This window comes from Ovis canadensis, chromosome 12 (assembly GCF_042477335.2).
Source record: "Ovis canadensis isolate MfBH-ARS-UI-01 breed Bighorn chromosome 12, ARS-UI_OviCan_v2, whole genome shotgun sequence".
Classification (NCBI taxonomy): Eukaryota; Metazoa; Chordata; class Mammalia; order Artiodactyla; family Bovidae; genus Ovis; species Ovis canadensis.
In genome coordinates this window covers 52,347,688-52,627,672 of record NC_091256.1, presented here as the reverse complement: position 1 = coordinate 52,627,672, position 279,985 = coordinate 52,347,688, and the positions used below count along the sequence as shown (strand labels likewise).

Genomic DNA, 279,985 nt, shown 5'->3' with positions numbered 1-279,985 from the left:
CAGTTCACACACAGTTCACACTTTGTGTTCTTGAATTTGTTTGTGAATTAGGATGACTGTCTTCTCCTTTGGCAGCAGAATATCTTGAAGAAGGGGCTCCCTTTTTAAATTTGCTTAAAGGGTCCTGACCTAGGAATCCGCTAGGTGACAGTGGGGGTGGAGAGGAAGGGAGAATATTCTGGACAGAAAACATCATGTGAAAAGGCCTGGAGGTGGTAGAGAGCAGGACCTCCCTCTAAGGCAGTGTCCTAGCTGACTCCCTTCCTCAGCACAGCTAGGTTTCTACCTCCTTGAAGGAGTGTTCTGTACACTCTCCTGAATAGCCATCCCGGAGGGAAGGAGCTGAGTGTCCTGCCTTAGCGAGAGGATGAGGGAGAACATTTCAGCTTATTCTTTGGTAATGATATGCATGGTAGAACAGGGCCAGTTGGTAAGTATGCTCGATGCTTCAGGCTCAATCACAGGCTCCCATGACCCAGAACTCACTGTGTCTGGAAGAATGGCTGTGGCAAGCAGCTCCGCAGGCAGCTCAGCCATACAGCCAGACATGGACTGAACCAAACCCAGCCTCAGATCCTGGTCTCAGCAGGCTGCACCCACCCCTCTCTCCCTCCTCCTGTAGGCCCTGGGCCAGGGGCTCCGGGGTTCAGCCCCACCTTGTCCCAGGCCTCTGCCCAGCTAAGCAGCAGACCAGTCCAGTTCTTAAGAGCAGTGGCTGCCTGTGTTTGCTTCATCTCTGCCATCTCTGAGCTGTGTGACACTGGGCAAGTTAATAAGCCTCTCTGAGCCTCTGTTTTCTATCAAATGGCATAATAAGAGTATCTACCTCACAGGGCTGTTCATTCATGTAGCAATTATTAATAGAGTTCAAGGGAACAGGAACCTGCCTTCACTGAACTCAGATGTCTTGTGAAAAATCCAGTAAGAAAACCTATATTCCGAGTGCAACCCACAGCCTGGTTCACAGGAGGCCTTGTGATCTGCTTGGCTATGTTCCTCTTTTATTACGTTACTGCCCTCAAGACAAGGAGGGCAGCAAATCTGGGTTCAGTAAATGTGAACAGAAAGAAAGTTCCAGCAAATCATGGCTGCGAAACACAGGGCTCAGCTGTCCTGTTCTGGGATTCTGAGGGTCTATAGGGAGAGCCGAGCCACGTGAGGGCCTCAGTTCCTGTGGCTTCAGCATCAGGGTGGCAGGATAATGTATTGGGATGGATGCTGAGCTGTGTGTGTGCCCCTCCGCCACACACACACGGCTTGATTTTTCCTTGCCTGGGGTAGGCAGTGGGTGCACAGAGGAGAATGCAGAAGCCCTCACATTTTGGGGGAAAGTCTCAGCCTGTTGAAGAGATAATGCCCCTGAGGAAATGGGAACTGGGGCCTTTGAGGCCAAAAAGAGAGAGGCCAGAGGCCCGGAGGGGAAACGTGTGGAGGTCCTATGGAACCACTGTCTCCTGCACGTTGAGCCCACGGATCCCATAAAGGCCCCACCCTGGAGCCAGAGATGCAGCACGGGACCCAAGTAAACACATGACCCAGGCTGGCCAATGGGTTCATTCCATCCCCTTGGCTGCTATGGTCCATGGATTTAAGTAGCAGCTACAAGACCTAGGCCCTGGAGGATGTGAGGCTAAGGCTGCCTTGCCACCGTGAGGGGAAGCCCGTCTGAAGCTAACGCAGTGGAAGTTGCCAGAGAATGACAGAGAACTGGGAGTCTAGGCACCGGAAGCCAGATGAAGGCTTAGACTTCACTGCTAAGGGAGCCAATCCATTTTCTTTGGTTAGATCAGATTGGGCTGGACTTTCCCTGACTGGCAACAGCCTCCCAGAGCCTGGTGTTGGTAAGGATGCTGTGGTGTGTTTGGGGCCAGTGGAGGGACTGACAAGAGCAGTTTTCTGGGTCTATCGTACATGTCTAAAGGAAGAGATGGGAGCACAAATGTCACACATGGGCCACCCCTGGCCTAGAGGCACCAGCAGAAGCAATCAGCCTGTGGGTAAGGACACTGATGAAACTTGAGGTTGAGAGATAGCCAGTGATGAGGCTCAAGGCAGTAGTGGGTGTCAGGATCTAAACTGCAAGCTCCAGAACCAGACTCTGTAGCTTCAGACCCCAGTTCTGCCTTTAATCAGCTGTGGAACCCTGGGCAATTCACTGCATCACCCTGTGCCTTGGTTTACCTATCTGTAGAATGGTGATAAAGAAAAACATCTACCTTATTAGAGTTTTGGAGAGGAACTCATAGTGCATTCTCATTCTTGTTTTTCAGTTGCTATGTCATATCTGACTCTTTTCCATCCCATGAACTGAAGCACACCAGGCTCATCTGTCTTCCACTGTCTCCCAGAGTTTGCTCAGATTTGTGTCCATTGAGTCAGTGATGCTATCTAACCATCTCATCCTCTACCATCCCCTTCCCTTTTGCCTTCAATCTTTCCCAGCATCAGGTCTTTTCCAATGAATTGGCTCTTCCCATCAGGTGGCCAAAGTATTGAAGCTTTAGCATCAGTCCTTCCAATGAATATTCAGAGTTGATTTCCTTTAGAATCAACTGGTTTGATTTTCTTGCAGTCCAAGGGACTCTCAAGAGTCTTCTCCAACACCACAGTTCAAAACCATCAATTCTCTGGTGCTCAGCCTTCTTTTTGGTCCAACTCTCACATTTGTACATGACTACTGGAAAACCATAGCTTTGATTATATGGACCTTTGTTGGCAAAGTGTGTTCTTAGTAAGCACTGAATTCATTAAGCATTAGATTCATATAGTTAGTGTTAGTTGAATTTATTAGGACAGAAACTCTTGCTTTCTCTCCCATACAAATGTAGACACACACACACACACACACACACACCTTTCCCTGGCCTCCTCTTTAGACACAGAGAAGAATTGCTGGAGTGGGGGTAGTGGACATGTTTTGGGAAGATGTGGCCTCGCCACCAAGCTTCTCAGAACCACCAACCGTGATTGTAGGTCTCGCCATGAGCTCCTGAGAGTGCAGGCGGCCTTAGCAGAAGTTACATTTGCTCCAGAGCTGAAGCCAGGGCCACACAGAACCAAAAAGATTCTTTAAAAAGAGCCCTCCTGCAATGCTGGTGAACGGAGTAGCTTTGGTTCCCGTGGAGACAAAGGGAAATTACAAGCTCTAAGAGATTAGGCGGCTGTAGGTTGGAGGGAGCCGTGACAAAAGAGCTTTGTTCTGGAAGACCTGGAGCTAAGCATCCACCCCCTGCACACTCAGCGGCTCTGGCCGAGGCAGGGAGCACCAGCCTTGCCCTCCCACCCTTGTCACCTCCAATTTAGGGTTTTTCAAGTCAAGGGACCAGGGGTCTCTGAACCCATCACCTGAGATGCTCTGGAAATTCTTTGCGGCACGTCTCACGATTAAAAAACAAATCAATTGTTCTACTAGTGTAGGGCAATGCAGTTTAAATTTTTCTCTATTTCCAACATTTTGTTTAGTTCTTTTGTGTAACCTTGAAAATAATCATGGCTAATCCTTATGTAGTTCTTACCATGGGCCAGACACTTTACAAATATTAATCCTTGAAATGCTCCTGACAGATCTCCGAGGGACCAGAACAGGTAAGGGATCTGAGGCTCAGAGAGGTTGAATCGCTCGCCCATGGTCACACAGCTAGGAAGTGACAGAGATTGCTTATAGGGTCCGTGCCCCTGACCTCTCCTCCATATTGCCTTGCATAAATGTGACCTCCTGTCTTTGGGCTTTATAGATGATTGATTGGTGATGAAGTGGGTGATGGAGAGGGAAGCCTGGCTTGCTACAGTCCATGGGGTAGAAAGAGTCAGACATGACTGAGCGACTAAACTGAACTGAACTGAACTGAAGTGATTGATCACTGCTTTCAGCCACATTCCCACTCACCCCCATCTGAAGACACAGGGAGAACATGGCCATCTCAAGCCAAAGGGAGAGACTTCAGAAGGAACCCACCCTGCTGCCACCTTGACCTTGGACTTCCAGACTCCAAACTGTGAGAGAATAAATAGCTGTTGTTTAAGCTACCCAGCCCATGGTCCTTTTTTATGGCAGCCCCAGGACACAAATGCAATGCTCACACCACAGCCCCAAAGGGCAACCTTCCTCACTTACACCCTCACCCATGGGGTCAAGGTCAAAAATAGCAGGGGCACAAATCCCCTTATTTGTCCTGCTTCATCCTCTCTACAACCCTCCCCTTAGAAAGGAAGTCCCCTTCTTCCACCCCCCAAAGTATGCTGTTTTTACAAAAAGTCTTCCCCAAACAAGGCATGTAATAGGTCAACAGACTGTATCTAAACACTTTTTTTGTAGAAGAAAGTCAACTTTGCAGGCCCAGTCCTGTCTGGACCTTTCTCTCCTTGGTTCTTCTGGAACCAAGTTCACCCTGGACCCCAAATTTCCCTGACCCCAGAGTGAGTCCAGCACCCCTAGTCCTGGAGTCTCTGCTGGAATCTGGGGGCTCTGAGATGGGGGGGAGTCTCAGGAATCAGAGCCTATCCAGGGTGAGCTCAGTATGAAATGGTGGCTGGCTGAGATTCTTTTATTTTTTTTCCTTTGATAAATCTGTTCTTGAAGTTTACAATACATATTGTCAGTAAAATACATACACTGGCCATCTGGTGGTGAAGACTTCGCCTTCCAGTGTAGGGAATGGAGGATAGACCCCTGATCAGGGAGCTAAGATTTCACAGGCCACCCCAGCCAGAAACCATAACATAAAACAGAAGCAGTATTGTAACAAATTCAATAAAGAATTTTAAAACGGTCCACAAAAAAACCTTTAAAAAAATAAAATAAAATATATACGGAAAGGTGTTCAGTTCAGTTCAGTCGCTCAGTCGTGTCTGATTCTTTGCGACCCCATGGACTGCAGCACGCCAGGCTTCCCTATCCATCACCAACTCCCAGAGCTTCCTCAAATTCATGTCCATCAAGTCAGTGATGCCATCCAAGTATCTCATCCTCTGTCCTAAGTGTTCAGCTCAACAAATTTCCTTAGTAACAGACCCAGAGAGATAGTACCCCAGTCTAGCTACAGAAGACAAGCAGCACCCCAGGCAGAGGTCCTCTTCCTGCCCCTTTCTTATCACAGCCCCCAAAGGGAAACCTGGCAGCACCACCCTTAGACCCAGAAAGTGTCCTGCGGAAGACCCCACCCTTTGGAGAACTTTCCTTGAAATTCCTTAGTCCCCCCCATGGTGGCTGGGATGGCCAGGGCAGGCAGTGCTTCCTGACCAAGATCCATACACACCTGGGTCTCTGTTTCTCCTTGGACGTTCTCTCTGGCCTCCTGTGGGCTTCCCAGGTGGTGCAGTGGTAATGCAGGGAACGCTGGAGACATAGGTTTGATCCCTGGGTAGGGAAGATCCCCTGGAGGAGGGAAACAGCAACCCACTCCAGTATTCTTGCCTAAAAAATCTCATGGACAGAGGAGCCTCGTGGGCTTCAGTACCTGAGATTGCAAAGAATCAGACGCGACTGAAGCTACTTAGCGTGTACACATGGGGCCCCCTCCCCTGCACATGGGATCAAGTGGATAGCCAAGCAGCCCTGGAACTCACACCTATGGGTTTCCCTGGGGCTCCATGGTGAGGCCCTGGTTCTAGGAAGGTGGCCTGGCATGCAGTCCACTCCTGCTGGTCAGAGGATATTTCTTTGTGAGACCGTACAAGGCTGGGCCACTGGAATGATGGTGATATGCTGATTTAGAGTGATTCTTCACCCTGACGCAGATCTAGCTCAAGGCTCTGGGCTACCGTTGGCCCACTGCCCACCTTTGGGTTTGAGCTGTGTGTTAGCTTTTGCCCATCTGTCCCCTGGCTGCAGTGTTTCCTCCTGTTAGCAGCACCAAGCGTGGCAGGGCTGGTGGCAGGCATCCTTGACCATATGTTCCCCCAGCCCCTGGCACCCAGGTTGGTCACTCTCCTCCTCCATAGGATTCCACGTGTCAGGCAGTCCTCTGGGCATTGCTGTGCCCATCTCCTCCAAGAGCTTCTGAGAGTACTGCTCCACAAGGCCAATGGGCCCTTCTTGCTGGTGTCCTCTCCTTGTCTATCAACATGGTGACATTATGCTCTACTGGTCTGTGGCCATGCTGGACAAAGGATGAACACTCCTTGCATGAAGGGGACCTCCTTTCTTCCTTGGTCCCTGTCTCCCTATTTGGTTGTGATGTAGATGGCAGGGGTACCATCAACAATGAAAGAGACTGCATTCCGGGAATGCAATGATTATGACCCTGAAATTCAAGAGAAGACATGTTTGAAAGATGTGCTGTACATTTGCTATCAAAGTCCAAACAGTAGACCTGGCGTTGCCCCTCAAGGCCTTCTCGCTGAGTGAGACTTGCATTTGTGGTCATCATCACCAAAGTTCAGGAATGTCGTCTGAGAGAGTCATCAGAAGTCGGGATTCACAGGCAGCACGACAGACGACACAGCATCACGAGCGATGCTATAAGCAGAGCCGTGTAAATGGCATGAGGGTACTGCGGGGATGGGAAGATCTATACTGTTCCAATAATAACGGCTTCCAGAGAGCCATAGCGCTGTGAATCACAACAGCACTGTTACATTTTCCTCCTGGTGGAGAAATAAAATTAGCCAGCAATGGCACATTGGGTGGTAAAGAATGCGAAGAGAGGGTTTCTGGATCTAAACTGAAGAGATGGTACCTGGGCACTATGAAAAAACTTTACCAGAAAGTAAAGAAACTGGGGGCTTCCCTGGTGGGCCAGTGGCTAAGATTCCACACTATCAATGCAGGGAGTCCAGGTTCAGTCCCTAGTCAGAGAACTAGATCCCTCATACTGCAACTAAAGATCCTGAATGCTGCAAGGAAGATCAAAGATTCTGCATGCCAAAACTAAGGCCTAGTGCAACCAAATAAATAAGCAAATAAAATAAACCTGTGGTGGATTCATGTTAATGTATGGCAAAACCAATACAGTATTGTAAAGTAAAATAAAGTAAAAATAAAAAATTTTTTAAAAATGAAAAAAATAGAGAAACTGACCATATAATAAATAAGTATATAAGTAATTCTTTTCTCTCTGTCATTCTACATCTTCATCAATAAATCACCATGCCTTGTGGGAGAACATGGGTTTTGTAATATATTTTCATTAAATTGTTTATATAAACAATAGTCCTGCAAGAATTATTTCCCCAGTATCTTGCACACCATAGTGGTAGCCTGACACCTCAAAGTAGAATTGCTGAGTCACACAGGTTCAGTTTCAGGAGATTTTGCCAATTTTCCTAAGTAGTTCTACCAATCTACACCCATATCAGCAATGTAATAGAGTTCCTATTGCTCTATATCCTGGTCAACACTTGGCATTGTTTTTTTGTTTTTCTTGTTAGTCATTGTGGTTGAGGTATAGTAGGATCTTATTATGGTTTTAACTGCATTTCCTTGATAATTCATGAAGTGGAGCACCTTGTCGTATTTTCAGTAGCCATTTGTGACAGCCTCTTTCTTCATAATGATTTGTAGGTGTTCTTCATATATCCCTGGTGGCTCCGACGGTAAAGATTTGCCTACAATGCAGGAGACTCAGGTTCAATCCCTGGGTCAGGAAGATCCCCTGGAGAAAGGAATGGCTACCCACTCCAATATTATTGCCTAAAAAACATCCCATGGACAGAGGAACCTGGTGGGCTACAGTCCATGGGGCTGCAAAGAATCAGACACAACTGAGCGACTAACACTTTTCAAAAGTTTTTCCTGTAGTCTGGCTGTGAGTTCTTGATCAGATAATGTATTACAGCTATCTTCTCCCATCCTGTGGTTTTCAGCCAGAACTCTTGACCTGTCAAGGGTCCTGAGGCTCACATTCACTTGTGCTGTTTGGACAGTCTTAGGAATGGGAGATCTCGCTCCTTCCCAGGGATTCCTGGGACTGAAGGTGGAGGAGAGAGTGCTGTCAGCGGGAGGAGTGCTTGGGAGACATTGACTGCTAACGATGTTGGAGGCCGCCCATATGAGGTTCGGCTCACAGCCCCAGCAGCCCTGGGTGGAGTCAAGGCTCCTCCAGCTGTCAACCAGGTGACCCTGGGTAGATAGCTCCATCTCAGCTACTGGTCCTTTCAGCATCAGAGTCACATATTGGGCTCATTAGAATGCGGTGGGCTGGGCCCCACCCCAGACAAGAATCTGCATTTCTAACAGGTGATGTTGGTCAGGAGACCCCCCCTTCATTGCTTTGTTCTCAGCCTGGTGGCCTCAGATTCAGGAGGGAAATAGAAGCCGAGGCACTGACATATCTGCTTGCCTCCCGATCTGACCCTCTGAGAGGTGCAGGGCCCAGCTCGAGGATGCTAGATGTACACGTAAGGGCTGCTTCCACAGACCCCACTGAGGCCCCACAGTAAGCCAGTGGGTCCTGCAGTCAGCCAGATTGCAGCATCTCACTCTCTCTTGGGTGACCTGGGGAAAGTAGCTTCATTTTTATAACCTCCTATCTGTAAACATAGCCATAGTGTCAGGACCTGTTGGGAGGCATGAGTGAGGTGATATAGACACTGCTCAACACAATATTTGCCGCTGAGGAAGCCCTCCATACATGGCGGCCACCATCACCACCACCACTACCGTGCATTCATATTCAGCCACTTCAGTCATATCCAACGCTTTGCAACCTATGGACTCTAGCTTGCCAGCCTCCTCTGTCCATGGGATTTTCCAGGCAAGAATACTGGAGTGGGTTGCCTTCCTCCAGGGGATCTTCCTGACCCATGGATTGAACCCATGTCTCTTATGTATCCTGCATTGGCAGGCGGGTTCTTTACCACTAGCGCCACCTGGGACCCATCATTGTAATCATTCCTGTGTTCTGGCTCTAAAGAACAGTAAAGCTGAAAGTCACTCAGTTGTGTCCGATTCTTTGCTACCCCATGGACTATACAGTCCATATAATTCTCCAGGCCAGAATACTGGAGTCGGTAGCCTTTCCCTTCTCCAGGGGATCTTCCCAACCCAGGGATCAAATCTAGATCTCCCTCATTGCAAGTGGATTCTTTACCAGCTGAGCCACCAGGGAAGCCCAAGAATACTGGAGTGGGTAGTTTATCCCTTCTCCAGCAGATCTTCCCAACCCAGGAATCCAACTGGGGTGTCCTGCATTACAGGCAGATTCTTTACTAACTGAGCAAAAGCGAAATAATGGAATGATCAGGTGGTGCTTTTTCTCAAGACAATAGTAACCTCTGGTAGAATAGAGGAGAATCCAGTATTCAAACTGCTCCAGCGCCCCCTCTGCCCCCTCCAGTATGTGTGCACACACAGAAAGACACGGACACACAAATATACACTCCCACATACACACAGATCCAGGCGCACGCACCAACACACTTGGTGCCTCACAGTAAATCTGAGACCTTTTGTGGTTGAGACAATAACAGTCTGACTACCTTCTCAGTTCAATTCAGTCGCTCAGTCGTGTCCGACTCTTTGCGACCCCATGAATCGCAGCATGCCAGGCCTCCCTGTCCATCACCAACTCCAGAGTTCACTCAGACTCATGTCCATCGAGTCAGTGATGCCATCCAGCCATCTCATCCTCTGTCATCCCCTTCTCCTCCTGCCCCCAATCCCTCCCAGCATCAGAGTCTTTTCCAATGAGTCAACTCTTCACATCAGGTGGCCAAAGTACTGGAGTTTCAGCTTTAGCATCATTCCTTCCAAAGAAATCCCAAGGCTGATCTCCTTCAGAATGGACTGGTTGGATCTCCTCGCAGTCCAAGGGACTCTCAAGAGTCTTCTCCAACACCACAGTTCAAAAGCATCAATTCTTTGGTGCTCAGCTTTTTTCACAGTCCAACTCTCACATCCATACATGACCACTGGAAAAACCATAGCCTTGACTAGACGGACCTTTGTTGGCAAAGTAATGTCTCTGCTTTTGAATATGCTACCTAGGTTGGTCATAACTTTTCTTCCAAGAAGTAAGCGTCTTTTAATTTCATGGCTGCAGTCACCATCTGCAGTCAGCACGGGACAAATGCAGCATGCTATTGCATCAATATGCCTGCAGGGGGAGCCCTGCATGACACAACCAGACGACGGCAGTGATGGTAACCACACATGCTCGCGCGCGCGCGCGCGCGCGCGCGCGCGCACACACACACACTCCTACAGACTCCAGCCTCCCTCTTCTGCTCCTCTTCGTCCTGCCCCCACACTCCCCATCCACCCTCATTCCATCTGAGATGTGGGGACGTGTAGAAAGAGGGCTGAGGACAGCAGAAAGGACAGGAACTGAGAGAAAAGGCTTCTGCTGGGTGCTGGGTGTTCTTCATCCTTGTCTTAGGTGATGCTCGAGGCAGGGAGAGAAAGCAGGAAAGAGGGCAATTTCTGGAACCAGACTGCCTGCGTTTGTGCAGAGCCTCTAACACACACTTGCTGTGTGACCTTGGGCAAGCTCCTTAACCTCTCTGGGCCTCCCTTTCCTCATCTGTACAGTAAGGATGGTAATTATACTTCCTACAAGGTTGTTGTGAAGAGTAATCAAGTTTCAGTACCCAAAGCCAGTCTGGCACACAGTAGGCCCATGACAAAATGTTAGTTTCATGGTATTCCCATGAAAACCCAGGTGGAAGAGACTGGTGTCCTTTGTATCTGGTGAGGAGCTATGCTCAGAGAGTTAAACACACAGGAAAGTAACAGGATGGGGGTTCAGAGCCAGGCTGTCTCATCACCCACCAAAAGCTTTTCCTTCCTCACCTGAGCGGCCTCCTCTCCTTCCCAAATCTGCGACTCCCGACACAGCCCGTCTCCATCCACACCAACTGCATCCTTCCAGACTTGTTGTTGTCATTCAGTCTCTAAGTCGAGTCCGACTCTTTGCGACCCTGTGGACTGCAGCGTGCCAGGCTTCCCAGTCCTCCACTGTCTCCTGGAGTTTGCGCAAGTCAATGTCAGTTGAATCAGTGATGCTATCTAACCGTTTCATCCTTCCAGATGCTCAGGCTAAAAACCTTAGTGTCATCCCTGATCTTTCTCTCTCAGCTCTCACCTCAGCCAACCCACCAGGAAGTCCCATCAGCACCACCCTCAAAATGTATCCAGAATCCGATGCTCCCTTCCCACCTCCTACACTGGCCCAAGCCTGGAGTGTGGCCGGTTTCCCCACTGCTCTCCAGCCTCCATCCTTCCAGCCCTAGCAGACTCCTCTACAGAAGCAACAGGCTGTTTAACAAGGATTCTGTTAAATCTAAGTCAGATCACGCTCCTGCTCTGTTTAAAACCTCCGAGTGGCTCCCATCTCACTCAGGGTGGCCCTAAATTCTTGCATGCTCTGACACCCAGCCACTCTCACCTGACCTCCTTCCCACCCTCCCAACTCCTGCTCCAGCCATGTTGGATTCCTGCTGCTGCTGCTACTGCTGCTAAGTCACTTCAGTCATGTCCGACTCTGTGTGACCCCGTGGACGGCAGCCCACCAGCCTCTGCCATCCCTGGGATTCTCCTGGCAAGAACACTGGAGTGGGTTGCCATTTCCTTCTCTAGTGCATGAAAGTGAAAAGTGAAAGTGAAGTCTCTCAGTCATGTCTGACTCTTAGCGACCCCATGGGCTGCAGCCTACCAGGCTCCTCCGTCCATGGGATTTTCCAGGCAAGAGTACTGGAGTGGGGTGTCATTGCCTTCTCCGGTTGGATTCTTGATGTTCCTCAAACACACTGCCTGATCCATCTCTTCTACCTGGAATGCTCTCACCCTACAGATCCACATGGCTCACACCTACCCCTGCTTCAAGTTCTTGCCCCACAGGCTACCTCCTCAGTGGGCCTTCATTTACCACTCTATTTAAAATTGCAACACTCCCAAACAAGCCCCATCTCTTGCTTCACTTTGTCACCACTTCATAAAGCACTGTTATTCCCCATTTATTTATCTTGTTCTATTTTCTTTTTCTGCCCTGGAATCTAAGCTCCACGAAGGCGGGAATACTTCCTTGCTCTATTGCCAGTGCCTTAAACTGGGCCTGCAACATAGCAGGTGCTCAGTGGATGTTTGTTGAATGAGTGAATGACCGAGCAGAGCTTGGAGGGAGAAGCCATGCTCAGCTTGGTCCCTGGAGGTTGTCATGGATGTGCCCACACTAGTCTGCCCACGGCAGGAGTTCAGTGAGCAGGCATGGGATCTGGGTCCCCCTGCCTTTCATTGTGTAGCTGGTGGTAGTGGTTTAGTTGCTAAGTCGTGTCTGACACTTTGACTCCATGGACTGTAGACAGCCAGGCTCCTCTGTCTTTGGGGTTTCTCTGGCAAGAATACTGGAGAGAGCTGCCATTTCCTTCCTCAGGGGATCTCCCTGGCCCAAGGATCGAACTCAGGTCTCTGTCATTGCAGGTGGCTGGTTAGCAGTTTAGAACATCTCTTCTGAACCATTTTCATTTAGATTTTCTTGAAGCACCTGTCAGCTAAGGGAGACGTCAGTCCCCAAACGCAGCCATGTTCAGGGGGTGAGGAGTCATTCCGTACCACTGCTGGAGCCAGCAAAAGGTCATTCATGTCCAGGACAAGCCACTGGAGGAGAAAGGATGGCAGAGATACAACCTGGAGAGAGAACAAAGAAGAGAAGATAAATGCCTTTGTTACTTACTTTTCCTTGCACCTACACAATAGCAAGAATAATGGAAATCGAAATAGAAGGTGAAAAAAAATCACCCAGAGTCTTGACACCCTGCACAAATCATGCTGTGATTTATTTGTGATATATTCATTTGCGATGAGAGGCCCTGGGCAAAGGCTGCAGGCAGTGGTTCCAGGGACACAGAGCAGGGGACTGGGTTCCAGGGCTGTCCGCCGAGTTCCCAGCCTCACGGTCGAGGTGCCAGACGAATCAGAGCAGAAGCAGGGAGGGCTTCCACTTCCCCTCTAGATAATGTGACAGAATGACTGGCATCTGAAAAACACAGGCAGTGCACTCAGGAAGAGGCAGATGCTGGAGTCGGGGAAGAAGGAGGCAGGCTCTGGCACCAGACGGAGTCAATTTCAGTTCTACCTCTTCCTGGCTGGGTGAACTAGGGCAAGCTACTTAACCTCTCTGAGTCTCAGCTTCAACTTTTGCAAGATGGATCTACTCTTACCCTACAAGGTTATTATGGAGATTATCTAATAGAATTTCTACATATTTATATTTAGATATTTATATATAATGGGCTTCCCAGGTGGCTCAGTGGTAAAAAACCCGCCTGAAATGCAGGAGTTGATGGGGATGCATGTTTGATTCTTGAGTCAGGAAGATCCCCTGGAGGAGGAAATGGCAGCCCACTCCAGTATTCTTGCTTGGGAAATCCTATGGACAGAGGAGCCTGGTTGGCTTCAGTCCTTGAGGTCACAAAGAGTCAGACATGACTGAACCTGCATGCTATGCTATTTAGATATAGTAATATATCTAAATATATATTTATGTTATATACATATAGTTTAGCACACATGTATATATCATTTTACATATGCAGTAAACCCTCTGTCAATGATAGCTGCTATTACTATTACTACTACTACCGTTCATATTCAGTTGTGTCTGACTCTGCGACCCCACGGATTGTAGCCCACTAGGCTCCTCTGTTCATGGGATTCTCCAGGCAAGGATACTCGAGTGGGTTGCCATTTCCTCCTCCAGGGGATCTTCCTGACCCAGGGATCGAACCCTCTTCTCTTAGCTCTCCTGCATTAGAAGATTGGTTCTTTACAACTAGCACCACCTGGGAAGCCTAGTTCTATCATTATTCTATTAAAGGGATTCCCTGCTGGCTCAGAAGGTAAAGAATTTGCTGCAGTGCAGGAGACCCAAGTTCAATCCCTGGGATGGGAAGATCCCCTAGAGAAAGGAATGGCAACCCACTCCAGTATTCTTACCTAAAAAAAACTCCGATAGACAGAGGAGACTAGTGGGCTACAGTCCATAGAGTTGCAAAGAGTCTGACATGACTGAGTGACTAACACTTTTCAAAGAGAATAACAGAGTAAAGAGAAAGAAACCAGAATGAAAATGCTTTTCTTCCCATGTGCTTAACCGAGGTTTTGAACCCTGTAGACAGAGGGGGGAACTTCTTTAGAACAGATTATTCAAAGCACAAGAAAATGGTTGTTTTCCAGAGGGGAAAAGAAGGCATTTAGCATATCACACAGACACACATATTTCCTTTAATCAAAATCAGGCTAATGTGATCACCGAACCTCCGAGCAGGGCTCCTGTTCATTTTCCCTCTGCAGGGCTTCGTAGGCAGAACTCCCTCCTCAGACTCTAAAATCCCACCAAGTGGGGAACCGACAGCTCAGAAAATTGCAAGAGCCCGGTGACTGAAGGAAACACGCAGCTTGGGAGGTAAATGAGCTGCTGAATTCTATCTGCCCCCCATTTCCTCACCAGGTGCCACCCTGGGAGGAGTAGCTGGCTTGAGGGGGCATGGTCATGTGATAGCAGACAAGAGGTGCCACCTGGACCACACAGGCTCTGTGGTCCAGAGCCCAGCCTCCTCGCCTCCTGGGCATGGGTGGCCTGAGCCCATCCTTTGATATCTGCAAGGCACAGCTTCCCCATCTCTAAATGGGGCTTATTAGAGTCTCTATTACCTGGGCCGGTGGCAGGCACTAAATGAGACGGTATGTGCAAATCAAATAGCATGATGCCCGGCATGTAAGATGCTCTCAGAGTGGATGCTGTGGGGCCGTTTGGCACTCACCCCTCCTACAAAAGCCGATGGTCCCTACAGATCTTTTCCCTAAGTCTTCACTCACTGCAGCATCTCTCACAGCTCTCTCACAGGGATGATGGGCAGGAGTTAGTAGATAAATATCCATTTTCTTTGCCCCTCACCTAAGGCAGCTTTGAGGTCTGCTCTTCAAGACTTCCAGAGACCCTCCAGGGAATGAGCCCCATTGCCCACTGCAGTCACCTGCTCGTTAACACACTTGGTATTGCCTTCCTTCCCTTACTCCTTCACCCTCACTTCTCCCAGCCAGTGTTTCCTAGGATCACCTCCCAAATAAACTACTGCACTCATGTCTCTGTCCCTGGACTTGCCTCTAGGATAACTCAACTTAAGGTGGTGCTCAATAGATGCCAGTGATTCAAGCAGTGAGAAGCAGCAGTATCTGGAGTCTGAGACCCCAGCAGAACATCTAGTTAACATCCAGCCTCACAACGCTCAAGAGGGAGGCTAGAGAAGACTGTTGGGCATCACCCACAGAGACAAGAGAAGGCTTTTTGGTTGTTGTTTGGCTTTTATTTTTTGAAGATTTATAGAAAGATATAAGTTGGCCAGACCCTGGTCATCAAGTGTGGAAACAGAACCGATATTAGAGACAACCAAAACCCATCCCAGAAAGTACTGTATCTCAGGAGACCTTTATAATGAGATCTGTAGTCAACCTTCGCTCCTTCTCTCGGGGTATGTAGTTACTGAGAATTACCACTGAGCTTTGTTTCCAGTCTGTCTTGTGCTCCTGGGAAGCTGCAGAAAGGCACTTTAAAGCTGATTCTTTAAGATGTGACTCTCTGTGTTTGTCCTCGCTGGTGAACTCTTGACTGTACTGAGTGTGACAGTCTCCCTTTAAGGTCATGAAGATTTCAACACATTCTGAGGATGGCACCTGCATTTCCGGTTTCAAGTCTTAACTAGGAGTATTGTTTCTCTTTTGTTTATCTATCGCATATTTATTTGGGGCCAAGGAGGGGAGAGACACATCCTAGGGGCTTTTGGTGTGGGTGTCAGCCAAAAGGAAATTGTAGAGACAGCTTTCAATCAAATTTACAAGGGAATGTTGGGGAAGAAAAGAAAGTGGTTGGACAGACAGCTGGAAGCACAGACATTTGCAGGGCAAGTGGGGAAGAAGGAATCTGTGCCAAGATTAAGAAGGGGCCAACTGAGAAATGGAAGGGATACAGACAGGATCACCTGTAAAGTCAGGAAGAAGGACATCAAAAAGTTGGGGGTAGGGCGGGAAGATTTTTCACTATTAAATTAAAAGAGTTTAATGATAATTCACAGTATGGCCGAAGATTAGGGGAAACAAGTGCTGTCTATCCCAACTCATGGGTGTCATTTGATAAAATTTTTCAGGAGGGCAATTTAGTAATGCTCACCCAGTCTTTAAAATACATACACCCTTTTGGAGCAATTTTGCTTCCAGTCATTTATTGTTAGATTTCGCTTCTGAAATGCTCTTTGTAATTCTGTTCCTAACAGGGGAAAACTAGGCTGAACCTATATGTGACTTAAAACATTCCAACAATAGGCATTTAGTTCCATAAATTATGGTTTTATCCAGACTGCAGAATGTCAAGGAACTATTCACACTGACAGTGTGAATGTTTATTGACATGAGAATGGACTCGACCACACAGCCAATGAGAAAATGAATCACAGAGCCGTGTGTTAAGTGTGATCTCCATTCTTTATTCCGGTTGTTAATAGATATTGATTAAAAGTCTATAAGAACAGCACCACAGTATCAATAGAGGTTCCTCTTGGTGATGAGTACTGAGGGGGTCCGTGGTGGGGGATCAGCTTCCACCTGGCCCTAAATGCCACCTGCGACTGATGCCCACCCAGCTGGTGCCAGCATCCTGTAACCCCTTCTTTTTATTTATTTATTTATTTATGGCTGTGCTGGGTCTTTGCTGCTCGGGCTTTTCTCTGCAGCAAGTGGGGACTACTTTCTAATTGTGGTGCGGGGGCTTCTCTTTGCGGGGGCTTCTCTTGTTGCAGAGCAGTACACGGGCTCCAGAAGTTGCATGGACTCAGTAGCTGCGGTTCCTGGACTCTAGAGCACAGGCTCAGTAGTGGTGGTGCATGAACTTAGTTACTCCACAGCATATAGGATCTTCCCAGACCAAGGATCGAACCTGTGTCTCCTCACTGGCAGGCAGATTCTTCACCACTGAGCCACCAGGGAAGCCCCTGTAAGCCCTCCTAATGTACCTTTCCTATTGCAGAAGTTGGGGTGTCTCCCCCCAAATCTCACTATACTTCCCAGACTCCCTCAAAACTTAGAAACTTCAGTGATCTTGCCAGTTTAAAAATACTCCTGTGGACTGAATTGTGTCTCCCAAAATTGATATGTTGAAGCTTAACCACCCCCTCAACCAAAAGTGATGGCATTTGGAGATATGGCCTTTGGAAGGTGATTAGGCTTAGATGAAGTCATGAGAGTGGGACCCATATGATGGGATCAGTGCTCTTATTAGAAGAGATACCAAATAATTCTCTGCCCTGTGAGAATACAACGAGTGAGAAGGCAGCCGTCTGCAAGCCAGGAGGAGAACCACATCAGCCAGCATGTTGATCTTAGACTTCTCAGCCTCCATAACTGAGATAAGTGAGAGCTAAATGCCTGTTATTCAAGCTACCCAGTCTATGGTATTTTTCTATAGCAGCCAGAACACATACCACATCTGTGTTTTATGCAGCAAGCCAGATTTCTGAAATTGGATTCTTTTTCACTTCTTAAAGGTTAACTTCTAAACACTGACCTTCATGGGGCTTGACTGCTTTGGCTGTTTCTGTCTGGTGGCTATGGCCTCATTCCTGGGCAGTTCCAGTGGCCTGGACTCCAGTGACCTGGCAGGGCTCATGAACCTAGTATTGTTGGTGTGGATGGTAGCAAGTGCATCCTGCTTCAGCAGCTGGGTTGGGGCAGTGGCGATGCTGGTCTTGGTGGCAGAGGTTTAAATCTGGAACAGCAGCCCCTCAATTCTACAAGAGGCTTCCTGACCATAGAAGTGACAACCCCTGGGGCTTCCCAGGGGGCACAGTGATAAAGAATCCGCCTGCCAGTGCAGAAGTGACAGCCTCCTTTTTGGTGGCCCAGTTCTGCTGCCTGACTGCAGGAATCAATCCTGAAAGGTCAAACTGGAGTCTGGGCCTCCAACCCCTAATGATTCTATAGACCATTAAAGATCCGGTGAAATATCCCTTCTCTCCTCTGAAACTAGCCTGAGTGTCCTCATCTCATTACTCCTAACAAAGGGGAGTTGGGGCTGGGTTCTTTCTTCCCCTCTGCCCTATTTTAAGGCCTGAGCTCAAAACCCAACTTCCCTTGGAAACCTCCCTTTGATTCTCAAAAACTCTCAACAGCGACTACTCCATCCTTTGTGCTCCTGCCATAATCTATCCTAATGTAAGGTGCTCTTTCTGCCTGACCAGGATGGGACGTCTACCAAGGCCTCAGGGAACAGAAAGTCACAAAGATCTTATTTCAAAGATCTAGGTCACCATATCTGAATTTTTCTGATATGCAGATGGTATCATGTACTATTAATATTGTAAAAGAAGCTTCAGAAATAAGGCTATAACATGGTGAAGGTGAAACCAGAGGCAGTACGGAAAGCTATGCTGAAACCAAGAACAAACTAGAGAAACTGACTCCCCAAAAAGAAGTGTTTGGATTTTACCACTGGGTCCTTGATGAGTCTCCTGGATAAGAATCATCCGATATCATAATCCCTCACCACACAAGGCTACCGAGTACTTGAAACAATTATTCCAAACTGAGATGTGCTCTAAGTATAACGCAAAGCATAAGTGAAGAACCGACTCATTGGAAAAGACCCTGATGCTGGGAAAGATTGAAGGCAGAAGGAGAAGGGGACGGCAGAGGATGAGATGGTTGGATGGCATCACTGACTCGATGGACATGAGTCTGAGCAAGCTCCAGGAGTTGGTGATGGACAGGGAAGCCTGATGTGCTGTGGTCCATGGGGTCGCAAAGAGTCAGACACGACTGAGAGACTAAACTAACTGAACTGAGAATAAAATACACACCGGACTCCTAAGAGTCTGCCAAAAAAAATAAAATAAAATAAAGAAGAATGTGAAATATTGCATTAGTGGCCTTTCTATTGATTACAGGCCAAAATGATAGCAGCTTGGATTTTTTGTTGTTGCTGTTGTTCAGTCACTAATTTGTGTCCGATTCTTTGCAACCCTACGGACTGCAACACGTCAGGCTCCTCTGTTCTCCACTATCTCTCGGAGTTTGCTGAAATTCATGTCTGTTGGGTCAGTGATGCTATCTAACCATCTCATCGTCTGCCACCCCCTTCTCCTTTTGCCTTCAATCTTTCTTAGCATCAGCCATCTTGGATATAGTGTGTTAAACTAAATATGTTATTAAAGCTCATATTACCTGTCCTTTTTACTTTTTGAACGTGGCTGATAGAAAAATTTTAAATTCTGCATGTGCTTGGCATTCTATTTCTAATAGACGATGGTGCTGCCCTAGAGCACCTCAGGGAACAGGGATGGATGGGAGCCTGAGCTTGAGGGTCAGGAAGTGAGCACACTAAAGGGAGATGAAGAGAGGTGGGAGAGAAGGTAGATTTTTCAGAAAATTCACAGTAAATTAAAAAGGAACCACGGAAAATGGCTTCAGGGGAAGAGAGAGTCCAGGGAATGTATTTTAGGATGAGGAATCTGCGGATGCTGGCTGAAAATTAGGGTCCAAGAGTGGGAAAGAAAATCTGCCAGAGAGAGGAAAATTTATTGAGCAGTCCCAGAGTGGGAATGGAGGATGGGGACAGACACTGAACTCCTAGGGAGGAGGAGTATTTGTGGGCATTAATCCCTTAACTGAAAAGGCAGGCTGAAACAGTACAGTGTGAAACAATACGTGTGTGTAATATACACACACACCAAAGACAGAATAATCACCAAAGACGTGCGTGCTTTCTAGGGAGTCGGACTGCCGTTTCCTCTCAAGTGGATTTTCCTGTGTCTTCCAGTCTCTTTCATTCTCCAGGTATTGATTATGTAATTACAGAATCCAAGAGGCTTAGGAAGCTTCTGCGTTGCGGAAGGACACACAGAAAGCAGTTCTTTTGAGTCCCCTGAGACTCACCCCAGGCTTAGCAATCAGAATCTTGGGGTGGGGGCTCCCCAGTGATTTTGAAGGCAGCCCTGCTCAGAACCTCTCTGGCTCTGCTGCACAACCCATAAAGCTGCCTGGAGGCACAATGAAGCTTTGTAATACAGATGTGGGCTTTGGTTCCTGCCCTGGGTGCCATCCATCTCTCAGATCGATGGCCCCTCCAGGGTTGCTGGCTCAGCAACCTGTTCTCAGGCAGCAGCAAAGAAGCCTGGGAAGGCTTCTGGTTCGAAGCTGAGTCCGGGGAGCTTCCCAGGCAGGCCTGAAACTGATGACAGTTTCAGGTGACAGTGTCAGTCACCAGTCTGGCAGACGCCCCAGAAAGACAGTTGCATTAAATTCCTTCAGCCCTCTCACCTTTAATCCCCTGGCTGGCCAGGGCTGGTTGGGGTCATCCCATTCCACGTTGAGTTCAGGATAAAATGAGCTTAGGGAGCACTAACTATGGGCCTGGAGGTGGGGCGGCATTGGACATACCCCATCCCACTGACTGTTTTTTAAATAATTTTATTTATGTATTTATTTTTGGCTGTGCTGGGTCTTCACTGCTGTGTGAGCTTTTCTCTAGTTGTGGAGAGAGAGGGGCTGCACTTTGTCGCAGTGCTCCGGCTTCTCTTGTTGCAGAGCACAGGCTCTAGAGTACTCAGGCATCAGTAGCTGCAGCTCCCAGACTTTAGAGCACAGGCTCAATAGTTGCAACTCTGCGGCAGGTGGGATCTTCCTGGGCCAGGAATTGAACCTGTGTCTCCTGCATTGGCAGGTGGATTCTTTACCACTGAGTTACCAGGGAAGCCCCCCACTGACTCTTCGTAACAACCCCACTGATGCTGATACCTTTTACTTCCCATTTTACAGATGAGGAAACCGAGACTCAGAGAAGTTAAGCCACTTGCCCAAGGGCACAAAAACCCAAGGCTGATCACTTAGTGGTCATACAGAACTCAAGCCAGTCTCAGGATGGGCTCTGTGTTCACCTCAGAGCCCATCCTGAGATTTCTCATTTACCTGCTTTTGTCCTTGACCTGCATATTTGAGTCTTAGAGAAGAAGGGTTTGGACTCTAGGAGTGAGCAGAATTTTGCATCTCTCTCTCCATTACCTGGCAGAAAGATGGAGAGTGCCTGGGGCTGGCCTCCTGCAGAGAGAAGTTCAGGGGGGCGCCCTTTTAGGGAAAGGGTCCCTGTGAGGGGGCCAGAAGTAACTATATTCAATATGGTGTCACTTTTGACTTGTGGAAACTTGCCAAATGATTACAAACTAAATCTCCCGATGACAAAATAATGAGCAACTCATTTGAAATGCAAAATATTGGTAAATAGGTAAATCTCTGGTGAGAAGATAGAATAAATGGCACTTGGATGACATTTTGTGATTAAATTAAATGGCAACGGACTCGTGAATAATGTACCTAGAGATGTCTGGGGAGGGCAGTTTTTTCCCCTGAAGCTCAGGATGTCGAGCCCCAGCTGTTTCCAGTTCCAGTCTAGGAGCTCAGCTGTCAGTCATGGGCTCTGGAATTTGAGGTGGGCAACTGGCCGGTCTACTCCACCACAGACCTTCAGAGAAAGCAGGGCCTGCCTTGTCCTTCCAGGAACCAACCCCATGTCTGACGGTGCCAGAGGAACCTTCACAATGTCTAGTCCACTTCTACACCTAGGGAAGCTGAGAGCCAGAAAAGGCAAGACACTCATCCAAGGGTGACTGGCAGAGCCAGGACTAGGACCCAGGTCTTCTGACCTGAAGCCCAGAAACCTGCCTTCTGCTCCACATCTCTCTTTAGCCCAGTAGTGACTAGTCTCCAGAGACGACCCCTCAAATAAACTGTACCTCCCAATGAGTGGTCCCCGCCCCTTGAATGTGGGCTGGTCTGTGACTTGTTGTTGACCAACAGAACATGATGGAAGTAACGCTGTATGACCTCCAAGGCTAGGTAACAAGAAACCTTGTAACCTCTACCCAGGCTTATTGGATGCTTGCTCTGGGGAAAGCCAGACACCCTGTAAGAAGTCCAACTATGCTCCAGGCTGTGAGGATACCCCAGCTAGCCACGTGAAGAGTGTGCACAAAGAGAGGGACATGGCCGGGTAGCCCCCAGCTCTTCCAGCATCTCAACTGAAACACAAGAGATGCACATGAAGAAGTCATCTTAGACAACCAGCCCTGTCGGGCTTTCGGATGACTCCACCCAATCCGCCATCTGGGCTGTGACCCCTCGAGAGATCCCAGTGGAAATTTACCCAGCTCAGATATGCAGATGACACCACCCGTAAGACAGAAAGTGAAGAGGAACTAAAAAGCCTCCTGATGAAAGTGAAAGAGGAGAGTGAAAAAGTTGGCTTAAAGCTCAACATTCAGAAAACAAAGATCATGGCATCTGGTCCCATCACTTCATAGGAAATAGATGCGGAAACAGTGGAAACAGTGTCAGACTTTATTATTTTGGGGCTCCAAAATCACTGCAGATGGTGATTGCAGCCATGAAATTAAAAGACGCTTGCTCCTTGGAAGGAAAGTTATGACCAACCTAGATAGCATATTAAAAAGCAGAGACATTACTTTGCCAATAAAGGTCCATCTAGTCAAGGCTATGATTTTTCCAGTGGTGATGTATGGATGTGAGAGTTGGACTGTGAAGAAAGCTGAGTGCCGAAGAATTGATGCTTTTGAACTGTGGTGTTGGAGAAGACTCTTGAGAGTCCCTTGGACTGCAAGGAGATCCAACTAGTCCATTCTAAAGGAAATCAGTCCTGGGTGTTCATTGGAAGGACTGATGTTGAAGCTGAAACTCCAATACTTTGGCCACCTCATGCGAAGAGTTGACTCATTGGAAAAGACTCTGATGCTGGGAGGGATTGGGGGCAGGAGGAGAAGGGGATGACAGAGGATGAGATGGCTGGATGGCATCACTGACTCGATGGACGCAAGTCTGAGTGAACTCCGGGAGTTGGTGATGGACAGGGAGGCCTGGCGTGCTGCGATTCATGGGGTCGCAAAGAGTTGGACACAACTGAGCGACTGAACTGAACTGAACTGAGTCTCATCAACCCACAGAAATGTGAACATCAGTTCAGTTCAGTTCAGTTCAGTTCAGTCACTCAGTCATGTCCAGCTCTTTGAGACCCCATGAATCGCAGCACGCCAGGCCTCCCTGTCCATCACCAACTCCGGGAGTTCACTCAGACTCGCGTCCATCAAGTCAGTGATGCCATCCAGCCATCTCATCCTCTGTCATCCCCTTCTTCTCCTGCCCCCAATCCCTCCCAGCATCAAAGTCTTTTACGATGTGAACATAAGTAATAAATTACTGGGGGACTTCCCTGGTGGTCCAGTGGTTGAGAATCCATCTGCTAATGCAGGGGATGTGAGTTCAATCTCTGGTCCAGGAACTAAGATTCCACATGCAGAGAGGCAACTAAGCTCATGTTTCATAATTACTGAGCCTGCTCACGGCAGCTACTGAAGTCCAGGCACCCTACAGCCTGTGCAGACAAGATAAGCCACCACAGTGAGAAACCTGTGCCCTGCAACTAGATAAAGTAGAACACAGCAATGAAGACCCAGTGCAGCCAAAAGTTTAAAAATAAATTAAAAATAAAGTGATAAATTACTGGGACTTCTGTGAGGTGCAGTGGTTAAAATTCCATGCTCCCAATCCAAGGATACAGAGGGTTCGGGTTCAATCCCTGCTTAGGGAACTGGGGCCTCAACTGAGAGTTCACACGCCACAACTAAAGATTGTGTATGCCACTATGAAGATGGAAGATCCCACACACTGCAACTAAGACCTGGCATAGCCAAATAAATAAATAAATGAAAATAACTTTTTTTTAAAAAAAGCATCTCTTCAAAAAAAAAAAAAAAAGACTGAGTCATAGCACTGGCTAGGTGGCAGTAGTTTGCAGGGCTGAGACCAGGTTCTCCAGAAAGCTGCAATGCTCTGAGTCAGCGTCCAACTCATGGTGCCGTTTCTCCAATAGCCAAGATTCATGATCCAGGAATCAAGGGCCAGAAACGAGAGTGGTACCACCCACTAGGACCCCTTAGTGACCTGATAGCAAAATGCTTGCTTCCTCTCCCTGTGACTTTATGCTCCGCTGGCCCAGAGGTCTTACTTACGAATGGACAGATGGTTCCACTTGGAGACACATGATTGTTCTACTGAACAAGAAGTTGACTGCCACCTGGTCACTTCGGACTCCTCGTGCCTCTCAATCAACAGGCAAGTAAGAGAGTTACAGTGCTAGCTAAGGTAATTGATCTTGATTACCAAGAGGAAATTGGACTGCTGCACCACAGTGGAAGTAAGGAAGAGTATTGTTGTTCAGTTGCTAAGTCATGCCCAACTCCTTCCAACCTCATGGACTGTAGCCTGCCAGGCTCATCTGTCCATGGGATTTCCCAGGCAAGAATACTGAAGTGGGTTGCTATTTCCTTCTTCAAGGGATCTTCTTGGCCCAGGGATGGAACCTGCATCTCCTGCATTAGCAGGTGGATTCTTTACCACTGAACCACCAGGGAAGCCCAAGGAAGAGCATGCCAACTGAAAATTGTCACTTGCCATCTGCCACTACAAGGATTAGGTCACTAGCCACTGCAGCCTCTGACCTTCAACACACCCTAAACTCTTTTTAGGAATGAGCACTCTGTGCTCTGGGGAAAATTGGCAGAATAGGCCTTTGGATAGTCAGATATTTTCAGGAGAAGATTTTATGTGCCCAATTCTTACATCCCCTCATACCTAGAAAAGCACTATAAATCATTAATGGTTACATCTGCTCCTCGTGACTAGCAACAAGCCTCTGCCAAAAGGTGAGCTCGACTGCACCTACCTCCCTTCACTAAAATCACACATAACACTGAACATCCCCCCCACCACCACCACCTCTTTGGAGCAGTTTCTCAAAGCTATCTGAAATTCTCTCTCCTGGGCAATAGTCCTGATTTTGCCCCCAAAAAACCTTAGCACACAACTCATAACGTACATTTTTATTTTCAGTTGACAAGTATTCTGGAATACAAAAGATCCCTCAGGATGTCTTTTAGGATTACCGTGCCCTTTGATTAAAGTCACTGAAAAACTACCACAACTCAATCCAGGAAGGACTACCTACATTGAGGTGCTTCCTGAAGGCAAATGGAATACAAATATAGTGTCAAGAAAGGTAGTTTTAAATACCAACTATGACCATGTGACCAGTGTAAAAAAATCAAGGACTTTAAGTGTCATGAGTATTTCCACCTTATTTGTTATGTTTGTGTGTATATATACATGTATTAAGTAAATATCTTTGTTTCCTTTCTTTATCATGTAACATAAGATGTACTGACTTTATGTCAGTACTTAGATATTGTTAATTTTACATCATAGTATCTAAGTTATAGGATATCAGAAAAAAGAGTAAATATCCCTCAAGTAAACATCACTTACCTCTTCTTCTGGGAAAGAGATCAGTGCATTTTCAGTTGTATGAAGCATAGTTCAATCAAGTTAGGTGGACTTATGACCTTGCTATTGTATTTGTTCAGAGATTAGGTACAGTATAAGGGGATGTGTATGGAGGCCAAGTTGATAAGAGTTGAACGTATGACAGTTAATTTTACCTATCAACTTGGTTGGACAAAGGGTTGACCAGATAGTCAGTAAAACATCATTGCTATCTCACATGTCTGTGAGGACATCCCCAGAAGAGACAAGCATTTGAATTGGAAGACTAAGTAAAGAAAGATCACCCTTTACCAACATAGGTGGGCATCATTCAATCCATCTAGGGCCTGGATAGAATGAAGAGGCAGAGGAAGTGCAAACTTCCTCTCTTTGCTTGAGCTGGGACACCCATCTTCTTCTGCCCTGGACATCAGTGCTCCTGGCTGTGGGGCCTTCAGACACAGACCAAGACTCACACCATGGGTCCCCTAATTCTCAGGTTTGGGGACTCAGACTTACACCATCAACATCCCTGATTCTCAGGCTTTCAGTCCCCAGTGAATTATACCACCAGCTTTCCTGGTTCTCCAGCTTTCAGATGGCAGATGGCGGAACTTCTCAGCCTCTATTATTGTGTGAGCCAATTCCTAGTTTAAAAATCTCTATATCTCTTTTATGCATATATATATATATATATACATATCCCATTGATTCTGTTTCCCTGGAGAATGCTGACTAATCCAGCTACTAAGTTTGGGGCCAGTTTTTTATATAGCAATTTATAATCAGCATATAACTGACCTTCACAAAGAGAAAGAGTTTTCAGACAGCTCTAGCAATGGGAGATCAGGGTGTCCAGCCCCTCCTTCTGAGTTTAACGTGGGTTAAATCTGAACCCTAGATCTCCCATGAGGCCCACTGTTTCCCAGGTCCAAGGAAACCTGTCAGAGGTCATAGAGACACGGACCCTTTGGTTTATTTATTCAGCAATTATGGATGAAGTTCCACCGTGTGAGCAGTAAGGGTACAGTTGGGAGAAAAACAAACAGGGATCTCACTCTCCTGGGACTTACATTTCAGCAGGAAAACAGACACCAGTCAGGTAGCCCTAGGCGTCCAGTTAGAGATAGAAGTGTTCGGATTCCATGAGAGGCAGCCCTGCCCACCCTCCTGAATCCCCATCCAGTACCCATTGCCTCAAAGGAGGGGACACATGACAAGCCATCTGGGGAGGCTCCCAGTGTGCCTTACCTATGGGCTCACTGGTGTGAGAAGATTAAATATGAAAAATGTTCATAAATTACTCCTTGCAAGTGGGTGGTGCATAATGCTCAGTAAATGGCAGCTGTTGCTTTTATTTTCATTACTACCATGGTCATTAATGAAAGTCATACAGAGTGAAATAAGTCAGAAAGAGAAAAATAAATATCTTTAATGCATATGTGTGGAGTACATGAATTCAGATGTGTGGAATCTAGAAAAATGGTACAGATGAACCTATTTGCAGGGCAGGAATAGAGACGCAGATGTAGTGAACAGACTTAGGAACAGAGTAGGGGAAGGGGAGGGTGGGACAGACTGAGAGATTAGGATTGACACATCCATACTATCATGTGTAAATAGCTAGTGGGAAGCTGCTGTTTAGCACAGGGAACTCAGTTCCATGCTCTGTGGTGACCTAGACAGGTGGGATGGGGGTGGCAGGTGGGATGGGGGTGGGGGTGGGAGGGAGGTCCACGAGGGAGGGGATATATGTATACATATAGCTCATTCACTTTCTTGTACACCAGAAACTAACACAACATTGTAAAGCAATTATACTCTCATAAATGTTTAAAAAGTGAGTGTGCTTTACAAGAATCTTCTATTTTTCCCAAAGTAATGGAGCACCTGTGGAGTATCTTTCCGCTGCCTGCTTTGTAACCTGTTTGCAGTGGGATCCTCCCCAAGCCCCTGAAGCTTAACATCCCCAGATCTTCCTCCTCTCAGTCTTTTTCCCAACACTGCTCATCCTGACTTCTCAGCTCTGCCAGTGGCTCCAGTATCCATGACTTGGGGACACTTGAGCCAGTTCTCTTGTAAATGGGGTGGGAGGGAGCTCAGGGGGGAGTAAAGAGAGTAGGCTTCTCCAAGCCCAGGAGGATAGTGCTCCAAGATAGTTTTGATTTCCTATTACGGGATTCTTTTCAATAAAGGCAACTGTGTAAATGCACACAGAAATTGCCCTGGAGAAGGAAATGGCAACCCATGCCAGTATAGTTGCCTGGAAAATCCCACGGACAGAGAACCCTGGTGGGCTACAGCCCATGGGTCACCAAAGAGTCAAACATAACTTAGCAACTAAACTCCAACATATACATTGATGTAATTTTTAGACTTAAAATTTTTCCCCATAAATCACTATCAAATATCATTGCCGTTCTCTGGAGACAGTTGGTGTTTGAATCCTGGTTCTGCCAGGATTCACTAGCTTTGTGCCATTCAATCTCTCTGTGCCTCAGTTTCCCCGTCTGTAAAATGGGAATTATGGCAGTGCCAAACACACAGGATTGAAGCAAATTAAATGAATCAGCAGTACAGACAAAGCCCTTAGAACAACCAGGTTAGCAACTATTTGATGAATGTTAGCTACTGTTTCCATTTCCTCTCCAGGAAATGGCTTTGATGCAGGTATTACCAGGACAGGCTGGTTGAGGCTGAGGCCGGTGGTGGTGGAATCTGTTTCTCCCTTTCTACCACTGGAAAACCAGGTCCTGGTTCTTCTCTGACATACTCCAGGGTCTTGGGCACCTCTGACCCCTTCCAGCTGGGCTGCGGATGTCCCCACCCACATCCCAGGGGTTTGGGCAAGATGGGTATGAGAAAGTTCTGAGAATGCAAATCACAGAATGCGCACAGCAGTGGAGTAAGCTCCCTGGCCTCCTGAATTGAGGCTGAGCAACTGAAGCCTCTAAAGAGATGAGAGGGAGGGACAGGTGGCAACAGACACAGGGAAGGTGCAAACAAAGGGCCCCCAGAACATCTGAAGTCCTTACCACCTGCTCCCGCCCCGCATTCCCTGCATGCAAGTTCGCCTTGCTAGGTCTGGGCCTCCAGGGCCGAGTTGTGCAGGACAGGGAGGCCTGTCCTACTGAGGAACCACCACCTCCCTGCAGTTCCAGGGATTTCCAGAAAACCACTGGGAGGGTTAGAGGGGCCAGCAGGAGGAGTGCCAAGTTCACAGTCCTACCCCAGAGCCCAGGCTTCCTCCCTGTCAACAGCCTGCCCAGTTCAAGGGAAAACTAGAGTCACAAGCCCCAGTCAGGTGCAGCCACATCCAGAGATAGGCAAGAAGAGAGGGCAGGCAAGGGCCCCTGCTGAGTGACAGAGCTGGGAGCTTGGGCACGGGACAGTGAGCCATGCAGTCATCCAGACCAGGGTTCGAGTCCCTCCTCTGCCTCTCACTCAGTGTGTGACCTTGGGCAAATCACTCAGTCTCTCCAAGCCTCAGTTTCCATTTCTGTAAAATGGGTATAAATAACCACCGATCATGAGACTGTGTATGAAGGGTGTTCACAAGTGACGAGCGCTTTATAATTATTACTGCTGCTGTTGTTGTTGTTGGCCTAGTGAGTCTGAAAGGGAGGTGGGCTTGTCCCTCATTGTGAATTTCTCTCTCCTGACCCAGGAACACCAGTGACTTGTGTGAAGCTTCCCCCAGGATGTCTGCCTCAGAGATGGAAAGGGCAGGGTGGAGAGGAGGTTGGCTATAGACCCACAGCCAAGGGCCAGAGGCTCCCGGAGATGTGTGGCCAGTGGGAAACAAGGACATAGATTGAATAGCATCTCCAAGAGTCTGTTACTCAGGCACAAAAGGATGTTTTCTTCTGGGAAGCTGAAATGCCCTTGTCTCCCATCCCATTCCCTCAGATGCTACACACATTCACTCCTACCATGGTCCCTTCTGTCCAGAGGTCTGAGCAGAGTCCTCCAACCAAACCCAGCTGTGGGAAAAGGCTGGAGGCACGGGGCTGAGAGGAGAGAGCCAAACCTGGCCTTCACTGCTGAGATGGCAAACTGACCCCAATTTCCATTTTCCCAGGACACCTGGAGGTGTCTGGTGAAGGAGGAGAGCCTGAGTGGAGAGTTTGGAGCCTCTGACTGTAGGTTCATCTCCACCCCATGAAGATGACATTGTTAGAACGGGGGTGCTGCTCTTTGAGGCCCCGCGCCTCTAAGTGGGACTGCTATGAGGCTAAAATAACATAAAAGCTTTCCAGCACAGAGGCTGTGTTCCAGCACCCTTAGGCAGTGGCACTGAGGTGCCTTCTGTGATTATAGGTAATAGCTCTATGAAGGCATTAAGTTATTACACAGCGTTGTCATTAAGCTACTTTGTGTCACTGAATTTAACTCCCATCCCCTCCCCCAGTGACAGGAAGAGATTCCAGCGCCAACACTTGGGGGCTGAGAGTCCTGCCCAGGTGATTCTGGGAACTTGGGGGCTGAGAGTCCCACTCAGGGAATGCTGGGAACTTCCTTTTCTTTTTTGCTAAAAGAGGCTCCTGATCTTTGTACTCACTGGCTCCTTCTTGAGCCTAGAATTTATGGGAAAGGAAAGAAATATTTCACCTAACAAATTGTCGAGCCTCTGTCTCTAGTCACTAGTCGAGGGAATTTATCTCACATAAATATGAGAGAGAAGAAGGCTCTGACTGAAACGCAAATCCGAACTACAATGAGGTATCACCTCACACCAGTCAGAATGGCCATCATTAAAAGGTCTACAAATAATAACTGCTAGAGAGGGTGTGGAGAAAAGGGAACCCTCCAACTCTACTAGTGGGAATGTAAATTAGTGCAGCCACTACGGAGAACAGTTTGGAAGTTCCTAAAAGCTAAAAACAGAGCTACTGTATGACCCAGCAATCCCACTACTGGACATGTAGCCTGAGAAAACCGTAATTCAAAAGGACACGTGTACCCCAGTGCTCATTGCAGCACTCTTTACAACAGTCAGGACATGGAAACAACCTAAATGTCCAACAGATGAAGGGTTTAGACAATCTTATTTGCAAAGCAGAAATAGAAACACAGACGAAGAGAACAAATGTATGGATACCAAGGGGGAAGGGGAGGAGGGATGAACTGGGAGATCAGGACTGACATATATACTACCAATACTATGTTTAAATAGATAACCAATGAGAACCCACTGTATAGGTGGCCTAAATGGGAAGGAAACCCCAAAAAAGAGGGATATATGTAAACATATAGCTGATTCACTTTCCTATATAGCAGAAACTAGCCTAGGCTTCCCTGATGGCTCAGTGGTAAGGAATCCACCTGGAAAGCAGGAGAATGCCTGCAATGCAGGAGATGCAAGTTCAATCCCTGGTTTGGGAAGATCCCTTGGAGAAGGAAATGGCAAGCCATTCCAGTATTCTTGCCTGGGAAATCCCATAGACAGAGGAGCCTGGGTGGGCTACAGTCCAAGGGATTGCCAAGAGTCAGACATAACTGAGCGACTACCACCAGAAACTAACACAGCTTTGCAAAACAACTATACTCCAATAAACAAATGATAAAAATAATTTTAAAACATTTAAAAAGAAAACTCTGACCTACTCTCGTTAGCCCTCAAGTGTGTCTGCCCTGAGATGCCATTAGCCTCTAGCACAGGGACACTGTGTTTCAACCTCAGGGCCTTTGCATATGCTCTTCCTTCTTCCTGCAAGTTCTTCCTCCAAGATATTCACACAGCTTACCCCTGTTCATTCAGGTTTCTATTCACAGGTCCTCTCCTTGATGTTCTCATAAAGAACATTTCCCAGTGCCTTTTATCTCATCTTGCTTAGTATTTCTTTCTGGCTCTTCTCACTGTTTCTTATTATACCACTGGTGAGCAGTATACCATGATACCATATATATTCATTGGTCTGCTTTTGGCCCATCTCATCCACTGTAGTCAAAGTTCCCAGACGGCAGGAATAGCATCTCACACACAACTCTGTTTCCAGCACCGAGAACAGAGCCAAGCTCAGATTAAGTCCTAAGCAAATATTTTATAATGAATATCTGAAATAGGTATTTATGCTTTTGTTCTCTCCTCAGCAACATACTGAGTGACATCTGCCCCAAAGTTCTGGAACTTTAACAATAATGAGACCCAGGTCTGCCCCCAGGGAGTTCACATTCCAATAGGAAGCAGAGACATTGGTGGCAAAGGGTAAGCACAAAGCTAGGAGGCTGGACTCACATTTATCAACTAGCATTCATCTCTCCAGCCCTGACACCTCTCTTGAGCTCTAGACTCAGACATCAGCTGCCTTCTTGAAACTGCCACGAGGATGGGAATTCAAAGCAGAAATTTCAATTTCCCTCCCCACCTGCTCCTCCCTGTTTGTTCCCCATCTCAGCTGCTCAGAACAAAAATCCAGGCATCACCTTGCCTTCTTCCCTCTATCCTCACCCTGCATCCAATTGGAAGTCCAGTCTGCTTATTCTCCCGGTCACATTCCAATTCTAACCGCTTCCTCATACATCCCGTCCTTACTTTCCTTTTCCAAGTCTACTCCATAACTGATTCCAGCTCCCCCCACCCACTCAACAGCCAGAGGGATCCTTTTAAAACATGAATCAGGAACTTCCCCAGTGGTCCAGTAGCTGGGACTCTGCACTCCCAATACAGGGGGCCTGGGTTCTATTCCTGGTTGGGGAATTGGACTCTACATGCTCCAACTAAGACTTGCCACAGCCAAATAAAAAAAATTTTTTTAAATCATGAATCAGATAATGTGGCCCCTTCCCTTACCCAAAAGCCTCCAATGTCTCCCATTGCAGCTCCCAACAGCCTGTTGGTTTCTCTGACTTCATCCCACACAACATCCCATGTGAGCCACCACCCTCACCCTGCCCTGGCTCTCCTGTTGCTTTGCAGACACTCCAGCCTCAATGCTTCTGCCTCAGGGCCTTTGCACTTGCTATTTCCCTTCCCAAAACACTTTTCCCTCCAGATCCTTGTGAAGTCAGCTCTGTCTCATCGTTCAGCTCTCAGGTCATTCATTTCCTCAAAGAGACTGCCCCTGGCTACCAGATATAGCCCACCCACTTCCAGTCACTTTTACCTCATCACCCAACTGGGTTTGGAACATCATCTGACACTCCTGTTCACCTGTGTGTTCATAAAGTGTGCATCTCTGCCATTCACTGGGGAGGGGGAATTCAGGGCAGGGAAACCAGGCTGTGGAGAGGCTGTAGAAGGAAGATGGCAAGTCCTGTTTAATTTTGTTGAGTCCAAGGGGCCTGGGGTTGTCTAGACAAGGATGCCCAATGGGCAGAGGACTTAAGGGTTTGGAACTCAGGAAAGTGCTCAGAGTTAGAGATGGGAATCTGGACAAGCTCCCTGAGAAGGGAGTGAGGAGTGTGGTGGAGTAACACAAGAGGGAGTTGGGAGCTACAGCAGGTTCCAAGTACTTGCTAGGAAGACCTAGAAAGAAAGGGCTGGTCAGATAAGCCTATTGGGCCAGTAGAGCATCTGCCCTGGGAAACCTGCCCTGGTGGTCCTCACAGAGAAGGACTGAGAGGAAGCCACAAAACAGGCCCCACCTCACCTCACATGATCTCCCAGAAAAGCAGTCCCTTCTCTTCTGCAGACAAAGATCTGAAATGTCAACAGAACCACAGTTGGGGCCCAACTCAAGCCACTCTCTTCACCCCGCTCCACAGGGACAGCTCTATTGGCCCTGGGACATTGATTCTCCTGCCCCTTGGCTCTTACAGAGGCCCTGCCAATTGATGACACTGAATGGAATCAATAGGGCAGGGCAGGGGGCCCCAGGCAGAGACCGCATCACGGTGGTGTCACTGCCCAAGTCAGCAGAGACTGATTCTCATTAACCCGATGGGTTCTCCTGGAGCCTGCCGACTTGGACTCAACCCACAGGTTTCTGGCTCTGATCTCCCCTTGCCCTTGACTCCTTGCTAGCAAGAGCTGAATGGGGAGCACACAGGGAGTGGGGGTCCTGGGCCAAGCATGTGGGCCTTGGGAGCCAAGAGGGAGGGCATTGGAGTGGCCCCTGCCGATCAGGCCCAGTTCCTGGAGGGGGAGGGTGGCTGTCCCAAGGGCCCAATAGCTGATTCATTGGAAAAGACTCTGATGCTGGGAAAGACTCAGGGCAGGAGAAGAAGGGGGCAACAGAGGATGAGATGGTTGGATGGCATCACTGACTCAGTGGACATGAGTTCGAGCAAACTTCAGGAGATGGTACAGGACAGGGAAGCCTGGCATGCTGCAGTTCATGGGGTCACAAAGAGTTGGACAAGACTGAGCAGCTGAACAACAGGTAGCCTCAGCTCCCAGAATACTGTAGGTCAAAGGGTCAGCAAGAGCAGCGTCACCTAGTGGTTAGGGGCTCCGGCTGACTGTAGGCCAGGTACCTGAGCCTTAGCCTCTCCATCTATAAAGTGAAAAGTGAAAGTGTTAGTTGCTCTGTGTGTCCGACTCTTTGCGACTCCATGGACTGTAATCCCCCAGGCTCCTCTGTTAATGGACTTTCTCCAGGCAAGAATACTGGAGTGGATAGCCATTCCCTTCTCCAGGGGAATCTTCCTGACCCTGAGATTGAACCTGGGTCTCTTGCATTACAGGCGGATTCTTCATCATCTGAGCCACCAGGGAAGCCTTCCATCTATAAAGTGGGGATAATAAATAGTACCTACTCCCAAAGGGCTCTGGTGAGGACTAAAAAGATGATACATGTAAAATGCTCGGCACAGTGCCTGGTTCATAATAAGTGCTCGAGAAGGGAAGGGGCTCATCTTCCCTACTGCAATCCGTCATCTTTGTTTGATGAGGTAGAGATGTAGAAAAGAGGGCCAAAGGGTTCCCCAGTGGATAAACCCCAATTTCATTTCCTCCCAGAATCCTTGGCTCAGGGGAGCCTGTGTTCCATGTTATTCAGAACATTCTCCAGAGTCAGCTGTCAAAGGCTAGAGACATATTGCTGCTTACTGTACCCACCTCCCACTTGGAAGGTTATGTCCAGATGCCCTGCCTTTAGCCCCAGAAGCCCCTCCCCATGGCAACCCCTCTGCCGGTGATTCAGAACCGCTTCCTCCTCAAAGATCCCAATCAGGAGGCTCCCTGACAACTTTCAGGGACTCTGGAACTTTCAGGGTCTCTGATCAGAGGAGGAGGGGATGGAGAGTGGGAGGGGAACAGGAGGGAGCCAGCAGCAGCACATGCCGACAGGAGGCTGGGTCCCCCTGGGTCTCCCTGGGAAAGGGAGGGGACCTGGGGGACTGGGCGAACCCCTCCACCCCCACCACCCAGCCTCTGAAAGAAACAGATTCTTGCTCCCTCCTCTCTCCAGATGCAGTGGGTTTTATGTGACAACTTGTAAATTTAATGACATCTTTCCCAGGTGGGCCTGGGGAGGCGTGGCACCCCTCCAGAGCAGAGTGCTGTCAGTAGCTGTTTCCAACCCACCAGGTGGGCAGAGCCCATCTCTGCTCCACTTTGTAGATTCCAAAACTGAGAATCAGAGAGGTTGAGTGCCTGGCTCAAGGCACTGTGGGGAGGAAGGGAAGCCCAGGTTTCTGACTCCAGGTCCAGTGTGCTCTCACAGGTTGGGGGAGGGATGGAGAAAGAGTCTCTTGGGGGAATGATATGAGGTCACCTGCTCCTGGCCACCTAGGACACTGAGTACTTTGGCCCCCTGCAGCACCCCTGCAGGCTGGGTCCCTGCAGGATGGCCCTGCATTCCAGGGAGTACAGACACAAGTGGAACAGCATGGTGGGAATCAGAAGGGGGCACTGGTCTCGATTCCAGCCTATCGCCCCATGTGACCTTGGATGGACCTCTTCTTTGCTCTGAGCCTCATTCTCTCCAGCTACAAAATGAAGATATTTCATTAACAGATATTTTTTTTGTTCTCAATTTCAAAGGGATGGTCCGATACCCTTAGTTTATGGAAAATGTCTCACTCAAGGTCACACAGCTTCTTTGTGTCAGAGCCAGGCTAAGATCTGGTACTGGATCAAAGTTGGCCCACCAGTCCAGTCATAGGCTTCCTTCCGTCGGCCAGTTCTGACACCTCTGCCCAGCCAGAGCCAGGCCACACCCAACCCTCCAGTTTCTCCCAGGAACCATTTCTCCCACTGAGCCTGCAGCTTGAATCCAACATTGCCCAGCTTTGGGCTTGCAGCTGTGTTCGCAGGCTCCAAGGCACTTTTCTTAACAGGGAAGTGGCAGCTGGCCCTGCAGAGGGACAGGAGGGCTTCTGCTCACTCCTTCCCATCTCCTCTGGACGCCTTCCCTCCTCGTAGTGAGGGGGTTGCTGGTGGCCAAGATGCCAGAAAGGCTCAGGCTGAGATTTCACAAACACCAACAATAGCCCCAGACCTGGGACAAGCCCAAGAGAAGACGCCCTCCCTTCCATCAGAGCAAAGGGGGCCCACAGCTCTGATTAAGTATAATTGTTTTGCCATGATTTTTTTTGTAAGTATTTTTATAATTTTGCTCTTGGAACTGTTCGGTTACCCGGCACTGATGTAATTGGCAGTTGGCTGTGCCTTCCCATCCATGCCCTTGTCTTACCCGGGATCTCTCACCAAGTGAGAAAAATGTGGCTGACAAATTGCTTTCTCATGTAATGACACTTTTATGAATACCAAATGCGGTAATTAATGCCATTGACCTAACGTTACATTTTGTAGACATTTAACGTTTATTAATTTTGATTTTGCAGTTTTCTTTTCCCATTTCATAGCCAATAAATATTTTAAGGTCTCAGATATTTTTTTGCAGGATCCTTAAAAGCTCGTAGGTCCAGAGAACTAGTGTGACCTTGAGAAAGGGGCTGAACCTCTCTGGGCCTCAGTTTCCCCAACCTGCTGTCCGGGAGCCCTGCCAACTTACAGTGACCCCTGCAGCACTGACCCACACCCAGGATCGACAGTTTAGAAACTTGGTAAGGCCAAGCCCCACAGGGCTGCCAGCCCCATGGTGCAGAGATGCTCAGAGCCACCCGAAGACGGAAACAAAGACCTCCCTCTCACCCATGAAGAGCAAAGCAATAAAACATGTTGTTTTGCCAGTCAGTGGAATTTCATTTGTGTGGTTTGGAGTGTATTTTCTAGTTAATGAACCTGCCACATTTATGACCTCTCTTTTTCAATTGAATGGAAAGAAAGGGGGGAAAAAAGGGGAAAGGTTGCAATATTTTCCCTATACTGCCAGTCAGCTGACAGCTGCAGGTCTGGGCAGGGCAGGGCTGCACCAGGGCAAGGCCCCCCTGCAAGCGCTGGTACCTGCAGTATAAGTGATCTGGGTTAGACCTCAGGGAAAGGGTCCCAACATAGGGAAGCCCCCTCCCACTGCCCAACCCCCACCTGCAAGGAGTTTTCCTTGGTGGAGGTGCCTGGGTCCACTTCCTCCTCTGCCAGGCAGGCTGGGTAATGCCAGTTGATCTGTGTCCTCTATCAGAGTTAACTAGGTTTGGATAAAAAAGGCTGAAGAAACTGGGACATGCCTGCGGGAAGAGGAGAGGAAAGGGGCCCAGGCAGATTCATCCACTCTTGGGGGTCACCATGATTGGGTCCTGAATGACCCATGACAGGTGGAACCATGGCCTCAGCTACACACAAACACACACACACACACACACACACATACACGACCACCGAGGGGATGGGCTTCTGCAAGCAAGCCCCTATCCAAGTTGGAAAGATCCCTCTTCTTCTCTAAGACCTCCCTCCATCATCCCCACGCCCTTCTCACTGTCCCCTCAGCCCTGTCTAAACTCTGCAGTAGTGAACCGTGTTTCCCTCCATCCACTCATGCACATTCATTCACATTTACCAAGTCAAGTGGAAGGGACACTGCAGTGCACCAGCAAATCACAACCCTTGTGCCCTTGGAATTTACAACATACTAGAGAAATAGACAGGCAAGGTGGTTACAGAGGGTGACCCAAAGCTCTGATGGAGGAAATACAATCCATCAGGTTGCACAGTAAGTCTCCTCAGGAGGATTGGGGAGGGAGTGTTCAGGAAGACTTCCTGGAAGAGGAGACAGTTCAGCTGGGCAGGGAGGAAAAGATTCTGAGAGGAGGCTAGAGTGGGGAATGAGATACATCAGTCAGCAACCTCAGAGCCCAGGGCGGGCAGAGCCTGCGCCTGATGGACAACAGAGCAGAAGCCAGACCCCTGATGCGTGCCTCTGGCTGAAGCACCCACGTGGTCTCCCGGATGAGGAGGGAGCCGCCGGAGCGAGTCTAAGCCACTGATTTCAGGCTGCCAGGGTCTCAAATCCTCCACTTTCCATGAGAGCAGAAGAAATGAGAAGCAGGCCCTCCCAGGGGATTTGCATTTTAAGAGGGATCAGAGCTCTTGGAACAGAAAGACCTACCACTGCATCATCCTGCTCTCCACCCTCTGTACCCAGTGAGCCTTTGCCTCAAGCCTTTCCTTCTCCTTTACCCTGTCTGGTCTCCAGACTCAGGCCCTTGATACTCATCTTGTGGGATGATCACCATGGTAACCCCCATCCTGGCTCCTGTCCCCTCAATATTAGCCAGGAGCACACTGGGTCTTACACAGCACCCCCAGCCTTGACTGAGCCAGCACTGAGCTTGGTGACCCCACAAGACTATGGGGGAACCAGGGACACTAGGCCTTCCAGGGCTCAGCTCTCCAATTTGGCGGGGGGTAGGGAGGCAGGGCAGGAGAGGAGGAATGATGGTTTAATACATCCTCCTACCTGGTAACGCCTTCACCTTGTAATGAAACTATCAATGCCTTAACCTCAAGGACAGGAGAAAGAGGTGAAGTGAAGGAAACTGAGGCCCGGAAAGCTAGAGGCGCCTCCCAAAGTCATAGATATAGTAGGTGTCCTGGTTCCCATCTGAATCGAACTCTATCTGGTTCAAGAGTTTGTGTGGCCAATCACAAGTCCATCCAGGCCACCAAAACCACAGAGGCCTGCTGAGGCTGAGCAGGTCAGGTGAGCAAATGCAAGCAGTGAGTGCTATGGGGTGCTGGCAGGCAGCGCTCTATGCACACAATTGGCCCCAATTCAGGTCCAGTTGACAGCTGACACCTGGGAATATGGGCCCCGTGCTGTGAGGTCATCTGATTTTTTCCAGAAAGCCAGAATCCAGATTTTTATATGAAATACTCTGGTTTGTGAACATTATCTAATTAAAATATACTTAATTGGATGTAGTGTAGATCAAACAAGACATACCTACCTCCAGTTTGCATGAATACATTCAATAAATACTTAACAAGCACATATTATATATGACAGGTAGGGGAACCATACTGTCCCAGTGTGCCCAAGACAGTCCTCGTTTTAAGACTGAAAGTCCTGCACACTGGGAACCTTCTCAGTCAGGCACTGAGCTGCGCGTCTACAGGGGGAGTAAAACAAAGCCCCTGCCATAAGGAACCGTGGTGAGGAGAGAAAATTCACACACACACACACACACACACACACACACACACATCACCAGCACTGTGCGGAAGGAAAAATTGGGAGTAATGGATAGACTTAAGAGTGACTTGGGCTGAATAAAGTAAGTCAGAGAGTACGACAAATATTGTATGGCATCCCTTATATGTGGAATCTAAAAAGAAAAGATACATATGAACTTCCTTACAGAGCAGAAAGAGACACAAAGACTTAGAAAAATGTACCTATGATTGCCAAGGTGGAAGGGATAGTTAGAGACTTTGGGAAGGTCGTGTATACATTGCTATATTCAAAATGGGTAACCAACAAGAAGCTACTGTACAGCACATGGAACTCTACTCAGTGTTATGTGCCAACCTGGATGGGAGGGGAGTTTGGAGGAGAAAGGACACACGTATATGTATGGCTGAGTCCCTCCCCTGTTCACCTGAAACTACCACAACTTTGTTAATTGGCTATACCCCAATACAAAACAAAGTTTAAAGTCTTGGGGGGGAAAAGAATGACTTGGGGATAGGAGTGGCCCCTTTGGCAAGTGTGATCAAGGAAGACCACTCTGAGGAGGTGACATTTATGTAAACTGAATCCTGGATGGTAAGAAGAAGGTCAAGGAAAAAAATCTATAGTAACAAAGATACACTGGCAAAAATATGAAAAGGTGTTTTCCAAGTTATTCACTGAATCTCTGTTTGTAACAGCAAGACTGGAAAAGACCCAGTAACATCGGGGATCAGGGAAGGGGTGCATGGGATGGGGGGATGCAGCTGTAAGAAGGAAGGAGAAGAACCACTATACACCACTACTCAGTGACTTATTGAGGACGTATTGTTGAGCGGGAAGTCAGAGTGGAAGAAGATGTGTATAACACGCTGCTATTATCTAAGACATTGTGTGCTTACATTTTGAAAAATACATAAGCACAGAAAGGGGACAGTTCAATCTTTGTTCACATCTGGTCTGCGGGTATCCCATTGTCCTCAGCAAGACCAAAGTCGACAGGCAAGAAAGCCCCTCCCCTCACCAGGAGACCACAGTCTGATGGACACAAACTTTTACTGAAGAAAAATGAAGAGTTTGGAGCAACAATTCTATCACCAAAGAAAGATGCTAGCTAGATCAGGATAGGGCTTCTCAACCTTGGGAGTACTGACACTTGGGCTGGATAACTGCTGAGATGTCTTCCTGGGCACCACAGGGTGTTGAGCAGCATACCTGGCCTCCCCCCACCAAGTGCCAGCATCATCTCTCCAGCCGCGAGGACCAAAAACGTTTCTGGTCATGGATAAACATCCCTTGGGGAGAAAACCACCTCCAGAAGAGAACCTCTGGACTCGAATACCGCCATAACACAGCCTCGTAAGTGAATGCCTCTGTGTCATGATCATTAGCGGCAGAGAAACTCACAAGAGAGAAATTGTGCAGTCCTGGGCCTCCTGGTGAGAGTACACAGCTTTACCTTTGATGTATTCTTGCCGAATTATCTTACCTGAGGCTGATCCAGCCTCTAGATCTAGATCCTGCAGAGACAAGAGACAGGGGCTCATGTGCGATGACACCATGAAAGTTAAAATCCACCAACTCCAGACAGAAGGAAATTCTAAAATAGACACAGCTCAGTTTCTTCACCACATTAATTGCAAAGACAGAGAGAGACGATGATGATGACTTAACCTACAGATTAAATAAGACTTAAGAAGGACTTCTCTGGTGGCCAGTGGTTAAGAAAATCTGCCTTCCAGTGCAGGGGACCAGATTTGATCCGGTCAGGGAACTAAGGTTCCACATGCCATGGGGCAATTAAGCCTGTGCCACAACTGGAGAGGAGCCTACGCACTGCAATGAAAGACCCCAAATGCCCCAGCAAGGAGAAAGATCTCACGTGTTGCAACTAAGACCCAACACAGCCATAAATAAATAAATGCTTTTTTAAAAACCCTTTAAAAAAGAACTTATGAGACATATCAACAAACTGTGATATCCAGATTATCCTATTTAAATTATTTCACGAACTATTTAAAAACTTATAAAAGACATATGACAGCAGGCTGGTCACAATGGGAAATTGAATTGGGGATTCAGAATCAAGCTGTGGTGAAGACCCTCCCAGTGCACAGAAGAAAACAGTCAGGAAGAGAATAATGAGACAAGGGAGCAACTACATAAATCAGTAAGATTTCATCCTTAATATAGTGTGTGTTCTCAAAGGAAACAGCAAATGGGGCAGAAGCCATAATCAAGAGTAAAATACAAGAATGCTCAGTTGAATTAAGAAGCCACCTGAATCTGAAATAGGCAGGAACCCACAGGATTCCAAGCAAAAACTCAATACAAATAACTTGAAATCTTGCTATTAAAAAAAAAAAAAAGAAGAAGAAGTATGGCCCGGACTGCCCTGGTGGTCCAGTGGTTAATAATCCACCTGCCAATGCAGAGGACGGGGGTTCAATCTCTGGTCTGGGAAGATTCCACATGTTATCGGGCAGCTGAGCCAGTGCGCCACAACGACTGAGACCATGGGCAGCAACTACAGAAGCCCAAGTGCTCTGCCCCTCGCTCTGCAACGAGAGAAGCCTCTGCAATGAGAAGCCCACACCCCACAACCGGGGAGGAGCCTCTGCTTGTTGCGACAAAAGAAAGCAACAATGAAGATCCAGCACAGATAAAAATAAATACATAAATAAATTAAAAAAAAATAACATGGCCAGTGGGGAGGTTTGAACACTGCCTAGATGTTGAATGATATTGCGGGAATACAGTTTAATTATTAAATGTGATAATAGTGTTGTGGTTATGCTTTGGGAAAGAGTTTCTATCTTTTAGAGATAATGCTAAAATATCTGCAGATGAAATGACATGTCTGGGTTTTGCTTCTCAATAATATTGTGGGGGAAGTGAGTAGAGTTATAAATAAACCAAGAGTGATTGGTCATAAATGAATAATTGTTGGATCTGGATGATGGATTGAGGGGAGGTTCATTATTATATTGTCTTTCCTATTGCGTCTGTTTGAAAGCTTTCCATAATAAAAAGTAAAAACAAACAAGACAGGATTTGCGGTGAGAACTTTCTAGGCAGAGGTCATCAGTCATTATGAAGGTTCTGAGGCTGGTTGACCTTGGCCAGTTCAAGGAGGCCAGTATGACTGGGACATGGCGGCTGGTGGGTAAGAAAGTCAGATGAGGTCAGAGACACAGGAGGGGCCTGACCATGCAGAGCCTTAGTGCCGCTGAAGAAATGTGGGGTTTACTCTAATTGCCAAAGGACAGCTTAGAGAGCTGTGGGCAGGAATGTGGTGGGATCCTATCCATGCCTCTAAGAGGTCCTTTGATAAACACCATGTGGTCTTCCACATGATGGAATATTAGCCATAAACAAGAATGAATTACTGATGCACACTACAAATTGGGTCAAGCTTGAAAATACAGCAAGTGAAAGAAATCAGCCACAAAGGGCCATATGTATACTGTATGATCCCATTTACATGAGACGTCCAGAATAGGCAATCCACAGAGACAGAAAGCAGATTCGTGGTGATCAGGGGTTAGGAGGAAGGGAGAAGCAGGACTAATTGCTGATGGGTTACAGTGTGACTTCCTGGGGGCTGGAAAGTTCTGGAATTAGATAGTGGTGATGGTTGCATCACATAGAGACGATACTAAAACCTAGAACCCACCGAATCATACATCTGAAAATGGTGATTTTTATGTCACATGAATTATATTTAAAGAAAAAAAAGGGACGAGATCTTTCGGCCACTCTGGAGAACAAGCAAATGGCGGGACTGTGTTGCAGGAAGAGCAGCAGGGGGCGTGGCAGTCACTGCAGGCCAGCAGCCTCGTGGCAGCTGGAAGGTCTCACTGCTCGAACCCCAGTGGGCTGGTTGGGATGGAGGCAACGAGGGATCAGGGTGACTCCTGATGTGAGTGTGAGCATGTGATGGCTTGGACAGTAAAGCATCTGCCTGCCAATGCAGGTGGTTCAATCCCTGGGTCGGGAAGATACCCTGGAGGAAGAAATGGCAACCCATTCTAGTATTCTTGCCTGGAGAATTCCAAGGACAAAGGAGCCTGGTGAGCTACGGTCCATGGGGTTGCAAAGAGTTGGACACGACTGAGTGACTAACATTTTCACTTTCACACGTGGGTGGGAGGTGGGTCAGGGGAGGAGCAGACTTTGGTTATACAGTCTTTAGGTTCTGGATTCTCAGGTGTCATCACTGCTGCTCTCCTCCCATAGTCTCAGACCTTCTCTTCTGACCCCCGTGGGGTGGGGTGGGCCATGCGGTCAGTTCTGGCCAATGAGTTCAGGTTGAAGTGAAGTGCATCCCAGACTCTCCAGGGCTCTATCTGGGCCAAGGAGGCCAACAACACTTAAGATGGTGGTGTTCCACCAACTAGGTCCTGGGGCGAGAAGAGAGAAGCACAGCCCCTTGGATCAGGAAGATCCCCTGGAGAAGGAAATGGCAACCCACTCCAGTATTCTTGCCTAGAGAATTCCATTGACATAAGAGCCTGGTGGGCTGCAGTTCATAGGGTCACAAAGAGTCAGACACAACTGAAGCGACTTAGTGCACACAGCCCCACAGCCCCCTGCAGACCCACGATGGATGATTAGTGAGTGGCAAACACACCCTGTGTTGGTAATGCACTGAGATGCTGAGGCTGCACAGCTCGACCCATCCCAAACTGTGTGACGCTTCTGAGATGGTCAGCCAGCTTTCTCCCAGCCTGCCTCCCACCCTGAGGGCAGGGCACCATTGAGCTGACAACAGAGGACATTTCCTTCAAGCCAGTGCTTTGAGGGTTCATCCTTCCATGCCCAAGGAACTTGAGGCCAGGTACATAGGAGGGACCCAAAAGTGGAATGCAACCAAGTGGGTGGTCCCAGAGCAGAACAGGAGGTAGGGGTTGAAATCAGGTGGAAAAGATAAATTGACTTAAGGAAAAGTAAATAATGAACGTCCCTGGTGGAACAATGGATAAGAATCCACCTGCCGATTCAGGGGACACAGGTTCTGGTCCAATCCCTGGTCCAGGAAGATCCCACATGCCATGGAGCAAGACAAGAGAAGTCCGTGTACTGCATGCAACAAAGATCCAGCACAACCAAAAATACATAAATTTTTTAAAAAGAAAAAGTAAATAACAGTGCTTAACCAAGCACTGAACTGAACATAGCCAGCTTTTACTGAATGTAGACAACGTTGACAGGAGTGGTTGCAGCCAGTCTGGGTGGGTGAACCTCAGAGGGAGTGGACCCACCAGGAAGGCATCCTAGGGGAGGCGGCAGGTTTCATCCTGAATGCTTCACCCTGACCAAGTGAGGGCAGGAAGGAAGCAGCATGTGGAAGAGTTGAGAGGGAAGAACTCTCCTGCAATTCAACAAGAACTGCCCAGTTTCTCTGTGGTGGTCCATGGACCTGGCCCCTGTAGGGACTCCCAGGAAAATGAATCAGTTATCCTAGTGACTTCAGCTCTGTCCCTCCTTGGGAGTAAGACCCTGGCTCTAGAAGCCACTGTTATAATGCCCAGTTCTTACCGAGAGGGAGAGTGTTAACACTAAGATTAGCCTCCCACCCCTCCCTCAACACAGCAGAGACACCAGGACCCTGGAGAGTTGGGGGTGATGGGACCTCACCAAGAGGGTCTGCCACCAGAGACCAAATTTGCATATTGGTTCCCAGCCTGGAGTACAGCTGAGTTCCTGAACACCAGGCCTTCTGCATTCTTTCCCCATCCCCCACTCCCACCTTCACTCCCGCCAGCAATATCTGAGGTCACGGACACATAGGTCATAGTCTCTTTTCCTCTGCATGACCCATTCTGCTCCTGAGAAATAGGTCAGGCCCCTAATCCAGGGGACTGAATGCCATCCAACCATCTTATCCTCTGTCATCCCCTTCTCCTTCTGCCTTCAATCTTCCCCATCATTAGGGTCTTTTCCAGTGAGTCAGCTCTTTGCATCAGGTGGCCAAAGCATTGGAGCTTCAACTTCAGCATTAGTTCTCCCAATGAATAATCAGTGTTGATTTCCTTTGCATGCTAAGTTGCTTTACTCGTGTCTGACTCTTTGCGAACCTATGGACCGTAGCCCACCAGGCTCCTCTCTCTATGGGATTCTCCAGCAAGAATACTGGAGTGGGTTGCCATAAATTTCTCCAGGGGATCCTCCCAACCCAGGGATAAAACCTGAGTATCTTATGTCTCCTGCATTGGCAGTGGGGTTTTTTTACCACTAGTGCCATCTGAAAAGCCTTGTATTATTATTATTTGTATCTAATTGAAGCTAGCCTCTCATCTCTGGCAGACCTCATATGGATGGCTTCATAGCAGCTCCTGACTAGAGCTAACTGAATGTTTGGAAACAGTTGAAGTCAAGTTGACATCCCAGGTCCACCACTACCTTGAAGACATTGCTTAAATTCTCCATACCTCTGTTCCCCACCCATGAAATAATAGTACCTATCTACCAGAGTTACCTGGCCCAGAGGAAATACTGAATACATTCTGATTAAGTTAATAAAGAAATGAAAGTTGGTATGCCGTCAGGTGTTTTCAGTCACAAGCAACAAAATCTCAACCAAGCTACTTCATAAGGAAAGGGTATTTAGCAGCTCCAGTAACTGAAAACTCCAGACATAATAGATAGCTTCAGGTACAACTGGACCCAGGCACTAAAAAATGTCCTTTGACCTCTTAGCTCTCTCTTTCTCTCTGTGTCTCTTCTATCTATTGCTCCATCTCTATCTCATCTCATTCTCATCTTTTGCACACAGCCTCCTTCACTTGGTAGGGATAGAGTGAGGCTACAGACAGCTGCAGCTTACATCATCCCCACTAGTGATTTCAGAGGAAAAAGAAGATGCAAAAATCCCAGAGAAGATCTCTGATTGGCCCAGCCTGGCCACTTGTGTAACCTGGAAGGAGTCCACTAATGAAAAGCTCCCCACAACCAAAAAAGGTATACAGAGAGGGTGTTCCCCCAAAGGAGGAGGCTTCTGTCACCAGAAAAGGAGAAAATGATGCTGGGCAGATAAAAACAAAATGGAGAGTTTGGATAGTCAGGGATTCCCTACAGGGGAACTAGGTAGTTTCCATGTGAGATTGTAGAGGAGGAAAGGATAGAGGAGAGGGAGGAGAAAGATGTAAGAGGGGTGAGGGATAGGAGATGAGGGGAGAGAGGAAAAGTAAGTGGAAGCAGAAAAGGGAAAGGGTACACCTGGACCACACAGTGCTGAAACTCTGGGCTCAGCATCCCCACATGCCCTTCAAAAGCACTATTTTCATGGGAGTAGCCCCACGCTAGCCCCAATCCCCCTTTCCACAAGGTAATCCCATGCCTCTTACCACAGTGGTTGGTTTATTAATAGATAAACCAGGTCTGAGCCAAGCCATTCCTGTCATTCCTCTGGCCATAGGTATTGGCTCTGAAGTTGAGTCACCCAGCCCACTTGGCTGACGACTTTGGCTGGATTTCTGGATAGAAGTCTCTCTCCTTCTGTACTAGGAGATGTGGCTAGAACTGTGCAGCCCTTCAGCCCCCACAAAGGAAGCCATCCTCCAGTCAAAACTAATACCAAGAATGGAAAAAAGTGGAGAGTTGGGAGAATAATTGGGCATCTGGTGAGACTTTTGAGCTTCTTAGTCAAACAACCCTGGAGGATGACTTGCCAGTGGAGACCCAGAGAAGAGATGACACTGCAGCTCAAATCTGGAGGACTCCACTGTAGGACTCCCCCTTGTTTGAGGGAAGTCATTCTTTTGTTCTGTGCAGGCCTTCAACTGATTAGATGAGGCCCACCCCCATTATGAAGGGCAATCTGCTTTATTTAAGTTTACTGATTTAGATATTAATCTCATCCAAACACACCCTCCCAGAAACATCCAGAATAATGTTTCACCACATATCTGGACATCATGGCCCAGCCAAACTGACACATAAAACAAACCATCAGAGCATTACTTCCAGATGTCTCTTTCTCAGGTACAGACAAGAAACAAGCCCTCCAGATACAGACAAGAAATAGAGGTCCAGAGAGGCCCAGAGGTCTGTCCAAAGTCACAGAGCAAGGCAGCACGGGGCCTGGCTGCCTCCATCCTGACTCCCAGGCCACTGCACTCCAGACAATCCCCTCACCCTGCCAATCCCCTCACTCCTGCCATGGCTCCTGGGAACCCAGGGATAAGATGAGAGCAGGAACCACAAGCAGGTCAACCACACTGCCATCCTGACACACCTGAGTAATAGGCCCCAAGAAGAAATGCTAACTGGCATGGAATTTGCTTATCATTTGCATGCTATTCCCTGAAGTTCAAAACACACAGATATTCATCAGATCTGACTTGTTCCCTACAGCCTCTTATCTTCAACCACATCCTCACAGAAGGACCTCAGAGAGCAATGCTTCTGCTGGTTGGTCAACTTTTATTCCTTGTATGTCTACTGACCCCCATCCTAGGGCCACATGGGCCATGGGTCTAGAAGCCCAGGTCTCCTGTCAGGTGGGTTTATTATTATTATTTATTTATTTTTGGTTGCTCTGGGTCTTCATTGGTACATGCAGGCTTTCTCTAGTTGGGGCAAGTGGGATGTACACTTTGTTGCAGTACACGGGCTTCTCATTGTAGTGACTTCTCTTGTTGTGGCTCACAGACTCTAGTGAAAGAGGCCTTCAGTGGTTGCCACATGTGGGCTCAGTAATTGTGGCACACAGGCTTAGTTGCTCCGAGGCATGTGAAATCTTCCCCGACCAGGGATTGAACCCGTGTCCCTGGAATTGGCAGGTGGATTCCTATCCACTCTACCACCAGGAAAGTCCCTGCCAAGTAGCTAATACAGCCCTCCCCATGTGAAATTCACTTTAGGTGGTACCAAATGGACATTTAAAATTTTTAATACTCATGCATTCATTTTTGTGTTGCTTTGAATTTATGACTGGGGGATGCTGGTTTCCCATTTATGGTGATGATAGAAAGTTTCCCTTTAAACTAAATTTAAGTGTTGTGTTTTTTTTTTTAAGTGAGTCAGTGGAAATAGAGTGAGTAAATAATATAACAGGCAGTATGTCGATATGACCCAAACAGAGATGAAATGACTGAGATTTTAGAAACACTGGGCTGATCGAAATGTCTCCTGCCACCCGGCTGATCCACCCCTACTTGGCTTGTTCTCAGCAGAGATGAAGACCCAGGGGACACAGTTCTGTGTGTTGGGAAAACATTTTCATTCCCCCGCCTGAGTCTGCCTTGGAGACATCTGGCCTTGGAACCATGGCATGTCCAGACATCTTGCCCCAGAACCCAGGGAAAAGGTCCCAGAACAATTCTTGGGACCCAATATCTACCCAGGACTCACTTCCTCTCATGCCTCTTAGAAGGGGAAACATTTTTTCCCATCTAGACTACTCACCATCATGAAAATAAGTCATTTCTCCACAGAAAAATGCCTGCAAGGTAATTAATATCGCAGCCATTTAACTCAGCAGTAATACCCTCACCGTTAATAAGCTAGCTAAGAGTTCTGCTTGAAATTAATAACTTGCAAATGACCCAAGAGCCCTGGTTCCCTACCTTCCTTTTTTAAACAAAAAAAAACACACAGAGAATTTCAATAGAAAAGCAATTTTCATTTATGAGCCAGTATCATTATTCATAACTGGAGAATTTGGAGAATTGTACGGAGTAAAAGCCTTTTCCACTTAATTAGAATCTTGAACATCACAGGAAAAGGGGAGAGACCGCATCTAGTACAGGAGACAAGGAGGCAGGAAATACGAATCAAAAGGAAGAAAATCTCTCCCGTGTAATTGCAGGTTTGCACAGCCGGGTGAGGAACAGGACTCAGTATCTGCATCTATTGCAGCAAGAAAATCCAGGGCTTGCTGTCACATCCAGGGCAGAGGCTGGCTTGTCACAGACATGTCCTCAAGACCCAAGCACTGAAGTCTAATCTTAAAAGCTACAAGGGAGGAACTTACTTGGTGGTCCAGTGCTGCCAATGCAGGGGGTGTGGGTTTCATCTCTGGTCAGGGAAGTAAGATTCCACATGCTATGTGGCCAAAAAGATTAAAAATATATATATATATACAAGTGAAGCCAGAAGGGAGTGCACAGAGGCAGTGAATGGAAAAGAGGTGAGAGTAGAGGTTTGGGGAGAGAGGCTTGGAGACAGGAGGGGTGGAAGAGGAGAAAACTGTCCTGTCCTTCCCCCAAGACTGAGGTCCAGCCTGTGGCCCATCCCTCATGGCCACCTCATCTATGTTGCTGTGCACAGGCTTCCTCTAATTGCAGCGAGCAGGGGCTACTGTTGATTGCGGTGTGTGCAGGTTTCTTGCTGCGGTGGTTTCTCTTGTTGCACAACACAGGCTCTAGGGACCGCAGGCTTCAGTAGCTGTGGCACACAAGCTTTAGTTGCTCTGTGAATACTGCATATTTTTGTACAGGTGAGGAGGTGAGGCTCAGTGAGGTGAAGGGACCTGCTGCTGGGTCACCAAGCCAGTGAGTGGCTGGGCTGCAAAGCAAGTCAAGCCCCTTTGATTGCATGCAAGGCTGAGTCACCACGGTCAACGGCCCCTTCATTTGCACAGCAGTCCTGCTGGGTTCATCCTCCCCTCCACTCTCTCTAAAACCTCCCAGCCTCCTGATAAAGCAGGCATCATCATCACACTTCACAAATTTGGAAACGGAGTCTCAGACAAGCTGAGGGCAAGCCTGGCTGAGGCTAGGATTTCAATCCAGATCTTGGACTCAAACATCAGGAACGATGCTCATTGAATCCAAACACATCAACTTCAACTGAACCCCCGGGAGCAGCATCTGGGCCTTCGGCTGCCTGGAAAACAAGTCAGAAATATCATTGACATAATCAACTCAGTCCAACTGGATTCATGGTGCCAGCAATGAGTTGCTCTTTTTAGAGTGTTTCCATGAACTGTACTCTGCTCTAAAGCCTTCACCTCAGTTAACCCACTCTAGTGAGTAGACACCATTCTCCTCCCTTTAGAAGGAGGGAGATTGAGGCATGGAGAGGTCAGGCAACAAAGTCACACTGCCAGTCAGTGGCTCAACCTCCAGAGGCCTGGTCATAACCACTAGGGGACACTACCCTTGCACTGATATTAACACCAGCGAGACCAACAATAGCTAAATGCTCATTTGCTGTTGTTTAGTCACTAAGTTGTGTCCAGCTCTTCTGTGACTCCATGGACTGTAGTCCTCCATGGTCCTCTGCCCATGGGATTTCCCAGGCAAAAATACCGGAGTGGGTTGCCATTTCCTTCTCCAGAGGATCTTCCTGACCCAGGGATCAAACCCCTGACTCCTGCACTGGCAGGCACATTCTTTGCCACTGAGACACCAGGGAAGCCCAAATGCTCATTTAGCACTGTTCTAAGTGACCAGTCCACATGAAGATCTCTAAGGGAGGTGCTATGCCCATCTCTCATTGTATCAGTAAGAAAATGAGGGCACAGAGAGGTAGAATGGCTTCCCCAAGGCCACAGAGCTGGGAGGAGGCTGAGTTGGGATTTGAACCCAGAAAGTAAGGTTCTGAGATCTGTGTTTTTAGCTCCCTCCCTCCTGTGACAGTTACAAGGGAACCCTGGAGTCATCCTGTAGCTTCACCCAGGCTGCCCATCATTTCTGGCTTCATCACCCCCTCCCTTCCCTCTGAGCTCTAGCTCCCCTGCCCCCACCCTGCCCAATGGGTTGGGGGACACAGCACCCACAGGATCCCACAGATGAGCCCTCCTCCTGCTCCCACAGGAGCCCCCTTGGCCACCACCTCCCACTAACTGCCCTTGGTGTCTCATCTCCCAACTTGAGCTCTAAGGGCTAGATTAGACTTGGAATGCACCTCTAAAGATCTTATATTCAAGGTCACAGGCACCTCACTCCCTGCTGGACTCAAGCAGCCTGATTCATGGGCCTCTAGTGCCCACCCCAAGAGCCAGCACCCTCCTTTCTTCTCCAGGCGCTGGCTTAGAGTGACATGTCCTGATGAAGCTCTAGGAACAGCTCTCAGCTCCAAGATGCTCCATCAGTTGGTAGGCCCGGGTCCCTGTAAGGGTCACATACCACCTGTGGACACAGGACAATCACCATAGCAGGCTGAGATGTGGCCTGGGCTCAGAAGCTGCTGTCACTTCTGACTGCATTTGAGACATGTCCCTCTGTCCCTCCGGTTATCAGGGGGGCAAACGTGGGTGCCTCAAACAGGAATCAGCTCTCTGTCCCTTTTTAAAAAAAACTTTTTTATTGGAGTATAATTGCTTTACAATGGTGTGTTATTTTCTGCTGTATAGCAAAGTGAATCAGCCATGTTTATATATATCCCTTATTTTTTAGATTTCCCTGTCCCTTCTGAGGAACCAGATTTCTTAGGCAGTGGTTCCCAAATGTCAGCTTATGAATCAGCTACATCAGAATCACATCTCAAAAATAGAGCTTCTCAGACCCTACTCACAGATCAAGGAGAAGGCCCAGGAGTTGGGATCTGAAAAACCTCTTGTTCCCACTTGGCCTACTCTGGGCAGTGAGCTTAGGAATCACTGCTCAGGACACTTCATTCACAAAGGGTCAAACATGAGGGTATCTTAAGGACCCTCTAGTCCAGCCCACCCATTGTACAGATGGGGAAACTGAGGCTCATGGAGCTTGTCCTGGGTCACAGAGTGACTCAGTGATGGTGCTCTGACTCAGACCCAGGTGTCCTGCCTTCCAGACTGGGATGCTTGCCCTTCTAGGCCATCTGCAGAAATAGCAGAAAAGTCCTTCTAGCTCAGGGCTGGAGGCCATGCTTGGCACGGAGCAAAACCGTCATAGAGAATTGTTGGATGGAAATTGAAGAGCACTGAATTGGAGACAGACAGTGCCTGTTTTTGCTCATCTGTCCCCCTTCTATGTGGTCCTAATGAAGCTTATTCACAACGCTCTGTGAAGCACAAACACACATCACATCACACACGCACACACATCACACCACACATACACATCACACCACACACACACACTGGAGAGTGTGTGACTGGACCAGGCTGCCCAGAGTTCTTATCCCCCTACTCACTGTGCCCCCTTCTCTTGTATCTGTGAGTAACAAACTGTTTTCAATGGCAAATGCCTCATGATCTCTTGGTCTCAACACACCTAAATAATGATACAACTATACTTTTAAAGGAAATCAACCTTGAATATTCATTGGAAGGACTGATGCTGAAGCTGAAGCTCCAATACTCTGGCCACCTGATTTGAAGAGCTGGTTCACTGAAAAAGACCCTGATGCTGGGAAAGCTTGAGGGCAGGAGAAGGGGGTGACGGAGGATGAGATGGTTGGATGGCATCACTGACTCAATGGACATGGGTTTGAGCAAATTCTGAGAGATGATGATGGACTGGGAAGCCTGGCATGCTGTAGTCTAACTTCCACCCAACAATTCTCCATGGGGTCATAAAGAGACAGACACAACTTAGCGACTGAACAACAAAATACGTTCAAACACTCTCTGAGCCTCAGCTTCCCTGTTTATAAGCTGGGAATGCATCCATCCACCCTGCCTCACAGGATCTCAGCAGGAACCAGATGTGATAATGCTGTCAAGAGCCTGGAAAGTATAGAGGGCTCAGCAAACAAGAGGAGGCAGGTCCAAACCCAAAGGCAGCCCTTTGAGGAGGCACCATCAGCTTGCCTCTGCATGAGACCGCTTTGGAATAGGTTGGGCCAGAATGAGCAGCCAGATAGGTACACTGAGGCGCAGTGAGGTCAAGGACTCACCCAAGGACAGGCTGCTGGTTCTTCAAAGATTCAAACTTGAAACTGAGAAAGGGGAGGAAGAGTAATCCAGGCCAGCTGGAGCTAACCAAGGAGAGGGTCTTGAAGGAGGTGGAGCATCATGTAGAGAGACACACGGTGCCCATGTGCACAAGCATACACACGCACAGGTATGCACACACACAGGTATGCACACACACAGGTATGCACACACACAGGTATACACACACACGTTCATACCTGCTCTTGCTGCCAGCCCAGGCAGAATTAAGAATGTAAGCAGTCTCTATATGTGGACTTTAGAAAAATGGTACAGATGAGCCTATTTGCAGAGCAGGAATAGAGACACAGATGTAGAGAATGAATGTGAAGACACAGTGGGGGAAGGGGAGGGTGGAACGAACTGGAAGATTAGGATTGACATGTGTAAAAGAGACAGCTAGTGGGAGCTTCTATAGAGCATAGGGAGCTCAGCTCAGTGCTCTCTGATGACCTAGATGGGTAGGATTTGGAGGCTGGAGGGGGATCCAAGAGGGAGGGGATATATGCACACATAACTCTGGGCTTCCCAGGTAACGCTAGTGGTAAAAAACCCACCTACCAATGCAGGAGACGTAAGAGATACGTAAGTTCAATCCCTGGGTTGGAAAGATCCCCTGGAGGAGGAAATGGCACTCCAATATTCTTGCCTGGATAATCCCATGGACAGAGAAGCCTGGTGGGCTTCAGTCCATAGGGTTGAAAGGAGTTGGACATGAGTGAAGCGACTTAACACACATAGCTGATCCACTTCACTATACAACAAAAACTAACACAGCATTGTAAAGCAATTATACTAAAAAAAAAAAAAAAAGAGTGTATACTTGAGGACTAGCTAGACAATTATCCTGTCAATCCCACTTCTAATGTCTTCCTCCTTGTCCTTGGACAAAACTAGGAATCTCTTTTATTTTTTATTTTTTGGGGAAACTCTTTTAGGTTCACAATTCAGTCCCTTCTCCAGCTGGCACTGTTTCCATGCCTTCCACATGGCCCCTCCTCACCCCATGAGTTTCTGTCACAGCCCTCTCAGCCCAGTGAAGCCTGACAAATCCTTCTTGCAAACATGTATGTCTCAGGCTCAGCATAACCTCCCAAAATAAAACAAAAACAAGTTTGAAGTGCCTCGAGATAACTCAAAGTGTAACAGCATCTCATAGCAGCGTAACAGCATCTGCTTTCTCCCCAACAGCACAAACATTTCTTGTCTGCAGTAACCATTCAGGCCCAGTCCAAGGACAGCCAGAGAAGTCTGTTGCCCCAAAGACCCCAGATAACTGGACCACAATGAATAGATTCCCCCTACCTTCCCACCCAGAGGGTGTTGGGAGTCAGAAGAAGGAAGGCAGCTGTTCTCTTGTGCAGACAGAGCATGACAAGAACAATCATAGGAACTGTCAGTGTCACTTACTATGGGCCAGGCACTGTTCTAAGCACTTTGCCTACATTAGTTCATTTAGTCCTCATTCCAACTCTGTGACACAGATATTACTGTGCCATTTTACAGATGGGGACACTTGCAGAAACTGAGACCATCTAACAACCCAGGATCAGCCTCATGGCAATCATCGCTGGAGCATAAAAATGGTGCCCCTCGAGGTGGGCGTGCACACTCCACTTTGCCACAGTCCTCACCACCCCTTGTTGTATCACACTTTGTCTGCTTGGCTCATTTAAGTCACTTTCTCCACCCCTGCATGTGTCTGGGTTTCAACTCCGACACTGTACTCTCTCCTCTCCTGTGCTTCCTCCACCCTCATCCAAAGAGTCAGGATCCGAGACCTGAAGATCTGAAAAAAGTTCCACCCTTTCCCTTCCTTTAGACTGACTCCTCCAGGAAGCCTTCTTTGTTTCATCAATTCTGCAGGTACCTGAGGTGAAAGGATTCCTGCAGGTCGTCTTTTTGCTTCCCTGGTGGCTCTGTGGTAAACTATCCATCTGCCAATGCAGGAGACATGGATTCAATCCCTGGGTCAGGAAGATCCCCTGGAGGAGGGCATGTCAACCCACTCTGGTATTCTTGCCTGGGAAATCCCCTGGACAGAGGAGTCTGGTGGCCACAGTCCATGGGGTTAGCAACTAAACAATGGCAACCCATCAGTTATATATGAGAGACTGGGTAGAAAAGAGCCATGAAATGCTGCTCCCTGCCTGCCCTGTCACCCAGCCCCGTCCCACCAACATGGTCTCAACTCCCATTCCTCCCCTTGGCAGGGGGAAAGGGCTGGTGCTGCTCGCAGGCTTATTTTACAAATGAAGGAACTGAGGCAAGACTCTGGGTCCCTCTTCGTAACATACGAGGCAGCTCTCAGGTCCCAGGTCTCCCTTGCCACCCAGCAAAGGCTGTTTTGTCCCTCATCACTCTTCCCCTTCTGACTCTTTTGATAGTTCCTCAGCTCTAGGATCAGGTCTGGGTCCCCCTGGCATTCTCCTGGGCACAGGCCTCCAGGGGCCCAAGCCTGGAGCTCCCACTGAGCCTCTCCCCTGATACTCAGGCCCTCTATTCTGCCTCCTCCATTTACAGTCATCCCAGCCCCTCTTTTCCCATGTTCCCCTCTCCCTTGTGCACGGCCCTCCGCAGGAGCCGAGGAGGGACTCTAGGACATCGCGCAATCATTCCCCTGGCTGGGCCTCCTTCCCAGGGCCCCAACCACTTGAGAGACACCCCCTTTTCTGGGGTTGGCAGTGGAGTCTCTGGCCCACCCAGGATCATCATTTCTTCAGAGCCTTTGAAGCACAAGCCCTGGCAGATCACTGAGCTCCTGCTCTCTCTTCCTCCCCTGGATACTGCCTGTCTCTGGAGCCCCCCAGCATCTCCCAGACAGCTGTGCAGGTTGCGCACAGCAACCCCTGCCCCGAGCAGCCACATGCTGCAGTCCTAATTGTCACTCACTAGGCATCACGGCACGTCCCTCACGTCCTGCCCTGTGCAGCTGCCAACCGGAGAGAGTGCTGCTGCGGTCTGTCACTCCTGCAGACGGGGTGGGGGGGGGGGGGTGGGGGGGGCCTCTCCCCACCCTCACTGAGCACCCCCACTGCCACCACCAGGCCTCTAAATGCCCTCAAGCAACTGGGGGTGGACCTCAGGGACTGGGAGAAAAGGTCCCCCCAACGGGGGAAATCTCACTTGGCTGTAATTAAACTCCGCCACCATGCTGGCAGCAGACAAAAAGGAACACATAATGGGATTAGAATTGTCATAAATTAAAATCATAAATTCAATAAATGCCTTATCGGCCTCCCTCTGGAAATGGCTGGCCTACAGCGGCCGGCTCTGATAGGCATAATGGAGACGCTGCGGGAAGACGGGTCAGGGCAGCCAGGCGTGCAGCAGGCGGGGAAGACTCTGGCCCAGCTGCCAGCCCAAGCTGATGGGGCCTGGCCAGGGGGCCCTTCTCCAGAGAACCTCCCATGAGGGCAGACCGCAGCACCTGGTAGTGCTTCAGAACCAGCCGTGGCTCCCTTTTACCCCCACAACATAAAGCAGCCTGACACTTCACCAACTTTCTGCTTTAAAATCTGCTGACACATGCCTCTGCCACCCACCACGTGGGCATCCATAAAATGACCTCTGGCCTCAAATGTGTGGTGTGCTAGGAGGACATGTTTTTATGCTTTTTTACTGTGGTAAAAAGTCACCTAACACAAAACATAGTATTTAGCCACATTTCACTGTGTAGTTCAGCGGCACTAAGGACACTCACATTGTGCAACTCTCACCATCATCAACTCCTGAATTTTTCACCTTCCTTAACTGAAACTGTCCCCATTAAACACTAACCCCCATCCCCCCAACCCCAGTCCCTTGAATCTGCCAGTTCTCTTTCTGATTCTATGAATCTGACTCTTAGAAGGGCATGCTTTGACACAGTCAAGTTCTGGGTTCTGAATCCCAGCTGCAGCACAGGCCAGTGGCATGCTCTCTGAAAGATATCTGCATTCAGGATCACCTAGCTGCACGTAGTTACAGAGTTCTGAATGAGCGCCAGCTTCTGTGCTCAATGTTGGGGGAAACAGCAGTAAGCAAGACACACAGGTCACGGATCTGGCATCTAGTGGGAAAGACAGACACATGCAGGTTTCCCGTGTGTCAATCATCAATCCTGCAGGTGCCTGAGGTGAAAGGGTTCTGACATTGCTGTGATTGTCCTTGTCAACAATTTCAGAGTTGTTGTTTTGTCACTAAGTCGTGTCTGATTCTTTGTGATCCCATGGACCTTAGCCCACTAGGCTCCTCTGCTAGGCAGTTTTTTTTTGTTGTTAACTGCCTAGCACCTCTATAACAGTTTCTTACATTTTTGGCTACATACTGTTGGATTCCCCCTTCACATGTCAAGACTTTGGAATCTCATTTTCAAGGGAGAAGACAGAAAGATAATTCTTTCAGCATGGTTGAATAAAATGCACACACGCATATATATTAATCTATACACTTAATAGAGTTTGTTATATGGAATGCATAAAACACAAGCTTCACATACAGACACATTCTTTGTCTGTAGAGCTGATACAGGTTTATGTCCTACTGTTATCTACAGAAAACGCCCCTCCAAAGATGTCTATGCCCTAATCCCCACAACCAGTGAACGTTTGGTTACATGGCAAATGGGAACTAAGGTTGCAGATGGAATTAAGGTTGCTGATCAGCTGACCTAAAATAGGGAGACTGTCCTGGATTATCCAGATGGGCCCAATGTAATCCCAAGGGTCTTAGAGGTAGAAGAGGGAGACAGAAGAGAGAACCAGAGAGATAGCAGCGTGAGAAGAACTCGGCCCAGCGTAGCTAGAGGAAGGGGTCACAAGTCAAGGGATGCAGGCATCCCCTAGGAGCTGGAAAAGCAAGGAGACAGATGTTTCTCTGAAGCCATAAAGGAATGCAGCCCTGCCCATACCTGGATTTTAGCCCTTGATTCAATCTCTGGTCTGGCAACTAAAATCCCATATGCTGTGTGGTGTAGCCAAAAAAAACAAAGAATCCCAGGAAGAGGACATGGAGGCTTGGGAGTTGGGGAGGATGGGGAGGATGCTATATAAGTAGGACAGATTGAAGGTGGGGCTTGAGGAAGGGGCAATGTTAGGAAGACGCCAAGCTTCTGGCTCAAAGACGGGAGGATTCAAAGAGGCAGCGGCGGGTGTGGGGGCTCCAGGAGAGGGACCCTGTGTGCCCACCTCCCCATCCCATCCCCCTGCCCATAGGAGAGAGAAGGGAAATCACTCCTGACTTCCCCTGCAGCCTCCCAAACCCCACATTCAAAAGAGACTGAGAACTTCCCTCTGCACTAACGCTGCCAAGCGACCCAGTGCCTCAGCCCAGGAGGCAGAGCAAAAATCTTGCAGAAACAGAAACGGGGCTCTCTCTTCGTGAACCACGCAGCTTCTCAGGCTCGCTCAGGAGCCCACCCATTCCTGAGCCCAGTGCTCACCCCCCTCCTCTCAAGCCCCCACCCTCTAACCCTCTTGGGGTCTCCATTCCCCAACCTCAACTCTCAAACCAAGCCCAGAGTCATTGCTAGTGCTTATTAAGCCACTAATTAATTGAATTTTTCCCCCTCATTGCATGCTGTTAATTAGTTTCTTGTAGTAACAGAGACTATTATTCTTGGAAGTAATAACTTGGTTCAGGAGGCAGTTTTAATGTTACTTATAATTGCTTGAGGGGGTGGGGTCTTGGGCTCAGGTGGGCGGGACTAATTCAGGAAAGGAAGGGAGTAAAACAGACACACTTCTCTTGCCTAAAAGATGACTTTTTCGTTTGTCTGAATAGTGTCCTGCCTTTTCCAGTTTTCTCCAAAGAAACACATTATTTTTATAATATCAAAAGAAAAAAACTTAAGGCAGGGAAGGCCTTAGAGTGTCTAGAAAAATTGGGCCTGGGAGAGCAAAGCCACAGAGTGCTGGACTGCGGGGCCAGAGGGCAGTGGGCTCCCTTCGCTCCCACAACTTCTGTTCTAGGCTGTCCTTTCTATTCCCTCCCCATGAGCCCGCAGGGAGGCAGCCCCAAAACCAGGGTGCAAACTCAGGGCTCTGCCTTGGAGCCCAAGGACCTAACACTGATTCAAGCTGAGCTACAAAGAGAAAATAGCTGGGAGCCATGTGTGCCCCAGATCAGGAATCATGAGGCCACAGTGAGGAGATGACAAATAAAACCAACCAAGGGGACTTCTCTGGTGGTACAGGCTTAAGTCTCTGCCTTCTAATATGGGGGACATGGGTTCAATCCCTGGTTGGGAACTAAGATCCCACATGCCACAGGGCAACTAAGCCCGTGCACCACAACAAGAGAAGTCTGAGCTTCTAGATAAAGAAGCCCACACGTCACAGTGAAGAGCCTGTATGTGCCGCAATGAAGACCCAGCGCAGCCAATTTTTTTAATATAAAAAATTAAATAAATAAAAGCATCCAAAATCGCAAAGTCCCTCCATCTTCGTGGAGCTTTCATTTTAGCAAAAGAAACAAAGAAAGAAGAAAAACAGAAAATAAAAGAGAAGATCATGGGTGCAGAGAAACATACTGGAGATAGGATGGCCGGGGGTCTCCTAGAGGAGATGCCATTTAAGCTGCAAACAGAAGGATGAGGTGGGGGGAAACCCAAACATTAAAAAAGGGTCTTCTAGAGGACGTGTCTATGTTTATCCCTGAGGAGGGGCCTCAGTGCACTCCCCCCACCACCAGATTCCTGCTTGTCCGCAGAGCCCTGCAAAAAGCTATCACTCACACCAATAAAAGCACCCGTTAACCTTGAGTCAGCCCTCAATTAGCCACAAGGTCTTAACTCCATCATAGCCTGGGGGTTAGAACAGAGGGCAGTGGGAACCACATCTGATTCCCGAAATGACCTGTGATGTTGCGAAGCGGCCAAACAGAGTCTGACAGCTCGTCACTTCTCAACAGGAATTCATTTTGCTCTTCCTCAGTTCTCCCAGGATGAAGAGGCCACTTACCAGCAGGAGGAACATCCTTGGCAGCTCCGATATGATGCCCATCCTTTGCTACTGTGGCAGGGGACAGTACTGGGCAAGGCGCCTAGGGGCACTGGTGTGCAGATAAATGCTTAACAACCAGCTCTCCAAAGGGGAAAAGCCCTGATTTGTAGCATTTGTCAATTTCCATGTTGTCAATACCCTAGCCAATTTCAAACTACCAAGCTGAGCGTCTCTGAACCGAGATGCAGACTGGGGTGAGTATGCCTGGCACACCACTGCTTTAGGCATGACCCCTCTGCAAGTCTCCCCATCCGCAAAATGAAGATTAAATGAGATCATGGTAAATAACCATCACCCTCGAGAAGCGTCAGCAGAGGTTGGTGCTGATAAAGCAGGGGTTCCCTTCTTCCACCTAAGGAAAGCAGAGGAGTCCTGGCACAAAGTTGAGAAATATCACCTGAGCATTTAGGGATTGAATAGCTTGTTGAACCATCTGGGTAGAGATGAGGTGGGGTGGGTTTGCAGGGGAGGGGGCAGGAAAGAGAACATAGAATCAATTCCCACCCCCTGCCAAGCTCAGTGCAGAGTTTCACCAGCTGGGTGGTAGCAGAGGGAAGGAAAATGTAGTGCAACTTCGTCCTGGTGCCCAGGACGGGGACCAGGCTTGGCTGGTTTATGCTCTATGCCCAGTCCCCAGCCTAGGGCATCACGGGAAACACGGCTGTTCAATAAATGTTTGCCAGATGAGCTAATGAATGAATCCCAGCGTTCTCTCCAAGTGGGGGATGGAAGCCTTTCCCCCTTCTCTCTCAGTCCAAGCACATGCACAGCAGGCAGCCTGGACTGTGGCTGGGGCCCTGGAACGGATCACCAGGCAAGCCCCCCACCCAGACCCAGGACCCTGGGGTCTGTGGATGGGCCTGTGGTGCTGCATGAGAGCAGGTTAGAGACAGCCTGTGATTCATTGCAGCAAATGCCCAGAAAATAAATATCACACTGCCCTAGCCCTTCCCATTGCAGCCTCTAATATTGTTTCCGCGGGAAGAGGCCTTATTATTCAGTGCCTGTGGTGACAGCCAACTAGTAAATCAGTGACCTGGAGATTGCTTCCTGGGGAAATTGGATGTGGCTTCTGGTGATGGCCGCTCTGCAGGTGCTGCGTGGGAGGAGGAGGGGTCATTTGGGGGCAGGAGTCAGGGCTGGGTTTTCACATGGAGAGAAACTCCCTGACCATCTTCCTGCTTCCCACGAAGCTCACCTGATTGGGAACTCCACCCCACCCTGTGCGGTCACTTCCCAAGTTCTCACTGGATCGGGAGTACCCCCATCACACCCCCATGCTATCACTTGCCTTCCTGGGACAGAACCAGCTCACAGACAGAGGCACAACTCAAAGGCAACATCCTGTGGTCTTCTGGGCACTAGTCCTTCCCAGAGCCTGTCCCCCAAGCCCTAAACCCTGTACCAGTATCCACTCTTCCACACTGGAGTGGGTGGGAACCCAATCCACCAGTTACAATGATGAGAGATCATATCTGTTTCCTCAGTGTTGACACCTAATTCTTTACTGTTTGCCTGGCACATAATAGCCCCTCAGTAAATATTTGTTGAATGAATAGATGAATAAATGAAGGCCCAAAGAAATGGTTGCAGAACAGAACAGGCATGTGTGTGCATTTTTCATCTATTTCTCTGCCTTGCTATGTTCCTAATCTTTTCAAGGATGCACACCACTTTTCATCACAGCAGCTGTATAATGTACCAGGTCACACTCATCTCTAGTCTCTGGCTTTCTTAGTTTTCCTTCCTTTCCTCCAACTATCATAATGACACTACTCTGGAGGCCTCTTCCTGCATCCAGATGGTGGGCACCATGAGCATGGGCCCTGTGTCCACTGACCTCCTCCAGCATCATGTCTTCCTGCATCCCAGCAGGCTCCCACGGGACAGACTTCATGGGCAGTCAGATGCTAAGCTAGTCAAGGAACTACTTTGAGGGCAGAGGGCTTTCCTGTTGCTTTGACATTTCAGTGGAGAATTAAAAGTTCTGGGCACAGTACCCACAGAGCCACGAACGTGGTGAAGATTAAAGGCCCAGTTCCAAGCTCTCACCAAGGTCAGCAGGATGCAACAGAGCCAGCTCCACTACCTGCCACTCTGGCAAATCTTTCTCCTAATTATACCTGAATTATGCAAATCAATACCAATGTCGATATAGGATTTCCTTTAACAAGTCAAGAACATGCAAGAAGTAAAGACCTGGGAAGACAGAAATCCATCTAATTAGGAGTGAGTTTCTCTCTTTTTCTCTTGGCTGTGCTAATAAATGGTTGCACGACAACCCCAGAGAAGAGGTCAGCGGGTAGAGCAAAGCAGGGCAGAGGGCAGACAGAACGTGAAGATGGCGTGTGAGCCAGAGGGGAGAGGACTGGGAGACTGGGGTCACACTGAGAGCATGTTGGATGTAGCATCAGTCACAAACAAAAATGGGATTTTGCAGTCTCTCTTTCCATCAAGCAGTTTAAAATCCGCCAAAGCTGGAAGTTGGGGGCCCAAGGACACAGAGAAGGCAGTCTCTTACCTCTGGAGACATGGACTAAGAAAGAAAGAGAGAGAGAGAGAGACAGAGGAGGAAAGGAGGCGAGGGGGAAAGAAAGAAAGAGGGAGGGAGGCAGGGCTTTCATACCGTGAACTTTTGCTGTGTGCCTCTGAGAAGCATTGTATCTCCAGGCTTTCATTTAACCCTCAGCACTTTGAGTTAGGTACTGTTATGACCCATTTCAAAGATGCAGACTGTGAGCTCAGAGAGGTGAAATGTCCTGCTAAGTTTCCACGGCTGTAAGCAGAATAATGAGTTTAAATGCTCAGTCGTGTCTGACTCTGTGCAGTCCCATGGACTGTAGCCCATCAGGCTCCTCTGTCTATGGGATTTTCCAGGCAAGAATACTAGTTCAGTTCAGCTCAGTTCAGTTCAGTTCAGTAGCTAAGTCGTGTCCAACTCTTTGCGACCCCATGAATCACAGCATGCCAGGCCTCCCTGTCCATCACCAACTCCCAGAGTTCACTCAGACTCATGTTCATCGAGTCAGTGATGCCATCCAGCCATCTCATCCTCTGTCGTCCCCTTCTCCTCCTGCCCCAGTCCCTCCCAGCATCAGAGTCTTTTCCAATGAGTTGCTATTTCCTCCTCCAGGGGGTCTTCCTGACCCAGAGATCGAACCCATGTCTCCTGCATTGCAGGTAGATTCTTTACCCACTGAGACATTGGGGAAGCCTCTAAGCAAAAGGCCAAAGCATCAATTCTTCTTGTCCCATCGCACTTATTGCTTCATTATATGCAACTGGGGCTCAAAGGCAGAATGTGGGCAGGCGGAGAGCTGCCTTTGGAGGGGTGGAAGATAGGACAAGCACACCTATCTTGAAGCCGTAGCAGCCTTAGGCCTAGGCACCCCCTCCAGCAGACCCCTCCAGCAAGGAAGACGCAACAAGGCCTGAGTTTATCATGAGGGCTGGCTTAACTCCCTTTGCACTTTATGCTCAATCATTTTATTATAGCTTGTCTTCCCCAGGTAGACTGGGACACACCTGACAAGTAATTTATGTACTCGATGATCAAACATCCTCCAAGCTGATGGCCCAGCATGAGGCATTATAGTATAGTGGCTAAGATCTTGGCCTCTGGAAGCAGACTGTGTCTGTCCACTGGCTTATAATCAGTTACTCTCCAAATCTCAGTTTTTCCATCTCTAAAATGAGGCTGATGACAGTGCTTGATACATACTAGAAACTATGTTAGCTGTCGTTGTTGCTCAAGGCAGGGCACCAGGCCTCAAGACGACTGAGGCACCATCTCTGTCCTTGAGGAGCTCCTAATATAAGAAGAACAGGAAAAAGATAGTGCTGTGGTAAGTCAATTACAGCAGTAAGCAAAGGGGCCATGGGAGACCAGGAAGGAAGCCCTTCACTCTGCCTGGCTTTGTCCTTTAGGGAGGCATGTTATAGTCAGGGAAGGCTTCCTGGGAGTGGTGACACTAGGTGATGGTGGTTTAGTCACTACTTGCAACCAATTTAGTCCAATTCTTGCAACCCCATGGACTATAGCCTGCCAGTCCCCTCTGTCCATAGAATTTTCTAGGCAAGAATACTGGAGTGGGTTGCCATTTCCTTCTCCAGGGGATCTTCCCGACCCAGGAATCGAACATGGGTCTCTTGCATTGCAGGCAGATTCTTTACCGACTGAGCCATGGTGTTTGCAAGCAGAGGGCTCAGCCTGTCCAAAGGCCTGGAGGCATTCAGAAAGTCTGCAGCAGGCAGCAGCAGCAGCTGAAGCTGGAGAAGTGGGCGGGGCCTTGCCTCCCAGAGATCATGACCACCCATCTAAGAGGTTGAGATTTCATCCCAAAGTGCCAGGGAGACCCTGAAGAGAGGCAGGATGAGCCTTGAACTTTGGAAGGGTTGTCATGCATTTGAGTGAAGGCTGGAGAAGAGGTGTAGAGGAGGTGAGGCAGGAAGCTGAATCCTAGCGCCCAAGCCCCCAGCTCCTAGCTCTCAGCCAGACTTCCCTCTGAGGGGGGCCCCTGCGGGAGCCTGAGCTCAGCGGGACTGGGGAAGTTATTAATCGCTCCACGATGCCGCAGGCCATGGTCCATTTGCTGCTTTTCTCGGTCTGTTTTGAAACTGTGAAATGAGCCCCAGTCTTCAAGGCGGCCGTAATAACCATCCCGATTCTGACATTTAAATTACAGATGGCATTTTCAATTAAACAGGCACTCTCAGCAGGTTTAATTTAGCTATCAGTTCTGGTCTGTTCTTTAAGTGCTAAAAAAAAAAAAAAAAAAGCCAGCAGTGAATTCTAGGTCTCTTTCCAGGAGGAGGGAGGGTCTCTGAAATGTGACATAACTCTCATCTTCTGGCTCTCACGGGGACTTGTGAAGCCTCCTGTAGACAGTCACACTCCACTGAATTCACCCTTGTGCACTCCCAAAGGCACTCACAAAACTACACACACACACACAGACTCCCAGCTACAAATCCAGTGGCTTTGAGGGCATCATTGAAATAAGTGTGGAGGGGCTTGTGGCCTGTCTTATCCAATTCAAAAAGAAAAAAACAGCAAAAGATTCAGGAACCAGACAAACTTGGACTGAGATCTTTGCTCCACCACTAACCTGCTCTGAGACCTGGAGCAACTTACTTAACTTTGCTGAGTCTCTATTTTCTTAGTTGTAAAATGAGGAGGAAGAGGAGAAGGGGACGACCGAGGATGAGATGGCTGGATGGCATCACGGACTCGATGGACGTGAGTCTGAGTGAACTCCGGGAGATGGTGATGGACAGGGAGGCCTGGTGTGGTGCAATTCATGGGGTCGCAGAGTTGGACACGACTGAGCGACTGAACTGAACTGAAAATGAGAATAAAGATGAGACCAAGTTGGAATAAGTATTAAAGTGTCCAACACTGGTGCTGGTTGATATAAGTGCCAATAATCCTTGTGTCTCTCCTTTCTTCTTCCCTTGCTTGCACTGTCACCCATAACTTGGAGCTCTCCCAGTTAAGATTTCCATCCCTTGGGTCGTGGGTCCTAGATGGTGGCAGGTCGCTGTCTGCGGTGCTGAACCACACTTATTACTTACTTTCAGTTCCTCATGAGTTATCTCCTCCCTCCTGCCTGGTTGGTCTGCTCTGAGAACCTCCCTCAACCCAGGTTGCTACTGCAGGTGAGTTGGGTGGCAAAGGTCCAAATTTTCTCCTAAGGTTCTGCCTCCCCATATTCCAAAGTCACTAAAATCCAGGCTGAGGAGCGGTGGAACTCAAAGAAACAACATGCCTGGACCCTGTCCTCCAACCGTATTGACACAGAAAATCCTCGGTTTCAGTCAAGAAAAGTCCAGCTGCTGGGCTCCATCAGGTCGTATCTGAGGTTTTTATTGTCCCAAGTTGATCCCTGCTCTATTTTGGGGTTCTGAACAGGATGTAGACAGGCTGCCTTCTCTGGCCACAGCATGTGCTGGTTCAAGTACCAGGGAGAAGCTGGTTCTGGAGAAGCTGCAAGTGGCCAATTATAGCATATTTGCATGCACTGCCCGCCCCCTCACCCTAGAACACTTGTAATCAGGTGGAATTAGGGCCGAGGGAAGGACCAGACAGAGATGATCACCCCTGCTTTACAGACCAGCTACCAAAGACCCAGAGAAAACCAGAAATCTACCCAGCGTGAGAGAAGGCAATGGTACCCAACTCCAGTACTCTTGCTTGGAAAATCCCGTGGATGGAGGAGCCTGGTAGGCTGCAGTACATGGGGTCGCTAGGAGTCGGACATGACTGAAGCGACTTAGCAGCAGCAGCAGCAGCTACCCAGTGTATCAGGTCAGATCTAATTTCCCAGTCAAGCCCAGTCAGCAGACCAGGTGAATGTTCACCCAAAGAATTAGAAATTGGGGGGGGGGGGGCGGTCAGGAGGCTGCAGCCCAGAATCTGGCTAAAACAGTGTTTCCATGGCTGTGTGTTTGGGGCATGGCTGGCTCTCCAAGGGAGAGTTTTATATGAGAGAAAGCTCTTTGGCTCTGGTAGAAACTTATTTGCAGTTCACAAAGCACTTTCTCAACCACTCACCTCCTTGGCTCTGGCAGCAGGCCTGTGCCCTAAGTACTATTATCCCATTTCAAAGGGAAGGAAGCTGAGGTTCACAGAAGTGAAGCAACTTGTCCAAGGCCATCCTGAGAGAAAGCAACAGCATATGGACTTGAGCTCTGGACATGAGAAGCTCCATTCTCCTTGTACTAATGCCCCAGGCCACTCTACTCAGAAGGGAAGGGGATCTGGCAGGAGCCAGGGGGGCCAGATGCCCTCTTAGGAAAAAAATATGGGGACCTGAGATTGAAACTACGGTATTCAAACCAGACTCAAGAGGGTACATGGGTGCATATGCACCCATATACTGCTCTCTTCCAGAGGCCTGGAGTGACCTATATGTCTTAGGGGAAAAAAATAATAAACCCTGATATTTGTTTTGAATGCCAACTGTGCCCAGAGTTGCACTGAATGCTTTATGTACAGCATCCAATTTCATTCTTACGACTGCCCAACAAGCTGACCCAACATTTCTTCCTATCTGACAGATAAGTTCAGAGAAGGCCCAGCATCACACTGCCAAGAAGAGATGAGCTGGTCACTCTGCAGCAGGACCTGAGCTGGGAATCTTGTGCTCTGCCACTTCTCAGAACCTGACATGAAGTCCATTGCTGTGCTTCTCACCACCTACCTTCTGGCTCCTGAGATCCCTTGTCCCTGGTGGACAGGGGCCAGGAAGTCCAATCAGGCACTTGAGGACCTCTAAAAACCAGGCCTCTGCCAGCTCTGCCCACTGTCCTCCTCATTTCCTTCCTAACTCCAGAACCTTCCCAATGTTTCCACACTCCCTCCCCAGCCTAGGTTCTCCTCCTCCAAGCCCTTCCTCTCCCCCCAAAGGAAACCAGGGCAGGGATGCTGACCTCCCTCCCCACACCTATGCATACAGCTGATCCCAGAACCAAGATCCGGAGTTGGCAGAATCAAACTGACCCTCAAGAGATGCACATCTGTCCCCTCCCCCAACATGGCCTCAGTTTCCTCACCTGTAACTGGAAAGGTGTGGGGTCAGGGCCAGGGAGTGACTCGAGTGCATACCCCTTAGACAGAAAGAGCCAGCACTCAGGGGTGTAAAACAGGACTCTCCTCTCCATCCTCTTCCTCCTCCTTCTTCCTTGATCCCTGGGGGCAGTTGTTTGATTGACAGGGTAGATCTTTCTGGTGTGGTTGGGGGTGGGAGTATAATATAGAAAGGCAGCTGCAATATTAAAACACGACTTTACATTGGGGGGAAATAAAACAGATGCTCAGTGTTCTCACAGTGCAGGATAGAGATAATCCAACTTGGCAAAATTATCTTGGTCACAGGTGGATCAGACTGTGGTGGGGCAGGAGGTGGGCAGGATTAACTGAGGAGTCGGCAGAACTACTGTGGGGTGAGAGCCCCCATCGTCCCCCTCCCCAGGTTCCTGCTCCTCTCTCCTTAGTCAGGCCTCCAACCCCTCGGGAACCCCAGCCTGGATCGGACATGCCCCTTCCGCCTCCGCTCCCTTGGCCCCAGCTCATTAGCCCTGATAAACCTGCTCAAATCCAGGGGGAGGGTTTTTCAGCTAAAATATCTCCATCTCAGGCTAGGTTTTTTCTCTCTTCCCCGCATCATTAGTGAAAGTGCAGTCTCTGCAGCTCCCAGGCTGTGTGGTGAAGAATGCCCCCCTCCACTGCTCCCTGGCGACCCCTGGCCAGACAGAGGGCTACATGCTGGGATCTGGCCTAGGGCTGGGCTAGGGGAGCAGATGGCTCTGGAGACCAAAAGGGAGGCAGAGGGAGTCCAGGCAGAGCCCCTTGTATCCTGCCCAAGAGAATGCCGAGTCCCCAGAAAACTGGAAGCAACTGCTGTCAGCAAGGTGGTGGCCAACTGAATGCTTGTCCTGCACCAAACACTGAGCCAAACACCCACTCGTCCCTGCCCGAGGCTATGTGGGGTGGGACTCTATGTTAAACTTTCGTTGCACTGCCCAGCCTCCTCCTCTCAGCCCTGTGGTTCTCAGTGACTCCATTCCAAACCTTTCCCATTAGAATGCCACTCCTCTCACCACAATAATTAGCTCAGAAGTGGGCCTATGAATCCCCTGGACTTGACGCCAGAAAGACACGGGTCTAGGGGTGCTCAAGTCCCTTCTGGGATGAAGTCACACAGAACTGAGAGACAAAGCGAAAAACCCAAGCTCTGAATATACTGTTGGAGTTCCTGGATCCAGCTTTACCTGAAGGAACGCTATACTGGACTTCTCTGTTATGTGAGCCCCCAAAACTACTTTTTACTTAAACCACTTTGAATTGCATTTCTGTCATTCATAGCTGACAGACTCGCAACCAACACAAGCATTTTAGCACACCTCATTTTTTCCATCAGGAAACTGAGGCCCAGAGAGGTTACACTACTTGCCCCAGGTCACACAGCTATCAATCTGTGTGTATCAAACCAGTGATCCAGAGCTGGGGCGGAGGAGGGGGGTATCTCGCAACTGGAACTTGTTACCCCTGAGGTTCTGAGAGGAAGGGGGCTGGGGGAAGCTCTGAAGCCATTTTCAGCAGGACAAGGGACAAAAAGGTAACAGGTTGCCATGGTTACTGGCTCACTGTGTGGTCCCAGACAAGCAACCTCACCTCTCTGAGCCTCAAGCTGGCAACAAAATGTCTCACCCTGCAGAGTGCAGGTGTCCTTCAGGCAGGCGGGATGACTGCTCTTGTCCCCCACCCCAGAGGTCTGTGAGCAGGTGGCTTCCCCAGCCAGGCAACGGAGGTTCCCCGCACCCTGAGGTCAGGCACTCCCAGCCATACACACACTCCACCTGGTTTTAAATGTCTCTCAAATACCAAATTCAATTTTGTATAACTCCACCAGCTCTGCAGTGCAGAATTCATCGGATGAGGAGCCTGCTTTTCGGGGAATAATTCATTTTTCCGGTGTTGGAGAGGAGAGTAATTGATCCAGGGGGCTGACGCCTCCCTCCCTTTCTCCCTCCTCGGGACCATCTGATTCCAAATGCAGCTCTGAGACTGCTAGGTCAGAGTCAGGGGGCTTCTGCTTTAATATATTGGATTATTCCACTCGGCAGTGACGAAAAACAAGATTTAATTCCCCGAGAAACGCCAGCAGAGAAAATCATTTCCCTGCCTGCTTCTCCCCTCCTTTTTTTTTTTTTCCCAGAGACATCTTTGTCTTTGTGTAGGCTTTACAGCCTTGCTACAACCCTATACCAGAGACTTCCTGAACCTGCCTACCCCATCTAGAGTCCTCTTTTCCTGTCTTGAAAAAGATTCAAAACCCTTTCTGCCCACCCCTCCTCAATCAAGGGTCCCTGAGGACAGATGTTTCTGTTCAAATTTGGGCGACATTATGGTGCTTGTTCAGCCTAAGCCATGTCCGAGTCTTCGCAACTCCATGGACTGCAGCACGCCAGGCTCCCCTGTCCTTCACTATGTCCCAGAGTTTGCTCAGATTTCTGTCTGTTGACATGATGCTTAGCATGTTGATAAATTACAACAAGCCCGGGGGAAAGACCACTTAGTACCACAGCTCTGACTGATGGGACAGGAAGCTAAGAGCTGGCCAAGGAAGTAATTTACTTTCCTACCACCTCTCAGATCAAGAGTCCACTCATTGCCTCCTCCAGGAAGCCTCCTCTGATTAAGGTCCAAGTTAGCTATCCACCTTGGGGCTCCCAAAATGCAATGGGCTCCCCTCTCACAGCCCTTTTACTATCTGATGGTAGTTGCCAGACTTTTATGTATGTAACAAACTAGTCATGGCACTTGCTATGTGCAGGCCCTGATCCACGTGCTTTCCAAATATTAATTCATTTGAGTCCTCCTAACAACCAGGAACTATGATCAGCCCCATTTTACACACAAGGAAACTAAAGCACCAACTAGTTATGTGACTTGGCCAAGGTCACATAGGTAGGGATGGCGAGAACTGGGAATCCAGGTGTCTCCTCCTTTAGTCTGTGAGCTCCCAAGGGACAGGGACCCTGTCAGTTTGCGAAACACAGAGGCTGCCATCCTCCAGCAATCCCACCACTTCCAGGACAGAAAACCCCGTAAAAGTCACATGGGAAAGCCGCTTGATTTTGAGCAAATTCCAGCTCTGGAGTGGGACAGTCATCAGCTAGATTCCAACTGTGCATCCTTGGGTGGGACTGCGCTGCTCTGAGCCTTAATTCTGCCACAGTTTCTCAAACAGGAATGAAAACAGTACCCAGCGCACTAGGAGGATGAGACAAAGCCATGCACCGATGGGGCTTCGAGCACACCTAGCATTTAGTGAGCACTCAGTAGGTGTGAAAGATCCTGGACTCGAAAATGGAGGCTTTGGGGATACACTTGCCACAGTCAGAAAAATAACGAAACCTTATCAATCCAAGTCAATGAAGCAAGCTCTGAAATCTCAGTGGAAGGGTGGGTTTTTCTTAATAGTGGCAGTAAGATGGGTGAGTTGCCAAGAACTACCAAGAAGAATTTTGCAAAGCACACACAATCCATTTACTTCTGGGAGTTACTGAGATGTGGGAGAGTCTGAAACAGGGGCTCACTGGACCAGAAGCAGCACTTGATGGGTGTTTCAGGCATTCAGCAAGTGTGTATCCAGTGCCTTGGAGTCATGTGGAGGTGAGAGGGGCACGAGCGTTGGGGGCCCTTTGGACCCAGCTAGCTCAGCTGCTGATTGCTTTGTGACCTTGACAGTGAGACCCACCCTCAGAACCGCAGCTTCCTTGTCCATAAATTGGGATGACAAAATGAAGCTTCCCCAGGGACTGCTGTGGGGAGCCAATCACGTAACCAGAGTAGCAGATAGAGAGGGAGTCATTCCTTCCCATTTCTCAATAACAGCAGCAGCAGTCAGCCCAATCCCATCAACCGCCCATCTTGTACAGAAAACCTCAGAGGCACAGGGAGCTGGACCTGGAACCTGACTCCTTGGAGCAGCAAAGCAGGTGGGCAGGTGGGGTGGCAGGTCCCATTTTATAGATAAGGGGCAAAGGGCTTCCCACGTGGCACTAGTGGTAAAGAACCCGCCTACCATTGCAGGAGGCATAAGAGATGCGGGCTTGATTCCTGGGTCAGGAAGATACCTTGGAGGAGGGCATGGCAACCCACTCCAGTATTCTTGCCTGGAGAATCCCCATGGACATAGGAGCTTGGCGGGTTACAGTCCTTGGGGTTGCAAAAAGTCGGACATGACTGAAGTTGAGCATGCAAGCATGTATAAGGGGCAAAGCCAAGTGTTTCTGTTCCATGCACTTGACCCTGGGTGAGCAGCATCCCTGATTCCTCGGAGAAAAAGGGAAGAGGGAGATCAGGGCTGGGAGGAGGCTGGGGACCCCTGTGTGCAGGTTCATTTATCAAAGGTGACCCCAGAATGGAGTCCATGAGGCTGAGACAGGTCACAGAGAGATCCCCTATGGGAGGAAAAGTAGGGGAGGGTGCCAGGCAGCCTGGGATGGAGACGGGTGAGTGATCGGAGAGCACTGGAGCCTCACAGAGCAAATGCCTGGTATGTGCAGGGGTCCCTGGATTCCCATGGAGCCTCCCTCTGTGTCTTACAAACATCACCTGGGTGGCTGAGTCCATGCTCTTCATCTCCTTTCTTTGGCTCCAGCCCCTCCCCTAATCCAGGCAGTTCTTCCTTACAGCTAACTGAAACCTTTCATGCTACATCACCAACAAACCCTAGCTGAAGCACCAGAAGATGTCCCCAGCCCTGCCTATGCCATCTGCGAGCTGGTGGCGCTCCTGGCTCAGGGCGGTTATCTTGCTGACAATTAATAGGCTTTTGTTAGAGGAGAATGAATACCATCTCATCTTAATCTTCCTCATTATTCTCCTTGTTCAGCAGAGTCAACACAAGATTAGGTTTAATTTATGGGGGAAAAAATAGCAAAGTCATTACTCACCAGGAGATCAGGATTGGATCTGCCTGGGTGTTCTGTGTTCACTGTAAGTGAGGGGCCACGAGGAAGGCCTGGAGTTCTGCTGAGGTAGGGACAGGCTAGGGAGACCTTGGCCCCCAGATCCATTTGGGGCTGGAACCCTGGAGACCACCAGCCCTTTCCAGTCTTACAGGACTCAGGCCTCAGAGGACCCAGTCTCCTACATATTTCTCAGGAGCCTTTGCCATAAGACCAGTCCCAACGGAGGGCAGGGAGCTCAGCCTCTGAGGACACAGACTCAACCCAAGTCCACGGAAAGAAATCAGGATTTGGATTCAGATTCTGACTTCTGAGACCACTTCCTCTGCAGAGAACTGGCCAGAACCCACCCGGCCTGGCCAGAACCTTCCCGTCAAGGGAGCCTGGGGACTCCCTTGACAATGCTGACACCTAGCGGCTCTTAGAGGAACTGGTCCTTCCTTCCATCCTCCCTCTACATCCCCAAACAAACCATCAGTTCAGTTCAGTTCAGTTCAGTCGCTCAGTCGTGTGCGACTCTTTGCGACCCCATGAATCGCAGCATGCCAGGCCTCCCTGTCCATCACCAACTCCTGGAGTTCACCCAGACTCACTTCCATTGAGTCCGTGATGCCATCCAGCCATCTCATCCTCTGTCATCCCCTTCTCCTCCTGCCCCCAATCCCTCCCAGCATCAGAGTCTTTTCCAATGAGTCAACTATTCGCATGGGGTGGCCAAAGTATTGGAGTTTCAGCTTTAGCATCATTCCTTCCAAAGAAATCCCAAGGCTGATCTCCTTCAGAATGGACTGGTTGGATCTCCTTGCAGTCCAAGGGACTCTCAAGAGTCTTCTCCAACACCACAGTTCAAAAGCATCAATTCTTCAGCGCTCAGCCTTCTTCACAGTCCAACTCTCACATCCATACATGACCACAGGAAACACCATAGCCTTGACTAGACGGACCTTAGATGGCAAAGTAATGTCTCTGCTTTTGAATATGCTATCTAGGTTGGTCATAACTTTTCTTTCAAGGAGTGTCTTTTAATTTCATGGCAGCAGTCACCATCTGCAGTGATTTTGGAGCCCGAAAAAATAAAGTCTGACACTGTTTCCACTGTTTCCCCATCTATTTCCCATGAAGTGATGGGACCAGGTGCCATGATCTTCGTTTTCTGAATGTTGAGCTTTAGGCCAACTTTTTCACTCTCCACTTTCACTTTCATCAAGAGGCTTTTTAGTTCCTCTTCACTTTCTGCCATAAGGGTGGTGTCATCTGCATATCTGAGGTTATTGATATTTCTCCCGGCATACCATGTACAAGAAAAAAAAAAAACACCCAGATTTACAAAGTAAATCAGAAAGAGGAAGAGGGACTTTTAGCCATTTCAAAATGATTAAATAAATTTCCACCAAGAAGTCTAAAAGAAAATTCATCTTACCTTCCCTGACCCCTTCACCAAAATGGCCCAGGCCCCTTAGAACTCCCTCTTTCTGCCTGGGGCGATAATAAGCAGAGAAGCCCAGAAGCCTCACAGTCCTTGTCATTTCCAACTCTTTCCACTTCTCTTGCCCCAACTCTGTCCTCTGGCACATACTCATCTTGGACCCTGTACCACAGTGGAGTAGCTAGGACCAGGTCAACTACCTACTTGTCATATGACCCTAGGCTAGTTACCCAACATCTGAGTCTTATCTCTTTCATTCATAAAATGGGAGTGCCTATATCTACCAGAGAGGGCCACTGAGCAGATTAAACAAGCCTGTGTGCTTAGCACAGGAACTGGCAGCAGAAAGTCCTTAGCAAATGCCTATCACCCTCACCACCATCATCACTATCATCCTCTTCATCCTGCTTCTCTGAAAATTCGGTTTCATCCACTAAACTGTAAGCGTCTAAAGGTGGCTCAGTGGTAAAGAATTCCCCTGCCAGTGCAGGAGACACAGGTTCAATCCCTAGGTTGGGAAGATCCCCTGGAGGAGGACATGACAACCCACTCCAGTATTCTTGCCTGGGAAATCCCATGGACAGAGGAGCCTGGCAGGCTACAGTCCATGAGGTCACCAAAGAGTCAGACACAACTGGGCACACATGCTCACACCTCTAGCTCCTCATTCCCAATTCCTGCTAGACAGAAGAGATTTTTTTCCTTAAGGGACACTGATATTACCTCTGCTTCTTGCAGCATTTATAGCCTATTAGACAGAGCACATGGTAGATGCTCAGGAAACTCTCAGGATCACCTGCCAACATCTCCAACTTCATGTCAAACCACTTTCCCACTTGTTCAGTGAGCTCCAGTCATGCTGGTTGCCTTTTAATCTGTGAGTAAGTTCATTCCCAACCCTGGGGCTTTGCATGTACAACTCCTGCAATGGTCTTCCCCCAGATATCTGGTTTCTCATCACCATTCGAATGTCACTTTCTCAGAGAGATCCTCCCTGATCACCTTGACTGTGCACAGCAGCACTGCCATGCTCACTCTCGACTTTGTTTACTATGCTATAGAGGTCAAGTGCCTAAGTGGCTGGGTAGAACTCCAGTTCTACCACTTACTAGCTGTGTGGCTTCAGACAACTTGCTTTGCCTCTCTTCAGTTCTCATATGTAAAAATGGAAATATTAATAATAATGGTTCCTACTTCATAAAGGTATTATGATGAATCAATATATGTAAATCTCTTGGAGTAGTGCCTGTTGTCTCTAAGTGTTATATCATGTTGGTAATTATCCTATTTATTTAACTGCATGTGTTTATGTTTCTCCATCTAGACTGGCAAAGAGCAAGTGCTTAAAATTACCGGTTGATTAGAAAGAAATCTTAGGGCCAGGCAGGCCTCTCCTTAATCACGTTCAGGTTGAGCTAAGTGGCCAACCAGCCCGCTGTCTCTGGCCTTCACACTCTCAGGGCCCTCGGGCTCCCCCTGCTGGACAGCGAATAGGTTTTGTTTTTGTGATCGCAACCTGTGGTAGCCGTCAAATTTCCACGCCCGCGTAGGGGACGGTAAACCTGGCTCTTTGGAGTCAGAACCACCTGGATCAGAACTTGTGCTTCTCCAGTTACTCTGCACGTCATACGGCAGGAAAGTCTCTCATTCAAGCCTCCTTATGGGCAGAAGGCGGGTAACGATGCCCTTGGCCCCTCCCCCGCATCTAGCTGGGTTATAGGCAGCGTGGTGTGAGGGTACCCTGCACACAGGGAGACCTGCAGGCCCCCATACCCCCAGCGTCAGCCCTTGGATGATGCACGAGAAGCCGTCTTGTCTTCCAAAGTGAAACACCACCAGGTATCTGCTGTTCCTCCAGGGACAGACATGCAGGGACAGTCTGGAGCACCCCATTATCTGAGCCCCTTGGGTCTCCTCTGTGGGCCCTGTGCCCTGGGAAAGAATCTGGCCTCTGTCCCTCTGGCTGCTTTCTCTGAGAGCTGGCAGTTGGCTGGAGAGTGCCTTCCTGGGCTTGCATCCTCCTCCTTGCATAGTCACTTGACCCCCACCTCCCTGGCTGCTGTCTCCCCCATCGTGGCCTCAGAGGCCAAGGGTTCCCTGCCTCATTCCACACTTGTTTCCAGATCTCACAGTGCCCTTGGCTTTGGCTGAAGACCACAGACACTGCAACTCCTATATCTCCAGCCCAGACTCCTTATGACCCTCTTTCCCAAACACCCCCTGGGGGAGTTCTCCCAACCTACAGCATCTTTCATGCCCCCATACCCCTGCCCTGATACCTAGTCCTTTTGGACCCCTGGACTCAGATTCCTGGCCTCTCATACCCACTGCAACTCTCTGTCCAATCTCTTCCCAAACCCCCAGGGTGGTCTCTGGTCCCGACTCATCCTCATCTCGTTCCCCATGTGCCCATCCTATTCCCTCACCCCCAAAGTATCACCTTGCCCTTTACTCCTTTACTTAAAGCTGGGAGCTCAAGGGGTTACCCTCTTCCTTCATGGCTCCTCAGCAAACTGGGTCGCCAAGGTAAGGTATTGCTTACCCTGTCTGATTGACAACTCAGGTATGTGTGAACAACACCTTTCCCATTGGACTGTGAAATCCTCTAGAAAGGGCCAAGGGTGCTCATGGGACAGAGGGCTGTGGCTGCACCTTCAGACTAGGAGTTTTAAGGGATGTGTCTTCCCTATCTGACTGAGGATGCTCCCAGAGCAGGGAGCATATCTCCACCATTAGATTGGATATAGCCCTTCCCCAGATGCTCCATCCTCGATGTGGCCAGGCAGTTGACTTTTCCAGGGACAAAGAGTGTCTTTCTCAACCTTGTAACCTTAGGACCCTGCACTAGGCTTGGCCCCAGGTTGAGATTTCAGGAGTCATGGGTGAATAAATGAACCAAAGAGCAAAGGCAGGCAGGCTGCTGCTTAAACTCTGCAAGCCCACTGACCAGCAGGTGGCATCAAGGAAAGCTGGAGGGGCAGGGAGATTTTACTGGTCATCTTTTTGGAGAGAACAGATTTCTCAAGACCCTCAACCACCATCAAGACCAGCAGCTGAGAGTCCTGGGGAGAAGCGTGGGTTTGAGAGCTGTTGGGGAGGCCAGAAAAGGAGTTCCTGGCCCAGAGCCTGGTACACATCCTTCCCTCCACCTCTCCCTTTGAATCAGTGCCAGGGGCTAGCCTCTGGGCAGGGCTTGGAAAATGGCCCATGAGACCAGATGCTAATGACTCCTGTCCAGTCCAATACTAGGCCAAGGAAGACAGCATGAAGTGGGTATGAACTGAAGAGGGACACCAAGCCTCCCACCTGGTCACCACCCCACCTGAATCTCCCACCTTGAGCCACTAGCACTAATCATGGGTCCAAGAGAACTGGTACCGTAGACTAGGTGCTGCCTCACTCACCATCCTGCCTTCAGAAAGGAACAGGGCAGGGGATCAAGAGAGGCCAGGAAGGGAGCCCCCACACACGCCCTGTTCTGGCTTCTGGGCAGTTTGGGTGTCAGTCAGGCGCCAGGCTCAGCTCCCCATCCTCGGCCTCACAATCCCAGCTTTGTCCCGTGGGTCCAGGCCCGGCTGGCTCTGCACCCGCCCAAGGGCCCCTGGAAACCAGAGCAGCTGGAACCCCACCAAGTGTTTTTCCAGACTGGGACAGAGGCCCTCAAGAGATAGAGACTGAGTGAAGGGAGGGCGGTTCATTCATCCGTTTGTTCATTCATTCCTTCATCTGACAAATAATATTTATTGAACGCCCACAGTGGCAGGCACTGTGCTAGAGGACAAGTGCTAAGGGATTTAGTGGTCAGCCCAATGCAGACCCACACTCTCACCCATCTTATTTTCTGGATGCAAATATATACCAACAAAACCTCTCTCTTCTTGTGTGGAGGCTGGGCTTAGAGTATGGGACCGAGAGGAGTGCGTGGGGGTGGGGAGGGTGAGGATGCTACTAAGGCCTATCTAATCCCGGGCCTCTGCCCCTCCAAGGCAGCTAGGAGAGGCTGGAAGACAGGTCACTCAGGGCTCCACCCACACGCTGCTGTTGGTCACCCGGGCCCCGAACCAGCCCTTCCAGTAGACGCAGTCCTGTCCCCCGTGCTCGAAGCGGACGAAGCGGACGCCGGGGCCATAGTCGGTGAAGGTGTGGGAGATCTAGAGGTGGGGAGTTAGGGGAGGGTCAGACTCAGAGCCCTGGGGCCTCCCCCAGCCACCCCTACCCCGGCGCCCTGACTCTCCTCTAGTCCCCTGGACTTTTCAGCGCAGCATCCCTCCTTCGGATCTCTCCTACAGCCCAGGCTAGCCCCGCCCACAAGCCCCGTGGGCGGGGTTTCTACAAGCCCCGCCCCTCGCGTCCAGGCCCCGCCGGCCGCCCTCCGGCCTCCGAGCTCACCTCAATCCAGCCACCGTCGTCGCTGTCCGCCGGCACTGCCACCTGCCCGCTGTTGAACTCGGCCAGCACGTCCTCGTGCTCCGACAGCAGCTTCACCGTGAGCTCGTACAGGCAGCCGGCGTCTCTGCGGCCCGAGTACCTACCCAGAGGGAGAGAGCGAGCGCCCCGGGCAGGCTTCAGCCCTGCTGAGCCGATACTCTGGGCCCAGCTCTTAACGGAAATTAACCCTGTCGGCCGGTACTACCAATGACCCCATTTTACAGATAAGGAAACCGAGGCCAGAGAGAGAAAATGACTCGCTCAAGGTCCGAACCCAAGAACTAAATCCCAGATGGGCCAGACCGAACCTTGGGACCAAAACCAAACCTGCCGAGAAACTTCTTGTTTGGATCGCAGATGGATGTTGAAAAACAAAACCAAAAAAGCTTGTCAACATTTAAAACTCAAGAGGGGAGGCAGATTTCCACCTTCTCCTGAAAACCTGTGGCCCATGTTGTCGCAGCCTCTAGAGTTGGGAGGCAGGGGTCCCTGAAGCGGGGTAGCCGGTTCCAGTTGGCCCTCGCCCCCACTCCCCTAGCCCGCCGGCCGCTCACCAGTCCTTCACCACGATGGCCGGCTGAGTGGTGTCCAGTAGCTCCTCCCAGTAGCCCTCAGCCTGCAGATCAATGATCTGCGCTTTGCGACACCACCTGGGAGACTGGGGGTTAGGATGGAGTGGAGGCTCCTCCCCTCCCCTTCCCATCCGCCCCCCTTCTCCTTACTCGAAGGAGGAGGCAAAGTACTTCTTGACGCTCTCATCATGGGTGAATTCCACCCCACAGTCTCCGGGCAGCTCCTCCACCCTCCAGCCGTCCCCACCGTGCTCCACGTCGCACCAGCCCTCCAGGTCCTCTGTAGGAACACAACAGCCCCACGCTGGCCACCCCGTCCCTGCGAGGGTGTGGGGGGACTGGCTCTTGCCCCCATCGTAGAGGGAGGGCGAACGTGGTCCTTGAACGTTGGGCAGAGGGTGGTGGAGGTAAACGGTGAACACTTCCTGGTTTTCTCCCGGATTTCCTCACGCTCTCCGGAGGGTCTTCCGCGGGATCTGTCTTGCCCCAGATTCCCGGGGATGAAAGGACCCCCAGGGAGAGCGGACCCCCCCCCCCCACAAACCTAACCCAGGGAGCAAGACAGAAAGATAATACTACAGTCTGTGTTGGGGATACTCTTCGCTGGGCACAGCGCCAAGCACTTTATCTCATCTACCGCTCAAAGCAGGCTGGCCTTGTTACGGCCCATTGTATAGAAGGGGAAGCTGAGCTCCCAAGGCCAGGGTGACAGGGCGCGACCCCTCACCTTCCCCACACGGGTTGCGCAGCAGGTTGCGCCGCCTCTTGCTCAGGAAGTAGAACTGTTGCCAGTGGTCGCGCTCGTCCTCGGGGCCCTCCTGGGGCACCAGCCCCTCCTGCTGGCACTTGAGCAGCCACAGGGGGGCGCCGTCCACCAGCTCCTTCCAGCGCAGGCACACCAGGCGGCAGGCCTGCACCAGCTGGGCGGCCGGCAGCTCGGCCAGCACACGCAGCAGCAGCGGCTCGGGCAGCTCGTCCAGGTATGCCGCCTCCTCCTCCCCCTCGTCCTCGGGCCGCTCCTCCCCGCCGCTCGTCTCCTCCGCGCACGCCTCCTCCTGCTGCTCCTCCGGGCTGGCCTCCTCCGGCTGGCCCACGCTCTCTGAGGGTGGGCGGGGCGGGGGTGCGGCTGAGATTCCCCACGACTGTCCCCCGCCGCGCCCCACAACCTCTATGTGAAGGTCATCGCCTCCACCCACGCTCCGACAGTCCGCAACTGGGGCCGGATTCCGTGACCCGGGTGTAGGGCCTTGTGGAGGAAGCCCAGGGGACCGGGGCCACCGACCAGGCCCAGGTCTGAAGAGTGGCCTCAGAGGACTGTTTCCCTTGCACAGCCAGTACACCACATACATACCTGAGCCGAGAGCAATAACTGATGATATTTCTGACACATGGAAGTCCCTTATCCCTCTGAACAGCCAGCCCTCTGAGATCTCTGCTCCAGTCACCTCCTCAAAGGAGCCCTTCTGGACCTCCCCTATTACAGTCTTCTCACCTCACCACTGGGAGTTCCGTCCTTTCTAGCTTTTATCCAAGAATGTGATGGTTTATAAACACCTTTCTTTGGACTAGACTGAGGGAATGAGGGGAAGAACAGGATCTGGGCAACTCACTGCTTCACCCCCAGTGCCTGGCATCTGACACACTCCCCTGCCCACTGTCAGCAGCTATTGTCAATTGCGCTGGGTGTTCCTGATCGTTTAGACCGTAAAGAATCTGCCTGCAATGCAGGAGACCTGGATTCGACTCCTGGGTTGGGAAGATCCCCTGGAGAAAGGAATGGCTACCTATTCCAGTATTCTTGCTTGGAGAATCCCATGGACTGAGAAGCCTTGAGGGCTACAGTCCATGGGGTTGCAGAGTTGGACGTGACTGAGCGACTAACACTACCAAGAGTTGGGCCCTATTTCATCCTAAACATTTTAATTGTATTTACTCTTTAAATCATCACAGCATCTCTTCAAGGTTGTCAGTATTACCATCCCATTCCGTTGATAAGGAAACTGAGGCACTGAAAGGTGAAACCACCCAGAATCACACAGCAAATGAGTGACTGGAACCTGGATTTGAACTCGGGCAATGGAGCTTCCGAGATGATTCTCGGAAAAGAACCCACCTGCCAATGCAGGAGATACAAGAGATGTGAGTTCGATCTGTGGGTCAGGCATGACAACCATGGCATGGCATGGCAACCCACTCCAGTGTTCTTGCCTGAAGAATCCCATGGATGGAGGAGCCTGGTCACATGGGGTCAAAAAGAATCAGACATGACTGAGGCAACTGAGCACACCATCAAGCTCCAGAGCTGCCTTTAACCACCACAGCCTTGAGAAAATAATTCGTGGAGTTGGGAGTTATAATTTTTATTTCACAGGTGAAAATGCTCAGGCTCAGAGGTGTGGAATGACTTGCCAAAGATCACAATGCTGGTATTCAGGCAGGGGACACAGGGACCTGAGGCCTGAAGGGAAGAAGAAACAGGGGCTTGCAGATGGGGGAGGGAGGCTCCTTAAAAGACAATGTGTGTGTCAAACAGGAAGGTGTAATACGTACTTGGGAAGGAGGGTTTCTTCACTCCTTTTCCTATCCCTGGCCCTCAGCTTCCCTGTCTATAAAATAGGAATAATCCCTGCACCAAGGCATTCCAATGGTACTGATGATCACCTCCGCTGAGGAGTGGGCAAGGGCATTCTAAATTATGAGAGGGACCCATGTCAGGAGCTGTGGGCTGAACTGTCTTTTGGATCCTGGCTGGCCTCAGCTGGGCCATCCGAGCCTTGAATAAGCAGATACTGTGTGCCCAGTTTCCCTGGAGACAGTGAGGAGGAGATGGAGCCACTCTGAGTGATGGGGGAGGCCATTGCTCTCAGACCTAAGAAGGGGTGGGGAGGGTTCCCTAAGGGCTGGGCCCTAGAAAGCCAAGGCAGTGGCGGAAACAGGCCAGACACCAGGGGAGGAACAGGTAGGGCCCAGACCCAAGGCTGGGGGTTGCCAGGACCTGGCCAGCCAGTCCTTCACCTCCTCACATGCAGCATTCCCCACCCCTAAACCCCAGTCAGACCCCTGAGAGCCAAATCAGGGTTTACCTCTTCAGACCCCGGAGCACACAGGGAGTCCTCAGGATATCTTATTCAGTGGATCTTATTAGCACAGTTCCCTTCATTATTAGCTTTTATTATTATTATTTTTTGCCACATCTTTATGATATGGTGCTTTACCCACCCCTCTGGCCAGGAGGCAACTGAGGCCCAGAGAGGCTTACTGGCCTCTCCCAAGTCACACCGTAGAATGGTGGAGATGGCGTAGAGGAAAATGCCTGCCCTGAAGCCATGTCACCTGCCTGCCCTGCTGCCCACAGCTCTCCAGGGAGCTGGGCCCAGTGTCCTCACCTCTCTACCCCTCCCCCTGCCCTGCCCTGCCCTGGCCCTGGTGGACACCTGATGCTCCCCAGAAAGGTGCACCTCGCCCAGTCCCCTCTCCTGGCCCCAGGCCTGGCACTCAAGGCCCCAGATCTGATTACAGGCCCCCCACCCTCTCTGGAGCAAATACAACTCCCCACATTGTTGCCTTCGGAAAGTTATCTGGGTCCTGGAAACTGCCTCCGAGGCTTATTCACTCACTTGGATTGGGCCCTTGAGTCCGGGGAATAGCTGGGCCCTGGGAAAAAGCAGGAACCCATTCTGGGTCCTATGAAAGGTGTGGCAAGGGGGCCATGGATTGGGAGTAAGAGCTGAAGGAGGTAGGATTTTCAGGGCTAGAGGGTGGGGCAGGGCATCTCGGCCACCCTAGTGAGCATCACTGTTACCCATTGTCTCCCCCAAGCAATGGCCTCTCAGATGGGCCTGATGACAAAGGGGTGAGGGAATCTGGGAGTGGGCAGGTCTTGTTCCCACCCTGACTCAGCAAGCAACCCCTCCAGGCCCAGCAGGAATTCCTAGAGATGAGGAGGGGGTCTTTGGTGCCAGACAAGATGACTGGGCAGTCTCAAAGGGCTCTAAGCATCAGCTAGAGCTGACGCCTGAACTCTCTCACCACTGGCCTGGTGCCCACTGGGCATCCAGCCAACCAAATGAGGATAGCCCCTCCAGACAAGGGATCCCAGGAGGAAGGCTTGGATAAGGTGGGGAGAGGGCAGTAACCCCAAGAAATTCGTGGGGATTCAGACAACTCACGGCCCAGAGTTGGCAAATGCAAGAAGCTGATGGAATAAAAAGGCTTGCGGCCTCTTCCATCGCAGATGGGTCCCAGATCCCGGTCATCAGACCCTCAGGAAGCCAAGAGGAGGAAGGAACGTGCTCCTATGCTATCTGCGGATTAAATGGGACCCAGGAGTCCTCCCTTTGCCTGTCATCTCTCAAGGCCTCCCGCACATCAAGATACCAGACAGAAGGCTGTGCTCCTTAGAGACTGTCTCAAGGGCTCTGCTTGGGTGAAAGTTTGCCGCTCTGGGTCTGGGGGGCCCCCTCGCTCTCTGATGCGCCCTCTCCATAGCATTCGCCCGCCTGCCCCGGTCACCCCTCCTAGACTGAGCGAGTGGATCCGGTGGCGGAGGCTACCTGGGTCACCGTCTCCGTCCATCGTTGCGGAGGGCGTTCGCGAGAGGAGGAGGACCCGGAGCGCTGCGGGGCTGTCCGAGTCCCGAGGCGGCGGCGGCGAGTCCAGGCGCTGCCCGCGTCTGGGTCGGGTCCCGGCCGACTGAGCCTTTTAAAGGCCCCCGCCTCCGCCCCCGCCCAGCGTTTGGCCCCGCGCCGGGACGCCCTGCAGTCCGGAGCGATCGACCAGAGGCCGGAGGCTCCCGGTTCCTTGGCAGACCCAGGAGGCCCGGAAAGGTCGGGTTTTGTTTTTGTTTTTTAATGTAGGAGGAGGGGGAGCCCAATTCCGGGCGTCTCCCTGCGCCCTCCTGGGGTGACTGCTTGGAGGAGGCGGTGAGGGGCGGAGGGTGCGGGGTGCGCGGGCCAGTTGGAGGAAGAGGGCAGAAGCTCCTCCCGGCACCGCCCGCCCCACCCCCGCCACCCCAGGTAATTTTCCTACATCAGTGAGGGGGGCGTCCCAAGCCTAGTGCTCCCCAAGAGGCGGGGACCGGAGCGGGCCGCGGGGGCGGGGCCGGGGCGGGGCTTGGTCGGCGGCGTAGGCGAGGCCCCACCCACCGCGACTGCAGGTCCAGGCAGGCTCAGCCCTGGCTGCCAAACGGGATCGCATAGCGGCGGCCGAGCGCAGGTAACCGGTGGGAGTTGGCGTGGGGAGCGCCGGGGCGAGGATGAGGGTTGCGGGGGTCGGGGGCCTCGGTGCTTCCGGGCCCCGCCGCAGTGTGCCGAGAGAGGCCCAGCGCGAACAAGGCCCAGGCGGCTGGGTTGCGCGGAGCGGCCTCGGGCGGCGGCGCGGGCAAGAGACCCAACTGGGGTCGCCATCGATGGGCAGGGGTCCAAGCCTAGACTTTGAAAGCCACAAGGAGGGATGGGAAGTCGAAGACGCGCGAGGGCACCTGGGCCTGGAGCCCAGCCACGGGGATGGGGATGGGGGTATAGGAAAGGCGGCTCAGCCTCGCCTACCGCTTCTCCGGTCTCACCCAGGCAGGTCATTTCCTCCGTGGTCTCGGAAACGTGGCTTGAGCCCTTTGGACGTCGGTCGAAGACAATGACAATTATGCTTTCCCCTCCTCTGTTTTGAGGATGGGAGAGAGAATGAGAAGAAGGTGCCAGACAGGCTGCGGGGCTTTGCGTTTGTATATCCAGGCGAAAGACTGGCCTATTGAAAAAGGCTGGCTCTAGACTCAGAAAGGGCTCAGGCTCCTTTCCGCTGCTTCTGTCCGTGTGGCCTCGGGCAGATCCCACCTCTTCTGCCTCCTTCGCCTCCCTTAGGGGCTATTGTGAGGTGCCAGTAAAAAAAAACCAGAGCTCACCTTTTACTGAGCTTCTCCTGAGAGAGGTCCTTGAACCCTTTCCAGGAGGTAAGTACTGTTCCTAGCCCCACTTTACAGAGCAGGAAACTGAGGCTCAGAGAAGCCCGGTGACTTTCCTGAGACAATCAGTGGCAGAGCTGGGAGGAGAACCTCCACCACAGGGTGCTGTGAGTACCTGGCCCTCGGGAGGGGGCCAGGTCTGCAGTGTAGCTTGCCAATGCCCACAGGAGAGCTATGGCGGTGGGGAACATCAACGAGCTGCCTGAGAACATCCTGCTCGAGTTGTTTACACACGTGCCTGCCCGCCAGCTGCTGCTGCGCTGCCGCCTGGTCTGCAGCCTCTGGCGTGACCTCATCGATCTCGTGACCCTCTGGAAGCGCAAGTGCCTGCGCGAGGGCTTCATCACCGAGGACTGGGACCAGCCTGTGGCCGACTGGAAGGTCTTCTACTTCCTCCGCAGCCTCCACAGGAACCTCCTGCATAACCCATGTGCCGAAGGTGGGATGCTGACTGGATCTGACATACCCCCAAACACACATACTGTTGTGATGTCAGCTAACATTCATTAAGCTCTAACAATGAGCCAGCCAGGCATTTTAGGGGGCTTAATGCCTTTCATCCTCTTGCAGTAATCCTAAGAGGTAAGTGCTGTTAGGCACCCATCTTTCAGATGGGAAAACTGAGGCCAACAGTGGCATTTCCTATTCCACTCTTAAGGTTATTTCCCCAGTGACCTTTCTGAGAAGGAATGTTGGCCAGTTGGGACTAATTGTGCCCAGGACACGAGACCCAGAAGTCAGAACCATATTTTCTTGGCCTGGTTCCCAGACTCCAGGATAAGCCTATTAGGAGTGTCCCAGAGGACAAAGGTGACTTTGCTCATGAAAGAGGGAGAGATCTAATCTTTCCAACACATTCCAGCAGCAGGTGAAACATGACTTCTGTGGTTATCCAGAGGCCCCCCTTTCTGTTGCTGTGTTGTAACTGATTAATTAGACACTGGGATGGGATAGGAACCTCATTCTCCATTATGTGGTCAAATTCTGGAGTGAAATAATAAAACCACCCAAAGCTGTCCAGAGCTTTCAGATGCCTCCTCACCTGACTCCCCAACAGCTATGTTCTGGACCAGCAGTTGACATACCATAGTCCATAGGCCAAATCTGGCCCAGGAGCTAAGAAGAATTTCTAAGGTTTTATGTGATAGTCAATATGTAGCCCACAAAACTTGACACTTTGTGGAAAAAGTTTTCCAGTCTCTGTTCCTGACCCGTTTACAGAGGATGAAACCAAGGCTCAGAGAGAGAAAGCAGCTTGCATAAGGTCACAGAGTCCAGTATTGGTAGAGCTGGGACTAGATCCAGATCTGCCTGGCATCAGAGCATTCCCTAACAGAAGTCATCTGGTCATTCCCACCATCGGGATTCTCAGCAGAAGTCAGTCATGGTGGTGCCTGGCACACCGGATGTGCAGGGTTCCCCAGCTGGGGGCTTGAGGGAAGCTGCTGAAATCCAGGGAGAGATGCTGGGAGCAAGGGGTGCTTAGGCGCTGACCACTAGGGGGGCCTCCCTTTGATGTGAACTCTGCTTTCCCACCAGAGGGATTTGAATTCTGGAGCCTGGACGTGAATGGAGGTGATGAGTGGAAGGTGGAAGATCTCTCCAAAGACCAGAGGAAGGAATTCCCCAATGACCAGGTCAAGAAATACTTCGTGACTTCTTATTAGTAAGATCCATGGGGTCTCCGGGAGGGGGGGAAGCCCAAGTCACTGCACCTTGAGGCCTCTCCTGCTCTGGGAAGGGCAGGCCTAGCCCTAGAGGGCCCTGGTGGCGAGCCCCAGCCCCTCCCACCCCTCCACCTACCCCCAGCACCTGCCTCAAGTCCCAGGTGGTGGATCTCAAGGCCGAAGGGTACTGGGAGGAGCTGATGGACACCACAAGGCCAGATATCGAGGTCAAAGACTGGTAAGTGCCTGGGGCAAGGGCATGGGGGGGCCTGCCACTCAGGTGCCCCACCCCTACCCTGCCCCTCATCTCCAAGGCCCTAATGGGCCCTCCCACTGCCTGCAGGTTCGCAGCCAGGCCAGACTGCGGGTCCAAGTACCAGCTGTGTGTTCAGCTCCTATCGTCAGCACACGCACCTCTGGGGACCTTCCAGCCAGACCCAGCAATGATCCAGCAGAAGAGCGATGCCAAGTGGAGGGAGGTGTGTGAGTCATGAAGGGAGGTGTGTGAGTTGTGAAGGGGATGGGGGCATACTGTCCAAGGCTGAGACCGCAGTCACACAGACCTGGGTTCAGATTCCAGTTCCACTGCTTCTGACCTAGGCTTTGGCTGCTCTGACCTCTAAAAGACTTCAATGAAATGATGCTTGGAAAGATATGTTCAAAAAGGTTGACTACTACTAATTACTACCAGTTATAACTATTGTCTAGGTCAGGGTTCAGTGATCTTTTTCTTAAAAGGCCAGATACAAATAGTTTAAGCTTTGCAGGCTGTACTGTCTCTGTCTCAACTACTCAGCTCATCAGCTCTGCCATTGTCATGAAAGCAGCTTTAGCAAAAGGGCATGGCTGTGTTCCAATAAAACTTTATTTATAAAACCAGGTAGTGGGCCCCTAGACCAGTTTCCTAACTCCTGATCTAGACCAGTGATCTCCAGAAGAACTTTCTGCAGTGACAGAAACGGTCTGTCTGCCCTGTCCAGTTTGATAGCCCAGAGCCACACGCAACAACTGAAAACTTAGTAAGAGCCAGTTTGTAGTGTAGCTGAGGAACTGAATTTTTAATTTTATCTAATGTTAATTAATTTTAACTTAAATAGCCACGTGTGCTCAGTGATGACTGGACATCTTTTGGCAGCTTGTAAAGTTTCCTTCAGTTCCTTTGAGCTGCACTTAGATAATCCCATGGAGTGGATCCGGCAAGATTTTGCTCCATTTTACAGATGAGGAAATTGAGGCATAGACAAGGGAGGTAGTCTGCCCAAAATCAGAGTAAGGACTCAAATTCTATTCTCCTGACTCCGGGTCAAGCACTAAGGCCTCAGCCCATCCTGGCCCCATCACCCCCTCAGGCAGTGCCACCCTCGGGGTCAACTCCCCTGACCACTCTCCTTTCCTCCTTTGCCCCACCCCACCAGGTCTCCCACACTTTCTCCAACTATCCGCCCGGCGTCCGCTATATCTGGTTTCAGCATGGCGGTGTGGACACTCACTACTGGGCTGGCTGGTATGGCCCGAGGGTCACCAACAGTAGCATCACCATTGGGCCCCCACTGCCATGACACCCCTGAGCCCCCAGCCACCTAATCCCAACTGGAAAACTGCTGTCAGAGAAGGGCTGGGCTTGGGAAAGGGAGGTAGAGGCCAGGCTCCCTCAGACCTCCTAGTTAATCTTTGCCCCCAGCTCCCCAATTGCCACTTTGTGGAGCCTCTTTGTTTGTGCAGCCTTCATATGTTATGGGTAGCTAGTTCTCTGCCAGGGATCTCAGTCTGAATGATGGGGCCCCTGAGGTTAGGGAGGCACAGGTCATTCCCCCAGGCTCCTCCCCCTATCACCTCTGAGGGAGGGTCTCCAAGCTCTGCTGATAACCCAGATCTGTGTGTCTACCTTCTCTCCCTGGGCCACTTTCTCACTGTCTTCTTTCAGGGCCCTCAGAGCAGGGACAGTCAGGACTTCCGGCAAGCCAGTGACTGCCCTATGTAGTACAGATGCTGGGAGGTAACCGTGTAGCTCAGACAGGTCTAGGAGTGGAAAGAGGGTTCTGCTGGCCCATCCTCTGACCCCTTCTCTACCACCTTCAAACTCTCTGACTCTGTGCCCCTACTCAGGGAGGTGGCTTTGGCCCAGAGGCTCAGGCCTGGTCTGAGATAGGCCCAGTGGGTGGGGTCCTGGCCAGGTCTAGACGGTCTTCACTGTCAGGGAAGCCCCAGAAGCCACATAGGTATTAAGTGGGGGCAGGGCTCTCCAAAAGACCCCCCTGGAACTCTGTGCAGGGTAAGCCAGGGCAGGTGGGAGTGGGGGTAGTGCCAGGACTGGTCCCTGAGAACTGGGATATGTGAACCCTGAATGAATAGGATAGGGGTTTTCAAGAACCACCTGTCTATCTCCATGCCTAGACCACACTCTCTGGAGCTTGGAGAGCATTCCAGGCCCCCACCCTACCCTCAGAACTACCATTCCCAGGACCTTCCCACCCTGTCTGCCCACGTTCCCACCTCTCCCTCCTGCTGGAAAGAGAGCTGTGCTCTGGTCCTACCCCTGCTGCATGTGGCCAAATAAAAGGTATTCCCAGCCCAACATGTGCCCTGTGTTTTCTGGGGGAAAATGGCAAACTTCATGGGAGGTCCTGCCTCTGGCCTGCAGAAGGTACAACTTGTATGGCTCTGTCCAAGGTACATAGAGGGGATGACATTTCAGGAGCCAGACTTCGAAGAATGAGGGTCCTGGGACAGACCACTGGAAGAGCTGCTGACCCCCACAGCCCAGCAGCTTCCTCTGGAGGCCTGGCCACCAGCTGGGGAGTGAGGCATGCAGGTTTCTTGGGCAGCTCTTGCCTAATAGGGACAGACCACTGGAAGAGCTGCTGACCCCCACAGCCCAGCAGCTTCCTCTGGAGGCCTGGCCACCAGCTGGGGAGTGAGGCATGCAGGTTTCTTGGGCAGCTCTTGCCTACACCTCTTGCTGGGTCAGCAGTGCCACCACAGGCACTACTTACTGTTTTTTTCACTGTCCAGAGCTTTACTGACACTGGATGAAGCCTAAGAATTTATAGTGGCTCAGCTGGTCAAGAATCCACCTACAATGCAAAAGACCTAGGTTCAAACCCTGGGTTGGGAAGATTCCCTTGGAGATGCAAAAGGCTACCCACTCCAGTATTCTGGCCTGGAGAATTCCATGGACTGTATAGTCCATGGGGTCGCAAAGAGTCAGACACGACTGAGTGACTTTCACTTTCAAGAATTTATGAAGGTGCCCGGCACACAGCAGGTGTTCAATAAGTACTGTTAAGTTGCATTATCTTCACTCAACAGTTAGCTAAATTAGGGCCTCAACCAGGGCAGGGACTGTTACTGACCAGGGTTTTTGCCCTCCTTAGCAACAGAAATTGATAAGATGCCAGATAGGAAGTTCAAGTAAGCCTTTATTGGGACCTCCACTAGAGTAGGAAGGAAAGAAATCCAAATAACAGGTTTCCTTGCTCCCTGGCTAGCTCCAGGAGTGCAGGGGTGGGAGCAGAGGTCGGGGTGGGGGGTCTCAGCTTGGTGAGCTGGTTCCTTACATAGGGTGACGGTAGGGTTGTTAGGGGTGTGTTCCAGGGCTTGCGCTGGAGGGGTGGCCTAGGTAGTTTGCCCACCCCTTTGGTGATGTGTGCAAGGGGGCATCTGCAGTATTTGCTTTGGCTCCCAGCTCTTCAGAAGTGACAACTGGGTTTTTGGTCTTTTGTATCTAGTCCATAATTTTCCCCAACTTAGCATGCAGGCACTTATTTTCAGTCTCTTATAGTTTCTTTGTATTTTGTTGCTCAAGGGGACTTCTGAGCAGGTGCAAGCCCTGCAGCAAAGAGTCCCTGGTCCCACCCAGCCTGTCTCAGAACCACCACCCAGTTAACTGTATGGCAAGTTAGCAAAGGACACTCTGTCTTGGAGGAGACACAGCCCTGAGTTAACAGCCTAGCCTGGGTCAGGCACCCCTGGACAGTGCGCGCCCTTTATGACCCTTTGTGATTATCTGAAGCGTTGTTCTTCACTTGCTCAGTCATGTCCGACTCTTGAGACCCTATGGACTGCAGCCCCTGGGCTCCTCTGTCCATGGGATTTCCCAGGCAAGAATACTGGAGTGGGTTGTCATGCCCTCCTTCAGGGGATCTTCCCAACCCAGGGATCTAACCCGGGTCTCCTGCTTGGCAGGGGGATTCTTCCCACCTGGGAAGCCGAAGCAACAATTAGAACTGGACATGGAACAACAGACTGGTTCCAAATAGGGAAAGGAGTACGTCAAGGCTGTATATTGTCACCCTGCTTATTTAACTTATATGCAGAGTACATCGTGAGAAATGCTGGACTGGAAGAAACACAAGCTGGAATCAAGATTGCCGGGAGAAATATCAATAACCTCAAATATGCAGATGATACCACCCTTATGGCAGAAAGTGAAGAGGAACTAAAAAGCCTCTTGATGAAAGTAAAAGAGGAGAGTGAAAAAGTTGGCCTAAATCTCAACATTCAGAAAATGAAGATCATGGCATCCGGTCCCATCACTCCATGGGAAATAGATGGAGAAACAGTGGAAACAGTGTCAGACTTTATTTTTTCGGGCTCCAAAATCACTGCAGATGGTGACTGCAGCCATGAAATTAAAAAACGCTTACTCCTTGGAAGAAAAGTTATGAGCAACCTAGATAGCATATTCAAAACAGACATTTCTTTGCCGACTAAGATCCGTCTAGTCAAGGCTATGGTTTTTCCAGTGGTCATGTATGGATGTGAGAGTTGGACTGTGAAGAAGGCTGAGTGCCTAAGAATTGATGCTTTTGAACTGTGGTGTTGGAGAAGACTCTTGAGAGTCCCTTGGACTGCAAGGAGATCCAACCAGTCCATTCTGAAGGAGATCAACCCTGGGATTTCTTTGGAAGGGATAATGCTAAAGCTGAAACTCCAGTACTTTGGCCACCTCATGCAAAGAGTTGACTCATTGGAAAGGACTTTGATGCTGGGAGGGATTGGGGGCAGGAGAGGAAGGAGACGACCGAGAATGAGATGGCTGGATGGCATCACTGACTCGATGGACGCGAGTCTGGGTGAACTCCAGGAGTTGGTGATGGACAGGTAGGCCTGGCATGCTGCAATTCATGGGGTCGCAAAGAGTCGCACAGGACTGAGCGACTGAACTGAACTGAACTACCTGGGAAGCCCCTTTAGTAGGTGCTTGCTAATTATTTATTGAATAGAGAAAGTGAAAGTCTCTAGACCAGAATTCTGGAGTGCCTAGCCTTTCCCTTCTCCAGGGTATCTTCCCAACCCAGGGATCAAACCCAGGTCTCCCACATTGCAGGCGGGTTCTTTACCAGCTGAGCCATAAGGGAAGCCCTGAATAGAGAAAGGAATTAACTTAATCCCAACAAAAAAACACAGAGCGGATTACCTTTGAGTTAATTCAGGGCTACCCGAGAGATGGTAGGAGCCAAGCTCAAGGCCAGAGTTTCAGCAGTTTCCCTCTAGAGCAACTTCGCTCCCAGGGTCCCGGGATCCCGGGTAGATAAGAGTGGCCCCAGAGGGGTGGAGCTGAGTCAGGAGGCGGCTCCGGCTTCCCCGGAAAGAGGAGAGAAGGTCGGTCCCCGCCGCTAAGCCGCCCGCCGCCTAGAAGGGAAAGCTTGAGGTCTGGAGCTCCCCTGACGCGGCCCCAGCCCTGAGAACCCCAGACTCCCTGGCACACCGTGGGTGAAGGGGTTCCGGCGCTGCGTTGGCGAGGTCTAGGAGCGGCCCAGAGGGAGGCGGCCGGAGCGCGGCGCGGTGACGCAGGCGCGGGGCGGGGCGAGAGCGCTCGGCAGCTAGGAGGCCGCAGGCTCCATGCCGATCCCGAGCTCCGGTCCCGCGGGGAGCGCCGCCCCGTGCCCAGGTCTCAGCCCAGCTGGGGGACCGGTAGGGGGGCGACAGGCGCGGGAGGGGGCTTGGGTCAGGCGCTGCGGGTCTCTGGGTCTCTCAACGTTGACCGAACCCGAGGACGCCGTCACTGGCGGGCCGACACCCTAGGCAGGCGGAAAGGGACTGACGGAGCCGCTTGGGGGCGTGGCGAGGGCGGAGCCAATCGCCGGGGTCTGGTCGCCGCGACGCTTAATCTTTCGCCTCCCGGCCTGGCTGTCCCGAAGCATCCTCGGCTTCCGGGGCCATTGCCGCCTCACCTCCAGAGCAGCGCCCTGGTCAGGAGACAGTCTAGGGACTCTGGGCACCGTCACGCCCGCGGGGCCTGGGACGAGGCCAAACTTACCCAAGCCTCAGCTTCCGCTTTCGGAAATGGACTTAGTAACAGGGTCTCAAGGGGTTCTGGGGAGAGTCTATGGCGTAAAGGCTAGTGCGTGGCTTCTGGACTGGTACGCAGGAAGCCCAGTAGGTGCGAGAGGCTGCTTCGTAGCGCTGATGTAGTCGTTTCCGCTTAAGAGTGCCCCAGGATGACCTTCACCCACCCAACATCCCCAGCTACCCCCTCTGCAGTCAGGCTTTGGGGATGGGGTCCAGTAATAACGTGGGTTGCCATGCCCTCCCTCAGGGGATCTTCTCAACCCAGGGATCGAACCCGCGTCTTTTATGTCTCCTGCTTAGCCAGGCAGGTTCTTTACTGCTAGTGCCACCTGATGTTGTTAGTCACTCAGTCATGTCCAGCTCTTTGCAACCCCACGGACTGTAGCCCACCAGTCTCCTCTGTCCATGGGATTCTCCAGGCAAGAATACCGGAGTGGGTTGCCATTTCCTTCTTCAGGGATCTTCCCGACCCAGGAATGGAACCTGGTTCTCCTGCATTGCAGGCAGATTCTTTACTGTCTGAGCCACCTGGGAAGCCCAATATGGGACCAGACTTTGGACCACAGGTTAAGACACCTCTAACTTGGAGATCCAACTAGTCCATCCTAAAGGAGATCAGTCCTGGGTGTTCATTGGAAGGACTGATGTTGAAGCTGAAACTCCAATACTTTGGCCACCTGATGTGAAAAGCTGACTCATTTGAAAAGGCCCTGATGCTGGGAAAGATTGAGGGCAGGAGGAGAAGGGGACGACAGAGGATGAGATGGTTGGATGACATCACCGACTCAATGGACATGAGTTTGGGTAAACTCCCGGAGTTGGTGATGGACTGGGAGGCCTGGCGTGCTGCAGTTCATGGGGTGGCAAAGAATTGGACACAACTGAGCGACTGAACTGAACTTTGAGCCCAGGGACTTTTACTTCGTCTAGACAATGCTTTTAGAAGTTACCAACTTTTAAAAATCAACAGATTTCATGTTTTTAAAAAAAAAATGTTTAAAATTTCTCGTGAAAAATGGGAAGACCTGGCCACAAGGAGTCTTTTTCCATCACTGCCCCAGGGACCAGGGGACCGTAGGAACCAGGCTCAAGGTCAGAGTTTCAACAGTCTCTGTTCAGGCTGTCCAGGTGGGGGCCCACCTCCCTCCCTGCATCCAGGAAACCAGGGTAGAGGTCTAGGGCGTGGCCCCGAAGGGCAGGGGCTAGGTCAGGAGGACTCTGGCTTCCCAGAGGGAGGAGGAAGCAGAGAGAAGGTGAGTCCTTGCAGGAGCTACGTGTACCTTGTGGTGGTGATGGTGGTTGTGGTTTAGTCACTAAGTTATGTCCACTTCTTTGCAACCCCATGGACTGTAGCCCACCAGGCTCCTGTCCATGGGATTTACCAAGCAAGAATACTGGAGTGGGTTGCCATTTCCTACTCCGGGGGATCTTCTCAACCCAGGGACAGATACCTTATTTATCTGTTTATTTTTTTCTCTGCTGCTGCTGCTGCTAAGTTGCTTCAGTCGTGTCCAACTCTGTGTGACCCCATAGACTGCAGCCCACAGACTCCCCTGTCCCTGGGATTCTCCAGGCAAGAACACTGGAGTGGGTTGCCATTTCCTTCTCCAATGCATGAAAGTGAAAAGTGAAAGTGAAGTCGCTCCGTCGTGTCCGACTCTTAGCGACCCTGTGGACTGCAGCCCGTCAGGCTCCTCCATCCATGGGATTTTCCAGGCAAGGTACTGGAGTGGGGTGCCATCGCCTTCTCCGATTTTTTTTGTCTCTAGTAATGGTAAAATCCTTCTCCCTGGACAGGTGCCAGTGTGCCCACTCTCTTTTTTTTATGGGATGAATGTGTTTAAAAGACTGTGAACTGTGTGAAAATTAATAAAGGGAAACTGATAGTACAATCCCAGCATTAAGAGGCATACTGGGCTTTTCTGGCAGAAAGTGACAATACTGCTGCAAACAGAAAACAAAAATGATCTTCTCCTCGCTTGGCAACAGCTCAGCCAATGAGAGAATAACAACTCAACCAATGAAAAGCCATTATGCTTCCAACTCCTAGTATCTTCCAGTGAATTTTTTTTTTTATAACAGCCCCACCCAACTTTCCCTTCTCCTCTATAAAAAGAGTCCCTTCTCCTTTACTGAGTAGGACTTATAAGTGTTTTGCTGAAGTTGCACAGCCTGAATTGCAGTTCTTTGCTGCTCCAAAATAAACCGGTTTTGCTAGTAAAAAAGTGACCATTTTACTGTTTTAGGTTAACTTTACACAGAGGTTTCCACGGAGGTTTCGCAGAGATCCAGAGAAGACCTTCCAACAACTCCAAGGCTGGTGAGCAAACAAGTGCCGCAATTCAAGGAACACACTGGGCTCACTACTTTCTTCCCAACCTGGCAGTTTGAGGGTAAGTTTTTCTCCTGGATCTGAGCTCCGCTCTTTCTGTGTCTTGAAGCTCTCCAGGCTTTATTTGGGGGCTTCCCTAGTAGTTTCAGATGGTAAAGCATCTGCCTGTAATGCAGGAGCCTCGGGTTCGATCCCTGGGTCAGGAAGACCCCCTGGAGAAGAAAATGGCAACCCACTCCAGTATTCTTGCCTGGAAAATCCAATGGACAGAGAAGTGTGGCGGGCTACAGTCCGTGGGGTAGCAGAGTTGGACACGACTGAGTGACTAACACACAGGCTTTATTTGGAATCAGTTTGAAGGCGCCATCCTTTTTTATTAAGGTGTTGTTTGTCTGTGAGTACTTGGTTAGCTCTTAGGCCTCACTCCATGTTGAAATCAGACTGTTCCTAGTGTAACTGTGCTAGCTTCCGGTCCAGCTACTTTTGGAACCAGGCTTTTCCTATTGAAACTGTGCTGATATTTGGCCTGGGGGCTGTTTAAGAATGATTCTTTTGCTCCAGAGAAAAAGCCCTGAAAAATGGGATCCTAGTTATATAAAAATGTTTTGAGGGTGCTCCCCTTTTCAGGGACCCGAGGCAATTTTATGTTAAAAGAAAAAAAAAACCCTGCTGTCTCTCCTTATAAGCATTTTTAACTAAATGGACCAACTGAAAGATATGTAATTTAGAACATCAGTGACCAATGTAGGAAACTTTTGAACTCCCCAAATTGCCTCTCTTAAAATTGTTCAAAGTAACTGAAGCAAACCTTAAAGACAAAACAGTTTCTGAGGTCTTTTTTTCCCTACCCCCTCTTCTTCGTCTGTGGATGCTGGCTCCCCGATGCTCCCTTGCTCAGAGCCTATTGGAACATGCTCCTTAAAGTTAATCTTCTGAGGATTGAAATAAATCGCAGATTACCTATGTTCCCTGGACCAATTGTGAGCCATAGTTAAAGTGTTTCCTAAAGTAACTGAGGATCCCCCATAGGTTTGCTGGAGATTTTAATAGTTTTTCAAACCTGCCAGTCTGCTTTCTCAGATTTATATCAGTCCACGTGCTTGTTGGTGAGTGTCAAGTAAACATTGGATGAAAGTAGCCCCATGGAAATATTCTGGAAGGGTTTTAGTAGAGCAAACCCCTACCTTTTGGCAAGAGGCTAGAACACTCATTGAAAACCTCCATTGAGCAATGACAGTAGCTTTTCCTAAGCCTGTTGATTAGAACAAAATGCAGCCTTACACACAAAAATCTGATGATTATTCTGTTCATGATTAGTCTAATCGACTTAAGGTTAATTTTTAAAAATATATGTATTTTATTGACATATAGTTGACTTACAATGTTTCAGGTGCACAACAAGGTTGTTCAGTTATACAAATACACATATTATTTTTGAAATTATTTTCCATCGTGTGTTATTACAAAATATTGACTATAGTTTACTATGCTATACATAAACCTTTGTTGCTTGTTGCATATCTATTTTTTAATTAAAAATCTAGCATTCTATTCATACTTAGTCAAACAAGTGGAATCAAAATGTCATAAATTTTTTAGTTAGGCAAAAATTCATAAGTTTTCTAAAATATATATAATACATATTTGTATATGTATACAAAAGCTTTTCTACTACACTTGATAAAGGCTTGAGAAAGAACATCAAAAAAAAGAGATGGAGATATTGGAGAACATAAACTAGATGAAATGGGAACACTGAATATGAAATAGAAAAAGTGAAACAAAGTAAAAGATCATCATATAGCCCAGTTGTTTTTAAACAATGACTGCTCATTAGAAGCATTTCTGGCGCTCTGGAGGAAAAAACCAATCCCTGAGCATTTGTATGATTTCAGGTTATTTTTAAAGAAATATTCAGCTTCCTTCAGATGTTGAGTCCCCTTGGGTAACTGTTACTTCCATGTTTATTAGTGGACTGAACTGGGGTCTTTTTCTTTTAGTTAAAAGCATGAGAATGGAATGGGAAACTGTGTCCACTCTTAGATTCATTTGGTAAATCAGATTACTTGCTCCCTAAATGAGCCACCAGAAAGAAAGACTTCTAAAATTCTTAATCTTCAGCTCCAGCAAGTGAAGGTCCCTAAACAGATCCAAAACCTTCTAGTTTCTGGTATTACAGAGAATCAGGGTATCAGAAAAAAGATTTTTACTAATTTAAGCATTTCAGGAGCTTCCAGTCTTCTCATCAAGTCTCTTATCAGCCTTTCCAGTGTCCTAATGCCCAGTGAGAGGGCTCCGAGAACTACAGGGGCTCTTCCCAATCTTCCCTGTTGATCAGCTCAAAGAAACATCTCTCCAGATTAAGAAGGAATTTCTGTCCTTACTGAGAGCAGAGCCACACTCTTGGTGCTCAACCCCACTGCAGAGAACTAATACAGTTCAGATAGGGGAATCTCTAATAACCCTCAATAGGCTCCTCTCTCCAAGCCTTCTCCCTTTTGTTTGGGCCTTTTAAGAGATACACACCCGTTCTCTTAGCTCCTCCAACTCCATTCATTATTAGGTTAAGGCTTCTTGAAAGAATATTATACCAGAATTTCTTCCTCCCAAAAGGAGGAAATAATTCTAGAATTTGACAGTAGCCATCAAAATAGCCAGCCAGGTAAATGAAAAGACCTTTTGACATCTTTTATTTGTTCTGTGTCTAACACTACAGGGGCTGATTCTAGAAATACCCATTGTTTGTCCCTGATGAATCAACTACCACCCTCCTTAAGGGCCAAATCTCAAACTGATACTGGAAAAATTCATGGTGTACCTCCCATTAAGATTCAAATAGATCCCTCTAAACTCTCCAGAATTAATCAATAGTCTATAAGTAAAAAAGCCCTTCAAGGTGTAAAGCCCGTAATAGAAGATTTCAAGGCTCATGGTCTCATTATCCATTGCAATAGTCCCTGTAACACCCCTATTTTACCCGAGGGGTAAAACCCAGGTGCTGAAGATGGTTTGTCCAGGACCTCCAAGCATCAAACACTATCTCTCAACACCCAGTTTTTCCTAACCCCTACATGCTACTGACATCTGTTCCCTGTGGAAGCAAATTTTTCACTGCAACTGATCTATGCAGTGTATTTTTCAGTACTCCAGTTGATAAAACTAACCAGTAATCTTTTTGCCTTCACCTGGAATGGACAGCAAAACACCTGTACAGTGATGCCCCAGGGTTTCACAGAAAGTCCTTACTTTTCATATATCTTGAAAGCGGATTTAGATGATATAAAGTTTTCTACAGATTCTGCTTTGTTAAAATACACAGATGACTTGCTCTTGTGCTCTCCTTCTCAAACCGCCTCACAGGAAGACAGCATCCACTTGCTAAAACTTTGAAACATAAAGTCTCCAAAGAAAAACTGCACTTTGTTCAAATTCAGCTTTGATATGTAGATCACGTGATCTCAGAACAGGGACTATGTTTGGATCCAGTTAGGCTCCATAATGGGCTTCCCAGGTGGCACTGGTGATAAAGATCCCACCTGCAAATGCAGGAGATGGAAGAGATGTGAAGTTCGATCCCTGGGTTGGGAAGGTCCCCTGGAAGAGGGCATGGCCACCCACTCCAGTATTCTTCCCGTAGACAGAGGAGCTTGGTAGGCTACAGCCCATAGGGTTGCAAAGAGTCGGACAAGACTGAAGTGACTTAACACACTTGCACAACAGGCTCGATGACATCCTAAACTTCCCCAGATCAAAAACTAAGCACTAGTTATGAGGCTTTCTCAGCTCTCTAGTTACTGTTGAAATCAGATCCCAAATTTCTCTCTATGGCTCAGCCCTTATGTGATTTATGAAAAACTGGTAAAGCTGACTCCGTTAATTGGAGAGGTCAAGATGATACAGCTTTTGAAGACTTAAAGAAAATCTTAATGAGACCACCTGCCCTTGAACATCCTAATCACCAGCTTCCCATTTTCCTCTTTGTGTATGAGAAGGCAGGGACTGTCCTCAGAGCACTCACCCCAAAACATGGGGACCATCATCGACCTGCAGGGTTTTGTAGCCAACAGCTGGACCCTGCGTTGCAGGAATACCTCCCCCCGACCTCCACCCATGCCTCAGCCATTCCTGCCGTTGCCCTCTGCTTAAGGCCACTGAAGAGATAACCATGGGATCCCATTCAACCACGGTTGTACCCCAGGTAGTGGAAGCCCTCCTGAATTCTTATCTACTCAACACTTTTCAGTCAGTTGCCTCACCTCGTATGAAATCCTTTTGCTGACTGCTCCCCACATAACCCTTTCACATTTACTAACTTCAGCCCAGCTGCTCTTCTCCCCTCCTTCACCACGAAACCCCTGCACTGCCTGACCCTCCCAGGTCACTCTTAGACTCCACATAAACATTTAGAGGAGATGTGTCTAATCACTGCAGATTTTTCATGGTTTACTGATGGTCCTTATTTAAAGGGAGAAAGTGGTAAATACTGTGCTGTGTATGCTATTACAACTCCTTTTGATATTGTTGAAGCAACACCTTTGTTCATTGTTCAGTGGCTAAGTCCTGTCCAACTCTTTGTCACCCCATGGACTACAGTATGCGAGGCTTCCCTGTCTTTCACTGTCTCCTGGAGTTTGCTCAAAAACATGTCCATTGAGTCAATGATGTGATCCAACCATCTCATCCTCTCTTGCCCTCTTCTCCTCTTGCCCCCAATCTTTCCCAGCAACAGGGTCTTTGCATTAGGTGGCTAAAGTATTGGAGCTTCAGCATCAGTCCTTCCAGGGAATATTCAGGGTTGATTTCCTTTAGGATTGACTGGTTTGATCCCCTTGCAACATCTTTACCTGTGGCTTAATTACCCTATAGGCTGAACTATATATTCTCACGGAGGCTTCAAAGTTTAGCCAAGGCAAAACTGCTTATATTTATACTGACAGTCACTATGCCTTTGGGGCAGCCTATGAATTTGGGATAACATGTGATCCCCTGGGCTGTAGCCTGCCAGGTTTCTCCTTTCCTTAGGATTTTCCAGGCAAGAATCTTGGAGTGGGTTGTCATTCCTTCCCCCAGGGGATCTTCCCAATCCAGGGATCAGTCCTCCGTCTCCCATATCTCCTGCATTGCAGGTGAATTCTTTACCACTGAGTCACTGCGCAAGTCCCCACAGCTGATAAAAGGAGATCTATTTTAATATTGTGTGTGTTAGTCACTCAGTTGTGTCCAACTCTTTGCGACCCCATGAACTATAGCTCGCTAGGCTCCTCTGTCCATGGGATTCTCCAGGCAAGAATACTGGAGTGGGTTGCCATTTCCTTCTCCAGGGGATCTTCCCAACCCAAGGATCGAATGCAGGTCTCCTGCATTGCAGGCAGATTCTTTACCATTTGAGCTACCCGAGGAGCTCAGAAAAACAAAAATCTAAGTACATCAGCTACTGGAATACTGGAGTGGGTTGCCATGCCCTCCTTGAGGGGATCTTCCCAACTCAGGGATCAAACCCAGGTCACCCACACTGCAAGCAGATTCTTTACCATCTGAGCCACCAGGGAAGCCCAAGAATACTGGAGTGGGTAGCCTATCCCTTCTTCAGGGGATCTTCTCAACCCAGGAATCAAACCAGGGTCTCCTGCATTGCCTGCAGATTCTTTACCAGCTGAGCTACTATGAAGAACATTGCTCTACCACAGCATTGTTATTTTTAATGGAAGCAATTAAGCCTTTATTATAAAATCTTCTTCATAGTGTGCTCTTGGGAGATGAAGACTTTAAGTATCACACCTTTCAACCTAGAGATTTCATCTGTTGGAAAAGACACCTCAAGAAGGACTCTCTTCAGCCTCCCCGGAAAGGCCCCAGCAGCTGCTAACCTCCTGTTGTGCTGCCAGACCCCAGAGAATAGACTCTTGGATTCATGTGACGCATCTAAAGAAAGCGCCAGAACCTGACTGGACCTGCACACCATCTGGTGACCTGAAAGTAAAGATTTCCTGGAATTGAAGCAGATGACATCCAATGAGGCAGCTTGACCCAGATGTCTAGACAACCTGTTAGAAGGTTCAGTATTCACAGATGTGGGTGTCTTTCATCTAGACTATAAAACTGACCCTGGATTCTTAGCCAAATTGAGTCTCTGCATTTGCAACCTACAATCTGTATCGCTGATGAAACATCTGATTCTGAAGAGTTTCTTTGGAGATAACAATACTGTCTAATTACTCCATGTTTATTCCTACACTGTGTCATTCCAAAGTTCTTGTTAATTCCTTCAGTTTTGAGCATAACTTTGCTTCCCAGTTGGCACTAGTGGTAAAGAACCCGCCTGCCAATGCAGGAGACAAAAGAGATTTGGGTTCAATCCCTGGGTGGGGAGGATCCCCTGGAGGAGGGCAGGGCAACCCACTTTAGTATTCTTGCCAGGAGAATCCCATGGACAGAGGAGCCTTGTGGACTACAGTCCATAGGGTCACAAGAGTTGGACACAACTGAAGCGACTTAGCAACAAATTGCTGTATTCACTCTTAGAAGATACAGATTCTTAGATGGGAAATTCCTGAGAGATCTCCTCCTGCCCACCCCCCCTTCATACTTAAATGTGACCACAGTGGGTGTCCAATATGTGCACTTTCCCTCTGACATAGGACAAGACATTCAGGAAAGGTCCTTCCTGGCATCCAGAGACAAAAAGTGATTGAATGCTAGTTAAAAAAACAAAAAACCCTGAGTCTTGATCAGGGATGCTCTTGGAGAAAGATCTTGATCAAAAGGGAGAAATGTGAAAATTAATCAAGGGAAACCTTACTAAAATGGACTGCGGAGGACAGAAAGGGGAGAACTTGACAGTCAATACACATCCCAACAGGAAGAATCAATACGGATCTCCAGCAGGAAGTAACACTACTAGTGCCAGCAGAAGGAAGAAAAATTTTCTCCTTTCCTGGCAACAGTTTAGCCAATGGGAGACTGTCACAACTCAGCCATTGAAAAGTCAACCATATTTGGAACTCCCAGTTTCCTCCAGCTTTATAACTGTCCCTCCTGACTTCCATGTCTCTTCTATAAAAGAATTCCCTCTCCTTTGCTTGGGCTTCCCTTGTGGCTCAGCTGGTAAAGAATCCGCCTGCAGTGCAGGAGATCTGGGTTCTGGGTTGGAACGATGCCCTGGAGAAGGGAACGGCTATCCACTCCAGTATTCTGGCCTGGAGAATTCCATGGACTATAGTCCATGAGGTCACAGTCCGACTCGACTGAGGGACTTTCATTTCCACTTTCTCCTTTGCTTAAGAAAATTTACAGGCGTTTCACCCGTTGTAGGTCCCAAACTGCAATTCTTTGCCAGTGTTAGTGTCAGTCTCTCGTCGTGTCTGACTCTTTGTGACCCCATGGACTGTAGCCCGCCAGGCTCCTCTGTCCATGGACTGTTCCAGGCAAGAATACTGGAGTGGGTTGCCATGCCCTCCTCCAGAGGATCTTCCCGACCAAGGGATCGAACTTGGGTCTCCACATTGCAGGCAAATTGTTTACCGTCCAAGCCACCAGGGAAGCAGTTCCTTGCCACTCCCAAATAAATCTCTTTTGCTGGTAAAATATCTGGCTGTTTTATTGTTTTAGGTTAACGACTGCTTTTTTGGCCAAAGTCACAATGGAAAATGAGAAGTCTCCCAGTGTCCCTACAGGTGGGAGGAGACTATTCCCTCCCACATGTAAGCAGATAAGGCCCTGAGTGATAGTGGCTACAGGCCCACCCCACCTCCACCCCGAGGGAATCCCCTTAGACAGCTGGATAACCACGATCCCTCCAGGCAAGATTCAGGCCAAGGTGGTTCAGTTCAGTCCCTCAGTCATGTCCAACTCTGCGACCCCATGAATCGCAGCAAGCCAGGCCTCCCTGTCCATCACCAACTCCCGGAGACTCACTAACTCAGACTAACGTCCATCGAGTCAGTGATGCCATCCAGCCATCTCATCCTCTGTTGCCCCCAATCCCTCCCAGCATCAGAGTCTTTTCCAATGAGTCAACTATTCACATGAGGTGGCCAAAGTATTGGAGTTTCAGCTTTAGCATCATTCCTTCCAAAGAAATCCCAGGGCTGATCTCCTTCAGAATGGACTGGTTGGATCCCCTTGCAGTCCAAGGGACTCTCAAGAGTCTTCTCCAACACCACAGTTCAAAAGCATCAATTCTTCAGCACTCAGCCTTCTTCACAGTCCCAACTCTCACATCCATACATGACCACAGGAAAAACCATAGCCTTGACTAGATGGACCTTAGTTGGCAAAGTAATGTCTCTGCTTTTGAATATACTATCTAGGTTGGTCATAACTTTTCTTCCAAGGAGTAAGTGTCTTTTAATTTCATGGCTGCAGTCACCATCTGCAGTGATCTTGGAGCCTCCAAAAAATAAAGTCTGACACTGTTTCCACTGTTTCCCCATCTATTTGCCATGAAGTGATGGGACCAGATGCCATGATCTTCGTTTTCTGAATGTTGAGCTTTAAGCCAACTTTTTCACTCTCCACTTTCACTTTCATCAAGAGGCTTTTTAGTTCCTCTTCACTTTCTGCCATAAAGGTGGTGTCATCTGCATATCTGAGGTTATTGATATTTCTCCCGACAATCCTGATTCCAGCTTGTGTTTCTTCCAGTCCAGCGTTTCTCACGATGCATAGAAGTTAAATAAGCAGGGTGACAATATACAGCCTTGACGTACTCCTTTTCCTGTTTGGAACCAGTCTGTTGTTCCATGTCCAGTTCTAACTGTTGCTTCCTGACCTGCATACAGATTTCTCAAGAGGCAGGTCAGGTGGTCTGGGATTCCCATCTCTTTCAGAGTTTTCCACAGTTTATTGTGATCCACACAGTCAAAGGCTTTAGCATAGTCAATAAAGCAGAAATAGATGTTTTTCTGGAACTCTTTTGCTTTTTCCATGATCCAGCGGATGTTGGCAATTTGATCTCTGGTTCCTCTGCCTTTTCTAAAACCAGCTTGAACATCTGGAAGCTCACGGTTCATGTACTGCTGAAGCCTGGCTTGGAGAATTTTGAGCATTACTTTACTAGCATGTGAGATGAGTGCAATTGTGCGGTAGTTTGAGCATTCTTTGGCATTGCCTTTCTTTGGGATTGGAATGAAAACTGACCTTTTCCAGTCCTGTGGCCACTCTGAGTTTTCCAAATTTGCTGGCATATTGAGTGCAGCACTTTCACAGCATCATGTTTCAGGATTTGAAATAGCTCCACTGGAATTCCATCACCTCCACTAGCTTTGTTCATAGTGATGCTTTCTAAGGCCCACTTGACTTCACATTCCAGGATGTCTGGCTCTAGATGAGTGATCACACCATCGTGATTATCTGGGTCGTGAAGATCTTTTTTGTACAGTTCTTCTGTGTATTCTTGCCACCTCTTCTTAATATCTTCTGCTTCTGTTAGGTCCATACCATTTCTGTCCTTTATCGAGCCCATCTTTGCATGAAATGTTCCCTTGGTATCTCTGATTTTCTTGAAGAGGTCTCTAGTCTTTCCTATTCTGTTCTTTTCCTCTATTTCTTTGCATTGATCGCTGAAGAAGGCTTTCTTATCTCTTCTTGCTATTCTCTGGAACTCTGCATTCAGATGCTTATATCTTTCCTTTTCTCCTTTGCTTTTCACCTCTCTTCCTTTCACAGCTATTTGCAAGGCCTCCCCAGACAGCCATTTTGCTTTTTTGCATTTCTTTTCCATGGGGATGGTCTTGATCCCTGTCTCCTGTACAATATCACAAACCTCATTCCATAGTTCATCAGGCACTGTATCTAGCAGATCTAGGCCCTTAAATCTATTTCTCACTTCCACTGTATAATTATAAAAGATTTGATTTAGGTCATACCTGAATGGTCTAGCGGTTTTCTGTACTTTCTTCAATTTAAGTCTGAATTTGGTAATAAGGAGTTCATGATCTGAGCCACAGTCAGCTCCCAGTCTTGTTTTTGTTGACTGTATAGAGCTTCTCCATTTTTGGCTGCACAGAATATAATCAATCTGATTTCGGTGTTGACCATCTGGTGATGTCCATGTGTAGAGTCTTCTCTTGTGTTGTTGGAAGAGGGTGTTTGCTATGACCAGTGCATTTTCTTGGCAAAACTCTATTAGCCTTTGCCCTGCTTCATTCCACATTCCAAGGCCAACTTTGCCTGTTACTCCAGGTGTTTCTTGACTTCCTACTTTTGCATTCCAGTCCCCTATAATGAAAAGGACATCTTTTTTGGGTGTTAGTTCTAAAAGGTCTTGTAGGTCTTCATAGAACCGTTCAACGTCAGCTTCTTCAGCGTTACTGGTTGGGGCGTAGACTTGGATTACTGTGATATTGAATGGTTTGCCTTGGAAACAAACAGAGATCATTCTGTTGTTTTTGAGATTGCATCCAAGTACTGCATTTTGGACTCTTGTTGACCATGATGGCTACTCCATTTCCTCTGAGGGATTCCTGCCCACAGTAGTAGATATAATGGTCATCTGAGTTAAATTCACCCGTTCCAGTCCATTTTAGTTCGCTGATTCCTAGAATGTCGATGTTCACTCTTGCCATCTCTTGTTTTACCACTTCCAATTTGCCTTGATTCCTGGACCTGACATTCCAGGTTCCTATGCAATATTGCTCTTTACAGCATCGGACCTTGCTTCTATCACCAGTCACATCCACAGCTGGGTATTGTTTCTGCTTTGGCTCCATCCCTTCATTCTTTCTGGAGTTATTTCTCCACTGATCTCCAGTAACGTGTTGGGCACCTACTGACCTGGGGAGTTCCTCTTTCAGTATCCTATCATTTTGCCTTTTCATACTGTTCATGGGGTTTTCAAGGCAAGAATACTGAAGTGGTTTGCCATTCCCTTCTCCAGTGGACTGCATTGTGTCAGACCTCTCCACCATGACCCTCCCGTCTTGGGTTTCCCCGCAGGCATGGCTTAGTTTCATTGAGTTAGACAAGGCTGTGGTCCTAGTGTGATCAGATTGACCAGTTTTCTGTGAGTATGGTTTCAGTGTGTCTGCCCCCTGATACCCTCTTGCAACACCTACTGTCTCACTTGGGTTTCTCTGACCTTCGGAGTGGGGTATCTCTTCATAGCTGCTCCAGCAAAGCGCAGCTGCTGCTCCTTACCTTGGAGGAGAGGTATCTCCTCACTGCTGCCCTTCCTAACCTTCAATGTGGGATAGCTCCTCTAGGCCCTCCAGCGCCCTTACAACCACCGCTCCTTGGATGTTGGGTTGCTCCTCCCGGCCGCCGCCCCTGGCCTCTGGTGCTGGGTGGCTCCTCCTGGCCACCGCCCCTGGCCTTGGGTGCAGGGTGGCTCCTCCCAGCCGCACCTGACCTCAGACACAGGGTAACTCCTTTTGGCCGCCGCCCCTGACCTCGGACATGGGGTAACTCCTCTTGGCCGCTGCCCTTCGGGCATGGGGTCTTCCCGGCTTCTGCCCCTGACCTCGGACGTGGGGTAGCTCCTCACGGCCACGCTTAGTGCACCGGTCGCCGCCGCCCGCACTTAGTGACACCACTCTAATTTTCCCAAAACCCTGTGCAATTCAGGGCTTCCCTGGTGACTCATTGGTAAAGAATCTGCAATGCAGGAGATCGGGGTTCAATTCTTGGGTCGGAAAGATCCTCTGGAGAAGGAAATGGCTCCCCACTCCAATATTCTTGCGTGGAGAATCCCATGGACAGAAGAACCTGGTGGGCTACAGTCCACAGGGTCACAAAAGAGAGGTGGACATGACTAAGCAACTAAACAAGAACAAAAGTTAATGATGCTTTGGAGCGCTTCTTGACCAGTTGTGCTCAATGCTTTACTTGTACCTATTCAGTCCTCCCAGGCCTTTTGAGGTCAGGACACCTACTATCTCCACCTGGGGCAGTGTGGGGGGATTACCTTCCCGGGACAGGGAAGCCTGGTATGCTGCAATCCATGGGGTCACAAAGAGCTGGGCATGACTTAGCAACTAGACAACAGTCTTCCCAGATAGTCACTGAAGGCCACAACTAAAACACAAGCGATGTTGCATCTTCACCCTCAATCTGCTTTTCAGTTTCTGGGCATTTTGGAGTGATCTGAAGCCCAAGCCAGAACTTTCCGGGGGCGGGGGTGGGGGAGGGGGGGACCTCCTCAAGGGGACATTTTATCACATTCGTTTTCCAGGCTAAAGTGAACAATTTGGGGAGAGAAGTTTGTTTTCTCGGGACTAGCCCATTACTTAAGTTGTGAGCTAGTCTGTGGATGCGATAAAGATTTTATATTCTAACGGTGAATTCACATCATTAAAATATCACTGAAAGCTTTTGCAGAGCTTACAGACAACAGCATGGTCTTGGCAAAATCTTACAGTTCATCAGGCCCACCAACTAAAAATTAAGCCATTAATTTTTAATGGGGGGATGGAGCCTCTTAAAAAATTAATCCCTGAAGACTTTATCAATATTATTGTGCTCTTTCAAATGTGCATAACATGTGACCACTTTATTGTGAGGGGCTGCTGCTACGTCGCTTCAGTCTACCGTATACTAATGTGTATACTCAGTTGCTCAGTTGTGTCCGACTGTTTGCAACCCCATTGACTGTAGCCCATCAGACTCCTCCGTCCCTGGGATTTCCCAGGCAAGAATATTGGAGTGGGTCGCCATTTCCTTCTCTGGGCGATCTTCCTGACCCAAGCCCATATCGCCTGCATTTCCTGCATTGACAGGTGGATTCTTTACCACTGAGCCACCTGGGAAGCCCACCGTATACTAGAAGGGGGCTCAGATGTTTCCTGGCCTGGGTCCCTGGGGATCTGTGGCGTCCACCTTCCTGGTCCAAGCTCATGACGACTGTTGCTCCCCACAGGCCTGTGTGTGCACCTCACCCCCCGCAGCCATGGCCCTGGTCAGCATCAACCAGCTGCCCGAGAACATCCTGCTGGAGGTGTTCACACACGTGCCCGCCCGCCAGCTGCTGCGGAACTGCCGCCCCGTGTGCTGCCTCTGGCGCGACCTCATTGACCTCGTGTCCCTCTGGAAGCGCAAGTGCCTGCGGGAGGGCTACGTCACCGAGGACCAGGACCAGCCTGTGTCCGACTGGAAGGTCTTCTACTTTCTGTGCAGTCTCCGCAGGAACCTGCTGCGCAACCCGTGTGCCGAAGGTGAGCAGGGGCTGCTTCCCTCCCTTTCCTGAACCTCAGGACCTTTGCACTTGCTGTTCTCACACTACCTGGACTGTTCCCTCACCCCCCGCCCCAACACCTGTCACATTCCCTTGGTCCTTCTCATCCATCAGATCTCAGTTCAGAGATGTGCCCTGATCCTGCATCTGAAAACAGTGCCCCCACCTCTGTCACGTCGCCCCATTTCCTTCCTTCATTGCACTGGTCATAACCTAGAATGACTCAATCTCTTGGGTTTTTGTTTTTTTTTTTCCCTCTGCTACAAATTTCAAATTCCTGGGGCCTGACAGGTCTTGCCACTTGGCACCCCATGCCCACATAGCAAGTGCTCAGGACACACTGGTTGAATGAATGAGCATATACCCAGCACCCTTTCCCATCTAGTTCAGTCTTTGCTGCCTAAGGGCTATGTGCAAGCGGGCTATGTGCCTGGTCTGAGTCATTATCCTCCTGTCACCTCATGATACAGAGGAGGAAAATGAGGAATTTTGAGAGGTGACTACAATCACGTGGTTTGAGGCTCCAGTTTTGCTTACGTTCTCTTATATTTGCCAGGGTTTGCTTATTTTTTCCCCTTTGTTAGCACCTTCATTTCATATCAGGCATCATGCTTCCTGCTGGGATATAGCAGCAACTGATCAAGAGGCCTAGTCTGCACGCTTAGAACCCTTTTCATGCTTGCTTTCTCTCTCTGTTCTCACGAGCATCACACAGGTTAGCCAAAGAAAGGTAGGGTCCATTTTATAGGTGGGGAGTATGAGGCCCCCCAAGATGAGTGTCTTGCCCAAAGATCTAGAACTGCCCAGCTTCTGGAGTCTGGTCCTGACTACTAAAGGTCCTCAGGCCCCATAGACAGAGCCCCACTCAGTCTCCTGGCCTGCCCCAAATTCTGCTCAGAAGCTGCCCAGCAGGTCCAGGCCACCAACTTGGCTCATCCAGCCCTGCAGAGCCGGCCACCCAGCCTTGCTCAGCTCTCCCTGTGGGCCTGCCCTGGGCAGTGGCCCAGCTCCTGGATTTCTGAGTTCTTCTGGTTCTCTGCTGAGGGAGCCCCCAGGGAACCTGGGGAATAGACGTAGGCTCCTAGTAGAGGGAGTAGTGTATGTAATAGTGTTGGTTGCTCAGTCGTGTCCGACTCTTTGCAACCCCATGAACTACAGCTCGCTAGGCTCCTCTGTCCATGGGATTCTCCAGGCAAGAATACTGGAGCAGGTTGCCATTCCCTTCTCCAGAGGATCTTCCTGACCCAGGGATTGAACCCAGGTCTCCTGCACTGTAGGCAGATTCTTTACAATATGAGCTACAGGGAAGTCCTAGTAGAGGAAACAAAGGAGTAATTTGGAAAAGCTCCCCTGGTGATTGTTCTGGAAAGCCTGGAGAGGAATCACTGTTTTGGGGGAGACAGAAAGGACAGCCTTATGCCTCCAAACCTACTCTGCCAACCTGGTGGGGAACCTGTCCACAAATAGAGGGTTACTACACGGCACCAACCCAGAGGATGCCCGGCCCCCGAGTCCTCCGTCCTGCCCAGGGCAGCAGGTTCCCACCACCCACCAGCAAACCCCCTTGGATCTCAGTTCCGTAGTTGACCTCCCATACGTCAACATCAGGGGGACTGCCAGAAAGTGGTCACACTAACCGTTCAGAACAGAATTACCCTCACGGGACGGGCCCTGCGTCATTCAGTGGTTTGAGAACTGAAATTTGGGTATTTCCCAGCGCCCCCCCCCCCCCACCAATACGGAAGTGAGGAAAGTGTGGTTTAGAATTTCTGCTTATACTTTTTGTTTTTTGCCCCTAGCTTCACGTCAGGAATTTAGCCAGTCAGAAACAAAGTGGGAAAGTGGGAGGGGAGGGTCTCGGATCAGAGCTGATGCGATGGGCACAGGTTGGAATGTGGAGCAGTGGGGGGTGGGTCTTTGCATGGTGGCTTCAAAGTGGTGTGGGGGGCATGCCTTGAGATCTGAGCCTCCCCAACCCCTGCCCCGCCTCCTAAGACCAAGTGGAGAGGGCCAGGCTGAGCATTCACACAAGGGATCTCACTGGGGCTTCTGTTCTTCCTAGAGGATATGAGATTCTGGAAAATCGACTCCAACGGAGGGGACCAGTGGAAGGTGGAGAGCCTCCCCGGAGCACATGGCACAGGCTTTCCTGACGCTGAAGTCAAGAAGTACTTTGTCACGTCCTATGAGTAAGACACAATGAGCCAAGAAGCTGTGTGGAGGGAGGAGGTCCAGACACCTTCTGCCAAATCCCAAGGCCTAAGTGAAGGCCTGCCTGTGAAGCTCCAGGGAAGGAGTTCCCAAAACCAGCTCAAGGTCTACTGCTGCCTAGAGTAGGAGTCAACTCAGCAGCCACGTTAAGAGACAGCAGGGGTGGAAAGCAGTTTGAGGAGGCAGGGAGCCCGTTTGAGTGGTGAGGCTAAGTCAGGGCCGATACAGGCTATCCCCAGTCTAGGGACCTGAGTTTACAGGCGCCCTCCTTAGGGTGCTGGGAGACTGGGCCTAAGGACTGGGATGGATGCAGCCCAACACAAGTGGGTCAGGCTCCCCACATGTTCCCCACGGGGCTGCCAGGAAGCAGGAGCCAGAGTCCACAGCAGCAGTGACTGGCCCACAGTGATCGAGTGGGGACTGCTGGGTCCCTTGAACTACGCCCCTGGGTCCAGGCCATTCCTGCAAACACATGCCTTTCCCTCTGCTCCCCAGCATGTGTCTCAAGTCCCAGATAATAGACCTCAGAGCCGAGGGCTACTGGGAGGAGCTACTAGACAAGTTCCGGCCAGACATCGTGGTTAAGGACTGGTGAGTGGGGGCCCCCACCTGAGTCTCACACTCTGCAGCCCTCCCTCTTCTCTTCCTGAGATCCCCTGTAGGGAGTGCCTGCTGAACCCGGCAGTGTCCTGGGGCACGGGCTGCCCTCCTTCCTGCTGACAGAGCCAGCACTTACTCATTCAACACCTGCCTCCCACCACCACCACTGCCTTGCACCAGCAGATGTTAACCCCAGTTTACAGATGGGGAGACTGAGGCCTACAGATGTCACAAACAGGCACGGGAGCAAAAGACACCAGAACCCAGCCTCCTTGGACCTCACAGATACTCACATGCCTCCTTGCCTGTCTGTCGCCCCTGCCCCTCTAAACTTTCATCCCATAACTCTTTCCCAAGCTCCTATTCTGTGCCCAGTGCTTTGCAACACTCTGGCCTGGCTCAGGGCAGAAGCTGAACCCTGGTGCTAGCCAGGCCCACCACTCTGAGGGGGGAGGGTGGGGTTTGAGGTCTGCAGAGCTACAGAGGTTTCGGAGTGCAGTGGGGCTGACCAGAGGCTGAGCTCTGTGCCAGCCCCATCACACAGGCCCTCCATCCCAAACCTCCATTAAAATGTACAGGTGACACATATCTGACAGCCCAGGCTTTATCTCTGTAGAGAGCCTGTCGCTTTTTAGGTTGAAAAAAAAGATTACGTTGAAATCTCCACTGGAACACCCAAGAAGGTTGTTGCCCCTTTTCTCAGATGGGCTCATTGAGGCCCAGAGCAGACTGTACTCCCACGGGCACAGTGGGGCACAGGGAGCACTACAGCCACCTGGGCCTCATGGGCAGAGCAAGGCAATGAAACTCGGGCTCCCAGTTAATGGGCCTGCTGGCTGCCTGCTTCTAGGGCCGCCTCTGTCTTGGGTTCCCAGTCCTGAGCCCCGCCCTCCCACAGGTTCGCCCCTAGAGCAGACTGTGGCTGCACCTACCACATCCGAGTACAACTGGCCTCGGCCGACTACCTCGTCCTGGCCTCCTTCGAGCCCCCGCCCGTGACCATCCACCAGTGGAACGATGCCAAGTGGACAGAGGTGAGGCCTCATCTGCTTGCCCCTCGCCACCTGCTTCTCCCAAGGCCAGGATGGCAGGAAATCAGGGGCAGCCCCAAGGCCCAGAATGCCCCAGTCCACTGCCTGGAGCTTCTGCCTTCTGGCCTGGAGGCTCAGCCTTGCAGGACTTGGCTCCACCCTTCCCTTCTCCAGTTCAGCCATCATCACCTCTCCAGTCCTAGTGATTGCTCTCTCTCCCCTCCCCCCAGGTTTCCCACACCTTCTCTGATTACCCTCCAGGCGTCCGCCACATCTTCTTCCAGCACGGAGGCAAAGACACCCAGTTCTGGGCAGGCTGGTATGGGCCCCGCGTCACCAACAGCAGCGTTGTCATCAGCCACAGGGTGACCAGGAACCCGCCCCACACCGTGGCGCAGCCCTAGACCTTGCAGGGGCCAGAGGAGGCACCCCACCTGCCCTCCACACTCCATCCCCACAAGCCATCTCTGACTGTCCTCTGACAGCCATCCATCCGTCCTCTGCCTGGGCCAGCCGAGTGCCAAAGGTCCCTTGCAGGCAAGAGCTGAGCCTGTAGGGGGCAGCCCCAGCTCTGACCTGGGGCTTACTGTCACATAGCTCTGACTTTTTGTTGTAATAAATGTTTTCAGCAAAACTCACCTGGGGCTGGGGCTAAGGGTGGGGCTACAAGGTCCTTGGTGCTTGGGCAGAGAAGCAGCCCCTTCCCTCCAGGTAGTGACAGCACAGCTCAGCCCTGGGAGCTCTTTATTGAAACAACTCACAGCACAGCATTTGAGACAGACAGCGTTGGCCGGCTGAATCCCAGAAGGCTGAGAAACTGAGGTCCCAGCATTCTTCCCTGCCCTCCTGGCGGAGAAGGGAGCGATGCCTCCACGAAGGCAACCAGGCCTGAGCAGCCCGGGGCTGGAGGCAGGGGTGGTCCATACACAGAGACAATAAGAGCACTTGGAATCAGGGTGGCCCTGCAGCATGGCCCCCAAAGTCCGACAGTTGTGGCTTTCCTGGGGGGTACTGGGGAGGGCAGGTGCACCCTCAGCTGCTTTTATGTGCCCGCTCTTCTACGTAGAGCTGCATCTGATAGACAGGAACAGACACCATAGTCAGACAGACAACCATGGCACCTCCTTTGGGGAACCCATGGGGTCTGCACCCAGGGTGGGGCTGTGTGGCCACCACCAGGGGTCAAGAGAAGAGGGGACTGGGAGCCTTATGCCAGGCATGCCCTGTCATTTCCCCTGAGCCTTTGTCCACAAGCCATCTGGCGAGGCCTCAGCACAGGGGCCCCAAGCAGCTCACCTTTAAGATGTCTGATGTCATGGTCTTTAGAGGTATCAGTCGGGGGTCGTGCATGTGAACATCCTGCTCGTCTGCCAGGATCCAGGGGAAGTCCTGGGGAGGGGACCAAGGGAAGGGTGGCAGGGGGCCGGCCCGTTGCCCATCTTCACTTTGCTCCCTGCTCCCCTTCCAGAATTGGCATCCTCGGACCTCAGGAAGCATCAGAGCCACCAGGGAATTGCTGTTGTGCAGATTCCCAGGTTCCCCCACCAGAAAGGCTTAGTCTGTAGATCTGAGCTGGCCTGGGGGCCCCAGTGACTCAACATGCCCCAAACACCAGTTCGGAAACTGGATCAAGGCTCCTCTCCTCTCAGCGCTGAGTGCCCAGGTGGGGCATTGACAAGGTGGTGACCACAGAGCTGATGCAGGAGAGCTACTCATGCCAGGCACTGCCATAAGCAGTGTGATGAGTACCCTGCTAAGGCAACACCCCTGCTCACACAGAACTCTGATTCTCAGCACCTCCCAACTGTCTCCTGCCTACCCTCCTAGACTAGTCCCATCTCTCACCTTGATGACCTGGATCTTCTCCATGTTGCGAGTGGCAGCTTCTCTCGTGTGCACCAGAACGGTGAAGGTACAGCCTAAAGAGGCCAGAGTTCGGTCAAGCCTGGGCCACCCCATGCCTGCCACTGGACACAGCCTTTTCCCACAGAGCCTAACTGGCACAGCAGCCCCGCAGAGCAGAGCGTGAACCCAGTGCTCAGACAAGACACTCAACAGGGAGACTTAACCCCAGATGGAGTCAATCAAGGAGGCCTCCTCAAGTAGGAGGGTTCTTAAGAGGGGTTCTAAGGCAGGAAGGAAGAGAGGAGGCTTGGTGCAGCCAAGTAGGGACCCAAGGACACAGGCCAACACGGAGCCATGGAAATGCCCGGGGAGGAAGGGGTGGGGACGAGCACACCTGGGGGGTTGTGGTCCAGAACAGCATCACACACACTGATCTTCAGGATGAAGGCTCGGAGCAGCTGCTCCACGTGAGACAGCAGAGAGTCGGAGCTGGGAAGGAGAGAGGAGGAGAGTCTCCCAGCACATGCACGGCCCCCTCCCCCTGGCAGGCAATCAACCCTGGAAGCAGCCCTGGGGGTACAGAGGGCCTGGTGCTTCTGAGGGCCTGCCTACTTGATTCCACATGGTTAAAATCCTCTGGGGAGTTTAAAACCAAGGCCTTGTCCCATCCCAGGCTAATTAAGTCAGAATTGGGGATGGGGGGAGGGGGGTAGGCGGCGAGCATAAAGAACTCTAGTAGGTGGTTCTAATGTGCAGCCCAGTCTGAGAACCAGGACACCAGGCCAGGAAGGGACAGGGCTTGCTTGAGGCCACACAGCAAGTAGGGACAGATTCTAGTGCCCTGACCTTACCATAGGAAGCCAGCAGCTGACCAGCCCAACACAGCCACCCAAGGTCAACTTCTAGTTGACTATGGACTGGATGCTTGACTGGGAAGTCAGGAAACTGGGTCTGTGTCCTGGCTCTGGGTGACCAGGTCAAGATCATCTGACAACCAGGACACAGTTGATTGATTTCTGCATCTATAAAATGAGGATGGGACCAGGCATTTGCCAATGCCGTGATTTTCCAGGTGTCATACAGGAGGGTGTTCTGTGTAACCTGTGTGATGTCCACAGAGACTGCTGGGTGGCCAGCTGTGCCTCGGCCACTAACAGGCCTCGTTAAGGTGGCACACCTCACCACGTGTCCTCCCAGGCCTTTAGCAAGGCATTCAGGGGTTGCCTTGAAGGGGTTAGAGTAGGGGTATTGCTAGGCAGCCTGTGGATGGGGAACAAGGCAGCGCACCTGATGGACAGCAGCGGGGGCTGGGTGATTTCAAAGACGAATTTCTCCACTGGGCGGTGCTCCTTGTCCAAAATTACCACCACCACTTTCTCCACATCATTCTGCAAGGACAAGAACCCCCTCCTCCAGAGCTGGGTCCCCGCCTCCCCCTCCCCCGCCCACTCCCCTCCCTGCCACCTGCTCCCTGCCCAGGGAAGGTTGGGAAAGACACTCGCACTCCTGCTCAGCTTCCAGGCCCAGAATCCCTGGGATCCCAGAAAGAAGTTGAGCAGGCACCCCAGTGGTACCCACGGAGAGGAAAGGATGCTGGGTCCCACTGTGATGCTAGGATGTCTCAGGGAGCAGAACAGATGGGGGAATCCCTGAAGGGCCAAGCCCAGACAGAACTTGGGGCAGAAGAAGAGAAAGGAACTTGGGAGAACGACCCCAAACCCTCAAGGCAGGCCCCACTCAGCAAATTTCAGGAACCAAGGCTCCAGGCCCAGCATGCCTTGAACATACCCCCATGCCCTGGGGCCTGTCCCTGGGCAAGGGTGGTTTCCAGAGAGCAGGGAATAGGCTTCTGGGTGTTATTAGTCATATGGACCTGAAAGGGTCCCAGCATTGCCCCATCCTGGACCATGGAGGGGCACTGGAGGCAGGGTAGGCTGGCAGCCTGGTGTTCTCACCTTCTCCAGGAGCGGCTTGACACAGTGCAGTGTGTCCTGGATATACTGGTTCAGCTCCGGGTGACAGGACATCTACACACAACCCCCACGATGGCTGGTGAGGTTGCAGCACTGCTGGGGGGAACCCTGACACCCTCTCCAGCTGCCCAAGGCCCTGCCTGCCTTTGGAGAAAGGCCCAGCTGTTCCCTAGGGCTCCCCACCAGGAGACAGACTACCCATCATGAGGCTAAGAACTGAACTATCCACAGAGGGGAAGAAGTTAGAAGATCCTAAGAATTCAGTTCCAACATTAGCATTTAATACAGCATTAGGAGTTCCTAATGCAGGGCCACTGAGCTCCTCCAGAGTCTAAGATGTCTCTAAATTGTGGAGGTTTGAGTATACAGGTGTTTTTCCAGAGAAGGGATTCAAGAATTTAATCCATTTTCAAACATTAAGAATCTGGAACTAAGGACATGAGTGGCCTCAGGCTTAACTCCTCTTTCCTTACTTCATCTGTGGAAGATCTCATTTAAAAAGAAAAAGGGAGGAGTAAGTGAGACAAGTACCTAGTATACAGTGTTGTTTAGTTGTTAAGTTGGGTCTGACTCTTGTGACCCCATGGGCTGGAGCCCACCAGGCTCCTCTATCCATGGACTTCTCCAAGCAACAATATTGGAGTGGGTTCCCATTTCCTTCCCCAGGGATCTTCCGGCCCCAGGGATTGAACCCGGATCTCCTGCATTGGCAGGTGGATTCTTTAACACTGAGCCACCAGGGAAGCATGCTACACAGTGGGTCCTCAGTAAGTGCTGATTCTTTTTTTTCATTTTCCCTATATATCCTTTTGCTTTTTTTTTTTCCCACCCCCCACGTATATCTTTTAAGCTTCCGCCACCTTCCAGTGTTCAGTCATTTGTTCTAATATTTACTGCGTGCTTTCTAAGGGGCAAGAACTTCTAGAGGCTGGTGATATAGTCACATGTATTTACTGCTTCCTCTGCCTTTTAACCTAAAACAAACTGTTACAATTAGGGTAAATGAGAGGAGAGAGAAGGTGCCTGAGCTTATAGGAATCCCCTCCAAACTAACCATTCATCAGCTTCAGGAGACCTTTAAAAAGATGGCGGGGCGGGGGGACTCTAATCAGAGGACCTGGTCCCTAACTTCTGGCAAGGGGAATTCCCAGTTCAGAGAGGAGGGAAGGAGATGCCATGGCAGTGAGGGATGGGAGGTTGTGGAGCTATCAGCTGCTTCTGTGAACTAGAAGGCAAGGTCAGGCCGCTGAGGAATGAGGGCGCTGAGCCTGAAGGTGGAAGAGTGAAAAATCCCCTCTCCATCCGCTCTGTGATTCGGGGGTGACCCAGTGCACCCAACCTGGCTGTGGGGGCTCACCTGGACAGGCACGTTGTACTTCTTACGCTTCTGGAAGATGCCCACCGGGTAGACCTCACGCACGTAGAGGATCAGGTGCACCGCCACCTCCAGGAACTCGCAGAGCACATCGGCCACCACTGAGAGGGGAACAGAACCCGGTGCGCTCGTGGAGGGGGGAGCCCGCTAGCCCTGGCCCTCCCTCGCCCCCTGCCCCAGGTCCGCAGGTCCAGCCTCCCTACCTTGACCAAAGTTGAGGTCCTGTCGCGTGAGCGTGGTCATCCTTCCCGACACCTGGGGGGTGAGGCAGGAGCTCGTTCCAGAGGCCCAGGCAGCCGCAAGGCCCGCCCACTCCCGCTGCCCCTCCCCTCGACCTGGGAGGGAACCCGGGTAGGGCTGCCCGTCCGTTCTCATAGAACCAGAGCAGCTGGGAAAGCCCACCCCCCCGCCCCCCACGCTTCCCCGCCCCACGCAGGTGTTAGAGCTGGGAGGCAGCCTAACGCCTGCGATCAGTCTCCGTGCACTGGCCGCTTCGGCCTGCAGTCTCGTGGCTCTAGAAAAGGCCAGAGTTGTGCCCGCATAAAAGGGCAGGGCAGCGGCCGCAGAGGGAACAACTGGATGCGCAGGGCCGGGAACGTAAAACTGGACACGCGGAAAGCGAAACTAGGCTGGAATTAGGACTTCACCCCCTGCGAGGCTGGATTCCTCCCCTGCTAGAATCCCGCCCCTCCCCTCCCTCCCCGTACCGGCTCCTGCCTCGATTCCCGGCTAGGGGCCCGGCCCCCAGCGAGGGAGACCACCGACCGGGTTACTCCCGCGCGCCTCCCGCTCAACCCGCGGCAGGGGCGCCGCTCCGTGACGTCCGCGGCGCTCCGCCGGGTCCTAACGCCGGCTTCAGCCACGCCCACTCCCCGCTCAGCCAACCACGGGTGCGGGAGGGAGGGGCTGTCAGAGGGGTGGGCCCTGTCCGGGCGCCAAAGTGATCCCAAGTCCGCTGATGCTGCGCCACGCCGCTTCCTTCCAATTAAAGGTGGGCACAAAAAAAACCACACACACAACTTTGGTCTCCACATTGGATCGCAACATATTTTCCTCCTCAGGGGATTTCTCCCGCTTTAGGATATAAGGGACGAGGGCAGGTAGGTGTTGCTGGTTAGAGCCACTGGAGGTCACAGACGGGCACTCTGGACAGCGACATCTACCGCTAGCTCCAAAGTCACCATCCCCGGAATCTCAGCTGCCCAACCGAAAGCGAATCCGCCGGCTCCGGGGCGGGGATAGGGGAGGGCCGGCGAACACCTGGGACGTCCCCGTTCCCACCCTCATCTGGAGCCTAAATGCAGCCAGTCTTTACCTCCCAAGAAGAAAAAACCTCCCGGGATATGCATCGTAACAATAGCTGACATTTATAGAGCCTTTTCCCAGGTGGCTCAGCGGTAAAGAATCCGCCTGCCCATGCGAGAGACGCAGGAGACAGGGGTTCGATCCCTGGGTGAGGAAGATCCACTGCAGGAGGAAATGGCAACTCACTCCAACGTTCTTGCCTGGATAAGCCCATGGACAGAGGAGCCTGGCAGGCTGCAATCCATGGGATGGGGTCTCAAAGAGTCGAACACGACTGAGCATGTACACAAAGCACAAGAACAAGCCAAGTGCCAGAGGCTGAGCTAAGTGTGTCCGTGAACCAGCTCACTAAATTCTCAAAACAATTCCACTGCAACAGTTGCTATTATTGTCCCCGTTTTACAGATAAGCCAAACAAGGGTCAGAGGGGTGAAGTAACCTGCCCCAGTTACCTAGCTACTGGGGGAGGGTGTGGACACAGATGTCTTCTGCCACTTCACTTTATAGCCCAAATGTTCCCCAGAGGCATGGACTCTGGAAGGGCTGAGAGGATCCTGGGAAATAATATTAATATTAAAATAATTACTGACATGAACACCCACTATGTTTCAAGTACTGATTTCTTTAATTTTGTCATTAACAATAACAGCCAAGCCTCCATTTTACAGTCCTACCTCATAGATGGTAAAACTGCCTCAGAGATGTTTCCTAATTTGCCCAAATCACACAGCTGGAATACAAACCCAGTTCTGACTTCTACTCTAACTCCAGGGCTTCACCTTATTTGCAACTCCTTTATTTTACAGGTGGAAAAACCAAGGTCAGGGAAGTGGCTGTGGAGTTATGGACAACAGACCAGGGACAGAAATCTGGGGATCTTGTCTTTGACCTCCAGGGACACAAAAGCTTGTTAGAAATCCTGCCCATCTGTTGGTACACAGATCTAGCCAGGAAAGTTTACTGTTTACTGCTTAGTATCAGAAACCTGCACCCCTTTCACCCCAGATGCTTTCAAACCTGCCTTCACACATTTCATATGGCAGCGGTGATGGGGGAGAGAATAAGTAACCTGGCCCATTAAGCCAAAAATGCTAGCAAAGCATTTCTCAGAAGCAGTCCCAGGAAATCTGCATCAAAATCCCCGGGGAGCCTGTTAAACACTTGGAACCTGGGCTTCCCAGACCTATGAGATCAGTCGGGGTGCACAATAGGGCACTGGCCCTTTAACAAGCTCCCAGGGGCCTGATGCTGAAGAAGGTATGGGAATTGCAACCAACCTAATTGCTTAGGGAAAGTCTGCATTTCATAAAATTGCAATGTTTAACCCAATAGAATGAAGGATTTAATTTAGAAATGGTTGTGCCTGGCAGCATATTCTGGGCACAGCAATCCTTCCCAAGATCTGGAGACCCCGCCCACATCACATAGGAGAAGACCATTTCCATATGGAGCCAGCTGAGCAGCTCACTTGTTTGTAGGCAGGTGTCCCTTGGCTCCTTGAGACTTAATCACTGTGGATACTTGGGAAACTGGGGAAAATGAGTGTCCCTCTTTGCCCCTCCCAGAAGGCTGCTCAAGCATAATTTTCATTGGTAACAGAAAGTGGCAGTCTTAAGGGGGCAGTTCCTTGTGAAAAGTCCCTTAGGATGGAGCTCTAGGTAGCAGAAGCTCAGAGCCCAGTTACTCCTTCGGGGTGGCCTCCAAGGCACAGTGTAAGTGACCTGGGGACTCATGCCAGTGTTCCTTCCATTGACCCTAAGCTCCAGCCCCCTGCCCCAAGAAGACATAGTGCAAGCCACTCAGAGGTCTCCTGCCACACACAGCTAAAGAACTTCAGAGAAACCTTGGTAGACAAACACCCCAAAACTCACATTTTTCCAATGAGGATACTGAGGTCCAAACAGCTTTGTCTGACCCTGGGGTACCTACCTTGTCAACTAGAAACTGCATAAAAATACTTGTTTGGGGCTTTGGATTCAGAGCTAGCCATAAACAGAGGAAGGGGGGCTAGGAGACAGATGAGGAGGGATCAAACTAATCTGACTCCATCTCCCAAAAGGCCTCCATCTCATTTGTGAAATGAACGGGCTGGACAGATGTTCCCTAAACCTCTGATGACCTCGGGGTTCCAAAGGGGCCAAGACTGGGGATAGGCAGGGGCAGGGGGCCAAATCAGCATGGGACCATGAGAGAGTTCTATGAGAAGTCATCTGTCACTTCTGTCCACGTGGCATCTGATTTTTCGTATCTTAATCACATCAGCATGATGGATGGTCATGGGACCTAGATTACATTATGGAGTTAATGTATTACATTTTTGAATACCCATTTGCCGGGAGTCTGTTTTTCAAAGTTATTTCCATATTCTTCACCATAACGACAAGATGTAGGAGGGCACCTGGGAGGGAAGGGTAGATATTTAGGAGGAGAAAGAGCTTATTTGCCAACTGCAGCAGGTTCCTGAGGGTCTTCAATGGGAACAGAAAGAAACTCACTCCCTAGAGACATTTAAATTGAAACTGAGAGAAGATGGGATGTAAGAATTTTGCCAAGACTGCACAGACAAAGGAAGATTCCTGGGGTTCACTGAACAACACACAATGAACGAACAGGGTATAACAACAAGCAATGAAGTGTCCAGACCCCTAAGATGTTTCCTCTCATTCCCACCAGGATGATCACAGGACATATCATCCATCCCATCCCTGCCTAAGGTTCCCAGGACACCAGACACAGGAAGGCGGGAGGGGCCACAAGAGAGTCAGCCAAGTTTAGCCTGGTGACAATCCCACTGTCACCAGTGGACAGTGCTGACAGTGGGATTCACCACAATGTTCAGGAACCCAGCCAGCTGGGACGCCCCCTGAGCAGAGGCCCAGCCTCATTCATTCTCTGGGTTCAGCACCTCCCCAGTGCCTGGCCAGATCCAGGTTCTAAATGAACGTGTGTCCAGTGAGCAAATGGAAGAATCTGAAGGAATGAAATGATGGTGGATAGTGACTTACTGGCACTTGCCTGACATGAGTCCTTATTGAGTCCAGATGAAGAGCAAAGGCCTCTGATTTCAGTGGATGGGCTCTAGGTGGTGGTATGCAGAGAAGAGCTGCTTTCACAAACAAGCAAGAGCTGCAGAATGCACTCCCTACAGCGCCCCTCAAACCCTGCTGCAAGAGGCTGCTGCTTCTGTCCCTACCACTGCCCCTGAACCAGATGAATCTCGATGTCTTCATCTGTAAAACGGGATCGTGGTAGCACCAATTCCATAGAGTTGAGCAAGGAATATGTGTGATAATGTTTGTAAAAACACAAAGTGTAGAACGTCTGGCACATAAATACCCAATTAATGGCTGTCATGACAATGATATTAAGGTTGACACACACACACCACCTAAGCCCCTAGAGCAAACACTCTGGACCGGCCATCACGCCTTTCAAAACCCCATCCAAAGCATCCATAGCTGTGACCCTCTTGCTATTTTCATTTCCCCAGGCAGCAGGCAACCCCCCAAATGCCCTGAAGGGGGACACGCATCCTCATGGCCCAAGATGCCTAAAGATAAGGAGCTACAGCTGAAATCAGCGCCTCTCCCTACTCATCCGGCCTTCTGGTGTGAGGCCGGACTATGCAGCTGCCCCAGATCCTGGGGTCCACTGCTGACCTCAGACTCAGGTCAAAGCCCTGGCCTTAGCCCAGTAGCACTGGATGGTTTCCAATACATCACCAACCAGGGCAGAGCCCCCATGCCATTTCCTCCCCAAGGTTCTGCTGACTTTCTAGTGTCATTGATCCCCTTGTTGGTCAGGGGGACCTTACAGATAATTTCTTCTTGAACTTTGAAACTTTATTCACAGAAGTGCACAGAGACACTAACTGTTATTCACATTTTAGGGGTTGCTGGGCCCTCTGAAGTCATCCTGGACCACAGGGTAAGAGATCTTGATCCAGCTCAACTGTAACTTTTTAAAAATAACTGCTTTACTGAGATATAATTAAATAAATAATAAATATAATTCAATAAAGAATCCTTTTTAAAGCATGCAATTTGGTGGGTTTTAATATAGTCACAAAATTGTGCATCCATTGCCAATATCTAATTCTAGAACATTTTCTTTGCTCCAAATAGAAAAACCCACACACATATTGGCAGCCACTTTCCTACTCCCGCCTTCTCCCAACTCCTGGCAACCAACCCCTAGTCTACTTTCTGTCTCTATGGATTTGCCTATTCTGAACATTTCATGTAAATCACACAATACACAGCCTTTTATGTCTGGTCTGTTTCACATAGCATACTGTATTCAAGGTTCATCCAGATATTGGTACTTCATTCCTTTCTGTGGTCAAATAATATTCTACCACATGAATATACCACATTTTGTTTATTCACTCATCAGGCTATGGATATTTGAGTTGTTTCCACTTGTTTGAATGTTGGCCATTCAAACATGGAGAAACTGAGGCCCAGAGTCACAAAACCTGGATAGGACAGGATTCCAGACTTCTCCTAACACCTACCTTTCCCCACAGCATCACTCTGGGAGGGCCCAGAAAACAGAATCCAAAAGACCACCCTACCAATGAATATCCATCACAACAGCATTGGAACCAGAGGAGCCAATAATTCACTTCTGGTTCAGTTAATGCTGGGCCACAGCTTCATCCTGGACAGGGGGAATCATGCCCACTGTCCTCCTCCCAGGCCCAAGCTACCACTGCCTCTTTTCTGCCGCAGTTTCCAGCTGGTCTCCCTGCTTTTGTCCTTGCCAAATGCAGTCTATTCTTAACTTTGGGAATCAGAGCCAATTAGTTAAAACCTAAATAAAATTATGCAGGGTTTCCTTGGTGGCTCAGCGGTAAAGAGTCCGCCTACCAATGCAGATTGAATTCGGGTTCAATCCCAGGGTCAGGAAGATTCCTCTGGAGAAGGAAATGGCAACCCGCTCCAGTATTCTTGCCTGGGAAATCCCATGGACAGAGGAGTCTGGCAGGCTATACAGTCCATGGGGTCACAAAAGAGTAGAATATGACTTACCAACTAAACAACAAGTCAGATCATGTCTCTGCTCAGTTCATAACCCAGTCCATACTGGAGCCCAACAGGCTGACAATATTCCTATTAAAATAACAACAGTCGATAATTTTTCTAGATCATATCCTGTGGGGCCAGGACCTTAGGAACATTATCTCCTTACACAGCCACTGCACTTAATCCTTGATTCTTGAGAGTTAGGGCTAAGGGTGAGCTCAGAGAGGTTAGGCCACTTGAAGGAGAGGGGGAATGGCATCAGAAAAGGAGCCCAGGCATCTACCTGACTGTAGAGTGGAGCTCTTAAACCTCTGAGCCATAATTTGCCACCCTCCGGAGAAAGAAGACAGTCGAAATAGAGGCCACAGGGACAGCTCTGGGGGCCAGGCAAGACTGATGCTTCGCGCAAACCCGGCCCGCCCCACCGCTCTTTGATCTTTGCGATGCTGGTGGCGCCACTGACCCCGCCGTGAGTTATGGGGGCCGCGGGACCCATACATAGCATTCCTGGACTCCCAGGGTCGGCACTCTGTGAGTGATGAATGAGCCGGCCCCGAGCGCTGGCTTTGTCCTGCCTGGACCGGGTTTTGGAGCGTCAGACCTATTTTGGACCAGGCGTGGCAAGAGGCGCACTGTGTGTGTGTGTGTGTGTGTGTGTGTGTGTGGTAGGGGGACTGTCTTTTTCCCCTTTCCTCGCACTGTGTGTGTGTGTGTGTGTGTGTGTGAGGTAGGGGGACTGTCTTTTTCCCCTTCCCTCCCAGGGTGTGAGAGTGGGAAGGGGGCTCTAGTCCAGCCGTCAGTGCGCCCGAGTCTCATCTGATAACGCTTTTAAGACCCCCTAGAATCCCACATGGAAGAGCGACCCCTCCCAGAACCTCGCCCCCAACTCCGTTCACTTTCCGAGGCTGCAAAGGCCCCGCGGTGCCTGGTTCCGCCTTCCTCGTACCGGGCGTTTCTTCCTTCCCATTTGACAGCCTAGGCGGAATAATCCTTTTGGAGAACCGTCGGCCTTTGCTCGGCCAGACTCGCCGCAACTAAGCGCTCAGCCCCAATTCATTGTTGGGGTCCGCCAGGGACCCCCTGCCGCGGCCCTTTGTCGCCCGCTCCCGGACGGGCCGCTCCAGAGGCGCCACCGCTGCCCGCGCCCCGCCCGTCCCACGCGCCCCGGGCCGCGCTGAGGCGGCTCTTACGCACCGGGAGGAGTGGGCCCGCCTCTCCCGGTGCCCGCAAGGCCGCCCGGCTGCGCCCGCCTTTGTCTACCTTCTTTGTCTGCCCCGCGCCCTCGCGGCGGCGGCGGCGGCTAGGCCTCTGGGGAGCCGGACCGGAACGCCGAGCGCAGCTGGCAAGGGCGCGCTGGCCGGGAGCGTGCTGGGCCCGGCTCGGCCCAGGGCTGCCCCTCGGCTGGGGGCAGCGGAGCGCTCTCCCCGCCACCCCTCCCTCTCCCCTCCCCGTGTTCCCGCCCCCTTCCCTCCCGCCCGCCCCCCTCCCCCTTCCCTCCAGCCCGGCTCAGCCTCGGCACATCCTCCTGCCGCCCGCGCACCTCTCCTCGAGGTCCTGGCTTCGCGGCTCTGCCCTCTGCTGCGCTCGGCTTCCGCGGGCGCTCGGCCGCGAGCCCCTCGGCCCCCGCCCCGCGGGTCAGACAGGTAAGGCATGGCCTTGGCCCGCCCCCGGCCCCGCCCTCCCGCCTCACCTAGTTGCGCGCCCGGACAAAGGTGGGCTACCTGGAGCGCTCAGGAGCCAGGCGCGCTGGGGACTGAGGCTGGAAGTGAGGATGCTGCTTTCTTCCCTGTCCTCCCGGCCCTCGGACACGTCGGTCGGTGGGTCCGCCGCCTCCTCTCCTCGAGGCGTCTCCCCTCAGCTCCTGGCTCTGCTCCGGAGCTCCTCGTCTGCCCACCTTCCTCCGGTCACCGACTTTTCCACGTTCTGACACTGCCTCGCGTGAGCCCTCGCCTCGCTCTCCCGGACTCATTTTTCGCCCACTCTCCTCCTCCGCACTAGCCTTCTCGCTGTGGGATCCGGTCTCTCTTTGTCTCTCTGTCTCTGAGTCTCCGGGTGGTCTCTCGGGCTGAGGATCCCAGTCTGACGTTGTTTGAAGAAGCTCGAAAGACTCCCCGAGCCCCGGGCAGAGCTGGCAGGAGTGTCCTCGGCTTTTAGCAAGGCTACCTACGGGGCTGGAGTGTGCGCAGGGAGAGGGAGGCTCTAGGTGCGCCCCGGCCCGGGCCCTCCCATCCCGACCCGGGTCAATTCCACGCCCTAGTGATCCCGACGGCGCTGGGCTAGGTCTTCTGGCCCCGGTTCAGGCCCTCTCCCTGCCCACTGCCTGCTTTTCTCCAGCCGCGCACCGGGGGCTCAGGCGCTGTGAGGGAACCAGGTTTGAGACGTGAGGCCTCTTGGGTTCCCGCCAAGTCCTCCCTTGCTCCACCGGGTGCTCCCTCGGCCCTCGCCTCGGTCTGCTCTCTCTTGCTCAGAGCACTCTTCCATGCTGCCCACCTCCCAGCCTGGTGGCATGGAAGAAGTGCCGTAGTGTTGGTTCAGTACCGCTCCGGAGTCAGGCAGACGGAGCCCGAGGGACAGATCCTGGACAAAGGAACGTACTTCTCTGAGCCTCAGTGTCCCCTTGATAACTCGGGGATAATAGCACCGACCTACAGGGATGTGTGTGGAAACGGTGAAAAACCGTATGGAATGTCAGCGCAGCACGCACTGGGTGGCCATGGGTGATTCTACAGTCTCTGGGTGGGTGGGGACGAGGCTCCACAGAAAGGGGGAAACGGATCCAAAATTCAAGGCTTAGAGACCCTGAAAAGAAACCTGACTATGGCCCCTCCCCTATCACAATCACCTCCCCCTACACACTCTTCCAGGCACTCTTCTCTCTTTCTCTCCCTCCTCTTCTCTCCTTGTCCTAAAATCAGAGCTTAAAAATCAGAATAAAAAGGGCCTCTGCTTTCAAAGTGAGATCAGTGTGGCTGTTGATGTTGCCAACAGCTGGTCATTGATTGAGAGACATCCGTGTGCCTCATTGCCAATTCCGAATCTCCATCTTGCACCCATTTCTTTTTTATTGTTTTTTAAAAATACGTATTTATTTGGCTGCACCGGGTTGTAGTTGCCGCATGTGGGATTGAGTTCCCTGACGAGGGATGGAACCTGAACCCCCTGCATTGGGAGTGCAGAGTCTTAGCTACTGGACCACCAGGGAAGTCCCTCTATTTCTTTTTCAGTGTCTCTCACTTACAAGCCACTTCCTTTCCGCGGGGGGGGGGGGGGGGGGGGGGGGGGGATTGTCTTTTGGATCCTGAACCTGCTGGGGAATCACTCAAACCCTCTGACCATCTGTGTCATCATGACAGGTGGCACACGACTCCAGGAGTCAGGCAGCGATGTGGACTTAGTGGCATAATGCGGGCAACTTTATAACATCTCCTGACTGGCAGGTTCTAGATTCTCCTAGCTGAGTTTTTCAGCCCCAGCCAGGACTGGCAACCAGAGCCTTTCTCTTTAGAGAGGGAAGAATGGGACTGAGAACACACACACCCACACATATACCGTCCAGACTCCTGTTCACCATCCTTCCTGCCACTTTCACTGCCTTCCTCTATCCCTAACCCCCTCAATGGCTCCTTGTTTCCACTGAAGTAACAACCTTGCCTGCCTCCCACCACGCCCCCATCAGCATCAGAGTTTTCGGCCATGATAGAAGGCTGACCGTCTCCATGCCCTGATGGACTCTGAACTCTTCCCTCTATCTGAAATGTCTCCCCTTGCAGGCCAAGGTCAGATGGCCCGTCCTGTGGGAAGCCCTCCTGCTCCCCCTTTGCCTCCCTGTCTCTCCTGGGCTGCACTTCCCTGGGCAGCGTGGGTCTTGTTCCACTTATGGTCCCAGTGCCTGAGACACAGCAGGTGCTCTGTCCATATTTGTTCTGATGAATGGAATCCTTGGCTAAGGGGACAGGGATGAAAATTGCAAACCACAGGTTATCCCTGGGTTCCACTGGGTCCTGCTGGCCAGGCCAGGGGCAGAGTGGGCTCTAGAGCAAAGGACCAGAGCTGGGGCAGTTGGAGAGGGAGCAATTCTCCTGGAAAGTCCCTGTGGCACCAGGGCCTCTGCATGCCTCCAGAAGTTGAGGATGACTTTTGTGCCTGATTGTAGCAGAGGTAATAGACCAGACAGGGAAGCAGCTGCCTGAATTCAGCAGACTAGCTTAGCAGCTCTGTGGCCTGCACCTTCACTTGTTTCAGCCAGAAACGTGACAGAGCAGAGATTTTGCATCCTGGCCTCCCTGATTCCGCATTCTGAGGTGAGCAAGAGCTGGGCATGTTCCTGGAGTGGAGAGGAGTCATCGGGCATCACTCCACTCGCTCCTTCAGGTGAGATTCCCTTCTCTTGCTGCTCCATGCCCTCTGCTTGTCCAACCCAGCTCTTCCTCTCAAGGGGGCCAGTGGAGCACACGTCTTCCCAGGAAAGACCCTGCCCCCACGCCAGGTCCCAGCTTTGGCAGCCACCCACCCCCCAACTACAATACCATGGCCTGACATTGACTGTCTGAGACACTTCCCTGAGTGGGTATGGGGGCACAAGTACTAGAATCCAGAGCAGCTGCGATGATATAATTGCAGAACCTCAAGTTTTTAGGAGCCCCCTCTGTGCCAGCCTCTGGGGTAAGGCCCCATTTTGTCATATCTAAAAGTCAGAGCTTCAGCACTGGTATTAGTTACTGAGTAAGCAGGAGACATCAAGGTCAAAATGTGGCCTTTGAAGTCAGGTGGCCACAAGTTCAAATCCCCACTCTCCCATTCACTCTACTGTGTAAGCTTGAGCAAATCCTTCAAATCTTTGTCCTGATGTTGATCCACTGTTACTGTCATTATTACCTGAAAAATATTGTCCACTTCAAGGGGCTAAATTAGATAATACACATAAAGCCCTAGGTCTTAAGAATAGTCGATGCCCTATAAATAATACCCAAACAAACACTGACTTTTCAGATGTGGGACTGAAGCCCAGAAAGGTTAGTTGGCTTGCCCAGGGTCACACAGCTATTAAATGCTGGAGCCAGGATGCACAGCCAGGCTTGCTTGACTCCAGGTGTCTTCCTACCCGACACTGGCCTCTTCCAGAACTGACAGCAGGCATTCTATCACTTGATGATTAAGTGATGGGTCCAACAAAATTGTCTGGGAACCAAGATAATGACATTTGGGGGATGAGGGCACCAAGGGGATGGCTTAGGAGAGGAGGAAGAGGGCTGGCCAGTACCTGTAATGTACCAGGAGATGATAGGACTCCACCCACCTTCCCCCCTCCAAATAATACCCTTACATAGAATTTTTTGAGGTGTGAGGCCTTGGGAGGGTGGGAATTCCCAAGGCTGCTGATGGAAAAAATAAAAGCAGATGGAGCTGCCCCTGTGGAGAAGCCAAACCTCATTTGCCAAGACAATGGTCCCCTCCAGGCAGGCCTGGGCCTGTGCTGACCTGCCCCACCGAAGCCATCAATCACCCCACTGAGGACTGAGGACGGGGCTACCTGTGTCCACCCCCCACACATGCAGGCACAGATGCACGAACACTTCAGGAACCCACCCCCACGCCCCACGCCCGCTCTTCCCCCTCCTCATAATTACAGCAGCTACTGCTTATTGCACCCTTACTGGGTACCACTCACTGTATACCTTTACCTCCCTTCATTCTCAAAACCTCCAGCATTTTACAGGAGAGGAAACTGAGGCTCAGAGGGGTTAAATGATTTGACCGGGGTCACACATTTTCGCTCTGTTCAGGGGGCTCTCCCATGGCTCGGATAATGGGTTTGGATTGACATGTGTGTGTTTGAATCAGTAATAATTATGTCTGTGCCTCCCTCTGTCACTGGGCCTGTGGCCTCCCTGCTGGGTCACAGTGGGGACCTCTAGATGGCAAAGAATGTGTTTTTACCCACAGATTAGAAGCTCCGTCCAGCAGAGTTTTCCCCATGTCCTGGGAATATCCGAGGCCAGAGTTGTGGGTCCCCTTGCAGCCTGGGAAATCCCTAAGGGAAGCAGTCAGGTCTCCCCCATTAGACTGGAGGCTTCCTGGGGCAGAGGCTGCCTTTGTTACTCAAACCAGAGCTCCCTGAGGACAGCAGCTGTGTCTCATCAGTCTTAGAGTCCTCCAAGGTGAGACCTAGATCTTCCTTGTTAACCGTCAGAGCTCCCCAGGGCAGGGCTTCTGTCCCAGTCAGAGTTTACTGGCAGTTTCCAGAAGCAGGGACCAGGTGCTCAGACTGGAGCATCTTCTCTTGCATGGCACTCAGGCCCTGCACCCAGAGGGGATCGGCAGGTGTTGACTACCTGATGTTACTCTCCATCCTGGTGCTGCATGGTCAAGAAGCAGAATTCCCTGTGTGAGACCAGGTTGGCAGATCTGTGAGGGATGGGTGGGACTCTGGCTGTTCTGAGGCCTGGGGAGGGGCTGACAGGCTCCTTCCTGTTGAACAGGTGTCACTTTAAGGGTGCAGAGCCTCTGAGAGGCAGGGTAGATGGGTAGGGACTAGCTCAGGACTGTCAGGCTCAACCAGCCAACAAGCACCCTCCACCTAGGGCAGCTGTTTCAAGTCTCACCCCCAACACCCCCCAGTAAGCTCATCTTTGCTACCTTCCCACCCACCTATACTGCCTGAGTTCCTTCCATACCTAGAAATGTCCCCTCCCCCAAACACACAGAAGTTCGAATTTCCTAAATAGTCAAATCTCATGCCAGGTTAATAATCCCATTTCACAGACAGAGAAATTATGACTCATGATGAGGTGTGATGGTGGGAGGAATTGTGGGAGGCACTAGAGAGGCAAACTCTGGTCCCAAATTGCCTTAGGAGGAGCCCAGCTGGTGAAATTAAGATCCAGCTCCCCCTCCTCCACCCTCACTGAGGACAGAACTATTTTGTGACTATTTATTTATTTGTTTATTTTTGGCTGTGCTGGTTCTTTGTTGCTGCACGAGCTTTTCTCTAGTTGCAGCGAGCAGGGGCTACTCTCCAGCTGAGTTGTGTGGGCTTTTCATTGCTGTGACTTCTCTTCCTACAGAGCATGAACTCTAGGGCAAGCGGGCTTCAGTAGTTGTGGCTCTGGGCATTAGAGCACAGGCTCAATAGCTGTGACACACAGGCTTAGTTGCCCCAAGGCATGTGGGTTCTTCCTGGACCAGGGATCGAACCCATGTCTCCTGCACTGGCAGGCAGATTCTTTACCACTGAGCTACCAAGGAAGCCTAACACAACTATTTTGATTGAACAATTACAACTTCTCATTTTCCAGCCCTGGGGGAATCAGCTCCCCTTAAAGAAGATAGGAATCTGCTCCTAGGGAACCAGGACCTCTAAGACCCCCACCCCCAACTGGAATTCCAGATTTGTGGAGCTGACTGCCCAGTGGCCCCACTGTTCTAAGAGCAGAAGGGGGGACTTGAGGATGGCCATCTCCACTGTTCAATTCCAACCATTTCAGGAAGTGTATGACGGAATCATGAGGAGGCGTCAGAGGGAAGAGTCTGGCCGATTAGTCCCAAGTTAGAGCATTCCTTCTAACAAAGTCTGTCCTGAGCACTACTGAGTTGGGGTTCTGGGCTTACAAACACTGCCCCTGGGGCTCCCAGGTGTGAGAGTGAGGCAAAAGTTCTTCGTGTGTAAAGGAGCTGATCTCTGTCTGTTCTATGTGTTGTGGAAATGTCCCCTGAAGAGTTTTAAGCTGGAAAGCTAGTGATTGGATTTGTCCTTCTGATCACAAAGCTGAAAATGTTCTGGTAATAAGCCAGGGCCCAGGGCAGACAGCAGCACCGGAAGTTGTCTGGGTTATTGGAAACATGGCAGGGAACGTGGCATGGCAGGGAATGCGGCACCCACTTGGAGCCCAGTGTGACCTGAGACTGCTGCTCTGAAGGACAGAATTCAGCCCCTTAGGGTCAGGATCCCCAGAGGGGAATGGTGAGATGCCCAGAAGGCCACAAAACCCCAGACCCACTTCTCCCATGAGCTGGGAGGACTCAACACCTGAGCCCAAGAATACTGACTCCCAGACTACCCCAGAGTAAGGCTGGGTTCTCTCAAGGGAACAAGATCCCCATGGAGATGTTTCTTGACTTCTCAAGGGTAGAGGTCTCTTCTAGTCCAGGTTTAGCAGAAGGCAGCTACCTTCCAGTTTCTTTCTTTCTTCTGTTTATTTTATTTAATATTGGCTGCACTGGGTCTTTGTTGCTGCGTGCAAGCTTTTTCTAGTTGCAGTGAGCTGGGGCTTCTCCCTAGTAGCAATGCTCGGGCTTCTCATTGCAAGGGCTTCTCTTGTTGCAGAGCTTGGGCTCTAGGGTAGGCGGGCTTCAATAGTTGCACCTCGTGGGCTCTGTAGTTGTGGCACACAGGCTTAGTTGCCCTGCGGTGTGTTGGAACTTTGTTCCCCGACCAGGGATCAAACCTGTGTCCCCTGCCTTGGCAGGTGGATTCCTAACTTGACCACCAGGGAAGCCCCGACCTTCCAATCTCTTATGAGTTAAAGAGGGTTAGACTGTTTCTGTGTGGAGCATCATTTTAAGACCTGAGCTGTGGCCAGGGATGTGGCAGGAATTAGAACCCTTCTCTCTCCATTTCCCTGACCCCCCAGCACTGTGCACCCCTTTCTGAGGAGCCCTTGAAAGATAGGTGCCCCAGTCATCCCAGAGACCCCAGTGCTGGTCTCAGGATGTCCATCCCAGCAGCTCGGTGGATTAGGATCTCACCTGTGCTGGAGGTTAGGCATGATTCAAGAGGTGGCCAGAGCAAGGCAGAGCTCCTCCAAAATCAAGTGAGAGGGAGGGCTGGCCCAGGAGTGAACTTCTTATCATCACACATAATTGTGTTTTATTTTGTCTCTCTCTCTCTCTCTCTCTTTTTTTTTTTTTTGGCAAGGAGCTTGTGGGAGCTTAGTCCCAGCCAAATATTGGACCCATGCTCTCCGAAATGAAAGTGCAGAGTCCTAACCACTGGACCATCAGGGAAGTCCCACATATTGTCTTTGAACATTCACAGATATGTCCTGTGAATTCATGCTGCTTTGACACTTGTCCCTGGCCCCTGGGGGCTCACTGCAGAACCAGGAGAATATGAGGTGTCATCCCTCCCCACAGGGGGCTGTCAGGTGGATGGGAAAACAGATGGAGGATCTTGTCACCATGGATCATAAGTTCCCAGGCTCCCTTGGCAGAGGGCCCTAGAGACCACTTAATCTAACTAATCTACTAATCCAGTAGTCTGCTTCCACTATGCTTCCCATCTGTCTTATTTATTTATTTATTGAGCAGTGCCGATCATTTCCCATGAAATCTTATCCATAATCCCAGGTGTTCAGTTGCTGAGTTGTGCCCAACTCTTTGTGACCCCATGGACTGCAGCATGCAAGACTTCCTTGTCCTTCACGATCTCCCAGAGTTTGCTCAAACTCATGTTCACTGAGTCGGTGGTGCCATTCAAGCATCTCTTCCCCTGTTGCCCCCTTCTCCTGCTGCTCTCAATCTTTCCCAGCATCAGAGTCTTTTCTCGTGGGTCGGCTCTTCACATCAGGTATCCAAAGTATTGGAGCTTCAGCATCAGTCCTTCCAATGAATATTCAGGGTTGATTACCTTTAGGATTGACTGGTTTGATCTCTTTGCAGTCCAAAGGACTCTCAAGAGTCTTTTCTAGCACCAAAGTTCATAAACATCAATTCTTCTGTGCTCAGCCTTCTTTATGGTCCAGCTCTCACATCCATACACGACTTTTAGAAAACCATAGCTTTGACTATATGGACTTTTGTCAGCAAAGTGATGTCCCTGCTTTTTAACATGCTGTCTAGTTTTGTCATAGCTTTTCTTTGTCTTTTAATTTCATGGCTACAGTCACCATCCAAAGTGATTTTGGAGCACAAGAAAATAAAGTCTGTCACTGTTTCCATTTTTTCCCCATATTTGCCATGAAGTGATGGGACCAGATGCCATGATCTTAGTTTTTTGAATGTTGAGTTTTAAGTCAGACTTTTCCCTCTCCTCTTTTACCTTCAACAAGAGGCTCTTTAATCTCAGTACTAAGACCAAAAAAGGCATGATTTTAAGAGCAGTGTGGCACCCCACCACCACCACTAATTTCTTCCCCAAATCAAAATTTTTTTCTATCTCATGAAGATACAACTTCAAGCCCTACTTTCACGACTGTCTTCAGCTTCTCCTCCTTGGAGGTGCTGTGCAACCTCTGTTACGCCCAATGTTCCATACTGCCTACTTCAAAGTAAATCAGTGACAAAAAGAGAAGCTATCCTCAATGGCATAAAAGAAGACAGTGGATGTCAGTTGCGTTTGTCAGTATGAAGTGGAGCCTCTAACTGGCTTTGGTTGTTGGTGCCCAGAAAATCCTGGAGAGTGTAAATAAGTCATAGCAAATGTCAACAGTTCTTTTATTTTTTTTTTTCCCCAGCTGATTTATTTATTTATTTATTTATTTATTTTTATTTTTAGTTTTTTATTTTTTACATTTTAAAATCTTTAATTCTTACATGCATTCCCAAACATGAACCCCCCTCCCACCTCCCTCCCCATAACATCTTTCTCAACAGTTCTTTTAAACTGCTCACATTTCATCCCTGGAACACTCTTCACTGACCCAGGAGAAGCCCAAGTTATGGTGGGGCTGTGCCCGAGTTAAAATTGGGTAGAGAACGCATTTGAGAGTGGCTGTTGCTTCCCAGGTGATGCTAGTGGTAAAGAACCTGCCTGCCAATGCAGGAGACATAAGAGACGTGGGTTGGATCCCTGGGTTGGGATGATCCCCTAGAAGAGGCATGGCAACCCACTCCAGTATTCTTCCCTGGAGAATCCCATGGTCAGAGAAACCTGGCAGGCTACAGACCACAGGGTCACAAAGAGATGGACACGATTGAAGTTTACCTACAGTATGGGCTTCCCTAATAGTTCAGTTGGTAAAGAATCTGCCTACAATGCAGGAGATCCTGGTTTGATTCCTGGGTTGGGAAGATGCCCTGGAGAAGGAGTAGGCTACCCACTCCAATATTCTTGAGCTTCCCTTGTGGCTCAGCTGGTAAAGAATCCTGCAATGTGGGAGACCTGGCTTGGGAAGATCCTCTACAGAAGGTAAAGGGTACCCACTCCAGTATTCTGACCTAGAAAATTCCATGGACTGTATAGTCCATGGGGTCACAAAGAGTCAGACACGACTGAGCGACTTGCAGCTTGCAAAATAGTTTTAAAACATTTAAAAATTAAGGCTAGAATCAAATGCTTAGAGAATCCCTGAAACATGTCTATGAAATATGGTGGCTCAAATGTATCACTTTCGCACTCAAGATGGAGATCCAGGGTGAAAGGGTGGGGGTTGATAGCTAAGATTTCTCAATGGGTGGTTGTCTGGCTCACAGCCTGGACGGAGTGTCATAACCCCTCAGCTCCATCAGAGCCTCACTGATATCCCTGGCTTGGGATTCCCATCTAACCCTCTTCAGCCAGCCCTGCTCCCACCTCCCACCCCCATCCTGCCGCCCTCTCCCCTCCAACCCATCAAACATTGGGTGAGCTAATCAGTAAAGGAGGAATTCAGGCCCCACAGTTGTCTGCCAGGCGGGTAGGCAGGAGGCTCCGCCTAGTCTCCTGGCCCCTAAATGCAAGGCTGTTGTGGGGAGAGGGGGTGGGGGCTCAGGAGTCAAAGCAGGCTCCAGACTCCATTAACTGCCTTCATTTGCATGTGACACTGCATCCCTGCGGGCTTCTGGATGGAGACCTCGCTGGCAGTTTAACTCCACACAGTATGGGAACAGGATGAGGGCTTGAAACAAACCCCTTCCTCCTCCTTTGTCAGTTTCCTCTTCTCAGCTGCCAGAGCCTGGCCTGGCTCCTGGGCCCTGACTGCACTCACAGCAATGGCAGGAGATTACATGGGAGAGGCAAGCAACCCCCCACTGAAGCTCAGAGGAGGGGTGAGGGGGTGCGAGGACTGACTGTCCGTGTGTGCTGGGTGCAGACCCTGAGGTGGAGCTTTATCACTCACTAGCGGTGTCACCTTGTGCTTGTGGCTCACTCTCCCAGAGCCCCTGTTTTCTCATTTTAAAAATACGGAGAACGACCTGCCATATGCAGGGCAGTTGAGAGGATGCAATAAAAAATGGATGAAATAAGCTTGTAAGAGCCTGGCTTCCCAGCCGCTCAGGGAATGGCAGCTCCTATGGTGACAATTGCTCTAGCTTCGTTTCGTTTTTAAGGAGCCACTATTAGATCTCTGTTGTGAGAGAGCTATCTCTGGGTGTGGATGGTCCTTCTGTCCCTCAAGTGCTGCCGAGTGTCCCTAGTCCTAAGTAAACCAGACCCAGGCCAAGAAGAGTAGGTTTTGTGTGCAAACCATAGGCAGAACCATCCAGGGCTGATGGGGACCCCGGGGAGACGGGACACCTGCTGCCGCTTCTCTCCTGGCTGCTTGGTGCCTTGGGAGGCAGCCTCCAACTGGCCTCCCGAGCGGCAGAAATGGATCAGAGCCCTCATCACTGTGGATCCTTGGCACGACTTCTGTAGCAGCCCGCGTTTCCTAAGCGGCTCTTTGCCAGATTGGCATCTTGGCTGCTGCACTGTGCCAAGATTCAAGTACAAATCCTGCGGGCTTGGAAAGAGGACTCCATGCTGTCTTCAGGGCAAAGAGGCTCTGGGATCCCCAGCTCTCAGTCCAGCATGCTCTCTCTCTCTCATTCTCTGAGATCATTTCCTGCTGGACCAATCCTGCTGTCACACACACACATTCAGACACAAACACTCAGACACACACAGACACAGACACACATACTCAGACTCACACACACACTCAGACACACACATTCACACACACACTCAGACACACACACAGACACACACTCAGACACATACACACTCAGACATACACACTCAGACACACACACACTCAGACACACACACTCAGACACATACACACACTCAGACACACACATTCACACACCCTCCCTGGGAATTTATGTATGATCTTGGGCTCAGGTATCAGTTTGATTCCATTCTGATCCTTAGCTGTTGTTTAGTCTCTTACGGTGTCCAACTCTTTGAGTCTCCATAGCTCGCCAGGCTCCTCTGTCCATGGGATTTCCCAGGCAGGAATATTGGAGTGGGTTGCCATTTCCTACTCCAGGGGATCTTCCTGACCTGATGATCAAACCCTCATCTCCTGCATTGGCAGGTGGGTTCTTTACCACTGAGCCACCAGGGAAGCCCAAAGTTATAAGTGCCTATTATTTGCAGAGCCTTGTAAATGTGACAGAAACAGAGGGAAAAGGGGGACAGAACTTCCTGTCTAGTTGGGGGTCTGATTGGTCCAGCCGGAAATGATCTGGGCAGAGCTGTGTGGCATCCCTGAGGAGGGAACTGTATCTCAGTTCCCACTAGAGAAGGCTTTCTGTCAGAGGGGACATTTGGGACAAGTCCCAGAGGACAGGAAGGATTTCCATAGAGTAGCATGAACGAGAGTAGAGAGACAAGAAAGATTCGGGGTGGCGGTGTTCGAGGCCCAGGAAATAATCTCTATTGGCTGTGATGGGAAGGAAATAGAAGGCAGGGCTGCACAATTAGGCTGGGGTCATGTTACACAAGATCTTGAGTGCCAAGGTGGGGAGTCTGTGGTTAAATGGGAAGGGAACTAGGAGCCAGGGGAACTGGGAGCCAGGGGACAGTTGTAAGCAAGATCAGAGTAGCTTGGCAGCAGTATGGGCTGGGGCCAGGGGCAGGATGGTACTGATAAAAGTCTGAGGAAGGGGATGGCCCGCATGCTGAAATCCTCCCTTTCCTGCTTCAGGTTGGCCCCATACATGATTTGTGGGGTGCAAAGCGGCAGGGAACAAAGATGGCACTGAAGTTGGGGTTCCTGGGTACAGTGAACAGACCCATGGTCACCAGCAAGGGCTTGGTATCAGGACTTCATTGGGAGAGATGGCAAGTGCGGATAGGGTCATGATGCAGGGGGTTGTCTAAGGTTGGGGTAGGGCTGGGCTTCAGCTCCTGGCTCTGCGGGGGAGATGCTGTCCTCTGGAACTAGTGCCAGGGCTGGTCATTGAGCTCAGAGGCCAGTTCTGAGTCATTGATTGGCCTCATGTGTGTCCACAAGGACAGCAAGCTGCCCCTACATGACATGGGGCTGCTCACTCCTCACCCCTCTGCCAAGACTCATCTGGTCTCTTGCCTGCACTGTTTGGGTAACTCACCTTGCTCCTCTCTACCCTCAAGATGGAGGGATTCTACTCCCTCCCCAATGTCCCAAAGGTTCCCTGTCGATGGAGGCGCTCTGTGGGTTTCTCCCAGGCTGTCCATGTGATGTCCTCGCAGGACAGAAGTGGGGGCTGGGTGGTGGACAGCATCCAACACAGACTCCACCTCCTTCAGTCACAGCGAGAGGAAGGTGGAGTCTGGTAAATGCAACCTGGCATCTGCCTGAGGCTTGGAAATAGGGTTTGAAGGGTCCCCCAGAGCAGAACAATGCTTGACTGACAAGCTCCTCAAAGGGCCCCTCCTCCTCCCACCTGGCTGCCTCTGGAGTGCAGGCCCGCCTGAGCACCGGCCTCCAGGGCTCTCATTATGGAAAGGCTAGGGGTGAGGCTGGCGGGGCAGAGCCTAGGGCAGTGGAGGCCAGGGCCCGAGCCTCCCCGGGGACTAGGACATGCCAGGCGGGAACGAAGGGAAGGAAGGGAGGCCAGTGACCAGGCAAGGTTGGGGAGGAGCTGTTTCTCTCCCTCTGCTTCCCCCCCCCCGACTCCTCCCCAAGCAGGTCAGCCTGCCCTCCCCGCCCGCTTCAAGGGCCCCTCACTTGGGGTTAGCTAACAGTGAACCTGGGACGGGATGGCCATGGCAGAGCCTGCAGGAACTGAGGGGGCTGGAGGGAGAGCTGCTGGCCGAGGTTCCCAGGCCACCAACCTTTCCTCAGCCCTGGGCAATTACAAGGCCACAAATCACAAGGAAACGGTTGTGTAAGCACCTTTGCGAGCTTAATGGAATATGCAGGCAACCCGAGGAGGCCATAAAAATTCAATCAGCCCAGCTAACCTGGTGCCCAACTCGCCTGGGATGTGGTGAGGCTGGTGGGGTCGAGGGGAGAAGGGAAGACTGTTGGGGAGGGGAAGGGACATCCCCACTGTCCCCCAGCCACACTTCTCCTGAGCCTTAGCTCCAAGTTCTTCTGGAACATTCGGGAATTTTGACCCTTCCCCCAGTGCAAAAAGGGGAGCAGTGAGGTCCCATGAGATGCCCCCACTTCCAGTGCAGAAGAACAGGCTGTCCCCAGGGGAGGTCAGAGGTAGTTCACCCCACCCTGCAGGGTCAGAGTCCAGCCTCCAAAGCGCCTCCTGGCCCCCGGCTCTGGGAGGGACAGTTCCGGCCCTGTCAGAACCTGCCTGGAACTTGGAGGAAGAGAGAAGGCAAGGCTGGGCTGTCTGGGAACAGTACGTGGGGGCTCAGGGCACAGGCTTAGCAATGACTAAATGTCACTTACTCCATGTGACTCACCCTCTCTGAGCCTTAATTTCCACTTCAGAAAATAATAGGCGCCACTTCAGAGAGTCGACAAAAGGACCAAGTGATAGAAACGCACACCAAGCGCAGAACACGATTCTCTCTTACAGCATGTGCTCAAATGCTTTTATTCATTTGTTTGATTTTAGGCTTTGAGTCAAGTCTCTGGGACTATAAGCCTATTTCTGAGCTTGGAGGGACTCAGCTCATTCCTGGAATCTTAGCCCAAGGCAGAGGTTTGCGCAGAAGAAAGGAATCTAGACTGGAACCTGGGTGTTTCTTAAAACTACTGAAACTCAGGGATTCTCAGCTTCAGCACTGTGGTCTTTCTGGGCCAGGACAGTCCTGTGCATTGCAGGGTGTTTAGCAGCATCCCTGGCCTCCACCCAGTAAAGTCGGTAGTGCTGCCTAGTTTGGGCTACCTAAAATGCTTCCAGATGTTGCCAAATGTACCCTGGGTGGGGGGAAGGTCAAAGTCCCCCTCCACCCCTGTTGAAACAGACTGCACTATAGCAGTGTGAGTTAGGGGGGGACAGCCCTGGTGGTCCAGAGGTTAAGACTGCGTGCTTCCATTGCAGGGGGCATGGGTTCGATCCCTGGTTGGGAAACTAAGATCCCGTATGCCTTGCGGCATGGCTAACAGGTAAATAAATAAAAATAAATGTAAGTAAGCAACTTATAAAAGAAGAGTGTGAATGAGAGGACTGTGGATGTGGAGGAGGAGGGCTGCAGAGCTGCCCCCTCATGGTCCTACTTTTCTTGCAGGAAGAAGCCCTCAGCTGGGCCCACCACCCACGCTGCCCCCATGCTGCTCCTCACCCTCCTCCTGCTCTTGGAGCTGAGCCTGGCAGGTTCCCTGGGTCCCGGAAGCTCTGCTCAGATCCTGCCGGAGAATCACATCGACCTCTCGGGACCAGCACTGTGGATGCCTCAGGCCAGCCACCACCGTCGGCGGGGACTCGGCAAGAAAGAGCAGGGCCCAGGCACACCTGGCTGGACCCAGGATGGGGCTGTGGTCACTGCCACCAGGCAGGCCTCCAGGCTCCCAAGGGCAGAGGGGCTGCTGCATGGGCCAAGTCCTGCAGGCCTGCTGCAGGACAAAGGTCTGCTCCGGGGGCTGACTCGGCCCTACCCCGAGAAGGAGAGCCGGGCTCCAGGGTCAGAGAGGGTGAAGAAACGAGGCAGGGAGCACAAGAGACGGAAGGAGAGGTTGAGGCTGCACAGAGGTAGCTGGAGGTCTGCGAGGGGGTGGGGCCCTACAATGGGGGGAGGAGGACAGTCGGGGAAGGGGATCAGACCCAAATGACCAAGGGGATGGACTTCAGGTGACAGACGTGGAGGCTGGAGGTGGGGTCAATGGCAGGAGCTTCCTGGGAGGACAACTGGATGCCCCAAAGAGGGCAGGTAGTGGACCCTCAGAGGAAGAGAGGGGTCTCACTAGATTCAGAGGGATCTGGTGAGAAGAGGTGCTGGGAAAGGCTGGGGTCAGGGTGGAGCAGGGGAGGAAGAGAAGAATATGTGGCCATAGAAGCTCAGTCTTATCTATAGATCATCCTCCTGATTCAGGAAGTTCTACCTTGTGTCTGACCTAAATCCATCCTATTGTAAGTCCTAAGCAGAGATGGGACAATTTGGTGCCTCCCAAGCACATCACTTAATCAGCGCTGAAACACAGAGCAGAGCCTAAGAGCTTAGACTCTGAAGAGCTTAGACTCTGAATTGCCCCAATTCATATTCTGGCTCCACGACCTCCTGGCACGTCACCTTCCTGTGCCTTGGTTTCTGCAAAGTGAAGGCAAGGCCCCCTCTATCCTCATGGTAGACTCAGAGAAATTTTGCTATCTGGAGTACCTAGAACAGTGTCTGCCATTTGGCAGGGGCCACAGCAGTCGTTGTTTCTATTCAATAGTTAATTCTCAACTTTCTCTCGATGCTGAATCCATCCATGTCCTCTGACCTGGACATGGCTTACCCAAGGAGAGCGGTCACGTCCTTATTTCTCCTGCCTCTGCCCTGTTTGTTGATGGAGTTTCCTCCCCATCCTTCTTTGTTGTTGTTGCTCAGTCACTCAGTCATGTCTGACTCTTTGTGACCCCATGGACTGCAGCATGCCAGGCTTCCTGTCCTTCACTATCTCCCAGAGCCTGCTCAAACTCATGTCCATTGAGCTAGTGATGCCATCCAACCATCTCATCCTCTATCATCCCCTTCTCCTCTTGCCCTCAATTTTTCCCAGGGTCTTTTCCACTGTGTTGGCTCTTTGCATCAGGTGGCCAAAGAATCGGAGCTTCAGCTTCAGCATCAGTCCTTCCAATGAAATATTCAGGGTTGATTTCCTTTAGGATTGACTGGGTTTGATCTCCTTGCTGTCCAAGAGACTCTCAATAGTCCAACCTCCCTACCTTCCTTCATGTTCCTTTCATGTTCCCAAATCCCCTGTGAGCTCCAGACTCCCCGAAACATGTTTCAGCATCTCCACCCAGCTGACCCCTCCCCAGTCTCCCCTGGCGAGAGCCCAGGCAGGCAGCCTCAGCTTCAAGTCTCTTTGTGTGACAAGACTGCCTCTAGGGGCGGGCCAAGAGCTGCAGGCATAGATGGGGGCGGGCTTCTGCAGGAAGTGGGTGATGGAGCCTCCAGCCCCCTTTTCTCCTGCAAACAACTGAGGCTTGTTTCCCTGCCAGGCCCACTGAAACCCCTCAGGTGGACAGAACACAGTCAGAAGAGGGGGGCCCAGCTTAGATTCTCAGCCTCCCACCCCTGGGGATCATGTGTCAGGTTGGTGTGAGGGTGGTAACATCCTTGATGCCAAACTGGAAGGCATACACCCTGCATGGACTCAACCCAGCCCAGCTCCAGTCCTGGCTCCAGTGGACCAACGGGGCCCTCCCACAAGAGTGAGTGAGTGGAGGAGGGGACAGTGGCCATCTAGAGCTCAGGCTGGATTCATCTCAGGAGGGTAGGGTGGCCCCAATGGACCCAACCAACCTTAAAGTCAGCTCTTGTCAGAAAAAGAGGCAAGCATAAGCGTGGGCCCTCTAGCTTTTCTTGATGCCTCCTGGCTCCTGTGTGCGTGTATGTGTTAGTCACTCAGTCGTGTCCTAGTCTTTGTGACCCTATGGACTGTAGCCCAACAGGCTTCTCTGTCCATGGAATTTTCCAGGCAAGAATCCTGGAATGGATTGCCTTTTTATTCTCCAGGGAAACCTCCTGACCCAGGGGTTGAACCCAGGTCTCCCGCATTGCAGGCAGACTCTACCGACTGAATCACCAGGGAAGCTGGTTCCTGACCACCCCTCAACCCTGCACACTTTCCCCCTCACACTCATCCTACCCCATGCCCGTGTAACTTGGAAGGCGGCATCAGTGGTTAAAAGTATTGATTCTGCATTAGATGGACCTGGATTTAAATTCAGATTTCAATACTTACTGGCTGTGCACCCTCAGACAAGTCACCTAACCTCCTTGTGCTTTAGTTTCCTTCCCTGTAGATGAGACTGAAAGAGTACCTACCTTCCAGAGCTCCTGCAAAGGTTAGGTGAAATAACGCTTATAAATCAGGACCCAGCATGCAACATGGTCCCAGCTGCAGCATGTGCTCAGCAAGCAGGGTCATCATCACCATGTAGGGAGCTCTCACTTCCGAGCCTTCTCAAAGGCCTCTCCCCTCTGCAATGCCTCTCAGCCTCATCACCTTATTCCCCTACTCAAACTTCACCTCCTCCAGGAAGCCTTCCATGGTTAATCCTACAAACTTCACCTCCTCCAGGAAACCTTCCATGGTTCATCTTACTGGTTTCCATTCGTTGCACTTACATCCCTGGCTGCACTCCATCAAGCTGAACTTGGAGTTGCTGGAATGTTGTTTTAGAGGGAGAATCCCCAACAACACTGCAAGTTCATCCTAGACATTCCCCCTTATCATGCCCCCAGCCTCCTGTTTCCAGCCACCTCCCCAGGAGGGTGGGCAGCAGGGATGCTGGTTGAGCCAATAACTTGTTCTATGATTCCTGCTGCCCCCTAGCTTGCAGCAAAAACTGCGGGTCCTGCTGTGGCTGATAGGGGGTGATGAGCAGATAAAGTCGCTGTGTTCCCTGCTCCTTGTCTCAGGCCGAGCTTTGGTCAGAGGCCCCAGCTCCCTGATGAAGAAGGCAGAGCTCTCAGAAGACCAGTCCCCGGAGGCTTCGATGGAGGAATCCTCCACCAGCCTGGCCCCCACCATACTTTACCTCACCACCTTTGAGGCACCTGCCACCGAAGAGTCCCTGATCCTTCCCGTCACATCCCTGTGGCCCCAGGTAAGGGGCTGGAAGGGTCCTTGGGGTGACCTCATGCAAACCCCTCCTAGTACCTTTAGGGAGACTGAGGCACAGGGGCGGGAGGGAGTTGGTCCAGGCCCATGAGGCTGGATGGAAGCTAGTTCTCCTGATGCCCATCCAGCCCAGCTGTGGCCAGCCAGCCCACTGTCCAGGGAGTGCTGCCACTGTCCAGGCAGTGGTCCAGGGGCTCATTCTATGGAATTGCCAAGGAATCAAGTGCCAGCTCAGCACACTGGTCTCTGAACCTAGAAAAGTCAGGCTTTGGGGGGAGAATTTTGTACACCCCACAAAGGACAGAGAATAACAATGTCTAAAACCATGTCCCCAAAATCCAGAATTAACAAGCTTTAGTTAACACTTCGATGCATCTGCTTCAGACCTTTAAAAAGAGAGGAAGCAAGCAAGCAAGCAAATGTGGCAAAAACACCAACCATTGGTGAGTCTGTGGTAGTTTAGTCGCTAAGTCGTATCTGACTCTTTGCCACCTCACAGACTGTAGCCCACCAGACTCCTATGTCCATGGGATTTTCCAGGCAAGACTACTGGAGTGGGTTGCCATTTCTTTCTCCAAGGGATCATCTTAACCCAGGGATCGAACCTAGGTCTCCTGCATTGCAGGTGAATTCTTTACCAACTCAGCCACCAGGGAGAACCCCTTGGTGAGTCTAGACAAAGGGTATTTATTCTTGCAATTAACACGAAGTGCGTCGTTGCACCTCTTCAGTGGCTTTGAACATTTTTTCAAAATAAAATCATTAAACATGACCAATAAAATAATTCATGTAGAAGAAGTAAAACTTTTTAAGGAGGAGATCTTCCTTATTCTCTTTTTGGGCCTTGCACTCCCTTGAGATCCTGATAAGCCATCTCCAACAAATCCCACGGTTATCCATGCCATCGAAGGGCTCCCCGAAGCCCATCTGTTGAGAATCCAGCCCTATGGCATGCTTGCATGCTCAATCACTTCAATCATGTCCCAATTTTTGTGACCCTATGGGCTGTAGCCTGCCAGGCTCCTCTGTCCATGGCATTCTCCAGGCAAGAATACTGGAGTGGGTTGCCATGCCCTCCTCCAGGGGATCTTCCAGACCCAGGGATCGAACCCAGGTCTCCTGTGGCTCTTGCACGGCAGGCAGATTCTTTACCGCTGAGCCATTAATGCCCATGTTCACAGATCCAGCCCGGAAACCACAAAGGGTGCGGCCGGGGGGTCTAGAGTAGAACTGAGCTATGGACGTGGCCTCAACAGTGCCATGCCATGGAGGGTGCCATGCTGTGCCATGCCATGACATCTGTAGGGGAGAGAAGGGACAGGGGAGTGAGCAGCTGGGTTTCCTCCTGAGCGGACACGCTGCCTCCCCAGCCCCCTCCGCACAGAGCCTGGGGACTGCAGCCGCTGCCTGTAGGTGCTGTCCTGCCTGGGGGCGGCTGCTCTGGGAAGACACTGCTCAGGTAGCTGCTGGAGCCCGAGGCCTGGTGGCCATCTTGAATTCCCCAGGCTGAGATTGCTGGCTGTTCAACACGCCATGAGCTGGCCCAGGAGCCCCTCCTTTGCCCTCTGATCCTGGGGCCCCACATTTCTTCTTCCACCTTTTGGGATCTTCAGGCTCCCTCTTCTCCACCCTCCTCTGCAGGCTCACCCCAGGCCTGATGGGGAGGTGATGCCCACACTGGACATGGCCTTGTTCGACTGGACTGACTATGAAGACTTAAAGCCCGAGGTCTGGCCATCCACAAAGAAGAAAGGTACATCTGCCCACCCCTCCATGCCCCTGCTGGGCTCCTCCCCTCCCCAACCATGCCCTGGGATAGGAGCCTGGTGACCCCAGCCTGACTTACAGATGTCCAAGTTGGGGAGAGGGGTATGGAGTCTATAAGGGAACAGATACCTGAAATAGACATGTTGCTCTTAAGTGCTCATCACACACTGGACGGATTCCAACTAGCTACTCCTTTAACCTGAAGAAAATAAAAACAGGTCTGTTCTGCTGTTGACCCCCTCTGCCTTTTTAAAAAGTATTTTAAAATTTTGTTTGTATTTATTTATTTTGGCTGAGTCCTTGTTGCTGCCTGGGTTTTTCTCTAGTTGCAGGGAGCGGGGGCTACTCTCTAGTTGAGAGGCGGGGACTGCTCACTGCGGTGGCTTCCCTTGTTGGGGAGCACCGGCCCTAGGGCAGGCGGGCTCCAGTAGATGTGGCTCCCCAGGCTCTAGAGCACAGGCTTAGGAGTTGTAGCACACCCGTTTAGTTGCTCCGAGGCGTGTGGGGTCTTTCTTACCCAGGGATTGAATCCGTGTCTCCTACTTTGGCAGGTGCATTCTTTACCCCTGAACCACTAGGGAGTGTGTGTTAGTAGCTTAGCCATGTCTGACTCTTTGGGACCCCATGACCCTCCAGACTCCTCTGTCCAAGGAATTCTCTAGGCAAGAGTACTGGAGTTTATTGCCGTTCTCTTCTCCAGGGTATCGAACTTCCCGATCTAGGTATCGAACCCAGGCCTCCTTCATTGTAGGCAGAATCTTTACCATCTGAGCTACCGGAGAAGCACTAGGGAAGCCCCTCCACACACAGTCTTTTTGTCCACTCCTTGTGGCATATGGGACCCTAGTTCCTCAACCAGGGATAGAACCCGTGCCCCTTGCATCAGGAGCACAGAGTCTTAACCACTGGACTGCCAGGGAAGTCCCCTGATCCCATTTTAGAGAAGAGAAAACTAAGGCAGAGAGGCTTCATGTCTTACCCAAGCCACACTGTGGAAGTGGTGGTGTGAGCACTCTGACCCTGGCATCCAGTGCTTCATCACTGCTCTGATGAGCCTCAGCCTCTGACCACACATCCTGTTTTCCCCAGAGAAACACCACGGCAAACTCTCCAGTGATGGGAATGAAACATCACCGGCTAAAGGGGAGCCCTGTGACCATCACCAGGACTGTCTGCCAGGTACCAAACCAGCATCATGTTCCAGGCAGTAGACAGGGCACTGGGGGAACCGTTTAGGGGTAGTAAATAATAACAACCACTTTGATGAGAGTTGCTGCCATACTTTATTCTATTTCATTCTCACAGCAACCCAGACAGAGAGGGACCCTGTCATTCCCAATTTTCAGGCAAGGAAATTGAGGCTCAGAGAGGCCAAGTGTTTCAGCTGTGATCACAGAGCTCGGAAGTGGCTCAAACTTGGGTCTGCTGGTTCTGAACCACTGCCCCACACTGCCTTAAGTCAGGATGACCCTTCTCCCGACTTCTCCCAAACGTCTTGTCGGGCTTCATTCTGTCTTCATCCTGTCGTGACACTGCTGGGCTCCTGTGGGTGCTTTGATAACATCCTGACCTGTTCAGCAGCTGAGCCCATCAATACAGTCTGAGAACAGGGGCCTGGGGTTTGGATGGATGGTCTAAACCACTGGCCCTCGGCTGGATCACTCGGGACTTCTGGGAAGCCGAAACCGAGATAGAGTTAAAAGGGCAGGAGGTTTCTGGGGATGGTGGGGGATAAGGTCTGTGAACAATGAAAGCAGGAGGAGGGAGGAATGGACAGGAGTCTGATACAATCTCAGCCAGCCCAATGGGCAGCTCCAGAACAAAGACTCCCTGTTAGAAGAGGCCCCCACTGGGCAGAAATAGCCAGGCCCTGGCAGCTAGTCACTGCCTGGGCTGTTCTGCTCAGGCCCAGTGTGACATCATCAGCCCAGGAGGCTCCTGCAGGTGTTAACAGTGGGGGCTGGCGGCTAAGTGCTCTCCTGCCCAGTGGACTGCAAGGGCAGAGACTTGAGTGGCACACCTCGGCTCTTGTTAATTCAGTAACCAGAATATTCTACAAAACAGCAACCAAACCATTTGGCATTGTGTAAGCCAGACCACCAGCTCCCTGACAAGCTGTTTCCCTTCCAAATGGTTTTTCCACCCAGAGCAGGAAGAAAAGGCTCAAGTTTGGGCCAACTGAGTGGCTCTGAGAGTTGGCTCTGTGGTGGGCGAGGTCGTGCCTGGGGCTGTGTCTCAGGGGCTTCTGTTTCCCCATCTGTCAAAAGAGGACGTTGGCGTCCATGATCCCTGCAGCCCCTCCCAGCCTCACACTGACTCCACACCTGGCGGCCCTCTAGCCTTTCCACCCAGTGGGGAATCAACAGCGCCTTTCCTCCTCCCATGATCAATCAATTGCCCATCTGGGGTGTCTAGGGTCTCAGCCGCCCGCCCTCTGGGGACCTCGGCCAGGACATCCGTTGGTGGTTCCGGCTGGGAGGCTTGTGCACCAGATGGTCCACCCGGCCAGGGGCAGCCCCGCCACGGAGATGATGGATCTCCTGTCCAGCGGGAGCATGTATGGGGTGGCAGGGGGGTCTGCTCGGCACGGCTGACCGCGTGTGCTTGCCATGTGGGCAGGGACCTGCTGCGACCTCCGGGAGCATCTCTGCACACCCCACAACCGAGGCCTGAACAACAAATGCTTTGATGACTGCATGTGCGTGGAAGGTGAGGCCAGATGCCGGGGGCTCCCTCGGCACCGAGAACCTTGCCACCTCCCATTCTCCTCGAGGCAGGGGTGGGCAGAGAAGGGGGTGAGAGAATCCCTGGGGGGCTGAAGACACTAGCAGGAACAGCTTTGCTCAGGGCTTTCCCAGTCTGTGAATTCATTTAGTCTCTATTCCTGGCATCGTTGCTCAGAGTTGCTTTTCTCACCTCTTGAAATACAAGCTGGTATGATCTCCCATGATCTGGAGACGGGAGAAGGGAGAACAGAGAAGCGTATCTTTTAAAAGAAGATCAAACTTGAGAAGGCTGGTGCTTTCACACCAGAATTCTATTCCAGGGGAGACATTCCAAGTGTGATAACAAGGGGTGGGGAGTGAATTTCCCAGCGCTTTCCCAAGGAAGGAGGCTCTTACCCAGCTGGCCCCCTCTTTACCTCCTCTGAGCTCCCACCTGGAGCAGTGTGTGCCCTTCTGCCCAGGTGTGCCTCGATGTACCCAGCTCTGTGCTAAGCACTCTACCTGTTAGCTCCTTAGTCTTCACAACCATCTCAGAAAGGAGCTATCATTCTCCCCATTTCACACAAAAGTAAACTGAGGCACAGAAAGGTTAAATCACTTGCACAAACCTCTGTAGCTAGAAAAGTGGGGGAAATATTTTAAATTGTGTATTCTGAAAATTTTCAAATACATATTAAAGTCTTCGGAATAGTATAAAGAACCCCCATTTCCTATCATCCAGTTTCAGTAATTCTCACTCATGGCCAATCTGTGCTGTCCCCACCCCATCCAGTTCCCCCACTGCAATAGGATTTTTTTTGGCAATAGAATTTTGAAGCAAATCCTAAGAATTTAGATATTTTACCTGTGAATATTTCCATATATACATCTAAGAGACAAGTACTCTTTTAAAAACAAAATACCGAAAATGCACAATAATTATTGGATGTCATCCCACCTCCAAGGTTCACTTCTCTAGGGTGAGGGGTTTGACCTTTGTCCCTTTGTGAACTGTCCTGAGGTACACGCCCTATTTTTGCTCACATTAGCCTCAAAAGTTATCTGCTGTGAAAGCAGTAAAGCTGCTTCAGTCCAATTATTCATTTGTCCAGTTGGTCAAGACATATTTCCTGAGTGCCTACTATGCACCAAGTTCTGATTAAGACATTGGGGGTTCAGGGGTGAAGAGAACCAACAAGTTCTCCACCCATGGATTCCATTCTAATGAGATGAGCGACAGCAAATAAATGGGCTTCCCTAGTAGCTCAGATGGTAAAGCATACGCCTGCAATGCAGGAGACCCAGGTTCAATGCCTGGCTTGGGAAGATCCCCTGGAGAAGGAAATGGGAACCCCCTCCAGTATCCTTGCCTAGAAAATTCTCTGGACAGAGGAGCCTGGCAGTCTACAGTCCATGGGGTCACAAAGAGTCGGACACGACTGAGCAACTCACACACACACACACACACACACACACACACACACACACACACAAGCAAATAATTAGATGTCTGTAAAAAGGAGTAGAACTGCAAAGACAGTAATTCAGGCTGGCCTGGGAGTTATTTTAGAAAGGATGGACAGGAGTGGACAGCAGAACTAGCCACCTGAAGATGAGAAGTTGGGCAGGAAGGGAGAGTCCCAGACAAGCAGCAGAGCAAAGGCAAGGACCTCAGACAGGAGCAAGGCTGGCATGTCCAAGTGCGCCTGGCACGCAGCAGACACGCGGTGGCACAAGAGGAGGTGGGAGAAGCTGGGGGGTAGGATCAGGACTTCATTATCATGTCGGCAGGTGTTTTTTTTCTTTCTTTCTTTTTTTTAGTATTTATTATTTGGCTGCATCAGGTCTTAGGTGCTCCGCCACGTGTGGGATCCTTGTTTGCCCACCAGGGATCAAACCCACGTCTCCTGTTTTGCAAGGTGGATTCTTAACCCCTGGACCATCAGGGAAGTCTCTCAGCAGGTTTTAAGAAAGTGAAAGACCTGGTCTGACTTTTGAGTATACCATCTCACTCTGGCTGCAGGACTGTGCAGGGCAGGACTGGAGATGCAGGGACGAGCTAGGAGGTGAGGGGATGGAAGCAGGCAGGAGTGGAGATGCTGAGAAGCCACCTTCTGTTGCCTGTGTGCAAGGTGGGGGCCCATTTGGTGGAGGAGGATACTGAGGTGCATAGCAGGCTGGAGGGCACTCCAGTCCAGGGAGCCTGGAATTAGCACCAGGGCCTCCAGGTCCAGCCTGCCCAGGTGAGGGGGATGTGGCCTTCTGCTGCACATGCCCAGGTGGTGCCCTGCTGGATGCTCAGTGGGCAGCCCTCTGCCAGGGAAGCCATGCTTCCTTCTTCCCCTGGGCCTCAGTTAGGAGGGGGAAGCCTTCCAGGCCTTCAAAAGATAACCGTTCAGCCAAAGCCCCATCTGCTCATTTCCCTGGTCCCTCCCATCCTGGCCAGTCCCGCCAAAACTCTCATTTCCTCCCTGCAGACTCAGACTCTGGGGAAAAAAAGAAATTGAGTGGAAATGACAGCTCCTTAAAGATGGTCCAGGAAGAGATTGTCGCCCAGATGCTACAGCAGAGGGATCCAAGTGATGCCAGGAACCCTCACGAGGACCAAGAGTCCTGAGGACTTCTGAGGAATTCTGAAATGTCGGATGCAGGTCCCAGAGCTGAAGTCCAGCAGTCTGGGCCAGCCTGGAGGGTTCCAGAAGGGCTTCTATGGCTACCATCCACTCCTATTCATGGTCCCCTGCCCCTCCCAAGTCTCACTCGTCTGGCCACACATCTGAAGGCTCAGTGATCCACGTGTTGGTTCTAGACCCCTAAGCACAAACTTCACAGCAATTTCTGTATTCTCTTGACAGTGGCATAAGCAGATCTTAAACTGGTGATGGCCCCTCTCCCTGTGGCCACTCCTAACCAGAAATGAAGAGATTGCTCTGACCACAATGACATCCCCTTCCCTAACCCCCGACCCTGAATCAGGAGGATATGGCCTTTTTTTTTTTTTTTTTGGCTGCATTGCTGTCTTAGCTGCAGCACACATGATCTTCATTGTGGCGTATGGACTCTAATTGTGGCTCTTAGACTCAGCTGCGGCAAGAGCTTAGTTGCTCCATGGGATGTGGAATCTTAGTTCCCCAATCAGGGATCAAACCCACATCCCTTGAACTGCAAGGTGAATTCTTAACCACTGGACCACCAGGGAAGTCCCGGGAGGATGTGGCCTGAAATGAAAACCATGCCTACCCATGTATGCCAGGGGATGTCTATCATGGGCCATAATTTAGCCCAAGCAGGAACTCCTCCCACTGGTGGGACAAGAGGGCCACGCCTGCTCTGATTAAGGTGGTCAGGGAGGGTTCCTCTGAGAAGGGACTGTGAAGGAGCAGCTATGCCAAGAGCTTCAGGAAGGGATTTCTGGCTGTGAGAACAGCAAAGGCGCTGAGGCTGGAAATGGTGGGGTGTATGAGGAAAAGTGCGAAGACTAGGCGTGGCTGGAGTTAAAGTGAGGAGGAGTGGGAGGTAAAAAGAGCAGACAGGGGGTTAGGGCAGGCCCCAGAGAGTCTTGCAAGCCAGGGGAAGCAGTTTAGATCTCTTTTGGAGTGCAGTGAAGAGCCACGGGAGGTTTTATAGGGAAGGACAGAATCTAAATCTCTTTTATTTATTAGTATTATTTGCTGTGCTGCATGGCATGTGGGGTCTTAGTTCCCTGACCAGGGATCAAACTCAAGCTCCCTGCATTGGAAACATAGAATCTTTACCATTGCACGGTAGGGAAGTCCTGCATCCCTTTTAAAAATAATTTTAATAGACTATTTTTAGAGTCGTTTTAGGTTTACAGGAAGATTAGACAGAAAATACAGCAGTCTCAGACGCCTCCCCCCAATTTTCCCTTGTTATCTTACATTAGTGTGGTACACGTTCTAAGACTGGTGAACCAATAGTGGTACATTCTTAAGTCCATAATTTACATTAGTGTACACTCTTTGTGTTGCACATTCCTTGGGTTTTGACAAAGACTAGACATGTACCCACCATTATAGATAGTATCGTACAAAATAGTTTCATGGGCCTAAATATCTCCTGTGCTCCATCTGTTCACTCTTCTCCGTCTGTGATTCTCTTTTTTAAACCCATTCAGGCTGCTGTGCGGGGGATGGATTGGTTGTAGGGCAGAAAAAAAGAAGGCAGTGTTGGTGAAACGGTGCGAGGCCGGGCGGGGGTGGGGGAAAGAGGGAGGGGGGACTGGCTGGTCTCACTTCTGACCCACCTTGCCTCTCTTCGCTCAGGGCTGCGCTGCTACGCCAAATTCCACCGGAACCGCAGGGTCACCCGGAGAAAGGGGCGCTGCGTGGAGCCCGAAACGGCCAACGGCGACCAGGGGTCTTTCATCAACGTCTAGCGGCCCGCGCGAGGCGCCTCTGCACCGGCCTGGGGACTGGGCTCCGGAGATTTGGAGAAGCCGGGCAGTTTTTTTTATAACTAGCGGTGGCAGATCAAATGCGGGACCAGCTGACTGAGGCTGCAGGCTCAGATCCAGGACGCTCCGTCCCGAGCCCTGGACAAACTGCCCCTGCCCAGGAGCCGAGCAGCAGCACACCTGCACCCACCCCTGGGCGGACGGGACACCGACACCGCCTGCGCATCCCGGTGTCCGTGTTCTCCGCGATGGCAATGTCGAGAGTGCCCTCTATCGTCCACCAGCAGCACTGCAACGGTTTCAAGTTTCAAAACGAAGAGGTTTTTGAGCTGGAAAAGAATGGAAACTTCTGAAGAGATGGTGGTGAAGTCGCTCAGTCGTGTCCGACTCTTTGCGTGGACTGTGGAACCAAAAGGCGGGAGATGAATACTGAAGCACCTTCTATGTACCAGGCACTGTGCTAAACGCGGGCCATACGTTATCTCGTTTATCATATGACCTTTTAAAGTAGGCATAATCACCATTTTACAAGTGAGGAAACTGAGGCAGGCTTAAATGATCTTGTCCAGGGTCCCAGGTCAATGCTCCTCAAACCTTCACCTTGTGTAAGAATCCCCAGGGATCTGGTTTAAAATGCAGATTCCAATTCAGTCGATTCTGCATTTCTAACAAGGTTCGGGGCTTGCTGATGCTCCTGGCGACCGGGGACCCCACTGAAAGCACCAGGTCCCAGGGAGTCAGGAGTGGAGCCGGCGTCTGAACCTGGGTCTGCCCTGCTCCAAGGCTCACATCCTTGCTCTTCCACAACCAAGCACTCATTCCAAGTTCTCCACGGCTTTCGGTGAGAGATGTGTGTTCCCTGGTGGTTCCTTTTGCTGTGGTGAAGGTCAGAATAACAGACAATTCTCTTCCTTCCCTGGACAAAGGTGTATCGTTTAAAAGAAAAAAGAAAACGTGCATTAAGCACCTGCTTTCTTACAAGGCAGGATTTGGGCAGATTGGAGAACTGGTGTTCTGAGACAGGAAGTGTTTAAAGGAAACAGTAAAGCTGTTCCTTATGTCTCTGGCCCTGCTCACCCCGTCCTGGGATGTGCACTTTGGAGGGGCCTGAAAGCTGCCACCCCAGGGGTTCTTTAGCTTTTGGAGTTCATGACCTTTGAGAATCTAATGTAAGCAGGGGCTCAAAACCACACATTGCCAGTTGGCACCCACTTTGTATACGTCTTTAGTGGTTCTAGGTCCCCCAGAGACCCTCCCAGGTCTACACTTCTTCAACAGAGTGTACTGAGGAGTTTGGGGGTATCTCTTCTAACTGCATCCACCACAGGCCAGACCCATGAGTCCATCCGAACACCTTCCTGAGCTGATGTGACTCTAGCGGCCAACTCAGGAGAGTCATTTAAATCCTTCCACCTGGCATCTCACTCCTGACCAACCCTCAGGTTCAAGGCAAACAAGGTTGCAAACCTTCCCTCTCCAGATGCCTTGCTGGCCTGGACCCCAGCCAGAGGGACCACGCCCATAGGATGCCGGGGCTGTTTACTCCATTGGGAAAATCAGCTGGAGTCAAGGGTATGGCACCGAGGAAGACAAACAGATCTAGAAGAAACCAAATACACCGGCTCTTTTCTCCTTATTCAAGTTCAAAAGGCATGGGAATCTTAGGGAGGGGAGGACCACAAGAGATCAAAGCCGGCTATTTGAACATTGAATCTGCCTGCAGTTTTGTCTGTTTGAGACTAGACAAGGCCTGTGCTGTGTGCCTCATATGGGGTGGCCGATTTGAGGTCATGATAGAACCCTAGCGGGGGTGGCTGCAGACATAGAACCCAGAATTGCTTTTGTCTGGCGGGGTGGGGGGGGGGTGCGGTGGGCAGTGGTAAGGGTGTCCCTGGCCATCAGTGATGGAAACAGAAAAAATTAGGACAAAGCTGGAAGGCTTAATGGAGCTATCAGTGCCTACCAAGGGAGCTCCACGGCTAGAAATTCAGGGCCTATCTCTTTGCCCTAGCTACTTCCATTTTGCATTTGCAAAGGCAAAGTGGGTAGAATTCTCTTAACTCCAGAGTTAGGGGTCTCAAAGCCCCCTCTGTGTTTAACAAACCTCTCTGCCAGAAGTTCTTCCTTAGGTCTGCCTTAAATTTCTTTTGCTGGTGCATAAGCCAATATTCTCGAATCCAGGGTTCAACAAACATCATAAAGGGCCAGATAAATATTAATATTATAGGCTGTGTTCCAATGAAGCTATTTATGAACACAGAATTTCAGATAATATCACTTGTCACAGATGATCATTCTTTTGATTTTCTAAAACACATTTTAAAATGTGAAAACCTCTTAACTTGCAGACTACACAGAAACAGGCAGTGGGCTGGACTTGGACCCCTGGCCATGGTTTACCAATCTCTGCTTTAATCTGCTGGTCTCAGCCTTGGCTACACATTAGGACAGTCTGGGAAACTTTCAAAGTTTCCTGAGCCCACCTGCAAAGATTCTGGTTTAATTGCTCTGGGTTGTGTCTGGGCATTGTACTTTTGCAAGGCATCCGGGTGGCTCTAACATGTCACCTGGGCCTGGGCCTGGGCCTCCTGCCTTCATCCTCATGCTGGAGTGCAGCTGCTGACAAACGGCCTGCTCCACCACTCACTACCTTGGTGACCCTCGGAGCCTTCATTAAGGTCTCTGTGCCTGGATTTCTTTATCTGTAAAACGGGGCTAATCACTCTTCCTTCATAGGGGTGTAGTGAGATGTAAATACAAAATCCTAGCAACATGCTTGCTACAGTGCCTGGCACATAATAAGCCCTTAGTGTTAGCTAATTTATTTTCTAGGATGGTTTTAGCAGGTGTTCTGTTTTTTGACAGTGATCCATCACATACTCAGAAATCAGTTCAAAGTCACCATTCAGGATCCTTCCTCAAAGCATGTTCCCTGGAACATGGGGCTGTGAGATGCTCCCTTAGGAAAGAGGGGATGTGGTTCTGTGGTCAAAGAGGTTTGGAAAACTGTTCTGGACTCAGCCCGAAGCAGCATGTACAGATTCTGTCCACTAAGGCAGAGCTGTGGATGTCAGTGGCTATGCAACAACAGGATCAGGAGTTTCTAAGTATATCCCCCCTCCTCACCCTGAGGCTGGGAAGAGCTGAGCAGGAGGCCAAGTGGAAACCAATAGCTACTGGGACGATCACCTGTGCCCCCTACGTTCCTCCTGAGGGAGCTTTCCAGCCATTCCCCAGAGATACTCACTGTTCCCACAGGGCTGCCTTTCCGTGACTTGTCTGGTGATGCCAAGAGTGGCTCCTGAGCCTGCCAGAGATGGGCGAAGGGTCAGAGGACACGAGAACCATGCCACATGGGAATGTGACAGCTTCACCTGCTTCTTGAGGAGTCACCGAGCCATATGTCGTGTCCCGAAGCCAAGACCCCTTCCACCACCTAGAAGCTACAGGTGGAGCCTTTGTTGTTAAGTCACTCAATTGTGTCTGACTCTTTGGCACCCTATGGACTGAAGCACGCCAGGCTTCCCTGTCTTTCACCATCTCCTGGAGTTTGCTCAGATTCATGTCCATTGAGTTGGTGATGCCATCCAACCATCTCGTCCCCTTCTCCTCCTGCCTTCAATCTTTCCCAGCATCAGGGTCTGCCTTACTTCAAGCCATATTCAACACATCCAATATGATCTAATGTCGAGATGACAGGCATCAGCTTCCTGGAAGGGATCCGCTTTGCAGCTGGAGAGACATCTATGCAACCTGCAAGGAACATGTTTATAAAACAACAGAACAGCAGCAAGGAAAAATGGGTGCTGGGAGAGACAGCAGGAGAGGCCAACTATTTGGGCCCCTCATTGGGGGTTGCATGCGGTTGACAGGGACACCATGACCTTCATGATGATCATCACTCCTGTGGGAGATGGGAGGGCATGTGCTGGGGAGGGCATGGTAGGACTTGCCAATCTGAAGAACCAGGGGCTTCCATCACAGGGAGTATATTTACTGAATCCTAAATCAGGATGGTGGTCTGGTGGAGGATAAGCAGCCTCTTCTGGATGCAAAAGACTTTCTGGTCCCTCCGTCCTTTTTTTGTTATTGTTGGTACAAGGAATAGCGACTTTATTCGGAAACCCAGCCAACCCCATCTTGCCTGAGTTAGAATTCAGGCTCCTTTTATATTTAAAGGGGAAACTCAAACACTTTTTGGTTTCCATCAGCCTTCGTCTCTTCGTCCCTGCAGTCAGTCATTCACAGGTGGACCTGATCAGGATGTTCCTTTTGTGCTAAACAAAGATATTTTAGCTTAATGCTCATTATCTGGGAAGCAGGGTTCCCAGTAATGGGCCATTATGTGTAATTTAAGTTTATAGGCAATGTCTCTGTAGTGATTAATTTGTAATAGGATACAAAAGGTCTTCCCTATCACAATTCCCATTGTCAATGTCCGTTCCACAGTCTTGTGGGGGAAAGACCTGGGAACTCGGCAGAAATGTGGGATCCCCACTGGGACCTACTGAATCAGTATGTCTAGGGGTGGGTTTTCACAAGTTCTCCAGGCTGTCCTAGTGCACAGTAGAAGTTCAGAGACACAGTAGATGCAGAGAGGGAGACAGAATGGTCAGACGGCCAGGGACATTTGGATGATTCAGGGGCGTTTGCATATGAGTGTGAGGTTGACCAATCTGAGATCCACTTTGCCTGGTTAACAACCAGCAGTGACCAACTTGCAGGCTCCAAGGCCCTGCCTGCTGGGCTGGAACTGGCCTTTATTTTTAGAGGAAATGAAGTGGAGCATCTGGGCCTGGGGCCTCAGTCTTTGGGTTTTCTGGCTCTTGGGCACTTCCCTGGGGGACTGTGGTTCCTATTTATAAAGTATGGGGGCAACAGGGAAGTGGGGAGGTGCTACGTCCTTGAGTCCCATGATGGCGTGTTGCATGTGCTCTCTTGAGCTGTAAATAAAGAGATGGTGGTTAATAAGCTTTCCTGTTGTCTCTCTCTGCCCCTTCAGATGGTCTGTCTTGCAGACAGGGAGCACTGTCAGGGTGTTTCGGGGGAACTCAGCCTGGTATTTCTCCAGCTACTTATTCATTCACTCTGCACCTTGGATTAAGCATTTGCTCTGAGCTAAGCAGAAGAGAGTGGCAGAGGATGAGATGGTTGGATAGCAGCACCTATTCAATGGACATGAACTTGGGAGAACTCCGGGAGATAGTGAGGGACAGGGAGGCCTGGAGTGCTGCAGTCCATGGGGTCACAAAGAGTCTGACATGACTTAGCAATTGGACAACAAAGCAGTACACAGGCAGGTAGGGTCTCCACCCTCACCTGGCCTGCATCCTGGTCCTTTAACCAGACCATTGTGGGGGAATTTCATATTTTTATCTTCTCTCACTTTAGGGTGGGGGCAGCTAAGCTCCCAAAGAGATTACAAGGCTGGCCATATACAAGGCTGGCAAGCACATTGCAGGCAGAGAGTGCTGAGAAAAGCAGGTGCCCGCTTGGGCAGAATGAGGAAAACAAAGCAACGCCACCTAAGGCCAGGCCTGGGCAGGCTCAGATGCCGTCTTGGGAAAGGGCGTGAACTGGCTGGCGGTGGACTGTCTTAGCACCAGGAAGGACATCTGTTATCTCAGTGGCAGCTCCAGCCAGCACCACCCAGCTGTGCAGACCAGACCACCTCTAAGCCTAGTTGATCAGAGCAAGGCTATGTTATGGCTCTCAGTGGCTCTGTGTCCTAATGCCGAGGGAGGGTCCAGACCCTCCTGGGAGCCAGAGTAACCACAGATGTGGGAAGCCCCTAAAGGCCAAGGGTCCTTGTGGAGATTTCCCTGCCCAGGCACCACTGAGGGACTGGCTCCAGCAGCCTGGACAGGGAAACCCCCCTAATCCAGGGTTTCTGTAACACAGGCCTGGGGTGCCAGTGTCAGGATCCTCTGAGGGGCAGACCCACGGTTCTGAGGCTACCCAGGCCCCTGACTCAATCTCTAGGGGTGGGCTTGGGAATTTGCATGTTGATAAGTACCCCTTCACCCCACCCCCAGTCCTGAGAACTACTGCACCAAACCTTCCTGATAACGCACATTCTTCCCTGCTAAGGTCCCAGGTAGCTGGCAAACCGCCCACTGAGGGTGGATCCCAGGAATCAAGCCCAGGAGGTCCCCTTTCATATAAACAACTGCTCAACTCAGCCATTGTAGTGCAAAAGGCTCCAGAGACAACACAGAAATAGATGAGCACAAATGCATGAACATGGTTGTGTTCCAATAAAACTTTATTGACACCAAAGGGCAGCAAGCTGGATCTGCCCTTGGTCTGTAGTTTGCCAGGCTCTAGTTGTTACTGCTGACCCCGGGATCAATGGTTATAGAAAGGCATGCTGGGCTTCTAAAATCTCCCTTTGTTGTGGAATGTCAACTCAAACCCATTTCTGCTAAGGAGGGTCTGAGCAGTCTGAAGTGAAGGGTCAAGACCAGTTGAACCTGAGGCCATGGGGACTTCGATGGTCTGTGCTAGCAATGTGCATGAGGCCCTCAGGGGATCAGGTGGCTGGATTGGCAGTGTCTCGGGGTTCTCCAGAGAAACAGAACCAACTGAGCATTTGTATTTATGTATCTTTAAGTGTCTATGTGTTTACTTTTTCTTTATATATGTATTTATATAAAGAGATTTATTTTAAGGAATTGGCCTACGCTACTGTCGGAGCCATCAAGTCTGAAATTTGGAGGGCCAGCCAGCAGGTGGGAAACTCAGGCAGGGCTCAATGTTGCAGGCTTGAGGCCATGTTTCTTATTCACCAAGACCTCAGTTTTTGCTCTCAAGGCCTTCACCTGATCGGGTGAGGCCCACCCACATTCCTGCAGGTCATCTCCTTTACATGAAGTCAGCTGCTTGTTGATGTTGACCACATCTGCAAAATGCCTTCACAGCAGCACCTGGAGCAGTGTGTAATTAAATCTTTGGGTACAACAGCCTGGCCAAGTTGACACAAAAATATAATCACGGGGGCGGGGGCAGGGGGAGCTCCTGGAGTTGGGCTTCCGAACTCCAGATCCAGATCACAACACTTGGGTGTGTGATAGCATTGTCTGTGATGTATCATGAAGCTCTAGGCCTCCTTGCTCCGTTTGCCAGCTTTAGCATCAGGTGGCAGCAGCTGCGGTTACCATCTGTTATGTATGTGGGCATGGGTGCTTTGGTGTGCCCAGAGGAGTGTCTGGACCTGAAATTCCACTTGGGGTGGATAGGATGCAAGGGTGCTGTGAGTGGACCCGTGTAGGCAAGTGGCTAACAGGGGCGCCCCTTCCTTTCATTGCACCCCCACCCCCAATGCTTTATCCTGAAACCCACCTGTTTGTGCTGGGAGGCCAGCCTCAGGACAACTGGGCTCCTTCCACAATGGTGATTGGTCAGTGCAGTAGGGCTGGGTAGTCAACTGTGCACATTGTGGTCCCAAAATGTCCCACTGTGTTCCCACCCTTGACCTTGAGTCAGCTCCTTGCACATAGTGAAATCCAGGGTTAGTGGAGAAACGCATTCATCTGAACACTACCCTGACCTCTGTTTACTGAGCTGACTCCAGTGCACGAGGCACACACCCTCTGGTGTAGCTGGAAGTTGTTAGAGCCCATTTTGCAGACCAGGAGAACTAAGGCACTAAGAAACAAAGGCCACTTGTCCAAAGTAATGTAGTTACTTAGTGGCAGAGCTAGGGACAACTACCCAAGTGTCTCTGAGTCTAAAACCTAACTGCGGGTAATAATTCCCTGGCATTCTAGTCATTAAGACTCCACACTCCCCTGCTATATGGCACAGGGAGCCCAACCTGGTGCTACGTGACCACCAAGAAGGGTGGGATGGGGTGGGTGGGAGGCAGGCTCAGGAGGGAGGAGATAGATATGCTGCTGCTGCTAAGTCGCTTCAGTCATGTCCAACTCTGTGTGACCCCATAGACGGCAGCCCACTAGGCTCCCCTGTCCCTGGGATTCTCCAGGCAAGAATACTGGAGTGGGTTACCATTTCCTTCTCCAATGCATGAAAGTGAAAAGTGAAAGTGAAATTGCTCAGTAGTGCCGAACTCTTAGTGACCCCATGGACTGCAGCCCACCAGACTCTTCCGTCCATGGGATTCTCCAGGCAAGAGTACTGGAGTGGAGGAGATATATATATATATATATATATATATATATATATCTGATTCGAATTGTACAGCAGAAACCAACACAACATTGTAAAGCAGTTATCCTCCAATCAAAGGAAAAAAAGAAAGAAAGATTCTATGCTTCCAATGCAGAGGGTGTGAGTTTGGTCCCTGGTCAGGGAACTAAGATCCCACATGCTGTGCAGTGCGACCAAAAATTAAAATAAAACCTGATTATGTCCACCAGCCTCATGTTCCTCTCAAAGGCCACAAGTTCACTGAGCACCTACTAGGAGTTAGTCACCGATCCTCACCCTTGGGCCTATCCACTTGGCAGATCACAGGACTGTGAGCTCACCCGGGGCTATCAAGGCTGCTGTCCAGGCCAGCAGGGGTGGGAGGTGGGACAAGAGCTCTGGCCGCAGGTCCCAGCCCTGGGCTGCCTGAGCCAAAGGTCACCCACTCACCTTCAGGCAGCCTCCTGGAGGGCTCCTCAGAGAGAAAAGGGGTTGAGATTCCTCCCAGGGGCTTTCCAACTGGTGAAGTCCGAGGAGGCACCCTGCCCTGTCCCACCACTGCTTCCTCATTCTTCTCTTATCTCTCCGCCAACTCCTTAGTGACCCCCAGCATGTGAGCTGAGACCTCGTGGAGCCTGCAGCAGAGACTGAGAGCCGGTGAGCAGGCAGCAATGGGTGAAAGCAAATACCAAGATAAACCCCGCCTCAGATAGGCATCCAGGGAGCCACAGGGCTCAGCAGCATAACCGACCTTGTTTGTGTTTCTGAGCGATCACTGAGGAGCAGCCAGAGCTCTCACGTGCCTCCTTGGACTCCAACCCCATCCACGTGGAGAGATGGGAGGCCACACAGAGAAAAGGAGGCAGCAGCCTGAACTCAGGACAGAACTGGGACAGGCAGTGGAGGCGAGAGGCAGTCAGCATGTTTAGTGAGGGGCCTGTGAGATCAATCTGCCTGCCAGTGCAGGAGACATAGGTTCGATCCCTGGGTCAGAAAGATCCCTTGGAGAAGGAAATGGCAACCCACTCCAGTATTCTTACCTGGAGAATTCCATGGACAGAAGAGCCTGGTGGGCTACAGTCCATGAGGTCACAAAAGAGATGGACAACAACAATAATAATCTCAAACTCCCAATCCAGCAATCCTCTTTATGTCACCAGGTGTATGCATGCATGTGTGTGTGTGTGAGCACATGTGACCTCACAGTTGTTGTTCAGTTGCTAAGTTGTGTCCAACTCTTTGCAACCCCATGGACTGTAGCATGCCCAGCTTCCCTGTCCTTCACCGTCTCCCGGAGTTTGCTCAGATTCATGTCCATTGAGTCAGTGATGCTATCTAACCATCTCATCCTCTGCTGCCTCTTTCTCCTTTTGCCTTCAGTCTCTGGGATTAGCAGATACAAATCACTACACACACACACACACACACACACACACACACACACATACAATGGATAAACATCAAGGTCCTACTGTATAGCACAGGGAACTTTTTTCAATATCTGGTAATAAACCATAATGGAAAAGAGTATGATAAAGAATGTATAGTACATATTGTTGGTGTTTAGTTGCTAAATCATGTCTATCTCTTTTGCAACCACATGGCCCATGTAGGCAACCATGCTCTTCTGTCCATGGGATTCTCTAGGCAAGAATATTGGAGTGGGTTGCCATTTCCTTCTCCAAGGGATCTTCCTGACTCAGGGATCAAACCCATGTCTCCTGCATTGGTGGGCGGATTCTTTACAACTGAGCCAATGGGGAAGTCCACATATATTATATACATACAATTGAATCACTTTGCTGTTCAGCAGAAACTAATACAATGTTGTAAATCAACTATATATCAATAAAAATAAAGAGGATTGCTGGAGAATAGATGAGGGGAATGAAGAAAATGCCATAAGACTGAGAGTCAGAGTGCAGCTGAGGGGCTGGACTTGTCTTGGGCAACGGCCGGTTACATTGCTTTCTTTCTGGCTGGCATCTCACACGACCACCGGGACACAGCAGAGCACAGGCAGTTTCCTTTCTGCCATCTCCACCCTCACCATGGGGTCCATAGTGCGTTGTGATGAGTTCTCTGATAGCTGACTTGAGCACGCGGGTGTCTGGAGGCATGGGGAAATATTGCAGAGTTCAGTGAGGCTGTCCCAGGATGGGGCCCACCCAGCAGTGATTTTCACAGGGCCCCGAGGAGCTGGCGAAGCAACTGGAACATTAGAAATTATTGGCTGCATTTTAGGGCTCAAGAAGGAGTATTTAAGGAGACTGACTGGGGCCTATAAAAGTTAGTGATGGATGCTGCTGTAAGTCTCAATTCTGTGCCATTGGGATAATTGTTTCAGAATCAGTCTCCCAAAATGAAGGGCATTATTATAATAAAACTCCTCGCATTTGCACCTACCTTTATATATATATAGGAATAAAATTGATAAATTGTCTCTATTAATGATAAATGTTCATCTATGTATATACGAACTAATTTAATAATTAAAGAAAAAAAAGAATCAGTCTCCCTTTCTTATGACTAGTGATACAAACAGATGTCTCCCTGGAGAGGAGGCTCTCACACCTCCTGGCAATGTCCAGGCTCCTTCAGAAAACCCAGGAAGAGAAGAGCAGAGTTACCCACCCTATCATGCCCCCCCAACCCTGGGGCACGTGCTTCCCCAGGAACCATCCCTTGCCTGGCTCTGAGTGAGTGATGCCAGGAACACAGATGATCTTATTGACAAGTCACAACGACCTTTGATACTTTCAGAAACTTAGTATCAACCAGAAACCAGGCCAAAGGATCTAGGAGCTCAAGAAAGCCATACTGACTCCAACCCTACAGGATTCTACTCAAGTTTCATCACTTCTCCTGCCCGTCTCCCACTGTCTTTGCTCAGAAAGAAAGAGGTCATGTCCTCATATACAAAGAACCACCCTGACTGATCCTGAGTGGCCCCAGCCTGCAGCAGCTTGAAGCAGGACTTTGGTTCCTGGCCAGAGATTGAGGTAAGGTCTCAGCAGTGAGAGCACCAAATCCTAACCACTAAAAAAGAACCTTGATGCTGGGAAAGATTGAGGGCAGGAGGAGAAGGGGCAAACAGAGGATAAGATGGTTGGATGGCATCATCAACTCAATGGACATAATCTGAGCAAACTCTAGGAGATGGTGAAGGATAAGCATGCTGCAGTACAGGGGTGGCAAAGAGTGGGACTGAACAACAACAAGACCAGTGGTCAATGACAAGGCCCTGGCCCCTCAGCTTTGCAGAAAAGAATTCCCACAAAGACAGAAAATATTGAAACAAAGTATTTATTGGGAGGAAAAACGGAGTACAGTAAGTGTGGATGTACACAAGGGCGGGCTCAGAGGGAGAGTGTCCCTGTGGTAGTTTGACTCACTTTTATGGGGCATTTCTTCCAGGCTTCCTTTGCCTGGTTCTGAGGCTGCACTGGTTTAGTTCAGGGTCCTCCCACATGTGCATGCCCATCTCTTAGCCAAGATGGGTTTTAGTGCAGATGACAGTAGGTAGGTAGACATCACTTACTATGAGGGGATGCCCTCTCCTTTTTTGACCTCCAAGGAGCCTTTCTGCGCATGTGTAGTTGGGGAGGTCTCCTTAACTTCGAGCATGAGGACAATGTGGTCTTTTATCTCTTATCTGGCAGGGCCCAGCTTCTTCCATTATCTTCCTTGTAGGGAGTTTCTGCTATTATAACTGCGTCCCCTGTGGCTCAGAAGTAAAGAATCCATCTGAAAGTCAGGAGCCACAGGAGACGTGGGTTTGATCCCTGGATCAGGAAGATCTCCTGGGGAAGGGCATGGCAACCCACTCCAGTATTCTTGCCTGGAGAGTCCTATGAACAGAGGAGCCTGGTGGGCTACAGTTCATAGGGTTGCAGAAAGTCGGACACAACTGAAGCAACTTAGCACACATGCACCAACTGTTATGAAGTTTCCGTCCACAGGGGAGAAACTGTTCCTAACCCTAACCCTACCCTACCCCCTCAACAGGGGGCCCATCTATCTCCTGCCTCATGACCAACGAAACACCTCGGCCTTCCCCTACCCTTAGGCCAAGAAACACAGAGCTGGTGTGTTTCTCAGCTTCTCACAAGCTGAGAAGAAGCACTGGGGCAGAGGTCTCCAGATCGAATCCGGATCCAGCATGAATCCTGGTAGTACCCAGGGGCCACAGCTCTGCCTTTCAGGCCCTTCCCTGATGAGCTTCCTGGGTAGGGCCTGCTCTCTCACAGGTGCCTGTGACTTTCGGACAATATTTTGGTTACTTTCTCTGTTTTGTTTCTTTCTGTTGATGTCACCCACTTGCAGAAGGAAGTGGCCAGATCACAGCAGAACTGTTGAGTGTCCGGTACACTGTGGCCCAGAGGACAGTTAAAAATAATTTCAAAGCCTTATTCAGTGCCTCCCACAGCCTGGGGCCTGTTTATCGCTCTCTCCATTTTTGAGATTCAGAAAGAAATTCAGAGATTAAGCAACAAACCCAAGGTCACACAGATATAGACTGGCAGCACTGGGTGGGGATGGGCGAAGCAGGGGTACAGTAAATGCTGGGGAGGCAACAGCATGCTGAAACACTGAGGTCCATCTCCAAGGCTTTGCTAGTGGGAAAGAGGTATAAGCATCTCCCAGTCCAAGGGGCCTTTCCCTGCTGCTTTAATTCCACAGACATGTATCAGGGGCCAGGAGCTGCTGAGAGATGCCAGAATATGCTATGGTTTTTTCATAGCAGTACAGCAGTGATTTGCTTATTGAGCACCTACAAAATGCCAGAAGTTATGTCAAGCATGCATCACCCTGAGGTTTAAGATCACTGCTAGGAGGCAGGGCAGGGATCCAAATAATATCAGTAAAGAACACAAGTGAGCATGGGGAAGAAATGGCTGTGACTGCTTCATTGGGCATCTGTATAACCAGCAGCACTGAGTGGCCTCCTGACAGAATCTGGATTATTCCGAGGACAAGCGGGTGGCAGGTTTTCCCCCGTGCCCATGATGGAAGTCGTGCCAACACACTGGTTTAGCTGGTGTATTCCCTGAACACTATGTGCCAGGCAAGTGTGGAGATGGCAAGACCCTCCCAGGGCTTGCAGTCTAGATTGGGGAGGGTGAAGGGGGACAGACAATAACATGTCAACAAGTAAATGGAGAGGTCAATACCTTCAAGAACTGATAAGTGCTACGAAGGAAAAAAAACTGGATGGTTACTACCATCTTTGACAACAGTTTGACAATTTCTTAACAGCTTAAGTATACACACGTCATGTGGTCAGCCATTCCATTCTAAGATAGTCACCCAAGTAGGCCTTCAATAACTATTCCCTTAATGAATAAATTAATGCATCTATTCTGCATGACAGTTTTTCGGGTTTTGTTTTGTTTTCAATTGTGGTAAAAAGAAATAAAGTTTACCATCCTAACCATTTTTAAGTGTACAGTTCCAGTAATGTTAAGCACAGGCTCCCCTGATGACTCACACAGTAAAGAATGCCAGCAATGCAGGAGACCCAAGTTTGATCCCTGAGTCAGGAAGATCCTCTGGAGAAGGGAATGGCAACCCACTCCAGTATTCCTGCCTAGAGAATCCCATAGAGGCTAAAATCAGAGGTCGCAATGAGTCAGACATGACTGAGCAACCAACACACACACACAATGTCAAGTACATTCGCCTTGTTGCGCCATGTCATTTACTTTTCATCCTGAAGGTACTGAGGATAAAACTCAGCTGAGACAGAATTGGTGAGGGACATGAAAAATTTAAACTTGACTTCCAGAAGTGTACTCCCTAAAAAATATGGCCCCAAAGCCTGTACTTTGTGAAGGTCCACTTGTCCTTCCATAGTCAGAGTGGGTCCTGGCAGGAACTCTAGCTCCTTTGAGGACAGTTTCACTTTCTTTTGTCCCTTTGGGCTCCCTCCCCACCCCTGTTGGGTCTGCCCCACCTCCACCTTGCCCCAGAGTGCCTCTGGCCCCTGCTGGTCAGATGAAGGCAATGTCACTGCAGGGACATTCCACAGATATAGTCTTGTATTTCATCTGGCTCCAATCTGTCTTCCCCTCCTTGCCTCACTCCATCTTTGCATCTCAGCCCAGGCTGTATTTTCCTGTGAAAATACAGTGGAGCTGAGTGGCTACATGTCACAGTCCTGAAACCAGACCTCTTTGGTCTCCAGCCCAGTTTCATACCAACTAAGGATATGCCTTTGGGCAAGCCCCTTAACTCCTCTTAACCTCAGTGATCTTATGGTAAATCAGGATAAGAATGGCACCCACACCACAGTGGTTGTTATGAATATTTATTATGAGCACTTTTCACATTGTCTGCCACAAAATTGTACTTAATAAACGTCAGCTCTAATTCCAGGTATTGTTTGTTTTGTATTTTCTCCTTACAAGGTGATCAGTTTTATTACATACCTACATCCTTGGATTAAACACCTCTACAACTGAGTGACTTCACTTTCACTTTTCACTTTCTTGCATTGGAGAAGGAAATGGCAACCCACTCCAGTGTTCTTACCTGGAGAATCCCAGTGACGAGGGAGCCTAGTGGGCTGCCATCTACGGGGTTGCACAGAGTCGGACACGACTGAAGTGACTTAGCAGCAGCAGCAGGATCCAGGGTTTATAGGAGACATCTCTTAGAAGGAAACAATAATGTTATAATATCCACTAGTTACTGAGGAATTCCTCTTTTCTAGGTACTATGCCAGTAACAATAATTTATGATAATTAACTAATAATGAATATCAAAACAGTAGCAAGTCCTGATCAAGGGCTGTCTGCCAGGCAATGTTCTAAACATTTTTACATATTAACAAATCCTTATTAACAAATTCAAAATAACCATCCTTCAAGGAAGACACTATTATTTCTCTCATTTTACAGATCAGAAAACTGAAGCACAGAGAGGCAAAGTGACTTGCTCAAGTAGAACCAGTAAGTGGACAAAGTTAGGACTCAAACTCTTTTCTCTGGTCCAGCTAGTCCTCTGGGCTCTGAATCCCAACAATCATGCCCAGTGTAGCTATCTGTCCGGTCTCTGAAGCTTACCAGTTCTCTGTTACTCTGGCAGATGTGCTATTCTGCTCAGGGGGCTGGACAGCTGTATCTCCAAAAGGGACATTCAAATAGGCCAGCGGACTCCGCGACCTTGCAGAAGACCCCACTGCTGCTGCTGCTAAGGCGCCTCAGTCGTGTCCGACTCTCTGCAACCCCATAGACGGCAGCCCGCCAGGCTCCCCCGTCCCTGCGATTCTCCAGGCAAGAACACTGCAGTGGGTTGCCATTTCCTTCTCCAATGCATAAAAGTGAAAAGTGAAAGTGAAGTCTCTCAGTCGTGTCAGACTCCACACCCACCTGGAAAACTCCGCTCTTTGTATCTAGAGAGAGTCTGTATCTTGATAGGATCTTAGGACCCACCCAGCCAGTCTTTCAGGTTTCCACGTGGTCTCTCCCCTCCTGGAAATAAGAATAAGCACTCAGAGGGACAGACCCAAGGGGATCCCAACAGTCTTGAATAAGTCTTCCTTACCTTTAAAGTAAGTGTCAGTATTTTTTCTTCAAACATGAATTAGTTCATTCATCCTCAGAAGGATTCTATGAGGTAGGTAACCGTCTTCACTTTCACTGGGGAAGGAGGGAGGAGAGACTGTGCCCTCAGGGATGAGACACCAGCTGTTACCACATCTGCAGATTGTACTTGGAGGTTCCCCCAAGTTCTCCTGGCTGCAGGTGGTCCCGTCAGCCCACCTGCTGGGATTTTAACTCGGCGAGATATTGCGCCCTTTGCGACACAAATCTGGATATTCTCCAGCCGCCCGCCACCCCGCCCCCGCCCCCGGCCCCGGCCCCGCCCCCGCCCCCGGCCCCGGCCCCGCCCCGTAACTACCTGGGCAGTGGCGCGGTGAAGGCTCAAGCAGCACGACGCCGTCTCCTAGATACCGGGCCGTCGTCACATGACCTACTCACGTGACCCCACCCCCACCCTCCAGCCCAGCTGGGGTTGGAGCTCTGGCAAAGGGCAGCCGGCGGGGCGGGGCTGGGCAAGTTTGTTTCCCGAGTTCGGAGACCAGGAGCCCCCGCGGTTGTGGCGCAGGTGCTGTCCGGTTGGGTCGCGATGGAGCTGCCAGCCGTGAACCTGAAGGTGGCGATGGGCGGGGCGGGTCTCCCGGAGCGTGTTGGGTATTTGCGCTTTTAGTAGGTGATTTTAGAGGTGAGGATTTTAGAGGTAGAGGACCGAGAATCTGGGGAAAGTGGAGTGGTGGGGAGAAAGAGAACGAACAGAGCCCAGGTGTAAGGAGGTGGGCGGACAGACCATACCAGGAAGACAGATCCAGAAGGCCAGCAGGAAAGACCGAGAGGGAGCTGGAGGAGGGAAGCAGCCGTCTCTTCCCTAAGTCAGACCGGTTCAGCTGGGAGCGCTGAGCCCCTGAGGCTCGCTTTGGCCTGCGCGCCCAGAATTTCTCTGGAGAAAGAGGAGAGCGTGGTGGGGAGGGACCCAAGGAGAGCCCGAGGCTGGACTTGGAGGCAGGACACCTGCCTTCCACCGAGAGAGGGGTAAAGCTTTCACCTGGACCCCCAACACTGCCCTTACCGCCTCTCTTGTTGGGAAGATCAAGTTAAGGAAATCAAATGATCCCAGGCAGATGGTTTTTCAGAGTTGATAGATTCAACGTCTTTATTTCTTAAGCAACACAGACACCAATAGAATTTACTCAAAAGCAGAACCCCCCAACTTTGCACATTTAGGAAAACACTGTAGGTCGCTGGGGTGTCTTCATTTCCTGAGCTGTAAGAATGCCAAAGGCTGTTCTTCTTTTTCTCCCCGCCCTCCTCCAGCCCAGTGTTTCTTGGCTGGGTTTGCCACTGAGAGGCTGAAGCCTTTAGCTTTGGTCAGAAAGGTTTTAACCTTGGACCAGACCTGCCATCTGCGGCCTAGGTACAGTTTCCTTTGAGATTGTATGCAGGAGTACCCTCTTATTCACCCTTGACAAAGCATTATGCACCCATGGTGTCTGGTCCTAAAGTAAGAGATAGATGACTACAGAACAATACATCATCCATATTTGGATTATTAGACATGGTCTGTGTTGTGACTTCACGTGGGCACATTTCCTTAATATTGAACACTTGCTTCAGCAGACCTCTCCGAGGCTTCCAGTCAACTGCTGCAGGGGGAGAGATGGCTGTGACAAGGGAATGGGCTTGGATTGAAGGTTTAGCAGGGAAGAAATTTACACGAGGGCAACTGAGGTTCGTTGGTATCAACATTCACTCTGTTCCAGGCTGTGTGCAGTTAATGCCGACTACCTTTTCTCTGATTAGAGACTTGCCTAAAATAATTATTAAGGGCGAAGGAGGAAAGGGACAGAGGAGCAGGAACTGACGAGGGAGTGAGCCCTAATTCTTAGGGCGTCTGTGGTGTGCCGGGTTATTTATTTAGTCGTATCAACCTTCTGAGATTTTTGTAGCTGAGCCAACTTCAGCTCAGACCAGATAGGTAACTTGTCAAGGCCCCACAGAGATTAAGTGGCAGAGTCAGAATTTGAACCCATCACGGTCAGACTTCAAAGCTGTGTCTTTTCCTGGCCACCATTAGTTAGGGCCAACTTCTGCTTTGACAGTTAGTGCCCAGTGGGAGGGCTTAGTCTGTTTGTGGCCTTTTTTTTTTTTTTTTTGAGAAACTTTGTGGGCCTCACAGGCCACACGTGACCACAGATGTGAGCTTTGCCGGCTTTCACTGCCCACAGTGAAATAGCTGGTCCTTTCTTTGACTTGGGAAATAAAACACCATATCTCTAAGGGTCTTAGCTGCTACCAATCAGAGACAAGTAAGTGCTGAGAGGTCGTGAACAGCTAGGGTTGCCAGGTGACATTGAGGACATCCAGTTGAGTTTGAATTTCATATCAACAATGAATAACTTTTTAATCTAAGTATGAAAAGTGAAAGTCATTCAGTCGTGTCCAACTCTTTGTGACCGCAGGGACTGTACAGTCCATGGAATTCTCCAGGCCAGAATACTGGAGTGGGTAGCCTTTCCCTTCTGCAGGGGATCTTCCCAACCTAGGGATCGAACCCAGATCTCCCACATTGCAGGAGGATTCTTTACAGCTGAGCCACCAGGGAAGCCCCAGGATACTGGAGTGGGTTATCCTATCCCTTCTCCAGTGGACCTTATATCCCAGGCAATATTTGGAACAGTCTAGAAAATTATTCATTATCTGAAATTAAAGGTTAACTAGGGGTTCTGTTTTTGTTGTTGTTTTTTCTGGCCTCCCACAGGAGTCTAAGTGGGCTATTCTGAGATCAGAACCCCTTGGGAGCTCAGAAAATGCCCAACCCCCCAACCCTGCACTACCCTTGCCCTCCTTTCACACATTCCTGGGGTATTGGCTCAGTGCCTGCTTGTGCCCAGCCCACCCACAGTAGGCAGTGGTGCCAGGTGAACAGAAGCAGCTGCCCCGGGCCCTCCAGGTAGTTCCTAACCCAATGCCACACATGAGGCAAGTCCTGAGCTGAAGGAACGTCATTGTGAGAGTTTAGAAAGTTCTAGACTTGGGTTCATGAGGGCTTGTGAGAAAAGGCCCTTGGGAGGAGGGTGCAGGGGGTTAGTATAGCATGAGGGTTAAGAATTCCGGAACCTGACTGCGCAATAGTCAGGGACTGCCTTGTCTCGGGGCTTCCCAGGTGGCTGAGTGGTAAAGAACGTACCTGCAATGCAGGAGACATGGGTTTAGTCCCTGGGTGGGAAGATCCCCTGGAGTGGGAAACAGCAACCCAACCTGGCAGATTACAGTCCATGGGGTCACAAAGAGTTGGACACGACTGAAGCAACTGAGCACGTGCACAGCCATGTCCCAGAGGCTGACTGCCTAGTAGGCAGGGTGTTGAATGTTTCGCACACCGCTCCACCTCTCCATAGCCACACAACACCCCCATAGAGCATTATTATCCCCACTTTAGAAGAGCAAGCGGCAGTTGGAGAGCTCAGGTGATGGCGCGGAGTCACACAGCTCTAAGTCATGGAGCTGGGGTCTGACCCACAGACTTGGGTCCAGCAGCCACACGGCCAACTACTGCCTGCCTCTGCCTCCCCTGTCTGGCAGCCCTGACTGCTGCCCCCTTGGTTCAGCCCTTGGGGATCCTTGGGGATCTTGCTGCCTCATTCAATAGGCCACTGAGTGTTTGCACAGGACTAAGAAATATATTCTGGGTTTTTTGTTTGTTTATTTTTTGTTTTGGCCCCACCACACTGCCAGTGGGATCTTAGTTCCTTGACCACAGATTGAACCTGCACCCTTGGCAGTCCTTACCACTGCCCTGCCAGAAAATTCCCAGGAAAAAATATATTCTGTATATTAATCTGTATGGAGGGGGATTCCCTGGTGGTCCAGGGGTTTGAACTCCATGGTTTCACAGCTTGGGGCCCAGGTACAATCCCTGGTCAGGGAACTAAGATCCTGCAAGCCATATGGTGTGGCCAAAGAAAAAAACCAAATTCTTTATGGTAACCTCAAGTCTGTCGACCACCTGGCTAGGCAGTCCCAGCCCCACTGCCATGGGCCCTCCAGTGATAAATGAAGGGTCTGAATCCTGGTCCGAGGACCCCCTCGGTTTCCCCTTAGCCTTCCTTCCTCCTGGTCAAACATACTCATTTCCATCCACCCTTCCCTTGCACTTTCAGATCCTAGCACTGTAGTACAGTGGGTAGAGCACAGGCTTTGGGGCCATCAGATCTCCCTCTAAGGCCAGGCTTTGCTGCTTACCAGCTGTGTGACCTGAAGCAGGTTTCTTAACCTCTCTGAATATCAGTTTCTTCACAATAAAAAGAGAATAAAAATAGACCCTACCTTCTAGGATGATAAGAGGAGGATCCAGTGGTCCAGGAGGTGATGTAGCTTCACAGTTTTGTTGTTTTTTTATTTTAATCTTTATTTTATGTGTTTATTTATTTTTGGCTGCACTGTGTCTTTGTTGCTGTGCAGGTTTTCTCTAGTTGCAATGAACGGGGCCCAGTCAGTCTCTAGTTGCAGAGCATGGGCTTCTCACGGCAGTGGCTTCTGTTGTTGCAGAGCATGGGCTCTAGGGTACACGGGCTTCAGTAGTTGTAGCACATGGGCTCAGTAGTTGTGGCCCATGAGTTCGGTTGCCCTGCAGCATGTGGGATCTTCCTGGATCAAGGATCGAACCAGTGTCTCCTACATGGGCACATGGATTCTTTACCACTGAGCCATCAGGGAAGCCCACATCACGTTTTTAGTAGCAGAAAAACTCAGACCCAAGCGACTGATTCTGCGATTTGCATCTAGGCTCTCTTCTCATATATAACTGTTTGGGCCAATGAATCTCTCACAGCCTCAGTGTCTTCATAAGTGAAACATAAGGGTTAAAACTCTGCCCCAGACAGTCACAAGGATGACATGGGCCAGGTGTTCAGGGCAGTGTAGATATGTGGCAGGCACATCTGCATCAGTAGCAGGGGTTGCTGTAGGTGACATGATTTCAGGATGACTGTCTGCAGAGGTTGTGGTTGTTGTTGTTCAGTCGCTCAGTCATGTCCAACTCTTTGTGACCCCATGGACTGTAGCCCACCAGGCTCCTCTCTCCATGAGATTCTCCAGGCAAGAATACTGGAGCAGGTTGCCACTTCCTTCTCCAGGGGATCTTCCTGACCAAGGGATCAAACTCACATCTCCTGCATTGGCAGGTGGATTCTTTACCACTGAGCCCCCAGGGAGGTGCTTACAGCTATTTCGTGGAAACATCCAGTGACTATCAGATGCCTGTCTCTTTCTGGTTGAGGTGCCCCTGTGGGACACGAGGGTGATAGATGCTGCCTCCGCGTTACCAGGGAGGAACCCAGGGCTCCAACACAAAAGGAGGTGGCCCCTGGGCCAGAACTCAGGTCTCCTACCCCCAGTCCAGCATCTTACAAGCCCCTGCTGCCATGGCTGGTCTCTCTCCCCTGCTCTTCTGACACGTCGAACACTGGCTGGGAAAGGGCCAGGCAGCCCTGTGGGCCAGGTGCTATACGAAGAGTCCAGGAGCTCAAGCCTCTCTCCTCTTGCCCAGCCGGGAGCAGTCAGGCCGCCGGGGCACAAGCTGGACACACGTGCCCCTCTCTCCCCCATCTCTGTGGCTGTACCTGAGACTCCCCAGCATTCTCTTGGTGACCAGACACCTCCCCCAGAGCCAGCATACAGTTCTTTTGTGCTGAGATAAGGGCTGTGGGAGAGGGCAGGGCTGGTTTGGCTGGGTTTCTTTTTCTTTTTTAATTTCTACTGAAATGTGTTGTTGTTTAATCGCTAAGTCATGTCTCTTTGTGACCCCATAGACTGCAGCACACCAGGCTCCCCTGTCCTTCGCTGTCTCCTGGAATTTGCTAAGATTCATGCCCATTGAGTCGGTGATGCTATTTAGCCATCTCATCCTCTGCCACCCTCTTCTCCTTTTGCCTTCAATCTTTCCCAGCATCAGGGCCTTTTCCAATGAGTCAGCTCTTCGCCTGGCCAAAGTATTATAACTTCAGCTTCAGCATCAGTCCTCCCAATGAATATTCAGGATTGATTTCCTTTAGGATTGACTGATATGATCTCCTTGCAGTCCAAGGGACTCTCAAGAGTCTTCTCTAACACCACAATTCAAAAGCCTCATCTCTTCAGCACTCAGCCTTTTTTATGGTCCAACTCTCACATCTGTACCTGACTATTAGAAAAACCATAGCTTTGACTATATGGACCTTTGGTGGCAAAATGATGTCTCTGCTTTTTAATACACTGTCTAGGTTGGTCATAGCTTTCCTTCCAAGGAACAAGCGTCTTTTAGTTTCATGGCTGCAGTTATTGAGTATAGTTGATTTCCAATGTTGTGTTAGGTGTGCAGCAGAGTGAGTCAGTTAAACATATACTTATATTCACTCTTTTTTAGATTCTTGGCTGGGTTTTTTGTTGGAGCTTTCCTGCACATTTGACCCCTCTGGGCCCGAGTGGGTGTGCCCTCCCATTACAAAGATGGGGAAAGTAGCCGATGAGGCTTCATGGGTTTCTTTTCCCACAGCTGAAGAGACATGCTCCTCTGGTGCTAAGTTTCCTAAATATTGAGCAAACAAAAGTGATGTCGCACCAAGGGGAGGTGTGTCTGCTAAAGGCCCGCAGGATTTCCAGGTCATACTGTTTTCTTCCCCAAAGAGAGGGCCTAGTTTGGGGGCTTAGCCAGGTGCTCACTCCATATTACAGGCTTTTCTGGCTCCAGGAAGTACTTTATCCCACAGATTACAGAGTGGTTTCCTCACAGGCTTTCCTGCATGTCACTGCCTTTCCTTTTCTGAGCTCTGCAGGCCAGGCCTGGAAAATCCCATGGATGGAGGAGCCTGGTAGGCTGCAGTCCACGGGGTCACTAAGAGTCTGAGCGACTTCACTTTCACGTCTTAGAGAAGGAAATGGCAACCCGCTCCAGTGTTCTTGCCTGGAGAATCCCAGGGACGGGGGAGCCTGGTGGGCTGCCGTCTATGGGGTCGCACAGAGTCAGACACAACTGAAGCGACCTAGCAGCAGCAGGCCAGGAGCATCCCTTTATTAAAGACCTGCTGTGTGCACAGTCTAGAGGTGGGAACCAGAGCATTTGGGAATGAAGACTGTTTCTGAAATAGAAGTTGAGGGAGGGAAGGACTCAGTGTTAATGTTGGGGAGTGGAGAAGTGATGTGACTGTGACTCCTTCCTTGGTTTCTTGTCTTAGTTAAAAACCCAACACCAGGACCACCTGGCTGGCCGAGTGTGGCAGGTCCCTTCCCCTCTCTGGGCAGGACTTCCTGTCAGAGGGGACTGAGTTTTGCTCTCAAAATAAAGATCAGAGTTCTCTCCCACGCCTCCCAGGCTCAGCCCTGCCCCCACCCCCATCCCAGCTTCCTGTCCCTCCTCTACTCTCCTCTTCCACTCCAGCTACATGGGCCTCTTTTCAGTCTCCAGAAGGTTCCGTGCTCCCTTCCGTCACAGAGCCTTTGCAGGTGCTATCCCTTTGGCTCGAAATGTTCTTCTTTCCCCTCTGTCCCTGGTTAACTCCTTGCTCACCCATTTCATCTCCCTGAAACATCATCCTTCAGAGAAGCCTTCAGTGCTCCCCTCCTCTGATCCAGAATGAGCGTCCTTTTCTTTGCCGTTACTTCCTTCTCAACAGACTGTCTGTTTGGACCCCACGCTCCTGAGGTAATTTTTTGGTTAGCAGGTGTTCCCCCCCTACCCCACTCAGTTCTGGAAGGGCAGCCTAGGACTGCATCTGCCCAACTTACCTTTGAATCTGCAGGGTGGAGGCCAAGCAGGTGTCAGCGATGCCAACTTAACCTGTAAATGATTAAGTAACCTGGCACAGTTTGATCACCCTTCTTCAGTCCCTGTAGCATCCTGGATGGCTCAAGTGGTAAGGAATCCACCTGCAATGCAGGAGTCATAGGAGGCATGGGTTTGATCCCTGGGTTGGGAAGACCCCCTGGTGGAGGACATGATAACCCACTCCAGTATTCTTGCCTAGACAATCCCATGGACAGAGGAGCCTGGCAGGCTACAGTTCATGGGGTCTCAAAGAGTCGGACATGACCGAGCACACTCATTCTTCTGTGTGCTTAGTCAGTCATGTCTGACTCTTTGCAACCCCATGGGCTGTAGCCCACCAGGCTTCTCTGTCAGTGGGATTCTCCAGGTAAGAATACTGGAGTGGGTTGCCATGCTCTCCTCCAGGGGACCGTCCTGACCCAGGGATGGAACCCAGGTCTCCCACATTGCAGGCAGATTCTTTACTATCTGAACCACAGGGAAGCCCAAGAATACTAGAGTGGATATAGTTCAGTTGAGTCGCTCAGTCGTGTCCAGCTCTTTGAGACCCCATGGACTGCAGCACACCAGGCTTCCCTGTCCATCACCAACTCCCAGAGCTTGCTCAAATTCACGTACATTGAGTCGGTGATGCCATCCAACCAGCTCATCCTCTGTCGTCCCCTTCTCCTCCTGCCCTCAATCTTTCCCAGCATCAGGGTCTTCTGTAATGAGTCAGCTCTTCACACAAGATGGCCAAAGTATTGGAGCTTCAGTTTCAGCTTGGGCTTCCCTGGTCACTCAGCTGGCAAAGAATCTGCCTGCAATGCGGGAGACCCGAGTTCCATCCCTGGATTTGGAAGATCACCAGGAAGGGAACGGCTACCCACTCCAGTATTCTGGCCTGGAGAATTCCTTGGATTGTATAGTCCATGGGGTCACAAAGAGTTGGAAACGACTGAGCAACTTTGATTTTCACTTTGTTTCAGCTTCAGCACCAATCCTTCCAATGAATATTCACAACTGATTTCTTTTAGGATTGACTGGTTTGATCTTGCAGTCCAAGGGACTCTCAAAAGTCTTTTCCAACGCCACAATTCAAAAGCATCAGTTCTTTGGTGCTCAGCTTTCTTCATGGTGCAACTCTGACATCCATACATGACTACCGGAGAAGCCATAGCTTTGCCTATGTGGACCTTTGTCACCTCTTCTTAACGTCTCTGCTTTTCTACGTGCTGTCTAGGTTTGTCATAGATTTTCTTCCAAGGAACAAGTGTCTTTTAATTTCATGGCTGCAGTCACCATCCGCAGTGATTTTGGAGCCCAAGAAAATAAAGTCTGTCACTGTTTCCATTGTTTCCCCATCTATTTGCTATGAAGTGATGGGACTGGATCCCATGATCTTTGTTTTTTGGATGTTGAGTTTTAAGCCAGATTTTTCACTCTCCTCTTTCACCGTAATTGCTTTCTGCCATAAGGGTGGTGTCATCTGCATATCTGAGGTTATTGATATTTCTTTCCGCATTCTTGATTCTAGCTTGTGCTTCATCCAGCCTGGCATTTCGCATGATGTACTCTGCATATAAGTTAAATAAGCAGGGTGACGATTTACAACCGGGGCATACTCCTTTCCCAATTTGGAACCAGTAAATTGTTCCATATCCGGTTCTAACTGTTGCTTCTTGACCTGCATACAGATTTCTCGGGAGGCAGATAAGGTTGTCTGGTATGCCCATCTTTAAGAATTTTCCAGTTTGTTATGGTCCACACAGTCAAAGGCTTTAGTGTAGATGTAGATGTTTTTCTGGAATTCTCTTGCTTTTTCTATGATGCAACAGATGTTGGCAACTTGATCTCTGGTTCCTCTCCCTTTTGAACATCTGGAAGTTCTCAGTTCACATACTGTTGAAGCCTAGCTTGGAGAATTTTGAGCATTACTTTGCTAGTGTGTGAGATGAGTGCAACTGGGCAACAGTTTGAACATTCTTTGGCACTGTCTTTCTTTGGGATTGGAATGAAAACTGACCTTTTCCAGTCCTGTGGCCATTGCTGAGTTTTCCCACATTTGCTGGCATATTGAGTGTAGCACTTTCATAGCATCATCTTTTAGGATTTGAAATAGCTCAGCTGGAATTCCATCACCTCCACTAGCTTTGTTTATAGTGATGCTTCCTCAGGCCCACTTGACTGCTCACTCCAGGATGTCTGGCTCTAGCTGAATGATCACACCATCATGGTTTTCTGGGTCATGAAGATCTTTTTTGTGTAGTTCTTCTGTGTGTTCTTGTCACCTCTTCTTAATATCATCTGCTTCTATTAGATCCATACCATTTCTGTCCTTTATTAAGCCTGTCTTTGCATGAAATGTTTCCTTGGTATCTCTAGTTTTCTTGAAGAGATCTCTAGTCTTTCCCATTCTATTGTACTCCTCTATTTCTTTGCACTGGAGTGGGTAGCTTATCCCTTTTCCTGGAGATCTTCCCAACCCAGGAATCGAACTGGGGTCTCCTGCATTGCAGGCAGATTCTTTACCAACTGAACCACCAGGGGAATCCACTCACTCCTCAGTCCCGGGGGAAAACCTCAGAAGACTAGTTCTACTCTGCCTCGGTTTCCGCATCTTCATAATAGGAGGGCACATCTACTCAGGCCCTGGGTGGAACAACACCTGGCTAAGTTGGGATTGAATCCTGGCTCTGCTCTGTGACCTGGAGCAGATTACTTACCATTGATCCTTGGTTTTCTCAACTGTAAACGGGGGGAATGGTGCTTCAGAGGATTGTAAGGATGAAACACGTTCACAGGCAGAAAAATCTTACCTTGGTGCCTGACACATAGGAAGCACTCATTAATAAAGGTAGGTGGTGACCAAGATTCCTTCCAGAGCTAGCCTTCTGTCATATTGTTCTTGTTTGGTCTCTCAGTTGTGTCCAACTCTTTGCAACCCCCTGGACTGCAGCACGCCAGGTTTCCCTGTCCTTCACCAACTCCTGGAGTTTGCTCAAACTCATGTCCATTAAGTCGGTGATGCCATCCAACCATCTCACCCTTTGTCTTCTCCTCCTGACTTCAATCTTTCCCAGCATCAGGGCCTTTTCTAAGGAGCTCTTCACATCATGTAGCCAAAGTATTGGAGCTTCAGCTTCAGCATCAATCCTTCCAGTGAATATTCAGGATTGATTTCCTTTAAGATTGACTGATTTGATCTCCTTGCAGTTCAGAGGACTCTCAAGAGTCTTCTCCAACACCACAGTTCAAAAGCATCAATTCTTCAGCATTCAGCCTCATTTACGGTCCAACTCTCAGTCATGTAGGCTCAGCTTTTTTGGTGTCTTGAGACCTCTGTAAAGTCGGGTGTGTTGGTCCTTAAAGAGCCATTCTCCTAGTCCTTTGTAGCTGGAAAAGGAGTTCTTTAGGGGTTGGGGACCACAGTCTGGACTTGGTTCACTTAACCTGAGCACTGGGGGCAAGGTGGGGTATCCTGGCCATCTGCCCTGGATGTCATCTGCCGCCCACCCTGTGTGGAAAACATCCATGTGTGTCCAAGCCCAAAGAGCTTCTCTCTCTAGCACAAAGGTTAGGAGCCCTAGTTTTGGAGTCAGACTTACCATTTAATTACAGTTTTGCCATCAGTGGAGTCATGATCAACTTAATTTACCTCTGAGCCTAGTTTTCTTGACTGTAAAATGGGAATGATTCTAGTATCTGCTTCAGAAGCTCAGAGAAGGTCATGTGAGACATTGGGCCCAGGGCCTGGCACATTGCAGATGTGCAATAAATAATAACTCTCTCTCTCTCTCTCTCTTTTTTTTTTTTTTGCTGTACTGGGTCTTCATTGCTGCGTGCAGGCTTTCTCTACTTGCGGTGAGCTGGGGATTCTCTCTAGTTGCCACACTCAGGCTTCTTGTTGCTGTGGCTTCTCTTGTTGCACGGGCTCTAGGTTTACAGGCTCAGTAGTTGTAGCACACAGCACCTAGTTGCCTCGTGGCATGTGGGATCTTCCCAGACCAGGGATCGAACCCGTGTCCACTACATTGGCAGGTGGATTCTTAACCACTGGACCACCAAGGAAGTCCAATAGTAATTCTTCTAGAAATGCGGCCAGAGTTCCTTGCTGCAGGTGGCATCCTCTCCTTAACACCCCCACCCCCCCTGAGCACAAGACTAGAAACCTGGGCCTTTCACTGCAGTCCTTGCTGTGTCCGCCCTTGCTGTCTGGGCCCAGCATGCCGACGCTGCCTCAGGCTCTTGGCATCTTTGGACCCTTGGTGCCTGGAGCAAACTCCCTTAAAGGTCCTTGTCCACCACTGGACCCTACTCCCGCCATCTCGCCACCACCCCCGACCTCAACCCCATCCTGGCCCTGCCCCTCCTCAGGACTCTGGGTGTTGTGTCCTTGCCTGTGCTTCTGGGAGTCCACCCTGGAACACCCCACTCTCCCTCCCCTGTGCCTGGCTGGTCCCCAAGTCCCCTTTAGCACCAGCTCCGAATTCCCCGCTTCTTCCCCCTGCCTTCCCCATAGCATCCATGTGTTCCTTCCTCCTTCTTTTTTTTTTTTTTTAATATTTATTTGGGACTTCCCTGGTGGTCCAGTGGTTTAAGAATCCACCTGGCAATGCAAGGGACGTGTGTTCGATCCCTGATCCAGGAACTAAGACCCCACATGGCGAGTGAGCCACTAAGCCCTCGCGCTGCAGCTAGAGAGCCTGCATAACACAGTGAAGATCCCACGTGCTGCAGGTAAGACCTGACATAGCTAAACAAATAAATGAATAAATATTTACTAACAGAGATCTTTAGTTGCAGCATATGGGATCTAGCTCCCCCCCATCAGGGATGAAACCCTGGACCCCCTGCATTGGGAGCACAAAGTTTTAGCCACTGGACCACCAGGAAAGTCTAGTACTATCTTCTGTATTTGCTTTGCAATCAGGACTCTCTTGATTTCCAGGAATAGAGACCAGTTCCAGTAAAGAGGGCTGTCTCTGAGGACATATGTGACAATAAAAAGAGTGGGACAGTGCATGGACCTAACATGTTACCTTCCTGCGGAAAAGCTCCTGGTGACTTCTTCGGTGCCCTTGAGATGAAGTCCATGCTCCTTGCCGGGGTCCTCCAGGCCCACCTTTCCCCTCTGGTCTCCTGCCCTCGGGCTGCTCTCCCATTCCTTGGATGCACTGGGCATCTGCTCAGCCCCACACGGCTCCCCAGCTCCAGTGTACTGAAATCAGCCTCATTTGAGCCCCTCCCAGCCATCAAGGCCTCCTCTGGTTTCAGAACAGACTTCCAGATTCCCCAAAGGAGCCTCCAGCTTTGGAAGCAGGGAGGGGTGTGGGTGTCAGCTACCCCGAGGGACTGGGGAGGGGTGACCTGGCAGTGTCCTCTGGCCTGACCTGTGCCCTTCCTCCTCCCCTGCCGCTGTTGGGGGCCACTCTCTTGCTGGTGTTTGAGCAGACATCCCTGAAGCCCTCTTAGGCCCTAGGCAGGAGCTTCTGGTGTGTTTTGGTTCCAGAAGCTTTGCTGCCCACTCACCCTGCCACCATGGTGGTCACAGTTGCAGTTCTCTTCTTTACCCCACCCCCTCTGTTTTTGTGCCACAGGCGATCCTCCTGGTTCACTGGCTGCTGACGACCTGGTGAGTGAATGTGGGTGTCCAGTTCTGTGTCCCCCTGGTCTCCCAAGATCTGGGTCCACATGCCTCTCTGGGGTCTTGTGCACGTGTATCCTGGGTCCTGTCCACATGTATTCCTGGGGTCTTGTCCATGTCTCCCGACCAAGACTAAACAGCTCATCTGTCAAGATCATCATCAGCAAGCTCCTGTGTCCCAAGGATATTGGAGGGGCAGGTGGTACCTAGAGGACTTTGCCATCACTGACCCTAGGAGCTTCTGGCCCTCATCCTCAAGAAGACAGCAGCCCGAGGGGCAGTACTGACAGCTCAGACCTTTCTCCAGACACTGCCCAAGCCCTTGGGGCTTGGCATCCCTCTGGTTCTGCCCCTAGGGCCTTTGCATCTGGGGCTGTGAGGTGTTGAAGCCTAGGGGCTGGCCTCTCATACCTTGCTGGGGTGGATGTCCGGTGGAGCTCTGTGTGTCTGTGACCTTGGGTGAGCCACTCAAACCCCCTGAGTCATTTTCTCACCTATAATGTGAGAGTATTACTGACCCTCCCACTTATCCTGTTAAGTCATCTGAAGGTGCAAACACGATTTCTGAAACCATAATAATTGCTGACATTTATTGAGGGTGCCTTCTGGAGGTTAACTCAGCAGCTCAGCAAGTAGACACATGATGAACCTGAGTACAAGGGTGAGGTCACTCACTTAGAGGTGGACCCTCACTCTCATTTCATACCCCCTGCCCAGAGACAGTAGACTCAGGATTTAGACTGACCCTGGTCATGTCCTTAGCCCTGCCATGTTCCAGCCGGGTCACCTTGATCAAGTGACTCCACTTCTCAGTACCTTGGTTTCCATCTATAAAATGGGTGCAAGGATGCATGGCCCTCAGGAGCTGTGAGGGAGAAGCATGGCCTTGCTCTGCTCACCAGACACTGCCCAGGCCTACACAGGGGAGGCCCGGGGACCGCAGGGTGATTTTCATCATTACCTTCTGCTTTATCTGTCGAGTTTCTGGGGAGATTTTTCTGCCCAACCAAGACTGGAAACCACTGAGCTCACGTGTGCATTTTGCAGACGTGGAAGTGCAGTGTACGTGTTCATGGGTATGAATAACGGGAGCAGTGATCATCATGGTTAATGGCCTTGGGGAGCAGAGTGAAAATCCAGATTTCTCAGGCGCACTCCCTGAGACTGAGTTAATGAGTCCAGGCCGGGCCCCCAGCACTTGCTTTCTCAAAACCAAAAAATGAGATGACTGATTTCCAAGTAAGCCCCACGGTGCTCTGTACTTAACTGCTTTGTACATGTTTTCCATATGGTATACTTCAGGGAATGTCATTTACATTTGTGAAGCACCCCACTCTGTGCTTGGGCTGTCCAGGTGGGTAAGAGCATGGCCTCTTGAGCCAGACTGCTGCTGCTACTGCTGCTAAGTCACTTCAGTCGTGTCCGACTCTGTGCGACCCCATAGACGGCAGCCCACTAGTCTCCCGCATCCCTGGGATTCTCCAGGCAAGAACACTGGAGTGGGTTGCCATTGAGCCAGACTACCTGCGTTTAAATCCCAGCTCTGCCACTTAGCAGCTGTGTGACCTCAGGCAAGTTCCTTGACCTCTCTGGGCCTCGTGCCTCTTTACAAGGGTTGTTAATGCATATGCATATAAACGAACCCATTTAAAGCACTTGTAACTGTGCCAGGTACTAGTAAGGGGTCTGGGTTAACTATGCTTTCCTTTGAATTGACAAACAGTTTAGTTAGTAGCGATGGACTACAAAATAAGAGAGTAGGCATTGTGTTAGAAGGTGGTCCTTACAGTGGGGCAGTCGGGGAAAGAGTCTCAGAGTTAACATATGAGCTGAGGCTAAAATGACAAGAAGGGACCAAGTGTTCAGGCAGAGGGAACAGCAAGGCGATGGATGGGAGGTATAGGCTGGACTGTGTCATCAGACCCCACAGGGCCCTGTAGACCATGATCAAGAGTCTGAATTTTCTTCCAAGAAAGTGTTGGAGGACTTTCAACAGAGAAATGACATCCCCTGATTTACCTTACTGGTTGCTGTTTATGGAGGAGTTAATAAGTGTCTCTAGTGGTGAAGAATTTGCCTGCCAATGCAGGAGATGTAAGAGACACAGGTTCGATCCCTGGGTCTGGAAGATCCCCTGGAGGAGGGCATGGCAACCCTCTCCACTATTCTTGCCTGGAGAATCCCATGGACAGAGGACCCTGGCAGGCTACAGTCCATGGGGTCACAAAGAGTCGGAAATGACAGAAGTGACTTAGTATGCATGCAAGCACATTTATGGAATGACAGGATGGGACAGGCGTGGAAGTTAGGGGAACAATGGGGAGAGGCTACAGTGAAACGATCAATCCCAGTAGGAGAGGATAGTGGTTTGGACAGGGAGGGATATGGCCAGATTCCAGATCCGTTTGGGAAACAGCCGATGGGATGTGCTGACATTTTTGGTGCATGGGTGGGAAGTAGGGGAATGGAGAGGGAACGAGGCTGAACTGTGGCCTCTACTCGTGGGGGCCCTGAGACCTAGTGCCCCAAAAGGTGACCTGTAGGAGGGGTGGGCACCTAGGGGGCACCTCTTGACTTGACTCAGGTGCCTCCTCCCGCAGGGGCTGCATCGTGTTCCAGGGCCCCTATGCCTGGACCAACTTCCCCATCCTGGCCTTGGGCGTGTGGGCCGTGGCGCAGCGGGACTCTGTTGACGCCATAAGTATGGTAAGCTGGGGGAGCTGCCAGGGAACCGGCTTCAGGGTGGTCGTGGGCCCAGCTCCGTCTTCCCCTTTCCCTGTCCTGTCTTCTCTGCCTTCTTTTTTCCCCATTTTCCGTTTTCTAGAGTCCAGGCACCCAGCCCACATGTATCTTCACTAGCCTGGCCTGCTGCTCTGCCTGCCTGGCTCAGAGAGTCTCCTCATTTTTTTCCCCAAAAAGGGCATAGGGTGGACTCCCACCAGTGCCCCATGAGATTAGCCATTCCTGGAGGGCAGTAGGGCATGTGCCAGTAACCCCCCTTGAGGGGCCCCCTAATAGGGAGGGGCCCTCATGAAGAGGGAGCTCCACCACTTTGTGAGGTCAGAGTGGGCACAGTCTGGCTAAACTGTCCTACCGGGAGCCCCTGGACACCCGCCCAGACCACATGGCTGTGAGCGCCAGCACTGGCCTCTCAGGATGGTTAGAGACTGATTTCTTCAGTGGTGGAGATGGAACCAGTGAATTCCAAGGGACCTTCTATCTTAGAGATTCTGAGCCCACATCTTGTGCCTCATCACGGCCTCAAGGATAAGAAGAGTTGGGGGAGAGGACTGTGTCAGAGGATAGGGACCCCATCCCTGCTCTCAGCCCTGCAGTACCCAGTTGGGCATCTAGTCTGCAGAGTCCCACCTGCTGTCTTGGTCTGTCTTCCAGCAAACCCCAAGGACGCAGTAGGGCACAAATGGAGCTTCCGGTCCGGTATATTTGGTGGGGGGATGGGGTGACAGGGCAGCAGCGCGCTCATCAACCCTAATAACACCGTGGTCACCCCTCGGCCCTGTGCCTGGCTGTCTTGCAGTTTCTGGGTGGCTTGGTGGCTACCATCTTCCTGGACGTGATCTACATTGGCATCTTCTACCCGAGGTCCAACTTCTCGGACACAGTGCGCTTCAGTGCAGGCATGGCCATCCTCAACCTGATCCTCAAGCCGATCTCCTGCTTCTTCGTCTACCACATGTACCGGGAGCGTGGCGGTGAGCTCCTGGTCCATGTTGGTGAGGCCACCACCTCCAGCCAGCTCCCCAGTGCCCCTCCCACCAGCCCCGGTGCTGGACTGCTGTCTCCTCTCCTCTCCTCAAGTCTCTGCCTTGCCCGCCCCCCAGCCCCTACCCCAGGGAGCCAACCTTGCCCCCTGAGACAGGGATTCAAGGTACAGGGTGGGGCCTGGTGTGGGCTCTGGGCACCAGGCTGAAAGGTATGCAAGTTTCTGGTCTCCTAGAGGAACCCAGGGGTCCCCTGGCCATCCGTGCCTGGCTACGGTGCCATGTCCTTCTCTCAGCTTAAACATGGGTGCAACTGGGGGCCTGATCCCATAGGCACCTGCAGGGCCAGCTTCCCCTCTCAGCTCCCTCTAGCCCCATCACTGGAACCCCCTTTCCTGCCACCTATGGGGTCTGGGCGACCAGGGGAGAGCCAGTGCTGGCCTGGGTCCTGGGGGCCCCAGCCAAAGCCAGCCCTGAGCTGGAGCCCTGCTTGTTGCAGCCCTTCCCCAAACCCCTGTGACACCCGTTCTCATGTCCTTTCTGAGAGAAGTGGGGAGAGCTGTGGTCTTCTGCCTTTCACTCTTGAGAAAAGTGGCCTGAGACCTGCTAGGGGAGCAGCTGGGTTGAGGACGGGAATGGCCCAGGGCAAACTGCCAGGCTGCCCGGACCTGCCCCAGGGTAGGGAGGAGCCAGCGCCAGCGCCGTCCCTCCATTAGACAGATGAGGAGACAGAGGCCTGGGGTGCTGGGGGCTTGTTCAGGAGCACGGGACAGATGTGGGGAGTGAGGATGGGAGTGAGGGGTACGGCACCCAGAAGCCAACAGCCTGCCTGGCACTGTCTGGGTTCTGCAGCTGCGCCAGCCCGGGGGCCCTTCTGGAGGCTGTACAATGATGTCCACTGTCTGGGAGAGGAGCTGGAGGGGAGCCCATGGGTCCGGGGCTGGGCATATCTCGGCCAGACTCCTGAGCACGTGCTGCATTGGTTGGAATCCTAGTGTCCTCTGCTTCAAGCTTTATAATCTCAAGCAAGGCAGTTTATCTTTTTAACACTCGGTTTCCTCATCTGTAAAGTAGGGACAAAAAAAATACCCTGCTCTATAGGGTTACAGGAAGATTGAATAAATGATACATGCTAAAGGCTTGGTGCCTGGGGCTGCTGCCACTGTCTGTCCTGGGTGCCTGGATGCCCAGCTCTGGCTTTTCTTGTTGGGGTGAGATGGGTGGTGGGGAGTAGGGGGACCTTGGTTTGGCCTCGTGGAATGTCCTAAGCCTTGACCCTTCATTTTTTTCTTTCTCTCCAACCCCCCAGGTTTCCTTGGGCCCTCAGAGGAGCGCAGTTCTTACCAGCCAATCGACTCCTCAGAGGTGCCTGCTGACCCTGAGAGCAAGGCTCACGTCACCCGAGGATACTGAAGCCCAGCCCAGGGGCCAGTCTGACAAACTGTGGAGCCGGCAGAGAGGAGGCCTCATCACCTTCTTTGTGCCTTGGACATCATCCTAGGGGCTGCTCCTGACTGCCCCCTGCTTTCTCAGAACTAACTTGTGTCCTCCAGTTCCCCATCTCAGGGATTGCCTGAGTCAAGTGCCCTAAGAGGCCCAGAGCCCCTATGCACAACTGTCCCCAATTCCTTGAGCCCTCTCCTCCCTTCCGGGTAGCCCACTGGTCCCAGGCTGGGAACTCTTGTTGCTTTTATCCCCTCCACCCTTAGCTGCTCCGTGCAGGCCCCAGGCCGAGCCATGCCCGAGCCTGGCAGGATCAGGCCTCTAGGGGCCAGTGGTGCCCCCCACCTCCGCCTCTCCTGAGGTTGGCCATGCCCTCCCGCAGGAGCTCTGAGCCTTGGGTCCTGCTCACTGCCAGGAGCACAGGGGTGAGGACCCCTGGCTTCTCACTACCTGGTCAGTTGGTGCCTGGGGACCCCAGGGCTGGAGGCAAGAGGGGTCTGCTGCCCCTCAGACACCCATCAACCTCCAGCTGCAGGCCACAGCATTAAAGTTCAGGGAATTCTGCAGCCAAGTGTGTTTTGAGCCGTGTTTCCTCTCCTTTCAGAGCTGGGGCCTGAACGTGCCATTCCCAGGAAGATTTCTCCTGTGAATCTCCAGGGTGCCAGGGCTTAGGTGCTTGTTTTCTTGTGACAGGAGGAAATGGGGGCTCGTGACCAGCTGGGCCTGCCGGGTGCTCAGCTCTGGCCTAGCGGAGGCCCCAGGAGAGGAGGGCACTGTCCAATGTGTCAAATAGGCATCCATGTCTCTGAATTAAGTGACAGGTATTGGTTTGAGTCCTGCTCTGCCGCTGACTGTGTGCCCTTGGGCATCTCAACTTTTGGACCCCGTATCTGCTGGAAGAGGGCTAATAACCTGCCCAGAGAGAAAGAGATGACGCAGGTAAAATGTACAGTGCCTGACCTTCAGGAGGGCTTCCTAAATGACAGCAAAGTTTTTGGTGGGGCTGCTCCCTAAGCCCATGCTGATGTTGGTCAATAGTCCAGGGATGGCCTCCCCCTGGCAGACCTGGTATCTTGGACTCAGAGCAAACTGGGACAACTGTCCAGAAGCTCCAGGGGTTTCGTGGCCAGGACCCTGCCCCACCCCTACTGGGATGGGTATTGACCACTGGGCCCCAGGCATCTGGACTTTGTCAGGCCATCCTGGCTTGCCTGTCCCTGGCACAGAGAGGTTAAGGCTGGGTACACAGCCCCCACTGCTCCATTCTTCCGTATGCATCCATCCAAAGAGGCTGAGTGCCTGCCAGTGCTGGGCATGGGCCTGGGGCTACAGGGGTGAACTCAGGTCCTGCCCTCAGGGTAACAGACACTGGGAGTCCTCTGTCAGGAGGCCCAAACCCTGAAAAAAGGAACATGGGCCTCTGAGGAAGGGACCCAGGAATGCAGAGCAGCTGCAGAAAACCGGAAATAGTCTCATAGTCAGACGAAGGCAGACAAATAAGCCATGGTTCATTCATTCTAAGGAATACTGTTCAGCAGTTCAGATGAATAAACCAGACCTATTTCTATCAATGGTGGTCCCCCCAAACATCGGTTGCAGAGTGGCACATGCAATATGAGAGCCTTAGTGTGAATTTTAAAAGCTCATAGAAATACTTTGTATTGTTCATGGGTGTGTATGTGGTAAGACATAAAAGCGTTGACTAGAAGGACCAGTCTCAAGTTCATGACTGTGGCCTTGGGTGGGAGAGAGGTTCCAATTCTCTCCCCCACCCCCTCCCCACCCCGCCCTTTAAAAGCTGCACTGGGTCTTCATTGCTGCACACAGATTTTCTCCAGTTGCAGAGCGGAGGTTACTCTCTGGCTGCAGTGCATGAGCTTCTCACTGGTGGCTTCTCTAGTTGCAGAGCACAGGCTCTGGGTGCGTGAGCTTCAGTAGTTCTGACGTGGTGTACTAGGTATACTACTTCCAGTGGCACATGGGCTTAGTTGCGGCATGTGGAACCTTCTGGGACCAGGGGTCAAACCTGTGTCTCCTCCACTGGTGGGCGGATTCCTACCCACTGCACCACCAGGGGGGTCCCCAGTTCTCTTGTTTATACCAGTTCCTGGCCCGCGGGAGGCTGGCAGTGTATGTGCTCCTTGAACGTATCAGGAGGCCACCATGGCTGCAAATGAGGACAGGAAGAAGGAATGAGGTCAGGGAGGCAGCAGGGGCCAGATGATGCAGAGTCAGAAGGTCATTTCAAGAACTTTGAATGAGTCAGGAGCTGATGGAGGGCTTTGGGCAGAGTGGGACATGGTCTGATTTATGGTATAGAAGGACAGTGTTGGACAGAGAGGTGGGGGTGGTGACAAGTGGTCAGGCCAAGCAGAGCACCAGGCACCAGCTATATCAATCTAGGGGAGTTCTTCAGGTACTTCTGCCTGATAGGGATAGAACAGGTCAGGAATAGGTCGCAAAGATCCCTTAGGGAAATGGCAACCCACTCCAGTATTCTTGCCTGGGAAATCTCATGGACAGAGAAGCCTGGTGAGCTACAGTCCATGGGGTCACAAAATAGTCGGACATGACGGCATAACAACAGGTGGCTGTAAAAGTTCTAGATAGGGAAACCTAGGAAACGTTGGGAGACCACTGTAAGTTGTTGATCACTCAAGAAAGCTATGGGAAGGTAGTGGAATTACAGCCTTGCCAAACTATAAAGTCATAAATAAAGGCATGAGATATGTCCCAGGCCATTGTGTGTGTGTGTATGTGGTAAGTTGCTTCAGTCGTATCTGACTCTTTGCGACCCCGTGAACTGTAACCCACCAGGCTCCTCTGTCCATGGGATTCTCCAGGCAAGAATACTGGAGTGGGTTGCCGTGCCCTCCTCCAGGGATCTTCTCTGACCCAGGGATTGAACCCGCACCTTTTATTTCTCCTGCATTGGCAGGCAGGTTCTTTACCACTAGCATCACCTGGGAAGCCCCAAGGGCATTAGATGAAAGAAAAATGTCACCTCTTTTCTTTTGATATAATAATCCTAAGAGGTCAAGAAGAGATGGCAAGAATACAGAAGAGCTGTACAAAAAAAGTCTTAATGACCTGGATAACCATGATGGTGTGGTCACTCGCCTAGAGCCAGACATCCTAGAGTATGAAGTCAAGTGGGCCTTATGAAGCATCACTATGAACAAAGCTATTGGAAGTGATGGAATTCCAGCTGAGCTATTTAAAATCCTAAAAGATGATGCTGTGAGAGTGCTGCACTCAATATGCCAGCAAATTTGGAAAACTCAGCAATGGCCACAGGACTGCAAAAGGTCAGTTTTCATTCCAATCCCAAAGAAGGGCAATGCTAAAGAATGTTCAAACTGCCACACAATTGCACTCATCTCACATGCTAGCAAGGCTCAAAATCCTTCAAGCTAGCTTCAACAGTATGTGAACTGAAAAATTCCAGATGTTCAAAATGGATTTAGAAAACTCAGAGGAACCAGAGATCAAATTGCCAACATCCGCTGGATCACAGAAAAAGCAAGAGAATTTCAGCAAAACATCTGCTTTATTGACTACACTAAAGCCTTTGACTGTGTGGATCACAACAAACTGTAGAAAATTCTTCAAGAGATGGGAATATCAAGCCACCTTACTCCTGCAAAACGTGTATGCAAGTCAAGAAGCAACAGCTAAAACCAGACATGGAAAAATGGACTGGTTCAAAATTGGAAAAGGAGTACATCAAGGCTCTGTATTGTCACTCTGCTTATTTAACTTATATGCAAAATGCCTGGCTGAATGAAGCACAAGCTGGAATCAAGAGTACCAGGAGAAATATCAACAACCTCAGATATATAGATGATACTACCCTAATGGCAGAAAGTGAAGAGGAACTAAAGAGTCTCTTGATGAAGTTGAAAGAGGAGAGTGAAAAATCTGGTTTAAAACTGAACACTCAAAAACCTAAGATCATGGCATCCAGTCACATCACCTCATGGCTAATAGATGGGGGGAAAGTGGAAACAGTGGCAGATTTTATTTTCTTGGGCTCCAAAATCACTGTAGCCATGAAATTAAAAGATGCTTGCTCCTTGGAAAAAAAGCTATGACAAACCTAGACAGCTTATTAAAAAGCAGAGACATCACTTTGCCACCAAAGGTCTGTATAGTCAAAGCTATGATTTTTCCACTAGTCATGTACAGAAGTGAGAGTTGGACCATAAAGAAGGCTGAGTGCCAAGAATTGATGCTTTCAAACTGTAGTTAAGAAGACTCTTGAGAGTCCCTTGGACAGCAAGATCAAACCAGTCAATCCTGAAGGAAATAAACCCTGAATATTCATAAGGACTGATGCTGAAGCTCCAATACTTTGGCCACCTGATGCAAAGACCTGACTCACTGGAAAAGACTCTGATACTGGGAAAGATTGAAGGCAGAAGGAGAAGGGGATGACAGAGGATGAGATGGTTAGATAGCATCACAGACTCAATGGACGTGAATTTGAACAAACTCCAGGAAATAATGAAGGCCAGGGAAGTCTGGCCTGCTGCAGTCAATGGGTCAAAAAGAGTCAGACACAACAACTGAACAAAAAGAACAATCCCTAGTTTGACCTCAGGTCAGATACTCTCCTGACTGATAGGAAGGAGAAGCTCATGATGTAAGCTTCACATCTTCTGAAGAAGGTCGTCTTTTCCCTTCCCTTTTTCCTTTGACAATAAAACTGTAGTCTACTTAATCCTGGGGCAGAGTTCCCTCACCTGCCCACCTGCATCTCTTACAAGCATCCTATGTTAATAAATCTGCTTCTTGCCTATCACTTTGCTTCTTGCTGAATTCCTTCTGTGCTGAGAGACAAAGAACCTGAGCTTCATTAAGTCCTGAAATCAGGTGTGTGATCTTAGTTGGAAGACTGTGGGTTTTAGCTAGGTTCAAGTCCCAATCTGAGGTGAATTGTTTCATGCCCACGGCAACTTGGTATTGGAGGCACCAAGGAAAACACCAGGCACTCAAGCACTGATGGACAGTGCTGGACTCATGCCGAGAAGAAGCTGCATGATCAGCATCAGTAGTGGTCATCACTTTGCCAATAAAGGTCTGTATAGTCAAAGCTATGGTTTTTCCAGTAGTCATGTATGAATGTGAAAGTTGGACCGTGAAGAAGACTGAGCACAAAAGAATCGATGCTTTCGAACTGCAGTGCTGGAGAAGACTCTTGAGAGTCACTTGAGTCCAAGTGAATCCTAAAAGAAATCAGTCAGTCCTAAAGAAATCAGTCCTGAACATTCATTGGAAGGACTGATGCTGAAGCTGAAGCTATAATACTTTGGTCACCTGATGTGAAGAGATGGCTCACTGGAAAAGACCTTGATGCTGGGAAAGGCTGGAGGAGAAGGGGACGACAGAGGACAAGATGGTTGGATGGCATCTTGAACATGAATTTGAGCAAACTTCAGGAGATAGTGGAGGACAGAGGAGCCTGACATGCTGCAGTCCATAGGATCACAAAGAGTCGGACACAACTGGGTGACTGAACAACAAGTGGTGTGTGTCCCCTGGGACCAGCAGGTCTCTCCCGGCAGCTGATGGGCAGTTTGCTTGCTGGGCCCTCTCATGTCACAGTGGAAGCACCTTATCCCTTCTTGAAGGACAGATAAAGCAGTGGGGTTGGCGGGGTGCCATATGACAGGCATGTTTAAATGGAACAAAAGAGCACACACTGGCCTGAAAGAGGGTAAGATATTCCCACGCCAGGTGATGAGCTTGGCAAGGCCGCATGGGCTCTCCATCTCTCAGTGAGGAAGTGTCCCAGGCCAAGCAGGATGGACAGGCCACACCGCAGAGATTACCTCTCCCAACCTGGAAGCTCTGGGGTCTGTTCTGAAGGCAGAGCAGCAGGTTTCACTCTTGGACTGGATACAGGAGAAAAAGAGAGAAGAGGATATCAACATGGCAAAGTCTGGGGTTCAATCAGCTGGAGCTACCACTCACCAGGAGGAGGCAAGGAGGCCAGGTTCAGGGCAACGATGCCTAAAACTTGGCCCCTGTTGCACCAGGGCTGAACTGAATCTCAGAGTTTTGGGTGAAGTAGAAAAGAATAGGTTTATTGCTTTCCCAGTCGAAGGGGGACATAGTTTTATGGGGCAGGAGTCTTCTGTATCCTCCTTTGCCTGCAAGGCAATAAAGCTATTCTCTTCTATTTAACCCAAACCTCTCTCTCCGAGATTTGAGTAGGCCCTGGTGCCCAGAGGCCGAGTTTTCGGCATCAACAAGGCCACGAGCTCAGTCTCCAATGGGTCACGCTTGAGGTAATGGGGCTTTCTAGCCAAACATTCTCACCACTGTGATCTTTCTTTCTTTTTTTTTTTTTTTTTAATTTGAGCAACTTGCAGCTCGTGTGATCTTAGTTCCCCAACTAGGGGTCGAACCACAGGCCCACAGCAGTGAAAGTGCTGAGTCTTAACCACTGGATCCCACCCTCTCCCCGCCCAGGGAATTCCCACTTATTCTTTTTAAAAAGCCAGTTTCTGTAGGGATTTGGAAAGAGACTATATATTTTTAACATATTTATTTTTGACTGCACTGGGTCTTGCTGCACATGGGCTTTATCTAGTTGCAGGGAGCTGGGGCTACTCTTCATTGCAGTGTGCAGGCTTCTCATTGCGGTGGCTTCTTTTGTTGCTGAGCACCGACTCTAGGGTGCAGGCTCTGTAGTTGTGGCACACAGGCTTAGATGTCCCACAGTGTGGGGCCCTAAATGGGAAACCTTAAAAAGAAGGGCTAGCTTTGCGATTTAGAGCTAAGATGGTGCCTAGCGGAAGAGATGAGGGCGCGGCTTAAGTTGTTTGTCAAAATTTTTGATTGGCTCTCTTGATTTCCGTGCACGTGGACAACGCGTGATCACCATAGACCCCTGTCATGATGTAAGCACATGGTAATCTGACCTTTAACTTGATTGGTAGAACTATGGAAAGTCCCTGCAAAACCCCCCCTGCTTGCCTATATAAATCAAGAGCTTACCACAACAAAGCAGAACTGCTTAGACAGAACCCCTGTTGCCTCTGATTGTCTCTCGCTCACTGAGGGGCTGGGTTGGCGGACAGCAGGCTCACTTTTCCTCAGGACCTCTCAGCTCTGCTGAGGGAAGTTCCACTGCCTCTCTCTTTCTGCGGAGCACCCCCCACACCACAGCATGTGGGATTTTCTTGAACCAGAGACCAAACCCACGTGCCCTGCTTTGGCAGGCGGATTCTTAACCACAAGACCACCGGCGAAGCCTGAGTGGCGATATTTTAGTCTATAGTGTTATCTGACATTCTAGAAACTCAACCACAGGGAGCAAATTCCTCTTGCCTTTGGTTCCCTGCTGGCGAGAGCTAGAGTTACCTATCTTGTCTACAAATCTTCTATTTCTTGTCTTCACAAAACTGAGCCCTCCAGATTTAGGAATCAGAGAAACTTCCCTGGGAGGGCCGGTGTCTTTTCTTACTGTCGAAACTGGACCAGAGCAGGAAACACCATCCCTCCTTTGCATCAGGCCCATCAACCGATAAGGGTTTAACAGATAAGGGTTTGTTTATACAGATTTCTTGATCAGAAATCCCCTGTCTCTGGTGATAAATGTCTTCTTTTCTCCGGAAACAGCAAGGGTACCTTGCATGCGGGTGTCTCATGACCTGTTTCAGGAAAGAAGAGCAGGAGAGTTGGGGAAAGGTCAGAAGGACTTTCCTTCTGCTGTTTTCTCAAAAACTCCTGTAGCTTAAAATCCCCTTGAAATTAAAAGATGCTTGCTCCTTAGAAGGAAAACTACAACAAACCTAGACAGCATATTAAAAAGCAGAGACATCACTTTGCTGACAAAGGTCCGTCTAGTCAAAGCTATGGTTTTTCCAGCAGTCATGTACAGATGTGAGAGTTGGACCATAAAGAAGGCTGAGCATCAAATAATTGATGCTTTCTAATTGTGGTGCTGGAGAAGACTCTTGAGGGTCTCTTGGACAGCAAGGAGATCAAACCAGTCAATCCTAAAGGAAATCAACCCTGAATATTTACTGGAAGGACTGATGCTGAAGCTAAAGCTCCAATACTTTGGCCTCCTGATGGGAAAAGCTGACTACTGGAAAAGACCTGATGCTGGAAAAGATTGAAGGCAAAAGGAGAAGGGGGCAACAGAGGATGAGATAGTTAGATAGCATCATTGACTCAGTGGACATGAATCTGAGCAAACTCTAGAAGACAGTGAGAGACAGGAGCCTAGAGTGCTGCAGTCCATGGGGTTGCAGACCCAGTGACTGAACAACAACAAAGCTTAAAATATTCTATCTGCCAAGGTGCCATATTTGGGGATAGCATGTCCTGAACCCCATCACCAGTCTGACCACCCATTTATCTATCCATTTATTATTAATTCCATAAACACTTATTGAATGCATTCTACAAATTTTCAAAAAATTGAAAAAACTGTCAGGAAACAGATCAAAAGGTTTTATAAAACATTACTGTTGTTCAGTCACCCAGTGGTGTCCAACTCTTTGCAACCCCATGGACTGCAGCACATCAGGCCTCCTTGTCCCTCACCATCTCTTGGAGATTGCCTAAGTTCATGTTCCTTGTATTGCTAATGCTGTCTGGCCATCTCACCCTCTGATGCCCTCTTCTCCTTCTGCCCTCAATCTTTTCCAGTATCAGGGACTCTTCCAGTGAGTCATCTGTGTGCTTCAGATGACCAAAATACTGGAGCTTCAGCTTCAGCATCAGTCCTTCCAGTGAATACTCAGGGTTGATCTCCCTTCAGATGACTGGTTTGATCTCCTTGCTGTTGAAGGGACTTTCAGGAGTCTTCAGCACCACAGTTCAAAGGCGTCAACTCTTTGGCATTCTGCCTTCTTTACGGTCCAGCTCTCACAACCGTATGTGACCACTGGGAAGACCATAGCCTTGACTATATGGACCTTTGTCCAGCAGAGTAATGTCTCTGCTTTTCAACACACTGTCTAGGTTTGTCATCACTTTCCTGCCAAGAAGCAATCATCTGCTGATTTCATGGCTGCAGTCATCATCCACAGTGATTTTGGAGCCCAAGAAGAGGCGCCTATCTTGATTCTGGCTTGTAACTCATCCAGCCGGGTATTTCTCATGATGTGCTCAGCGTATAGGTTAAACAAACAGGATGACAGCAGACAACCCTCTCATATTCCTTTCTCGATCTTGAATCAATCAGTTGTTCCATACAGGGTTCTAAGTGTTGCTTCTTGACCTGCATACAGGTTTCTCAGGAGAAAGGTAAGATGGTCTGGTATTCCCATCTCCAAGAGCTTTCCAAAGTTTGTCATGGTCCACATAGTCAAAGGCTTTAGTGTAGTCAGTGAGACAGAGATAGATGTTTTTCTGAAATTCCCTTGCTTTCTCTATAATCCAGTGAATGTTAGCAATTTGACCTCTAGTTCCTCTTCCTTTTCTAAACCAGCTTGGACATTTGGAAGTTCTTGGTTTGCATAATGCTGAAGCCTAGAGTGCAAGATTTTCAGCATGACCTTACTAGCATGGGAGATGAGTGCAACTGTCAAATGGTTAGCACATTCTTTGATACTACCCTTTTTGGGAATTAGGATGAGGACTGACCTTTTCCAGTCCTGTGGTCACTGCTGCGTCTTCCAGATTTCCTGACATAGTGAATGCAAAACCTTGATGGCATCCTCCTTTAGGGATTTGAATAGTTCTGCTGGAATTTTCATCGAATCCACTAGCTTTATTAACAGCAATGCTTCTTAAGGCCCACTTGACTTCTCACTCCAGAATGTCTGGCTCTGGGTGACTAAAATATTATATCAGAGATCTAAACTCAGAATCATAGATTTGAACTTGAAGAGAGCTTACAGCTCCCCTAACCAATTTGAAAGTCTCTTTTATTTCAAATGCTTTGTTCAAAAGAAATCTTATCTAGTATATGGAATGGAGCTAGTCTGACAAAGCACATCCCAAGCTCCCATTACCAGTGCCACACTAAGGTAGGGCCTCTGAGCACAATATGAAAACTGGTCCCCTGATCCTCCTTGTTCCACAACTGGGGACACAGCCCAGGAAGAGGAGACTCAGACAAGAGCACATGGAACGTTCTTGATTTTAGAGCCAGATTGTGACTGTGCAAAATGGGATGTCAGGTAGAATTTCATAGGAAAGAAATAGGGGATTTCTCTGGTGGCTTAAATGATAAAGAATCTGCTGCAGTGAGGGAGACCTGGGGTCTATCCCTGGGTCAGGAAGATACCCTAGAGAAGGGAATGGCCACCCAATTCAGTATTCTTGCCTAGAGAATTCCATGGACAGAGGAGCCTGGCAGGCTACAGTCCATAGAGTCTGCATGGAGTTGCTTGGACATGACTGAGCAGCTAACACTTTCACTGATGGTCCAGTGTTTAAGACTCTGGGCTCCCAATTCAGGGGGCGTGTTTTCAATCCCTGAGGAACTAAGATCTCGAATGACATGCTGCATGCCATGGCCAAATAAAAAACTGGAAAGAGATATAACTTCTATCTATGAAAAACAAAGTGACTGAAGTTAAAAATTCAGTGGGTAGGTCAATTCATAGAGGAGATTCACCAGAGGAAAGAATCAGTAGCCTTGAAGATTAGAGGTGAAGGATGCAGCAAAAACAGGCAGAAAACAGGAGAAGTTAAACAAAGGACAGAGTCAGAAGGTCCAATAAAAATATCATCAGAGTTTCTGAGGGAGACAGTATGAGAGAGAGGTAACATCCAAAGAAACAATAGTGGGGAGTTTTCCAAAATGGAAAGACACCAAACCCAAGATCCAGGGAGCCAAACAATCTCCAAACAGAATTAATACGAGGAAATCCATGTTTATCAACATAATGGAACTTTGCTCACTCACTGATGTATCTTCAGCACCAAGAATAGTGCTGGCTTCCAGTAAGTCCTTTATGAAAGTTATGGAATGGGGGCTTCACTGGTGGTCCAGTGGTTAAGAATCTATCTTGCAATGCAAGGACACCAGTTTGATCCCTGGTCTGGGAACATCCCACATGCTGCCAGGGCAACTATGCTCATGTACCACAACTACTAAGCTGGTGCCCTAGAGTCCATGTGCTGCAACAAGAGAGTAGCTCTGCTCACTGCAACTAGAGAAAGCCTGTGCGCAGCAACAAAGACCCAGTGCAGCCAGTTAAAATAAAGTTATGGAATGAATGGATGAATGAAAACAGCAGAACCTCAAGGACAAACATTAAGATGCCAAAAGCAGTTAGATACATATTGTCCTAAAAAGGAATGACAATTGTCAACTGAAAAAAAACACACAGACTAAAGGTGGAAAATTATGTTTTATTTGGTGGACAAAACTGAGGACTTAAGCCAGGGACACAGCCTCTCAGAAAGCTCTGGGAAACGGCTCCAAAAAGGTAAGTAAGGGGGAAGCCAAGGTATATAGGAGTTTTTGCAACAAAGACCAGCTAATCGGAACATCAAAAGGTTACTGTTAATTAAAGAAAACCAGACATTTCAGGTAGATGCATGTAGCAATTTTCTAGGTATGCGAAGACGCAAAAGTCTGGGCTCCTTGACGTCATTCCTTTGATATGCATCTCAGTTACCTGGGGCCAGTATCCTGTGCTTTCTCATTCTGAGTGTCCTCAGGGAGCACCTCATGGGCCCCTGTTATGCGGTGGCTTGACAACCGCAGCATCCTTTGTTTACTGATATGGCAGCAACATTTTTTCTTTCATAAAATTATACTGTCAGCTGATGTCTAGTGAGGTATCTGTCAGGATGAAATACATATTCAGAGGAACACCAGTGGAGATTATCACCAATAGACATTCCCTACAGAGGTGTCTCAGAGAAGGCAATGGCACCCCACTCCAGTACTCTTGCCTGGAAAATCCCATGGAGGGAGGAGCCTGGTAGACTGGGTCCATGGGGTCGCTAAGAGTCGGACACGACTAAGCGACTTCACTATCACTTTTCACTTTCATGCATTGGAGAAGGAAATGGCAACCCACTCCAGTGTTCTTGCCTGGAGAATCCCAGGGACGGTGGAGCCTGGTGGGCTGCTGTCTATGGGGTCGCACAGAGTTGGACACGACTGAAGCAACTTAGCAGCAGCAACAGCAACAGAGGGGTCTGAAGAACCTTTTTGTGGAAGAAGGAAATTTTTCCATAAGGAAGATCTGACGCCCATGAAGGAAATAGTAACAGTGAACATGTGGCTTAGTGCTCAGGACAGTAATACTATATGTCAGGAGGAGCGGAGCAGGCACAGTGCCACCAAGTCCATTTGGGGTCTGAAGGGAAGGTAGATACTGGATTACCTTCAGACTTTGTTAAATAAATACACATATTAAAAGGTTTTGGAGGACCACTGAAAGAAAAAAAATAAAATGTGTAATTTCCAAAACAGTGGTGGGGAAAAATATGAGGAAAAAGGAAACCTTGATTGATTATAAAGAAGACAAGAAAGGAAGATCCTCTGGTGGTCCAGTGGCTAAGATTCCTTGCTCCCACTGCAGGGGGCCAGATTCGAACCCTAGTCAGGGAACCAGGGGCCACGTTCTGGAACTAAGAGTTCAAATGCCGCAGCCAAAGATCCTGCATACCTCAAGGAAGATGGAAGATCCCACGTGCGGCAACCAAGACCCAGCACAGCCAAATAAATAAATAAAAATTTAAAAATAAATTAAAAAGACAAGAAAGGAGGAAAAAAACCATGAAATGTGACCATTAGCAAGCATCAAATAACATGGTTTATATATATATATAGTCATACATTTGTAAACGACTTTTTCAAAAATTCCAGCCAGATTGTGTTTTAAGAACCATGACTAAAATATATAGACACAGGAAGCCTGAAAGTAAATGGATGAAAAAGTTAAACCAGGCAAAGAAGGACCAAAATAGAGCTGGTAAATATAATTACCAGACTGATTTGACTTTAAGACAAAAAGTATTACTAGAGATAAAAGAGGACTTGAAATAATAACCACACCCTCCAAGAACTGCTTTAATTTAAAGGCTCTTTAGAGTACATCACGAGAAACCCTGGGCTGGAAGAAGCACAAGCTGGAATCAAGATTGCCGGGAGAAATATCAACAACCTCAGATATGCAGATGACATCACCGTTATGGCAGAAAGTGAAGAGGAACTAAAGAGCCTCTTGATGAAAGTGAAAGAGGAGAGTGAAAAAGTTGGCTTAAAGCTCAACATTCAGAAAACGAAGATCATGGCATCTGGTCCCATCACTTCATGGCAAATAGATGGGGAAAACAGTGTAAACAGTGTCAGACTTTATTTTGGGGGGCTCCAAAATCACTGCAGATGGTGATTGCAGCCATGACCAACCTAGATAGCATATTCAAAAGCAGAGACATTACTTTGCCAACAAAGGTCCGTCTAGTCAAGGCTATGGTTTTTCCAGTGGTCATGTATGGATGTGAGAGTTGGACTGTGAAGAAAGCTGAGCGCCAAAGACTTGATGCTTTTGAACTGTGGTGTTGGAGAAGACTCTTGAAAGTCCCTTGGACTGTGAGGAGATCCAACCAGTTCATTCTAAAGGAAATCAGTCCTGGGTGTTCATTGGAAGGACTGATGCTAAAGCTGAAACTCCAGTACTTTGGCCACCTCATGCAAAGAGTTGACTCATTGGAAAAGACTCTGATGCTGGGAGGGATTGGGGGCAGGAAGAGAAGGGGATGACAGAGGATGAGATGGCTGGATGGCATCATCGACTCGATGTACATGAGTTTGAGTGAACTCCAGGAGTTGGTGATGGACAGGGAGGCCTGGCCTGGTGTTCATGGGGTCGCAAAGAGTTGGACACGACTGAGCAACTGAACTGAACTGAAAGGCTCTTTGGCATCACCTTGCCAAACAGCTAACTCTCATATCAAACCCATGAAACAGTCCAGTAAGTCTCATCACTCCTCTTTTACAGATGAGGAAGGAGCCTGCGATTCAGAGAAGTTAGAGACTTGCCTAAGGTCAGACAGCAATCAATACTGATCACAAGTCTTCTGACTCCAGGCTCCGTGCTCTCCGTATTTAGAAAGGAGAAAATGGGAAACAGCAGGGCAGGGCTGGGTGAGGAACAGCACATAGGCAAAGAGGCTTGGCAGGGAGAAAATGCCTGGAAAAAGGACTGCGCCGACACACCGTGGAGGGGAGTGGGTAGAGTGGATTCCAGCCCGTTTTGAAGGGACCCAAAGCTTTGTGCAAGAAGTTTGCACAAGCCCACCTACCTTGCGAGTACTCTAGCGTGGAGGACTATCCCTTCCAGCGCCCTCGAGCTCGCGCACGCGCAGACACCGGCCGTCGGGCTCAGAACTCCCACGCAGGCGCCGCGTGCACCCTCCACAGGCAACAGATGAACGCTGGGCAGGCGCCCTCTCTGAAGTCTCCCAACACATAGCCGACTTAACTTGGGTCGTTAGCCGTCCGGCCTGAGACCCCCTTCCGTGAAGGTGGACGGAAGGTGAAGGTGGACCAGAGAAAGACAGACACGCGGGAGGGCAGGTCCAGGAAGGCAGGAAAACAGTTCTGGTGGGAAGAGAAGAGATGCTCTGATCACCTTAACCGGCCAAAGATGGAGTGCCTGCGGGGCAGGGGGCAGACAGGGTGGGGTGTGAGGAGAAGGTAGATGGGCAGGTGAGTCCAGGCTCGGGACCAGGGGAGTTGGAGGTAGGAGAGGATATTGTGAATTGAGCTGTCTCGACTCTCCTTTGAAAAGAGGTAGAGGTCCAAGTGGTCCTGGTTAGGAGCATGCACTGTGGGGTTGGACCCCAGGCATAGCGCTTCTGCAGCTGCTGATCTACTTTAACCTTTAGGCTGGGCAGGAACTACTTCTTAGGGCTACAGAGAAGATTAAATGACAGGAAGCATCCTAAAGGCTGCATGATGCTGAGTACCAGCCGGTCACTCCTTTAACACAATGTACAGGCCCCTGCTACGTGCCAGATACTGTTTATTCTATGTGCTGTGAATACAGCAGGAGAAGAGACAGTGGCTTCAGTCCGCTGAAGGGAGAAGAGCAATTTTTTTCAGTCTGTTAGGCGGGGAAAAGTCATGGAGAAAAATCAGGCGGAGTGAAAAGAGGGAGTAGGGAGGGTAGTGTGGAAAGGGCTGGGGGAATGGTCAGGGAAGGGCTCCCTGTGAAGTCTGAGCAGGATTTGAAAGAATGAGGGAGCGTGGGAGGGAGAGAGAGAGTTCTGAGCAGAAGGGACAGCAAGTGCAAAGGCCCTGAGGTGGGAACATGCACAGCATCTTGGAAGAACATGGAGGAAGCTGATGTGTTCAGAGCAGAGAGAACAAGGGCAGGGACAGGTGAGGGGAGGTGGGGTAAGCTAAGGGTGGGGAGCAGATAGCATTGGGCAGGGGTCAGAGAGTAAACATATGCAGCCATAGACAAGCATGACCAAAGAGTGGGACTATGTTCCATCGTCACTTTGTACATAAAATAAAGGTCCCCGAGGTACGGCTTCGAAGCCTTGGTTGAGGACTGAGTGGGTGGGGGAAACTTTGGCAGTCTTGGAGTTGAGTCAGGGCACACTTGGATCTCAGTGTTCACAGGTCTCACTCTGCTCTCCATGGGAAGGAGGCTCTTGGGTGTGGGGACAAGGGCAGAAGTGAGGAGACCAGTTAGGAAGCAAGAAGAGAGGGTGACTCGACCCAGGGAGGTGAGGATGGAGGCGGGGAGCAGCGGCAGATTCTGGGTGTCTTTGGAAGGTAGGACAGATGGGGTTAGCTGATGGATTGCATGTGAGATGAGGGAGTGAGGAGTCAGGATGTCCCGATGGAGCCGTCCTTCTGGAAGAAGAGCAGGATGGGAGTCTGGGTGAGAGATGTCCGAGGCTGAGGTCGCCTGGGGTGTGAGCATCAGGGGAGTGGGGGTGGGGGCTGGGATTGAACATGGAGACGAGGAGGAACCAGCAGAAGAGACTGGAAAACAGGCAGGAGGGAGGGAGGAAAACTGAGAGGGGCAACCTGGAGTCAGGGAGACAGGGACTCTGAGGAGACTAAGTAATCAGTGTCCTGCCCCCAGAAATCAGAGGGCTGGGCATTCCCTGGTGGTCTGGTGGCTAGAACTCCACACTTTCACTGGGTTTGATGAGCCTTGAAAGGAAAGCTATGACAAACCTAGACAGCGTATTAAAAAGCAGAGACATTACTTTGTTGACAAAGGTCCATATAGTTAAAGCAATGACTTTTTCAGAGTCATGTAAAGATTTGAGAGTTGGGCAATAAAAAAGGCAGAGCACCGAAGAATTGATGCCTTTGAACTGTGGTGTTAGAGAAGACTCCTGAGATTCCCTTGGATAGCAAGGAGATCCAACCAGTCCATCCTAAAGGAAATCAGTCCTGAATATTCACTGGAAGGACTGATGCTGAAGCTGAAACTCCAATACTTTGGCCACCTGATGCGAAGAACTGACTCATTGGAAAAGACCCTGATGCTGGGAAAGATTGAAGGCAGGAGGAGAAGGGGATGACAGAGGATGAGATGGCATCACTGACTCGATAGACATGAGTTTGAGCAAGCTCTGGGAGTTGGTGATGGACAGGGAAGCCTGGCGTGCTGAGGTCCATGGGGTTGCAAAGAGCCAGGCATTACTTAGCGACTAAACAACAACAGGGAGCTAAGATCCTGCAAGCTGGGGGCTGAGAACTGGCCAGGGGTGTAGCATCTCAGAGGTCACCTAGAGGAAAGGATCTTTGGGGTGTGGGGAGCCTGAATGCAGTGAGGTCAGCAGAGGTGAAGGTGGGGAAGGAATTGGGATTTGGGAGTGATGAGAAGGGAAAACATGGCCTGGATCCTTCCTGGAGGCTCAAAAGGAGAATTTTGTTGTTGTTTGGTGTTTTTATTTTCAAAGATGGAAAAAAATAACCACCATTTAAGTGCTGATGGGAATGAATCAGTACAAAAAAGGAAACTGTTGATGGTGGGGGAAGTGACTTAAGGAGTGGGGACAAGGCCCTGACACACCATAGCCTGTGTCCTGCCCCCCAGCTCTGTGTCCTAGTGGGGGTGGGGGGCTGAATCAGCTGTGGGGCTATGGGGATCAAAGGTGCTCTTTCTGAGTCACAGAATGGGACCTCAGAGGCTGGTGGTGGCCCCAAGTGCTGGCTTTGGGCAGGGCAGACAGGATGGCCTCCAGAGCACAGAGGAGGGTCAGGCTGGGAGTGGGACCACACAGGATGGCAGAGGGGCTGGGAGAGACTATGGATACAAAGGTGACAAGTGGGGACACTTAACAGCATTTCTCTTTATATATATTTCTTTACTTTTGTTTATATATTAGTTGGCAGTACTGTGTCTTAGTTGCAGCACACGGGATCTTTAATTGCAGCTTTTGTTATTGTTCAGCCACTAAGTCATGCCTGTCGCTTTGTGACCCCATGGATTGCATCATGCCAGGTTCCTCTGTCCTCCACTATCCCCTGGAGTTCACTCAAAATTCATGTCCATTGAGTCAGTGATGCCATCCAATCATCCTCTGCTCATCCTCACTTCAATCCAACCTCTCATTCTCCTTTGCCTTCAGTCTTTCTCAGCATCGGGACCTTCAGGTGGGATCTAGTTCCCTGACCAGGGATGGAACCCAGGCCCCCTGCACTGGGAGCATGGAGCCTTAGCCTCTGGACTGCTAGGAAGTGCCAGCATTTCTCTTCTGATGTCCCTATTTGATGGGTAAAATAGGAACAAGTTCTGCTGTAGGGGGTGAGCGGAGAAGAGATGGCAGAGGCTTGAAGACAGCAGAGAAAGTGTGAGTTAGCATCTGGGAGGGCTGGGACGAGGGGACTAGAGTCTGATTCTCCAGCAGCGTTGGGGGCCCCGCTTGAGACTGAGGTGGTACTTTCTGAGTGAGGCCACCAGTGCAGTTGTAGAGTTTCCTTTAGTCACTTTAACCTGTGTTGTCATTTTTCTGAGTGAGTGGCAGAGAGGAGGAGCTGGGAGTGCACAGAGGGGATGGTTAGAACACTGGATGGTTAAGCTGCAGGAGGCAGGAGAGAGACATCAAGGATCAAAGGACAGAGGGTGATGAGAAGGGAGGACTAGGTCTCATGCAAGGTCCAGAGGAGGGAGCTGGAAAGATGGGTGTGGGCTCTGAAACAGAAATTAGGGAGGGGTGCAGTTACTGAGGATGACAAAGTCTGGGGGGACCCTGGGCACCAGTGGCTGAAGTTGGTTGAAGGACAAGATAGTGGGAGGCAAGATCAAGGACTCACAGACCAGGAGTTAGAGGGATCATCCACGTGGAGGGTAAAACCACCCAGAACTTAGGTGTGTGCTGGACAAAGTGACAGTGAGCTGAAGCTGACATCTTCAAAAAATAAATAATCAGGACTTCCTTGCTGGCTCACCTGGAGCTTAGAAGCAGAGCATTCTAGAGAAGAGAGGGAGAATGATTGGGAAGTGGCCACAGGAATCAAAGAGGGGCACCTCATTCTGCCTAGAGGTCTGAAAGAAAGAGCCCCTACCTGACAGGGCTGCTGGGGAAACGCAGTCCACAGGAATCTGTCATCAGTGTTAGAAGGAGTGGGTGCCGGAAGACATGAGAAAATGACAAGGGAATAGGGTGGTAGGGGGCTGGGGAGAGGAGACCCAAAGGGGCCCTGAACAGGACAGCCAGGCTGGACCTCAGGGCAGCCAGGGATGCTGGTGAAGGGTGGGATTGGGGACCAGGGATGGGCATGGCTGGGTAGGAGCTGGACACCCTGTCCTTACCCCTCAGAGCCCCTCTAATCAAATAGGACAGCCAGCTGTGGTGTGGAACAAGATCACTGCCCCTCGCCCCCAGCTCTGCCCTGGAGCACATGGAGCTGAGACCTGATGCCAGCCACAAGGAGAATGTGCCCCCCAGGCCGGCAACCTCCCTGAGGCCAGGCAAGAGGTTCAATGGGTCTGGATCAGAGGTGGCAAGAGCAGGGCCCCCTTGGGTAGCAGCCCAGAGCCCCTTTCGCAGACAGGCCAGCCCAGGGCCTTGTTAATTCCTGAGATTAGCTGTTTGAGGCCAACTGGACCAGGACAAAGTCTTCCAGCCCAGGCTCCAAGGGAGGATCAGGAAGTCAGGACGTGAGATGAAAAAGGGGGAAACAGGAGCCCCAGAGCTAGGTCTTTGCAGTGGTGGCTGAGGAACCCCCCTGCTCATCAGGCCACAGAGCTGTGCAGCCAAGAGTGAGAGCAACCCAAGAACCAGTGCAGATTCCAATTCACACGCCAGGTTCTCTGTGTTCTAGCTGTGTGACCATAGGCCAAGATACTTAACCTCTCTGAACTTTAGTTCCTGTCTGCGAACTTTCATGGCCCATTCTACCTGCCAGGCCCTCCGAGGCATCTCACCAGCACCCAAGAGGCTGGGTGGAAGGGAGGCGGGCTGGGGAGACTGGTGGCGGTGGAGCGGGGTTGGGGGGTGGTGGCTGTGAGGGGGAGAGCTCTAAGCCCCACACCCTTGGTCCCCAGAGCAGCTCCCTTTTAACTTTAATGTGTTGGGTCTTGCTTTGACTCCAGCTGTGAGCCACCCCTCACCTAGCACCTCTGCTCAAGCTGGACACCAGGGAGTCGTCCTTGATGCTTCTTTCCCCTTCACCCTCTTTCACGCCTTCACCTTCTCAGCAGATCTGATCTGCCTTCTCTCCACCCTCCTACTGCCCCCATCTCAGCCCCATCACCTCTCACCTGGGAACCCCCTCAGCAGCCTCCCTACTCTCTCCCTGCTTCCCGCTGCCCTCCTTCCGAGCCCCTGCCCCATCCCCACTCTGAGTCCCTGCACTGATGCCAGGGGTGCATCCTGGCATCCATCAGTCCACCGCTTTTGGGGTGCATCCATCGGTCCACCTGGGACAATAGGTGACACAGACCTCTGGACTCTGGGCTCCCTCCCCTGTCCCTCCCGAGCACTGACCACAGAGTCCTCCCCCAGTGCATAACTGTCTGTCCTTTCTTTAGAGCCACGGAGACTCCGGAAGAGCCTGGGTGTTGGCCTGGCCAGTAGACATGGCCAGTGGGTGCCCGTGGGCCCGGCTGAGAGGGGAGGGCCTGCTGCCACGCCGTGCCTGGGGACAGTGCTGCACCAGGAGCCTTGCCGAGTCCAGAGCAACCTGGCCAGCCCCAGCCCCAGCCCCAGCCTGGGCCTCGTCCTGAGGGACACGACCAGCCATCTGACCAACTCAAGCTTCCAGCAGCAGGTCAACCTGAAGCCCTTGGTTGGGAGACCCCAAGACTTTGCAATCCAGCAAAGTAACTTGTGCCCCAGGGAGACCCACACAGCTGAGTGTGGACGTCTCACCAGCCCCCAGCTCTGGTCAGAGCCTCAGAAGAGATTCTGGCCCCACCTGATGCCCCAGGGAAGCCCCCTATCCCGAGGGCCACTGGCTCACCCATCCTCCAGTCTGAGGCGGTCCTGGCTGCTGGCCACAGATCCCTCTTGCCCAGACATCAGGCTTACTACACGGCTGGCTCCACTCAAAGGGCCTGCATGGTCAGACCCTAGATCCCAGTGTGGCCTGGGGGGCTGGGCCTCCAGGCTCGCGGGGGAACCCCTGACCCTGAAAGACCTGGCTGTCCCTGCCCAGAGCCCGCCTCAGGCCCCATCCCAAGCTGCCATTCACCAGCTGCTGGTCTGTGTGCAACGCCTGGAGTGTGAGGCAGTGCGGCTCAGGTGCCAGGCATCCCGGGAACCCCCAGGCCCTGTGCTGCAGGAGCCCTGGACCAGAGCTGGCCAGACGCTCCCTGTCTGCTCCCAGCCCAGCCAGCCTGTTCTTGATTCCTGGGATGAGAGGAGGAGACACTCCCGAGGCCTCAGGGGAACTCCCGGTTTCCCAGCGACACAGGGGGCCCAGGAGGGTCTCTCAGACTCTCAGGCAAGCAGCAAGCGTGCATCACTGAGGACCACTCTGCAGATGCTGCCTGGGGATGCCCTTGACCCTGAGCAGGTGGTCCTTTCTGCCTGCCCACTAAGGCAAGGAGAGCAGTGCTCGCCGGGGACTACACACGGCTGGGGGCAGAGGGGGAACCCCCTGCTCCCTCCAGAGGCGGACAGCAGGGAGGCCAGATTCTGCTCTCCAACCTCATCCAGTTCAGCCCGGGACATCCTTCCTGGGCGGGAAGGAGGGAACAGGGCCCCAAGGGAGCGGATCAGCAGGGGGAAAGAAAGGCCAGCTTCCGGGCTGCCAGACAGAGCCTCCGCGAGGAGTGCCCTGCAGGTAGGGGCCAGAGGAGTCTGGGAGTTAGGGGACCCTGGGTTGGGGGCTGCCCTCCCTTCCAGGAATTCTCAGTCCAAGCTGGCTGTCACTACCCTGTCACCCTCCCTCCAAAGGGAGGCCTTGGGGAGGCAGGTTTAGCAGGGGGTATCTAGTCCTGCTCGCTTCTCGGCCTGAGAGTGTGTTGTGTTCTTTTATTTTCCAAGAACAAAGCCAGAAACACTGTGAACCTGGAGCCTGAGTTCGGCGGGTGAGGATATGTGCTGTGGCGTGGGGACCGAGGCCACGCTCTGAGAACAGCTCCTGTCCCACTTGCCTGCAGATTCGGGCCTGATGGCGATAAGGCCCGGCTGGCAAATCCTTGCAGAATTTAAGGGGGAGGGAACCTCCCAGGCCCCTAAGGACAGGAATGTGGGGGCTGCTGCTTCCTGGGATCTGAAACTTGTTAGGCTGCCCTGCACTCTTGGCAGTCAAACAGGGCATTCCCCTGCCTCCAGGAGCCCTTTTTTATGGAATTTCCAAGGCTAGCCCTCTGCAGAGGAAAGGCCTCCCGGTGTCCAGCTAGCCCTCCTGCCTCAGGGTGGAGCATCACCCTCCATGCTGGAAAGGCAATGTGGGTGGTGCTGAGCCCCCAGCTGCTCCCTGGGGCTGGGGGGCCAGGCCCACCCCTGGTCAGCCTCATCTGTCCCCAGCTGGCAGTGGCTGTCCAGATGTTTCAGAGCATGGTGGCGCTGGGCACAGCGGCGGCGGGCAGTGGCGGCAGCTGTGGCGCTGGGCCGGCGGCAGCTGTTACGCAGGGGTCTGCGGGCACTGCGGTGGGCACTGTGGCTCCGGGAGGCCCAGCTGGAGGTGGCGTGGGAGCGACACACTCAGACCCTGCTGGCCCGAACCTTCCAGAAGGTTAGGAACCTCTAGATTAGGGCATGGAGAGGTGATGAAACACTTGTGTGTCTGGGGAGGAGGCTTTCTTGAGGCACAGGTTGTTCCCCCTGAGTGATTAGCAGTAGAGCAGGCAGGCATCAGTCCAGACACGTGACTGAACTCTGCTCAAGCTCAAATCCTGTTTCCACCGCTTTCCTTTCCTCCACATTTTCTCACTGTGTGATCTTGGGGAAGTTACTTGACCTCTCTGTGCCTTAGTCTCTTTAGCTCTGAAATGCACTCACAATAGTACATACCTCTCAAGGTTGTTGTGAGGTTGTGCTGTGCTTATTTGCTCAGTCATGTCCGACTCTCTGCAATCCCTCTGTCCGTGGGAATTCTCCAGGCAAGAATACTGGAGTGGGTTGCCATGCCCTCCTCCAGTGGATCTTCCCATCCCAGGGATGGAACCCAGGCCTCCCGCATTGCAAGTGGATTCTTTACCAGCTGAGCTACAAGGGAAGCCCCGTTGTGAGGTTAAATTAATAAATATAAGGAACTCAGAATCCTGCTTGGCACATGGCAAGCCCTCTGCTATTTAAGTGGTTGCTTTTGTTTTTTTTCAAGTAGGGGCTTCCCTGGTGGGTCAGCAGTAAAGAATCTGCCCGCCAATGCAGGAGATGCAGTTTCGATCCCTGGGTCAGGAAGACCCCTTGGAGAAAGAAATGGCAACCCACTCCAATATTTTTGCCTGAGAAATCCTATGGACAGAGAAGCCTGGTGGGCTATAGTCCATGCTGTAGAAAGAGTTGGACACAACTTAGCGATTAAACAACAATTTTTTACTAGAGGTTTGCTAGCCAGGACTGGGAGGGCATTTCGGTGTTTGTCCCTCCTTAGGACAAGTGTTTTGAGAGGGTCTAGCTCCAGGTTTTGTCTCCCAAGGAAAACCTTGCCTCTTGGGCTCCATTTCTCCATCCGTCCATCCATCTATCCATTCATTCCCAAAGAGGCAGGGCCATCTAATTGGTTAAGACCAGTGTCTGACTTTGTCTCTGCCCTTTCCGCTCAGGGCATACTTGAGCCATCAGCCAATGTCCCTCTTCCCCTTCTCTCTTGACCTAGTGGAGACACTTGATTCAGCAGCACAAACAAGGGCAGCCTCACGTCCAGGCTGGGCCAAGACCCCTGTCCTCCAGGGAAGACCAGGACCAAGGCCCCTCAGGAAGGAAGCCGGTGATGGATGGTGCCTGGAGAAGCAGGTAGTCTGGGACACCCCAGGTTGGTCAGTGTGACCTGGACAGTGCTTGTGGCCTTCCCTCCTTGTCCCCCACTTCCCCTCAAATGTGGTCAAGGATTTTTGCAAAAGGATGTCCATTGCGGCGTTATTTATACCTTTGAAAACTTCAAAACAGCCTAACTATCCAACATCAAGTGAGAAAATTGTAATTTAACCATGTGATAAACATTTGGCAACTGTTCAATATGATGTTTATCAAGATTTTAAAAATTCCTCCTCATTCTTTTTTTATTTTTTGTTTCCATATCTTTATTGGTGTTTTTTCCTATTATAATAATCATAATAGGAATGCATGCTTGATTTGAAAAAACATTCAAGATAGTTGCAAGTATTTCAGTTAATTCAAAAGTTTCATCTCCCTCCTTATGTATCTTATCCTCCTTCCTAGAAGTAGCTTTATGGGTATTTGCATATGGGTATTTTTAATGGTGGGAGAAAAAAAAGAGGGTTAAAAAAACAGTGCCTAGTGGGCTTCCCTGGTGGCTCAGTGGTGAAGAATCCACCTGCCAATGCAGGAGACATGGGTTCGATCCCTGATCTGGGAAGATCCCACCTGCTGCGGAACAACTAAGCCTATGTGCTACAGGTACTGAACCTTTTCTCTAGAGCCCAGGGAATCACAGCTACTGAGCCCCTGTGCCACAGTATTGAAGCCTGTGTGCTCTGGAGCCCATGCTCCACAACAAGAGAAGCCACTGCAATGAAAAGCCCACTCAAATGCAACTAGAGAGTAGTTGCATTTAGTTGCAACTAGAACTTGCCAGAACTAGAAAACAGCCCATGCACCAATGAAGACCTAGCACAGCTCCCCCCACCAAAATAGTACCTAAGAAGGAATTCCCCAGCAGTCCAGTGGATAGGATTCTGTGCTTTAAAAAAAAAAAACAAAACTATTTATTTTTAATTGGAGGATAGTTGCTTTACAATATTGCGTCAGTTTCTGTCCTATGTCAACATGAATCAGCCATAGGTATACATATGTCTCCTCCCTCTTGAGCCTCCCTTCCCATCCCACCCCTCTAGGTTGTCACAGAGTACCGGGTTTGAGCTCCCTGCACCATATAGCAAACTGAGACATAAGCATTACTATACGTAAAAGAGACAGCCAGTGGGAATTTGCTGCAGGACTCTGCTTTCATCCCAAGGGCCTGGGTTCAGTCCCTGGTTGGGGAGATTCCACAAACTGTGTGGCTAAAAAAAAGGAAAAATAGTACCCAAGATGGGCTTCCTTGATAGCTTAGTTGTTAAAGAATCCACCTGCAGTGCAGGAGACCCCGGTTCAATTCCTGGGTTGGGAAGATCCGCTGGAGAAGGGATAGGCTACCCACTCCAGTATTCTTGGGCTTCCCTTGTGGCTCAACTGGTAAAATCTTAATATAAAATTATATTTTATATTATAAAATATAATATAATATTTTAATATAAAATATTTAAATGTTGCATAACAATGTGAATTAGTTAACACCACTGAACTGTTCACTTAAAATGGTTATTGTGTTTAAAATATTTATTTTAAAACACTTGTGTTTAAAATATTTACTTAAAATGGTTAAGATGGTAAATTTTATGTGCATTTTAATTACCACTGTTAAAAATAAAAATAAGTAAATAAATCTCATTTCCCCCTGCCCCCCCCCAAAATGCTAAAATGGAAATAATGGTCATTTCTGGAGCAGTGAGGTTTAAGATGGCTATTTTCAGTTCCTCAGTTTTCCATCCCAACAATGTTATTGATTTTGTTCTTTTTTTCATTTTTAAAATTTTATTGATTTAGTTGAGGCTCTGCTGGGTCTTTGTTGCTGTTTGCAGGCTGTCGCTAGTTGCAGGGAGTGGGGGCTCAGGCCTCTCACTGTGGTGGCTTCTCTTGTTGTGGAGCACAGGCTCTAGGCTCATGGGCTTTAGTCGTTGTAGCTCTCGGGCTCTAGAGCACAGGTTAGTAGTCGTGTGCACAGGCTTAGTTGCTCCATGGCATGTGGGAGCTTCCCAGACCAGGGATTGAACCCATGTGCCCTGTTGGCAGGTGGATTCTTAACCACTGGACAGACCATCAGGGAAATTCCATTCTTATTTTTAAACAATTGTGTTTAAAATATTTATTTAAGTGATATTTATTTTAATGCATGTTTGTTGTAAAAAAACCCAAATGGTATTAAAGAGAATACAGCAAAAGCAGAACCCTCCCCACAAATTACTCACATATCAGGAACAGAATGTACTGTCTGGAATAGAACAGGCGGGTGGCTCAGCGCACCTTTGCTCCTGCCAGCAAATGGTCCTTCAGGACTGGGGTGGATGGGTTGGGACTGGGTGCCTTCCCTAGGCTGGGGAGGACATCAGTTTCTATCTGGGCAACTTCACTCTCAGTCCAGGGAGTCTGAGAGAGGAGGCGGGAGCCCAGCCGATTCCGTTGTGTTCTGGGCCGAGGCCAGATGGAGGAGACAGGGGAGTCCCGATCCTGCAGGCTCTGCAACATCTGTCTGGTGAGATGTGGGGTTCTGGGGAAAGGGGGAGATGGATCCAGGCGGGGCAGGGCCCGAGTCCCTACACTGGGCAGACAGAGCCAGGCAGGGTAGGCCCAGGCCCCCACACTGGGCAGGGCAAGGGGGCAGGGGCTCCTCAGTGAGTAAGTGAGTGCTTATTGAGTATCTACCCTGGCAACTTCCCAGACAAGATCTCATTTAAGTCTCATGGTGACCTTGGCACGGCATTGTTCCCATTTTACTGATGGGGAACTGAGGCATAGGGAAATTAAGTGACCAGCTCAAGGACACATAGTATAAGAGGGGCACATCCCGCATTTGTGTGCCGTGGAAGATGGATACAAGCCAGACAGAAGCTTGTATGTTAGAACTGGGAAGTCCTTAGACATGACTCACTCATGGGGAAACAGAGGCCCAGAGATGGAGAGTGACTGACGGGTCCAAGGCCACTCAGCCTGGCATCCCAGGACTCAGTGGTCCCTCCTGACCCTGTTGCTCCCCTCTACTCACTCTCTCTTCCCACCTTCTTCCCTCCCTTAGTCTTCCTCTTGTGGTGCCATCAGAAGGGATGGGGCAGGCAGGAGAAGGGGGTCCAGGGAGAGGCCTCCCAGGCTACGCTGAGGACTCAGAGGATGGCGAGGCCCCCCCACGCCTGGCGCTCTCCTGCTGCAGGTGCGGCCTGGGTGGCCCTACTGGACCCTCAGCATCGGAGAACCTGGCTCTGCAGGTAGGGGGAAGAGAGAGTGGGGACCACTTTCCCTGAGGCAGAGAGGTGGGATGCAGCTGGGAGAGGCCCTTTAAGTCAATTTTTCACAAAATATATATTTATTTGGCTTCACTGGGTCTTAATCGTGGCAAGCAGGATCTTTAGTTGCAGCATGTGGGATCTAGTTCCCTAATCAAGGATCAAACCCGGGCCACTGCACGGGAGTGTGGAGTCTTAACCACTGGACCACCAGGGAAGCCCCTTAAGTCAATTCTTGACTCCTGGTGTTGAGAGAACAATGAAAATAAGAAATGAATACATCCACCATTTAATGAGACACTAAGACCTGCCAGACACCACCCAGGGGCTGGGATTTAGTTATGCATGCGTGCTCAGTTGCTGAGTCCTGTCTGACTCTTTGCGACCCCATGAACTACAGTTCATCAGGCTCCTCTGTCCATGGGATTTTCCAGGCAAGTGGAGTGGGTTGCCATTTCCTCCTCCAGAGGATCTTCCTGACTCAGGGATCAAAACACATCTCCTGTGTCTCCTGCTTCGGGAGGTGGATTCTTTTTTTTTAATTTACTTATTTATTTTAATTGGAGGATAATTACTTTACAATACTGTGATGGTTTTTGCCATACATCAATATGAACCGGCCACAAGTATACATGTGTTCCCTCATTCTACCCGCCCCCACCTCCCTCCTCACCCCATCTCTCCAGGTTGTCCCAGAGCACCAGCTTTGGGTACCCTGCTTCATGCATTGAACTTGCCCTCGTCGTCTATTTTACGTATGGCAGTGTACATGTTTCAATGCTATTCTCTCATATCATTCCACCCTTGCCTTCTCCCACTGAGTCCAAAAGTCTGTTCTTTACATCTGTGTCTCCTTTGCTGCCCTGCATGTAGGATCATCAGTACTGTCTTTCTAAATTCCATAAATATGCATTAATATACAGCATTTGTCTTTCTCTTTCTGACATACTTCACTCTGTATAATAGGCTCCAGGCTCATCCACCTCATTAGAACTGACTCAAATGCATCCCTTTTTATAGCTGAGTATTCCATTGTGTATATGTACCATGGATTCTTTACCACTGAGCCACCTGGGAAGCCAGGGATTCAATTATAAGCAGAGCTTTAAGTCCATGGAACCCATGACTCAGTGCAGGGACAGATAGGAAGGAAATTAACAATCACAAAGGATGCGTGTGTATGAATACCACCCAAGTTAAGTGTTGTGAAGTGAAGGAACACAGAGCTACATGAAGATTTTTTTTCCCTGTTAACTATTTTATTATGGGACATTTTTATCTTACACAAAAGTAGGAAAACAGAATAAATAGCTTCAATGTACCCATCAAGAAAATCACCTCCTGAGAAAACTTGTTTCATCTGTACCCTAGCTACTTCCCCCACAAAAACCCCAGGCATCCTATCATTTCATATGTACATATTTCTGCAGCATCTCTAAAATAGAGTCTTTTTTTTTAACTTTTACTTTATTTCACTTTACAATACTGTATTGGTTTTGCCATACATTGACATGAATCCACCACGGTTCTACATGCGTAAAACAGAGTCTTGAAAACAACAGAACCACCATTCCATGGGCTTCCCCAGGTGGTGCTAGTGGTGAAGAACCCTCTTGCCAATGCAGGAGACACCAGAGACACCGGTTCAATCCCTGGGCTGGGAAGATCCCCTGGAGGAGGAAATGGAAACTCACTCCAGTACTCTTGCCTGGAGAATCCCATGGACAGAGGAGCCTGGCGGGCGGCCGTCCATGGGGTCAGACAGGACTGAAGCAATTGAGCACGCGCGTACCACCATACCATGACCACACCTAAAATATGAATAATTCCTTAACACCAAGAAATAGTTGGTCAACATTCAAATTTCCGCTTCTACTATGTGTTGTTATCATCTGTTTGAATCGGGATCTGAATAAGGCCCATGTGCTGCCATTGGTTGAGGAACCATCAAAGTCTGTGGCATTCCCTCTGAGCTTCTTGTTGTTTCTTCCTCTCAATGATCTGTTGAAGAAACCAGGTTGCCTGTCTGGCAGCTTCCCACGGTCTGCATTCTGCTGCTTGCGTCCCCTGATAGAGTTTTCTGTGAGAACTTGTTTTGTGCCGTGTGAGTCTTCATTGCCGCGAGGGCTCTCTCTAGTTGTGGTGAGCGGGGGCTACTCTCCAGTTGCAGTGTGCGGGTTTCTCACTCCAGTGGCTTCTCTCGTTGCGGAGCACCGACTCTAGAGGTCCTGGACTCAATGGTTGTGGCACACGGGCTTAGTTGCCCCGTGGCATGTGGGATCTTCCCGGACCAGGGGTTGAACCCGTGTCCCTGGCATTGGCAGGTGGATTCTTAACCACTGGACCACTAGGGAATTTCTCTGTGAGAACATCTAACAAAGGGAGCTGACCTCGACCCGAGTTCAGCAGAGATGGGAAGGATGCATGGTTGACTGGTAGAGGAGAGCAGACAGGAGCGCCGGGCAGAGGGAACAGCACGTTCAAAGGCCTCTGACAGCGGAACATGGAGAATTCAAAGAAGGACAGTCAAGTTGGAACCCTGTTAGTGCAGGGTTGGAGGCCAGGGTGGTCTGAGATGAAGTTGGAAAGGTGTGCAGTGGTGTTGGGGGGCAGATCATCAGAGAGGGCCTTGTTGGCAGTGGGGAGCAGTTGAAATTTTCATCAGAGCAGGGAGACTACTACTGGAGGACTTTTGCAAGAGAGTAAGATGCCTGCAATGCAGAAGACCCAGGTTCCATCCCTGGGTCAGGAAGAGCTTCTGGAGAAGGGAATGGCTACCCACCCTAGTATTCTTGCCTGGGAAATCCCATGGACAGAGGAGCCTGTTGGACTATAGTCTATCAGGGTCACAGAGTCAGACAGAATAGAGCGACTGCTGCTGCTGCTGCTAAGTCGCTCCAGTCGTGTCCGACTCTATGCGACCCATAGACTGGGCTATGCAGCCCACCAGGCTCCCCCGTCCCTGGGGTTCTCCAGGCAAGAACACTGGAGTGGGCTGCCATTTCCTTCTCCAATGCATGAAAGTGAAAAGTGAAAGTGAAGTCACTCAGTCGTGTCCAACTCTTAGCGACCCCATGGACTGCAGCGCACCAGGCTCCTCTGTCCATGAGATTTTCCAGGCAGGAGTACTGGAGTGGGGTGCCATTGCCTTCTCCTAACACTTGAAAAATATTTCTCTAGGGACTTCCCTCGGAGAAGGCAATGGCACCCCACTCCAGTACTGTTGCCTGGAAAATCCCATGGACAGAGGAGCCTGGTAGGCTGCAGTCCATGGGGTCGCTGAGGGTCGAATACGACTGAGCGACTTCACTTTCATTTTTCACTTTGATGCATTGGAGAAGGAAATGGCAACCCACTCCAGTGTTCTTGCCTGGAGAATCCCAGGGACGGCGGAGCCTGGTGGACTGCCATCTATGGGGTCGCACAGAGTCGGACACGACTGAAGCGACGCAGCAGCAGGGACTTCCCTGGGGGTCCAGTGGTTTAGGGCTCCACACTTTCACTGCAGGAGGTACGGGTTTGATCCCTGGTCGGGGAACTAAGATCCCACAAGCCTTGAGGCACAGCCAAAAAATAAAAATACAATTTTTAAAAAAAGAAAGAAAAATATGAGTCTGGTTATGCTGTAGACACTGACCAGAGGAGTGGGGGCAACAGTGGATGCGGGAGGCCAGGTAGGAGGCAGCAAAGAACTGCCAGGCACCCAGAAGTGATGGTGGTGCGGCCTGAGCAGATGGCATGCCTCACTATCCTTACAGCAGCCCCATTTTACAGATGAGAAAGCTGAGGCTCAGGGAGGCGAGTGGCTCACCCAGGGCCTCAGTGGTGTGTCTGGCACATGGCAGGTGGCCATAGCTGCTGTTCATTATGACGAATACCAGCACTTTCTCTTGGCTGTCCAGGTGCTTTGGGGCCTGGCAGCGTTTCGTGCAAAGAGGGACCCGGTATCGGGACCACGTGGCCAACCGCCAAGCAGGGACCCTGAGGACGTGCTTGCAGCAGTGGGTGAAGATGAAGCAGCTCCGGGCCTCAGACGGGGCGAAGGTGGCCCAGCTGTCCCTTTGTTGGCAGAAGGCAGGTGAGTGAGCAGCTGGCCAAAGGGCTTCCCCTCCCCACACCCAGCAAACAGCGCCAATTCAGCTCCTTCTGCAGTCGCCCTGGCTGACTTACGGATTCTCAGGATGGGAGGTGATGAGATTGGGAGCTTTCTCAAGGGTGCAGCCTGGCAGACCTGGGAGGGTCCCTGGAGCAGCAGGCCTTGGTGGGCCCCATCCTGGCCGCTGTCATGAGCTCCTCTAGAGGAGAAACCCATTCCATCCTCTACCTCGAAGGGCTGTGTAGCGCCTATTCCTGGGAAGCCCCAAATCTAAGGGAGACACACAGCCCCTGCACCTGAGACCAAACAGGATCTTTGAGGTGTCCTGATGGGGGAGGGTTTGGAGGTGGTGGGAGGGGGCAGTGCCTATGAGGAGAGAGGTCCTAAGGGGCTGAGGCAGTGACCGCCAATGGCTTTGAGCAGAGAGAGGTCACTGATTCATCTCTTGTCTACTTCTTAGGGAACATGGCTCTCTTCAGCTCAGTCCCTGGAGGGGCCACAGCCCATGGGCTGAGGCTGATGGCTGCGGCCCGGGTGCTGCCTCAGGAGCAAGGCCAGGGCTCCCTGCAAGAAGCCTGCCGGAAGCTGGCCCTCCAGCGGGTGCTGTTGCTCTGGAGGACGCGGCTGTCCCAGCGCCAGCAGGCGGAGTAGGTGACCACAAGCTTGTGACCTGGGGTAGGGTCTGGGGGAGCCTAGGGTGGGCGTGTGAGCAGTGCTCAGCACAGGATGGAGCATTCCATAGGAACAGGTGGCATCCTGCTCCTCCCTGTAGTCTCAGCCTGGGGCCTGGCACCCCATGGTGCCCGGCGGGTATGGGGCTGTGGGAGGTGACCCAGGGACACTGAGACAGTGGCTGAGCAGAGAGCTGGTGGCAGGGGTTGGGGAGGGTGGGCAGGGCGTGCCAGGGGCACAGACGTGGAATCCCACCAGGATGGCCGGAACATGATGGGAGGTTGGTTTAATGCTCAACTCCCTCCTCAGAACCAGAACCCACCTCTCACCCATCTCCTGGTTAAGTGGGAAACCATGTCTGTCTCCTCATCAATGCCCCCCAGTATTTTGCAGGTGCCTGGACTGCCTGTATGCACAGAGTAGATACTCTAAATGAATAAAAGCGAGCCACTTTTCCCTGCCCCCAGTTGCCTTACTGGGGCTTCCCTGGTGGCTCAGTGGTTAAGAATCCGCCTGCCAATGCAGGAGATGCAGATTTGAGCCCTAGGTTGGGAAGATCCCCCAAAGTAGAAAATGGCAACTCACTCCAGTATTCTTGCCTGGAGAATCCCATGGACAGAGGAACCTGGTGGGCTACAGTCCATGGGGTTGAAAAGAGTCGGACCCGACTGAACGACTAAGACACAACACAGTTGCCTTATTACACAGCTAGAGATACAGGTTCAGAGGGGTCAAGCACCATGCTCTAAATCACACTGTGAATCTTTGGCAAGAAAGTCCCTATAGTGAGACCTTCTTCATGATGCTTTTATACAAGACAGGATGCTGGGATTCAGGGCCCAGGCTGATGGTTGTGGGTGAGGGGGCTGGCGGAGGTCAGGAGGGGTCAGCTTCACTAATGGGATGTCAGGAGGAATGAAAACTAGCTGCTGCAGGGTTAAGAGTTCTGTCCTTAAAAGTTGTATACCCGGCACCCATCAGCCCCTCACCCACTTGGTCCACTTGGACCCTCAGTCTCTTTTAATGCTGGCACTCCAGGGAAACTCAATTCACCATGATCCTTCAGAAGGTAGCCCTCCCTCTGCCAGACTGTCCTCTGGCATTTGGGTACCAGGGCACTGTCCATATCTCCCTGCGACATGTCTGGGCTTCCCTGTAGCCTGAGGCCAGTGCTAGGATCCCAGGTCTAACACTGTTTGGCGTTTGAGGAAATGACCTTTCCTCAAGCCTCCGTTTCCCTACCTTTGTAACCAAGTGGAGGCAGAAATACTGGTGTGGGCTCTTGAGTCTTGGGTCTGTGGGCCTGGGCCTGGCTCCCCCCACCTTCCCAGGGAGTGTGGTGAGAATCAAGCAGGTGATCAGGCAGGTAGAGCTGTGCTCTTGGCCTCAGCTGCTCATGAAGTTCATCCTGGGACTTTGGGAAGCCCAGGCGGCACCCACACCATTAAAGCAGAATCTAAAGGGGTGGGGCCCCAGTGGACCCCAGTCGACATCGGTATCTCTTAGAGCCCCGGCTGGTCCCAGTGTGCAGCCAGTCTGGTGGTGCCCAGCTCTGCGCCCTTCCAGCACCCCCAGCCATGGGTGAGGTGCGACCCTGGCACTCCCCTGCCCCCTCCTATAGCTCCTTCTTCGAGGGCGTGCAGTGGCGGGCACTGCGGCACATCCTGAGGGGCTGGCGCCTGAGAGCACGGGATCCAGGCAGCGCCAGGATTGCCTCGGGCCCAGATCTGCTGGGCTGCGCCCTGGGAGGGGAGGCCCCGCCAGGCTGCAGCACACACCAGAGAAGCTCCCAGGACAAGGTGAGGGGCAGAGGGTGGGGAGGAGGACGGGGGAGGAGATGGTGGCAGGCCAGGGCACCCAGGACCCCACACCTCCTTCCCCAGGCTTCCAGGGCCCCTGCCCTCCTGGAGATGCTCCGATTGAGCTTTCTGTGGGCAGTGGGTCGGCGACAGCAGGGGCGATGTCTTCTGCTCTGGCGGGCGCGGGCCCAGCAGTCCCGGGACGCAGCGAGGTGGCACCAGAGCACGCTTCAGAGGCGGTAAGGACCCCTCCCAGGATGGGAGCCGTGCTGCCCGCCCCCACTGTGGATTTACTGTTTCCCAGCAATCCTTGCCTTTCCATCCGCATCCCCTTGGGATCTGCATCCCAGAGGGCCCCCCTCACTCCCCAGACTCAGGTACTGCCCTCCTACCCTGCCCTGCTGCGAGGCATGAGGGGGAGGGGAGGGATCATGTGAGGCAGGGTATTCATTTCTCTCAGAAATTTCATGGCTGTGGTCAACTCAGCTTTGCCCCACACTGGCTGCGTGATCTCGGCAAGTTGCTTAACCTCTCTGTGCCTCTATCTCCCCATTTGTATGGGGTTCATACTAGGGCTCTCACTGGTGCGACTCAACGAGGTAGGGGCACGCACATCCCCTAGCAGGTACAGTGGCATTAGCAAGCACTCAGTTCACAGTGCTGTTCATCACAGCATTTGGCATCGGGGGTCTCGGGTCCCACTGTATCCTGACCACCCATCAGCATGACCCTCAGGGTAGCGTTGAAGCCCTCCAGCCCCCAGCAACCCCTCCTCCTCCATGATGGAAACAGGAGGAAGGGTCACCCAAACGCCTCCTTGCTGCTGAGGGGAGGGGAGGGCAGGGCCAGGCTGGCCCAGGGTGGGAGTGACCACCTGAGGGTGGACACTCCCCTTCCCAGCACCCTCCTTGACTGGAGCCACTGGGCAACAGCCCAAGGGACCCAGAGAAAGCTGGCTGCCCACTGGGCCTGGGATCGGAGGGGCAGGGCTGCCCTGGGCCTGTGGCGACAGCGGCTGGTACAGCGGCGGGAGGTGGAGCGGTGGGCCCAGGAACGGGGCCAGAGACTGCAGCGACATGCCCTGAGCCACTGGCACTGCTACTGGCAGAGTGAGTCGGGGACTGGGACGGGGCACCAGGGGTGAGGGAGGGGCCAAGATCCAGCAGGGACATCCAGGATTCAGGTCCTCTAGCACAGAGTCCAGTGATGGACTGGTTGACAGATTGGGACCGGGGTTGGGGGGGCAGGGTGTGGTGTGTGTGTGTGTGTGGATGCCGTATGCTTGGGTTCACACTCCCCACTCTTCCATTCCCTGACTGTATGGACTTTAAACAAGCTACTTAACCTGAGTCTCAGCTTATTCATCCATAAAATGGGGACACTGGTACCCACCTGCTAGGGTAGTGGTGGGGCTTCTATGAGACAATCCACATGGAGTGCTTGGCTCAGAACCCAGCTCCTTGTGGGTGTGACCGTCATCATCACCATCTTCAACTGCATCCTCATCATCCTCTTAGGAGTCAGGTGGTCCTCAGAGCCCAGCACAGGAAGCAGGGGTCAGTGGGGCCATTTTAGAGGCTTCTCACTCCTCCAATGTCGTATCAGTGGGCTGGCAGGTGGGGACTTGGCTGTTCAGAAAGTTTGTGTCCTGTCCACTGGGGACAGCAACTTCCCTGACCCAACTGTTGCCCAGGGATATTGACCCAGTGTTGCCAGACCTCTGTTTTTACAGAAAAGCTGGAAATCTATATTTTTGTGTGAATTCTCCTGATTCCTAAACATCATCAAGAAATTTAAAAGAACTCTATGAGTTGGTTGGCTTAGTTACCAGTAGAACACCTATAATGGGAGCATTTTAACCCAGTTAGCCATTCCCGCTTGGGTAGACGATCGAGACTGGCGAAGCAGGGGCCCATGGTTCCCCAGGGCCCAGGCTGAGGCTGGAATGAGCACTCAGAGGCACCTCAGCATCTCTCTGGCCATAGGACAGGCATTCCTGCAGGAGAAGTGCCAGCGGTGGATGCAGGCCCGCTTCCAGGGCCTGCAGAGGGCCATGTTCTGGGGCTGGCAGCAGGCGGCAGCTCGCCGGAGACCCGTGGCGGCCAGTCCAGAGCAGCTGCTACTGCAGAGGTGGGTGCGCGAGGCTCATCCCCACCTCGGAAGCAGCAGGGAGAGAGCCTAGGGATGGGAGGCTGGGTGGCCTCTGCAGCTCGAGAGACAGGCCAGGCTGGAGACCTGGCATCCAGGCAACAGGGGCATGAAGGGAGACCCCAGCCTGGAGTCAAAACCATCAAGCTTCCATTCTCCATGCTGTTCAGGAGGAGGGGGGACGGTAAGCCCCTAACCCCTCCCAATGCCCTGACAAGCCCTGGGTCTCCACCTCCTGGCTGGGTCAGCCCTTTGGTTTCAAAGCTCACTGCTAAGATGGGGGAACCAACTCCTCAAACAGCCACTAGAGCGTGTGTTCCAACTCCACGTCTTGTTTAATGAATCACAGCACAGGAGAATACCATGGTCAAAGAAGAGCGCGAAATCTGAAATAGAGCCGGTCTAGTGACACGTGTATACAGATCATAGATGCGTGTAGTTTTTTAAAAAATTATCTTTGGCCACACCCCACAGCCTGTGGGATCCTAGTTCCCCAACTAGGGATTGAACCCAGGGCCCCTGACAATGAAAGCATGGAGATCTAACCACTGGACCACCAAGGAATTACCTGGATGTGTGTTCTCCCAGGGCTGGTTCTATACAAACTCACAGGCATTCTCAGTGCTCCCACAGAAGCAGTGAGCCATTCACTGCAGAGTAGCTGATGTTTTCTTGGCCCCTCTGACCACAGTCCCCTCACTGACCTCCTGCCCTAGAGTTGCCGTGTGAGGGCAGGCAGGGTGTGGCTGTTCCCCTGATGTAGGGGACCTGGACCCACATCACCAGGCTCCCACACCATCCCAGGCAGCCTGCCCTCAGCAGCCAGGGCGCACGCATGCCGAGGCCCCTAAATGAAAGCCAGGGCTCTCACCTGTCACACATCAGTCCACACTTCCTTTTTTTCCTTTAAAAAAAAAAAAGTATTGATTTTTTTTTTGTTTTGCCCATGCTGCATAGCATCACATGTGGGATCTTAGTTCCCTAACCAGGGATTGAACCCAAGGCCCCTGCAATGGGTGGAAGGCAGAGTCTTAACCACTGGACCTCCAGGGAAGTCTGGTCCAGATGTTCTTAAGGCACCTAGGCTGTGTATACAAAACTGTGTATAACCTGTGATGGTTTGTGGACGAGTTTCAGGTGTAGCTTTGAATACCTGGACTGGAGTACTGCAGTCCATGGGGTTGCAGAGTTGGACACGACTGATCGATTGAACTGAACTTTGAATAAATCAGACTTCTGACTGGGAAGCCACCTAGGCCCCTCCTCTGCCCCTGTTCTGCAGCCACTTCCAGGCCTGGTTTGGAGTCGTGAAAGCCTCCTGGGCCAAGCGTCCAGCCTTCCAAGATGGTCTGAGGAGACGGATACCCGGGGCCACATTTGCCAGTGAGGCCCCAGTGATCACATCCCAGCCTCAGGAGCTGCATGTGGCCCAGGCCTCCTGCTGGAAAAGCCGAGAGCAGGGGTGCCAGGCGGACAAGCAGCTGAGGAGGACCTGGGCCCAGCAGGCCTTTGTTGCAGGGCGAGTGGCCCCAGGCCAGTGTTGCAAGGCCTGTCGGCAGGCAGGAGAGCGCTCCAGGGCCCAGGCCCTTTGCTGGATGCTGTGGGCACGTGAGTCCTGCCAGCACCGGGTCATTCGAGACCATACTGTCCCAACTCTGAGCGCCAGGTGGGTGCCCTCAACCTAGGGCAGTCCCGTACTATGTAGGGCCAGCTTAGACCTTGAACTTGTTTAGAGTCAGAGTACAGGGTATTTGATGGCTAGTGGTGGGGCTCAGGGGGCTGAGGGTGATAGGATAGGACATCCTAGTCATTGCAACTAGTCCTGGGGTCAAATGCCAGCTCTGTACTCTCCAGTCATGCCACTCCCTCCTTGGGCAAGTCTGACTTTGAAGGTCAAAGTAAGATAATAGCCCTGCCTTGCAGGGTGGCCCCAGGGTTATCGTGGGCATGCTCTCAGTTCAGCTCAGGCCAGACGCACACCAGGTGCTGAAAATATACAGCAGTGCTTGTCGGGGGATGGGAACATAGGAGCAGTGGGCAGGCCTGCTTTCTCTCTGTCCCCATGTGTAATATTCTGCCGGTCTCTGTGCCCATTTGAACCTGATTTCAACAGAAGAGGGATGAGGGAGGGGAGCATAGGCATGGGGCTTTGCCTGGACCCGCTGGAGGGTCCCAGCCCTGATGACTTCCGGGTGGGCTCCTCCTTCCCCTCAGGGTCCAAGAGACCTGGACCAAATCAGCGACTCAGGGGCATGTCCAGCGAAGTGCCGTCACTCACGTCCAGCAGGCTGAGCCCAGGTGCTTCCTGCGAACCCACTGGTCCCAGTGGCGGACAGCACTGTTCAGAGTGTGGCTAGAACCACAGGCAGAGGTCCAGGAGGCCAGCAGAGCCCACCCAGCCAGGCCCAGGGCCAGCCTCCGGCGCTGGCCTGGGCTGACCACCAGAGGGCGCCTCCTGGTGCTGATGAACCCTCCAGCCCTGAAGAGGCAGGTGAGGCTGGGCCCAGGTTGGGTGGGAGGTCCCAAATGACCCGAGGGCCAGCGGCCTCAGAATCAGCTTGATTCAGCCCAGGCGGCCAGGGTGGCTGGATGCTTCTCCAGGATCCCAGTGGCCTTGTGGACACCACGCCTACGGGTTCTCAGACAGCCTCCGGTCTGGCAGTCACCCAACTGTGGGACCATCAGCAAACATCTACTGAGCACCTGCTGAGTGCCAGGCCAGTGCAGTCTGCTACAAGGACACACCCTGGGTGGCAACTGTTAAGGAGCAGACACCTGAACTCCCAAGTCAAGGTGCAGCCTAGGATCAAGATAGGTGATTGAGTTCAGTAGAAATGGTGACAAAGAGCTAGGTGGCCTAACAGGAAGGGAGAAGCCACAGTGAGTGTGTCACTCCAGGCACCAGGAGTGCCACTGCACGGCAGTCTAGGGACACTTCATTGCAGGACACACAGTATTCCTCTAGATGACTCGCAGCATCACGAATCCTATTCTAGGATGCCAGGAAGCATGCCATAGTCTCTAGGAAGGTTCTAAGAAAAAAAGATTCAAGTCATTTATTTTAAATAGAATTGAAAGGGACTAACTTTGGTTGCAGAATCTGCATTTCCACCTATGTGGGGCTATGGCAACTGCAGATTTTGAGGTCTCTGGGTATTTTCTTTGTAGATCTGTGTTTCAAGACAACTTTATTTTCAGAGTATGTTATAAACACTTCCATTCCTGTCAGCAAAGGCAGGCAGGGATCCCGTCTACTGATGGAGAAACTGAGGCTTGTAGAAACAAAATACAGTAAATGCCAGGAACGGTCAGTGGTACTAGGGTGAATTCCAGCACCACCCCCCCCCCCTTCTACTGCATGCACACACGTGCCCAGGCAGCCCTCACCTAACGGGGACAGGCTTTATGCCATCTCTTGGTGGCACAGGCTCCCTTCAAGAGGCCCCGCCTGAACAGAGCAGTCGCTGGGGGCTCCAGCCCTGGAGTCAGACCACTCTGGAGAGGTAGGGCCTCAAACGAGTAACCTTTAACTTTGTCACTAAGTAGGGAGAGAAATGCCCACCTCACAGGCCGTACCTGACACAGGCAGGCTCTGAGCGGTACCTATTATTGGTCCACTCGCCTTCTGGAGTCTCCAGCCACGCGGGAGGATGGGGGAAGAGGCAGTGGCACGTACCAACAGCCACATTACTCTTGGCCCTTTTCTGTCCCCTCTGGAAGCCTCACAGGAGAACCTGAGGCAATGTGAACCGTCCCACTTGTGCACACACAAACAGAAGTCCCCTGACTGGCTGGGGTAGGACAGAAAAGGAATCCTGCCAGGTCACTGGGGGTCAGGTTTTTCTCTGTTCCTTCAGACCCGCAGCTGCAGGCCATGGGCCATGGGGCCCAGCCCAACCCAGCACCGCAGCCCCAGTGGACGGATGCAGGGAGAGGCGTCCTGGGCTCAGAGTAAGGAGACCCTCCCTCTGGGGATAAACGAGGTCTGAAGTGCAGCGGTGAGTTAGTTACCAGCCCTCACAGGCCTGGAAATCAGCATCGAGCTCTCTGCGAACCTGTCTTACGTATTTACTGTCTTCCCCACCCATCTCCTCTTCTGGAACATTTCCCAATGTTGGGAAAACAATGACAATTTCTCCCGCCCCACCCAGTTCCTTCTCTTAGGGCCACAGGAGACTTGGGCAGCTGTGGTGGAAGCAGGGACACCGGCTTCATTTGCTCAACACCATCTCTTGTTCACCCTTCTCTTACAGTTCAACCTGCAGAAGCATCGGGGTGGGTAAGTCTGCTCCCCTGAGTGATGTGTTAACCCCTTCCAACTCCCCTTTCCAGGTGACAGCCAGCCTTCCCTCAGCCCCACCTCCCAGCTCCAGCTGCAGGGACCCAGGTGCGCCTGCTGGGCCCAGGATCAGTGCCCTGCGGGGCCAGGAGGGGACTGCAGCTCTGAAACCAGAGACCTCGAGGGCAAGACAAGGCATCTGGGGTAGGAGCAGAGGGTGTGCGTAGAGAGGGAGAGGTGAAGATGGGGGCCGGGCCGAAGGGTTTGCCTGACCTGTGGCCAGAGCCGGCGCCCCCCGGCCAGTGCTTGTCCCACAGGATCCCAGGCCCAGGCCTGAGGCTCTGCCCTTTATCCTGACCATGAGGAAGTCGTAATGGCTGTCAGGACCCACCAGGGCCTCTCCCCTCAGGAGGAAGTACCTGCAGTGCTGGCGACTTGAGGCCCGGCTGCACCGGCTGCAGAGCTCCCAGCAGGCCAGGCTCCGGGCAGCTGTGTGGCAGCGCTGGGTAGATGCTCAGGGGGTGGAGAGGCTGGCACGGACACTGGTGAGTGGGGGGCCCCTTCCCAACCTCACGCTGATTGCCCATCCCGTCCCTTTCCCAGCCCTAAACCCTAGACATGCTCTCTCTCCAAGTTTGGTCTTTGAACCTACCAAGCCTGAAACCTTGGGAACAGGCCCAGGGACCTGCATTGTTAGCACATCTCAGATGACATCCCCTTGTCACACCCCCCTTCCCCCGAGCTGGGGCTTTTGGCCTGGAGCAGAGGGAAGGGCCCCTTCTGCCCTCAGGGCTGCAGGTGGGGAGAGGCAGCAGAGAGGCTGGGGGCTGCCGGGGACAGCAGTGGGCCCAGCTCAGGGCCTCCTAGCAACTGTCCCCACAGCTCAGGCAGTGGCACCTGAGATGGGCCTGGCGACTGTGGCGGCGGCGCATCCTGCGGTTGCAGGTGGCTCAGCGGTTACAGAGTCAGGAGGACGGCTGGGTCCTTTCCCAGGTACCGGCGGGCGGCCCCATCTCCAGCAGGCCCTTCCCAACAGGGTCACACCTGGGCATTCCTGAGCTGCACCCTCCCTGGCAGCTGTCCCCAGAGCCTCTCCATTTTCAGGGAGGGTCAATTCAGTTAGGAGAGAACAGCCTGGATTCCTTAATTCAGCCGGTGAGGAAGGGCTCCGCCCAGTCCTAGTTACTGGTTGGAGGACAAGGCTTGGCCCGTGACACGGCTGTCGTTCACACCAGCCCGTGATGGCTGTGGGTTGCTGAGCGTCACCCCTTCCTGACGTGCAGAGCCCAGCTTCCCTGGTCACAAATCACACATATCCTGAGCCAGGGCTTTTGACCTGGGGCAGAGAGAAGGGCCCTCTCTTCCCTCAGGGACAGAAGGATCTGGGCCCAGTACTGACCACACAGACCTGGAAGGGAGCCACAGAGCTCCTCCCTCCTGATTCCAGGCCTTTAAGAAGTGGTACCAAGGTCTGGCAGCCAGGGGCCTAAGGGCCAGAGCCAGCAGCAGCATGGGGCCCTGCAGCAAGGCAGGCCTCAGGAGGCCCGGAAGCAGGCCGGGAGCTGCCAGAGCCCCAGCACTGGGTGGACCTGGGGCGGAGAAGGGGGCCCAGCCGCAGCTGTGACTTGTTCTCATGGAAAGGAAAACAGATTGGAGCTCCACCCATCTGCGGAGCGCAGGCTCAGGCCACAGAGCGCCCAGGCCAAGAGCTGTGAAGGACAATAAAATGCCCTCCTCAACCCCAGCCGCTTCTCTGTCTCTCCCCTGCCGGCCAGCCCCTGGGATCCATTTCCCCTGCCATCAGGCTGCCCTGTGGACACTCGCCCCCTCTCCTGCCCCTGAGCCGGTGAAGACTCACAAGAGGGACTGGGACAGGGACCAGCCTGTGTGCTTGTGTCAAGTCACAGCCCCTGGGCAGTGGGGAGCAGTGCCAGGCAGACAGCTTCCTAGACAGGGTGCTCCGAGGGGGAGGAAGCAGCTGGCAGGAGGAGGGGGTTCTGCCTGAAAAATAAGCCAGCTGAAGAAGTCAGTCAGGCTCGGCCAACCTCATCTTCACCCTTGATGGTAACAGGCAGGGTATCCTTTCACCCTTCAGGGCCAGGGGAGAAATGGGAAGGCCAAGGGTACAAGGGTTCAAACACCTTTAACCCTTAGGCAGTTTCTCGAGTCATGGGGATAAGTCTTTCAAACAGCAGCACTGTAGAAAGGGGAGAAACCCAGTTGAGCTCTCTGCTAAAAGGAGGCCAAAACTATTAGGTTTCAGTTCAAGGTCCGTCCAGGGGCTGCTGCCTGACAGGGCAGTTGGCAGGCAGGGCAGTGGCTGCCTCTTCATTCCCAAATGGGTGGCACCCGGCTGCCAATGCCTGGGAGGTGGAAGGATGAGACGCTATGACCTTGTCTCCTCTGCAGTCCCACAGGGCCTGCTGCAGTGTTCACTTTGCCTGTTCTCCTGGCGCCCCAGGAGCGAGGTCACTGGCAGTCCCAGGCTGGCCCCAAGGGGCTCCATTAGCAGCAGCCCTTCTCGGGGTGGACGGCGTTCTGCCCATGGGGTCCTTGTGGAAGGGGCTGCTCCCCACCAGAGCACAGACTCTCAGCTGAACTGGAACACCAGGTTCCCATGTGGGGTGGACTCAAGTCCAGCCAGAGCCTGGGACCCTCACACCAGTCTAGCTGCCATCATTGTATCAGAGGGTGGAGGCCAGGGCTGGGGAGAAATGAATAGGGGTCTCCCAGAGAGCCAGGATGGAGATGAGGAAGGCAGGACACAGTGGCCTCAAGCTAAAGTTGTCAGGGTGCAGGGTCACAGCGCCTCTGTCTCCCTCTCGTCTTGGGGGGGCCTGCTGAGAAGCTCAAATGTGTCTTCCACCACCTGCCACAGGCAGTTGTCCAGCGGAAACTCGTTGTCCACCAGGTTGACCAGGAAGTAGTTGTCGTGGATGTACTGGATGATCATGCGGGAGGGGGACTCCTCCTCATACAGCTTGCCCCACTGCTCAATCCACAGAGCGAAGGCCTCATCCTGCACGTGTGCACATGCGAGCACACAGGCACACACACAGACACACGCGGAGTCACAGGCACACACGCACAGAGAGGCACAGGGACGCACAGTCGCACACAGAGACAGACACACGGAGACACAGGCAAACATACAGGAAAGCACAGGTACACACAGTCGCACATACAGAAACACACACACAGAGACGCAGGCACACAGGTACACACAGTCCCACATACAGACAGACAGAGATACACAGATACAACAGCCAGGTTAACAGAGCTGCCTCTACACTGGGGCTCCATGCTCAGCAACCCAAGGGCTTCTGCTGCTGCCCAACAGGACATATTCCAAGAACTCAGCATAGCCCATTGCCAGTACCACCCCCCTCCCCAGGCAGGAGGTAATACACCGTGAGTCAGAGTCAGGGTGCTGCCAGCCCCGGGGGTGCGGCCTCCAGCCACCTACCCAGGACCTGGCAACACCGCCCGCCCAAGGCTCTGGAGGTGGGCAGGGCAGGCCTGCTCCTGGCCCCCTTACCTTCCAGAACATGAAGCTGACCGGGTCCACCACTGTGGGCTGGATGATCTCTCGGCCAGGGAAGATGCCCCAGGTGACTGCGTTGGGCTGCAGCTCGGGGGCGTTGGTGATGTTTTCACCCTGGGGGAGGTGGGCAGGAGAAGACTTGGGGTGCAGACAGCTGCAGTCCTCTCACCTGGAGCGCACAGCCCTGTTCCCCTCTCCACCCCCCAGCTCTGCAGCTCTGTGACCAGCCACAAGCCTGAAAGTCAGAAGTCATCCTGGCCTTTTCTGCCCTCCGCCCGAAGCGCCAATCAGCTCTTCTTTCAGTGGTCTGCTCACTTCCTCTGATGTTTCGTCTGACCAGGCCTCTCTTTGCTACTTAGATCACCAGGCCTGGGGACTTTTGTCTGCCCAGCCCTGTTATTCACACAGCTGTCCACTGGGACCTGCCCCCAATCAAACACAGGGCCAAGGCTACCTCTTGCCTATAAGGGAACCCTCAAATGCCAAGCAGGACAATTGAGACCCCTAAGGACCTGGGCCTGGCTAACACTTCAGCCTCCCTCTGACCCCATTCAGCAGTGAGGCCTTTGCACACCCTCGGCCCTTTCTCTGGATTGCCCTTTACTCCTCATCCTTAAAGATTCAGGTTACACAAGATCCCTCCCATCGCCTCCTCTGACCTCTCAAGTTAGACATCCCTCCTGCATCTCTAGCTTCCTCTGCTGAAGTTCACTGTTACAAAGTGCAGCCGCTTGCACCCATTCATAATTATCCACTGATGGCCTCCTCACTAGGCTGGGAGCTCTGGGAGAGTGAGGCCTGGCTCTGTCTGCTAATCCACTTGGCATAATGCCTGGCCCAGTCGGGTGCTCTGTGATTGCTGAATGGCAGAGTAAATGTGGTGCCCTTGGCCCTGGTGCTCTGGCCCTGTCAGACACCCTTTGACCCAGGGCTGGCCTACCTTCACATCCACGATGTGGTAATTCACCCGGAGCTCATACTTCTTCAGCACCTGCAGAAGTGCCTCCACCGTCTCTCGGGAAGTGAAGAACTCTAAGTAGGCCTGCGGGAGGGAGACAGGCACTGTCACATAACCTGCAGGCCTCGCTGGACACCTTCCATGGGCACTGCTGAGCGAGCTCTGTGCTCTGAAACACTGGACGCTTGTCCTGCTGACCGTGTTGGGGAGGCACTCATGAGGACACGTGTGGCAGGACACTTAAGGTGTCGGGATGAACAGTGGCCACTAGCTGGAGTTAGCAAATACATGAATGACAGGGAGGGGAGCAGGTATGTGCAGTTTCTTGGTCTCGACGGCTCTGAGGGCCATCTGGCACCCTTCCATCCAGTGGAGAAAGTGTCCACAGAGAAACCATTTCAGAAGCTGTACAGGGAGCCCAGATTGGCGAGAGAGGTCTGACACACCCAATCCCTTGTCTGCTGGGTGGAGGGCTTTTCCAGCACTACCTGGCCATGAGGAATTAAGCTGGGTTTATTTATTTATTTAAATTTTGGCCGCACCATACGGCATGTGGGATCTTAGGTCCCTGATTGAGGGATCTAACCCATCCACCTGCACTGGAAGTGTGGAGTCTTAATCACTGGACACCAGGGAACTCCGAAGCTGGGTTTATCTAAATTCACTTGCTATAATACTCATACAACTGCAAGGTGGGGGCTGTTAGCTCCATTTTACAGATGAGGAAACTTAGGTTCAGGGAAGTTAAGGAACTTGTCTGCACTGACTGTACACAGCAGAGCTGGTATTCAAACGCAAGCCTGTCTAACCCCTGAGCCTTCAGGTTTTAGTTTAGAATGTAATTTTGACTCTAGCAGCCCCTGGAGAAAGGGATCCACAAGGAACAGTAATAACAGCTCCCAGTTAGGGGACGTGTCCCACATGCTAAGCACTTTACGTGCTTTGTTGTGTTTCATTCCCAGAACACCTGGCATATCCCCATTTTACAGAAGGGAAGGCTGAGGCTCAGAGCGGCCAAGTGACCATTCTACCCAGGTCTGTCCGACTGTAAGCCTGAGCTCCTGTCCACTTTGATTCACTGCTGCTCAGAATAAAAAGTTCCCGAGAGGAAGGCCACTCTGTCCACAGCCCTGGAGAACCCCTGCATGCAGGTCAAGGGGTGGGTAGCTCTGTGGGTCCCTGCCACACCTTCTGGAAGACATAGCCCCCACTGGGGCCCCAGCCCACGATGGGGTCAGAGGACGGCTTCCCGTTGATGTTGGGCTGGGAGTTGATGGTGAGGATGCCCCGCCGGTTCACTCTCAGCAGCTCCTCCTTCATCAGGCTGGTCTCGGCCGCCAGGGGCTCATCATTCCAGGGCAGGCAAGTCACCTAAGGAGGGTGAGCCCAGCTGGGGCAACAACCCAACCTGGCACCCTAGGTCCCTCCCTGTTACAGTCCCCATCAGAGACCTAGCCTGTCTCTGCCTCTGTAAGCCCCTTCTGGGCACCCCACATGGGGACCCCCTGACTCACCTCCTCCCTTGGCCGAGGTGCCACATCCAGACATGGTGACAAGACTCAGGGTAGGGCGTCTGGCCCACGGGACGAGGGGCAGTACCTGGGGATCCCACCCCAGCTGCACTCACTTTGTAGCCGTTCTGGTTGGGCTCTCCCGAGAGGTAGTGGGCAAAGACTTGGAAGACACTTTCCTCACTGGTCAGCTCCTCCCCCCACATCTTCAGCAGCTCTTCCTTCGGGGACTTGCTCTTTAGGTAGAAGAGGTAGTAGTCCTTCAGCTCCCCAAAGGCCGGAGAGGAGGAATTGCCCCTGGTGGAGGAGGTGCCCTAGGTCAAGTCGAACTCCTGACCTTGGGCTCCAGGCGGACAATGGCCTCCACCTGCCCCTGGGGTGATGCATTCCTGTGAATTGTCCGAAGGGCTCCTCCACACTCAGACTCCTTCCAGGTAAACAGAACCCCACTCACCAGCGGCCGTTGGGGAATTCATCCCACTCCTGCGTGCGGTAAATGTAACTCTTTGGTCTCGAGGCCCAGAAGATGGGCCGGACATCCTCCACCCGGCGCTTGGGGTGGGCACTGAGGGCCCAGGGCAGGGGACGCCTGGGTGAGAATGGAGACAGAAAGGGTCAAGGACTGGACAGAGAGAGGGAGGGAGGCAGCACTGAGCCCAGGTTCTTCCATTGAACTCAAACATCAAGCTAGACAGGCAGTTCTGGCTGAGACTGGAGCTCTAAGACACTGGACACTACACAACCCTCTGTGCCCCATAGCAGCTGGCACAGCTAGGGTGCACACTTTCTGGGACTTCTGACTTCCTGACCCACCCGACTCTCCTCTGTAGCTCCCAAGCCTGAATTCAGGGCCTCTGGCCTCACCTGGGGTCCTCGATCCAAAGCCCCAGGCGCTTCAGCACCTCAATGGTGGCCACCTCGCGGTTGAGGGTGTAGAAGTGGAGGCCTGGCACCAAGCCACTGGCCAGCAGCTCCTGGCACAGGCTCACAGCCTGCTCGATGCCATAGTTGCGGATGGCAGCGTCATTGTCTTTGATGGGCTCAATCACATCCTTGATCTGCTGCGGCACCTCCAGTTTGGATAGCTTCACCAGCTGCCGGAGGGAGTGGTAGCCCTGCCCAAGATATGGGGGGCTGCAGGTGCCATCTCCCGGCTGTCTCTCACCCCACATACCCATCCCCCCACTGGGTCTCCTGGCCTCTGTAATGCGACACAGAGAGACCCAGGACAGTCAGGCCATAAACCACAAGCAACCTTGCCTACTGCAGCTTTTTCTACTCTGCAGATTAGAGCAGCTGCCCACAATATCCCTTGGGCTTCCCTGGTGGCTCAGGTGGTAAAGAATCTGCCTGCAACGAGGGAGACCCGGCTATGATCCCGGGGTTGGGAAGATCCCCTGGAGAAAGGAATGGCAACCCACTCCAGTATTCATGCCTGGAGAATGCCATGGACAGAGGTGCTAGACGGGCTACAGTTCATGGGGTCACAAAGATCAGACATGACTAACACTTTCATACTTCACAGCATCTCAGCCACAGGCCTGAGGCAGCCCTTTGGCCCCTAGATGGATCTATTGATAGCACGGTGGTCATTTAAGCCAGTGGTTCCCAAGCCTCACCAATCACCAGAATCGCCCACCACATTTAAGAAATAATGGACAGATTCCCAGGCCCCACCTCAGATCTACTGAACCGGAACTTCAAGGCACGGGGTCTGGAAATCTATCCTTTGAAAAAGCTCATTAAATGATTCTGGTGACAGTGAAGTTTGGAAACCATTAACCAAAATTTATAATGAGAGTAATAACCCCTTTTAGTGACACTTATCAGCAAGCCTCTCCAACAGGTACTACTGCTATTTGAGAAGACATCACGGTGTGTAGTGGCTGGCAAGATAGCATTTTGCAAAGACTGAGCATCCGTTTAATGAAAATCTAATGAGCATCAGAAAGAACTTGAGGTGGGAGGGGGGTTCATGTTTGGGAATGCATGTAAGAATTAAAGATTTTAAAATGTAAAAAATAAAAAACTAAAAATAAAAAAAATAAAAATAAAAAAAAAAAAAAGAAAGAAAGAACTTGAGCCTGAACCTGGCACTTCACCCCAGAGCCCTGGCTAAGGGGGAAGTGCTAGGATGAGCAGGGACAGTGGTGGGAGTCCATTAGCCCTCCTGGGACCCTCACCTGAATAGGGAAGATGCCAGGGAGGATGGGGCAGGTAATGCCTATCTCGGAGCAAGCCTTCACAAAGCGGAAGAACGTGTCAGCCTCAAAGAATAGCTGGGTGATGATGAAGTCAGCTCCCGCAGCCACCTTCTCCTTCAGGTGCTTCAGATCGGCTTCAAAGCTCTCTCCTTCAGGGTGGCCTTTGGGGTAACCTGCCAACAGGGATACCATAGAAAGAGGCTGGCTCCACCTGCTCAAGGTGAGTGATGAAGAAACCAGAGAGCCGGCAGTGCACAGCTCCGGACCCATACCTTCTAGCCTCTCAGCACGGACAGGCTGAAGTGGTGATGACTGAGCTGCTCAGATGGGCCCCTCTCCCCGAAGGTGACTCTTGGTGAGAGCTGGCTTAGAGTCAGCACCGCTCCCCTCCAAGAGTGGGGGTGGACTGCCCTCAAATTCCCACACTGTCCTGCTTCATGGTCCGTGCACAGTCAGGCCAAGTTGACCTGGATTTGGCGGCCACAGAAAAGAGAAAATGCTATATTCACAGTGGCTGGGCAGCTTGGGAGGCTGGGCTTGACTCTAGGTACCGGATGAAAACAGTGCTTTTAATTTCACATCAAAATCACTCCGTGGTTCCAGACGTTACAGTCAGAACCACGTTACACAAGGAAGAATGAAGAGAGCGGAGAGGTCCTGCTTGAAGAAAAGAATGGAGAGAACATTGTAATTATTCCTAAATGCCCACAGGTCTGTCACCAGGAAGAGAGAATAACCTTAGTTCCTTATTCGCCATATCCTGTGCTGCTTCTGATGGCAGAACTAGAATCAGTTTCAGAGAGCTGCCTGACAGTGGAAAGAGCAGCCCCACAAAAGAACAAACTCCCAGAGTGTGAAAACGCAGGATGGCGGGGCGCGGGGGGGCGGGGCCAGCGGGCGGGGGGAACACATGTCCAATGCTGCGATGGCAGGGATGTCTGGCAGGCAGGGCCAGACCTCCCCAAGGCACATCTAGATCCAGGAACGGTGTACCTTACCCCACCCCACCCCACCCCATTTCCCTAAAGGACTAAACTCACTAGTGGCTCTGCCTGCACTGAAAGACCGGAGGACCTAATGAACTACAAGCAGAGCACGGGCTTCCTCAGCCTGAGGCCAGGGCAAAACCCTAAGGAAGTGACAGGCCTGAACCCAGGCTGTTGGGCAGCCAGGCTGCTTTGCTGTGACAAGGCAGTTTCACTCTTAAAAAAGCCCGAGTCATCAAAAATGGATAGAAGAACTACTGTTTCAGGGATAAGGGGGTGGGAGGATTAAACACCAGACTGTTACACTTTTCAATAAGAAGGCTATTTTTCCAGCAGGAATTTCAGAAACAGAGGTTTTAACAGCCGAAACTCTAGAAAACCTCAACAGCACCCAAGAGATTGAGCAGTTGCTGACGTTTGGGTTTCGCTACATTCTTATTCTATGGTGGCCAGCTGGGTGCTTCCTAATCCACCCGTCCGCCTTCTCATCCACTTCACCATGAGCAAGGCACCAAACCACTCGGCAACTGTACGCTCACAGCTCTGCTGGTTTCTACTTGTGACCATCCAATGCCCACCACACGTGGGCACATTCCCCAATCAACCACTGTCTCGTGGCCCTGTGAGCAAGGACACTTGAATTCCCAATTCCTCATCAGGGCCTCCCACACTCATCTACCTCAACTGCCTATTCTGAACACTGAGAACCGTGGGCCCGTACACTGGGGGCCCGGGGACACAGCCCAAAGCCCTCACAAGAAGTCATTTCCTTGAAGTCACACGGCTTACTTTTTAAAGTTCAGATCACTCCGATGTTCCACTCCATAACATACCTGGGGGTTCATTTTAATAAGACTGATAAAATTTTCTACAAAATCTGAAAAAAATCATCATGCAAAGATGATGCACCAAATGAATCCCTGGACATCCAGTGTGTCTGGCACACACTGCCTCATCATATCTAAGCCCCTATTCGAGAAGCTTAAGGCCCAGACAAGAGTGTGGGCAAGAGGGAAGGCTACGCCCTCTTTCTAGTAGGTGAACCTCACCTCCCGGCTGTAGCTAAAGAAACTAGAGTTGAGACTAGAGTTCTCTCTCCTGAGATCTGGATTTATCACTGAGGCCTATAGGTCCATCTTGGCTACACTCAGGAGCAAGCAGTGGGTCATGTGTGTCCCATACGTATCAGAGACAGGGAAAGTGTACCTATCAGATCTACTGGATGAAGCATGGAGCAGTGGAAGGCAGAGATGGGGCTCTGTGGCCCCAGCGAGGATGAGGGAGGGCTGGGGATTCCAGGGCTTAGTGAGGTCTGATGCCATTTCCTGACCTTATTCTGAGAGTCCCTGCCCTCGGAATCTTAATATATTACTTTTGTTTGAGGAGGAATAGAGCTGGGGAACAGGCTAATACCAAGAAAAGGCAGAGGAACAAAACTTTACAGTATGAAGGGATACGAGGTGGGGGAAAATCCTTGGTTCTGATTCATGTTCACCTTGAGCAAATAAAACCTCACTTTGAAACTGTTCACACCTCCCTAATACAGTTAAAAATAATGTGGCCCTTTTCCCTTTCACATGAAAACATAACATCTTTTTTTCATCAGGTCAAGAACACATACATATCTTCCTTGGAAGTCTGAGTAGTTAGATTTGGGCCACCAGGAGTTGAAGAAGAAGGGGAGAGGAAGGGGGTCGCAACGGTGGGCTCAGATATAAGGACAGAGGAGCCCTGGCCATAGGACAATGGCTTGTGCTACATGAACAGAGAATCAAGTTCAGTTCTGGAACTTTTCATTCCATTGTATTCAGTTGTATAGTACTTTCAAATTCAAAATGAAAAGAAAATCTGCTCTGTATCAAAACATCTGAGCGATGTTACATTTTTAAAAACGGATGGAGGACTTCCCTGGTGGTCCAGTGGGTAAGAATCTGCCTGCCAACGCAGGGGACACAGGTTCAGTTCCTGGTCTGGGAAGATCCCACATGCTGTGGGGCAACTAAGCCTGTGTGCTGCAGCTATGGAGCCCACGTGTGCTGGAGCCCAAGCTCCACAAGAGAAGCCACTGTAGTGAGAAGCCCGAGCACCACTAGACAGCAGGCACCACTCACCGTGACTAGAAAAAGCCCCCGTGAAGCCGCGAAGACCCAGCACAGCCAAAAATCAATACATGTTTTTTAAAAGTAAAACTGGAAAAAAAATTAGGGGATTGTGACACTCCCAGGAGTGTGGTGTATGAGAGGAGGAGGAAAAGGCAGAAGACGTGGTCTGTCCAAGCACCTCTACACCTCCATCACTCCATTCCATCACAGCACAGGCCTCCCCCCACAGTGCAGGCAGGCCCCCGTGGTGCAGCGAACCTTCGGGGTCCTCACCTGTGCCTCTCCTTCCTTCTTCTTTCAGGCCCCACCCACTGGGATGCCCCAGCCCCTCACCTGCCACACAGACGTCAAAGTAGTCACCAAACTCGTTTCGGATGTGCTTCACCAAGTCCGTAGCGTAGTTGAAGCCTCCTTCCTCCTCTTCCCACTGGTCACCTATGGGGTCTGCAGGGTTGGAGGTCACAGTGCTGGGTCTCACCCCACCTCCAGGAACCTCTCTGTTCCTTCTCCCCACGCCCACACCCAGGGCCAACAGAATCTCGAAGGCAGAGCCTTCCTATTGCTGAAGTTGGTGTCTGCACTTTCCACTGTAGCACTTGGTAACAGTGGGAAGGACGACAGCAGCCAAGCCAGCAAACAGTTGCCAGACACAGATGCGGGCAGCAGCTGGCAGAGAACAGCTGCTGCTCTGCATTCAGCCCGGAGCATATGAGATCCCCCCACCTGCTCACACCTAGGTGTGTCCAGCCACCTCGCCCAAGCCCGCTGTTCGCTCTCCCACTCCCTGGGAACCGTTGCCTCCTGGGAGAAGCTTCCACTCATCTCGGGTGAGACATGGTCTTTGGGGATAGGGAGCATGAGGCCACAAGGGCCCACCCAGCAGACTGCTGCTTCCCACACCTGTGTGCCCCAATGACAGCCCGGGCCAGAGGCATAACCAGCTACTCTCACTCCTGCGACATAAGTCAGAGCCGAACTCTGTGACTGGGTCAAAAGCCAGGAGCAGGAAGGGATCGATTCAGTGGTGTACATCACAACAGCGGGTTATCAGGCACCGGCTGTGGTCCTGACTGAATTCCTACTGAGAGGTCAAAAGGTCAAAAAGTGGCTCCATCTGTGTGTTGCCAATGGTCCTCTTGACCCACACCACCTACTAATGCTACTGGCAGGGATGGGACCTGGAGAAAAGTGAAGGACCACTGCAGAAACAGAAGAGGTCCTCCAGAAAGCAAGACCCCAGAGAGCAGGCCGCTGGCTCCACACCTCCCCTCAGCGCAAGGATGTTCTTCAGGCCCAGCTGCTTGGCTTTGTGCAGGTGGCCTGTGATCTCCTCCCGGCTCTGATGGCAGCAGGTCATGTGCAGGATGGTCTCCAGGCCACAGTAGTTCACGGCGGTGCTGGCAATCACCATGGACGAGGTCTCCTTGTCGGAGCCAGGATCCCCAGCTGGGTGCCAGGTCACGTCTACAAAGAGGGGGCCACCCGCTCCCATCCGGTCAAACCTGTAGGGAATTTCTTTCTGAGGAGGGGCTCCTGGAGGTGCACCGCCTGTGACCACCTTCCCATGGGGTCTTGGACTTAGAGAAGCCTCACCTGCAGGTTGGCATCAGACTGACCTGCATTCACATCCTGGCTCTGCTACTCACCAACTGTGCAATCCTGGGAGAATTACTTAAACTCTCTGCGCCTCAGTTTTCTCATTTCTACAATGTGGCAGGGGACAGTGCCTACTTTTTAATAACATTCTGAGGATATCATGACAGATGGCTCCACGACTCAAGAACAGTACTGGGTACGCAGTGAACAAGCAATCGGTGTGCTGCTATTATGATTACTCTTATTGCAAAGATAACAACAATAAAACCATCTTCTGTGAGAGCGGCACTTTGGACTTTTCAAAGTGCTTGGATATTTACCATCTCGGGTGAATTAAGACATTTTGATGGATAAGGGTTCAGAGCACTCCTCAGAGTGGCAAGCAAGGCCTTGTTCCAGGGAAAAAGAGGGTCAGCAGACACGAGTTTCTTCCATGCTACCTGCCTCTGCCATCCCCCAGCCTCCCACCACTGCCCAGTCCTGGCAGCAGCCAAGAGTCCTGCAGAGCACAGCCACATTACCAGGACTAGTATCAAGAGCCACATGGATGCTGTGTTATAAGCTGTGAAAAAGTGAAAGTGTTAGTCGCTCAGTTGTGTCCAGCTCTTTGTGACCCCATGAACTGTAGCCTGCCAGGCTCCTCTGTCCATGGAATTCTCTAGGCAAGAATACTTGAGTGGGTAGCCATTCCCTTCTCCAGGGGATCTTCCTGACCCCAGGACTGAACCCGGATCACCTGCATTGCAGGCAGATTCTCTATCATCTGAACCACCAAAGAAAACCATTATAAGCTATGGTGCATTTGCACATTTTTGTGCCTTCAAATTTCACAACCATGGGAACGACACATAAGTGCAAGCAATACAAAGCATAAACTTTAAAAAAAGAACTGCGATTCATAAAGCGCTAATGTAATCCAGTTGGCATTTCTCGATTTCAAGGGCATAATCCAAACTTGCTAAAAATGTTCTCCAAGCCACTGTTTTTTAACTTTCTAAACTCTACTCATGATCTAGCCACAAACTCCATCAAAAAATGTTGTCTGGGAGAATGAACATTTTTAACTCATGGAAGACTGTGAATAAAAATTCCACGTACCTGGAGAGACTTTTACAGACCAGAAAGTGGCAAGTTGCGTATCAAAGCATCTCTCCTGGCTTGGTTTCTTTCCACCCCTTGGAGCTACCTTTTTTCTGCTGGATCAAAGTGCAGCGCAGCCGCAGGGCACAGTTCACCTGTACTCCTTATCTTACACCAACTCACCTGGAGATGAGATTGACAGCACCCTGGGCAGTTCGGGGAGGGAAGAACTCTAGGGAGAACCACTTGTCACCAGAGTCCATCCTCCGCTTCATCTTCTCCCGGAGTCTCTCACATCGCTCGGGGTCCAACCCCGGCGTGGAGCACCTTGAACTGTCCTTGGAGCTCTCGCTGCCGCTGCTGCTGCCCTCCCAGCGGGGGCCAGGGCCGCCGTTCCCTCTGGGTTCGTTCACCATGGCCGAGATCCTGCTGCACGGGGCGAGGGCAGGGGGCGTGAGACTGCAGGGCAGGTGGCCGAGCCCCAGCATGGCAGGGTCAGGTGAGAGATGCTGCATTTTCACGCAGGAAGAAGGCTGGTGAAGGTCTGGGTGACAAGGCCCCCACCCAGCGACTCTGCAGTAAGGACTGTCTGCGCTGCCTCGCTCCAAGCTTGGCCCTCCGCTGCTGCCTGACTCCAGGGACGTCAGCCCCCACCCGGCACATGCTCCTCAGCCCCTGGGTCCTCCGTGACCGCTACCTGATGGAGGGCGGCACTGAGAGCCTTCCGCTGCCAGCCTCCAAGGCTCTCATTCCCAGGGAGGGGCAGCAGTGCCCCACTGGGAAGACCTTGGGTTTTGGACGGTCCATCTCCACCGGGGTAAACTCAGACCCCGGACCTCTGAGTTCCTGAGAAACGAGGAAACTTCCTCAGCGGGTGTGCCTGACTGGGCGGAGCCATGACAAAGGAAGAGCTTAAAGCTGTGGCTGGGGCCAGCGCGAGGGGGCGGGCGCAGGATTCCAGGCGAGAGGGAGGGCTGAGGCACTAAGCCTTGAAGATGGATAGGAGGAGGGGGATGTGGGGCTGCAGACCGCAGCGTTTGGGTGGAGATGAGGTCAACAGATGTTCGGGACAACTGGAGCACTCGCCAAGAAGAACAGTTCGGCCCTGGAAACATCTCCTGGGACTGGGAACAGTTTGTGTGCATGCAGGATGGAAGGGCTTAAGGGCTTGACAAAGCTGCCAGATTTCTCCCAAGTTTGTGCTTCTCTGACAAGACCATGTCATGAGTTAGAGGTTGAAATTGGCTGGGTTCCAAAAGTAGCCAGATCCAAGCTCTGTAAGGGCATGGATTTATGTCTAACTTGGAACAAAGACTGTCCAGTCTGTGCATGCCTTCCAAGCTGTTGTCCTTACACACATCAGTGAAGTCAGTTCAAGAAACTGCACAGCCATCACAGCTGAAGCCCTGAACCATGGCAACCACAGGCAGGCCAGGCTGACAGAGGGCACGGGGCCGCGGGGCAGTTTGGTGGGAAACATGGGACACACTACTCATACACCGCAAGAGTATCCAGTGTGTGGCAACTCAGAACATTAGAGGAACAACCAGGCCAAGATCATGTGTTGGCCTCTGCCAAGCCCATGTTCTTAACTAGTTTGGGGTCCCAGACTCATGAGAAACTGATGAGATCCAATGCTCCTCTACCCTAAAACATACACAAGTGTCCTTGGTACATCCAGGGTCAAGCAGTTGACTCCAGACTGTGCTATCCATCCTGAGGGACGTCCGTTTTGATTCTGACCTAAAGCTCTAGTTTCTCTGAAAGGGATGAACACAAAGAGTAAGAAAGGGGAGTGTGTCAAGATCATACTCTGGCCTCTCCTCAGAAAGCGAGCGAGTGCATCGTTAATCATCTGCTGGACCAAAACAGGAGCCGGGAAGAGGTTGAACCACCTACAAACTAACTGCTCTTTCCTTTGTTCATGAAGACTTCCTAGCTCTGACCAGGCACTACTCGTTTCAGCATTTTTTCACGTGCTACCACTTTTCATTTTAAGCTAGGACCCCAAAGAACCCTGTTGCAGCTGTGGATTCACATGTTTATCTCCCCTCTTCCCAGTTCCCTGAGACCAGGGCCAAGTATTCTACCTATGGTATCCCAATGCCTGGCATCCGGTAATAACAACTGGCACTCACTGGGCACCAACAGGCCAGGTCACACCGTTCTCAAAACAACCCTCCACCAATGGATGTGCGTGCTCAGTCACTCAGTGTGTACAACTCTTTGTGACTCCATGTAGCCTGCCAGACTCCCGTGTCCATGGGATTTCCCAGGTAAAAATACTGGATTTGGGTTGTCCTTTCCTTCCCTAGGGGATCTTCTGGACCCAAGGATCACACCGGTGTCTCCTCCTCTCCTGCACTGGCAGGCGGATCCTTTACCACTCAGCCACCTGGGAAGCCCCTTTGCCATTTGATGAGCACTTACTTAATCGGTGCCAGGCACCCCGAACAGTGGGGAAATACCGGAGTCCACCACACTTAGAGGGGCCCGGGTGGGCACTTGTGTGTAGCCCGATGCAGTGGGCGTCGGGGACAGCAGTGCCAGCGGCCCTCGGCTCTTCTCAAGGTGTTCAGCCGCTCTGGCGCGCTGCGAACAGAATCACCGCGTCACTGGGTCACGGGCGAGGGCGGAAACCTAGGCCCAAGTCCGGTCCCAGGGCATGGGGTCACCACCACACCTCAGGGCCGCCTCAGCCCTGAAGTCCTTCCGTCCAGGTTGGGGGCCGAAACTGAGTCTCTGCTCCAGGGTTGGGGGAGTCGCAGGGCTGTCGGTGGGGGCTATATTAGTCTCACCGAGGGCGCGCGTGCAGAGGAGGCTGGCCAGCCTCCACCGTTCCCCGCGCCCCCCGCAAGAGCCCGCCCTCGGGTGGGTGGCCTCCAAGGCCCGGGTCTCCCCTGCGGGCGACAGACGCCTCGCCGTCACTCACCCTCTGGTCACTGATGACTCAGAGCTCGCGGCCTCCGCAGCGGCGTGGCGGCTAATGAGGCTCCGGCGGAGGGGGCGGGGCTCGGGAGGAGGCCAGGCGCGGGTGTCAGGTTGCTAAGGGAGGCGGGAGCAGAGGACGGAAACCGGCCTCGCGGACCCCCCGGAAGCCCCGCCCCCAACATGGCCGCGCCCAGAAGTCTCGCTGGAAGCCGGCCCTCCGCCGTCATGTGACGCGACCCCTCGCCCCACCCGTCTGCAGCCACTCCCCGTCTCCATCCTCAAGCTCGAGAGGGCCACGTGACACTCCCGGGACCAGTCACGTGAGGCGCGGATCCCTGGGTGGGAGGGAGGTGGGCAGAGGGGTCCAGAGTGGCAGTAAAGGAGGAAGATGGCGGGATGCAGAGGGTCCCTGTGCTGCTGCTGCAGGTGGTGCTGCTGCTGCGGTGACCGTGAGACCCGCACCCCGGAGGAGCTGGTAAGGAGCGGGTGGAGTCGGGCTGAGAAGGGGGCGGTTGCTAAGGGACTGCGAGAGGCGTTGCCGGGGGTGGGGCCGGGTCGAGCTAGGCCCGCAGGTGGCTGCGGGTGGGGCCTGGGCTCCGCACCCCGGGCTCTCGAAGCATCTGCCCGGCTTCACGTGCCCAAGTCTGGGGTCTTTTCTCATAAGCCCTCCCTGGAATCTGAGGGAAGATCTAGGCCAGCTCTAGTCAATCTCATCCATATTAATTTTTTAGTTTCCACCTAAAAGGAGTTTTGAATGAAATGAACATTTTCAGAATGAATCCCTTCACTGGACTTTGCATATCATGCCGCTGGCTTAGTTTTTCCAGCGCTCTGTCACTGTATCCTTCACCCTTTCTGGGTCACTGATAATCCAGCTTCCCTCTGCAAAGCACCCTGGGAAAACTTGAGTTGTATCCTCAGAGTTGACAAGTCTCCCCTGATGTGAGACTCTACATGTCAGAAGGAACCTGAATTCTTTCCCTCTTAAGCTGGCGGGTGACATCTTTGAAGTGTCCTGAAGATGAGTGGTGATTTGAAGAATGTATGGTAGGAGTGAAGAGCTCAGCTGATGACTGTATACCCTCACCGCATCACCCCCATCCCAAAATGGTTTTTTTGTTTGTTTTAGGTGTTCCCATTTGATGATAATGGCTACAGAGGATTTAGAAATTCTTATCTGATTTCAGTAAATATCTCTGCCTCTTTCCACTTTTAAAAACATTGAAAGGGTCTCCCTTCTCTGTATTTGTTTTTCTAGACCATCCTTGGAGAAACACAGGAGGAGGAGGATGAGATCCTTCCAAGGAAAGACTATGAGGTAAGATTCTTAGATGCTGTCTTGGGTAACAGAAGAAGTGAGTGACCAGTTCACTTCAGACTGAAGCAAAAGCATTAGGATTCCAACCAGAGATGCTCTATGACCTTCTCTTCCAGGGAGTGAGTAGGTAAGAGAGAACTTCTTTGTTAGAAGGGGCTGTTTAAGTTTTTCTCATTTTAGCCTCAAAACAGGGTCTGAGTGTGTCTCCAGGCTTTCATCAATCTATTGCACCTTAACCTGGTTAGAGCATGTGTTTGCCATTAGACTGTTTGCTTTTGTAACTTGTAGAGACCCAGAGTCAAAGTCACTGAGAGCATTTGCTTGTAAACAGGTGTGAGCCAGGAAGCCTTGCTTTTTTCTTCCAAGAGAACTGAGTTTTCAGATGATTGTTTCCTGCCCAAGCAGCTTCTCTTGGAAATGTCAGTTCTTGGTTATAGTTCCTGACTTCATGCACGGGACTCAGAGACAGAGTGTGTGTGTGTGTTTTGTGTGGTGGGGAGCACTAAGGCCAGTGCTGCTAGAGTATACCTTTTATTATTTAGTCAGCTTATAGTGACATTACTATGACTTTTGAAATGGCAAAAACAAGCCATGGTTGTGATAGAGGATTTTCATATGATTTGCAAAAAGAAGCTAGGGAAAAATCTACAATCCTGTTCATGAAAAGATGACTATTCATTTTACTAAACGTCCTTTTCCATGCCTTCTTTTAAATAACAAAATGAAATTCTACTAGATAAACTATTTTAACATGGTTTTACCTCCCAGTTTATAACAGATTTTTGTTTATCAATAGATACTTTTCTGTAATTCATTTTTAAACGGGGAAATAGTATTTCATTGTCTATGAAATAAGATAATGTTTTTTATCTGACTTTTCTATGTTATGAATTGCGTGGTGGTGACCGTCCTTTCTTGTTTAATTGCTTTCTTAGAACTAATTCCCAAAGTGAGATTAATCGTGTCTATACTTAATGACTTAAAAAAAAATACCACGTACTTAAAAAATTCAGTATTCCAGAGCAATAACATACCCAGACTAATTTTCTTTCTAATATTTTATCTATTCTTGCTGTAGAATTTAGTGTATCTATTACGATTTGTAGCTTCTCATGGAACTTTTTTTCTTTTAAGTTCCATGAGAAGCTACAAATCATAAATGTAGACAAAATGGGCAGAATAGTACACTGAAAACCCCCTGTACTCATCAGAGAGCATCGTTCAGTCATGCCTAACCTTGTTTCATGTGTGCACCCATCCGCTTCCCCGTTCCCATATTATCTTGAAGGAAAGTCTATACATCATATCATTTCACCCATAAATAATTCAGTTCAAGTCTCTAGTGGATAAGGACACTTTTTTCCCTATCATAAGCCAGTGCCATTTTCACACCTAAGAAATTCACAATAAGTCCTTGATATCAAACAACCAGTGTTTGGGTTTTCCAGTTGTCTTATAAATACTTATAAAGTATTTATATAAGTACTTATAAAGTCGTAAGTACTTTTTCATAGTTTGTTTGAATTGGGTTTCAAGTAAGGTCCTAATGTTGCACTTGTTTGATACATCTTTTAAGTCAAATAGGTTTGAGATGAAGTAGATTCCACCTTTATCTTTGTTTTGTTGTTTCATCTTTTTTTTTCCCCCTTGCAATTGACTCAACAAAATAATTTTAAGAATCTAAAATTTGCCAACTGTACCGCAGTGGTATAATGTGTTACTCTGATGTGAGTGCTTTTAATCAATCAAAAGGCACTATATCCAGTGATGTATTGTCTCATATTTCTTCTTAAAAATAATTTATTTTATTTATTTGGCTGCGCCAGGTCTTAGTTGCAGCAAGCGGGACCTTGAATCTTTGTCAAGGCGTGCAGACTCTTAGTTGCAGCATGTGGGGTCTAGTTCCCTGACCAGGGATGGAACCTGGGCCCCCTGCTTTGGGAGCATGGAGTCTTAGTCCCTGGACCATCAAGGAAGTCCCATAACTCTTAAATACGTGTTTGCTTGTACACAGTAGAAAGATTTGCAAGAATTAGTATGATGATCCATTTCGTGCTGTCACCTTGCCATTCCCCCTTGAACCTGGTGATATCATTCTGATGGTTACAACCGATGCTGTCCCAGCCTTTATCCTCCTCCTGGGATCTCAACACTGCATGTCTCCTCCATTGATCTTCTGTCCCTTCACTCTTTTTGCTAAGTTGCACTCATCAGTAATGTATTTACTCTCACCTGATATGCATATTTGTGTAAATTTTATGGGTTAATATTCTTCCATGTGAGTCATTAATATTTCTCAATTAACCATCTTCTTGAGAGCATCTGCTGTAAGAGCAAGTTTAGTTAGGCATTGACTCAGAAAAGCCAGCTCAGATTTTATTTATGAGGGATCAACTAGAAAACCCTTCTGCTGAAGATCTTTCTAAAATGTGCTCCTTCCTGCCTTAGTGGGCTTCCCTGGTAGCTCAGCTGGTAAAGAATCCGCCTGCAGTGCAGGAGACCTGGGTTCAATCCCTGGGTTGGGAAGATCCCCTGGAGAAGGGAATGGCTACCCACCCTGGTGTTCTTGGCCTGGAGAATTCCATGGATAGAGGAGCCTGGCAGGCTACAGTCCATGGGGTAGCAAAGAGTTGGACACAACCAAGTGACTGACACACACAGTTCCTGCCTTAGTAAGAGTTCATTGTACGTACTTGACTTTTTCTTTAATGAGTTGGGGGTCTTACAAGATGTTAGAATCCCCGTTTTGACATCCATTCTCATTATAGATGGTTTTAATAGTATCAATTTCCTGTTTGTGAGATGAGACCATTCCCAAGGAGTATTGTTTTTCTGCATGTCACAGAACCTATAGTGCCCTTTTGAGGTAGAGAAAGGCTCCCCCTCAGAGCTGAGGACTTAGAATAACAGGCCTCCCCTCTCTGAGTCATTTCAACGCCAGTACCCCTGCTAAAGGCCCACTGAAGGTGCTCTTTGTGTGAGCCCTAAGATGCCTTCCTGAGTGAATTTGGGCTACACCTCTGTCCCTATTTGCGCCCTATAGCCGGATGCCATGTTTGCTCGTAACCATGGACATCAACCCTGCAGCCTACCTATACAAGTTTTATTTTTAAAGAATTTTATTTTAAAGAAGTTGTTAGTTTCCCAAACCAAAGAGTAACATATACAGCAGAAATAAAAGAAAATTAGTCATGGCAAAGGAGAAGGAATTATCTGATTTTAATAACAGATCGTACAGTTCATGGGTACATGTTTACCAAGTGTCAAATTTTCAAAACTTAAAAAAAAAAAGTCTGGTGTTCTATTACAGTTCTTTCTAAATGTCCCTTTTAATAGCCTTATTGAGCTATAATTCACATTCTGTACAATTTACTCATTTAAATTGTACATGCAGTGGTTTTTATATATTCACAGAGTTGCACAACTATCATCAAATCAATTTCCGAATATTTTCATCACCCAGAGAGAAAACATGCATCTGTTAGCAGTCACTGTCCACTCTTCTTGCCCCTGACCATAGGCAAGCACTAATCTACTTTCTGTAGCTATGCCTTTGCCTGTTGTGGATGTCTGCAAACCTTTTCAATGTTTATGGAACCTAAGTGTTATTAGAACCATCAAGCAAATAATTGTTAGTGATTTTTATACATGTTGGGCATGAAGGATATCATATTTTTCAACATGTTAATTTTTTCCCATTTGTTCCTAGAATGTGATGTCCTTAATTGATTAAAACATGTGTATATACATACACACATATATGTATATGTGCGTGGACATACAGTTAACCCTTGAACAACATGAGTTTAAAGTGCTCAGTTCCACTTATATGCAAGGTTTTGGTTTTTTTTCCAGTAAATACTGTATTTTCATTTTACACATCTTTAAGTGTGGGGAAAAATTTGTGTTCCATTAGAGATCACAATGTGTGGAATCTAAAGAACTAGGGTTGAGTCCTGATTCTGTCCACATTATTTCAGCTTCTTGTCCTTGGTTGAGCCATTTATCAAATTCTTCATTTTTGAGAGAGAAATAGCAAAATGTGGATTTTTACCTGTGTGGAAAGTTGCTTCCCCTAACCTCTTTGTTGTTCAAGGGTTTACCGTATGTGTGTGTCCGTGTGTGTGTATGTGTGTATATGTAAAGTATTTATGTATATATATATTATCACTAGATAAACATATGTTTAATCATTCACTGATGGGTCTAGTTTCCCAGCAGAAATATTGTTTACTGGTTGATTTTTTTTCCTGATTGTGTTTTTTTCGTTTTGTAATCAGGCAGACGGTTTTGTTTCTAATATAAAAAAATGTTCACCATATTTGCCTGGAGAATTTTAAGTAACATCCAGATGTGAGTGGCTATTGAAATTACCACCTCAGAGTTAACCATTGTGAACGGTTTTCCCAAATGTTTTCTATTGTATGCTGACATACAAATCTTTGTTTAATCAAAATAGGATGCTATTACACCATTTAATCTGCATCTGCCTTTATTTATTTTGCATCTTGCCTTTTTTACTTAATCTTTGCCCATTGGCCACATCTGTCCTTGAAAACCTGTCCAAATTCTTTTAATGGCTACATGAATGTGTGCATGCTAAGTCACTTCAGTCGTGTCCAACTCTGTGCAACCCTGTGGACTGTAGCCTGCCAGGCTCCTCTGTCCATGGGATTCTCCAGGCAAGAACACTGAAGTGGGTTGCCATGCCCTCCTGCAGGGAATCTTCCCAACCCAAGTCTCTTACATCCCCTGTATTGGCAGGCAGGTTCTTTACCACTAGTATCACCTGGGAAGCCCTATGACTACATAGTCTTCCATACTGGGTGGGTAACAGTTGATTTGATCATTCACCTGCTGCTACTCCAGGACCCTTTTGGAAAAGGAATTTGGACTTTGGGTAGTCACAGAAATGGAATGAACTGTCACATGTCACACCTGCGTTGGTTTAGCGGCTGACTCTGAACTCCTGTGTGGGAGTGTGGCCACCGGGCCAGTGTCCAAGATTGTTCACTAGCTCATGTGTAGGTAGCAACAGGTTACGGGGAGAGAGCACACAGCAGACTGTTTTCCTTTGGTGCCAGACTGTTGCTGCTTGTGCATGATGTAGAAGTAAAATCACTTCCTTTGAATTGTTCCTCAGAAATGCCCCTGGCACACCTGCAGATCGTTTGCAGAACTGCTGTGTTCTGTGAAGTTTAAGGAACTGTTTTAGGAGCCAGACTGGATCTGTGCCTCTTCCTAAACATAAACTGGAAGTTGTTTTTTAAAACAGTCTCCACGTTTGTGTTGTGACTCACCTTTTTCACAGATGCTAACTGCAGAAGATACTTAAAATTAGACTTGCTAAATTAATTTGGTTCGGAAGCATTTGTTCATTAATGGAGTAAGTTGGGTAGCACCAGTGAGGGCATGAGGTCTTTTAGTGTTTGGCAGAAACAGGGCACTTAAAAATATGTAGTTTAAAACTTTCTAAAGCATAAAGTATTCACCTACAGGGGTGCTGCTGAAACGTCCATGTAAGTGATTTTGATTAAGAAGGACCTGAGGGGGTCCAAGAGTCTGTGTTTCTAACAATCCCCTCCTGGGTGCAGCTCTGGCCATCAGTGCTTTGAGTGGTGGGAACTGGAAGGTTTATCCTTTCCAGGTTATGGTAATTCTTCCTATCTGCTTATGACTTTTTCTTTATTCACACATCCCTCTTTCAGAGTTTGGATTATGATCGCTGTATCAATGACCCTTATCTGGAAGTTTTGGAGACTATGGATAATAAGGTGAGTTCCTTATTGATCTTTTGGGACCAAGTAGGTTTTATGACAGCCTCTTTTTCTTTTTTTAATTTATTTATTTTAATTGGAGACTAATTACAGTATTGTAGTGGTTTTTGCCATACATTGACATGAATCAGCCATGGGTGTACATGTGTTCCCTATCCTGAACCGCCCCCCCCCATCCCACCCTTGAGCACTCTGTCTCATGCATCAAACCTGGACTGGCGATCTGTTTCACATGTGATAATGTACATATTTCAGTGCTATTCTGTCAAATCATCCCACCCTTACCTTTTCCCACACCGTCCAAAAGACTTTTCTGTACATCTGTGTCTCTTTTGGACAGCCTCTTTTTTGTTCTAAATACTTTAGTGATTTTCCTTTTAACCTTTGGACTCTTAACCCTTTTCATGGGATATCTATTAATACCATCTATTAACTAAATTAAATCTATTAGTTCCTTAGTCCTTCAGCCTGCCAGCCAGCATGTCCACTGTCAGTGCACCTGGCCTGGCCCTTCGCCTTCTTCATTCTTGCATTGTAAAGCTTACCTGTCACACCAGACATCATCTCTGTGCTTGTTGTCCATGTGGAATTTAGTCTGACACTGGTTGGCCGAGATGTAGTCCCTCCTTGCTGCCATCATAATCCTGAGTCATTCTTTTCCTTTGTGAACAGAAAGGTCGCAAGTATGAGGCAGTCAAGTGGATGATGGTGTTTGCCATTGGAGTCTGCACCGGTCTGGTGAGCAGGCGGGGAGATCGTGGGCCAAGGGGCAGCAGAGGGCAGAGGGCATGCGCCAGTCTGGCAGATAAGTCATTTGTCCTTATAACAGAGAATGCCTTTTCTCTTTCTTTCTTTCTTTTTTAAGTATAATCCTGATACTTTTTTTATACTTTTCAATTTATGAAATGAAAGTGAGCCATGCAACGCTGATGCCCTTTAAAGCACTCGAAGTCTTGCTCAAGACCTGTCCTTTGTTATGTGGTCCCATTAGGTAGATGGCAGAGTGGGGAGAGTGCTTAGTGGATGCTGAGGTCACTCTGCAGGGAGAAAGCAACATGATGAGAACAAAAGTGTGGCTATTATGCTCTTTGCTCAAGCGCAGCATGCCAGTAAACAAGACATCGAGGATCTCCGTGAACTCATTATGCCGTCCCTCTTCCCTGAACACTGCTCATTTTACCTGGAAGGTAGAGCTGGCAGTTGTGGGTAGAGGAATACGCCTGAGTGCACAGGGTTCTGGGTCAGCATGTTCACAGATGAATCCCAGACGAGAAGAAATCATGAAACATCGCCAAAGATTGTCATAGCAAAAGTCTGGAACCATAACTGCTGACTCACTGTGCTTCAACCCGGAGCAGAGAAGCTGGAAGAGTTTGTAATCCAAATGATAAATGTCAAATCTGATTTTTGTCAATATGTTGTTAGAAAAGGGGATTGTCTTCATCCATCCAGACTGCTATAGCAAAAGTACCATGGACTGAGGGGTTTAAACAACAGGCATTTACTTTTCACAGTTCTGGGGTCTGGAACGTCCAGGCCAACAGATCTGGTGTCTGGTGAGGGCCCAATTTGTCATTCACACATGGGCGTCTTTTTGCCGTGTCTTCAGGTGGCAGGAGAGGCAAGGGAGCTCTCTGGGGTCTCTTTGATAAGGGCACTAATCCTATTCATGACCTAATTACCTACAGAGCCCCCTCCCACGTCCTAATTAGAGGAGGTTAGCATTTCAACATATGAATTTGGGAGTGGGCAGGGGAGACCACAAACATTAGCCCATAACACTGTATATGTATTCTTAAGCAGTATCCTGTTAATCACCTTTCTCTAGAATTAACCACAGGTTTCAAACTTAATTCTATATAACATACCCATTAAGTGTAAATACATGTTTAAACATAACATAGCCACAAGAACTGACCACAGGTTTTAATTTCAGATTTTTACTGTAGTAAATTCAGAGATCAAGGAACATCTTACTATTTAAGATTAATAGCATTCAGGAGGCCTCTTTGATAATGTTCTGCCATTGTGGGGGCACCGTGGGCTGATGTAATTGTTTTATTTTGCTGTATAGTTGCCTGGTTGCAGATTACCCTGTAATAAGCATAGTCACTAGCCATATAGGTGTTAGTCTTTCTGCAACTGTCATGTCAAACTCTAGCAACTCCACTGAACACCCTCCCGTCTTGGGAAAGCAGACCTGCCTTAATAATGTAGCAACCATCTCCTCTTGCTGCTGGCTCTCTTCTCCTTTGATCTGTCACTGTTTATTGTTTCAGTATTTAAAAGCCCCCAAGCACTGGTTTGTGGGAAGACCAGAGTTAAAGGCACAAAGCCTTTGATCCTGAATTCACATGGTCAGAAGTCTTCTAGTTCTCTGAAGTCCTGAGCATGCACTTCAGAGAGTGAGCTAGTGGAACAGGAGTGGTTTTCTCTTATTCACCAGGCTAACCATTGGCTATACAATGGTTATAAATCAAAGTCATGACTTACAAAATGGTAATAACCGAGTGCCAAAGAATCGATGCTTTTGAATTGTGGTGGTGAAGACTCTGGAGAGTCGCTTGGAATGCAAGGAGATCAAACCAGTCAATCCTAAAGGAAATCAGTCCTGAATATACTTTGGCCACCTGATGCAAAGAGCTGACCCATTGGAAAAAAGTCCTGATACTGGGAAAGATTGAGGGCATAAGGAGAAGGGGGTGACAGAGGATGAGATGGTTGGATGGCATCATCAATGGACAAGAACGTGAGCAAACTCTGAGAGACAATGGAGGACAGGAGCCTGGCGTGCTACAGTCAAGGTGGTTGCAAAAACTCGGACATAACTTAGCGAATGAATAACAACAGACGTGCAAGAGGCGTATACTACTTCTGAGTAGGTACTGGCTTTCAAAGTAATATTCTGATACCCTAATCCTTTCTACACTTACCCAGCTAAGGATCACTGAAAATGTGTTTGGATTTCTTCTTTTGACCCTGCCTTTGGAAGAGCAGAGCAGGCCTTCACATGCCTCTGTGCTGTTTCTAAGTGCTCTCAGTCTTCCTTGGTCTTAGGTTCTTTTTCTATTCTTATCCCTATGTGTTGTAACTCTCCTTCTGACAACTCAGCTACACCCCTTCTTTTGTCCTCAGAAGGGCTGTGGGACCAGACTCAGGTGGGGCACTCCTTGACTAAGGAAAGGCCTGTTTATACATGGCCTGTCGGTAGCATGGGTGCGTGTGGCCAACAAGAACAAGCGGTGGGGGGTGGGAGGCTGTGTTTCCAGGGGAGTGCCTATGACAGCGTGGAAACTCAGGTGACAGCTCGTGTCCTCTCCCCAGGTGGGTCTCTTCGTGGACTTCTTTGCTCGGCTCTTCACGCAGCTCAAGTTTGGAGTGGTGCAGGCGTGTATCCTTTACAGGGGTCACAGTGTTCCCCAACATGTGTGGTTGCTCACCCTGCTTTCCCGTACAGAAATGAGTTTACAGACATGATCTTTGAAGAGCTACTTATTGGCCACTTGAGTTTAAAGTTTTTCATTATTATCAAAGGACACAGAGGAAGACTTGAATAGAAAGATGCTCGTGGTCATGGTAGTAACACAGGAAGCCCAGATACCTGTTTTTTCTCATCAGTCTGTGAACTGATTGTGGTTCCAAGGAAAGTCTCACTAGAATTGTTCATGGAACTTGAAAATTCTCTTCCTAAATTTGTGTGGAATCATAAAGAGCCCAAAGTATCTGAGACAGCTTTGAACAGCAGATGGGACTGGCAATCCTAGATGTCAAGATTTACATAATTTAAGATACAGTAGTTAACCCAGTGTCATAGTGGTACAAGAACACCCAATTAGACCAGTGGAAAGTAATAGAGAAGCAGAAACCGGCCCACACACATACAGCAATGCAGTGAGTGAGAGAGTTAATATTATAAGTCAGTGAGAAAGGATGGGTTTGTTAATAAAAGATGCTGGGAGATTGGTTACCCATCTGGAAAAACTCAAAATTAGATTCTTACTTTGTACTATACATTAATTACAGATGGATTAAAGATGTAAATAGGCAAAACAACATTTGAAGAGACTGTAACATCAAGACCAGGGAGTAATTTCTAAGAACTCCAGAAGGCATGAAGATCAATAAACTTGATGACATCAAAGTAAACATTTTGTTTATACACACGCCAAAAAAAAAAAACTCAGACAATAAAACCCCATAAACAAACTGAAAAACAAGTTTACAGCTTAGGAGAAGTGATTCTTTGTGCGTTTAAGAGACAAATAACTAGAATCCATAATAGAGGGAGAATGGCAACTCAGTTAAGAAAAAAGCCGAAACAGCTCAGTAGAAAAACGTACAAAGGATGTGAGCAGACAGTTCTCAGAAGAGGAAAATTACCTGTGGAAGAGCGCTTACCTCACCACCAGCAGGGAAGTGAAAATTAAATAACAGGAAGGTGGCGCCCCTGACTCCTGTGTTTGTGTTCTAGGTGTGGCCCTCAGGCATGCACGGAGATGTTCATTGCATCTCTAGGATTGCAAAACACTGCTGTCACACCAGAGGGGCGAGTGGGCCAGTTGTAATTTGGATGGTGTAATTTTAATTTCACAGAGAAGTGAAATTGAACCAGAGCTTTTAGATCAACATGGCTAATTCCCAAAAAATGTTGAGGGAGAGAAGGCAAGGGTAGAAGGTGCATCAACCGCAATGCCACTGTTTCAATTTCAGAAACACTGAGAACAGTGTGGATGCACATGGACATGTTCCAGGGAGGATGTGCAAGGGTTCAGGTTAGGGGTTTCTTCCAGGAGAGAGGGAAACACAAGGGGTTTTGTTGCTGTTTTGAATGGTATCTAGTGTTTTAATTTTCAAAAAGCACCTGGAGCAGATGTGGCTTAACACTGAGATTTGTTAAGGCTCTGAGGGTATAGGTGTTTGTACATCTTGTAATGTTTGAAGTATTTCATGATTTTAAAATGGTTCCTAGTGTAGGAGACAAAGGTTTCCCAGGTGGCTCAACGCCTGCCCATGCAGGAGTCGCGGTTTCTACCCCTGGGTTGAGAACATCCCCTGGAGAAGGGAATGGAGACCCACTCCAGTATTCTTGCCTGGGAAATCCCTTGGACAGAGGAGCCCAGCAGGCTACAGTCCATGGGGTTGCGAAAGAGTCAGACGTGACTTAATGACTGAAAACACCAATGAGAAGACATCTCAGACAGTTGTGTTTTTGTGAGGTTTATATGTGGAAAACAGGAAGAAGTGCAGTGAGCAGCCCCCATGCTTCAGAGGAGGAGAAACTGCTTCGTATCCAGTGGTGGCAGGACCACCCCTGCTGGCAGGCTCCTTTTCCTTAACCCCATGTCTGCAGCGGTGGAGGAGTGCAGCCAGAAAGGCTGTCTTGCACTGTCCCTCCTGGAACTCTTGGGTTTCAACTTGACGTTTGTCTTCTTCGCAAGCCTTCTTGTCCTAATTGAGGTGAGGTGTGATGGGGATGAGGCAGTGGGGGTCTTGCCTCTTGCTCATGAGGTTCTCCATTTTTCTCCATCTTCATTTCCAAAATGTCAAGACACTGATTGAGTCTTAAGAGTATAGATTCCTGTAGAAAAAGTGATCTCTCTTTCACTTAGGTTTTCTGAAAGTGGTTTCAGGCTCTGGGGAGATAAAAGGGGAACAATCTAGACTAGAAGGTTGCTTCTCAACCTTGGCAGCACATTAGAAGAAACACCTGGGGAACTGTAAAAACACCTTAGAATAACAAATGCTTTAAACCTTAAAGAACTTTAAAAGTGACCAGCTTAGACAAATGAGGTAAGAATCTCTGGAAATAAAGGGCAGTATTTGGCCACCTGATGCGAAGAGCTGACTCATTTGAAAAGACCCTGATCCTGGGAAAGATTGAGGGCAGGAGGAGAAGGGGATGACAGAGAATGAGACGGTTGGATGGCATCACCGACTCGATGGACATGGGTTTGGGAAGACTCCAGGAGTTGGTGATGGACAGGGAGGCCTGGCATGCTGCGGTTCATGGGGTCGCAAAGAGTCGGACACGACTGAGCGACTGAACTGAACAGATTGATTGTTGAAAAGCCTCCCCTCTCAAGAGATGTTGAATCACCAGGAACTTGGTAGAAATGCATCAGGCCTACTGAGTGTGGTGCTGTCCAGGATGAGGCCAGTGGGTTCTGAGTTTCTCAGTATGCCTGCTCTCCCCCTCAGCCAGTGGCAGCCGGTTCTGGGATCCCCGAGATCAAATGCTATCTGAACGGCGTGAAAGTGCCTGGAATCGTGCGTCTCCGAACCCTGCTCTGCAAAGTCTTTGGAGTGCTGTTCAGTGTGGCTGGAGGTCAGGAGGGTCTTTCTTTCTTCCTTCTTTTTCTTTTTTAAAAATATTTATTTATTTGGCTACGCTGGGTCTTATTTGGGGTGTGCAAGCATCCTCAGTCGTGTCCAACTCTTTGTGACCCTGTGGACTGTAGCCTGACAGGCTCCTCTGTCTCTGGGATTCTCCAAGCAGGGATATTGGAGTGGGTTGCCATTTCTTCCTCTAGGGGATCTTCCCAACACAGGGATCAAACCCGCATCTCCTGCATTTCCTGTGTTAGCAGGCGCCATTTCTTTATTGCACCACCTCAGAAGCCCTGTTACTTGCAGCACACAGGATCTTTTTGGTTGTAGCATGTGGAATCTACTTCCTGACCAGGGATCAAGCCCAGGTCCCCTGCATTGGGAGGTTGGAGTCTTAGCCAGCGGACCACCAGGGGAGTCATCAAAGCGTCTTCCTGACCTTTATCCTTCAAGCCTTCCAGGGGAGAAGGCGACAAGAATCATTATGGGTGTACATTAAGCAGATGTGGCCTTGAAGTTTCTGCCCTCAAACAGATCTCTGTACTTTTTGTTGATGAGTTAGTTTTTAAATGTAAATGCTGTTAATAAGTTACCATTCAGAGCTGTCTGACCAGCGCACCATTGAGTTTCAAAGTAGAGCGCCTGTCTAGTTGGTTTGTGGAGTTGGCTTTTAGCAAAGTCAGCAAGATTTTTGTGCCAGATGGTAAATATTTTAGGCTTTGTGGGCCAAGTGGCAAAAAGGAGCTATTATGTAGGTGCTTAAACTTATATAACCACTTCAAATGTATCCATTCAGGAATGTAAAAAACCATTCTGAGCTTTTGGGCTATATAAAAATAGGCAGCAAGCCTGTCTTGTCCCACAGGCTATGATTTGCTGACCCCCAATTTAGAATTTCAAGGTTACTTTCTCTTATTTGGTGGGGATTTGACTCACTCTTACTGTTAGCAAGTCGCTTGATCACCTCTGTTTTATAGTTGTCAAGAGAAAGGTCTATGTAACAAAGATTGTTCTGTGCTGATAGATTGTCTTGCCTTTTTCCACCTGTTCCCAGGGCTCTTTGTGGGGAAGGAAGGCCCCATGATCCACAGTGGAGCAGTGGTGGGGGCTGGCCTCCCACAGGTAAGGGTTGATGGGCTGTCAGGGGCTAATTGGCCTTCAGAGTGGGCCTCCTGGGCAGGGGCGTGTCTGTGGTTAAAATTGGAAAAAAATCCATCAAGAGCACCCTAATGTGGCCTTGGTCTCCATTATCAGTTTGGGTTGATGAGAAACTATGAGGTCTGTCTCCCAGGAGAGCAGGTAGCTGGTACCTGGAGGTTGTACTGGGGCCCTGTGGGGTCCTGGGAGCAGAAATGGAACAGAGAGAAAGTTTAAACGAAAGTTACCCGGTGCTCCCACAGCCGTTGCCAAGCACCTGCACACAGGGTGGCTTGCAGAGTGTCTCAAGAGAGGCTGGAAGCCTTGGCTATGATGGTTTCAGGCGCAGGCCAACGCTGATACCATTGGATGCAGCAAGGGAATAACAGCTGCTGTTCATCAGGTGCCGTCTGGGCCAGACTCTCTTGTCCCATCTCCTCTCTTCTTGAAAGCCACTTCAGGGACTTCCCTGGTGAGTCCAGTGGTTAGGACTCTGAGCTTCCACTGCCATGGGCCCGGGTCCCATCCCCGCTTGGGGAACTAAGATCCCACAAGCCATGTGGCCCAACCAGAAAAAAGCCCCCTCGGGTTTAGTTGTCCTCCTCCTCATCATTCCTAGATGAGGAGCTGAGGCTCAGGGAGGCCAAGGGGCTCACTCGGGACTCCCAGACTCCCCTTCTCACAGGCTGGTCCACAGAGGAAAGTCTCAGTTCCTTGTGAACTGTCACTTGTAAACAGTTGATGTCTCACATTCTAAGGGGAGGGAATTGGCTGTGGTCATTGTGTTGTCCAGGAGAAGGAGAGCAGTCCCTGTCGTCCAGAGCCCATCTTTTGATCTTTCCTGTTACTGCCTCATCTCATCTCCATGCACCGGCCTCTAGGAAGTAAGCTGAGAGGTAGAAGGAGGCCAGGCCAGGATGGGGTGGTAGTCTGAGACTTTGTCAAGCAGTCACTTGGCTCTTCCCTGGTGACTGCCCCGAGCAGAGCTCACGTTGTCTTCCGTAGCAGCTTTCCGTTTCTCTCCACCCTTCACCCAGCTGTTTCCCCTTTTCCTTTCAGACTTGTTGACTATGTACAAAATGCAGTTTCCAAAGAGCCTAGGAATCCGGGGGTAGGAAAGAAGTTCCTCTTCAAAGTCACCTCTTTTAGCAGCTGCTGTCCTAGACTCTCCTCCTTGTGGCTCCTGCCCAGGAGCGGTCAGGCTGTGGGGACTCATTGCTGTGGCTTCCTGCAGCCTCGGGCCCCTCCCTAACTCTGTTTTCTCCCATTCTAGTTTCAGAGCATCTCCTTACGAAAGATCCAGTTTAATTTCCCCTATTTTCGAAGTGACAGGTATGGAAAGGTTAGAAATTGGGGTGTTTTTGTTTTTTAAAAAAACAAGCTGTTCGTTTATTGCCACTGAGATCTTGTACTTGCTGTAACCGGGCTCACGGTCTCCCCAGCTTGGGTAGGCTGCATGCAGAACCCGACCGTCGGGAAGGAGATGGGCTTTGAATTATTTTTCTGAAGATGAGGAGCACAAGGGGCAAGCAGGTATCACAGCTTCTGTTTTGCCATAACCTGGGGCCTAGAAGCATCTCTGGCAACACAGAACATGGTCCAAATCAAAAATACAACCGGGAAAGTCCATTGGCATATTATCAAGATTGGAGTTTATTTACTTGGTCCGCCACTTCAGGCTTGGAAGGTCTCTGCACCCTGTGCAATTTGCAGGTATTACTGACCTGCATGCCTGGCAAGGCCCTGCAGTCAGGGGCTCACACCCAGGTTGGGGTCCACCTTCTCACCTTCCTGCCGGGCACTGTCACCTGTCCTGCTTGCAGCCACACTTGGCCATTTTCTCTGGTATTGGGCTTTCTGGAAGGAAGGTCTAGGGAGCCGGTGGCTCAGTGGTGACACCGGAAATCTTCAACCTGCCTTCTGAGAGTTCATGCTTGGAGTTGACTAACATCAGGGAACCCCCTGCCTGGCGGAGTTCAGTGGGGGAGAGCATCTGGCTGGTTAGTGAACTGTGTTCAGTGCCGAGTCAGTTTGGCAGAAACCGAAGCCCTTTGTGAGGCCTGACTGTTCTTGGGTCTCGAGATAATAAAATGTCGGTGCATAAGGAAGTGAGAAAACTGCCCTTTGCAGCCTGAGGACTGTTTCTCAGATAAACCATCTCTCTCTCCACCCCTCAGAGACAAGCGGGACTTCGTATCAGCAGGGGCAGCTGCTGGAGTTGCGGCGGCTTTTGGGGCCCCCATTGGGGGCACCCTGTTCAGTCTGGAGGAGGGTTCGTCCTTCTGGAACCAAGGGCTCACATGGAGAGTGGTAAGGAGGGCCTTCCCCGAGCTTAACCACCCACCCCCACCCCAGGTTTCATCTGGACAACTCTTACTCGATACATTTACCAGGAGTTTTTTTTCTCCTCTTTCACTGTTTACCACAGACATACTTTATGTACAGTCATAAATGTCTGAAAATAAAAGGAACAGAAATGGTAGACCATGTCAGTGCTCACCAAAATAAGGCTGCTGTAGGTGGTTCCATGGTAAAGAATCCACCCCCAGTGCAGAAGACTTGGATTCAGTCCCTGGCTCGGGAAGACCCTCTGGAGAAGGAAATGGCAACCCACTCCAGTATTCTTGCCTGTGAAATCCCATAGATAGGGGAGCCTGATGGGCTGCAGCCCATGGGGTTGCAAGAGAGTCACACAACTGAGCAACTCAACAACAAAGAGTAGTTTATTAGTGTTAAAGGAGACTTTGAGACAAGGGGAATTACCAAAGTGAATAAGGGACATATCCCAGTGGTATAAGGCTTGATTTAATGGATAGTTTCAGGTTAACCTGTAGTTTTGATGAGGCCAGACTGACTTCCTTTACTCTAGATGCCTGTATCCTCCTCTGGACTGTATTCTACTTCCCATATTAACTCCTGTGGACTGTTCTCTACTTCCCATGTCAACATCCTTCCCGTCCCCAGTGAGACGTTACCCTCTGATGACGAGCTATCTGACTGGGAACGTGAGACCAGCTGTGGTCCGGACTGAGCGCCCATCTGCTCGCTCGGGGAACACATTCTGCCTCTGGTGTTTACTGTTCCTCTTTTAGCCTAGGGTCTGGTGCACCATAGACTTTAAATAGTCCAGAAAAGGCTGAATGGAAACTCCCACTAGCCCGATTTCCAGCTTTTCACACTTGAGGTGAACTTACAGCCGTGGTCACCAGAGCCCCATGTCCAGACCTGGAGTCGGAGGTCTCTGTGTGGAGCAGTAGGTTTACGGGACGCGTCCGGGAGGAAGTAGGACTTGTGGCTTTCAGCTGTTTTTGTGTTTGTCACCTGTTTCCCAGCTCTTCTGCTCCATGTCTGCCACCTTCACCCTCAACTTCTTTCGTTCTGGAATTCAGTTTGGAAGTTGGGGTTCTTTCCAGCTCCCTGGGCTGCTGAACTTCGGCGAGTTTAAGGTATGTTTTGTCCTTGCCCTCAGAATTTCTTTCTTGGCCCATGACAACTGCTCTTAAGTAAAGTAGCAGCGAGAAGCTGGCAGAGGTAGGTGCGCCTGGGCGCTGTAGCCTCCTGCACGCGTATGCTCAGTGTGGACAGGATTCCAGCACCGCTTCGCCTCTCGTTTCTGTCTTCTCTGCTCCTGCCCCTTCCTGTTCTCACGGGCACTCTGGTTTTTCTCTCTCCCTCCCCTGCCCTTTCTCTCAGTGCTCTGACTCTGATAAAAAATGTCATCTCTGGACAGCTATGGACTTGGGTTTCTTCATCGCGATGGGGGTCATTGGGGGCCTCCTGGGAGCCACGTTCAACTGTCTGAACAAGAGGCTTGCAAAGTACCGTATGCGAAACGTGCACCCGAAACCTAAGCTCGTCAGGTACCCTCGCAGTCGCCTCCCCCACCTGCTGCGGCTCCTGGGCCCCGTGTGGACCGGGCCATCTCTCCTGAGGAATAGACCCCACTTCCCACGCCAGCTTCCAGGTCACGTCTAAGACTGAGAACATAAATGTGTTTATCAGACCAAGAGACTGCGGCTGAGCTTAACTCATATCAGAGCCACTCTGGCTCCCGGCCTGTCTGGACTTGGCCACGGGGACTCATGGCAGAGTCAGTATCGGCCCCACCAAGAGGTGTGCTGTCATGAGACTCTCACCCTGGGACTTAAAGTGGGAGGCCGTTCATTCCTTGGAGAGAGATGATGTGGCCGCAGCAGCCTCACCACTAACCACCTGTACAGATTTGTACATAGAGATTGCTGGAACACAGCAAGCCGCTGATACATTTTGCACATGTGCTGACTGCCCAGGGGCAGCTGTGCATGCTCTGGGGGCAGGGAGGGTTGGGGGTAGGCAGTTTCGAGTTCCCAAGACCAGGTATCTTTTTAATCCATGCTAACAGCTGTGTTTTGCCTCCTAGAGTCTTGGAGAGCCTCTTGGTGTCCCTGGTGACCACCGTGGTGGTGTTTGTGGCCTCCATGGTGTTGGGAGAATGCCGCCAGGTGACTTCTGCGGCTCAAGTTGGGAATGACTCCATCCCGCTCCAGGTAACCCCCTGTGTACCTGCTGCCCTTGTCCTATGTCCACAAAGACGAAGCATCCAGAATGTATGACGTGCCTCTGTTTAGAGCCAGTATATGCATTGGTTCACTGTTCCACACCTGAGTCAGAATGCTAGGTGGTGGATGGGGATGGGGGCTGGGCTTCGTAGCTGTCATTTTACCTAAGAGAGGATGTTCACCAAACTGGCTCTTTTTCACTTTTGTGAACAGTCCTGGTCATCATAGAGGGGACTCCTCTCTCTCCCCTGACCCCTACAGTGAGGTAGGCATTGGAGCTTAGTTTCAGTCAATCAGAGATCAGCAAACTATGGTCCATGGACCACATCTAGCCCTTGGCAACTGCTTGTTGCTGTGTAGCCCCGGAGCTAAAAATGGTTTTTACAGTTCTAAGAGTTGGGAAAAGAAAGCCAGAAGAACATGCACTAGAGACTATATATGGCTTGCAAAGCCTAAAATAGTTACCCTCTGACTCTTCGCAGGAAAAATCTGTCGATCCCTGTTACTGGTTATTCCCCAAGGCCACCTCCTTACCAGGCCAGTACTTTCCAAAGTGTGTTCTAAGGAGCATTTATACACATGATTCAAGAGCAAACAAATGGAAACAGATTCAGATGAGATAACCAGGCCTAAGTAGGTTTCTTGAACACAGGACTTCTCAGGGCCTTTAAAGTTCCAGTAAGTGTTAGGAATGTTCGGCGTGTTCTTTGTGTGCCAGGCGCTCCACTAAGCACTGTACGTACTCACTTAGTTTTCACCATGGCTACTCTGGCTAGTATTGTTCCCACTTGACAGATGAGAAAACTGAGGCAAACTGAGGTCTTGCCCAAGACCAGTCAGCTAGTAATAGGTAGCCTGAGATAGGTGTCATTCCCATGTTATAGAAGAGGAAACGGAAGCTTCACAAAATGGAGTACCTTTCCCAAGGTCACAGAGGGTGACAGGGTGCGAGTTGGGTCTGTCTGATCATGGAGCCTGTTCCCTGCTTGTTGCAGGTACACTGATTTCCAGCAAGTGCAGTGGAGCTCCTCTATGCACTTGACCACAGGACTCTTTCCAGTGCACCTTCAGCACTGGGTTCCTCCAGACCTAAGTTGGGGAAACATTGCGTTGTTGGTTATTAAGCTGTTTCCTCAGCTTGTCCACCCTCGACAGCTCTGCACATACATCCCGGTTGCCCGCTCTTCCCTGCCAGGTTCTGCCCATAGGGGGCGCTCCCTTGTTTCCTGCAGCAGCCTTCATCTGGCTGTGTTGCCCAGCCAGGCGCACCTCGTAAGATTATACTAACCCATGGCTTGCTGTCGTTACAGTGTCCACATAAGGGCATCTCTGCAGTGTCGCTGATGGAATGGGATCCAGGAACAATCTGTCTCCTCAGTTAGCTTTGCAGTAACACCCATTAGTTGTTTGCCCAGGGACAGGTATGAGGTTCACCCCCTATGCTGCTGAACACCAGCAGCCAGAAAACGAACACCCCTCTGATGAGTCTAGCAGTGCCAGGCTCTCATCTGCTCACACAAGATGATGAAGAGGGGAAGAGGGCTGGGATGTGAGGAAATCTCGTCTTTTCCCATCTTGGGTTTTGTTCAGCCAGGTGAGGGATGGGCAACCAGGAGCAAGGTGTCTGCAGTAGGCCTCATACACACAGGTTTCTCCTGCAGCAAACTCGGGGCAGAGGCTTTTTCCACTTGGAACAAAGCTGGGCTTAGGTCCGCAGTGCCCTGGACTCTCCTCTGCAGACACCTGACCACTCTGGGCCTCTTGTCAGGCCTCTACCTCGTCCTCCATGGTCTGTGGTCCCTGGGGACCAGGCTTCCCCCAGCGCCTCTGACAGAAGTAGCACTGAGCCAGACCCACAGTGAATCATGGCTGTGGTTATATTTTTGTTGCAAATGTGCGTGAATAAGGGCCGTCATCCTGATTCTTTCTCAAAATGTGAGGAATACAGTATCACAGTTGGCTGCTTTTGGATCTCGATCTGTTTTTGCTACCTGTTTTATTATGAGTAAAGTTTGCATGCCAGGTTTGTTGCAACCTTGCTGGAGACGTCCCACTTGAAATCTCAAGTGCCCTGGTCAGGGACCTGTGTTTGACTTTTTGATTCTTGCTTCTCAGGTCACATCAGAAGATGTGAATTCAAGTATCAAGACCTTTTTTTGTCCCAATGAGACCTACAATGACATGGCTACCCTCTTCTTCAATCCCCAGGAGTCTGCCATCCTTCAGCTTTTCCACCAGGATAGTGAGTCTCAGGGGTTGGGCTTTGGGACAGGAACAAATGATTATTCACCCGCCCTTTCCCTTTACCCTCAGACACAGCTGGGCTTACCCCTAATTTTGAGCAAGAACAGGGCTTTTCGTTGGTGACATCACCCAGACAAAGATAGGCTTTCTGTGCCTCCAGCACTGGAGGTGAACCAGACAGGATACAGTAGGACCTGGTGGGAGCCGAGTAGTCTGGGAGGCCTTGGTAAGCATCTTAGTGGGACTCAGGTCAGTCTGCTCTTGCTTCACAGGTACGTTTAGCCCCGTCACTTTGGCCTTGTTCTTCATCCTCTATTTCTCACTTGCATGTTGGACTTACGGCATTTCTGTTCCAAGTGGCCTTTTCGTGCCTTCTCTGCTGTGTGGAGCTGCTTTTGGACGTTTAGTTGCCAATGTCCTCAAAAGGTACTCTGTGTGTGTGTGTGTGTGTGTGTGTGTGTGTGTGTGTGTGTGTGTGTGTGTGTGTAGCTGCTTTTGGACGTTTAGTTGCCAATGTCCTCAAAAGGTACTCTGTGTGTGTGTGTGTGTGTGTGTGTGTGTGTGGAGCTGCTTTTGGACGTTTAGTTGCCAATGTCCTCAAAAGGTACTCTGTGTGTGTGTGTGTGTGTGTGTGTGTGTGTGTGTGTGTGAGAAAAGGTACTCTGTGTGTGTGTGTGTGTGTACATGCACTTATGCACATGTGTGGGAATCATAGCTTCCTACCCAACCTCACAGGCTTCCCTGGAGGCTCAGCAGTTAAGAATCCACCTGCAATGCAGGATACCTGGGTTTGATCCCTGGGTCGGGAAGATCCCCTGGAGATGGAAATGGCAACCCACCCCAGTATTCTCGCCTGGGAAATCCCTTGGACAGAGGCGCCTGGCGGGCCATAGTCTGTAGGATCTCAATAGTCCGACATGTCTTAGCGACTAAACTACCCTCACCCCACCACACACTGTATGATTCTGAGCCATGTTCTTGGTCTCTTTCTTCACCAGCTACATTGGATTAGGCCATATCTACTCTGGGACCTTTGCCCTGATTGGTGCTGCGGCTTTCCTGGGTGGGGTCGTCCGCATGACCATCAGTCTCACGGTCATCTTGATTGAGTCTACCAACGAGATCACTTACGGCCTTCCCCTTATGATCACCCTGATGGTGAGCACGCCCCTTCTAGGCCTTGTTCAGATTCAAGGCCCAGTTCCCCCCACAGCAGCCTATTTTCAAGCCTTTCCTTTGTATTTCAGGTGGCCAAATGGACAGGGGACTTTTTCAATAAAGGCATTTATGACATCCACGTGGGCCTGCGAGGCGTGCCGCTGCTAGAATGGGAGACAGAGGTGGAAATGGACAAGTAAGGCCAGGATTTCTCTTTGTGTCTTAGTTCCAGAATTTATGAAGTCTAGGGCCCAGGAACTTTTGTATTAGGGGGTAGTAGTACAGATTCTTGGGTTGGAAGAAGGTAAATAACAATAGCAAGCACGTTTGTCCCCAAGTGTTTTCAGGAGAGTGGAGTCGTCCCGTGGGCTGGAGGCTGGGGTGGGCAGGGTCGCTTCATGGACTGTTTAGCCGCTGTGGCATTCTGGTGAAACAGGAAGTGTTATGATTGAACATTTAAGCGTCCAGTCATTGTGAGTGACAGCAAGTTGCCTCATGTGCCCAGTGAAGAGTTGTCTATCAGTGGTGACTCCTCTGGGCATAGACACCAGCTTATCCATCAGGTCTCTCATGTCTGGAATCACGCAAGGTGCTTAGAGTCTGTCCTGTAGGAGTCAGCCAGCTTCCAGAAAGGACAGCCAGTCAATATTTCCAACATTGCAGGCTATGTGGTCTCTATCACAGTTATCCAGCTCTATCATAGTAGTGCAGAAGCACCCGTGGACAACATGTAAATGAGCAAGCGTGACCAGATTGGACCTGTGGGTGATACTTGCCATCCCTGGTCTAAAGGGACACCCAAAGATTCTCATTTTAATTCCCATGTCATTAGCAGTTCAATGGTGACACATGGCATGTGCCATGGGGTGCTGAGGAGGGATGGCTGAAACCCTGGGCAACCAGATGGGGTTCATGGTGAGGGGGCATTTGTATTGAGATGAGGGTCTTGGCCCACCCACCTGACAAGGCAGGGAAGAGCATATTCCAGGTGCAGGGAACAGTGCCTATGAAGGGGATGGGAGTACCAAGGAACACGTGTGTTCAAGGATCGGCTGGAGGTGGTTCAGAAGAGGGACCCTGGTGGTCCAGGCAGCACGGAGAGGGAGCGCGGCCATGTCACGGCTGCTCCCGGGGCCACGGGCTCCATCGTGAGGCTGGACCACTTCTCTCCCTCCCCCAGACTGCGAGCCAGTGACATCATGGAGCCCAATCTGACCTACGTCTACCCGCACACCCGCATCCAGTCCCTGGTCAGCATCCTACGCACCACTGTCCACCACGCCTTCCCGGTGGTCACAGAGAACCGGGGCAACGAGAGGGAGTTCATGAAGGGCAACCAGCTCATCAGTAACAACATCAAATTCAAGGTAAAGAAAGGGACCCTGGAGGAGGGGTGGACCATGGACAAGTGGTTCCCTGACGCTCACGCTGACCCCATACTTGTCGCACCCTGTACACAGGGTGGCCCTGGTTGGCTCTTGTGAAAGTCAGCACCCTTGTCATTGTATGCGACAGTGAGTAAGGACTGGACAGTGAGTAAGGACTTCATTAGGCCATCAGGATGTGTGTGCATTCTCACTCCAGCAAGCATGCGGATAAGTGGTGGTTTTAATCAGCCCGCCAGGCTCCTCAGTCCATGGGATTTTCCAGGCAAGAATACTGGAGTGGGTAGCCATTCCCTTCTCCAGGGGATCTTCCTGACGGAGGGATCGAACCCGGCTCTCCCGCATTGCAGGCAGATTCTTTACCATCTGAGCCATCAGGGAAGCACAGTTTTAATCAGCAGTGGTTAGCATTCGGTGCAGGTTGTCCCAGAGAGGGTTCTGAATTGCCAACAGTGGGAGCTGACCTACTTAAGAAAGAAGTCCGTAGGAAGCTGTGGGACAGACAGGGAAGCTGAGGAACCAGGCACGGTGCACCCTGGGTGAGCAGGTGGCTGGCGGCTCCTCTGTGGGTACCAGGAGGCAACAGCGTTGAGGGAGGGTCCTGCTGCCTCACTTGGGCTGAGTCCCCACCCTTGGCTTTGGAGGTTGGGGGCACATCAGTTGACAGGCCCGCAGAGCTATGACATGGGAGAACTGCCTTGCTGTCCCCACATCAAAGGAGTCAGGCCGTGGGGCCGGCAGAAAACTTGGGCTCCAAGAGGCTCCTTGAAACACAAGTCTCTGAGCCACCATGCAGGTTTCTTGACGTTTTGGCGTGGGCATGTGCCTTTTGACCCTCAGGGTCATCCACCTCCTCCCCTGAGTGGATGCTGGCCTGCCCTCGAGCCGTCTGTTATCACTGCCCCTTCCCATTCTCAGAAGTCCAGCATCCTCACCCGCGCCGGCGAGCAGCGCCGGCGAAGCCAGTCCATGAAGTCCTACCCATCCAGCGAGCTGCGCAACATGTGCGACGAGCACGTGACCTCCGAGGAGCCGGGCGAGAAGGAGGATCTCCTGCAGCAGATGCTGGAGCGGAGGTGAGGGGGCCCCTCGCCCGGGGCCGTCCCTGGGAGAGCGGGCGGGGCTCGGGGACGTGCACGGGACGCAGTCCTGCTGAGGGTGCCCTAGGCAGCGTCTGGTTTTTGTATAACAGATACACCCCCTACCCCAACCTGTACCCTGACCAGTCCCCGAGCGAAGACTGGACCATGGAGGAGCGCTTCCGCCCGCTGACCTTCCATGGCCTGGTCCTGCGCTCGCAACTCGTCACGCTGCTCGTCCGAGGAGTCTGTTACTCTGAAAGCCAGTCGGTGAGTCTCCTTTCTTGTCTGCACCGGGCCTCTGGAAAGCATGAGGGCGCTCGGAACCCAGTCCCCACACCTGCTGCCGAGCAGTGCGTGCAATCCCTGCTGCCCTGACGCTGAGCAGGGCTCAGAGTCCCTCCAGGGCCTCTGCACCTGTTGTTAAGTGTCCTTCTGCCCAGTAGCCTTTTAATATAACTTCTACACTTTAATTTCTGCCATGTGTGCACTTTGTTACATGTGTTATCCAGAGAAATACCTTTGTTCTTGTTAATTTCCCTGTAGTCTTTTTTTCTCTGTGGTTTATGTGTGTTCAAAGTGGTCCATACAGTGACCTGCAACACACTTCACCCTTTCAGATGGAGCCTGAAAAACTCACACAGAAACCTAGTTCCCAAACTAATTTTCCTTTGGGTCTTGCCCGTGGGCAGCCAGCCTGAGGTCATCAACTCGTGTGTGCAGGACAGGAAGGGCCACAGATGGAGTGGCTCGGGCTTGGGGGTATGGCCTGTGGGAGGCCCAACCTACTGGAATGGCCCAAGGGACGAGAGTTGGAGGAATGAAGCAGGCCAGACTACACAGAGCCTCACCTGCAGACAGAAGCCACCAGTGCTGGCCTGAGGAAGCCCTGGGGGTCAGCGGTGGACAGCAAAGACCATGGGCCGAGGGGAGAGAAGGGGAGGAGGATTGGGGAGGAGTGGTGACAGGTCCAGAAGACTCAGGATGCAGGAATAGTGGCAAAGCTCCCTTGTGACTTTTCTGGGCTGACTTTCCTAGAGCTGCTGTTTCCAGTCACTGCAAACTGGGCAAAATCCCACAGGCGGGCCCCTCAGACGCTTCCAGCAACAGCAGTGTGTCCTTGCTTGGTTTTGACGGCCCTGGGACAGAACGCCGGGTCGGCCAGGCTGTACTGCCTCTGAAGGCTCCAGGAGAGGATTTGTGCCACCCTCATTTGTGGTGGGTGCCCTCGGCCTGCCCTGGCTGGAGGCACATCACTCGCGTCTGCCTCTTTGTTACCCGGCCCTCCCTCTGTGCCCTCTCTTGTTTTAGCAGGACACTAGTCCCTGGGTTTGGGGCCCACCCTCCTCCATGTGACCACCTCCTACCTTGACTACATCCGCAAAGGCCTCTTTTCCAAGAAGGCCGTGTTCACAGGTTCTAGGCATTAAAATGCAGATGAATCTTGTAGGGGACCCAAGTCACCCCAGCTACAGCTACTATTACCACTTTTCTCATTGAAACTCTAGAATAGCTCACATCTGTTCTACAGATGAAAGGGATGTTCAGAGAAGTTAGGAGACCAGCCCAGGGGACACAGCTAGGGAATTGGCCAAGAAATGGCTTTGGAGCAGGAGGTTTCACTCCAGAGCACCTGTCCTGGCCCTGCGCTCCCTGCCTGGCTCTGAGACCTTGAGGGAGAGTCCCCTAAACATGGCTCCTCCTGTGGCCACATCTGGTGCGAGGACAGTGTCTGGGTTGGGATTGCAGAGTGCCAGCCAGCCACGCCTCTCCTACGCTGAGATGGCTGAGGATTACCCGAGGTACCCCGACATCCACGACCTGGACCTGACCCTGCTGAACCCGCGCATGATCGTGGTGAGCAGGGCTTCCCTGGGGGCCGGGGCTGGGTGAGGAGGCTGAGGGCCCATCCCGCACGGCCTGCTCCTTGTCTGCGTGGCCAGCATCACATCCTGGGTGGGCAGGACTGGCTGCGGGTCACCGTGTTGCCTTCTTTGCAGGACGTCACCCCGTACATGAACCCCGCACCCTTCACGGTCTCGCCCAACACCCACGTCTCCCAAGTGTTCACCCTGTTCAGGACGATGGGCCTGCGGCATCTGCCGGTGGTGAACGCAGTGGGCGAGGTGAGTGGGGCCTGTGAGGCGGTGCCTCCTGGAGGGGAGCCTCTAAGCTCGGCGATAGACGAAGCAGCAGCACCCCGCAGGGATGCCCCCAAAACTCAGCCTGCTCTGCGCTCCCCCAGCAGAAGTGAGGGGCAGAGGGCTGGGCGGGAGAGAAGCAGCTTTGGAAACTTCCCCTTTGGCCTCCTGGGTGTTTTCTACATGCGGTCTCCTGTGTGGCTGGCAGGTGGAGCCAGTGTCGCACTGGTCTTGCTTTCTGTGGAACAGCAAAGCTTAGGCCTGGAGCTTCCCTGGGGGTCAGTGGTAAAGGATCCGTCTGCCAATGCAGGCAACTCGAGCTCAATCCCTGAGTCGGATAGATCCCCTGGAGAAGGAAATGGCAACCCACTCCAGTATCCTTGCCTGGAGAATTCCATGGACAGAGGAGCCTGGCAGGCTATAGCCCATGGACTCACAAAAGAGTCGGACACAGCTTAGCAACTAAACAACAAACTTCTCTGTATCCTAAAATCTTTCTCTTCTTGTTGGACTTGGTGGTGCCTTCTTATGGGAAGGAAGGGGATCGGTTCTCTACCTGTTATGGGAATTTGTAACACTAAATGAGAGAATTTCAGACAAACTACTCGAGAGAGTGTTAAAAGATAAACTACCTAATTATTATTACATATTTTTCCATTTTTTCTTCTTAGAACATTTTTTTTCTTACTAGAGCAACATTGGTGTTTATAGAAAAGTGTGAAACTATAGATAAAAAAAAGACATGGCAAGCCCTTATCTGTATAGAGGCAGCCATGTTAACTTTTTAAAGAATCTCTTGTTTTTGCCTCTGCATCTAGGAGTGAGAGACTTTATATGCCAAGTTTCAGTGAAAATGTTACCACTGCCTGTACTGTTTTATATCTTAATTTTTCAATGAATCTATGGGAAATGACTTTCCATGGCAAAAAGTATTCCTTTAGGACATTTTAATGGCTCAAGAGCATTCTGTTGCACAGCTGCCTGGTCACTTACTCATTTCTCTGTGGTGGGATATTTAGTTAAATTTCACTATGTGAAAGTGAAAATGTGAGTATGTTATTTATATGACTCAGTCGTGTTCAACTGTTTGTGACCCCATGGACTGTAGCCTGCCAGGCTCCTCTGTCCATGGGATTTCCCAGGCAAGAATACTGGAGTGGATTGCCATTTCCTTCTCTAGGGGATCTTCCCAACCCAGGGCTCACACCCAGGTCTCCTGCCCCGTGTCTCCAGCATTGCAGGCAGATTTTTTTTTTTTTACAGTCACTTTAATGGTCACCTTTCTGAGGCTTTCAGTCAGTGCCCCCTAGCTGCCTTGCAGGAAATGACGCTTCTCCAGAATGAGGGCTACCCAGCAGAACCCCGATAGCGTGCATGCCCTTACATGTGTTTAGTGGCTGGAGGTGGAATCGTGCTCCTTGGAACACAGCTGTGCTGACAGTTCTGGGACACCCACCCCAGTGAGATGTGAGTCACTGCAGTGACTGTGGGAACCCCCTGGTTTTCTGGACTCTCCTCTGCTGAGCTTCTTTCACTGGTGTGGGGAGGAGGGTGAGTTCCCTACACAAAGCAGTTCTCTGGATACCAGCTGGGTGTCCTCAACTCAGTTCAGTCCTGACACTGTCTACCTGGGGATGGTATCATGTCCCTTGGGTTAAGGGCTCAGCCCCACAAGACGGTTCAACCTACCCACCTCCCCAACCTCAGTTCTCAATCGAAAGTCTAGGTTGTCACCTGTGCTCCTAACTGACTGGCCATAGACGGTTCCCATGACCCCCTGCTCGCAGAATTCAGAGACACTCATATCCTTTCGTTAATTTCTTGCTTCATTCAGTCATTTATTTACTCATTCACTCATTCATTCATGATTTTTTGATTTATTGGCTGTGCTGGGTCTTGTTGCCGCGCAGGCTTTTCTCTGTGGTGAGCGGGGGGCTATTCTCTAGTTGTGGTACGTGGGCTTCTCATTACAGTGGCTTCTGTTGTGCAGAATACAGGCTCTAGGCAGGTGGGGTTCAGTGGCTGCAGCTTCTGGGCTCTAAGGCACATGTTCAGTGGTTGTGGTTCACGGGCTTAGCCGATCCACGGCATATGGGGTCTTCCCAGACCAGGGATTGAACCCATGTCTCCTGCACTGGCAGGCAGATTCTTTACCACCGAGCCACCAGGGAAGCCCCCCCTCATATTCTTTTATAATAGATTGTAGTCCATAACCTGAGAAGGAAATGGCAACCCACTCCAGTGTTCTTGCCTGGAGAATCCCAGGGACGGGGGAGCCTGGTGGGCTGCCATCTCTGGGGTCACACAGAGTCGGACACGACTGAAGTGACTTTGCAGCAGCAGCAGCAGCAGCAGCAGCAGCAGCAGCGGCAGTCCATAACCTGGAATGGGCAGATGGAAGAGATACACAGGGCAGGGGGTGGGGGATGGGAGGCTGAGCCCTACCTCCTCTCTGGCAGGCTGGGCACCCTGCTATCACCTCACAGGTTCACCAGCCTAGACGCGCTCCAAACCCTGTGGTTCAGGTTTAATAGAGGCTTCATGTCACAGGTGTGGTTGATTACATCTATGGCCATTGGTGATGGAGTCAACATTTCCCACCGCCCCCCACCCCCACCCCACTGGGTAGCTAGGGCTGACAGCTCCAATCGTCCAGTCATACACTTGGTTCCCTGGGAAACGAGCCTCCATCCTTAAAGGCTTCCCAGAAGTGACATCATTAGCATAAACTTAGCTGTGGTTGAAAGGGGCTTGTTATGAATAACAAGACACCCTTCTTTTTCACCACTCAGGAAGTGCTGAGAGTTTTAAGAGCTGTGTGCCAGAAACTAGGGTGATGACCAAATATATTTTTCTTACTATGAATCCAATATCACAGTGACTCAGGTAGTTCTGAATGGTGAAGCCGGCTGGGTGTGGTGGCTGTGAAGCTACAGACCATGAGCTCTGTTTAAGAAGACATTCCTGTCCAGATTCCAGCTGGCCCAGCTCAAATCTCTGCAGCTGGATTTGTCCCATTGGCCTCCAGCTTGCGATCCCGAGCTTTCTCTGTATCTCGTTTCCGTCTAGAAATGAGGTACCCTTCAGAACAAGCGTCCTGATCGTACTGTCGGGTCCGCCCTGGTCCTTCCGGGACCTGATTCTGGCCCTGCCACCTGAAACAGACAGGCCGGGCAAGCTCTGTTCACTCCTGTCAGTTCTCTTCCCAGTGGGTTTCACTCTGCAGGTGACTTGGGTCTTTTCTTCCTGGTCCTAGATCGTGGGGGTCATCACGCGACACAACCTAACGCACGAGTTTCTGCAGGCCCGGCTGCGGCAGCACTACCAGACCCTCTGACAGCCGGGCTCGGGCTCAGCCTCACCGCCGCGTGCCGGCTGTCCTTGCCGGAAGCCGCCTTGGGGGGCAGCAGCTCTGGCTTCGCCACCACGGCTGGCCGGACTGTTCCTGGGCACAGAAGATCCCCAGTCACCCACTCGCTTGGAAAGCCTACAGTCATCGAACACTTTGCCGTCAGAGATCCTGGGGGTGGTATGGGACCATCAGAACCTGGACTTGTCTGACTGCTCAGCAAGTATCTTCCCGTTTTCTGCTCCCTGCGTTCCTCCATCCAGTGCCAACCTAGGCCCCAGCCCCACTCCCTGCTAGCACCAGGACCAGTGGTGAATCAGGCCTCGCCCGCTGGAGGGTGACCCTCAGAGCAGGTGTCCCGCCTCCTCTTTGCCACTTCCCTAGGGAACCCAGCTGTTGCCTTAAAGCATCATGGGAGGTGCTTTGGCCAAGGCAAACACGGGTTGGGGGAGATATGCCAGTTGCAGAATTCAGTGAATGAGGAATTGGGCCCTGAGAAAACCACCCACGTTTCAGAGAGCACCCCCACACACAACTCACTGGGACTCAAGTTGACACCATCACTAGTTCATTTTAAGGGAAGTTCTTCTGGGTGTGAGGTGGGGCCCCTGTGGTGTGAACCTCCCTGGAACCACCGGCTCCAGAAGCACAAAGTGTTTGAATCCTGCCCGTGCTCCCTGAACTTTATGATAAAGCTGACGACAGGGTCAGATTTCCACCTGTCCCAGCTTTAAGCATTTCGGCTTTCTCTAATTTCCCGATTACCCATGGTCTCCTTGTACCGCATTTTCACCCCGGTCCTTCTCCTCTCCATCAGATTACTAAACTTCACTCAAGTTCTACCTGCCTTTTCGTGGTGAAGCAGCCACAGCCCAGAGGACCTTGCATCACCCCTAAAAGCAGGGCTCCCTTATATAAAACTGCTTCACTTGATCCTGGGGAACAGTGCCGTTATTCATAAGACGGGAGGGAGTGAATCCTGAACCAGGAATGTGGATGGGTCCGTGATGTGGCTGAGAAAGCCAGAGTGTGACTGCACAGCAGGTGTTCATTCGAGGAAGAGGGTGTCTGCCCTTCATAAGCATCTCGCACTCGCCTGCTGCTGGCCATCCCCACCATCCCGAGGGGCTCAGCAGCGGCAGCCTCAGGAGGGGTCAGCAGTGGGTAGGGGGAGGTGCTTCCTGCCAGCTCACGCCCCAAGGTTTTAGTATCAGACATAGGAAGCCTCCCTCTCTGTTTCTGTGACTCAGTTCCCCCCCGGCTGTTTGGTCATCTCTGGACAGGCACCCAGAATGAGCATCTGGGTGTCAGGCATTTGCACTTACTTTCCTCTTTGTTCTCTCTACTTTGAGAAGCATCTTTTTTTCTTTTTTAAATTGGAAGAGAATTACTTTATAAGGTTGTGTTGGTCTCTGCTGTACAAGAGCTCAAATCAGTCATAATTATATACATATACACACAGCCCCCTCTCCGGAGCCTCCCTCCCTCCCATCGCATTAGACAGCCCCGCAGCAAATGTGCTTGAAGACTCAAGATGGCATCTGTTGGCATTTAGCTAGTTGTTCCTTTTTTTTTTAATCATGGAAGTTGCCAGAGGGTATCCGCGCCAGGCCACGGCAAGGCTATTCTCTCCTCTGAGCCCCCCTGCTTTGTTGCCAAGACTGCTGCTCAGCCTGGGGACGAGGACCCGTCCTGCCTTGCCAGCTCTGGTCCTGTGGTCCACGCACTCTAGGGAACAACCCCTGCACCCAGGGGCCATTTCCACATCGTCCCCAGTGACTAGGGCCCCTCTGTTCTTCCTGTTTTCTCATCTCTTTGATCAGCATGACTTTGACATAAATTTTTTGACTCCCTTGGGTGCACTTGACTTATGAAACAAAGATGAACATTCCAGTAAGTAATTGAGGAACTCACCAGGACCAAAAGAGCAAGCCCTCCTAAGTGTGATGGTGTTCAGCCAGTTGCCACTGTTCTCAGGCAGCATCTGGAACTGGAACTTGCTCCCCTCTTGCTGCCACTCTCCCCTTCCTGAAATTGACAGGACTGAGGTCCTCCCAGCTTCAGGGGGCGGGGTCACACGGCTGGCCGGGAGGCTGCCCTGGGTGAGTCGTGTTGGAATTTGTCCCTCCCGCACTCCATGTTGTGCTTAAGTCACCTGATATTTTGTTCCCATCGGTGCAGCCCAGAGATAGACGGCAGAATGCAGACACCTCCCTCCCCCTGAACAGATGCATCAGACCCAAACCCAGCCCCTCTGGAATGGCACGTCATTTTCTGTCCTGGCGTCTGCCCTTTCCAGACAAGCCCAAAGACTAGCACAGCTCCACTTGTACCACAGTTAACTGTCAGCCTCATTCCTTTGATTTCTGTTAGTTAGAAATCCGCATTTCAACATCTTGCCTGTTCCCATCACAGTCACCTCCCAGGGATGTGGCCCCTCAATAGATTCTCAGGGGCCAAGCTTGGGATTGGCTAGAGGTGGTTTCATGTTCCCCAGCTGAGGTGTCAGAGGAGGGAGCAAGTCCCACCCAACTGTGGGACCTTTGTGCTCTGGGAAATAACTGCTCATGACCACAGAGGATGAGATGTTTAGATAGCATCACCAACTCAATGGACCTGCATCTGAGCAAACTGGGAGATAGTGAAGGACAGGGAAGCCTGGTGTGCTGCAGTCCATGGTGGCGTAAAGAGTCAGACGCAACTCAGCGACTAAACAATAAAAACGGCTACATTTCATTAACGGTTCCTGGCTGGAATGGATGCTTGCTTGACCCAGCTGACCATATGACATTTTTGAGGCAAAGTCACGTACTGATATGGCCCTCGGGGATGAAGAAGCCTGCAGGAAGGCCAGCAGCACCCTGGTGGCCCCACAGTATTGATGTGCAGTGTTACACCACAGCTTGTGGACTTTGGTCATCTTGTCAGAAGCAGCTTTCTTCTTTCTTTTTGCACTGTTTGTTTATACAGTAACGTTAGCTAATTCTATGGTGTATATAAATTGTATTTTTTTTTAATTTGTAAAGTTCTGTTTTTATTTGAACGCTTGGAACTTGGAGGTTCTCATTGTAACCGTGTCAGAATAAAATGTCTCCATCCATCTCCATCATCCTTTTGTCTGCACAGTGCCCTTTTTTTCTTAGTGTGGTGAGGACTTGTTTTCATTTCATTCCTCCCCCTCTCTAACATGTACAGATTGCAAAGCTGGAGAGGGGTGTATAGCCTCAGGTCTCCTGTAGCTCTCCCAGCAGGACTCTTCATCCTCAGGGGGCCACTTGGCACCTTAACATAAGAACCACTTAGTCCTACGGATATCAGCAAAAACCACAGCAGTCGCCCTGCTCTGTCCCCGCTTCAGATCAACACTGTTGGGCTTGTTCACAGATCCTTTCCACCTATAAAATCACCTGTCCTCACAGGCACTCCCTCACAGCAGCTGGTGGAGAATCCACTCACTTCCTGCCAGTGCTTCATTTAGGATACCGCCCCACAGGCAGATTCCCCCAGTGTCCAACCAGAAGAAATCAGACCTTGGTGCCAGCCTCCACCTCTCAGGGCTTTTGGGTCACATTTTGTTTTGCCTGAAATGTGATTTCTTAGTCTCTGGGTGGTCTGCTTTGAGTTGCTGTCCCTCAGTGACAGAAACGCTGGCTGGGCTTTCCTGGTGGCTCAGATGGTAAAGAATCTGCCTGCAGTGCAGGTTCAACCCCTGGGTTGGGACGATCCCCTGGAGGATGGCATGGCAACCCACTCCAGTATTCTTGCCTGGAGAATCCCATGAACAGGGGAGTCTGGCAGGCTACAATCCATGGGGTCGCAGAGTCGGCCAGGACTGAGCGACTAAGCACAGTGGCAGAAGCAGCGTCGGTCTACTCAGGCCCCTTCATGCATCCTCCCTCACTCATCACCCCTTCACCCATCCCTGCTTCAACCTGTCCCTCCTGCAACTCATCACCCCTTCCACCCATCCCCCAGTGTCCTCTTAAGTTCCAGGGGCGTCTCATGTATTTGGCACGTTCAGTCAATCCCATCTGTGAGAACCTGCTGTGTCACTGTGACACCTTGGCAGTGAGCCCAGCTCCCCCCTCCTCCCCTGCCAGCAGCCCCTGCTCCTCAAGTCCCAGGCCTTCTTCCTTTCTCTCCGCCCTCCTGGTCCTTAGTTTTCCACCTGGTCCATCTGCATTCAAAATCCACACAAGGAACATCTCTTTCAGAAGCAGTTACCCTAGAGTTCTTTCCCTACCTCCCTGCCTAACCATCAATTCTCTGCTGGCCTCCCCCTCACTCCACACAGAGCATATCACTACTTTACTTCGTCCTCTCTCAGTTTCTGTACAATCTGATCAACTATATGTAGGGTGCCCGCTGTGCCACGTGCTGCAGGGCCTGCTGAAGGGGCATTTACCTCCAGGAGCTTGCAGATCAGGGACACAGACCCAGTTGCATACCCAGGCATGTTGCGGTGACTGGTGATAGTTATAAAATGCTGCAAGTGAAGAGCTTGATCTGTCCTGGGCATGTGGTATCCTGGAAGGCTTCAGGGAAGAAGTAGCTTTCTTAATGAGCTTAAGAAATGAGTAAAATGCTTGGGAGAGGTGGGGAGCTCTGGATTAAGGGCATCTACGTGGAAGGAACAGCATGAATAAAGGCATGGGGAAGTGAAGGTGTAGGGGTGTTGGAGGAATGTCATAAAATCCGACACGGGGAGTGTGGTGTCAGGGGTAATGGGTGAGGAGGTGGCGCGGAGCCCTGCTCCCTGGTGCAGGTAAACCACCGGGGCAACACCCTTTTCAGAAGTCGATACAAAGAAACTACTTCTTCAGCAGCTCAATTTTGCTGTGAACTTAAAACTGCGCCCCCAAACAAGTTAATTACTTTAAAAAAAAAAAAGAAGAATGAAAAAGGAACTGAGAATTCTCTCCAACAAAAGGTTAAGTGACAAGGAATATCAGGCTGAACTCTCTTCCGGAAATGAAAGAAATCACACCAACCAGAGCCTACTGCTTCTGTCCATGGTGCTGAAGTTTATTCATTTTCAAACTGATGTTGGTAACAGGTGATAAAAACTTAACACATGGGTGGGAGAGGTGGAGAAGCCACAGTTAAATCACTTTGTCTACATTTAGCATAAAATGTGAGAAATGTTGACAGGAAGCTGATGCTTGAATAGAACACTTGTCACAACTCAACTTGATGGCAACCAGATGCGACAAAGTTGAGTGAGAGACCCCAGGGGATTCTCTTGAAGACTGCCTGGGGCCTGGCCTGCCTTTTCCTCCCTGGCCGTTATCTTCGATACTACAAGAGAGCAGAGACATGTTTGGTTTGGTGACCTGACTCCACCGGAAAAGTCAGCTTCATCAGACTCTGCTCCCTTCCCACCAGCCTCCACTCCAGCCTGATGACCCTCTGACTTCTGTAAACTGGTAAACAAATTGCCCGTTAGGAGCTAGTAAAGTCAGTCCTGCCCAATTTCAATCCTTTGGAATCTGATGATTCTGCAAAGGACATGAACTACCAATCAGCAGAGCACAGGTGATTTGGCCCCATGAACAATTTAAGTCCCCATTGCTCGTGGCAGTAAAGTCTTTTTTTCTTAGCATTTTCTCAGCCAACTGTAGCTGAGGTTGGTATCATTGTCCTGAGACTCAGAGCACAACCCCCTCCCCGCCAGTTTGGGGCAGAAAGTTTAAAGGGGTTGCTTCTATGCTGTCCCTTTCCTACTGAAGGCATTCCCGGGTGGTGTTCTTTCGCAAGGTTTGAATGTCAATGAAACCATAATTTCCTTCCTCCCCATCCCACTTCCATCCTCAGGTCCTCTTACCCGGAAGCTGTTGCAGCCCAATCCACTCTGGGCTCCAATCCTGTCCATCCTTCCCCCGAAGCAGCTGGACCTCCGCAGGCTCCGAGGGGCAGTGAGCAGTGCCCTCAGCTTGCTCTTCAGGAGGGCAGATCTATCGGAGGATTCCCAGGGTCCCCGCCCGAGGGCGCCCCCATCTCTCTGGGCTGCGTTGACCTCCCCCATCCAGGGAGGCACCTCTGAAAGAGGGCTGAGAGGGGCCCCAGCTTCTTCATTCTGCTCACTTAATACTTGTGAGGGCACAGCCTCATCTTCTAAAGGCGTCTTGTCCTCCAAACGGTCCAGCAAATTCTTTACAAAAGGAAAATGGAAAGGGAGAGGTCTCGCTGCCTGGCCCAGTGTCACAACCCCCCTCACCCCAGACCATGCCACTTTCCTGGCCCTACCTTGAAATCCATCAGGTCTGCATTGGACACAGAGCCATACACGGGATTTGCTCCTGTTTGCCCTGGGAGCTGAAACACCAGAAAGAGGAGGAAGCTCGTGGTGATGGCGGAGGAGCCCATGCTGGCGTCGGTCAAGGAATGGTCGGTCTGGTGCTTGCTGCCTCCTCTCTGGCTTCTTTGGCCTTTCACTGTTGGCCTTTGTCCGTCTCTGTCTCCCAGCTGCCCTGAGCCTCCTCTTTTTATAGCCCCCTGGCTCTCTGGGAGCTCGTCCGGGAGAGGGACGGAACCCTCCCCATTCTGTCACTTGCAGTGATAAAGCAGCTGAGTGAGGAAGCAGCAGAAGATGCCCTTTTAAAGTTATCAGTCCAGCCTGCTTGTCACAGCCCCTCTGCCTTGAGCAGCCCCGACAACCCCCAGGACCCTCAGCTGCAGGAGCCACATTCTTGTTGATTTGCCTCAAGAGGTTCCCACTTCAAAGGTGTGAGAAGAGCAAAAAAGAGTCCTTGGTTATCTCACAGTGATGCCTCCGGCTTCTTTCTCCTCGGCAACG

The 279,985-nt window shown here is 50.7% G+C and overlaps 10 protein-coding genes and 2 long non-coding RNA genes across 62 annotated transcripts; 6 read left to right on the top strand and 6 right to left on the bottom strand.

Moving 5' to 3' along the window:
• Positions 1-77,173: 77,173 nt before the first annotated feature.
• FBXO2 (F-box protein 2) lies at positions 77,174-83,469 on the bottom strand. Its single transcript, XM_069545680.1, has 6 exons — positions 83,010-83,469; positions 79,184-79,555; positions 78,607-78,736; positions 78,439-78,534; positions 77,846-77,984; positions 77,174-77,607 (listed from the first exon to the last, which is right to left on the bottom strand). The coding sequence occupies exons 1-6, from the start codon at positions 83,029-83,031 to the stop codon at positions 77,473-77,475; spliced, it is 894 nt and encodes a 297-aa protein (XP_069401781.1). The 5' UTR covers positions 83,032-83,469; the 3' UTR covers positions 77,174-77,472.
• Positions 82,691-88,654, top strand: LOC138416489 (F-box only protein 44). 3 transcript variants are annotated; one of them, XM_069545719.1, is made up of 7 exons: positions 83,581-83,670; positions 84,024-84,400; positions 84,580-84,851; positions 85,952-86,078; positions 86,222-86,317; positions 86,423-86,558; positions 87,495-88,654. In XM_069545719.1, the coding sequence occupies exons 3-7, from the start codon at positions 84,587-84,589 to the stop codon at positions 87,636-87,638; spliced, it is 768 nt and encodes a 255-aa protein (XP_069401820.1). In that variant the 5' UTR covers positions 83,581-83,670; positions 84,024-84,400; positions 84,580-84,586; the 3' UTR covers positions 87,639-88,654. The 3 variants fall into 3 exon arrangements, with proteins under 3 accessions (XP_069401821.1, XP_069401819.1, XP_069401820.1); XM_069545720.1 differs by lacking the exons at positions 83,581-83,670; positions 84,024-84,400 and adding an exon at positions 82,691-83,282; XM_069545718.1 differs by lacking the exon at positions 84,024-84,400 and having other exon boundaries at positions 83,388-83,670.
• Positions 88,655-91,661: 3,007 nt separating this feature from the next.
• LOC138416486 (F-box only protein 6) lies at positions 91,662-112,353 on the top strand. 35 transcript variants are annotated; one of them, XM_069545686.1, is made up of 9 exons: positions 91,672-91,972; positions 93,870-94,094; positions 94,620-94,766; positions 100,448-100,759; positions 107,559-107,853; positions 109,936-110,062; positions 110,580-110,675; positions 111,583-111,718; positions 111,946-112,353. In XM_069545686.1, the coding sequence occupies exons 5-9, from the start codon at positions 107,589-107,591 to the stop codon at positions 112,117-112,119; spliced, it is 798 nt and encodes a 265-aa protein (XP_069401787.1). In that variant the 5' UTR covers positions 91,672-91,972; positions 93,870-94,094; positions 94,620-94,766; positions 100,448-100,759; positions 107,559-107,588; the 3' UTR covers positions 112,120-112,353. The 35 variants fall into 35 exon arrangements, with proteins under 35 accessions (XP_069401782.1, XP_069401787.1, XP_069401783.1 ...); XM_069545717.1 differs by having other exon boundaries at positions 91,869-91,972; positions 93,907-94,089; XM_069545691.1 differs by having other exon boundaries at positions 91,869-91,972; positions 93,907-94,094; positions 100,496-100,759.
• An 89-nt stretch (positions 112,354-112,442) lies between these two features.
• MAD2L2 (mitotic arrest deficient 2 like 2) lies at positions 112,443-124,876 on the bottom strand. 4 transcript variants are annotated; one of them, XM_069545725.1, is made up of 9 exons: positions 124,781-124,876; positions 117,112-117,163; positions 116,891-117,009; positions 115,516-115,587; positions 114,848-114,948; positions 113,955-114,049; positions 113,561-113,634; positions 113,012-113,104; positions 112,443-112,789 (listed from the first exon to the last, which is right to left on the bottom strand). In XM_069545725.1, the coding sequence occupies exons 2-9, from the start codon at positions 117,149-117,151 to the stop codon at positions 112,748-112,750; spliced, it is 636 nt and encodes a 211-aa protein (XP_069401826.1). In that variant the 5' UTR covers positions 117,152-117,163; positions 124,781-124,876; the 3' UTR covers positions 112,443-112,747. The 4 variants fall into 4 exon arrangements, with proteins under 4 accessions (XP_069401826.1, XP_069401825.1, XP_069401822.1 ...); XM_069545724.1 differs by lacking the exon at positions 124,781-124,876 and adding an exon at positions 124,435-124,692; XM_069545721.1 differs by lacking the exon at positions 124,781-124,876 and adding an exon at positions 117,616-117,784.
• DRAXIN (dorsal inhibitory axon guidance protein) lies at positions 124,784-151,981 on the top strand. The gene is made up of 7 exons (XM_069545726.1): positions 124,784-124,883; positions 139,541-140,001; positions 142,883-143,070; positions 144,726-144,837; positions 145,941-146,030; positions 147,471-147,560; positions 151,840-151,981. The coding sequence occupies exons 2-7, from the start codon at positions 139,581-139,583 to the stop codon at positions 151,950-151,952; spliced, it is 1,014 nt and encodes a 337-aa protein (XP_069401827.1). The 5' UTR covers positions 124,784-124,883; positions 139,541-139,580; the 3' UTR covers positions 151,953-151,981.
• Positions 151,314-160,880, bottom strand: LOC138416492 (uncharacterized). The gene is made up of 3 exons (XR_011247696.1): positions 160,569-160,880; positions 155,218-155,723; positions 151,314-152,886 (listed from the first exon to the last, which is right to left on the bottom strand). It is a non-coding gene; the product is annotated as an uncharacterized lncRNA (long non-coding RNA).
• Positions 160,881-161,594: 714 nt separating this feature from the next.
• On the bottom strand, positions 161,595-167,974 carry LOC138416494 (uncharacterized). The gene is made up of 4 exons (XR_011247697.1): positions 167,667-167,974; positions 167,492-167,593; positions 166,653-166,772; positions 161,595-162,228 (listed from the first exon to the last, which is right to left on the bottom strand). It is a non-coding gene; the product is annotated as an uncharacterized lncRNA (long non-coding RNA).
• A 36-nt stretch (positions 167,975-168,010) lies between these two features.
• AGTRAP (angiotensin II receptor associated protein) lies at positions 168,011-186,817 on the top strand. Of its 3 annotated transcripts, none has more exons than XM_069545679.1 (5): positions 168,011-168,278; positions 181,040-181,074; positions 183,687-183,792; positions 184,625-184,724; positions 186,118-186,817. In XM_069545679.1, the coding sequence occupies exons 1-5, from the start codon at positions 168,252-168,254 to the stop codon at positions 186,219-186,221; spliced, it is 372 nt and encodes a 123-aa protein (XP_069401780.1). In that variant the 5' UTR covers positions 168,011-168,251; the 3' UTR covers positions 186,222-186,817. The 3 variants fall into 3 exon arrangements, with proteins under 3 accessions (XP_069401780.1, XP_069401779.1, XP_069401778.1); XM_069545678.1 differs by having other exon boundaries at positions 168,016-168,278; positions 184,625-184,799; XM_069545677.1 differs by having other exon boundaries at positions 168,027-168,278; positions 184,625-184,820.
• Positions 186,818-205,059: 18,242 nt separating this feature from the next.
• On the top strand, positions 205,060-227,508 carry C12H1orf167 (chromosome 12 C1orf167 homolog). Its single transcript, XM_069544375.1, is given in 20 exon segments — positions 205,060-205,129; positions 206,192-207,203; positions 208,137-208,344; positions 209,431-209,551; positions 212,035-212,085; positions 212,626-212,812; positions 216,733-216,908; positions 217,387-217,573; positions 219,220-219,397; positions 219,482-219,636; positions 220,298-220,537; positions 220,847-220,953; positions 221,383-221,527; positions 222,828-223,211; positions 223,760-224,036; positions 225,878-225,932; positions 226,265-226,439; positions 226,441-226,846; positions 226,929-226,979; positions 227,272-227,508. Coding segments are annotated over 20 exon segments (4,362 nt in total). The 3' UTR covers positions 227,449-227,508.
• On the bottom strand, positions 224,717-242,936 carry MTHFR (methylenetetrahydrofolate reductase). Of its 8 annotated transcripts, none has more exons than XM_069544728.1 (14): positions 242,738-242,815; positions 242,236-242,397; positions 240,892-241,080; positions 239,989-240,231; positions 238,393-238,631; positions 237,463-237,573; positions 234,021-234,214; positions 232,702-232,952; positions 232,292-232,426; positions 231,954-232,134; positions 231,515-231,697; positions 230,309-230,410; positions 229,363-229,482; positions 224,717-228,843 (listed from the first exon to the last, which is right to left on the bottom strand). In XM_069544728.1, exons 3-14 carry the CDS (start codon positions 240,948-240,950, stop codon positions 228,625-228,627), a joined length of 2,037 nt encoding a protein of 678 aa, XP_069400829.1. In that variant the 5' UTR covers positions 240,951-241,080; positions 242,236-242,397; positions 242,738-242,815; the 3' UTR covers positions 224,717-228,624. The 8 variants fall into 8 exon arrangements, with proteins under 8 accessions (XP_069400829.1, XP_069400831.1, XP_069400830.1 ...); XM_069544730.1 differs by having other exon boundaries at positions 242,489-242,746; XM_069544729.1 differs by lacking the exon at positions 242,738-242,815 and adding an exon at positions 242,489-242,576 and having other exon boundaries at positions 240,892-241,565.
• Positions 242,937-243,001: 65 nt separating this feature from the next.
• Positions 243,002-276,298, top strand: CLCN6 (chloride voltage-gated channel 6). Of its 3 annotated transcripts, XM_069544726.1 has the most exons (24): positions 243,002-243,056; positions 243,163-243,211; positions 243,995-244,054; positions 249,763-249,828; positions 250,504-250,569; positions 253,156-253,222; positions 255,182-255,288; positions 256,030-256,156; positions 257,213-257,280; positions 258,569-258,627; positions 259,473-259,605; positions 260,628-260,741; positions 260,989-261,155; positions 261,695-261,821; positions 263,949-264,075; positions 264,350-264,503; positions 265,076-265,235; positions 265,325-265,431; positions 266,416-266,602; positions 267,539-267,696; positions 267,813-267,969; positions 269,449-269,556; positions 269,700-269,825; positions 273,097-276,298. In XM_069544726.1, exons 4-24 carry the CDS (start codon positions 249,817-249,819, stop codon positions 273,175-273,177), a joined length of 2,412 nt encoding a protein of 803 aa, XP_069400827.1. In that variant the 5' UTR covers positions 243,002-243,056; positions 243,163-243,211; positions 243,995-244,054; positions 249,763-249,816; the 3' UTR covers positions 273,178-276,298. The 3 variants fall into 3 exon arrangements, 2 of the variants coding, with proteins under 2 accessions (XP_069400827.1, XP_069400826.1); XM_069544725.1 differs by lacking the exon at positions 243,002-243,056 and having other exon boundaries at positions 243,059-243,211; XR_011247491.1 differs by lacking the exon at positions 243,002-243,056 and having other exon boundaries at positions 243,074-243,211; positions 267,847-267,969.
• A 2,177-nt stretch (positions 276,299-278,475) lies between these two features.
• Positions 278,476-279,555, bottom strand: NPPA (natriuretic peptide A). The gene is made up of 3 exons (XM_069544374.1): positions 279,436-279,555; positions 279,014-279,340; positions 278,476-278,487 (listed from the first exon to the last, which is right to left on the bottom strand). Exons 1-3 carry the CDS (start codon positions 279,553-279,555, stop codon positions 278,476-278,478), a joined length of 459 nt encoding a protein of 152 aa, XP_069400475.1.
• Between the last annotated feature and the right edge of the window lie 430 nt (positions 279,556-279,985).

Excerpts from the sequence above, each read along its gene's own strand:
- FBXO2 (XM_069545680.1), bottom strand. The coding sequence starts at position 83,031 with ATGGACGGAGACGGTGACCCAG. Across the intron at positions 78,737-79,183 it reads GCGCAACCCGTGTGGGGAAG|AGGACCTGGAGGGCTGGTGC; the intron begins GTGAGGGGTCGC and ends GTGTTCCTACAG. Across the intron at positions 78,535-78,606 it reads TACTTTGCCTCCTCCTTCGA|GTGGTGTCGCAAAGCGCAGA; the intron begins GTAAGGAGAAGG and ends CCAGTCTCCCAG.
- LOC138416489 (XM_069545720.1), top strand. The coding sequence starts at position 84,587 with ATGGCGGTGGGGAACATCAACGAGCTGCCTGAGAACATCCTGCTCGAG. Across the intron at positions 86,079-86,221 it reads TACTTCGTGACTTCTTATTA|CACCTGCCTCAAGTCCCAGG; the intron begins GTAAGATCCATG and ends ACCTACCCCCAG. Across the intron at positions 86,559-87,494 it reads GCGATGCCAAGTGGAGGGAG|GTCTCCCACACTTTCTCCAA; the intron begins GTGTGTGAGTCA and ends CCACCCCACCAG.
- LOC138416486 (XM_069545681.1), top strand. The coding sequence starts at position 107,589 with ATGGCCCTGGTCAGCATCAACCAGCTGCCCGAGAACATCCTGCTGGAG. Across the intron at positions 107,854-109,935 it reads GCGCAACCCGTGTGCCGAAG|AGGATATGAGATTCTGGAAA; the intron begins GTGAGCAGGGGC and ends TGTTCTTCCTAG. Across the intron at positions 110,063-110,579 it reads TACTTTGTCACGTCCTATGA|CATGTGTCTCAAGTCCCAGA; the intron begins GTAAGACACAAT and ends TCTGCTCCCCAG.
- MAD2L2 (XM_069545725.1), bottom strand. The coding sequence starts at position 117,151 with ATGACCACGCTCACGCGACAGGACCTCAACTTTGGTCAAG. Across the intron at positions 117,010-117,111 it reads GGACCTCAACTTTGGTCAAG|TGGTGGCCGATGTGCTCTGC; the intron begins GTAGGGAGGCTG and ends TTCCCCTCTCAG. Across the intron at positions 113,635-113,954 it reads TCTGGACCACAACCCCCCAG|GCTGTACCTTCACCGTTCTG; the intron begins GTGTGCTCGTCC and ends TGGCCTCTTTAG.
- DRAXIN (XM_069545726.1), top strand. The coding sequence starts at position 139,581 with ATGCTGCTCCTCACCCTCCTCCTGCTCTTGGAGCTGAGCCTGGCAGGT. Across the intron at positions 144,838-145,940 it reads GCCATCCACAAAGAAGAAAG|AGAAACACCACGGCAAACTC; the intron begins GTACATCTGCCC and ends TGTTTTCCCCAG. Across the intron at positions 146,031-147,470 it reads TCACCAGGACTGTCTGCCAG|GGACCTGCTGCGACCTCCGG; the intron begins GTACCAAACCAG and ends CCATGTGGGCAG.
- AGTRAP (XM_069545677.1), top strand. The coding sequence starts at position 168,252 with ATGGAGCTGCCAGCCGTGAACCTGAAG. Across the intron at positions 183,793-184,624 it reads CTGTTGACGCCATAAGTATG|TTTCTGGGTGGCTTGGTGGC; the intron begins GTAAGCTGGGGG and ends GCTGTCTTGCAG. Across the intron at positions 184,821-186,117 it reads TGAGCTCCTGGTCCATGTTG|GTTTCCTTGGGCCCTCAGAG; the intron begins GTGAGGCCACCA and ends CCAACCCCCCAG.
- MTHFR (XM_069544727.1), bottom strand. The coding sequence starts at position 240,612 with ATGGACCGTCCAAAACCCAAGGTCTTCCCAGTGGGGCACTGCTGCCCC. Across the intron at positions 237,574-238,392 it reads CATCCTTGCGCTGAGGGGAG|ACCCCATAGGTGACCAGTGG; the intron begins GTGTGGAGCCAG and ends CCAACCCTGCAG. Across the intron at positions 232,135-232,291 it reads GAATTCCCCAACGGCCGCTG|GGGCAATTCCTCCTCTCCGG; the intron begins GTGAGTGGGGTT and ends CTCCTCCACCAG.
- CLCN6 (XM_069544725.1), top strand. The coding sequence starts at position 243,125 with ATGGCGGGATGCAGAGGGTCCCTGTGCTGCTGCTGCAGGTGGTGCTGC. Across the intron at positions 265,432-266,415 it reads ACAGAGGTGGAAATGGACAA|ACTGCGAGCCAGTGACATCA; the intron begins GTAAGGCCAGGA and ends TCCCTCCCCCAG. Across the intron at positions 267,970-269,448 it reads GTTACTCTGAAAGCCAGTCG|AGTGCCAGCCAGCCACGCCT; the intron begins GTGAGTCTCCTT and ends TTGGGATTGCAG.
- NPPA (XM_069544374.1), bottom strand. The coding sequence starts at position 279,555 with ATGGGCTCCTCCGCCATCACCACGAGCTTCCTCCTCTTTCTGGTGTTT. Across the intron at positions 279,341-279,435 it reads CAGACCTGATGGATTTCAAG|AATTTGCTGGACCGTTTGGA; the intron begins GTAGGGCCAGGA and ends CCTTTTGTAAAG.